This window comes from Odontesthes bonariensis, chromosome 2 (assembly GCF_027942865.1).
Source record: "Odontesthes bonariensis isolate fOdoBon6 chromosome 2, fOdoBon6.hap1, whole genome shotgun sequence".
NCBI classification, from domain to species: Eukaryota; Metazoa; Chordata; class Actinopteri; order Atheriniformes; family Atherinopsidae; genus Odontesthes; species Odontesthes bonariensis.
The window spans coordinates 14,197,873-14,406,264 of record NC_134507.1 but is presented as its reverse complement, the minus strand read 5'-3'; the positions used below and the strand labels follow the sequence as shown (position 1 = coordinate 14,406,264).

Sequence of the window (208,392 nt, the reverse complement as noted above, 5' to 3'; positions counted from 1 at the left end):
CAGATTGGACAGTTTCAACAACGTACAAGAGTTCATTCTCGACATTTTGAAAAATCTAAAATGCGTGTGATGCAATATATTTGAGCAGGTATGGAGAGTTAAAACATCTATCTAAAAGATAGAGGGAATTATGGTCAAAATGAATAGTTGTGGGGAGGAGATGGCCTAATGCAAGTTCAAGCGTGAAGAAGACAACATGAAATGGCTTTGACCTCTAACCCTGAATATGTAGGCTAGTGCGAGATTAATGTTGGGCATTATCTATAATGATGCTCCTCTCTCTATCATGTGAGGATAGCGGCATCCCTGTGACTAAACCTAATGAGTAAAAAAAAGTAGAAACAGCTGGAGAGAGGCTATGGTTACTCATTATTCCAACTTTTAGTGCACAGCACAGAACATAGCAGTTTCCAAACATAGGCTCAAAATTGGTAAATTTACAAAAATGTTTTGGGATACAAAATCATTATTAGACTACGTCTGCCTTTCAAAATTGTAACATGGATGAGTCGGATTTCTCTCCTGCTGCTTGTAATGATGATACTTTATAGGATGTTTTCTAGTGAGACTGGACCAGCCTTTTCAAGACAGGTGTGGTTATGCTGATATGTGATCCCAAAATAACATTATAGAGACTAGTAAGACACAGCTAAAAACAGAATAACTGATAAAACTTAAATAAAATAGGCAACAAAATAAATCTATTTTAAGTTTACTTTACTTAAAGATGATGTATCATATAAACTTAGATTCAAGAAGTTAAATGAAAGTGCCATCATAAGTTAGACAGTTTTAAGATTACTATTTACATATACTTAAGGATATTTACACAATATATATGTATATATGTGTGTGTGTGTGCATGTGTTTGATTGTTTGTCAAGGCAAACTGTTTCTGATTAATTACTGGAATAGTGTATACATGAATTTATACTTTGTAGTTTAATTGTTAAACACTATATATGTATTAATGCTGGGTCATGAGCTAATGTTAGTACCTTAAAAAAGCACACTGAAAGTTTGACTTCCTCTCCAAGAAAGTTGTTCTTGGTTAGATACTTGTACAGGACAGGACTGATTTGTTCTTTTAATTTGACAAATGATATAAATTCAAGCGCATGCAATCTAAATAGTCATTTTAAGATAAGCTAGATTTAAGGTAGAACTTTGATTGAAATTCTCTACCTAGGTTGACCCAGCATCTCCTCTTATCTTAAGAAATGAGCATCTTATTAAACTAGATCAAATGATGAAATACAAATGTCCCCTGGACTTTTTTAAAAGGTGTGCAGCCATCCTAATCCACTTTTTGAAAGCTCAACACAAAATAGAAATGGTAAGACGGTCGCACAGTGTGTTGCTGAATAACTGACATTCACACGGACTGACTCATAGCTTATGGGATACAGTGTGGTTTATCATTGAAAGGTTTGAGGAACAGATGCAAATGTTACAGCACACTGATCCCTCCAGCAGCACTGAGCTGTGAAGCCCGTTGTAACTGACTGCTCGGGCTGTGTTACAGGGCCACACTGTGTTATAGTTTGTTCAACATGGAGGTCCCCTCGTAGGGCCGTCCAAACCAAACACGAGTTGTGTTCTACTCTCTGTGGAGGAGTGCGAGGAATTAACGTGCCTCCGTACATGTTTGTGTGTGTGTGTGTTTGTATATGTCTGTCTGTGGGTGGTACTGATGGTTCTGGAAATGCTCCTATTTTAACACCTTACATGGTGTTGGGTAAGACTATTTTGGTTCTTGTGCACAGCAGTGGGTGTCTAATAGATGTTTGTGAGTAGGCACAGGGAATTTAATATGGATTATCTGTTGAACAGTCACCCTCTAGTCATTGAATATGTAAATGTTTTTCCATTTTTGCATTTCTTTAATATTTTTTCCATTTCCATACTAACAAGCAAGGGGTTGTGCTCATATGAAGTTCATTGTTTATCTTATCCGAATGTTAACATTTTGTGTTATAAATACCACTGACGGGGTTATGATTTTTAAAGCTTGAACAGAAAAGAGATGAGCATCTTTTCCTAAATGTGTAGCCGTGTTTCTGTTCAGTTAAGTTTTGAGATGTGAGACGTGAGAATCTCAAAATCTCCCGTCTCACGAGATGCATCTCATGTGGGCTGGTTCACTGAACTTTTTCATTCATGAATCTGAGGAGCGCCCATTTCCACTGGTGGCTTTGTTTCTTTACTATGCCATCAACATGTTTTGAACAGGCTACAAAACTAATTCGATTTACAGTGATGAATACAGATTATCCAGAGTGACCGTGGCATTGTTCTTGTAGAGAAGTCTTTTGAGTGTGTTGGGAACACCTAATCTCAATGGGAGCAGACAAAACTGAAACTATATGAACTAAATATGCTCTTTTATGATTGTAGTAACCTAATCTTGTAATGCTTATGTGGAGCTAAGAATCCCTAGCTTTAGCCATAAAACTGACCCACGAATACAGGATACAAGTAGCTCATAAAACATAGATTGCCTGCTACTGGGATTCTTGATCTTGGGCCAAATTCAGACTCAGATTGGAGGGTTATGGTGGACCAGAAATCCCACTATGTGAATGTCCTCAACTTTGCTTGGTTCAAGTGTGAGAAAGAGCACAAGTGTGTGTGACTATGGAGACTGTAGTTATGCTTGGGGGTGTAACTCTGTGACCCATTCACATGGTTAATAAAACATTCATAGAAGCAGAGGAATGTTATGGTTTTTGTGTATGTGTGCGCTTGCATGTGCAGGCAATCATGTGTGTGTGTGTCCTTGTGTCTGTGATGTTGGGCCCCCTGCAGTGACCACACGGAGTGCACCATTCTATCCACAAACAAAGGACCGGCTGTTCCCCCCTACTTCAACTGTGGACTGCTCCAACACCGCCGACCGTTCGTCGTCGAGCTAACCAAATATTTCCCTTTCTGCTCTGAATTTGTCTCAACAAATAGTTTTGTGTTTTGGGGTTTTCTTTCTCCTCTGGCTCCTTGCTTTTGATAGAGGACTCCTGAACTCACAGGTGGCCACGCAACGATAATTCAGTGGGTGAAATGGGACCTCTTGTTTTACCAGAAGACAAAAACTCAGGAAAAGCACTAGACTTCTCATGTTTTTGCCTCATGTGACATATTGACTTTTTATATGGAAAAATGACCCGACAGTGGAGCAGCCTGCTGTGGGAATATTGCCTCAAGTTTAATTGACTGATTCAGATTCACTTAGGTTCACTTCTGTTCTCACAGCCCGTGGCGAGGTATAGATAGACGTCTTGTGTGTAAGATCTCACTGCCTGACATTTTTCTCTGAGCGTGGCTCAAACCACTTGACAGGAGGGCTGATCTGTGATTAAGGAAAATAAATGGAAATGTGTGTGTGTTTTAAACACTTGCAGGACTGATGCCCTTTCCAAGCTCTGACATACAGCCTTTGCTTTGTGTCTCTTCATCTCGCGAAGGCCAAGTTATTCACTCACAGAAACATTACTGTCTCATTGTAAAACTTAACCTAATATATATATATATTTTTGTTGTCCTCGTATTACTGTGTTCAAATTTTTTTCTTTTTGTCATGTGTCGCATATTCATTCATACAATACAATCCCCATTAAGACTCTTACTGACAGTTTGGAGAAAGCTAAAATCTTAAACTAACTGAGTGTGTAGTGTTAGGTGGGAATGCAGAATATTCTACAGAGTGTGATTTGAGCTGTGACCGGTGGTGTTGTGTTTACTCTGACGCCCATGATATTCATTACAGGCCGCACTGTGTGCCGGTACTTCCTGAACATGTCCCATAGGTCCCTGACCTTCACCTCTGCAGGCTTCACTGAAACCCCATTGGGCTGCTGCCAAGGATGGAGGAAATTACACCAGGAGATTGATTGGCTAAATCCTTTAATTGTTAGGATTTTGAAATGGGGCCTGAATGACTGAACCTTTGGTAGGTGACCATGTCCAACAAAGCCGGGAATGTACGGCCTTGTGATAGACCCTGCTGTGTTTATTCTAAAATTCAAGTGAAATTTAAGGTTTAATTTGAGGTGTGGGAATTGAAGCAGGTTTCATAATATTGATAGAAAACAGAGATGTAACACTTGGGAACGAGCTTGTGTATTTTCACTGTAAAGCAAATCAAAAAGGCAATTATTTGTCACTTCCTCCTCACTTTCAGTTTATTTATTTGAGCTCTGGACTGAGGGCGGAATGTCTTTTGTTGGATATGATTCTGCTCTTGTGCTGATTGGTCGTGTACAAGAATGTGATATGCCCACACGCATTCAGGATAACATCCTGCTGAGATTTGCATGTGGTTTGTTTCTGTTGAGCTCACTTTTTGTTCAATATCCTACATGTTCCTATGAAAAGGGAAAAACAAAACCCAAATTACCCCACAGCTCCAATTCTCTAAAGACAGCAGATATTTAATACATTTTGGGAATATTTTGGGAATATGATGGCAGGGTCTTTTCATTAAGCTTGATGGATCTGTCAGATTGACCCATGCTCTAATTTGTTTCTGTCTCCATCATTTAGTGAGATGGTGTGTGATATTTCCCAATAAATTTACCCTCCTTGCAGAATAGTAACTACGATATGTATTTCCCAGTAGTGGGGGTTCGGACCTCCTGTTTCACTTGGGGTTCTAATTGAACGTGACTGTTGCTTGGGTGATGTCATATTGGTGGGCTTGAAGAAGTAAGAAGAAGCAAGAAGACCAGTAGTGGTAAGTGACTGATTACTGAAAGTGAAGAAAGTTTAGATTGAAAAGAAAAGAACCATGTTTTTCTACTTCCAGGTCATGTTGAAACAGTTTGATATTTCATGATTCTGGCAGTCACTGACAGAAGGAAAAACATTTCGTCCAGTGGGATCTCTTGTCTCTGGTGGTGGAACAGTCGGGGCAGCCTACAGCCTAAACATTCAGTATGTCAGTCTTTGCAGGCCTGCTGTAAGATCAAGGCCAGAGCAGCGGTGGGCAATATCATAAGAACGCAGATTCAGTTAATGAAAGCTCTTTGTTGATAACTTCCCAATTATAAACAAAGTGAACCGTCAAGTTTCACTACGTCATTGCTTACAATCTTTCATCAGATTGTGGGAAGCATTTTTGTTTTTATAAAATGGGAGAGTAGTATATGAACACCAAAACTAATTTGCACAAATATTCACAGAGCTGACGGTGTCAAATCGACATACTTTCCTTTCTGCAAATGTTATGTGTGCCTGAGAAGGCTGATTGTGCACCTATCTCAAGCCCCAAATTCGTTTCTAAATTTATTTTGGATATATGCACTGTGAAATCCTTTTCAAGCATACAATTAATTATTCAAATGAGCTTAGCTTGACTTTACCAGGACATAGTGCAAAGAAAAACATGAATTAAATTGTCTATTTTGCCATCATCTGGCTCGTTTTTTCAAATTTTGATTATTTCTCTGTCACTATTCTTCTCTTTATTGTTCTCTAGTGACCTCATTTTCTCTATATTCTACCTTTTTATCTGAAATTCAACTGCAATCATTCTTTCGTGACTTTGTTGTGTTCGTCTGGGTGTCTGTTTATGCTCATATATGCACCTGATTCAGATGAAATAGAGCACTTCAAAAGATTGTTAATTTCTGCACAAGCCTGCTGGTGATGCATTGACCCGAATCAGATGTGTTGAAGCAGGGTAACATCTAAAACCTGCAGGACAGCGGCCCTTGAGGACCAGATGTGGACATGCCTGGTTTAAGCAATGCATATTCTGAGACCATAACATATGTTGCTTCATATTCATCTTAAAGGTCCACCTTACATGAGCTCAAGAAGCAGCACGCTGTGTTTTTTCTTTTTAAAAAGAGTATCCTCTGTATTTCATATCTTAGAAGATGAGTGAATTTTTTCAACTCATGAAAACTCACATTTTTAAGAAAAAGAAGAAATTTGAAGGTACATATTTTTATTGTGGACAGAAAAGGCATAAAAGTATGATCAGTGTTTAATATAATTTGTAACTAAACTCTCCAAAAAATCCCATTTTGCCTGTGAGTTGTAGTGGCAATTGAAGGAGGCTTCAAAGAAATATAAAGACCATGACATTGTATTTAAGCACAATGGGGAAAGGGCTCGTGATGTGCCACTGCTGTGTGTTCTGTGAAATCTGTTGTGTTGAAAGTTAGGTGTTTTGTTCAGTCCATTCCTCATACGCGGTAGAAGTCAGGTGCACGTATCTGGTATGCTCTGTATTCTGATCATCATTAATATCTCGTTTTATACAGATAAATAATTATTGTAAGGCGTTGTTATGTGACAAAGTGTAGCAGCGTTTTGTGATAGAAAAAAAACACAGAAACTGGATAACTTTTCAGAGTGTTCCTGTCATGCGGAGGAAAGAAAGCTCCACTCCAAATCCATGTGGAAAGAATGATTTGCATTTGTCTTCAATTGAGTTAGTCTTTAATTTGCTAGTACAAATTCAAAAATGCTTTTGGTGCTGTTTATCCATCGATAACCTACACACTGATACAAAGTTGAAGTTATACATGACTGCTTCCATGTGAATCTTTCTTACAAATAATTTGACAGCTGCATACAGAATAACAACTGCTTTTATCTCTATTAATCACTCTGTATTTCTCCTTCAAATTTATATGAATAACCTTTGTCCACATAAGTATATGTAGCTAAGCTGAACTGAACTATGAAAACAGATGAATACATGTGCAAACAGGGGCAAGGCAGACTACCCAACAAGTTTTAGTCCACATTCCACTGTGTAAATGACTCGGTTAGCACAGTTTGTTCCCCAGTATAAAGGTTTGTAACTCCTGTCCATCTATAAACCTCCTGTGCTAATCAGCTGCATAGGAACTCACACATCACACAAGATTGGAAAACACTTCAGATGTGTTTAGAGGAGATAACAGAGAAAGATTGCTGGTCCACTCTTTGGTAAGAGTCTCATATGGATCTGGTCTCTGGCTTCTCTTGACATCTCGTCATGAAACATCTTTTTCTCTGTCTGACATTTTCTTCCCATTGACACGCGTTTGGAGACGCACGATTTTCTCCTCTCTAGCTCATTTATTCTTGATGATTGTGACTGTAGCTTTCAAGATGTTGATCACTATGCAGAATGGTAGAAAATAATCTTTTCCCCTTGTCACTACTGGAATAAATGTACTTACTGTAATTCTGTCACTGAATAACAGTGACTGTTGAAGTTTTAGACGTCTGACGGCCGATAAAATGAGTAATGTCAAACTTCATATGACCCTACTTTTACAGTTCAGAGCAGGTTACAATGCTTTATGATCAATGGTCCGCATCTGTCTTATCATAGCTTCAAAATGTAGTTATTATCTATGAATGATTTTAAATGTGCTGGACACAAGCTGTTAACATCTAGTTCCCATGTAAACCGAAACCTCTGTGCTGGTTTCGGAGACTTTCTGATTCACAAGGTATTTTTCTGAAATGAATGAGCTTTCCCTCCTGACTCAGTGGGAGCAACAGGGAACTGGTATTGTATTGCAACTGAGTGTGTGCATGGGCGTTCTGTTTGTGCTTATATTGCACTTGTGACTGTCTCCAAGGCCTTAGCCATGGACCATGAGGTCTTCACATTATGTCTTTTGTTTAACCTCTCATTCCATTGCAGACTGACTCCACAATCCTCCTATTCAAACAGAAAAAATCCAAATCATGGGAGTCTAGAGAAGAAGCTCCCCTCAACCCTTGTGAACTCCAGGCTCTGCTGCGAAAATATGTCAAATTAATGCACTCTCCACCCTCTGTAACGCACTTTGTGTCTTGATTAACTCAGACATGAGGTACAGAAAGATGGTAGATTTGAACAGGAGATTGCTGATGTCATGGTTGGCAGCTAAATAAGTCTGAGGTAGAAACAACATTCTGTAAATAGAGTGATCTGAATGTAATGGAAAATAAGCTAATTATTTGGGAGTGAAACACTGTATGTTTTAACCTCTGAATGCAGTGAAAATAATTGCATGCCATTAGCTTTTGTGTAAGAACCGTGCCTTGGAAAACTCATTAAATATCACTTAAATCATAGTTATATCACTATGTTTAAGTGTCAGCAGTAGCCATGATCTCACCAACAGAGGTATGGGGCCTTATTAAGGAGATAAAGCTGTAAGGGGAGTGCAGATTGGTTTGTGACAGTGTCAGGGGTGAGACATGTGGCGCACACCAGAGTATGTCCGCAAACACCCAGACGCCTGCTGCACCACACAGAGCTGATTGTTCCGGAGCCATGGGCCCTTCCATTCAGCTCTTCTTCAGTCCATCCCTGACCCAAAGAGGACTCCCCTACCCTGGGGTGACTAATGCTGAATGACAGGGAGACACTGATCAAAGCTTCTCCTGGAAGCCCTCCTGTCACAGTTGGGAGGGGTCAGAGAGGAGAGTAGTAACTGAAGAGATGGGAGCAGTATGCCCAGTTTGGAGCTGGGCCAAGGATCAGGGATCAGGCATCATTGCTGGACTTTATTAGCTTCATTAGAGACAATACGCTCTCCATAGTGGGCCCTCACCAATGGCAGATTATCTCATCCTTCTTCATAGCTCAGTGGCCCAGCGCCACAACACACTGGAGTCTTGGAGCCATGAGGAGAGGAGATATCTGGTTAATACTGTAAATGATGAGCTGGGGCCTTAGTTTTATCTTATTATCTTCTTACTTTATACGGAAAAAAAGAGAGAAAGGCCCATCTTTCTCCAGAGTACTTGTCATACTTTACATACCTCGGAAGACTGAAACCAACCTAAGATTTCTGTTTAATGCTTTATAGAATATTGATTTTATTCACCATAAAACCACAAATTCAGCTTGAAAGGTGGTTCTAGATTCTCATGGAGACATATGATAGTTTGATACTCTTTTGATGGTAGCAGGCACAAAACATGACAGAGTAAATGCATCATTTGGAAGAGGGAACTTTTATATTCTTTTATATTTGTGTCTGTTTGTGTAGTGTGTATTCCACCAAACATCCCCCTCGGCTGTCAAATCAAAGCTAAGCTCGAAGGAATTGATGAAGAAAACCATGCCTCTCATTTGTCTTTAACCCATGTTGATATGTGTATTTTAAAGTCCATCATGCCACACTGTAGCCAGTGACTTTTTACCCATGAAGCCAAGGAAAACACTTGGTTTTAAACGCAGCCCTCCGAATCGACCCACTTGCTGAATAGTCAAAAAATGTTCTGTTCTAGATAGAAAACACAAAGCCAGAATTTTGTTGATCTGCTAGGCAACATGTTCCGCTTCAAACACATTTTGTAAGACTGCCTGTTTTTAAAGGATATAGTGAGGATTTGCAATAAATGCAAACTGATCCCTGGATGAACTTCTCCTCACCTCTTCTTTATCAGCTATAGGAAGGAAAAGAAGGCCTTTGTGCTGCTGCCTGCTGAATTTACATACTGGGAGGAGAAAATTGCTCCGGGGGGGGGGTTTAAAAACTTAATAAGCAAGTTTTATCTTGCTCTGACACTACTTTGATGCCTGCCTGTTGTTTCCTTTACAAGGGTTAGGTTAAGGTATAGGAAGTGCTGTTTGACCTCTTTGGTCTGCCCCTAAAGGCAGCTTTTACACTGAGCAGCATCCATCGCGCTGCAGCTCAGTGGCATTAATTGCTCATAGGGGCTCTGCTTTCAGAAAGGCCTTGATGTGATGGATGAATGAAGAGCACGTTGAAACACTCTTAGCCTGATTGTGTTTCTCTTCAGTCATCACATTCCCAATACAAACCTGGACAGGAAAAGGCAAACAGGAGAGAGGCTCGTGAGTCTCTAAAAGAGACGGACACTGGTCATTAGAAGTCACATGCAATTTGTTAGGCTGAGAGAGGACTTGTATTTTAAAAACTAACATGTTTTTGTCATCATTGATCAAGCCCCTCAATAATATTAAAGTACTACTCTGTTGTTAACACCATTAGTAATCGTCAGTGGTAGCACATAAACAGGAAATAAAACAATCCCTCGTGGATTTGTGTGAATGCAGCCATGGCTGCCGTTGACCTTCTGCCCGTCTTGCTTCCTGCCTTCATGCGCCAAAGGTAAAAGAAATCCAGTATTCTGCTTTGCATCTCTCATCATATCTCAGTATATAGCTAGGATTGTTTATCTTTATGTAATCATTTCCGTTTTCTGTGGTGCTAGAGCAATAATTCAATGTTTGAATGTTTAATTTGATCCACATATCATCAACAGTGTTCCCATAAATCCTGAAATGCAAATCACAGACCCAGAGGATTGCTGTGGTGCCTTGAGGTCTGAGTGCAGTTGTGATGGGGTGAAATTCAAAAGAATAATCATGGTTTGGGGGAATGAAAACTGAAACCGTAGCCAAGCAGGATCCTCTCTGAAGTGCTTCCGTATGCCTCCTTAGTCAAAAGGCCCATTTCTTTCCTCTGCCAGTGTAGCATGTCCTCTGAATTCATATCTTTCCTATTATTATCCATCCACCTCATTATGTCAGCCTCTTCTTGTTTCACTAAAAAAAATTTCCTTTCAGCCTCCATCAACAACAACAGCACTGTTATTGTGGCCCCAAGTCTTCTCCTAAAATAGTAGTCAGACATTAAGTGTCTGCTTTAATAGTAGAGATCAGTTGAGGAGTAGTTGAAAATGAATATAGTGTGTTGCTCTGCAATTTTGGCCAAACACAACATTTATGAAAAGCAGATATGGGGGCTGATACACATGGAGCCAAAATAACTTCAAATGTCTGTCTGTTTATGATATAAATATGCAAAAATATTAACCTTTTTAAAAAAAATAAATAAATAAATTATATCAGGGGGAAAAAATCTCCAAATTAAGACAATTTGGTCACACAAATGACTCAGTTAAAAAAAAGTACATTTTCTAGTGCAGTAGATAATTAATTGTTTATTTATTTAATATTTACTCTCTGGGTGAAAATCTTTCTGAATATGATTTGTACGTAAATTGTCAACAACTTAAGTTTAATTAGATGGGGCTAAACAAAGAAAGAGAGATTCCCTGTAAAACTCATGACAAAGGCACCATAAAACCACCTCATAAGTGATGTAGACATTCAACATAAGTCAAAATATTGTTTGGTTGACCAGTACCAGTTTTGTTTTTTCCACTATCGCTGTATCCAACAAATCAGTAGTTATTTATGAGGAAAGCCAGAGGACATCTATAATCTCACATGGCTCATGAACAGTGGATTTTTCTGCTCTGACAGAAGCCATTTGATGATTTTGGACACTGTGGCATCAAAAAATGTGTCTCTTGCTGTCAGTCTGGCTAAGACCTCATCTTAAGTCGCTCTCAGCCTCTGGAGCGTTCCAGAACCTTTGTACATAATCAAATGAGTGTGTGATGCGCACCACAGTGTCTTTCTTCTGAAACCTGGCTGCAGCAAGATCCCTGGGAGGAAGGAAGTGGGACTTTAAGGGAGATGACAGCTGACAGATGCATCGCTCTTGGTGGCCGCTGGTGCTGTTTGAGGACTTGGACTGGATTGGAGGTTGGTGCTTATCAGGCACTTGTCATTGCTTCCTTCAGAGAGCACAGCTGAGCCAGGTCCTCAGGGTGTGCAGCACCCAATCTTTTGGCCTTGAGAAAAGGAGAAACTGTGTCGTTCATTTTCGCCTACTCCCACAACTCTGGTGATAATTCTGTTCCTCTGCTTGAGAACTTTCTGTAAAGGCTTTTGTGGGTGGGTGGGTCACCGGGACCATGTGAGTTCCCATGAGAATGGTTGATTTGCCCACTGCTCCAGAAAGGTGATGTGGTTCAGCCCTTTTGTTTTCTTGCTTTACTTTAGCAAGTCTCACATGACATGACCCACAGTTAATTTGGATTCCTGAAACCCCAAAGCCTGCACTTTATTCCTGTCTTTGTGTTTTATGTTCTTTTTTTCTCCTGTGAGGCCACCACTGACTGGAGGAGCTTTATCAGTAATACTTGCCTGCTGGGGAGATAAAAAAAAAAACCTGCAGTGTTGAATCTAATGAGTCCAGCTTGTTGATTTATTCTATCTCAAGATCCAAGTCCTTCATATCTTTCCCCATGTTGGTGTGTTTCATTCTTTTCTTCCCTGGTTAGGTCAGCTATGCAGGGGGAAAAGATAAAGCCGTCGTTTTTTTCCTTCTTTTTTTTCTAGCAAGGGCATTTTCTACCTCTCTGAAAACACTCATACACACTTTGCCCACTCTCACCAGCTGGCAGCCTCAGACTATGGAAGGGCTTTGTGATTGAGGGCAACCTGCTGAGCATGCTCTAAAACACACCCACAGTGCTTCAGGGGAGAGGAGCTGGGAAAAAAGAGGCCTGAGAGAACAGGGTTTCGAGACAGCAGCCACTGACCTGGCCTGCTGCTAACACTTTACATTATTGCCCCAACATGATTACAAAATGCAGTATCCCACTCACTGGCTTGGACAGTTTTAAGTAGATTCTACGCTAAGAAATATAGTTATAAATGAAAAAGCAAGGGGCAAACTGGCTGACATAGTTTTTGAGCAAGGAGGGGGGAAATAACAAAGACATACAACTGAGATCTGAAAACTTCTGTAAAGTTTGGGGCACCCTAACATTTAAAAATAAAGCAAAATAAAAAGACTGCACATTATACAATGATAAAAGAGCATGTAACATGTCAGTGGAGAAAGAATAATAAACTCCCTGCAGGAGGAAGGCTGATCCGTGCAGGGAAAGGCCTGTCAAATGAATGTGTGTTCAAAGACGGCATATGATTGATGAGGCTGTCTTCTTTGGTGGTATTGTGGTGTCATTAACCGTGTAAGAGTGTATTGTGACAAAGATTTAAACTGGGGGGTAATGGCTGTGAGATGTGAATGTGGTCTCATCCAACATGACACCATACGTTTATCAACATGTACTCTTTCTTTTTTGAAAGTATTCTGAAAAAAAAACTAAACTTTGAAAAATGCTTATATATGTGGTATTTTTCACAGTATTCATACCCTACATTGTATTGAAAATAGAACAAAGACATACAAAGCTATGCAAAACTCTCAAGCCACCTCTCATTTATGTTTATGTATTTAGCAGACAGTTTTTTTTATCCAAAAAATCATTTCTTTATATTTTGGTTCCAAGGACTCAGACTTTGTTGTAATTCTTTAAAGGGGAACTCCGGGGCATTTGAAGCGCGTTTCCATTGCTAGAGGTTGTCAAATACTGACAGTAGGACACAGACCGGTGCAAATCTGCGCTCCCTGTGTGGAGATCGCGCTGTTCGCACAGCGTGTCATGCGAGGCTAATACGTGGTGGCTAAGGGGCAACTGCTAACCCTTCCACGTAAAACAACAACTTGCACACTGCAGAAACGTCACACCACTTTATAAACCATCCGACAATAAAGTCACAAGTCTTACCATCAAAACCAAATGCATGGTTCTCACATTACTGGCATGGGGACGTTACAAAACAACTTTATAAACAGCATGTCACTCACCGGCTGGTTGTAGGCTTGCGCATGTGAAAGCCCAAAAGAGTCGATGGACGATAATCCCATATACAAAACAATTATATTCTCTAGAAAAACTGCGTTCAAGTATTTAAAACATTACAACAATACATGCCCAGTAATATTGTTGTAATGTTTTAAATACTTGAACGCAGTTTTTCTAGAGAATATAATTGTTTTGTATATGGGATTATCGTCCATCGACTCTTTTGGGCTTTCACATGCGCGAGCCTACAACCAGCCGGTGAGTTACATGCTGTTTATAAAATTGTTTTGTAACGTCCCCATGCCAGTAATGTGAGAATCATGCATATGGTTTTGATGGTAAGGCTTGTGACTTTATTGTCGGATGGTTTATAAAGTGGTGTGACGTTTCTGCAGTGTGCAAGTTGTTGTTTTACGTGGAAGGGTTAGCTCTTGCCCCTTAGCCACCACGTATTAGCCTCGCATGACACGCTGTGCGAACAGCGCGATCTCCACACAGGGAGCGCAGATTTGCACCTCTCTGTGTCCTACTATCAGTATTTGACAACCTCTAGCAATGGAAACGCGCTTCAAATGCCCCGGAGTTCCCCTTTAAAGTGGTCTTTACCAAACGCTCTTCAGGGATTCAAGTTTTTCTTTGGATATTAGTTACTTTTTTACTCATCTTAAGCTCAGTCCTCATAAATTAACTTTTTAAGAGGAATATGTTTTTTTTCCGTTTTGCTTGTTAAATGACCTAACACTGACCTGTGAATAATTCAAGCATAAATAAGGCACCTAACTCAAGGGATGAACCAGTGTTGTGTCTACACATAACAAACAACTTATGCAAAGACCCATTCTTTACTTGAGTTTCAGACACTTTGTACCAGCCCGTCGCAAAGACACATCCTTTGTTCCCATTTCTTTAGTTGTATTCAAGAAAAATACTCTGAGAGTTTTCTCTGAGAGATATTAGCTGAAAACTTGGCATGTCTCGGCACTGTGGGCAGTGTATCCAGTGTGTGAGGAAACGGGAGAAGTGAAGGACAAAAGAAGAAGTGGCAGGCCTAAAAAACTATCCATGACAGACTAACTGTATCTGAAGGTGGTGTCCTGAAGAAGCAATAAAAATCCACCAAAGATCTGACACAGGACCCCGACAATTGCATCTGAACCTTTAGTTGATCCATCTGTTGTTAACTGAAGCCTCATCAGAAATGGTGTCCATGGAAGGGTGGCTGTCAAGAAGCCATTCTTAGGGAAGAGGGGCAGGAATTCTTATGGAACAGTGAATAAAAATGCGGAACTTTTGGTTAATATTGCCACCATTATGGGCAAAGAAAATTGGTGAGAACCACAACATGAGTCACTACATCAACGTGTAAAACACAGTGAAGACTTTGTCATGATTTGGAGCTGGATTTCAGCCAGTGGTGTTGGGTATCTTGACTGAAATGATGGAATTATGAAAGCCGAACAGTACCCTCAGATTTTGCCATACCAGTCTCAGTCTATCTGTGTGTTGTCTGTATATGTAACATTATGGAAAATTCTAGTGCTAAGGCATTTCACCTCACCGTCAGACCTTAATAATTAACAGACGTCAACCTTTTTGCTCATCTGTCACCATTATTGTCTTCTGTTCTGCATAATCAGAAGCACTTGGGTTTCACTTTACCTTTCCAGATTTACCCATTTACTGGGTTTCCAGACACTCTTTAAGGGGAAACTGCATTTTACAGTGATGTGAAATCAAATTGCAGTTTTTTCCCCCCTCTCCCCTTCACTCATTAAACAGGCTTCCTTGTCTAAGTTTCCAGCCTGTGTTCTCTCTGGGGTCTTTACCTGGTAAACAGCAGAAACATCTAAATCGGTGGAAAATGTGCCTCATGGAGGGGAGAGCTGTTCCCCTTGCCCCAGCAGTTTTACAAAGGTATAAAACATTACAGGCAGCTGGAGACCAAAGACTGAACAACAACACTGAAACGGCACACAGAAAAAACTTTTCTTTACGCAATATTCAGTCGGCTGACAATAAACCCTGAAAAGCTCTGGGATGAGCTGAGAAAATCACTTTAGGTGTCTGTTATAGTTCTCACTTGTCACAGTGAAGCTTAGTGCAGCCACACTCCTTTGCCCCAGCTATTTGATGTCTTAATAACATCAATGAACGCAAGCAAACTGTCTTCCTCTTACAGGGGCTTTATCTTTGTCCAAGAGAAGCAGAAATTAGCATGTCTCACTCTCTCAGCATGTTTGCACGTCATTTTCTATTAGTGTATTGGTGTCAGCGTGGGTGGAGGAGGATGATGTTGAGGAAAGCCCTGGTGAGGTGTTTTCACATGGAATCCCCCTCCAGACGGTGCAAGGCTGTTAGAGTTTCCAGCCACTTTAGGAACACTGTTATTTTAGCACAAACACACACACACACACACACACACACACACACACACACACACACACACTCGCAGAACAGGACTGCAAACATGCCAAACCATACATGACCTTTTTTTGACAAAAACAAGTGCTAGCATTTTTTTTATTTAGACTTGCCTTACAGACAGACCAGAAAAAAAGAGTCTGCATCAACCAGATTAAATTAGTTGCTTTCTAAAGTGAAGAAGAGTGACAGGAGAATGCTGTGAAATGAATAATGTGTTTTACAGTCTCTCTTATAAGGTCACAGCTTGGCAATAGTTGGCAGCAGGTAATTTTGGGGGTCTGATTGATGCTATGCAATAAATGCTCCCAATGTCCCATGCTGTGAAGTTCACTTATGGTTGAATAGAGTGAAATATGGTGTTATACTTTACACACCCATGACAGGCTTTTGTGTTATATTTTAACACATGCCAACGCCATTTGTTAGTTGTTGTTAAATCAAAATCTTTAAGATTTAGGTTCTTACAAGAATTACAGAAGCTCCAGCAAATACATTAAAGAGTTAGAATTTGATGTCTTATTTAACATTTATTTATCAACAGGATAACATCCATTTTATGGGCCTCAACTACCGTGTCAACAACCAGAATGCTGTGCCACCATTGTCTTTAAAAGAAATGTGATTGATCGTGTATGTGGGTGGAAAGAGGAGGATGATTAATTCATCAAAGTGTTTTGGACTGCCAGCTCATAACTACCTTGACACGTGTGGGAAAATGTCAAGAACTTTTAGTTGATTCTCGTTCATACACTCACCCCAGCCGTTAATACACACAGCTCAATGCCCAACCACACACACAAAAATTGAATAGTAAAAGATGCACACAATGTTTTAATCCAATATGCATAATTAATGACTGTTTATACTGCCTTTGTTTAACCCTGATAAATGATGCTTTAAATGGAATTTAATGCCCACCGCATTTCCTCCATACATGCCTTTAATGGCAATTTGCATTCTTAATGCCTTGTCTGAGAATGAAGATATTGAACTGTCAAAAAAATATTGAAAAAGTTCTTTTGTCTTCTAACTGGCTGTAGCCTTGCTTCAGAGTATCAGCGATAAACTAAAAAATGCAATTTTCCTAAACGCAACCATTTGTTTTGTATGGGTCTGCCATCACATTCAAAACTGTCATCACGTCTCTATTCCCACTGAACTTTTACACATCAGAGCTGGTTGCATGTGCAGTCATGTGCAGATGCAAACTTATGAAACACACACAAATCTAACAATGACAACTTCTAGATATACACATCTCTATCTCCACCGCTCATTGGCATGGTCCTGTCGTCTGCTCTTTGTGCTCTGAACAACATCTTCCCGTCTTCAAAGAATACCTCCGATGGGCCTCTTTGACATGCATTGTTTGTGCAAGAAAATTTAGACCCCCAGCCCTGGCCTTGGCCCTCATCTGCAATGCAGCCATAGGCAGGGCTGCCACTGTGACTAATGCCTCATAGATCTGCCTCTCTGAGCATCTCTGTGTATGTACATGCATGGATGTTTGTGTGTGTGCCAGAGAATGAAAGAAAGTGTGACTAATGCCTGCAGAATGGTATTTATACATTAGGGGGCCATTAGCAGTTTAGGGTCCTGGGTGTGACAGCAGGGAGCAAGACAGGCATTGTTGTGGCCCCCATCACTCCTATCACAACCAGCCACTGCCATTCCTGCCGCACAGATAGCCATTTTGGGGACATTAGAAAAACAAACAACATGAACTTGCTTCTTAGCAGCCAAATCAGCAAGTAGACAATTTGTTAGAAATCAGTTCAGTCAATAAGTTTTTCTTTTTCACATGCTGCCACTAAAGATGATTATATATCAGCTTCCTTTCTTTTCAGTTTCACCCTTCACAGAAACATCAGATGCAGACATCATCAATACGTTCAAACACTACAGACAATAGAATTGGATCTTCAAATCAATCTGATATGCTCTTAAGCAGTAAATCTCAATGAGCCCACGCAGCTCAACATACTTTAACTTGAGAAGAAAAAAACCCAGAACACAGCCAACACACGAGCAAGCCAAGAACACTATATCAATGATTTGGCTGGACTTATGCCTCTTTAAGACATTGCAGGTGTTTTATTGACCTGTTAGTGTGACATTAGCCATGTGTGTGAGATTGGACTGTACATCAAGTGAGATGTAATGCTTCAATCTAACAGAGTAATATGTTATCTGGGCTTAACATTAACAGTTTATAATATAACAAAACAGTACTGGAGATGGAATCTGAAAATATTGCTTTTCTATATGTTTAGGGTCACTGAATAGGAGGTGGGATTATGGGACTTGGCATTCTCACAAGCATACCTGTTTCTGTTTCCTAATGATGCGTATTCTCTGAAGTTAAGGGACAATTTGCAAATACCTCTGGCCGAATTTGGCAAGCGAATATATGTAACTGTTGTAACAAAGACTGTTTAACTTCAATGGTCAGTTTAAAAAAAAAAAGAAAACGGTGTAGAAACTTAGATTAAGCTCTGCCCCTTTTTCCAGGCACCACAGTGGTTACAGGCATAACTGTTACCGATGATAGAAAAACATTTTCTTTGACTCAATCTCTGCTGTTGCTGTCTACTGTGTGTGAGAAAGGTGAGGCTGGAGCTGCAGCTGGACCCTGAATGTAGAAAAGAACATTCAACTGTTCAGTTTTTTTTTAAATTTGTTCCCCTTAATATGTCTCAAACTCTTGTTTGGGTGCTGAATCAAGTAATTGTCAGGAAAAATGTGGAGCAGAAAGTCCTTGGCAGCACAGTTTATTCGTTTAATGACACTATTTCTGCATTTCCTCTTGACACGCTGACAGTGTGTGTTTTATCCATTATCGTTACTGCATATAATTCAGACTTGTTCCATGATGAAAGCGATACATAAATTACAAGGCTCAGCCGATTGATATTAGCATCCTAATTTGTTTCGGAGAAGCAGCAGCATGTCTGTGAGGTTGGAAATTTAAGGTAAAAATATGAAAATTTTTCAGGCCATCTACCATTGGTCACATTAACCTGACATGCCAGCATGAAGGCTACATAAAGCCTATATGTGATGAAATAGTGTGTTGCTATTACATTTAGGTAAAAATAAGTAGGAAAAGCTACTGTACAAAAGGGAGATTTCCATTATTGACACTCGTCAATGTCATCATCGCTTTGTCAAATCATATAGAAATATATTCTTTTTAATGACCTCTGTTTCTTTTAATTTCTTTTTCAGTTGCTTAGGGTAAGAGAAATACAAATTTGATGTCATTGGATTGGATGATTGGATGTCATTCATTGATAAAATTACTAAAATTGGGAAAAGGTAATAACATATACTCACTTTTATCATACCTAAACTGAATGGCAGCCTTACTTCTACAAATTTTTAACAAAATACAGTGTAGTCACTGAAAAGGGACACTCAAGACCAACACAGCACTTAAACATTAAACCAGTTTAAGACACCAATTTGATCTGTGAACAGTAATGCTGCATGAAAAACCGTATGATTTCTTAACCTATTGTCTTTACTGAAATTCTATTCATGGAGGATGTATTTGTTTAATCTAGAATGACGGAGTGGGTCTTTACATGGCTCAATGGAACAACATATAGACAAAAGATCAATTTAAGATCTTGAAATAGGAATCATCTGTCTTGATGTTGCACTTTTTGCCAAAAAACTTCATTTTCGTCTTTGGAAATTGCCAGTTATGCTACATGTCTTTCTATTCTTGACATATGTCATCAAAGACATGTTTAAATTTTTTCTCTCATTCTCAGAGAGGAAGCACAAAGTGAGCCCTTCGCTTGGAGGGTGGCGTTGGAAGACCCAATGTTTGTGTGTATGTGTGTATCTATGAGTGTGATGGAGAGAGAGGCAGTAATGAAAGGTGTAAAAATATCATACCGCTCCAAGATAAACCCTCTCTCCCACAGTCTGACATTTACAGAGTCCTGGAGCGTGGGAGGATGTGACAGGGTTGCCCTAGGAATGTGTGCACATGCACACTGTGTGTGTTTGTGTGTGTATGAGGTTTCCCTCCACTGAGGAGAAAAGCTCCATTGATGTAAGATGGTGCTCCTGTTCCCGTGTCAAGTGCAGCACTGGGTCAGAAGGAAATTCTGGGATTTTCCACAGGTACGTAGTTGTATGTGTTTTCAAGTTTCCTGCATTTCCAGAGAAAGGAATGACGTTTTAAGGTGTGTGTTTTATTCGTTACTGAGTGGGGAAATCTGTTTACATGCTTTTTTAAATTAAGGAAGGGGGAGGATGCACGTCTAGAAACACTGTGTTAGAGCCAAATTTATACATACTAAATGTAATCTGGGCCCACTGCAAAACATGGAATCGTATAGTTTTTGAAGAAAACACGTCATTTTCAGTCTCTCAAAGATGTTTTGAAGAAATATTTTTGTTTTGTAAGATTTTGTATATAACTTGTAAATAATTGAACTTCTTAATAGGCCTGCAATAAGGACTGGAAATAGTTTCTAAAGATGTTAGAATTAGGTTTTGCTCAAATTCACACGACATAAGACAGCGTGCAATAAAGTGAAGTTTGACAGAGCTAGATTTACCAGAAACAAATGTTGCACGGCTCATTTCGACATGTAAAATATGTAACAATTTCTGTTAGAAAGTACTGTATATGCACACATCCATATCCATTAACCATCAGCCTTTGCTCCAGCTTTGTCACCCTGTCCAGAAAGTCGACAGCAGAGACCTGTCAGGTCAATAAAATATGACCTTTGGCAGTGTAGATCTGATAAAGTTCCCAATCACGCTGTGACCGCCTGTGCTGCATTAATTTACTGGATTTCAATAAAGGAGCACTCAGTGCCTTTGCCTCCCCTGCTCAGTGGTTTGTGACAGGCAGGCAAGTGGAGGAGCAGCCCAGTCAGTGACCCGCCATGGTTGATGTTCATCACAATGACACTGACCTACTTAACTGCCACCTCCTCCTGGATGTCAAAGAAATAACTGTCTGACATTTGGAAAAAGGCTTGGTCAAAATTAGTCAGGAATGACAAACAATAAAATGTGCTTTACCTCAAAAAGTGGAAAAGATGAGAAAAGACTCAATAGCACTAATGTCTCTTCACTGCTGTTGTCTCTCAGAAGGCAGTTTAATTTGCCAACTGTGCTCAGAGCATAAACACCCGTATTAGCTGAGGCCATCAAAGCTAACGTCTCAACTTGAATCAGACACAGATTGATAGTGGTGAGGCAAAAAAAGGCTCCTCCGCCTCGTATTTAGCAAGAGGCGAATGCGGGAGGCAATGACCCTGAGCAAAGGTCTCATCAGTGCCTGTCCCCATCAGAGGCCCCTCTGCCTGTCAAAGTCACATTTTAATCGCAAACATAATTTGAATTTACACTAATGAATACAAATGACTCCCAGGACTCCACAAGCTGAAAGTAATAAATTATTATCGCTGCTAACAATCGCATTTCTGAAGCTGTTTTTCAATTAGAAGGCCCTCTGGAGATGATCCTGGAGGGCGCGCTCAAATGAAGACAAACGATACCCATCGCATCGCCATGCGTCTCCTCCTCTGATCTAATAGCTTTCTAATTCTGGAACATCTTCGACGTGGCGAGGCGTGAGGCCTTTTTTCTCTGAACCTCGATGAGAAAGTCACTTAATTGAGAGCAGGTGTTAATCAACCTTGCTCCAAAGTGGCATTATTTAGGAGGGACTTTGACAAAGAGAACATCGTCCTTGCTACTCAGTGACACAGGCCATTCATTGCACAAAGAGGGCCTTTTCTGCATGTTCCAGGTTTTTTTTTTTTGCTTTTCTTTTTTTCCATTCAGTACTATTAAACCAGAAATGCCATCGTCCATGACCGATAAATTTAAATTTGACAAATTTCGCTGAAAGGAGTATAAAGAGAGGACAGATTAAAAAAAAGACCAAAGAAAAAGCCATATTTAGCCTGATTTCGAATTCATGTATTTGGTAACCACCAGTAGTCCTCAAAAATAGCAGTAAAATGCAGTTTGAATTTCTGGTGGCTCATGTGCTTTCCTCTGGTAAAGGTGATCAACAAAACCAAAGTTTAGGTCCTTTGACAAGTGCTCATTTTCTCTGTCTGCTTGGAGAGGTCACATGTTAATTGTAGGGAATTATGGTAATGGCAAAAGGCCTTGTCTGTGCTCTGTTGAAGGATTCCGTACTTGGAGCTGCATTGCACACAAACCAAGACCCCAGTTTTTTTTAAACTCCTATGGCCTAAAAGAGGACAAAGTGAATAATTCTGCTGCTTTTTGCTTCTGATGTAGCCATGTCATCAAAGTAAATCACTGTTGTACAGATGAAGTCACTTACTTAAATGCACAACAGTGCTCCATTCACTGCACCCTAATCATATTCTCACTCCAAGTTTAGACCACAGGAGGCTCTTACATACAGATTAGTGCTCTTCAGAATGTAGGGTGCTGTAGACTTCTCTTTGGTTTACATAAAATAAGAGCTTTACATATTTAAAGATAGTAAGTAAGATAATAAAAAAAAGCAACTTACAGGAAACCCTTATTGTCTTTATTATTAGCATGTATTTTAACTTTCTGGGACATTTTCAGTCTCTCATACATGTGACATTCTTACTAGCTTGTTTATGCAAAGCAATATTTATGCTGCTTTCTTGATCAACAGATTTGTGACATTTATATTTCAACCATAATAATACTAATACTTATAATAAATAAAGAGGAAAAAAACAAATTTTCCTCTCTGCACACTAATCAATTTTCAGTCTCTTTCCATTTCAGATTCACCATGCTTCTCTGCCAGGTGTCAAGTATTTACTTTCAGAAAAGTCTCGGCTGGTTTTATTTTCCAGACATTTGATGTAAGAAGATATTTGTGTAGTTTAAATTGCTGTAATGATCTGTGTAGTTTGTTTTTGGAATTGTCAGAGACAATATAAGAGACTAGGAGGAGACGAATGTACTGGATACTTCTGAAAATGAGATAAGTCATTCACAGCAACATTAAATGATATTCAAGACCCCACTCCCAGCTCAAAACCGGAATCCCAGTGGTGAGTCCAGCGAACCTTTTTCACGCAACCAACTTAAGATAATTGCACATGAACATACAAGAAGAGACCGTAATCATAATCGTCTGTCTTTGACAAATCTGTGGTGTTTGAAAGTCTGGAAAGCCACAAAAGTGACATTCTGCTCAAAGAGCGAATGAATGGCTCTCTGTGTGTCTGTCAGAGGGCTGTCATCACAGAGGAGCCTGTGGGGTCGACTTACAAAGGACATGGTCAACAACAGCACAGAAAAACACATTAGTGGTCATTTATTTGTACTGCTTCAACTCAGTGTAATATGATACATAGACAGCTCTATATCCAGCTTCTTGGAAGACAAGTGTCCACAGTGTCATACAGCTGCTATCTGTGGCATAGGGAAAGTGTTTTAGTCACCTTCACTGTTAATGTACCTAGGTGGCTCAATATCTCTTCTCCTTCTAGTATTAGCTATCACTCAGTGTGTGGCAACTTCAGCAGAAACCCTCAGAGGAAACATTGGCTATGCAACTGAAACACACATATAGGTTGATTGTTCGTATCCTTAAATGTGACCCATGGCGTCTTGTAAAGCATTGCTCCTATTGGCCAGAAGGAAAACACAACTCACATGAGCATTTCTACATCAGAGCAGACGTCATTGTAAAGTGTTTCATTTAAGAAGTCAAAAACCTCTCATTAGGAGGAAGGAGGAATGGCACAGTAAAGCATCCAACATATGTTCCAACCCAAAATTTGATCAAAACACTTTTGTCACTTCAGGGTTACAGATAAAATACATTCTTTTTACAATGCAATCGTAACAATCATGGACACCATTTATATAGGGTTGATTAACACAACGTGCTATGGTGAACTTTGTCATTTCCTTGTTGGCTTAATGCTGTAACATCACAGATTGAATAAAAATTTTAGTTTCCTGGTTAGTCAACAGAAATGCTCATGCAGTTTTTCTCGTGGCCACTAGATGTCACATATTATTTATAACAAAGTTATTGGCCTTATCTGCCAGGAGGAGAACAGTTTCAAGAAAACAGTGTTAATTATTAATGAACTCTGAGAGAATGATCTGACTTTTTGCACATACGGTACACACACACTTTTTTAATTAGAACTATGTATCTAAAAAATTTGGTGGTTTAAATTCTTTATAGGCTGCACAGTGGGGTGGTGCCTCACAGCAATAGTGTTCCTGGTTCAAATCCTGGCAAGGGCCTGTCTGTGTGGAGTTTGTATGTCCTTCCCATGTATGCAGGGGTTCTCTATGGGTACTCCGGTTTCCTCCCACCGCCCAAAAACATGCATGCCAGGTTATTGGTGAATCTGAAATTGTATCCTAGGAGTGAGTGTGAGTGTGGATGGATTGTTTGTCTTGTTTGCCTCTGTGTGGCCCTGTGATGGACTGACGACCTGTCCAAGATGTATCCTGCTTCTCGGTCATTGACAGCTGGGATAAGCTCCAGTCCCCCTGCGACCCGACCGACGGATTAAGCGGGTATAGAAAATGGATCGATGAATAAGCTCCAGTCTCCCCGTGACCCTGAGTTGAATTAAGCGGGTACAGAAAATGGATGGATGGAATTCTATATAGACAAAATTATGCATTTGGCACCAATGTGTGTTAATTCTCCCCCTTCAAACTTGATTGATTTGAAGAATAATGTATAATGTATCACAAATCTGAAATGTTATGATTACTATGTAAAACAGTCATACTCAAAGACTGCATAGCTGTGTGCGAATTTATCCCTTCTAAAATTCAGCCACACATGTACGGTTCAAATTTGTGTCCCTCGCTATTGAAATATGAACCTATAATTTGTTCACTAATTTAAATTTGAATAATTTTTAAATATTCTAAGTTATATATATATTTTTTTTTTCAGTCGCAAAGCTGTTCCAGACCCCTTAGTGCAGTGTGTCTTCCAACCTTCACAAATGCTTTCAGGTCTTTGAGCTCAATTTGAAGTTTGTTGGCTGACAAGAAAATACAACTTAGAATTCGTCGTTGTTTTTTTTTCCAGAGAATCCAAATCGATTAGAACAGAGTTTATTTTGCAAGCATCCTGCAGGGATGTAATTCTCAGTGTTCTTGAGATCAGCTGCAGGAGGTTCACACTTAATCTTCAACCCTAAAAAAGTTGAGGATTCTCTGTGACAAATACGTGGTGTGCATCCAAACCGTATCTCACCCCAAAGAACTTTCATTTCAAATTCTGGTCAGATCTCAAAGTGTCTGCATGGCTCAAATAGTGGGAAAATATGCACCGAGTCACGCCTAAAACAGAAGTTTTCCATTTCGCCACAAATTGCTTAGATTTAAATCTCTTTCTAAATAGTCTGCAGCTGTGCTGACGCTCTGAAAAAAGCAGAAAGTGAATATATATCTAAAGTAATTGTACTAATATCCTCACCGTGCATGACCAAAGTGTATCCTTATTTGGTTAACAAATGGGGTCCCAAAATAAAAGACAATACAAATAAAAGCACAAGTTCCAAATGATTTTGAAGGATTTTCTTTGAAGAAGACTGACACAGATGCAAGTTCAAATTTGACAGGAGTCCGCAATGAAGCAGCAAAGGAGGATGGGACATTGGTAGGGGGTGGTGTGCAGGTGTTTGGAGGGCTTTAGCAGCACATAAGTTGTGTGCTATTTCCTAATCAGTAGAAAAAGAAAACAGGCTTGTGTCTGTGTTACAGAGTCCAACAGAGAGCCAAAAGATTTACTGAAAGCACATGCTCACCTTTCCACACGTTTCACTGGCCTTTAAATCAAACTCTCTTGCTCATCAGCCCTGTTAATGGATTTATCACCAACTATCTCCCCAGCACTACATGTTCCTGTTGCTATATTGTGGGACTACGCAAGATAATTAATGCTCCATGGAAGAAATTTCCTTTCCGATCTTTGGTCATGTTCCTCTAATGCAGCTGAAATTGGAGCTCAGCTGATTTACAGCAATCAGCCTCCCTACTTATATGATCTTTGTGCCAGTCAGTAATTCTTCCTTCACTTTGTGATTTGAAAGTCAGCTCTTTAATGAAATGATACAGCTATAAACTGGAATGGGTCTTCAATAACTTGAGCTGTAATAACTTACAGCAATAACGAGGTCTGCGCAAAGAGAATTAGAAGGAAGAGGGCTGGGTGACTGGGGGATAGTGCATTTGTGTGAGTGGTGGTTGATATAGTGCACAAGGGCAGAGGGACTACACATAAAAAACAGAGCAAAAAGTGAGCAAGTAAATCTGCTATGTCCCCTGCATCATGTTTATATGTGTGCAGAGTGTGCGGTGTGTTTCCAGGGGTTTCCATGCTGCCACAAAAGGCCCCTGTGAGACCGACTTATTTACCCTGCAGTAAAACCCGAGAGGGAGTATACCCTGCAGTAAAAGTGGAGAGGAGGTGCAGAGGAATTAGATTTAGGGCCACCTCCGGCTCTCTGTTCTGTGTGTGCCGTCGGGGAAAAACCCTCTGTGCCGCTCTTGTTCCATTGTTGAACTTGAGTTATGTTGTGTGTTGAGAGTCATGGGTAAAATGTGTTGGATAACACACAAACAAGTTTCAGAATAGGTTTTAATTAAAGAGAGAGGTATTACATTGTTCTCAGTTATTGGTTACATAGTCGCTGGTACAGTGACAAGTTATTAATTTAGCATAAATAAGCAGTTGTGCAGTTAAGGGTTATTACATTTCACAATGCTGTTGCAGAAGCATTTGCTTGACTGTACAAGATGCATTTTCACATATGAATGCAAAATGTGCTTTTGCTTGTTCTTTCCACGATGTGAGGAAGAAAACTTATCAACGCGATCTCAAAGAGAACTTGCACATGACCAAGGGTTTTAGTATCGCTGGAAACCAGGCGACCAGCATTGAGTGAAGAGATGTTACATATGCAGTACAGAGGGTAACGGCTAAGCACAGCCACCCACGTGGCAAAGGTACAGTACTGCATATGTCTTCCCAGCATGCTCCGAACAATTTGGAAAATGGTATCAGGTAAGAGAGCAACATTCTAAACCCCCTTCCTAGTGGAGAGGGTTGCTTTGTTACATTCCACATTTTTCATCATGTTCAAGTACGATCAAACTGCAGGACAGAACGTCTGCACTTTTTGAGTCTGCATGCAATAAGAGAGCTGGTGTGTGTTTGTTAGCAGCTGAATGAACAAAGCTTACAAGCAGTGACATCCAAAGTTGAGGTTCAAACCAGCAGCCATGAATCATCTTTGATCTGTGATTTGGGGATGTACCTGTGTCGCTTTTAACAACGTCTAAAGTGGCAAAATGGAAAGTTTGTAAACCTCATCATATTTTTTGCATTTTTGACTGAGTTGTATTAAATTAGCTGTGGAATACAGATAAAGGATGTTAACACATAACAAATTACACCTAGAAGCCACGCAACTAATCAGCTAAACTACACCGAAATGACTTTTGTACATTTTACAAAAAAAAAAAAAGGATCCTCAATGTTAACACTTTGTCCAAATTTCAGTAAAAGAGTGAGTTGAAAAGGTATTAACTCATTCAAAAATTTGTTATATTGAACCATTCTTTATCTGTATTAGGATGTGCAGGTTGTGTTTAAAACATTGATAGTGTTTTGTATAAAATGAGCCCACAAACAAAAAAAGATAGGCGGTGTGCGGACATCACACTGTTGTCAAAGTTACAATCAAACTACTAAGATGAGATGTAATCCTCCTCTGGTTTGGTTCAACCAAACTTTAACCTCAGACCACAAACTGACCAAAAGCTTCATATTCAATCTAACTACTGTGCTCATACATCAGTTTCTTGCTTTATGTCCCCACCCGCTTGTGACAAACAGCCTGGGTTCATTGTGATGCAAGTGGGGTGTGTCTTTCCAAGGCACTTGATTCTTTTAATTTCCTCAGATGATGAACTGAAAAATCATTGATGTTTCACTTTCACAAATGCTCCCCCTCTCCAGGGTAAAAATGCACTTAAATGACATGAAAACACATTGCTTAATGAAATGCTACTCAATATGGAGTTAAATAGATGTTAACACAGGGGTGATGATTGTACACTTGTGCACTTTGATGACATTACTGGCAGATGAAAGATATGAAGATTACCAGATTTCCAATTCCATGCAGTATGACTTCAGAATAAATGTCATTTGAACAATCAAAAGACAATAATAAATCAAACTGCGACGCAAAATAAAAAAAGATGCTTTAGACAGAAGGCAAATGACTAAACCTGAAAAGGCAAAATAACCTCAGTGATCTAAATTAAGTTGACATAATCACAGCACTGAGAACACATAAACAAACAAACAAACAAAAAAATTCAATCATTGTAACAAAACAGAAATGAACAGATTTTAAAGCTAACAAAACTGCCAAAAGCGATTCACCAGTGAATCACTCTGCTGTGATAGACTGCACATGTTTGAACGTATGCAGCCTATGCTTTACAGGTACATGTAGCTGAGCTGAAGGTGGAAACATTCAAACTAATTTGTGGTCTCTAGGACTTTCTGGCTGCCACTGGTTGCCTTGAAGCTGTAAAATCCCCTGTAAAACGTCCAACCACACTTTGTAGCAGAAGAGGTACTGTTCCTGGAACGAGATGGACAAAGGACATATGTAGCTTTTTTTTAGATGAAAAAATAAATAGCTTGAACGTTCATCTTTAACTGCTCCCTTTCCTTTGCACTGACCTTGGTTTGAATCATCCCATGCCGCTGAAGTCTCATCTCTTTTACAATGTCGCTCACGTTAATCTGAAAACAGACAGACAGATGGCACAACTACAGCATGACTGTGAGCTTTGGCTGTATTCTATTTGTAAAATGAACAACCAATGACCAAAACTAAGGGTACATTTCATTATACCAACTTGTGTTTCCTTATGTGACTCAGAAATCGTTCCTCTTCAGCCATCAAGGTTCTACTAGTTTAAATGCACAGGAGTGAGGAGTGGAGGCTTCTTCAGGAGCCCAGAAGGAGCATACTTTGCAAAAGTCTTTTATCAAGCAGCATGACATATATATTCCGCATTTCTATGTGTGTGACACGTTCTGCCATGATAAGTACTGCGATATTGAGTCTGAATGGCAATTTCCATGACAAAACTATGACCATGTGAACTTATTAGGTAACATAACAGATTGGCCTCCACTTACAGGCAAGTCTTTTTCAATGAGGTTAAGGATGATGTCGGTACAGATGAGAACTCCCGTGCGTCCGATGCCTGCGCTGCAGTGAACGGTGATTGGCCCCTTGTGGTGCACCGCCCTCATGTAGCGGATGAAGCGAACCAGCTGCTCAGAGCAGTGTGGCACGCCGTGGTCAGGCCACTGTGTGAACTTCAGGTGATGAACAATGTGTGTCTCACCAGTCTGGAATGACAAGTAGCTGAACTTTTAAGCAAGCCTCTTTAAAATGTAAGATCAAAATGACAACACTGCACTCTTTTCTCACCTCTATGTCCACCATGCGGATGACTTTGATGTGGAAATATTCCAGGTACTGTTGGTTATCCAGGTGAAGCTTGTACCTGCCTGTGTCCAAGGGCATGCTTCGCTTTTCTGGCCAGTACTTGTGACACTTGAGCCTTCCCCGTTCTACCTCCTGTGTCATCATGGAAATGACATTGGATTTGTTTTCCCAGATCATCTGCCAGAAGGCCTGCACTGTGGAGGGCAGAGGCCCCTGGCAGGAGATGTAGAAGAACTCCTCAGCTCCGACTTGCATGCGAATGAAGCTTGCATTGATGTACTCCTGGTTCTCTCCAATGGCAACGCGCGTTTGGTCATCTTTGGAAAAAAAAAGAAACAGAAAGAACACCCTAATTTCCATGTAATTTTTATAAACAACAAACAATATCTTGATTTTGCCACAACCATGCATATGATGGTAAAATAAAGTTAAGCAAACATCTCTGCAGTCTGGAGCTCAACAAACTGGTGCTGTAAACACATTGATTGGTGGTGAGACAACTGACTGACCTAAGAAAATTTGGAATGTTTACTGGGTCCCACTTTTGAAGTCCAAAAAGCCACAAAATGGATACTGAAAATGAATGGCAAGCAGGGTATTTGGGCAGTAAATAACTTGACTTTTTCTAAGCACTTGCACAAACAGCAGTTGCAACAATCTGCAAGGCATATGGTGAGGGGCAGTGGTATTTATTCCACTGGGGGTCACTACTTGTTTTATCACACTCATTCATCTTAACCCTGACCCATTTCACCCCTGCACTCTGTGAGGGTTTGAGAAGAAAACACCTCTGTACATACTGCACATGCGCGTGTCTGTGTTTGTGTGTGTTTGGCCACTCTGTTTACATTAATAACATTCCTTGGCTAATCTTTGAGAGCAGAAAATTCCCGCGCGCACACACACACACACACACACACACACACACACACACACACACACACACACACACACACACACACACACACACACACACACACACAGGAGCTTTTCTCTCTGCATCTACTACAAGTAATTCATTATGATAATGACAGTTTGTAATACAATTTGCTTCTAAATTTATAGATCTTAATCCTGGATAATAACAAGGACCCTCATCATTACTTACTTGGGAGGCTTGGAGAAAATTATACTGGAGTGCAGTATGGGCAAATTATCGACTAAATGTGGGAGACCAAATGCGGTGCAGAAATTACGAAAGCCTTGTCAACAAATATCTCTACTTTCTTCAATAGTCAGTTTATGCCTTCTGGTTGAACAGTGCCAACAAACAGGCTTTCCTATAAATGCCAAGTCTGTGAGTATCCAGCTTTTACAAGCTTTACTACACATTCTGCCCGAGAACGTGTAAGAGCTCCTCTTACAGGGTAGGATGTCTCTGTAGCGGTTCTTGTCTCTGTTCTCAGGCGCTTTTCCCACCAGACAGTTGTCAGAAGGCTTCAGATGCTCCAGAGCCTGCAATGAACAACATAGGCACAAAACAGGAAGAATATGATCGCCATGAAAGTAGTCTCAGTGTGTGTCTGCGTCACTGCTGCAAGTCACGGTGCGTTAAAAATTCTATATCGCTTATATGTGTGGATCAAAAGTCAGTGGCGTGCTACCTAATTTATGCAGCTTTCAAGTCAATTCTACAGAGGTGAAGTATACTTCTTTGTTGATGCGTACTCTAAACTATTGTGTCCATAACACATACGCACCATGAACTCTCTGAGCAGTTCCTGCTGGTCGACCTGATGCTGAAGGATCTGGATGAGCGCTTTGACCCTGGAGCCTGAATACTGACTGGACTTGGCTGGAATTATGATCGCGAGACTGGCCAGTTCCTCATGTGACACTAAGGGTGGGCCTGAGGAAAAGAGCAACCCTTTGCTTTTATTGCCCTGCTAAGATATATATTTCATTACGACACATGAAAGCAGTAGTAAAAAATGACTTAACACCTGTTTGGGGTGAGGACACTTCATGACTTGTGGCGTCAAATACGTCGTCATCCTCTTCGCTGCTCCAACCGTCTGACTGGGTTTTTCGGATGTCTTTGCAAGACTGGTCCAAAAGTTTGGTCACAATTTGTTTCCTGGGGGAGTCAGGAGGCAGGGGTGAGACCACACCATTTTTACTCTTCAGTAGGGAGGGATGAAATCATGCAAGGCTGAGCTTCCTTTTCCTGCGTCTTTCCCACCTAAAATGCAGTATATACAAGAAGCTAAAACACACTCTTGGTCAAAAATATTGCCATCATTCGCCAGTACAGAATTTTCGAATGTGTTCAGGAATCATTGCAGGCGAACCAAATCTGTGTAATCAAAATTGAATTGAATTGTATTTCATTTAGATGATTGAAAAATATACACTGGACACAATCACTGGCACCCCTCACTAGTACTTGGTTTGAGAACTTTTGGCAACAATGACAACTTTTAAATGATTATCTTGGGCATCGAGAAGCATCCCGCACCTGTCTACTGATAGTGTCTGTCACTGGCTGTGTGTTCAAGCTCATTAAAGTTGGAAGTCTGTTTTGCAATGGGGAAATTCAGCTCTACAAAGGTTTTATAATTTAACCTGAGTCAACACTCACTGCTGGTCAGATTAAAACTTTCTCAGAACTAAGACCTTTCCTAAACTCTAAAATTCCTCAATTCTTCAATTTCTGATTACACCATTACATCGGTGCATTCACTGCTTTTAGCACCAGAGGCGGCAAAGCAATCCTAATTCGTGTTTACTTTAGAGAGCAAGTTATTTTCCTTCTGAGCTTAATCTAACAGTTTATTAAGAAACACAAGCTCTGAATTCCCAAAGAGCTCTCTTTATTAGACTGTTTTTGCAAACTCTTTGTCGCTTTTTGTGAATTTCCTTTAATAGAATAGAATAGAATAGAATAGAATAGAATAGAATAGAATAGAATAGAATAGAATACAACAGAATAAAATAGAAAAATACTTTATTCATCCCCCAATGGGGGAAATAAAATAAAAAAAATAGTGCTGTCCTCCTTTGTCTTGACCCACAGATTACTGCTTAGTTCAGTTTGCGGGTTTAATGACTCCGGGACTAGATTGCACCAGGTCAGTTTGAAGCTGTTTAGATGTTCTTCTCAGTGCCATGTCCTGCAAGCAACTTTAAAGTTTTGTGACTGTGAAACTGCTTGATAACTTTTTCAAACAAGGATTTCAAGATCTTTGGTGATTAGCTTGTAGCCTTTGGAACTGGTATGTTTTTTTTGGCAATTACCTATCTAATGCTCTCAGACAACTCTCTTCTCTTTACTATGGCTAAAAAAATACAGGTGAGTCTTGCTTTAAAAAAAAAAAAAATTGTTTGATTAACCAATTCAAATTAATCCGTATGTTGCTGATACTAGTGTCCATATATATTTATTATATATTGGTTATTTGAATTCATTTTTACTTACAATTCAGCAGTGGCAACATTTTTAATCAGGACTGTGTGTGTGAACTTCTCCTGTACTGTTTGTTTTAGGTTACAAAGACTACTCTAATACATTCCCTAAATATAACTTTTCTTTTTTTGTGTGTGTCTTACTGGGGCTGAAAGTTCAAATACAACAACATGTATTCCAGGTGACACATATTGTGCCATTTGTATTGCTCTTTGCTCCCTCCCTGTGGCTGATAGTGGAACTCCAGCACATCAGATGAAAAGAGGAAGAGGTGGAGAAGGGAGATAGGAGAGGAAATACACAGACAAGACAAGAGGAGAGACGTTCGGGATGTTAATACCTGTCAGAGGCTCCATGCAACATGTCAGTGACATTGAGAGATGGGCAGCAAGCTTGATGAGAGGGGGAGCTGTTACAACTCTCCTGTTCCACAGACAAGCAGCCAGAGGAGGCAACAGACAGGAGGACCAAGATGTTAGTAGATGTTAGTAAGTAGGTAAGGAGGGGTGTGATCTAACTTGAAAAATACATACAGATTAAAATATTACACAATAGTTGATGAGCGTTTATCCTTGATAGTGTTACCTCTACTGAAGTCTCATCTATTACAACGGTCACTCTGCGAGGTGGGGGAGGCGGTGAGGTTAGGATAACTTCTGTTTCATTAACCACCGGGTCTGAATTTACTTCTGAAACACAAATTTCAGCTGTCAATGAACGTCAAGATAAAATTTTATCAATTTTCCAGGTGTTAAGATGACACTGAGCATCTACTTTTGACAAATGATTGATAACAAGAAAGAGAGTTGTTGGAAATTATACCAGGAGGATGCTCAACTGGCCTACTCAGCATGACGTCAGGTGTGGAATAGGCATCGGGGCTGGATACCGGAGCTGGCTGCTCGGCAAAAATAGCTCCAGTTTGTGCGGACATGTTTGGTGGTGTAGGTGACTCAGCGTAGGTCAGGGGCAGGATGTCTCTGCAGATGGTGAGCTGAACAGTACCCTCTGCTTTACGCAGGATATCCACCACCTTGCTGTGGCTCAGCCCAGACACAATCACACCGTTCACCTGGTATATACAAAGTAACAATCAAAGTCTTTCGTGTAATGGAGGTTAATAAAACAGTAATGCTGTATGATGGGTGGTTACCTCTAACAGAATATCCCCCACTCTCAGCCGACCGTCCTGCTCGGCCGCTCCACCGGAGCAGATTTCCCTCACTCTGAGCATGCTGCCATTTGTTCCCCCGACCAAAGCGAAGCCGAGACCTCCACCTTCTGGTTTTTTGAATTCCACTTGCATGATACAATTCTACAGGGAGAAAAAAAAAAATCCAAAATAGAGAATTTGGTGAACACTGGAGACAGATTGTTTTTTTGATTCTAGCTTATTTACATATAGCTTATGTCAATTTACAGGAGCACATTATGTTTTCTAAAAGCTGCCATTATGTTGTGAATACGACACGACAAGAGGACATCATCAAACAGAATGTTCTCGAACACTGACGTGGAGTAGAATCATGTTACAGTTTGATTCCAAAAACAATTGAAAAGATGGGCTGCTTAAGAAACACACACGATGAAAAGATGATGAGGGTGACAACATTAAAGGGGCACATGAGAAACAAGGAGCCGCTGGAAAAAACGAGATATGTTTATAAACTTACATCCTGTTCTTGGGAGAGAGAGAGACATCTGAACCTGGCAACAGTCGCACACACAGCTTCAGCTGAAAAACAAGAAGAGTTATTGATGAAGTAGCTTCCAACGTTGAGAAGTCCTGTCATAGCACCCATTATAATGCTTTCTGAAAATAACAATCGAACTATTAAAAGTTAAATAAGGGGTGGTGTCTGGAATTTGGCCCTCCGCTAACAGGACCAGCCAATTTCAGCCAATGGAATTTCCAAAACAGTCACACAGGAAAAAACAACACACCAACCTCCCCCCTCTTCACCCATTTTTAGAGAAGTGTTGATGGGTGCCTCTCTTCTATGACAGATAAACAAGGCTGAGCTTTTCAGAGTGATCCTCTCTGCTATCCCTTAGTGCTCCATGTACTGTCACCAGGCAACTGAGCTACCTGCTCCATAGACCACTGGTTGTATGGCTCTCAGCGTGCGTGTGAGTGTGTGTGTGATGCATTTAACGTTGCAGTCCAATACACCAGTGGAGGGCATGAGGCTTGCTAATTATTAATCCCGCTGTGAGAGTCCAGGATCTATCTGTCAGTATTCAGAGCACACACACAAACACATGCATGCACACAGACGCTCACACAAACTCACACAGCTGCAGAGGGACCTATCTGTCAGCACCAAGCTCCGGCTTCACACAGACAATGGGACAACAGGGAAAAGGGTGAAAGGGAACCAGTTACGCTGCAAGTTGAACATGCGGATGGAGAGTTTGGAGGAGGTAAATGGAGAATTACATGAGGCAATGGAAAGAAAAAAACTCACTGTCTTCGGTAGGAAACTGTCTCTCGGGAGAAGAGGGCTCTTCAAAACGAGCAAAGAACCTCCTGTCCTTTTTCCAATCAAAGAGACCTGTTACACAAAAACTTGTTCAGACCTTATAGATTAGATAAGAAAACAATTAGTTTGCATTACCAAGGCTGCAAAATGCAAAGACAAGCAGTCACCTTTCTTCCCATTCCACTCATGTTTTTGTCTAGTTGTCACTATTCAGGTCGTGACAAGCATATCTGGTTTCTAGGCAATCCATCGGCACAGTTGATGCGTAACAAACAAAACTATCCTGTGTATGGGTCATTGACTGAACTCAAGCATGCGAAACCATGCCATAAATCCATCGGAATTTCTTACCATTCCACTTAGCCTTTGGGTTGACTGGCTGTTCTTCTCTGTGACAAACAAAAATGACAGAATTATAAAAGAGTAACAAAAACATAAGCACCAATGCGAGTGTCTATCTTCCTAGCCTTAGATGGCACATACCTGATGACTTTAAGCTTAACCTTACGAGGGGCGATCTCACATGCTTTGACTGCATCCTCTAAAGTCATTCCCAGGGTGCACCTGCCACAAATGTACAGGATCTTGTCTTTGGGTTGGACGCTGCCCTCCTCGCTGGCTGGGGAGCCTGACACCACCTCCAAACAGTAGATGCCCTGCCATTTGCTGCCAATACCACCTGTCAGTTTTATTCCTGGAGAGGGCGCACACAGAGATTTATTCAAATAACACTGACTGTTGTGACTGGTGCGTCTACAAAATGAGCAAAATTATGTACAAGGTCCCACCCAGCTGTCCTGAAGGTGTCTTGTGGAGAACAATGTCAGGCAGGCTGTCACAGGAAGGTGGAGCCAGCAGGTTTCCTACTGCTCTCCCCACTGTCATATTCAGTCTTCTCGGAGATGACCTGAGAATCGTCATGGCGACATCATCTGCCACTCTGGTAACGTCGTGCCCATTTACCTGAAAGAAAATGACGGAGAAGGGTTTGCTAAAACCAAAATCGCACATCCAGAGATATTGTTTTCAAATATTCAGGCATGTTTGGAGTCATGTGCTTACTATGATCAGCCTGTCTCCTGCCCTGAGCCGCCCATCCGCCTTGGCTGGGTTGTCCAGTATTTCTTGTATATAATAGCAGTTGTCCAGTTTGCTTCGAGTGATGGTGAACCCAAAGCTTCCGTTCCGGGACTTAGACAGGACCACTGTAAGCTCAAACTCTTTAACCAGTCCCTGTCAGGAAAGAAAAAGAGAAATATGTATCTCAATCTCATGTCAAAGTTACAAAAAATTCTTCAAATTACTATTACATTCCTATATACATATACATATATTTTTCAACTTCTCGCTAAAATGTACAGGAACTGTTGTAGCAAATACAAAATAAAAGAAACTGATCCATTTTGTAAGTGTACCTGTGTATGAATATTTTTTTCTCTCGTGGTTGAGACATAATAACAATAAAAGTAATAAAAATAAGTGCATGTGCGTAAGAACTTGCTGTAGATGAACAGGTAAAACACAGGTCTTTTATAGGTCCTACATCACAAACTCAGAGAAGAAAATGTTTATATTAGACTTTGACAACACATTACCAGACTACTGCAAAGTAAAATCGTGGTTGTTGAACAGATGATCTTTGTGTTATATTAATTGCGACCTATCCTGAAAAGTGACGTTTTGCTGATTTATATACACTGAAGAGTTATGGTTGTGAAAGAGCAGTTTTAAGAAAGACTCGGACCTTGTTAAATGGTCAAATACTTTTAGTCTCCGTAAAACGCATCCCTTTGATTTGACCATCTATTTTTACAGGATCACTGTTTCTTTGATCCAAAGCCAAAATGTTCGACTAATTACATGGAATGTTTGCAAGCATTGTCCAAGAGATATATTTATACATGGTGTAGAAAAACTCAGGTAAGAGCAGAAATCTTCTACTTACCTTTCTCCGACTCTCTTCCTCTTCCTCGTCCAGCTCTTCATCATCATCATCATCATCATTTTTGTAATCTCTTACTTTCCTCTCTGGTTCTTCTCTGAGCTGCGTGTGGCTCTCGGCAGGCGGGGCGAGCACTGTGGGCGGCAGCGTGGACACGCCGGCACAGGGAGGCACGGAGGAGATAATCTGGGCTGTGATGGGGGTCGTTGGTGGAGGCTGAGGTGGAGGCACCATAGGCCGAATGTTCTTGGAGATGGCTTTGTAGTGACTCGGAAGAAGCGCTTGCTGGATCGGGTGATGCTTGGTCTTCGGTGGCTGCGTTGTGAGCGGCTGGGATGAGTGGGCCATGGGGCAAGAGTCCGAGGTGTCAGATGAAACGTTGAGGGGCGAGATGTTGGTAGTAGGGACGTGGGAACTGAGGTTTGGAGTCTGAAAGCTGCTGGGGGTTTGAGAGCCGAAGTCTGTGGGGTTTGTTATTGGAGTGTTGTTGATGGGAAGGCTGTGAGGGGCCTCCATTGTGGAGCTGATGGTCAGGTACTCTTCATCCGCCATGATGGTCAGTCCATTTCCCATAAGGCAGTAGGTCACACTTCCATCAGCCTCCTCTCTGATTCCACTGCAAATTAGGAGACACCAAAATGTACGATCAAATGTCTGAATACTGTCTAATTGGCAGTATAGGAGTTGTGAATGAGTAACCATCTTTTCTAGAGCCATAGTATTCAGCAGGTGAACGGAATAATGACCTGGTAGTAAACAAACAACTTGGTACGATATGTAGAGTCAAGCAGTAATTTAAGAAGTTTTTTATACACATTGGTTGACTTGGTAAAGCAGTTATAAAATGTATTTTTTTTTATTTGACAATACAAGCTTTAAGGGAGGAATGATGGATGAAAACATCTGACAAGAGATTAACACAGAAAGGTAATCATTTTCATGTGTGTCTCCTGTATGCTATATATTACCTGGTATATACAGGTTGAGAGGAAGTCTTAGAGTAAACATCCATCGACATCACCGCTGAGCTCAGTGTCGTTGCAGCCTCCTTATCTTCTCCATCCATGTCCCTTCTTTTAGTGTCTCCTCCCTTTTGTTCCCTCCGTTCCCGGTTGGTTGGTTGTGGCTCTGGTGGAGGTGGTGGTGGTGGTGGTGGTGGAGAGGCAGTTGCAGGTGAGGCGGGAGATGCTGGTGACGCTGGCGAGACTGGTGATGGAGGAGTTGTGGGTAATGTTGGTGAGGGGGGTGTGCGAGGTGGAGACGGAAAAGGCAGGTCATCATCCTGAATGTCACCATCCAGACTGTTTTGGCTCTCCGGGGGTGGTGGAGCTGCAGGAAGCTCAGGACTTTTCTCTGTTGTGTTGGTAAGATCTTCCTCCTGGGTGTGGGGCACCGTCTGCACACGTACACTGACCTTATCTGGCGACTTAAGGAACCGGGTGTAGTCTTCTCCGAGTCGGATATCCAGAGAATGGGATCGAACCTCTCGTACGGGAGCAGGACTCTATAGAGACAGACAAAAGATAAGAAAGTCCGTCTGGATTTCTGCCTTCTATGAGACTTTTTGTCTGTACAGTGATCTGTGTCTGTTTTACGTACCAGTGAGTTATAATCTACATCGTAGAGTACTCCAGAACCTGGTCGGCAGATCAGCAGATGAACCTCCGATGGGGCTCCACGTAGCAGGAACAAGACCCTCTGAGACAAATCAGAAAAGTGTCATGGTCAAAGAATGTTGGGCTTGGGTACCACTCGATACAAACTCCAAATGAAAACATCTATCTGATTATCATATACTTGAAAGAGTCTGTGTTAACCCCTTAACGCCTGAATTTATATAGCTGTATATAAAAAAAATGTTTTGTGTGTGTTTTAGCCTTTAAGTAAATGGTAAATAATGCTGAGATTATTAATTTCACTTTTGCACAAAAAATAAATAGAAATTTTGGTATGTTGCAAATATGCGACAACAGGCATCCTGGTCAATTTGGTATGTTTGGTATGTAATTTGGTATGTTGCTTATTTGCAACACCAGGCATAATGGTCAATAATAAGATAACAACAACACAGTAATATAACAGTGAAAAAAACCAACGTTTTTTTATTCACCCTTTTTTTTTTTACATATTTATTTATATAAAGGTTCCTAGGTCCGTAGTGAATATGGACTAACTGGCATTGGGGGAATAAAGATGCTATCTCAGCTGGTTGATTGAGTTAAACGGTTTGTAGCATATATGCGACAATAGGCGTTAAGGGGTTAATCCCACTGTGCTTTCCTTAGCAGTGTATAAAAGGTTAAATGGCACGGACACTGTGACACAACTAGCTTGCTATTTTCAGTTGAAAGGGATTAAATGATTAGTGAACCGATGACTTGATCTTAAGAAAGAACAAGGCCACTAGTGTTGCTAGTAAACGATCACTATTACTATTACTATTACTACTAGTACACTATAACTATTATGAATGTCCAGACAGAATGACCCGCTGTATTTTCATAATAGCATAAAGTCTTAAAGCTCTCTCTCTCTCTCATATTCATAGTTAACTCCACGTTTCCACATGTTAGAACCTGCATGAATAATCAAAGCATACAAGCCACTTTCCTGAAAAGTTGGGAAGTTTTCTAAATGCAACAAAAACTTAAATCGATAGTGTATTAATTTTTAACTTTTGTTTGACATACAATACTACAAAGGACATTTTTCTCAATGTTTTCACTGACCAACTTCATTGTATCTAGAAATGATAAACAAATCTAGAATTTGATGCCAAAAATACTGAAAAGACTTTAACTGTACTTTCATACGAGTACGAGTTGTAGTTTTTCAGAGGAATTTGTACCCCTTCTTGCTTAATACAAGATCTAAGCTCAGTAGTCTGTGCTCTTTGTTGTCTGACTCTTATCAGTCAAGCATATACACTCTGCGTCTATGAGGCTACGCTGTGGTAAGTTGTGCAGAATGACGTCTGGTATTGTCCTGCTGAAATAACCGTGGACCTCTCTGTAAAACCCTCCAAAACAGCAACATCAGCCTCTGCAGTGGTGGTACCTTTACACATATGCAAGTTACCCATGCTATTCAATGAGATTTTCCAAGACTTCTAAATCTTTTCACAATATTATCCACTGGAGGTTGAAAGAAAGCCTTGCAGGGTGTGGCACAAAGTGGTAAACAACGACTCATCCTTACTTGGAAAGGCTGAACCTTTGGTGGATGCTCCTTTCATCCTAACCTGTCACCAGTTAAGCTGCTGACTGCAGAATCTTCCAGAATGGTGTTACTTGTATATTCTAGAAATTTTCTTTGCTTTTTGCTGCAAAGTTTTTTTGGGTGTGTTTGCTGACATCAAATTCCAGAAAAAGCTAAGCATTAATTTCCTTTGTCTTTATGTTTATTAAATAAGGACAAACAAATATACAAATTACAATTTAAGTTCTTCCTGATGATTTTAGAAAACTTCTCGAAATTAGGCTAGTATAGCCTATGTAATAAAAACTGTGCTTTTGAATAAGGAACATTTTCTGTTTAAATATGCTAATCCAACCTGGTATGAGAGATCTTTGACACGCTCTTTGTTGACAGACAGAATCACATCTCCCTCTCGCAGCAGCCCACTTTCTAGCGCTGGTTGACCTGGGAACAGACGTTTAATGCGGACCACGCTACCACGGTCTGCCGCGGAGTAAAGATGTGAGATGTAAAAGCTGAAGCCGAGACCAGACATACTCTTCTTCAGTACCACTTCATGAGTGTTTTCTAGAAGACAGAGAAGATGGAAGGGAATTTTGGAATATTAACATGCGCTGTGCAATCTTTAATCTGCAATGTGGGCCACAATTTAATACACTGTCATCAAAAACTATTAATCAGTCTCATCAACAAGTGTGTTATTCTGAGAGAAGAGCTTATTTTTGCAAAAATATATGCAATGATTCTCCTTTTTTCACACTTTGCCCCAAATTTCTTTTTACTATTTCTATTGGAAAAATTTAATAAAAAATGAGGCTTTGTAGAGATGAAGAACTCTCCTTTTAACCAGCAAACAGGCAGCTTCAAGGTTTCAGTGTGTGCAGTCTCAGGGGACTGAGGGAGCATCAGCCCTGGACGACTCTGACAGCTACCACAATGTAGCTGTCAGATGACTCACAGTCACCTCTGGGCCATGTGTATGCATGTGTGTGTCTGTGTTTGTGTGCACAACACTGTCTGACTTCTTTATTTTCTTTTGAGAGCGAGTATGTGCCTCTTCCTCTCCCCTCTCACCATCAGTTACAAAGCTGTAGTCCTTGGCACGGCCACTCAAGGTCGTTTCCATGGAGACTTCGGTCCTGGGGGGCTGTGTGTATGATGTACTGTGGACCAAGGCAGCACAGGGCGAGTCAGGTCTGGGCTCCAAGACTACTGTGGGCTCCCTTTCCAACAGCAGGTTCACCACCTTTGGCGAACAGATAGGCACCCATAAACCCCATTTATATGTTGAAGGTACACAATAAACTGCACACCATTACGGCTGACATAAAAATAATCACTTTGTTCTGTCTATGTTTATGATTAGCTGTGGATGAAGTGAATTGCCAAACCTTCTCTAGATTAGTGTAAACATCAGGGAAATATATCACAGGGCCACTAAGTGCTTGTAGGTAGGCTTAATACTGTATTCCAGAAGTAGTTTCTCACACCTTTGGGTGTCAGTTATTCAGTTATATGTCATGATATGCTAAGTTTAATGCACTAAAATAACTTCAGTTACGTCATGGTTAAAATAATATCATAATAAAACACTAACGAGAGTGAGAAAATAGGCCCTAAAATGCTGTTCAGAATCAATATAATATAAATAATTTGCAGCAGTTTATTCTGGAGAGGACAGTCAAATTAGAACACATATGCAAATGTGTTATATTGCATGTGTGTATATATATGTGTGTGTGTGTGTGTGTGTGTGCATGTTTGTGTGTATACCTCCCCGGTCCTCTTGAGGGACTCGACAGCTTGTTGGTGAGTCACCCCCCTCAGGTTGGACCTGTCAACCTCCAGCAGTCTGTCACCTGTCATATGCACAAATACAAATCTCATCATCATTAGCAACGTCAATTATGTAAACGGTTTGCATGTGAGTGAGTGTGTTTGGTTGACGGACACGTCAACAAATCTAAAAATCCTCCCTGCTCACTGAGGCATAAACAAGCAGACACAGACTCGGTGGCTCCACACGCTCACAAGAGACAAAATAAGATTTTTAAAAAGAATCTGCATCAGATTCTGATCTTTTTCCATCAAGTTTTACACTTATCTTACACCAACTCAATCTACATAGATCCAATAGATTTTGTAAGAGGGTATCACTATCTATAGAAGCATCTCGAAGACCACTGAAAGAAGAACAAAGCACCAGAGCTGAACTGTGAGCTTTAGAATAAAGGTCTGAATATTGATGTTTATCTTCAGTTTTTTTTAAAACGTTTTTTTGTTAAGAGTTGAGGGTAGACTGATGAGTAAGATGAAGAATTAAATCAAAGCCTGAAACCTTTTTGCAGATTAAGAGTGTATTCACCTTAAATCGTGTTAAAGATGCTAAGGACATGAATGAACTGTTATTCATGACAAAATATAAACCCAACTGCTGAGAAATTAAGAAGATAAATGAATAACCGCATTTGATAACATTTCTCTAACTTACTCAGAGGTTGAGTGTTTGTCCAGCGCAACATCAAGCTTTAGAAGAAGCTGTTGTGTTTTTAACACCTTAAATGACAAAAGAAAGGATTACCAATCTGAATGCGTCCGTCCTGCTGGGCAGCGCCTCCCGGGACCAGACTCTTGATGTAAATGCCTCCATATCGCACATTCGTGTTCACTCCTCCCTATTGGCAACAGAGATTACAAAGATGTAATCAGTCAATAACATTGCTCTCAAATAATCCCAACAACTCACACTGACTCAGCGCGTAGGGATCAAGAGTTTCTGTGCTGTCTAGCATGTTACTTAAAGGCATGTCCCATTAAGCCCTGTAAATCACTCTGGCTGGCAGTAAGGCAGTGATGTCAGTGACGTTTTTGGAACAACTTGGATCTATATTTGTCATCATAATGTAAAGCACTAGACCTTTTACTGAAAATATGTATTTTTACAACCAACTCTTTTCAGAACGATTATGCAAAAATATTAAGTGAAGACAAAAAAATCTACGTTTTTCTTTTTCCACAGAGAGTGAACATTAAACAGATAATCTTGAGTGAAAAGGAAACAAGACACTCACAGTGACACTGATTCCAAGGCTACCACTGCTTTTCTTTAGTTCTACTGCAAACCGCTCTCCGGCTTTAAGGCTTAAAACAGAGGGAGATCGAGGATACGCGTCCTAAAAAAGAGCCAGAAAAGAGAAACACATTTAAGTTCCGACACATTTGAAAGAAAGTACTTACAGCTTACATCTACAATTAGAAAGGTAAGAGGAACTTACAAGTGTAAGCACATGTTTAACTAAAGTTCTATTAAAACATGAAAGAAAGACAGTCGGATATTTTCAGAACGACATGTGGTTTCAAGTGTAAACATGTGTCGTCACGATACTTTTGATGCCAGCGGATTAGGACAAACTTAATCCTATCAATGTGAGGTCTTAATCAGTTTTACAACCAGTACTGGTTGACCTTGTACTAATTATTAAACATGCTTCATGGAAACAGTAACCCCTGATTACTGTCAGCTGAGTTCCAGTTTCTACCTGGGGGTCATGTATTCGCACAACAGGAATGTGAAGCTTCCTGTTGTGTTTTGGAGTCGCCATGTTGGACAGTGTGATGGCCTCATCCAGTTCGTCTGCGGCGGGACGGAACTCTATACCACTCAGGGTGGTCTGTGACCCAAAGCTCCTCTCCATAGATAAGCCAAGAGTACTTTGACTCAAAGAACTCAGTCTGTCCTTCAGGGAGTCTGACACAAAAACAGCAAGGGTTAAATGACTGACCTCAGTCCATATTTTAGCCATATCCAAAGTAAGCAAAGTAAGGGTCTGACAGTGAGTCCTAAATATTTGCAGACACAGCATGAAGCAGGTCTCACATTTAGGCTGGGACACGATGAGCTCCACCTCTTCAGGGCTGCTCTGTAAGATGGCAGCGGCGTCACTGAATGTCACTCCTTCCAAACTGGTCTTATTCAGCGATATGAGACGTCCACCTAGAGAATCAACAGATTACTACGAAATCTTTGTGATGGCTTGTCATGTGTATTCTAATGTTACCTCTGTCTCCTGCAATGTTAAGCTGTCAGTTAAATAGCAATCCACATTTTTCCTGTTTCAATCGTTAGTGCTTTGTACCTGGTTTGATTCGTCCATCTTTGTCCGCAGGCCCATCAGGCACAATGGAAGCAATGAAAATCCCAAGGTCCAGTTTTCCTGTACTGTCCTCTCCCACGATCACAAAGCCTGCAACAGGACAGAGGATGTGAAGACAAATGTCTCTAGATTTAGCATCAGATACAATACGTTGCATATTTCTCATTCAGTTTACTTCAGATTCAAATAAGTTAACTCACCAAAACCCAGTTTGGGATCTTTCTTTAGGATAACGCAGACTATCTCTCTCTCCGGTGGGGTCCGAGTTGGTGTATCAACTGTAAAATACGTGTTTAATGTATAATAAACAGGGGACTTTGCTTGAATCTATTTACTTTTACTATCCTTTTTCCATGTTTAGAGTCATAGCAACAGGTCAAAAGCCTAGAGCAGGGTTAACTTGCATAATTAGCAGTGCATTTATGTAAAGATATAAAAAATATTCCTGTTTGCAGACAGTTCATGGTGTTGATTGGCCATGCAAAGAAGACTCCTCTAGCTTAAATGTGATGACCAGTAGAGACTTGTATAGCTGCAGCTTGTTTTAGTTTGCATATTTTATTTCTACTTTTTGGGCCAGAGCACCGCTCTGTGGGGAGCATTTGTCTAACATTAGTACAGGAAACATTCTTCGACATAAAAGAATGATCCAGCCCACTGAATGTTTTTATTATTACTTATATTTTGGTAATGCTCTATTTTAGATGAGTAAAGTTTTACAGACTCACAGATGTAACAGCTTTCTGTAATGCAGTTACATGTTGTCTATTTATAGGACATAATTATATACACTGTTTCCCACAACTCTTTATAATCTGATGAAGACTTTTTTGAGTAAATAATTCTTTGTATTCCCACATTTTCAGTTGATTTAATCACACAGCTTTGTGATTCAGTACTCAATCTACTAATCTTCACACAACACATGATTGTATGACACAGTTATAAACATAATTCTTCAAAACATGAAAACAAAACCATTAAAACTGAGTAGGTAGGAAAAGAACTTCAATGTGGGTCAACAGACCAAAAATAGGACGTGGGAGCGTTTTCTAGCTGCCAGGACTTGATGTGTACCAGTGTGTTTTTCTTCCTTTTGTGGGGATGTTAAGGACATGATGAAAATAAGACCAAAAAAAGACATAGGTTTGGTTCAAATAACCAACTATAATAGGGTACCATCCAAGTTGTGAATCTTAAGGCAAAAACAACATGGCCTACATTCAAACATCAAGATCTTGGCACACATCATCCAACCACACCGACTGTGTTGGAGCACCAAGCATCGATGATGCGCTGTAGACTTAATGCTGTTAGCTGTACAGTCACATATGTTATCTATAGGTTATTTAACTCATTTATTGAGAAAAAAGTTTTTGCAGTACTCTCCACTTTTATCACCTTGTTTAATCATGCGTGTATTAGGACTGTGTTTGAAAACCTAAACAGGTTTGGAGAACATGTTTTCTTCACACAGAAAGGCCCCACTTGGAAGGATACATAAGAACAAATTTGTTCTGAGTATACAGCGTTAACCAAATTTGAACATACAAACTGTTAATAAATAAAGACAAGTAAGTATGGGAAGATAGAAACATCCTACTCAGCGAGACTGGTACCAGAATAATTTCAGGATTATGAAACGCAGACTGCATTTAAAAGATGGATGTAGATGCTGGACTTTGTGTATAAAGCCAAAGAGGATTCTTTCAGGTGCGATACCAATTAATTAAGATAACAAGAAAATAGCTCAAAAAGATGTCTGGTTCCAACAGATCCCGCTAAAAAAAAAAAAAGAAAAGCTTTTTGTGGCTTTGCCTTTGACATTAGCCGCATTCGGACTGTAGGAATCTTTGGCAGTTCTTATAACCTTTTAATCCACGGGGCCGTTTTCTCCTGTATTCGCACATACAGGAACTTGGGACCATCTCCCTCAGTTCCTGTAACCATTTTAGCTCCTTCTCCAAGGCTGGGTCTTTTCAGGGTTCTATAGAACGCATCTGACGGAAGTGTGTGGTGGTTGGTAGCTCCGCCCCTTGTCATGTTGTCACGGCTGAAATGTTTACTCATACGACACGGACACAACCGGCGTGTGTTTAATAAGTTCAACTTACACTGGTCTCCTTTGTCTACGGCGCTCTGCTCTCCTTTCTTCCTTCATGAAATAAAGAAGTATCGCCTGCGCTCGATCCTTCGTCTCCTGACTCTCTCTGTGAGCTCTTCCAGCCTTGATATTAGACGCCTGATGGGATCGTCCATGATTAATATTACCGCCATGCAGACCATGAACACGGTGGCCTCCATGCTCTCCATATTAGCTTCTTTGTGGTGTTTTTTCTTCTCTCCTTACTTTTACCGGGTTTTGTTTTGTTTTGTTTTGTTGTTGAATGCGGCGCTAAAGTAACACGTCACTGACGCAGACGGCTGCGCGCGCCGCATTGGTCCCGACCTGGTCCCGACTCATGTGCGAATGCAGACTGAAACAGTTCCGCTGGGGAAGGACCGTTATCAGAACGAAATTCGAGGAGGACCGTTCTGATAACTGCGTTCTTAGAATGGCTCTGTCCGAATGCGGCTATTGTATTTCAGATACTAAGTAAAAAAAATATTTTTCCACAATCCATCACATTTTTTAGAGTTACTCTCTGTGATCAGTGTGGTGGTGGTGGTCCTTGTGGTCTTTATTAAAAAAGTCATACTTAGAAAAATGATAGGGCTCACAGATCTTTTTCAGTCAGGTTTCAGTCTCCAAATATTTCAGTATTCTGTTCTTTGATCCTTCATTCATCCCTACGCGTTTGCAGAAAGTAACTGGGCTTAATACACTCACCTCGCATGGAAGATGAGGTGTCAGAGTCTTGCTTCTGTAGTGAGACACTGGACATCATTCTGGGAATCGGCCCTGGACTGCTGCAATAAATATGCAGTTACATGTTTATGTTATGTTTATGTTGATGCATTTAGCAGACGCTTTTATCCAAAGCGACTTACAAATGAGGATATAACATCAAAGCTAACAATAAGCCACATAGAAGGAAACCACTAGTCAGACTCTGTCAGGGGTGACAGTGCAGAGATAGAGTGCAGACATAGAGGGAAGTACAGTAAGATAAAGTGCAGTAGAGGGAGTAGGGAAGCACAGGATAAGTGCTAGGTTACATTAAGCGACATCCCTATAAAATTTCTATGATAAGAACATGAATCAGATAGTCATCAGGATTACCTCCAACACGGTCGCTCTTTCATGTCTGCGGTTTCAGACAGCTCCTTGTTCAGCTCTCTGCTCATCTCCCTTCTCATCTCTCTCTGCTGGCGGAGCCGAGCCTCAAGCTTGGCAGTTAAGTCGTCGCAGGACTTGGAAAGGGAGTCTGGCTGACCGGGTGTCAAACCTACATGGTTCAACATGCTCTCTGAGCAGGATATCCGCTTTAAGCTTCTGCTACGAGCCCGGTAGGCAGATATGTTTTCATCTGGAGAAACAGAGAAGAATCATGTGTTGTTTTATACTTTTGTCAGTCCTGGTATGACCTTTATTTACAGTTTTCTTTATTTATCAGCAAAGTTTAACTCCAATATAATAAATTCACGAAAGTCAGTCACTAAAGTTTTCCCACCGGGTATCATGGTGTGGTTGAGCTGTCGTGATGTCATCTCGCTATGAAACTTGTGCTGGGCTGAGCAGAGGTTCAGGAGGTACTGGGCTATTTTTGAGCTTTCTGTGACAAAACTGTGCTTTTTCCCGCTGGGCCCACCGCACTCAATAATCAGTTTACGTCGCTGAAAGATAAACACAAGTCAGTTTACTTTTATTCAGAGCTTAAAAACTAAATTCACTATTCACACAATACTGTTAACAAAAAAGCGGTGACACTGCCTCGAATGTAAAAGTTTGTAAAATGTTTTTTTTTTTAATTCAGACACCGTGATGTGCGGGCTAAAGAGTAGAGGGAAAATTGGAGTTCTTATTTGTGCACAGTTTAAAAGCCAATATCTGTGATGGTATGGGGTAATATTAGCTCACGTGGGTAACTTGTTCATGTGTAACTAGACTAGTAATGCTGAATGATAAATTCAGGTTTTAGAGCAACATATGCTGCTATTCAGATATATTTCTTCTTTCAGCAAGATGATTCTGTATCATGAACAGCATGGCTCCACAGTAAGCGATTCCAGATGCTAAACTGATCTGACTGCAGTCCAGACCTGCCATTTTCATTGAGTATATTTAGAGCAATATGAAATAAAAAATGTATCAAAAATCAGATAAAATTGTACATTAAGGAAGAATACAGAAACTGGTCCCAGTTCCCTATAAAATAAAATTGAATAAAAATAGTGAAATCTTAAAAGCAAAGGGGATGCAACACACTAGTAAACAGTCCCAATATTGAATGATTTACAAATCATCCCTTTGTTTTAAATTACATAGTGTCGCAACTTCTCTTGGAAACAGGCTGTAGCAAAATCTGACTGAAATACCACTTATTTTTACCCCAGTAGAAATGGAGTCTGTTTCCCTCCACAGAAAGCGTCTGGTGACAGTTCGCAGGTGGTTCTTTGTCTCATACACGATGATTCCTTTGGCACAGACTCCCAAAACTAACTCTCCTATCAGCGGCCTTTTCTCTCTTCCCACACGGTGGAACATAACTCCGTACTCTGGTAGCTGCTGGGCAATCTGAGTGGTGCATAGAGGAACAACACCAAGCCTTACCAAGTCATCAAATCAAAAGCAAATTCATTTATCTTTCGCATGTAGGATATTGCAAGGTGAAAAAAAAAAAAAAAAAATCGATGTTTTTGTGTTGTAACAGATGCATTAGGAGTCTGGTTACCTTGAGATACTCAGTTTCTGCCTCCTCTGGCAGCAAATGGGCATGACTTGCATGCAGTCTTGGCAACTCCTCCTTGACAATGGGCAGGGCAAGCCTCTCCAGCATCCTCTTGGACACATAATGCTCGAGTTGGTAATAATTCTTCCCATACAACTAAAGAGACACACAAAACCAACAAATCTGCTGTTATGACACACACTGAAAGATGACGATGGTATTCAAAGACGTATTGTGTGCGTTTTTCTTTGTACCTCTGACATGTAATCCCCAAACTCAGCCTGCAGAGCGAGAGCAGCCAGGAACAAACCTGTCTCCTCATTACAGTAAAGCTTATCCTCTAAGATATCCTTACGCAGCTGTAAGTAGTATTGGTGACGAGTCAGTTTGTGCCTGGAAAGCAGAAAAAACATGATTAACACATGAATGTTTTTTGCTCTTATTTTCTAGAAAATAAACTTCCTGCATACAGTATGAGTAAATCACTGCACTTACAGAATGAAGGCAGTATCATCAACAAAAAATTTGACTCGTAGAAACACCAAAAAGGAGGACATCTGCCCTTTTTTCCAACTGTCAGGTGCAACTTTGGAGATTTTTGTTTCATGATCCAGGAAGAAATATTCATCATCTGTGGAATACACGAGAAAAGCCTCTTTTATCCCTCGATATTATCACCAGTTCACCCATCAAACTAATTGCTGGTGTACAATAAACCATTTAGTTTAATTTTGACTTTACATCTAAGTGAATATCTTTTACATATTTATCAGCAAAATCAATACAGATTAAGTCCCATTCAATAGATCCTCTTACCATCTATGAAGGAAAGACCAAAGTAAAAGTGTTCCACCAAGTTTGCATGAGCCACCACCATGTCAAACACATCTCTTGCTCTGGATTTAATGTCACAGCGAACAACCACGTACTGTCCGTTAGGCAGCACTACAGTCACTTCTCTCTGAGATGAACCTGAATGGCCTTTTTTGGACTGTCATGTGCAAACACAGAGATACGCATGCAGATAAAAAAAAGGAAAAAAAGCACAGACACACAATGATATCAATAGAAAAATACCAAACATGCAACTATACAAATAAGACAGTTCAGCAGGCAAGAAAGACAAGTTAAAATAACATGAAAAAACAGACATTCACATTGATCAGGAGCACACAGAAAATAAGGGAAGTGACTTGAAATCAATACTTTACCACAATAGAGCCTGGAAGCTCAAGAAAAATGTGCTGCTCATCTGACATTCTTATGAACTCAGGACCCAGAGCCTGAAAAAAACCCACCATTTACTGTATAAATTCTCAAAGAAAAAAAAACACTATTTACACCAATCAACAGCATATAGTTTGAATTCTACAATTCCCGTGCATTCATGTCCCACATTAAATAGTTCCCGATCTTACCTTAGCTTTTCTCTGGCTCAGGCTGAGGGAGGACTCACTGAAGGTGATGGAGGGACTGTGAGATCTGCCTGATGTCTTGGGAGAGAAATCGTGATGGGGGCTCCTACCAAGGCAACTGCAGTTGCTGTCCCTGCGTAGCACCCCACGTGGGAGTCTGGTGGGAGAGAGGCGGGCAAGGAAGGACAAACGGTCTAATAGTTGTACAGACAAGTTAAAAAAAGTCAAACACTGAAACAATGTCATGTCTCTTCGAAGTCAGTCAAGGCGATAAGAGGAGGAAAATGAGGAGTGGCCGATTTGTTCATGTTGGCATTTATACACAGATGACACATGGTTCATGAAGACGCTCTTGTACAGCACAGTGCTACAGGAGATGTGGTGATAGAATGTTTGCATATAACACGTGCCTTTCTAAAGGAGACTGGTACAGTGTGGGAGAACTTCTTGGTCTTTGTCTCCAAGGTCTTTGAGGTAAACTCCCTACACAAAAACAAATAAAACATGTCACCTCTATTTTAAAAACAAACATGTCACAGGTAAAAAAACAAGTTTATGAAAATTCCACATCGAATTTAAGAATTCTATCCTTACACTAAACCTTTACTTTGTTGAAAGTATACAAAAAAATAAATAGATTTAGAAAAGTAGCTATAAAGCTGCAGGAATCTTGTCTTTTGCATCGTGTACCTACCTGACTTTGAATCGGAATCCGTTGAGTACCTTCTCCCCTCTGCACTTCCGTCGCTGAAGTCTGAAAATGGCCCTCTCTTTCCTGTCAGACAGGTAAAAGATGAAAGATGACAGCAATGTTTGATTTATGTCAGTCTCTGCGCTCTCCGGAGATGCTGAGATGTTTGCACGGAACAGAAGCCGGTGGGGGGGGGTTGGCCTGGAGCATCCTCCACTCCCTGTACCTTATTATTGGCTCTAACAGAAGCCTAATCCGGAGCTTGCTTTAGGTTAAGATCTTAATCCTGTTGATCTGTACAGTGTGTTGACTCAAAAAAAAGATGCCTGCAACTTCTTTCTGTAAATTAGTTGTGGAAAATTATCAAAGGTCAAATTTGTTTCAGGTGTGAAAAGAGAGCAGAGCTCTGCTGGAGTTTCTTGAGCAACACATACAACATATTTCAGATTTACTGCAATGTTGCCAAAAATCTCACAGTAAGTTGATTGTGACACTGCTCCCACCGTCCCTTTTGTTGCGACATTTAGTGTGATAAAAGCACAATTTACAATAAATCATCTGCTTTCGTTTAAAATGCACTCATTTGTTACTTCAAGATTGGACTACTGTAATTCTTTATTATTGGGCTGTCCCACATATTCTCTGAAAAGCCTTCAGTTGATCCAAAATGCTGCACCCAGAGTTTTGACGAGAACTAACAGGAGAGATCATATTTCTCCAGTTTTAGCTTCTCTTCATTGGCTCCCTGTTAAATTCAGAATAGAATTTAAGATTCTTCTCCTTACATATAAAGCTCTTAATGACCGAGCTCCATCATATCTTAAAGATCTCATTGTAAGATATTTTCCTAACAGAGCACTTCGTTCCCAAACTGCAGGTTTACTTGAGGTTCCCAGAGTTTCTAAAAGTAGAATGGGAGGCAGAGCCTTCAGTTATCAGGCCCCTCTATTGTGGAATAAGCTGCCAGTAAATGTCCGGGAAGCAGACACCCTTTCCACTTTTAAGACCAGGCTTAAAACTTTCCTTTTTGATAAAGCTTATAGTTAGGGATGGCTCAGGTGATCCTGAAACATCCCATAGTTAAGCTGCTATAGGCCTAGACTGCTGGGGGGCCTCATCTGTCACACCTTTCCTCACTTTACTCTCTTTATGTATATGTGATATTATTGTGGTCATTAACTCGTGTTTCCCTGTTCCAACAGATATCCTTTGAATGGTGTTACAGTGCCGCCGCCGCCGCGGCGGCCCCCTCCCCCCCTCCCCCCCTTTCTGTCCTCTCAAACCCCAGCTGGTCGAGGCGGATGGCCACCCTTCCTGAGTCTGGTTCTGCCAGAGGTTTCTTCCTGTTAAAAGGGAGTCGTTTCTCTCCACAGTCGCCTCAGGCATGCTCAGGCCGGGAGATTGGACCGAAAAACAAAAAGTTTTCAGTGCAATCTGTTGGTTTTCTTAGCTAGGAAATTGTTTTTGAATTGGCTCTATATGAACGAATTGGATTATTTTATGAATTATGATTATTATTAATTAATTGAATTCCAATTGGCTTGAATTGGACTTACTATCTAAGTGCCTTGAGATGACATTTGTTGTATTTGGCGCTATATAAATAAAAATGAATTGAATTGAATTGAATTTAATTCAAGCAGTTACAATTTTCTAAAGCGCTAATGAAAAGGAAACCGACTGTTAGCTTCCATCAAAGAAGATGGCTCGGTCTCCTCATTTTTCATCTCATGATTTAGATTTCACTTATATTTAAAGTAGAACTCGTTTATCAGCATTTGAACATGCATACTCACCATGAAGTCTCTCTCTGATCATCTGGCTCCTGCCGCTCAGAGGAACGTTACTGTCTGGCAGAGAACCATGGTCCAACTGAAAACGAGGACAAAGCTGCTATTTACAACCATCTTTGTTTTTTCTATCATTCTGCAGGTGCAATACAACTTTAAATTCTGACACGTACAGTGACGGTGTAATGCCAACAGGGAGAAACATGCTGTGGATAGATGTCTAAAACTCACTGATTCATGAAAAACCTCCTCCACAAGCTGTCTGATGACTTTGGCGGGGGGCAGCAAGATGGAGCCTTTATGCTGAGATTCGCAGGCTTCCAGGATGGAGTTGAGATTTACCCTGCGGTGGGCCAGGTCCTCACACATGCTGAGGAGGAGGCTGTTTAGATGGTCACTCAACTGGACTGGCTGACAAGGAGAGTGGAAAATCATTATAAAAAGCGGAGGTGTGGGACTGTGACACCCAGACAGAGTTACAGTTTTGTTTCAAGGGCTCGCACCTGATTTTGAGGTAGGTGAAAATCAACTGACCAGTAGAGAGTCATTCCCAGTGAATACACCAGCATCTGTGTCACAAAAGTAAACTCGTCACGGACAACTTAAGGATATTGCGAGAACAATTCTAAAATTAGGCTATGCTAACTTTTACAAACATGCATCTCTTACTGCAATAAAGTGGATTTAACCCTGAGCTGAGAATCAGTTGATATCGATGCAGTTACATATGTGTGAAAATGACACAGGGGAAAGCATGTGACTCAGGGCTTCAAGGATGAAACTTTGCTTGCACAGCATAGCTATTACATTACATATCATCCAACAAACTGAGATGGAAGGGATATTCTAGGCCTAACGATCAAACTGTTCTGCGCAGTGTCTGCCTATCCTTAAAGAAAAATAACCCAGCCAGGATTTTTTATAAAGAAATTGATTTCATTTCAAGTTGTGTCCCTTCTTGTGAGATCCAGTAAATAAAAGGCAACAGTAATTGGTATGTCTTTGAATGTAAAACTAAATTGTATATTGGCAGCAAGAGATAGTTGGTTTTGCATTATATATGGGTTGATGTTTCCCCCATTTCTTAAAATAAAATTTCTATGACATAAATACCTGTTAGTATGTTACATAAATGAATTGTAAGACAATGGGTCAATGGGAACGGATGTTGCGACCAACAAACTCTGCTACAGAGGAGAATTACTACCTGTTTATAAGAGAAGCAAAAAGATTGAATCTGTCATTGTGTACCTTTCAAACGTCTCCAGTTAGTTTTTATTCTATAGATTTATGGGTCTTTGTTTTGATCTCTTTACAGTTTTTCGCATATGCATTGAAGCCCTGGAGGTTCCTAGATATTACCTCGAGATATTACAAGTGAGAATGGAAATGCTCCCATCAGATGGACTGGACTTCACTTTGTAGTAATTTTGTCTTTGTTGTTATAGTACGAGTTGTTTTTTTGTCTTTTTGTCCCCATTTTTAATCTATTTGCAGTCAATAGATCTCTCTGTACGGTACTTGCATGTCTTTATTGTTCTTTTGCTCTTTTTTATTCTAATGTGTGTTTTTCTGATTACCAATAAAAGGCATATCATTTCTTTCACTATCTAATATTTCAAAATTAGGTTTATGAAGAGCAATTTTCAGGGCAGCGATTCCCTTGCTCAGCCACAAGATGGGGTGCTTACATCTTGGTCGACCTTCAGTTCCTGACATCCTGAGATTTTGCTCTCAAAGGAAAAAGGCATCTTGTTATGACATGACAGGAAATCAGTTGAGGTCCCCGTAGGATTATACGTTTTTGACTAAAAAAAAAAAAATACATGACCTAAACTTAGTGTTGGACAAGCCTGCCCTCAACTTACATTTGAGGCATTAGAACCTGAATGAGGATGCAGCACTGACCCTATCTGTGGCAGGTTTGGTTGAGCTGGCACGGTCCTGCAGCATCTCTGGAGCAGCAAAGGCAGATACCTCATCTGATAGGCCACAGTTCTTAAAAGCTAAGGTACCAGTGGCTGACAGCAGCAAGGAGGTGGGGCTTATGATATTGCACATGTTGTTGTGACCTGAGGAAGGCAAGAGGTACATTATATATGATGCTTACAATGCTGCTGCTACAATCACACAGTACAGTTTCTCTCTGAAAGGCTAATGCTGCAAGAGAAATTAAAACATCAAACACTGCAAAAATAATGATATAGTATTTTCATTGCACTTATTTACATGTGTGTGAGCTCACGATGAAGGGTCCTATCTGAAATGCCTTACCCTTATAAGAGACATCCACTAAACACTCTGCAGCACCCACCAGCAGAGACCAGACCTCCTCCTCCAGCAGAGGTCCCCCTCGAGCCTCCAATACTTCAGCTAATGTAACAAATGTGCTGCTCATTCTGCCCACATTCCACACACACACCTGAAGATACAGAGAACAGTTAAATAGACGCAAGAACAAACCTGAAAGTTCACCCATCAGAGTCTGTGTTCAAGGTTACATTCAGATGAAAAGTGCTGTTGTTGTTGTTGTTTTTTTCTAGCTCTACATACATATCAGAAGTGTTCAAGAGCTCTGAGGATGTTTTGTGAAAACAATGTGCACTTTTTATAGAGCTGTTATTATTCTTTGCTGAGTGTCAAGCTCGTCATCAACAAATCATTATCGGTATTATACTGTACATCTCCTTGTGGGGATATTATAGCCCGAAGTCCAACTAAGTACCGGTCCTTTAAGAGGACTTCAGTGACAGTTACAAAATATTATTCAAAGAAACTACACGGAGAAATAAAATTCTTGACCCTGGATGAGATTATCCTATACACTCACCGCATCTGCTCTCTCAACTCCTTGCATTTTGTAACAGGCTTTCCAACGACCTGAGGTCAGCTCTGAGGAAGATACAATTCTGGCATCAAAGCAATAGTCATGATCCTAAGGTAGTTCAATGTCACATGATGGGTATGAGTTGGCATAACAACATACGATTTTGTAACTAAGAATACATCTATAAATATACATATTTTTTGCTCCGTACCAACTATTGAATATGTGTGCTAAACAATATTTTTGTTCCTTGTTTGAATGCATAAATTGAAGCTAAAGCATTCGCACGATAACATGTTTATTTGACTCAGATTAATGGATCATAAGGTGGCGAGCGTTATATGTTAACTGTGATTCAGTCATCTATTCATGTAGATGAACAATGAATTAGAGCTGAACGCACCATTATGACAGCAAAAACAAGGATTAGTGCCCTCATAAAGGCCAGAAGCAACTGCAACGCTGTAAACTGCCTGAGAAATAAGACTATAATAAAAAATAAAACATTGAGTAAAAACAAACATGCTGTTTTTTTTTTACCCCCGAAGGTTAACTGTTTAATTGAATTACTCAAACAATTACCAGGGACAGATTGTTCTTCTCTACCAGTACAGTCAGTGAAACCCATGATCCGCTGTGCTCCTCATTCCACCAGATCCGTTTTAGTTTATTGTGACTTTGTGCTTTTCTAAATATTCAGAGTTGTAATATAATAGGCTTGCTCCTAGTGAGACAAACCAACCCAATCACTTTAGGCCTGATTAATTCCCTCTCTTGAACTGAATTTATCCTTGGCTTACAAGATTAAATGTGTGGAAAAAAATACACTAATCTCTAATCACTAATCACATGTAATGTTTTCAGTCATTGCATAATAATTACTTGGATGAAATACAAAATCATGCTAACTAGGCTACATAATGCTTTATTGTTAGGATCTAGAAGTAATTGACGAGGAAAGTAAGACATTTGCCAGGTGCTCCCACCATCACTAACCCTGCCCAGGGCAGCTGTGCTTCCTCAATGGTCTGTTTAAAAGTGTAAAGCTATAACTTTTAAAGACACGCAGTGCAACAGGGATCGAAACAGAAATGTGGTTATTGTGTTGCCATTTGTACTGACAACAAACTGCCGTGTGGTGCAAAATTTGTGATTAAAAAGTGCAAAAGAGCTGTGTTTTTTTATATGCAGCAACATGGCCTTTATTTCCAAGTCTGACCTCTTCTGTTTCACTTTCTGTCAATATCAGCATCAAACTCCTTGATTTCTGTTACAGCGTCTCTATTTCTTTAAGGCAGACAGGGATACTTAGTGCACAGACAAGTTCATTCCAGTCTAAGCATCTCTCCTATTAACAGCAGGATGTCTTGAACAAACTTTGTGTGGCAAGAAACAATTTGACACTAATTCCATGCATGCAATCATTTCTCCTTGGCTCACTTGTTCTAAAATTCTCTTGTTCTCTATGTTTGGACAAAAACGCAGAACATGACACAATTCAATGAACTAGACACCTTGCAAGAAAAAAAACCTGCTTTGATCTCTCAAGCAGACATAAACATAATGTAGAGGTGGATGGAAGAGCCGAGGTGTATTTTGATGGAATTTAGGACAACACGCCTCCACAAGATCTAGGTCTCATAGTTCTTCCTGACAACAAGGTGACAATAAAACCCCACGTTTGTGTGAGCTACTATGGCAGTTTACAGTTTATGTAAGCATGAGCAGCCTCCAACCAACAGCAAATCTTACTGAGAATATTTTTGTCCTCAAAGGCCTGAACAAGTAATGCTTTATCTTGCATTGTATCTGATTCTTAGCAGTCCTTTGAATGTTAAGCGAAGGTTGTATCTCGTTTCTGCTCAAATGTTTGGGTAATAATGTTGAAGATATTTACTAAAACATGGGCAGATCAGCTGCAATTCAGCAGACTGTCAAACAACACTGTGAAATGCTGGTGATAAAGAGTGTAGAAATGTACCTGCCACCATATGTAACCCGTGTCAGCGGTCTGATCCTTTGTAGACAGTTATCTTCACTGCTCCCACCACGGATCCGAAGTAATCCTTGTGATCATCGCAATGCCGTCGTGATGTCCTCTCGGTTCTGGCTGCTCGGTTCTGGCAGGTGATTCATCAATGACATTAACTGTACATGGTGCCCGATTCATTTGCTCTGTTACCCCCGAGCACCACGCTGGAGATCAGAAACTTTTTACAGTATTTGGCGCTATTCTTAGCTTCTCGCCTTTAAACACTTGATTGGATTAACATCGCGGTTTGACAGCGGCAGGTCAGGGCCACCAATAGCGGGTGGCCTGAGATCAGCTACACCGATTTAACTAAATCCGTCTGACGCCCAAAGGTGCGGTGGATCCCCGGGTAGGTGCGCTACTACGGAGAAAGCTGGGAAGGACACACGATCTCGGCGGACAGTAGCCTGCTGCTTTAGGGCTGCTCCCCAACAATGATCATAACACTGCGGGCTCTCTTCGAACAAGGGGTAAGAAAGCGTAGTAGCTTTGTCTTGCTGCGGAAGTCGGCGATGGGACGTTTGTCCATGCCGCTGCCCGGTGATTTGCGCTCAGCTCCCCCCTGCAGGCCCCGGGGTATCTGCGCAGAGATGAAAATAAATAAATAACGATCATGGGTTTTGAGGTGGGTTCAGGGAGAATTTAAACCACTCAGCGCTAAGTTAACGCAATTTTACCGAATGTCCTTCTTGGCACGGCTCTTCGGTCACATGCGCAGAGCATGGCACGGTGTAAAGCTGTTGTAGCGTATAGGACTGATGCATAGATGGTGCCGTCACGTTTTCTACTATGCTTTGGATTTATGCAGAGCCTCTATGAATGCCTGCGTTCTGAATCTGTTCCACTACTAAATGGACAGGAGATTATTTAACAGCCTCCAGAATGGGACAAATACAACCTAAATCATGTAAATAACCGTCTTCAACTGATTTATAAGCGTTAATGGTCTCTGCATAACTGTTTATTCCGTAAAAAAGAAGACCAGCTATCGAGCTAACAGAAAACTTATATTGTTATTATATTGTAAATCAAAAGTAGGTATGCTACACTGACAAACTGGCTGACACTGACAAAATGTAGCCCATAAAACACAATCATGAACCTGAGTTCCTGTTTTCAGCCCCATCAGAAAGCACAGATCAAGTAATACAGTCACAGCACTGCTTAGTTGTGGTAAAAGACAGGAAGAAATAAAGAAGGAAAGAAATAGACAGAGACCATATGAAATCTACTAAACTATTTTGCGTTATTGCTAAATGTGGACTTGCATCTCTGAGCAGGAGTTTGCTTTTGGGAAGGTTGTGAGTGTCAGGATCAGTTTTCAGTGCATTTTGTTTTAGTTCCAGAAAAAAAAGACCTATGGGCTTGGTGATCCATAAACCATTGTGCCTGATGCCTCTGTCTCATTTTCTTTATCCAGATTGTGTGACATGTAAAAAATGTATGATATACTGTAGGCTACTGTACACATGTCTTGAGCCACCCCTCACTTCATAGATTTCTAACCAGACTGAAAGTCAGTATTTTGGTATGACCACCTTTGTTCCCTAACACAACCTGAACCCTCTCAGACAAGCTTTCTTTCAGTAGTCTTCCACAATAGTTCCCAAGACTTCATCAAGGACGTTCCAAAGTTATTTTTTGAATGTTGGTTGACTTTTGTTCTGTTCTCTGTCAAAAAGGGTTCAGGCTGTGCTGAGGAGTAAATGTGGTCAAGATGACCCCACAGTATTCATTAATGTTGACGTCCAGGCTTCGGGGATGAGTCCACGATTGATGGTGCTGTATGTAGTTTTTTTCTCATACATCCAGGTATGCTTTTCTGCACTGGCAGTGTGTTTGGGATCATTGTCATGCTTTAAAAAGAAGTCAGCCAGATGCTTTCCAGATGGTATTGCATGGTGAATCAAAAACCAATGGCACTTTTGTGCTTTCATGATTCCATCAACTTTGACGAGATCCCTTGCACCACTGGCTGAATTGCAGCCCCAAACCATAACAGAGCATGCACCATGTTTTACACATGAATGTAGTTACTTATTGTCGTATCTCTGGCATGACCTTCTTCGTACTTAATGGCAACAACTGGAACCAAAAACTTCCGGATTCATCACTCCATAAAACCCATTGCCACTGATTTTCAGTCCAGTTCTTGTGTCATTTAACATACCTCAGCCTTTTCTCCCTGTTTTCATTCCTCAAGAATGGTATATTGACAGCCACCCTTCCACGGAGACCAGATGCATCTCTCAGGTCCTGTGCCAGGTCTATTGTGGAATTTTTACTTTTTCTTTGGGACATACTGTTCCTTTCAGATACTGTCCCTTGTTTAAATAGTTTTGTTAAGCCTGACACTTCTTTTTTGGTTCTCCACTTGTCAATTTCCCCCCTTTCATTCTTTTAAGGCATTTTTCATAGATGCAACTAAAACATGGTAACAAATTCTGTCTCTTTATGACTGAGGGCTAGTAACAGAATGCCTGAAGATAGTTCTTTCCTAAGTTGTCTGTTATGTGCAGATATAACACTGTGTTAGCCCGATTCTTTCATCGGAAGCTCAAGAACAAACCGGAGAAATCTTAATGCAAACAATATATTCATTATTGGTCACAGGTAAAGTATGGCAGCGCTGGACTCGAAGTGAAAGAGCTCTCACAGGAAATCCGTCAGCCCGAGCTCCGATATCCGGAAATAGTTCATATTTATCTTCTTCACATTTATCTCACAGAGGTTGGACTTACACACGACCGAGTATAATTGGCCAGTTATTAGTGAGATGACCAGGCCAACCACCGTCCACGTCATGTTGTTTGGATGTGATAAATAACGTGTGTGTGTGAGTGTTGTTTTAGGCGTGTATCTAATGTAACAGACCTATCTGACAAGATAGAGAAGCTTCATCTGACCCAGTTATTTAGTCCAGTTATGCTATCTTAAAGTCTTGCACCATACATTGCATAGTATGAGCAGAGTGGACAAGTACAAAATAGGAACATAGATTGTTTAGAAAAATACAGAATATGAATACATAATGTCTAAGAACAAAGCCGATTATAACAACTGGTTCATCCCTGTTGTTAGGTGACATTTTTTAAGCTTGAAGGGTTTATAGGCCAGTGTAAAGCATCTTAACAAACACACAAATGAAAAACAACAAAAAAGACATTCCAATGAAAATAGTCAGATACAAGACTGAAAAGTGTTAAAGCAGCCAAATTCTGAAGAAAACATTTATAATACCTCCAGAAAGTCTGGATGACAATCACTCAATCCCATTCTGAAAGATTACAACAACAAAAAAAAAATCTAGCTCTTTGGAGGTAATTATAGATATAGAATTATAAGACTCAACACTTTAGCACAGCAGTGCTGTAAAGCAGGGACATATCTGTTTTTCACGTAAATGGAAATTGGAAATCACGTTTCACTCTAAACATGATTGTTGCCTCTATACTAACTTTAATGGAGACATAGGAAGCATAAAATAACTACTTAATCCACCAAGTTTTAAACGGAACTGGACCAAAACACGATGTAGGCGGAAGGAAAGAAGGAAGGATGGATGGCTGAGGCGGTGGGTGTGTCTCTGGCCATGAGTGACGTGCTGTTGGGACGCATGCCCCGTGCGCGCAGCGCGTCCTGGCCTGTCAGTCGCAGCCAGATGGAAACGTAGGCAATGAATTTGGTGAGGTCATGTATTTTTAAGCCGCACATCGGGATAAATCACCCTTCAGCAGCGGCATAAACAAAGAGTCAGCCGCTCCGGAACATTTCATCGCTACCCAGACCGCTAACAGGATCGATCGTTTGTTGATTTGATGAGAGAGGTAAGATGAGGATTCACACCTCAGCTCCTCAGACGTGCTTATTGTTTGGCCGTGGGGGAGGGTCGGATGTCGCTGCATGCATGCTGCCTCACCGGGGCGGTTGTTGTGTTACGCTGCAGCCCCATTTATCCCCAAAATACTGTTTATTCATGCCTTTTCAATGTAATACGTCCATATTCGGTATACTGGATAGGCGATAGAATTAGCGCCGACTGCGCACTGGGTTTCTCTTACCAGCCCTGTCACATCACGGTACGGGGGCCATTATTATAAGTGCGATGATGTCCTCTTGCTCAGTGTCCGGCCGGCTTAATCTGGCTGCCTCATTTCAGCAAGCTGGGCTGTTTTCCATACATCCATTTACCTTTCAGGCGGGATTACAACATGAGAGGTCGTGTGGTCAAGGTTAACACACTGACGTGGAAAAGAGGAGGATAACGGATCGATAGAGGTGCTTCAGTCAGTATCTGATCATCTGTGCATCGGAGATGTAGCGGGGAAATGTATTATCCTCTGCCCTGCTGTCAGATTACATGCGTGCATTGGAAAATTATGTCTCCAATTTTGATTGAACCTATAACAAAATCTTATGGGACAAAGTGTTTGATCCATTGGGCACATTACGATGAATACCTGAGATCTGCTCTTAATTTCCAGCGGATGAGAGATTTATCTTAATACTGGTTAGTTTGTCTATGATAGACATATGGGATGTTACAAACAAAAAAGCTCTGTTATGTCATTTCATTTGGTGGTTAAATGATTTAAATGCTTATAGTATGTACAATGTTCACTTTTGTGACTGTTTGTGTTGTTCCTGGCACCATTCAAGTTAACCACCATTGCTGGAAACTAATTAGTCCTTTTAAGTATGTGCTTTGAAAACCATACATTAAATCCTCAGACTGATGCAGCATGTTTACAGAAAACAAGTGTGTAGTTGAAAGAAAGCATTGCACAGAAAGGAAGAATTGCACATAAATGTTCCTGGTGTGTCCCTGCTTTTGCAGAAAGCATATTAAAGCTTTCCGCTGTCATCTCCATCTTCATTTCCAGAGTTCAGGCATCTGGAGGGCTGTATGAGAGCACTGATGTAGCTGCTGTGTTCCCCGTAAACACTGCTGCCGACACAAAACTGCTAGCTTAAAGTCTGTAATTGATTTCAGAGGAATTTGTTGATGCAGTAAGCAGTTGCATAGCATCAATACAAGTTATCTCAGTCGGCACATTAGTATTAACACTGTATGTGACCTGGAATTTATGGCATCTTGAGATATCAAGTGACTTAATTTCTCAGCCTGTCGTTCCCTTCTCTACAATTACCTTTACCTTAATGACCTCCATGGATGACCATTATTGCAAAAAATAATTTGTGCAGTATGAGCAACACATGACAATGCATTTTTATAGATTAACTACTCATTCAAGCCATCACTACACATAGGAGCACTGTTGACTTCCTGTGTGTAATATAAAAAGAAACAACGCATCTATTTTCATTTTGCGAGGTAGGTGGATGTTCTGGACGTCTTTGTGACGTTGGAGGAACAGAAGGGGAGCTGACTCACTTCACTCTGGCAATTACATCTCTCAATATGGGCTGTGTGTCAGGAGCTTGGATAAATGGAGAGGCTGATCACGTCGCTTACATAAGAGTTGAAGAAAATGAAGCTGTTGGATTTTTTTTCCTTTTTAAAATGGGGCCATTTCTATTCATTTAAAAGTGAAACATGTTTAGGAATGTCATAAGCACAAATTGGCATCACCGTGTTGTGTTTTTAGTTGGGTCCGCAGTACCTTGGTGCAACTTGACCCAGTTATCATGTGTCTGTGGAGGAGCTACATGAAGAACTGAGCTGGAGTTCTGGGCCGCGTTCCAAACTCTGAGGAATTATCGCTGGGCTTGGTTTTCCAATGTGGCAGAGTCACTCTGGGAGTTATGTTTCATATGATGAAGTAGACCTCTGAGTGGCCTGCTGTAATGAACGACTAATGATATCAAATCTTCCACCCATGTGTGTTTACTGACTTAGGGAACTGCAGTGCTCAAATGTGAAAGGCAGCACTGACTTTTCTCCCTTTCTTATCTGCTTTCTTGGGTGTACAATCTGCCTAGCATTTGTTGTGATAAGTGTGGTTTGGTTCTGAGACTTTAAAATGTTTAATAATGTTTCCTCCTTCACAGAGGACATTTTTGGATGCACAGAAAGCAGTAATTGAAGAATTAGCCATGAACAAAAACAGGAGAGAACGAGAGTTCTACAGCCTTGATGTTGGGGATTCAACATTCACAGTACTCAAACGATACCAGAATCTAAGACCCATCGGCTCAGGAGCACAGGGAATCGTCTGGTGAGTTTTTCAGCCCCATCCATATTCTGCTAACAGCCATGTGGGCAAATATGGGTCATTATTTCCACAACGTCACTGGAGCATTCCTGAGAACCAACGAACATCTTATGCCACCTTCTGTCAGTGAAGAAACTGAACCTGACTCCCACATCAGTTGTAAAATTCGTACCCTTTTGTTGATAACACAAACTCATTTCACTCTTCACTCTTCAGCTCTGCTTACGACCAAGTCCTTGAACGAAATGTTGCTATCAAGAAGCTGAGTCGGCCGTTTCAGAATCAGACCCATGCCAAGAGGGCGTACAGAGAGCTAGTCCTAATGAAATGTGTCAATCACAAAAATGTAAGTGTGCAGCTATTTTAAGATACCTTACTTTTTACTAGCAGGAGACACAGGCTGGTATTTTAACATCATTTTGACTAATCTATTTTTGTCTGCTCACAGATTATTGGCTTGTTAAATGTATTCTCACCACAAAAAACATTTGAAGAATTCCAAGATGTGTAAGTAACTAGAAGTGCAAAAGTATGATTTGCAAATAAAAGTGGACTCTTGCCATATGTGTTTCCCAAAAGACGTTTCAGCCGCAATTTTAAACTGTTTCTGCTCTTGTCAGATACTTGGTGATGGAACTGATGGATGCCAACCTGTGCCAGGTCATTCAGATGGAGCTGGATCACGAGAGGCTTTCCTATCTTCTCTATCAGATGCTGTGTGGTATCAAACACCTCCATGCTGCTGGCATTATTCACAGGGTAAGCAGCAGCTGGTCAGGAATAAACTGCATAATGACAGGCCAGTGTCCTAAGGTGTGAAGTCCTGAACTGTTAGACTTGCTGTGATACATGACGTTGAAGTGTTAGAGCGACTGGTCAACTGGTATCATGTTGGGGGATAAATATAGTCCTTTAATCGGCAACTTAACTCTTTAGGAAATACATTGTGTAGCTTTGTGTAATGATCATTTCTGTTAGAAAACAAAGCAGATTAAATCTAAACATTTGTGTCATTTAAAGCTGAACTCACAGCAGTTTGCTAATCTAATACAATGAAACAAACCACCTAGTTTCTTGCGGCTTTTGTGAAGCTGACATCAGTTGATACAGACACCTAACTTCCAAACTGACTATGGCAGGTCATTTCTCCATATGGATCAATTATTAGAAGGACCCTTGAGAGTGCATCCTCCACTAAGGCCAATGCTCAGGTCTCACACTTTGAAAGGAAATTATCCAGATCCACATCAAAATGCAAAGTGTTTCTCGTTTACCCGCACTTCGACTCTCCACTATTGGCACCAGATACATGCAGCCAGGGGTGCATCTCAATGCAAATTACATTATGTCAATAAAAACAGTCTAATTTCTGATAACAAATAGTAGCTAGTTATTGAAAAATACACATTAAACAAAGTCATTTACAGGGAATGGACATTTTCTGTGGCTCATTATTCACTGTTAGAATGAAGGACCAGCCAAACTCCTTTAGGTGAAAAAAAAATCCATATTATTAAATGCCAGTTGATTTGTCTGGAGGTGACAAAATCACATCAATAAGTAAATTTTTTCTGCAGGGAAACACAGAGAGGGATACTCCAGCATATTAGCTGATAGTGTAAAACCAATTATTGTGTGACTTTTACAGACAATGAAGACAATTAAGCTGGTCCATATCTTGTAATTTAGGATCCATTTTGGTTCGCAGTTGTAATTCAAATGCATCATTCCTTTGTGACATGCATCGCATCAGACTCACATCAGACTATCACATCAAAGTTATTGCTTCTTATTGACAAAATAAACATTTAAAAATCCCAATCTATTGCGTGCCCTTTTGTAGGACCTCAAGCCCAGTAATATAGTTGTCAAGTCTGATTGTACGCTGAAGATTTTGGACTTCGGTTTGGCTCGGACAGCTGCCACAGGTCTTCTGATGACACCGTATGTTGTTACACGCTACTACAGAGCACCAGAAGTTATCCTGGGTATGGGCTACCAAGCCAATGGTGAGTAAATATCTTAATACTGCATCTACTGTTCACTCATCAGCAGTGCTATTGTTCATTTTCAGTGCACAGAAATGAACTGCAAGTACGCCATAATAGGAATCTATTTTTAGACTCTTTTGCATCAAATCTCTTATAACATATATTGAGACATCTGGAGATAAATCTAGTTAGTACTCCGGAAGCTCTTTGGTTTCTTTTGTCCATAATGAGACGTTATTGGAAGAAAATGCTCGCTAACAAGCCTCTTACTTGTAACTAACCCTTTGTTATGCTTCCTTTACTTCTAATTGGCTTTGTTTTTTGCATTCCACTTCACCAGTGGACATATGGTCTGTGGGCTGCATTCTGGCTGAAATGGTTCGCCATAAAATCCTCTTCCCAGGCAGGGACTGTATCCTTGTGTCTGTTTAATATTTCCTCTCAGTTAACCAGATCAGTCTTTGTAACATCTTTAAGCTTCTGTCAGACATTTCTCTCATCTATTTTTGTTCCAGGCTATAGGGAGGAGCCGTTATACTGTAACCAAGTGTAACATGTTTTATTTGAAGCAGCTGGGCAGTTATGGGCTGTACATTTTCATCCGCGTGTCACTTACTGTTTTCTTTTTTTTTGTGCTCAGCTGTGCTTTATGTGGCTGTATCTCATACCTGCTTGTTGCTGCATGGACTCAGTTTTCATCAGAATATCTTTGCCATTCTGTTTGCATTCCTCTCACTTTATTTGTGTTTTTCTGCTTTTTTTTTTGTCTCCCATCATTTTTTATTTTTTTTGCATGAACATCTCCCCGTCATCTTAATGTCCACCTCCAGTGGATGTATGGTCAGTGGGTTGCATAGTGGCCGAGATGATCAGGGGAAGTGTGTTGTTCCCCGGCACTGATCGTATCCTTCCCCATCACTGTGTTATCACTTCATTTGTTGTGCAGAGATCCTCCACCATCCTGAGAGTTTCCTCTGTCACTCCGCTATCCCCCCTCAGCAAACCCTCCATGACCCACATTCTTGCTCTGCACCCATCTATTGTGGGAATGTCAAGCTAGATTTGTTGATAATTGGGAGTATTTGTTATGAGAGTATATCCAGTAGTTATTTAATAGTTACATTGCCATATAGTTGTTGTTTAAAGTCTGTGAACTCTTCAGAGTTTTCTATAATTCTGAATGAATTAATTTGACCTAAAACATCCTCAGGTTTTCCCACAGTACCCAAAAGTAGATGAATAGAATCCAATTTAAAATCAAATAAACATATAGATAACTGAGCCTGTTTTACATATCCAGTGAAATGTGAAATGAATTTGTGAAATCTTAGGCAACCATTATAGTTGGAGTAAGCATACGTTGTTAAAAATTCCAGCAAAAGAAAGCAGATATCCCAAAGCAAAGAAGTGGTTCCGCTAAAGAATGGTTTAAGTAAAATAAAAATAAATTTGATGTTATAGAATGGCTAGGTCAAAGTGTTGACCTTAATCCAATAGAAATGTCTTTGTAGCGAGCTTGTCAAGTGACCCACCAGCATTGACACTGACAGCAGTGGTTCACATAGTTCTGCCCTTCATAGATATGTAATATTGGATTATGTTGCTCCGTTGGTAAATAACCAAATATAATACTTTTATCTGATTTGTTTTATTGGGTTCTGTTTATCTACTTTTAGGACTGACATTTTGTTGGGTCGTAATTTATGTATAAAGATATAGAACTTTGAATGGTTCACAAAGTATCAAGTGCCACTGTGAATCTGGTGATGTAGATTTGTGTGCGTGTTGACCCAAAGAGAGCTGCTGTGTTTGTGTGCACCTCAAAGAAAGTTAAACGTTACGCTGCCCTTATGGTGTGTAACAGTATCAGTTTGTGTCTGTGTTTGTGCAAGGCCTTTTTTACCTTAACATTTCCACTTCAGACATCGACCAGTGGAACAAGGTAATTGAGCAGCTAGGCACTCCAACTCAGGATTTTCTAATGAAGCTGAATCAGTCAGTCAGGACATATGTAGAAAACAGGCCACGGTATGCTGGATACAGTTTCGAGAAACTCTTCCCAGATGTCCTTTTCCCTGCCGACTCTGATCACAACAAACTGAAAGGTAGTGTTCTTTGGGTTATCAAATCGTGACCTAAACACTCATAAAGTCATTTATCATACCACATCCATAGTCTTGTGACTAATAGCTTTGCAACCTATCTCTACGTCTTCCCTCAGCGAGCCAAGCCAGAGATCTCTTATCCAAGATGTTAGTGATTGATGCCTCAAAGCGTATCTCTGTAGACGAAGCCCTTCAGCACCCTTATATCAATGTTTGGTATGATCCAGCTGAAGTGGAGGCGGTAAGTGGATCACTGATAGGACTGCACGATTCTTGAATGCATGACACAAGATTGTATTGCATCACCTGAAGTGGAAAGTTGGCATTGCTGTTGTATCGTCATGGTGCCATTCAAGCTATTTTCTCTTTCTCAGCCCCCTCCAAAGTTCCCAGACAAACAGCTGGATGAGAGAGAGCATACTGTGGAGGAGTGGAAAGGTTAGACGGTTTACTAAGCTGAACACTACACTTAACAATTCACTTCTCACTGTCAGTTTAAGTGTATTATTTACCAATCTAGCTACATTTGCAGCACAGAAATGAACTACAATCCAAGGATGTATCGAGGTTTCTGTCTTTAAAACATTTTATGATTGAATTGAATAGCACAACTTTACCACTTTAAAACACTCAGTCACACATGAAATATCAACTTAGATAGCTGAACTTTGGTTTCAAGTTAATGACCGTGCCAGCTCAAGTGTTCAACAAAATGCCTCATATGTTAACATACGACCACTTGTCACTTTAATTAGTGGGTCAGATTCGACATGATTACTTTCTACACAGTGAAATGACTGGATGACTTCAGTGGTGCAGCCAGAGTTTATCTAGAAATGGAATCAAATGTCCACTGAGAGGTATGTTACGTAGCTCAAAAGACCCTTTAAAAGCCTCTCAGTTAGTCTTTTCCACTGGGGGGGAACCTGATTCTCTTGGCCATTGGAAAGACTTACGATTGTGAGTAAATATCACTTTCAGTCGTGCAGTGAGATGAGCTCATCCCAATGCCTGCCAGGTGATAATGACCCCTCACTCATTTTTAGAAGGGTCACACCGCCATAGCCGGTCCAAACTAGAAACGTGAAGCTGTTTGGACTGTACAGTATGCGATACATCCCGACTATACAGAAAAGTATATGTCACTGTGACACACGCCTCGATCATTCCTCTCCGTGACCTCAGTGTCACATGACCTTTTGCTTTCTTTTATTTGCAGAGCTAATTTATAAGGAAGTGAGTGAATGGGAGGAATTTACAAAGAATGGAGTGATAAGAGGCCAGCCACCTCCTTTAGGTGAGTAATCATTATAACTTTGGGCGGTGTGAAAAGGTGGAACTACAGTGAATCAATAGGAATTTGTTTGTCACGAGTCACATGTTGAGTATTTATCAGAGGCTTTGTAAGGGCTTGAAAGTGTCATCGTAAGATTTTGTTCCACAAGATATTAGAACTCGCTGTGAGTAATTGAATTATGCAAAATTATGAATGATTTATCCTTTATGGTAAGTTGACTGAATTAATTGTTAATAATTATGACCCCATAAGAACAAATTTGGGTGTAATTTTGGATACATTCGGTTGAAATTGTTTTCATATGTACTTTGGATCCAACTATTGTTTCAACAACATTTTAACATTGAAGTACAATTTCAGCGTTGTGCAGCCATATAAGGTTATGAAAATAATGGCGAATTTTTCTAACAATATTTTATAATACATTTTTCAAGACTGCCATATCAAGAGTAAAGTTTAAATATTTGATAAACAAAGATGTAATAATTCTAGAATAACAAAATATTTAGCTAAGTAAGCTATACAAAGCCAAGATGAGATGTGTAAAGATATATATGTGTGTGTGTATGTATATTTACCTGTAAAATCTGAATTCATCAGAGAATGCCAGTATTCTGTGTATTTCAATAAAACCTATGCGCTGATGTGTTTTTCGCAGCACAGGTGCAGCAGTGATCGACAGCCCTCATCAGCCCACATCCTCCTCTTCCTCCTCCTCTTCAGCCAACGATGTTTCTTCCATGTCTACGGAGCCCACTGATCCCAGCAGTGACCCCGCTATGGCCTCTGAAACAGACAGCAGTTTGGACAGCCACACCTCTCTGGGCGCGCTGGCCTGTTGCAGATAACGTACTTCTCGACCCGAAATTACAAACTTTTCCTCGTCAGTTCACGTGATGGGAGAGGAGTGAGGCAAAAGGAACTCATGTTAGTTTGTAGAGCTGCGCTTTTACTGTACAGTTTGTTTTTATGTCCCCCTCCTCCTATAATGCTGTAAATTATTGTGGTTTGAAATTGTATCATGATTACTGTATTTTTGCTGCAAAAGAATCAAGAGTATGTTTTGATGTGAAACTGTGATGTATGTACTGAAAGAAAGGGACGTGAGTGTACTTTACACATTGCTGTTTTTTGGCTGTCGCTACAAAGTCAAATAGGAGACTGTTAGCACTGCAAGATCATGTTGAGAATATTTTCCATTGCTTTTTCATACACAGCTTTACTGGACATTTGAAGGAATCTGCACCAGTTCTGTCTAACAGAACAGACAGATAACGCACGTCATCTTGGACCGTAATACAAATGGATGAATTGTTTTTTTTAGCAATCATTACAGTTCTTTTGTAGAAAGCAGCCCAGGTTAAATATATTTCTTTTCCACTTATGACTGATTGTGTGTATCTTAACAAGCATTCTAATGGTCTGTTGTCCTGACAGAAGTGTGTTTTTACCATAACTGACTGCATTTCAATTTGTTTGTTGACTTAGCCGTACTTTGTAGGTGACAGTCCGTTGGATGAGCAAGAACATGGTGAATGTAAGTGAAAAGAATGTTGGAATAGAAAGAAAATTTTTTTTTTTCTTTAGTACTGTAAAAGCCAATGTGAATGCTATAATTGTGGACTGTCACCAGAGACTAAGTCTAATTTAGTCACTTTATCTTTTTGACATGTTCTGTCAGACATATTCACAGATGTCTGACATTAATCACTTTTAATTTAAGTGCCCTTACTCAGTTCGGTGATTTTTCAGTCCTCTCCATGGCAGACACCCCTCTCCTCTGTGATGCGTCTTTCTTAGTTCTACCTCACACACGCACACACTCAAACCCACATTCTTAGAGATAGGCTATCACAACACAGAAATTGATTTCTTTTTTTGTTTCGTTATTTATTTCAAGCTAAGAGGCATCTATTGTATGTAATGTACATCTCTCATTCAAAGGTACTATTTATATGCATTTTATTTCTTTTTTTGTGTAGTATAATTCATGGATAGGTATAGTAAGTGGTCAATCTGTACATTTTACCGTAGATGTTTCTGTGTTTTCTGAGTATCAGGAAACAAGTATTTGCCACCTGCCACGGTAACCTTTGGATGTATTTGATGACTCAAATTCCCAAACTGTCCTTTTGCCCTCTTCATGGCTGGGCACTCTAGGTAGTAACCCTTTAGAATAAAATCCCAGAATGCACTTTGGGGGATTGTGACACATGTACTGACCCTTTCTTTGCCACAATTCAAATGACTGTTGTGATTTTCTTTTCAGTGGTTATCCCTCCCTCTATCTCCTAAACAAATAGAATTGATAGAATAGACTTACACATGTTTTTTTTTTTCTTAATATTCGTGCAGGTACATTTCAAAGAAAGCCATCCAGCACCACTGGGATGATGCTGCTGTCTTTTGAGGGTCTGGCCAAACACTGTTAGCAAAGAGTTAAAATTGTGTTAGAAATTCTGGGAATGCCAGATGTGTGAATTTTAGCCTTCAGCTCTGAAATTGCCTCGCTAACAGACCATTTATTCAATATACATTAGAAATGGAACTGTCTACCTTCAACTCCAGTAAATAAATGAGTTGAATTTTAATGTCTCACTTTGTTCTTTCTTTTACAATCAACATTAAGAGGACTCATTATGTGAATGGGATTTCTACAACATGTCATATATAAGGCCTTTACTGGTCTTTAAGGGAGGAATTTAGGAAGTAAATAACTGGATCTATGGTGTATGTTAGTACAAAATTTGGAATGACAGAATGAGAGGTTCTTGGTCCAGAGGAGTTTTTGTTTGGCACCGGCGCTGGTCAGTGTAGGCACAAGACAGACAAAGAAAAGAGGGCAAGGTGGCAATTAGCACGGCATTAGAGGTATTTAGTCTTAAAAGCTTTGGGGCTGGTTGTCCCTCGCAGTGGCTGAGCTCCTCCAGGACCAGGTGAAGGCAGGTTGGTCTGTTCTAGTTGGTCCGTGTTGCTCCTGTAGTCAGATCTCCAAGTGTCTTGAAGAATTCCTCCATCTCTTGCTGGAGGAGAATGTTTCGATTTTCTGCATCTTGATGCGCCCGCTCTGAATTCCTGAGTCGGATCTCCAGCATGTGAAACTTCTTCTTCTCCTGGTCCAACTCCTCTTCAAGGCGGCTTACCTGGGACTGGTATTTGGAACAGGACTCCTCCAGCCTCAAAGGAGAGAAGAAAATGTTAAAGATTACACTTAATTCTGATTTTAATTGGTAATATGAGAAAGAACAACTGACTCAGTCTTACTTGCGAATGCAGGTTTCATAGCTCATCCTCTGTTTTTTTAGCTCCTGCTTGAGCTGAGTCAGCATGCTTGTTAAATCTTCATTTGTTCCGGATACATCCTCCTCATTGCCACTTGCACTGTGATCCAGTGTATTTGTACTGTCCTTCAACTCTGTAGGTCTATTTTGAACATCTTCTAGCTTGATTGCCGAATCACTTCCTTCAGGCTCTGACAATGAAATTTCAAATGACGTCCACATGGATGAGTTGTCAGCAGGCAGGCTTAAGCTGGAAGGGGCAACAACATTGTCATAGGCGGACAGTCTGTGGGACTGGTGTAGTGCTCTGTTGGACAGTGATGTTCGAGAAGAGTCTTCATCAGAGTCTCTCTGTGAGTCTCTAAGTGAATGAGTGGTTTCTTTAAGGGAGAGGGTTGAATCCTTCAGAGACAAAGTTGAATCTTTCGCTCTTTCCCCAGACGAGGTGGTGCGCCTGTGAGCTCGGAGAGATGACAGGCCATTTATCAGCCAGCTGCTCCCACCAGCTGCTGACACATCCCCTGCCGAGCCCCCTATTTTCCCCCTTGGCCCCCCAGAGGCCGCACTGCCCTTGAAGGAGCACCTCCAGGAGGGTAGGGCTTTAGGCTGTTTGCTGGGGCTAACAGCTACCTCACTTCCTCCTTCAGTTTTACCATCTGCTTTTCCATCCACCCTCTCATCTGTTTTGTTCTTCCCTTTCCCTTCAATCTGAATATCCTCGTCTTTCTCCACTGAAACAGGGCTTGATGTGGTCGGTTTACTGTCTGTAGAAGGGATGGAAGGTTGGGGAAGTTCGATAGGAGTTTTGGAGGTTATGCCTGAGGAAAGTGGAGGGTCAGTGTCTTCCTGTGAAAACCATTCTACTTTGCACCGTTGCATCTCCTGTCGAGGTGCAGTGTCTGTTCTGGGCGCCTTACGTGGGTAAAGTCTCAAATGTTCACTGATAAGCACAGTCATAAGATGTTGAACCTGCGAACTTCCTGTTGATTACCACAAACACACAATGAAGCTGCTTCAGTACTCTTTTGCATTGACTGAAAAGTAACTTTTATGGTGCAAATTTATTCGTATTGACGTATTGACATGATCTCTTACCCTCCATCATTGTAACAGGATCCTCCACTCTGGGCCGAAGGATGTTGGGTCCAAACACAGTGGCTAGGTTCTGAACACTCATCTTATTGTCATTTGAGTGTGACTGAACCTCATCAAGAAACCTTACAGGACAGAACCAAAAGAGGAAATTATTTTTAAGTATGCAAAATATTTTTAGGCATGCAATGTTGACTGCTCCATCTTAAAGTGACAGAAACCAATTTTACCTTTTCCATCACAAATATTCAAACGATTAAAAAGAAGGACTGAGTCATAATTGGTGCTGAAGAGTGTGGGCTCAGCTTGTGATATTTATATACACGGAAGGCAGAGAGGGCATGCAGTTATGCAGTCAGTGATGTCACTTCCTCTGATGTCAAGAATGTGGGTGTAATGATTGTTATTTCTCTATTTTGACAGTCATGGACAATGAAACCCATCAGTCACACAAGACTGGTACCGGTTCAACAGACTATAAGAAATAGTTTACTTACTTGCAGATGTATTCAAGGAGTTTGTAGTTGACCTGAGGAAGGGATTTCACCTGTTTGCTTAGTTCTATGATGGCCTGATGAAAAATAATGTTCAAAAAAGCTATGGTTATTGCAAAGACAAGAGTTTGAAAAATATCAAAGTCTGAAGCAAACACAAAATTACCATTTCTTTATCCTTGGTTAGAAGCTGAGCACAAGAGAGAAACTGTGTGTATTTGGAGAATGGTATTATAGGCTCTGGCAGCTCTCGTATGTACAGCTTTAACAGTGATGCCACTGTGTGGACATCAGTGGAACTGTAAGAGAAAGGGGGTCCAACATATCAGAATAATACCCAAATCAGATAAAGGCTTGGCATGGTGACGAACATAGAGTACCCCCTGCTGCTGCCTCACCTGTCAAATGTTGGCTTCTCGCCACGGTCAAAGGCATCCTGCAGCTCTCGGACACTATTCGTCTGCCCGGGGGCCCTGAAAAGGCCCTCCTCTTTCAGTCCATGTTCCCGTATGAAGCCCGCACATTGTTCGACCAGGATGGGCACTTTTCGCCGAGAGCCAGACTGGGCCTCATAAGACATAGTCTCCTCTAGGTGCTGTCCAAAAACACCTGCAGCCACATAAAACAGAGGATGTCAGGCCATTAATAGCCCCATATTTCCTGTGTATCCTGGCCTATGAAATCCACTCTGAAAATCATGCAGATATTGTGCGTATGTGTGCACGTGTAAGAGAGTCACACCTCCACCAAGTGGCGCCCATATAGCTCTACGTATGGCTCTGACCCATTCTTCCATGTCACTCTGTGAGTTGGCCATCAGCAGAAATGATTCATGGCTTATACCACTTCGATCCCTTTCTCCAGCCCCTCCTGAATACACAGCCATACCTCATTAGTCTCTGGATCAATATGGCAAACACCAACACATTTCAAAACCACTTAAACATGTGGAGAGTCAACGCCGGCTATCACTTTTGCAAATGATTTTTCAGAAGTAATGTTAGAATTACTGTATCATTTGTAAGCGAGTAAACTCTTCCCACTAGATATATCAGTGTATTTTCAATAACCTTATCAACCCAAGCACCCCTGTGAAGTACAAAGAGATAGTCATGGAGCGCTGCCTTTCCTTCGTCTTTCACTCAGCTTGATACCACCCTGTTTGACATTTAGGTTTGACATTTGGCTTATTTCACCAGAGCTTTGATTGTCCTGTGTCAAAATCTCTCCCTTCAAGAGACTTTGTGGACATCTTTTTGAAGTACTATTAAATTCTAGGTTTACAGAGGACACAAACGCCTCATCAGCTATAGATCCTGCATTTTGTTACATAGCCCTGCACTGTGGTGCATAGTGTGTTGTGAGTGAAAGAAAGAACCCAGAAAGAGAAGCATTCCCAGGGGACAGCAGCAACTGCACCATACCTCTCACTCAGCTGCTTTTCTCTCTCTGTCCAGGTCCTTTTCCACTGTTTATCTCCATCTTTTTATTTCACCAACAAATTTAGTTTGCAACGTTAAAACTTGATTCAGTTTCACACATTAAAAGATCTGCCCCTCTGATATATTTGCTGTTCATATTGTCAACTGTTCTGCCTATAATATGGTTAACAGCAAAAATGAATTATGTTGTTATTGAGTTCTTAGACTGTGGCAATCATCCTTTCTGCTGCCTTTCTGCTGTTTTGCATTTTCCATGCATGTGTTCTGGTGTGCAGCTGTGTGTGGCTATTGATTTATTTAACATTTATCACTTTTGTTCTGGAACAGCAATGGCTACAAGGATATCACCAGGTGTCTGTGTAGTGTGATTACATTTTTTAAGCAACACTGATACAGTACAGTTCTGGTTAGAAAATCCACAACTTGAAAAAAAAGGTTGGGAAACTGTAAAATGTACATAAAACAGAATGCAATTATTTACAAATGTCACAATCCAATATTTGATCCACGATACAACACAGAAAACCTATCAAATTTTAAATTGTGAAAAATATGTGTATTAAAAAGAGCACCTAAGCACAACAAAATACTATCTGAAATCATGGAGGCTGCATCCTGCGCACTAAACAGAAGTGGGACCATCTGGCTTGTTTTCAGTGCTATGCCTATGGAACTGGCAACCTGAACATCTGGAAAGGCACACAAAATGCTGAAAGGTATACACAGGTTTTAGATCAACACATACTCCCATTCAGATTACATTTTTGTCAGGAAAGGTCTTGCATATTTCTGTATGACAATGCTAAACTGCATACTGCATCTATTACAACAGCATGGCTTTACAGTAGAAGAGTCCAGGTGCTGGACCGGCCTGCCTTTCACCAACTGAAACTATCTGGCACATCATCAGACACAAAAATGCAACAAATCAGATCCAGGACTGCAGAGCAGCTAGAATCTTACGTCACACAAGAAAGGGACAACAGTCCTTTCCAAAATGCTTAGCAACTAGTCTTCTCAGCCCCAAGTATATATACTGTTTTAAAAGAAAAGGGGATGCTATGCAGTGGCAAACATGGACTCTGTCTCAACAGATTTGAGTAATCTTGACATGATTGCCCTCAAAGTTAATATTTTTCATGAAATATTAAAAGGTCTCACTTTGTCTCACTCAATTTGCTACATTTTCTATTCTCTACTGTAAATAGAATTGTGGTTCATAAGATTTTCAAATCATTGCATTTTGTTTTCAATTCCCAAATTTTTGGAAAGGTTTTACATACATTTATATGGAACATGATTATTATGGCCATATTGGGCTTTTCAAACTGTACTGTGAGCTAGTGAAGTCTCTTCATGTTGATACACAGAAGCCATCAGTTACAGATGTATGGGGTAAAATCATTTTGCCCCAAAAAAAAAAGCAGATGTGTGTGAATGCGTATGTGTGTGCCCTCTCTAAACAGAAAATGCAGCATCACTATAACAAGGATTACTTCCTGGCACAACAGATCTGCCACTATGCCAACTAACCTGGAACAATTTCAAAAAGGTGGCGCCCAGGCTCATCTTGATTGGCAGGCACCTCATTGACCTGGCTACCCTGAAGATGAATGCAACCCTGTAGACAGAAAAGAAAAGGAAGGCATGAGATACACCAACAGGGAAGCAGTGGGTCCGGACCTGGACTTCGTGCTTGCCTAACATTACAGAGTTGTAGGCACACTGGACTCCGGGCAACTGTCCAACAGAGCGGGGTAATGATGATGTAGGGAAAGATGACTCAGTGAAATATCTCCTCATCTACTTATCCCTCTGGTGGTTCCGGTTATACTTGCATTTGTGATCCCGCCAGCAAAGAAGGGGTCTAAAGTCAACTACTAAGTGCTTACAGCAGAATTGAAGGGCAGCTAGTTTTCACATTATCAGTGTGTGTGTCAAGGCAATAACAAAACACAATGACTTTAATGGAGAGTGAGGGGATGTGTCCATCGAGCACTGCATGAATGACGTATGAGCGAGTAACTTTAAAAAGAAAAAGGTAAAACAGAAAAGTGCTCCCTTTGACGAGGACTTTAAAAATGGATTTTGCTCTTAATATAAGAGAATAAAAACTGTATATTTAAAGTTGGAGAATGCCTAATATTATAGACTGACTGACTCTGTTAAAACACAAATCGGATGAATTTACAAAGCTTGAATATGTGTCAGCCTTTGAGCAAGAATGAATCCGAGCATGAAACAGCGCAGCCTTGCGATTCATGACATCAGCTTGGTTCTACATGTGTGCAATACTGACACACCTGTGCCTTGCTCTCATCTTGGTCCTTATAAAAGTACAGAGCTTCGGTCCTCAGGACGAACCAACGTAGCTGCCAGTTTTTCATGATACTCCGCTGCCTCTTCAGCCAGCCTGCCTTCAGCGCTTTCTCCTGCTCCAGAGGAGAGCAGGGCCTGGAGAGCCGAGACAACTCTCCCAGCACCATGCTCTTGGATCGTGCTGCGTGGACACATAAAGATAAAGTGAGGGAAAGACAGCTTGCAGGATTAAAACCATACTGGGAGTTAAGGGAATATAGTTATGTTAAAGCGGAATTTGGATTGGCTTTCTTTGTGGTTTTTGTTTCGTTTTAAAGATTAACTGGGAGACTAACTGTTATTTGTGTAGCTAAACTCTCAGGACTGACCATTCATCCAGATATTCAAATTCCCACTCATGCGAGTCCAACAAGCAAGGCTTTTTTTTGTCTCTAATATTATAAGAGCAAATGCTATTTCACTACAGCAGAGAGAACAGCTTTGCTTTAGATCAGGCTATGCTTCACTTGCTACAGAGTGATTATAAGTATGGATTATATATTAGCATTTATATGCCAGTGGTATAGAGCAGAAACAGTGACAGTGGAATGATCTCTAGGGAATCAAGGAGAGAGATAAACAGAGGGCGGGGGGAAGAAGAGAGAGGAATCAATGGCGTCTTTTTTTTCCTGTTAATTGCATCCTGCATTCTGCTGAAGTCAGCAGAGAAACTATTTGTAAGGGCCTGGTCTGAAATCTCTCTTTCCATTTCTCTCTCCTGCTTACCCCATCTCCCCCTCACTCTTGCTTATCAGCTCTCTGTCTGTACTCCTCATTTTATTTCTCCCCTTTCTGGATGTCCTTCCTCTGCAGAGTCATGATTGCCAAGAATGGGGAAGACAAGAAAGTACATGGGGCAGTTATTAACAAAACAGCAGAAGGAAGTTGTGCATAATCTATATTTAAAGCAGACTTGGCCACATCTTGTACATCTTTATTGAAGAAACAGGAAACATCAAGGAGGAACTCATTTATACAATACTTTCTGCAAGAGCTAAAACAATCAAATCATTATCATCTGAGTAACCAATGTGTCTCAAAATAACTCACCAATTCGTGTTAATAAGCATCTATATTTAACCACCATACCCAAGTTTATGTTTAGTAAAATGGCCGGTAATAATCAGAGATGCAGGAAGTCTGCAAATTATTGTTGGGTTAAAAGTACTCATTTAAAATGCAGAACTGAAAATCACCCAACAGATGGATTGCATTAGGCCAAAATGCTGTTTCCTTATAACTTTCGAAGCTGAGCTGACTACAACATTCATAGGCTAATTCGTGATTTTTCACAGTGTAGCGCTCAAGCCTGTGGCAGCCCTATAATTTAATGTAGCATGCACAAGTATATATCAACAGTTCAAATCATTCCAAGTCAGGACATGATCAGGCATTAATTTTCTCTGTAGGACAATGTCAACAAACATCTCACTTTACCTGATAAACTACAAATCAGAAAGGAAGATTTCAGGAAAAATTGATTGACTCTGACTTTGGTTGTACCCCCAGGGACAGATCAAGAAGTCTGTTATCTGCAAATAAGTGAATTCTGTGCTCTAAGAATGGAATATAAGACATAATCATGACAAATACTATGATGAGTTTATGGATAAAGAGCACAAAATGTATGGCTAAACCTTCATTTAAAAATGTATTGAAATGTTTATTTAGTACATCAAAGGTGCAAGGGCTTGTTGTGCATGGAAATGGCCCCAGTCTGCATTATCATATCAAAATTAGGTGTATTATTTATAAAACATTGCCGTGACATTTTGCTCTTAGGTTTGGGAGCGGAGGAGCTGATAAAAGCTGTTCTGTTGGGGGACTGAGTTTCCATGTCTGTCCTGAGGTGCATCGTCATTCTAGCATGGTTTGTTGCCCAAATAGCGCAACTGAAAAAAACAGGATTCTCAACATGCACAAAATAACCAGGCGCGCACACACTGATACACACGCACACTCATACAGCACCTCTTAGTCTGTACAGTCTGTGAAGTGCTGTTTTTCTCTATCGCATACATTCATACACTGATGGATGCATCAGAGGCAACATGGAGTTTAGTGTCTTTCCCAGGGACAGTTCAAAAAGTGGCCCCATAATGATAACTTCATGTGGTTTCTTCATATATATATATATATATATATATATATATATATATATATTGTAAAGCAATAGATGAACCATTATGCCTAAAATAAATTTCCAAAATTAACATAAATATCAGATTAAATGGAGCATTAAATGTAGTTTTTCGCTAGTTAAATTATTGCATTATCGAATTATTACAAGATGATTCTGTCCTGCAACATAACATTATGATTGGATTTTCTCATTATTTATCAGATCACTATGCCATTTTCATAATGAATTAACGATCTGATAAGCTGTGACAAATTAACTGTCTTTTATCAACATATTCCTTACAACAAAAAATGTTATAATTAATTGATTAATTAGCGCGCTATCTATTTTATTATTTTTTTTTTTACAATTTGGACTGTGTCTCATTGCTGAAATCATAAGGCAGAGATAACATGATTCAGCTGTTCAGCAATTATTCAGCTGTTAAGATAACCGAGAAACCTCAAACACAACTTTGTCAAATATCTTTACACTCTTGGGATTCAGGTCTGATATCTAATCTTCCAGGGCGGATCCAGCTCAGTGATGCTGTTTGAATTTGCTCTAAATGGTGTTGCGTAAAGGGGTCAGAGGAGAGCAGAGCTGGGAATCTAATCAAAGGAGAATACCATTACAGCAAATGAGAGATGGCAAGTCTGCAAAGTCCGTGGCAAAAAAACTGAAGTGGGTACTGCGCTCTCCATCTCAAGGAGAAAGCAGAGGCACTTCTCTTTCCCATCATCTTTTATGGGCTCAATTATAAGGCTGGCTTAAAACAAGTCAGCTGACATAGGAGAAACAAAGCATCCTCCCTGGCTAGCGACAAACAAATATTAGACCTCCTGAAGAGAGCATGCACCGATGTTTTTTTTTCTGTCACGTTACTTTCACTCAGTACGAAATTGATTAGAAATACTTTCTCAAGTTGAAATCACTTGAGATAAGGTAAAAACTGTCATCCAGTACAACTGAAACAGCATGTAGCAGGTTTCCAACAACCACCTGCTGTGAGGAGCACAGCAAGTCTTTATACCCCGCATCACAATGACCTCAGTGGCAGGTGCTGTTCCTCTGATTAATAGCTTCCACATTCATCTTCACAAAGTCATGTGAGAGATACGTATATGCCGAGTCCCAACTTCAGTGGTCACAAATGGATTTTACCCTGCATTATAAGAACTATGTTTGACAGTCAGCTGTTGTGATTAACAGGAGTAGAGAGTCTTGTGTTCCTCCCATCTCGAGCCAGTCAGCTGCCAAAAACCACCACCAAATAGCTGGGGTAAACCTTGAGCAAACACCAGATGCGAAGCATTGTTGGAGGCAGAATTGTCTTTCCAGCAGCCATGTTTACTACGAGTCATGTCCGGCAGTATTAAATCTGCTAAGAATGAAGGTAATCACTTGAGGGGGACATGGCGGATTACATCACCCTATAGTAGAGCCTGTTAACCCCCACTGAGCTTTGGGCACAACAGCTGAAGGCTCAACACTACAGACTATGCAAGAAAACTCAGTGAGTTGCTGGTAACAACCATTACAAGGATGCATACTGACAATACTGTGCAGATTTCCATCTCGCATGACACTATTTTCCACTTTATCAGTGAGCACATACAGCTAACAGTACCGGTGGTACTACAAAGACAGCAGGAGGGAGGGAGCTCTGCAGAGACAGTGAGGGTAAGAAAGAATAAAAGAGGAAAGAAGGGATGACAGAAAACAGAAATGAAACATACAGTAGAGGAGGGATGGAGAAAAGGGAGGAGGGACTGTGCTTACCACGGCGTGCCTGTTTTATCTTGGGGCTCAGCATGGTTACCGTTGCTGTGCTGCTCCCTCTCACAGAGACATGACTGCATCCCTCGGTTCACACACTAATTCTCTCACACACACACACAGTCAGCGCCTCTCGCTGTTGCCTCGCCCTGTTACTCTTCATCCTCTCCCAGCATCTCTCTTCCTAATCACAATCTTGCACTTGGACTCTGATTTCATACTCACATGCATACATACATACACACACACTTACAAGCACTTAAGCATGCACTCTCCTCTTCCTCCCCTCTTCCCTTTCATCTGACTCCCTGTCTCTGTCCCACCGGCCCGGCATGCTGTTGTTCTCTCATACCTAAAGCCCTGCCCACTCCCTCTCTGGCTTGCTCTATCTGTCTCTCTGCCTTCTGCTGCACACTCCCAGTATCAGTTTCTCACCCTCTATAAATATGTCAGGCTGTGTGTCCTCTGCCTTGTCACCCATTTCTTTATATCTTGTAGTCTTCACAATCCCGCCCAGCTGCTCACAGAGATTTGATTATATCTCATCTGTACCTGAAGTAAAACCTCAGATCAATATGTTTGAATCAATGGATGATGCTAAATGTTTAATGCAGAGCAAGCGGACGTAGCATGACACTGTCTGTCTCTACCGCTACGTGCAAAGGTCAATGTAAAATACGTATTTTGTTAAAGGAAAGATGTAGATAAAGTTTCTTCTGCTTAATAACTTTTTTTTCTTGACAAAAATAAATGGGATGAAAGCATTTGTAGTACGTGTAAATCTTTGGACACAGTGGCCCAAAAGAGGGAAACCACCCTCACCTGCTTTGTTGGTATAATTTTGCTCCATTATTAGATTGTCAGTCATTTTCTCAGAGGAGAGGACGAGATCGTTTCTGAATGTTTGAAAGGCTTTGGATATGGATATTGGATATGCCTCGATGTTTTAGACCTTGATATGATAATGATAATTGGTGCAAACTTATACCTTGCTATTTTTTTTTACTTGGGCTAAGTTCTATCTAAGTTCTCAGTCTCATTCACCATTGACACATATTGATACAGTGTATTATATTCTACCGCATGTTCCCTCTCTCTTGCTAACTGCGAAAAAGCGTAAGCTGAATCTATCCAATTGTGTGTAAATAAAAAAGAGAAGAGAGAGTTGATTACACAATGTGCATAAGCTGTGAGCTCTCAGTGTCAGTTGGGGTTGTCATGGTGATGTTAGGTGCATCATTCAATCTTACTCAGACTTACAAGTTGATTAAAATTTTGTCTAGAACGAGCGCAACTGAAGAAAAAGTCATAACTCCAATTGACACGGTTAAGCAACTGTGAGCACTGCAAGTCCTTCCCACAGACACTGGTGTCACATTTGTGTTTCTGGTGTACAAAAAGTGGACACACTGACTAGTCAAAAACCTAGTCACATCTGGGTAGTAGTACTCCTGTCATTTGGAAGCTTTTAGCTCTAAAGGCGTAATTCTGTCGCCTTAAAAAGTCCCATTGTTGAATAAAAGAGCATTTTTCTTCTTGTGAAAGCTTTAGACATCAGACGGTGTTGTTTCCCCCACTGTTTTGAGTGTCAGTAACAGTCTTGCTCTGAGCATTCCGTGTGCTCCTTTTGAATGGGGGACTTTTTCAATCATTTCAGGAACCACTCCAATGTATGGCTGAGAAAAGTCAGAGCACACATTGCAACATCGAGCCCGTCTTCTCGGCATGTGAGAAGCGTCTGTGGTAAGCCACCACAGACGTTGCGGGACAAGTAGCGTGCTGAAATTTGCAGAAGTTTTTTTTTTTTGTTTGATTAACATTTACCGGGGTTTGCTCTTAAAAGTAATCCAAAAACATATCAACGAAACAGAAAGTATAACAAAACATCTCAGAAAAACAAAATACATTTCCAAATAGAGAACAACAACGCTGACACTGTTTTGTGAAATGCAGGGTTTAAAAAAATGGAAAAGTTCTTTCCTGTTTTGTTGTGAGAACTATCATCAGGTTTTGTTGTATTTCCTAATTAGCTTAAGTTGTTGTGCCACCCTACCTCCACTTGTAAGGCAGAGCTTCATTAGCTTGTTAGGTTTTTAATGTTTTCTATGTATCGACAACCGATTACTTTGCAGAGCTCGATACATTTTTTGCCAAAACACTCAAAAAAACCATCTCCTCCTCTCCGCAAAGCATCTCAATGATAATCTGAAAATAAAGCCGACTGAGACCCAAAAAGTGGGTTTTCTTTTATAAGTAAAAGTAAAATCCCTTCAGATTAAAGTGCCTGCCGAGCAGAAAGGCAAATCTCCCATATGACTGCAAAGACCCTGGAGGGGAGGTTTCGCTGACACAGGGGTGGTGGTGCATCATTCCGCTGTGTAGCACTGATACACAAACAGCGTCTTTATAGAGAAGAAACCGTAACCTGCCACATCATCACAAAGTGTAGCGAGTGAACGATATATGCAAGCAACATCTGGATAATAGAGAATTGTTTTGTGCTGTGCCCTGAGTAGATCAAAACTGAGTCCCAATTTGCAAAACAAGTCAATGTCTGTAATAGTGCTTTGGGAATTAATTGAACAGCATTTGTTGAAACCTTGTCAATAGTAAAACATGGGGTTGCAAATCAGTGTCAGAGGCAAATGGGAGAGAAGTTCCCATTAAATATCTGCAAATTCTGAATGCAAATGGAGTTGGTCAGGATACAAAAACTAAGAAGACATTTCTACAACAAAATAATGATTCCAGACAGAACTCAAAGCCCACAATCAGGAGACACAGCTGACGCCTTGAGACTGACTCTCCCAGTCCCCTGACCTGAATACTATTGAGAATGTGTGGGCTGATCTTAATAAGCACTCTGTGCAAGCAAACAAAGAGAGTAAAATTTAAGGAAAAGAGGTGACCTGCAAAAAAAAAATATAAAAAACGTGGGTGTAAATTCATGAACAGACAATGGAGGGACTCTCCTCTGGCAAAACATGTAAACTGTGATATAGATATAGACTAGAGGAGGGTTAGTTAGTGTTCACTAGTTGGGTCTCAAACTTTTGCACATGCCAAAAACATTTTTTTTGTAAGACCTTCCTATTTTTTGAGGCAATGAAATAAACAAGTAACAGAATATTTACACTTGAGGAAAAGCCTGTTTGGCTCGTGTATAATTCATTGCAGATGTTCGGCAGAGTTGTTAACTTTGGGTGGTCGTGCAATGCTTAGTCACCTGGCACATTCAGGATAAGATTTTCAGTCTTAAGGGTTAATACCACACTTCTCTGTCCCTCGATAATCTGTGTGGTCAAAGCCACAACACTCAAGGGTGTGATGTTCTTGTTCCTACTCAGCATAGTTGTGTTGTAGTAGATGTGATAGACCCAATAAATGCTGTTCAAGAGGCTGGATGGCAGAGAATAGCTTGGAAAAATAGTTTCCGAGGACGGAGAGCTGACTGAGGTTTCTAAACTTATACAGAATCAATAACACTGCTTTGCCAGTTTAATTGTTATACTTTTTAGAAATTGTAGCCTTATCACCATGGGAGCTCTAACAGTCAGCCAGTCTGATGTGACAAATAAAATCACTTTGCTCGATACAATGATCATATCTGGTTAACAAACTAAATTTCTAGGCTTACCTGCCAGTTCCGTTGGTTTGTGATAGATCTGAGGAGTCCTAGATGGCTTCATGACTCTGAAACGGTCTGTGCCATGTATCCTTCTCCACTGGGACCATTTCTGGAGCTACAACACAAACACATTCTGGGCAAAAACAATGATGACTAAAATCTCTGTCCTCCACTTAATACAGTCCCCAAAAAACAAATCAAATGACAATCAGGGAGCACTATAGTGGCCATTATTAACACAAATGATACGCCACTGAGGAATGCTGATGTGAACAGACACTGAGAGAAGGGAAGTACAGACAGTCATGCGAGTATTACTTGCCATGTCATCTTGGTTTGGCTGACCAGACAACTCTCAGCCTGGAGCCAGACTCTCTGTGCAGCTGAAGAGCATCACATTATCCCAAAAAGCAGCTCTGCTCATAGGTACCGCTTTACAAAGAAACAAAACCCAGCTGTGTGATGCTCTCCTGCTGTCCTGCTCTGTTGAATCTTCAATCTACCTCTCACTCAGGAAATGACTTGTCTTGATAGAGAAGTGAAAACTGCTGACTTCTGGGTAAAATATGGGTTTCTCCTTTGGATTTTTTTTTTTACAGTACATGTCTTTTGTTCACGGCAGAGCTGCATCCAAGGCTTTGGCTGTTCATGTAAATTAAGAGCGAGGGTCACAGGCTTAGAGTCTGAAAAGTCATTAACAGGAAGTAAGTACTTTTGTTTTTAGAAATGACCCATGCATGTTTTTTATTAATCATATTTTCTTACAATGTAAAAATACGTCATGACACAAACGAGGCATCATCTTAGAAATAAAAATGCAAGTAATCACAAATAAAAACACATTATTACACATAAAATATACGAAGATATTGACAAGTCACAGAGGAATACAGTAAAAGCACTCTATTTCACTGTCCTACTTGTGCTCGACTTAATCACTTAATGTGCACGACAGGCAGTACAGTAGACACTAAATTATATGCCATGGCGGAGCCGCTCACAGTCCAGACACACCAACCTCTGAGGGGGTGTGGAGAACATCATCTATAATCTAGAGATATGGTCCTGTGGGACACGTAGGAAATGAGTGTGTGTAATTGAAGACATGAAAAGAGCATGTCCCATTAGTGAGAGCAGAGGAAGTGTAATGGCATAAATGATTTGGAACAGGTTGGTAAGGTAATGACATTAAGTTAGGAACAAAGACATTTAGTGCATCTGCTATTAACCATTTTCACTAGCTTGGATTTTCATCTTCTGAGTGCTTTACACTACGACAATTTTTTTTAACAACAGTGGCATTAAAAGTCGTACTAATGTAGATTATAAAAACAGCTGTAAATGAGGGCTTTAAAACCATTAGTAACAGTTCTCCTGCTAACAACTTTGCAGACAAATTTGCATGCGATTCTCTGTAACCAACTCCATACCAAAATATAATATTAGGTTATAATAAATTATGACATTCAAGTACACAATATTAATGGCATTAGAGGGTTAGTGAATAAAAGAACACATGATCACAAAATTGGTTCAACATCAAAGCGGTAAATGAGCAACAAGGAAACAGTTTTCAAGACATTTTGTCCGAAGGACAAGCTGACAGTCTTAAATATCTATTGCAGTTTTGTCCTCTCTGGTTTGCCTGCTGCTCCTCCCCTCCAGTAGAAACGACAGCACCACAACCCAACGGTGTCCTAGTGACTTCTGTTGCACTGAGCTCTCACACTGTCTGAAGTAAGTGGTTGTTCCCGTGGCGACAGCATCAAACTGCTCAATGAGAAGCCACACCTCCCAAAAGAGTGTCAGTGCATTCATAATCATCATGACCACGACCCAGAACTCCTCCCCTAACAGTATGAGCCACAGTGACAAGCTGTGACTGCCCGCAGGCATCTTGCCGGACAGGTAACTTATCGCCATAGCAACAAAAAGAAGGTGGGCCATCGCCATGGAGAGGATGAAGATGAGGAAGAGGCGATGGTTTCCCCGGCCAATGCAGCGGTTGAGGAAAAGGCAGTGATGGTCGTAGTCTTTAATGCACACTTCGCACAGCTTGCAGTGCTTTGTGTAGTCAGGTTGAAACAGCTATGAGGAAAATAAAGACAGGGTGGGGAGGAGAGTGACTTACCAGAGACAAAGCTGCAGTGACTTCTGGTCTTATGGTGGGTTTTTCAAGAACTTTGGAGGGTCGTTATGTCTAGGCACGAACATTTCGACATTCTAGACTGAAAAACTAATAACTAAATAGATAACTTGCGATGCACAAAAGGCAGATATGTTGGTGTGTACCGACTATTGGAACCATGACCAGAGGGGAGGTCTTACCTCACAGTATGGACAGAACCTATGAGGACTCTGGTTGTTCTCCACCAGGTCAGCGATAGAGGAGAACCGAGGATCTGCATCTGCCCTGTCCAGTTCTCCAGGGTCCTGAGTCAGAACCTTACAGAGCAGAGCAAGGAGCATAGAGAAGTGGACCAATGACACCTGAGCCAAAGCACTAGTTGGCCACACACATTCACAAGGTTAAGGATGAAACCATATCATTTCTTAAACACAGTATTGTAAATAACATTTGCTTTACTGTGAACCTCACTCTCTGATGGTACTACATCGAAAACATACTGAATTCTTTGGGGGGGAAATCACTGCATGGGCTCAGTAATACTTCTGAAAACAAATGACAGTGATCACGATTCATTGTTGTATCTACAAATGCAATTTGTAAACCAAATAAAGAAACACAAAAGTGACAATTACTGTAAATGTGAGAGAATCAGCAATTTTAGCAACCATAACAAAGTGTTGTCCAGAGACCATCCATCACACACATTGACATGGAGATCTTTGTAAGATTTCTATTAGGGCAAAAAAACAACAACAGATAATCAAGATATATTTAAGAAATGGGCAAGAAACTTAACATATGTCATCTCTATTAAGGATATTGGGTATCATTTTTCCATAGAAGCAGAGCAGGGAATGAAACAAACCAGCAATGAGAGTTCCCACGTATACTGGATTAGGTAACCTGGAAGAAAAGCATATGCTATTTAGCTAAGAAATTATTAGAACTCACAGAGAGACATTTCCCATGTTAGTGAATCTTTGTCAAACCTTTGGTATGTGGTCATGCGGTGGTACTGTGTAAAAATACTTCTGGCCAGCCAAGGGAAGAGCAAAGCGCAGGCCAGCCCCCCATAGCCTCCCAACATGGCTGCTATCAGCAGGATGGCAGCTCCACTCAAAGATGGAAAAAATAATGTCCAGTAGTATAAAACTGGTGAGAGTTAACACAAACATAATGAGTAACAAAATAATCATAAACACAATGCACTTTTCATATTACAGTTCTATTACGGTCATCACCTCTCCTAGTTTTTCACTGCTGAATGAATAATGAAAACTACTGTAATATCTACCATGAGACTCGCTGGGCTTGTGGTGTTTTGGCTCATGAATGTACCGACTCAGTAGTGTGGTGAGTTGCTGATGTCTAGAGAAAAACACAAGTGTTAATCAGCATCATACTCCCAAGAGAGACATTTAATATGGAGAAGCAAATATACAGGATTTCTTTCAGGCACCGAAGGGATGTCACTAAGCATTGTCCAGATAGTGCTTTTCCTCATATTCCTGGAGAGAGCAGTCACCTGAATGTTTTTCCCTGTTTGCTGAGGTCCAGTGGCGTGAGGCCACTGTAGTTCTTTTGATGGAGCATCCTGCACCCAGTCCTCTGCAGCAGTGTCCAGCTCACCTCCACTACACCCCTCTCTGCAGCAACATGAAGGGCTGTCGCCCCCTGCTGGTCAGCCGCCTCAACAGCACACCTCTGTTGATGGAACAGTGGAGTAAGGTATGCAGATGCTTAAAGACCTCACATATCTTGCAGAAGCTGCACTTTGCCCTGCTTCATAAATTTGTATAAGTTAACTTGAAAATTGTTGGTTGAATAATTGTATGAATTGTTCATTGGAACCACTTATTAATTTCTAAAAAGGAGCAATAAACAAAGACTCTTATATAAAAGTGAATAATAGATTTGACCCATTTCTGTACCTTATTTCTATTCAAATTATTATGAAAAAACCATCAGCAAACAACAAGTTCTTTAAAAATCTAGCAAATATGTAACATTAATATTCCTATGGGTAACATTTGGTATTTACTTTTAGCTCTGGTGTAGGAGGCTTTTGAATATCTTTGTCTTTATAGAGAGTAAGAAATCATTGTGATGCATAGTAAAAAAAAAGATAAGCCTATGAGCAAAAAGTGACAAAACGTTGAGTAAAGTCTCACTACATTTGCGATTGTTGATGCTCACCATGGCAGATTTAAATTACCCCTCTATGTCATGTTTATTTGACTCAGTGTTACAATCCAACTATTTAGAGCTTAAAACTTCACAGTACTGCCTTTATGTGATTCACTAGGCTAACTAAAAGAAGAAAGCAAAGACTATATCGTACCTGATCTCTGAGCAAATATCGAACCATCTCTATGTTGCCTGTGGATGCAGCCAAGTGAAGGGGTGTCACCTGGTACATGTCTGTTTCCGAGAACCTAAACATTCCAGTTTCCCACAAATAGTGCACTGCAACGCTTGAAAAGATGACCAACAGTTAGCACATGCAAGAAAAAGACAAAGAGCAAAAGCAACTTTTGCTGTGCCGTTTTCTCCACTTACATGTTGCCTCCAGTAACTGCATGATGCAGGGATGTTTTTCCCTGCAAGTCTATGAGGCGCAAATCAGCTCCATATTGCATCATTTTATGGATGATGTAGATGTTTCCTTGCCTGATGGAAGTACAAAAACAAATAGGATACATTATCATTAATCCTCTATCTATGGCATGGTATTGCCCTCAGGCAGCAAACCATATTCTTTGTAATTACACTGTTTACAGGACATGTTGCTGTCCAGCAAAATGAAGAATAGAAGTGGGCTTAACATTTGACACGAGGGTGGGGCAGTTCTTTTAGGAACCAAAGCTGCATGGGACACAGTGCAAGCAACTGGCAAGATTAAGATCAATTTTACTCATGCTTAACTCAAGATAACATCCCAATTAAAAATATGTGAATGAATATTTAAAGAAGTATATTTGACTTTTTCAAAATGAAAGTTTGAATTAATTCACATGTTAAAAACAGCCTTTTTTTCATTTGTTTCATCAGAGCAATATCATACAGTTTGACCACTTAGGCTAATAATGCTATTGCAGTGCTTCACCCATCTCAATGCCTGATGTGCACCTGGATGCCACAGCCCACCTGGCAATCATTACTATCAAGAAGGGGAGATACAAGGTATCAAGATAGCAGTAGTATTCCAAAAAAGAAATGCGAGAAGCGCAATGTTCATCTCTGTTTCACATCCATAAGGAACTGCTTTCTGACATTTATCACAGAATAGTTTTCAATGTCGGACATATTCAGTCACACAGAAACACTATGATCATTCAAAGACACTAATCTATGCATGTACACACAAACACACCCTTCCTTGGCTGTAAGAATAAATATCTGAATGAAAATAAACTTGATGTTTGTTAAAATAAGAATGGAAATTTGAATCAGTTGCTTGTTTTCTCCTAAAACTGCAACATGAGTATTTACAGAAAACCATGACATTTTGGTGCCCTTGTTGTTGCCTTTAAGGCAACTAACCAATTTCTGGCATGGGGGGTGCATTATCAGGGACCCCAAAGCTCAGAAAAAGTATGGTGCGACCTTGAGTTGGATTAAGCGGGCATAGAAAATGGATGGATAGGTCAATGGAAAATAAAACATCATAGAAGCTGGGTGTCACCTCTATTATCTAGGTATGATCTAAATATGTGGCTTCTGCTCACCTGCAGGCGAAATGAAAGGCTGTCTGACCTGCATCACATGTGAGGTTAGGATCTGCTCCAGTGCTGAGGAAGAAGTCTACCAGGGCCCGGTTACCATGAAGGGCAGCATAGTGAAGTGGGGTGAAGCCACCCCAGCCTGAATAGACAAATGAAAACATGAACATCATTGTCATGTTTGGAAGATGCTGATCCTTAAACTCACGTGTAGGCTCAACGATCCAAACACATAAAGCATGGTCTGTCAGCCTGTTGGTAGTTAAAACCCCCCTCCAGTTCAGTGGCTTTGTAATGTGTTGTCACAGGATCTGACCATCTGTCTATCACTGGACATGTGTCAGACTACCTCACGGAGGATTGACAGCAGGGCTAGATTTCCTGATGGCAAGGGTACAGTTATAGCTGTCCACTACTGCAACAGCTCCACATTTTAATGTAGGTATTCCACACATATGTCGTGGGCCTAAAAAGTTTGTCATTATAAGCAGAAATGAGGAAATACCATCAGAGAGGTTAAACACTGCTAACAGGAAAACAAAACGAAGTTGTGACTTTTGGTTTCAAAAGTATGCCATTTCAAAATGTGCAAAGTAAAATAAAAATATCTTATTCTACCTTACCTTTATGTTTCAGGACTGATCGATCATTTTGGACGAAGTCTATACACTGTTCAATATTTCCTCTCTGTATACAGTCAAATATGTCTCCACCACTGACAGAGCACACAGGCATCGGATGCATTGTGATGGGTGCAGAGAGACTACCCTCTAGTATTTTCACTGCAGGAGACGCAAAAATCAGCTCCCGATTCGAGGCATTACTACATCTTCATGCAAACTGAGAAGGGAGATCATCTGTCGCTGCAGAGTCGGAGATCTTTCATTGTGCTAAACTGATTGAAGTGAACCCCGCCCTGGATCTCTCACTGGTTGGAGTGGGTCACATGACTTCAGACGTCATCACGTTGCCAAAGCACGCGTTGCTGTAAATACGTTGACATCTGCTGACTTTTGCTAATTATCAGTGTGTAGCCTACCGAATGCGGACGTATAAGAACCAGACTTAAAACTTATGTTAATCGCGCAGCATATAAAGACGTCTTAATAAAAAAGTATTTGAAATGTAAATACCTAACAGTCATGAATTACGACAAATGAGTCGGGTTAAAAACTCGTATGGAGTAACTATATTTTGCCTTCGTTATACCCGTTTCGTTTAATTTTACAAGGTTTAATTGCAATGCCTCTTGGAGACGTGAGACTTGAACCTGCAGATATTGTATTTGGTAACGAAATGGGTCCACTGTACGTAAAGTCGCTTTTTAAACGTCAGCAAGGCTTGAAAGAGGTCACAGAAGGCTTGTAAACGTTTAGCCTAGTAGGCTATGTGAGTACTGCAGCTCCATTTAAGCATAACGCTGTGCTGGCTGGTTGGAGAATTTTATGCGTGAAAGCAGCAGGGGTATTTCTGCTATATCACTTTTCAAGGACACATGTTTTGTTTGAACAAAGGAGCAATTAATCACAATGATTGCGGCTTTGTTTCATTCCAGGACCCAAATAAAAGCTATTGCATTGAGGACTGGGGCTCTAAAGTCCCTAATCATATCCAAAATCACCGGAGCAATCGCTGCAACAATTGTACTGATTTAAATGCTCTCCGTAATTCTGATCATTTTTGGGGATTTTTCAAAATATCTGCCGCCTCTGTGTTTTTCCAGTTTTCCGTGTGATTAATACCCACAAGATGGCATTGTTTACCTACATTAGACCTTCCTTTACTTTTCATGCAATCATTATCACACAAACTTCCAAAGTGCTCCTAAACTGATAGGTCTTTTCTGACATTTCTCTCTCTCTAGATATGTTAGCATGTTTACTGACACTGCCAAACCTCTGCTGCTTGCACTGATTCACCTGTTTGTAATTTAGGATTATTCCAAGATGCTAATTATTTCAAAGGGCCTTCATAGTTTGTTGGTGATCCTTTTACAACTCCACTACAGGCTTCTTAGGTCATCTGAGCAAATGTTCTGGTCAATGTTCAGCATTTGAGGTGAAAAAATTGTGATTAGGTGCTGCATGAAATTTTGCTTTATATGATTACATACTTTTAAAGACAGTAAAACAAGCCTGTCATTGTAATGATAATCAGTGGGCAAAAGCAATTTATTTCAGATTGTTTCACTGAGAAAGACTTACATTTTGATTTAACCTCAGGGAGTATTTTGGATATCATTGGTGAGTCATGGGATCTTGTCACTATGATTCATATCAGTCTTACATGACATATACCTATAAAAAGAAAAGGAACAACTGCTCTGGGGAAGGCCCTATCTAACCAGCTAAACAACAGTTTTTCACTTCTGCTTCTGTGAGGAAGTGAGAAGGCACATGATCTGCACCAGCTGACATGAGTTACTCTGCTTGTTCAAAGTTCAGTCGACTTGGTGCAGATTAGTAAGGGGAGGGCAGTTTTACAGAAAGGTCTGCACTGCATACACCTCTTGCCAAGCCTTAGCAGGTCTACGCTGGTCTTTTACTCTGAACATGGGAGCAGAGACAAGCCACTCACTCAGTTGGAATAACGCAACACAGATGACAACATCTCCTTAGAGCCTGGAAACTCCTAGATGGCTCTTACACAAGTGCAGGTACAAATTTGATTGTCATTACAGGAATGTTTTTCTTTTGAAAAGCACAGTACAGTCTAGAGTAGCTTTATTGTTTCAGTCTTCATACGAGGATTTTACTGTTTGGCAAACTGGACTGTATGTCAGTTTGAAACAATTTGAAGACATGTTGCTATCTCAAGTGAAGAGCGACTGGGGGTGCTTTTGTGTTTGCTGTGAATCTGTCTCACTCTTAACATCAAAGTGGGAAAACTTCAGGGTATTATTACATTTCTGTGGAATGTGAGCTGCCCTACCCTTTTTCTGAGCTTAAAATCAGAATTATACTGGCTTTGGCGTTTCAATTACATAGTTTTTCTCTAAAATTCCTCCCTCAGTGCATCAGTGTGTATCAAAATAGAAATGTTGGGAAAAAATAGTCCTGTAAGAAGGAAGTAGGGCTCTAATTAAACACGCTGCATATCAGTTTGGCAAACTGCTGGCATGCAGTTTGGCATGTCAGTTCCTTCAACTCCTCACTTTGTGCGACACAGAACAGTAACACTTATGTTGGCTGCCATGTTTGTGAATCTTTTTCACAGTGTGGCTGAAGGGGGATATCTTAACTGGGCCTTGACATCACAGGGTTAAAAAACATGAGTTTGATATTTGAATAAAGGAATTAGCCTGTTGCTTTGTTTTGTTTTTGCCCAAGTTTCTGGATTTTGAAGCTTAAAAAGGAGAACTTTTATCAGTAGTGTTAATCTGTTTATATCTTCTGATTGCTGGGCATCAAGTACAGCATGCTGATCCCCTACATCAGTCCAGCCGCGGCTATTCAGAGACAACACGGGAAGCCGGGCAGCCTCTCCCATTATCTGGCGAAATTGCTACATCTTCAATGTTAAATTGATGATAAAACAGTTATTCACAAAACACAAGATATGCCCAATACTGCATTTACTTTCGTAACTACAACATGTTGTCCTGTAGCTTAATGAAGTGATTTGTTCTGAAATCGCCGCCGTTCACTGAGGAAATCATGTTATGAAGTCGCCACTAACAGCCAGGCTTCCGAGCCGAGGGCTGCCCGGCTTCGAGGAGGGGGCGGGAGAGTCAAGTTTTTTTCTACAATTCTAGGTCATCATTGGCTAAATCGACAAAAAATCCCTTCCGAGGCTGCCCGGCGTCTCTGGGGGTAGATTAGACGTGGGCGTGTCAATATGAGGGGCTGTGTCGTGATGATTGGAGTCAGTGTTTGTCCATCATGTGAGATGTTGTGGCAGCCGAATTTTTAAGCGGGGAGAAGCACGCTGGAACTTCAGTCCCAAAGCGGATACGAAAGAGACTGGTTGTCTGTGAAAGTGCTGTCAGAGTTTCACTCATACTTTTAGTTGTTTCTTTCCAGAATTCATGCTGCCCATTCACAAATGTTACCTTTTTTAAGAATACTTACCACCACCATCAAACTCTAAGTATTCTTTATGACAGGGAAAAATCCTCCACAGATTCTGATCCAGCCACAGATCCAGCCATTTACAGGCCTTAGATTCGATCATACTTGATTTTGCCCTTGCTGTGTGAATTTTCAAAGTCTATACCTTCTTTCTGTGTATTTGCTGGGCATACTTATCATACTAGACACAGCTATGTTATAACTAATTCTTTTTAACTTTGCTATCTTCTGCTTTGGGATGGCACGAGCCACTACAACCCTGAACGTGTAATATGGGCTTCCCCTGTTTTAAAAGTCAGCAGCCGCCACTGCATCAGTCAGTATCTAGTAAACAAAGATGGCACATGACTACCAGTGGTCAGTTGTCTTTATTTATCAATGCAGACAGTGTGCTCAAAAGAGGAGGGCGGAGGGTTTAGTTTATGCCAAAATTATCCGAGGAAGTGAGACAGACCAAGGAAATGTGATTAAACCAGACTGTGAAGATCATGAAATCCGATGGTATCTAAAAAAAGAAGGAAGAGACTGAGGATTTGTTTCTGATCTCCCAGGAGGACCAGACTGTGAAAGGGGATAGGATCAATAAGGAAACTGGAGAGCTGAGTGCTTCAGGAGAGTTATCACTCTCTGTGGAGTTGAAGACGGAGAAGGTGGAGGGCTCCTGTGGAAACCCTCAACTCTTACAAGTGCTCAGAGAGCAACTACAGGAGCTGGAACTCCACACATACTCAAGCTGTGACCACAGAACTGACCATGTTCTTTTAGAGCAGCAAGAGGGGCACCTGGTCAAAGTTCTGCCTCTCTACATACAGGTATGGGTCACTAAGACAAGATGTGCATATTTATCTCACATTTTTATTCCATTAATCATGTTCACATTATTATTTTTCAGTGCGCCGATCAACAAGATTAGTAATTTATTTTCAACACTAAAATAAATGGGAATTTCCTATTTGATAACTCTTTATGTATGAGACATCTGTCTTTGTTAGCAGTGCTGTGCCTTATGTACATTCCAAGGATCCTATCAGAAATGTCAAAAAAGGAGAAAAAGCAGAGACCAGAAAAATTCTTACTTGCTTTATTATTGCTTGGGATTATACAGCCAGAAACAAAATGCCACATAGCAAAGGCCTGTAAACCGACGTGAGCAGATTAACTGCTCCATTATCTGTTGTTTTAGGTGCAGTGGTTCTCAATCACAACACCTCTGTGTTGTGATTGTAGATGACTGCTCCGGATCCCCTCGATCAATCGTACTGAAATATGCCAACCAGGACTGGGCGCTAATCTTGCTTTGTGAAGATTTGTTTGGCTGTACATTAACTGTGTGTTTTTCATTGTGTAAAGTGGTTTATGTTAATGTGGGGGTGTTTGTGATTAATCCTGACTGGCTTTGCAGTTCCTCATAATTCAAGCTGGGAAATATCAAAGTATTTTAAACATACTTTAGTAGAAAGCCCTAGTGACATATACCAATCAACCAAGCAACTCTTTGCATGCTGGGCGTACAACTAGTGTCATTCCTTTGTGAGATATATATACTGAGTGTGTGTGTGTATATATATATATACATATATATATATATAATGTGTATGTGTGTGTATGTAAACTTAGATCTTTTTAAAGTTTAATCACTAATGTTTCATTATGTTCAACTGCCTTTTCCAGTCTGGTATTCAACGATATGTTCCCACAATATATTAATAGAAATATTTTCAGAGAAAGCGAATGAATGAAGCTGCTTGTGTGCAAATAACCAACAATGATCAATTCAAATCTTAGACATTTTGCCCTTTCTCTTTGCAAACCGAGGGGAGAGCATTTATTTGGTCAACCAGATAAAAACAACACGCTATGTGAAATTTCTTGTCTTTCCCCTCTAGCTACCGCCTTGATCATCCGTCTCTGTTTACTTTTGAATTTCGTCCTGGCCACACTAATTTGTCCTGTCATTTTCTTTTTGGTCATGTCACCCATAATTTTTCAGAACTTAGACTTTGCCACGTTTTCCTTATCTAGTACCCATGTACCTATTTTCTAAGCAGCCGTACCAATGCAGCCTCATTCAGTTTTCTACATTTGATATCTTGCCGTTTCTTCACAAGTGAGTTTAATTAGTCTGCATTGTTTGGCGTTTATTAAAAAAAAAAACTACTCCTCCAACACAGGCTTTTGTTGATGAAAGTCTATTTTATCACCACCGTAGATCATGGCAGGATAATTTTAAGCACCACAATTTTAATTTCAATTCAACTTTTAAAAGGTTAAGTGGATGACACCGTGGCCTTTAGCTGATCCCATTACTGACTGTCCCTATGTTGAACCTGTACATTGTCTCTCAGGAGACTGTAGAGTTTACGGGGATATCGCATGAAATAGGAAAGTGTGTCAGATCCACAGCCTCAGGTCTTTGTCTGATTAATTGGGGGAAAAAGAGGGCTTTTCACTCTCTATGCCTAAACTCTGTCATGGTTTTGAGAACCTCAAATTCAGACACTGTTAATTCCATCACTTATTTGTGTGTGTCACACCGCTGACCGGACTTAAAGCTGCATACGTAATTGCTCTTTGGTCTCCGTGCGGCTTTGTGTCTGTGTTGGTGAATGGGGAAAAAGTCTCATGACCGGAGATTTGAGCCGAATATAGGGCCTCGCTTAAGAACAGAATACTTAGTGAAATGTGATATCCTCTTATGAAATTGTGAAGCGTAAATGGCATGAAATGACTATTTAAAATGGAGTGCATTAGTAAAAAACAACAGTCCAACTTTAAGGTAACCCACGAGACGTAAGAAGTCCTTAAAAGCATCATATTCTAAAACCCAATAATTTTTTCCAACAGCCCTCTTAAACCTTAGGATTTCTGAATAATTACTGGAACAATGCTTGACTGAAACCTTTATTTGTGAACCTTTGAAAATGCTGTTCATACGGAATGAAAACCACATGAGAAATAAGACTTTCAGCTTTTATTGTAAATGATGGACTTTGTCCTTATGTTCTTCACTATAAACCTGTCACTCCCTTGGTTTCAATGGGGGTTTTGAACACACAATCTTGTGATACAGAAAATTCACCCTGTGAGGGTTTACATATTAAAACTTAAAAAATAGAATCTGGTCCTTATTTGATCTTAAAATTTGGTAATAAATCCTCATATGAGCAACAACATAAGACATAATACATCATGTCGGTATTTCACAAAAGTTTAACCAAAATGGAGAAGAAGTGTGTGAAGAAACTAAATACACTTCATTATTTTATGTTTTCTATACGATGTTATCTTTGCTCAAATTGTTTTGGAGGTATATTGGCCCACTATTCTTTACAATGTTGCTATGATTCAGTGAGGTTTGTCAGACATATTAGACTTTTCTTAAGTTTTCTTCATTGCTCTTTTTTACTGAGGGTGGAATGATTAGACAAAATAATGTTCATATTTAATTGGGGAAAATAGTTTGATGCATATAATTTAGTTGTATGAAATGGTGTAGTTTGCTTCAATATAGTGTTTTTTAAGGTAAGAAATCAAATCATCAGCACAGTTCCCATGTTTCAGATGGGTCCAGTCGTCATGGTCATCTTCCGTTTTATTTTCTCCAGTTTCTTTGCATGATGGTTTCTTTCTCTTCTGGGATTCCAGGTTTGTGAGGATGGTGGCAGAATTGAAGGTGTGGACATAAAGGGGCTTGCAGCTCTCACTGCTGACACTGTCATCCATAATATCCACAACAGACTGGCAAAGCGGCCCGCAGGTAATAACCACTGCACATATCAGCAGATATGATGCTTTTAATTCAAGGCAGGGGGACTTTCTACCTCCTCTGCCTACTTCTGCTTTTTTTTTTTTTGTGTGCTCTTGTTGTTTCTTATTAGTATTTATTTTTATTTTTTTTCTAGTGCAAGTGTTACCTATGTTGTTTAAAATATAAAGTAAAAATTGTGGAAATGCCTAATATGTAGTTCCTTTTTCTCTATATTTACAAGATGCGATGTCCAGTTTCTGTCTTTTGCATTCTACTCCCTGCTTTGTTGCTGCCTATTTTTTTAATTAATTCATTTATTTTTTAGATAGGAAAAAAATAGCGTTATTTGGAGATGTAGATGCTTCTGTTTTTTTTATTCAGTTTGATATGGATTTTCATAAAGGTGCTAACATGGAACCTGTGGCATTTGACTGGATAAAAGTTGAACTTTTACTTCTAAAAGTTTTACTTCTTCTTTCCAGATACACATTGCTGTGATATCAGACGCTTGAGTGTACTCTCTTTTTTCCTTTTAAGGATAGAAACTAAAATGCAAAGTACGTCTTTGAGAATGAAGTGAAACATTTGTTAGTTTCTATGTTTAAGTTGAGATTTTACTGATGACTTTGACAGCAGACAATGAAGAGAAACTATTGCAGTATATACAGTAGCAGTCTTGCTGCATTTTCTTTTTGTTTTTAACTTGTTTAAGACCTTTTGGTCTACCGCAGTCACGGTTTATGACATCTCTTTTGCATTTTCAGAGAAGGCTCGTGAAGAGGTGGTTTCGTTCTTCAAAAGCCCATACAAGGACACAAGCTGTGAAACAGATGCAGTTTCTGGGTGGCTGCTGTTGAAGTCCCTTTTGCTTCTCACATCTAACACACCAGTGAGTGATAAGTACCAATTTTATCATGAATACATTTAGAAAATGGTGACATGTCATTTTCTCTGAAATCTTTCTTTAAATTTTCTTTGTCTTTGCAGGATACACTGTCTTGTGTGAATCCAGGGCTGCCTGCTGCTTTGGTGAAATGTCTGTACCTGCTTGTGTGCCTTCCAGCGAAAAAGGAAAGCGGGGCCATTGAACAGACCTTTCAGGAGCTTCTTACACAGGTTGATAACCACTGAAATCTCACTATAAGGCAATGGCCTCTTATCTTATTTCTCTGTTTTTTGTTTCTTTACTCTTTTAATTTAATTTAGTATTGTAAATAGTTTATGGTAATTTCCTCTCCCCTCCTGAAACCAGAGTTTAGTTTAAACTTCTTCCTACCCTCTTTTTTTTTCAATTCTTTTTAAGGTTTTTCTGCAGCTTTGTAGGCATCCAGGCGACGTGGAGAGGCTGGTAGAAACTCAGGAACTGCAGTGTCTAATCATCGGGCTCACATCACTCTGGGATCAGACCAGCACCAACTGGAGGCAACAGGCCTCCCGTGTCCTCAAAGCGGTCTCTGCTGTACCAACAAGCAACACCGTCCCAAGCTTGTTAGGTGAGGTAACCCAAAACTAATTGGGACATTTCTCTTAAGTTTATTATTCTTAATTGAAAACCGTTCGGTAACACGGTTGGGTTAGAAAAGAGCATTCCAGAAAGGCTGTCTTATAGAAGTAGAGCCGATAGCTTTCTTTGAAAACTGTTTGGATAAGTAGTTCAAGAACTATAGAAGGACATTTCTCAATGTAAAGATGAAAAGGTTTTGATTTTATAATCTATGGTACATAATATTGTTGCCGTAATGGCTTAATTAACCTTGATAGGGTTATTGAGTTCTCGGAGAATTGGTTAATTGTTTTTTTTAAGGTCCCAAGTGTCAAGAAAAATACAGTTTTCATACCATGCATCAACTTATATAAAATGGCTCTCCTGTAGACATTAGACTGTCAAGATTGATTTGTTAATCAAAGCTAAGACATGATTATCTCTACTATCTACTATCTACAAGCCTTAGAGCATTTCTGTCTTTCTCTGATGTGTTCTTAAAGGGATTATCTTAAATCTTAGACCTGGGGTCGACAACACAGTTCTACCGACAAAGACTGAAACATGAAGAAATGCAATTTACCAGTTCGAAAGCAGAGAGTGAAGAATTCATGAGGAAGATGAAACGGTTCCTGTTATAAGTTGATTATTTAGCAACACATGATCCCACATGCCAACTGAATGACATATTGCATGTAATATGTTTATTTTTCACACAATATCTCAATCAGCTTAGATAATTCTCCAAAATGGTCCAGTAGTCTCAAGTTTGTTCGGATTCCAGTTTGTCAAACATGATTAAAGGGGAGGAATTTTTTTTTATGGTCATTGAACTGGTAGCTGTGAATGTGCTGACCCTGTTGCTCTGATGTAGTTTATGTCTCTGCCTTTACTTTATCAGGCAAAAACTGTGTGCGGATCTGCATCCAGAACCTGTTGCTCATCAGTGCTGATGTCTCAGGATCTTTGCTAGCTGAGGTCGCTGTGGCTGTGTTTAGCTTCATTAGAGACACCTATCACCTCAGTCCAGCCCTCTTCATCGAGTTTGACACCAACAATGGCTACAAGGCCCTTGAGAACATCCTGAAACGGTGAGATTAAAGGTTACAAACAGAAAGGAGGAGAGATTGATTCTCAGACTCAATAGATGACGCAATTGTCATTACTTGATATCAAAATAGCTAGATATCTGTTCCCTTGGTCATTTTTAAGGTAAGAGTATTACATTATTGTGGAACTTTGTTGCTGTAAACCGCTTCTTTATAGGGTAAGGTGATTCATAATAATGTGATTTGTCTGGTCTCAGAGTCAGTATGGTGGCTTCTTTATTTATCTCTTCTCTTTTTGCTATAAGTTAAGTTTTTTTGTTTGTTGTCTTATCCTTGTACCATTATAAGCTGTGAGGACGGTGTTCCCTTGGATCAGTTTCAGCCTGTGGAGGAGTTGTTGGCTCTAATTGCATCTTTCACTATTCTTGGAAAAACTGAGCTGAAAGTGGCTCTTTGTGTCACCAACCCCCAGCCTCCAGGCTTTAAGTTTGACACATCACTCACCAAAGGTGAGTCAAATCTTCACAAGACATTGTTATTCACTTTCTGCCTCTTCCTTTTTATCTCCAACTGTACCATGAGGATGAACTATGGACGACCCCTTAACTCCAAAGCATCTAATTACTATCACTTTCTCGGCAATCTCAGCAATTATCGACTCGGGGAGGGGAAACAGTGTCCCCTTAAAAGGACCGTGCACTTCATCTCCCCTTTGCAGTTTTGCCCTCATATAAGCCACCCAAAATACACCACCCCTGATATCCCACAGACCCTGACTCCACCACTCCCTGCACTTCTGCTGCCCTGCTGCAGTGCACAACACCCCTCGAGTTAACAGGAAGCTGAGGTGATTATGTCTGGAATGATGAAGTGGAGGCTCCCCCTTTAACTCTGTTAGGATGCCCCACATCCATTCACCACTGGCCTACAGCATCTAGTAATCTATCATTGATGCACACACACCTCTATCTAGAACTCATAAATAGAGCTTCCATAATATACATACACACACTCACACACTCAACAGCCATCTATCACATGAAGGAGCAGAACTGTTTCCAGCCGAGGGACCAGGCACTGCTGACTTGATTAGATTATGATAACATTTTAAGCGTTAAAATGTATCCTATTACTAACCAGCTTTGTGTTTTGTTTACAAGAAACACAAGTGTGTTTTGTCACCCAAATCTTCCCAAAGACTTCTTCTGAATATTTCAACAATATAGCAAATAAACTTTATAAAGGCAAATTATGCTACACTTTTCCGCATTCATGAGTGTAAATCTGTTTGTTTTCATTCTATCTATACTTTTATAACTCAATTGGGTTATAAGATTCTATGTTGTATCGTAAATGTAGTAATTTGTGAAAATCACTGTGTGACCTTCTCAGAGCAAAATCTGATAAATCAAGTTCCAAACACATTTTGCCTAAATTGACCTCAAGTTAATGTTTTTCTGTACTTTTGCGTTTCATAAAGTACTGCAAAAATATCTCCAAATTTGTGTAGACCGCGGTCTGTTTGATATTATTATTGTTTTAGTTGCTGAAACCTTTTTCAAGCAGTTAAGCTAACAATGCTTTCCTATGTCTCCAGGTTTAACAGTAAAGAACCTGCCTGCTTTCCACCTGCTGCAGGCCTCTTTGCTGCGCTCCCACGATTCTTTGCTCTGCTGCCAGCTTCTTCGAACCCTACAGACAATATGGGAGAAGGACCCAGCCAATTTCTTCCTCTTGGAGTGGACTGTCCAGTCGATGGCCCAGCTGGCTACCTGTGTGTGGCGCAAACCGTCGCCTGTTCAAAAACTCTTCTTTTCAATGCTAAAGATGGTAGAATCCCCAATACTGACAGAAGAAAAATCCCTCTGTGTTCCTTTCCTTTAATGCAACATGCAAACATGGTATGTTTAACATGTTTGCTTTTCTAACAGGTGGTATTCAAAATGAACTACATCCCCCATGAGACCTTGCGATCGCTACTGGGTGTACTAAAGCAGAGCTGGACTGGGGCATTAGCTGGTGGAGTGGCGGGGATAGAGTTTGGAGTGGTGGCTCTCAAGTGTTTTCACAAGTAAGCGGTACTAATTGGTAACAGTATTTCTCAGTATTGCTCTTTCAGACATAACCATCTTCTAATGGAACTAAAGCAGCAGTCTTATTACTTATAACAGATAAGCACTGAGCAAATGAGACAGAATAAGGTTGTCAGTTGTTCAGTTACTTATCAATGGAAGGTGGTTACCGCATGAGAATAAGGTGTTTCTCTCCCCCCATTGTTTTCTTGATTAAGGCTGAATAAAAGCAAGGTCTTTTTTTGCTGCAGGATGACTGTGCACAGTGCTATGTTAGCAGAGGTGTTAAGTGACAGGGGACTGTTGGAGCTGCTGCTTGGGGAACTTCGCAGAAGAGCTAAGATCCTCAGGAAAGCTGGTGTTCCATCTTCCTCTCAAGCAAGTAAGAGTCAAAATTTTTCTTTTCCTCCACTTCTGATGTAAGCCTTATTGCACAACTTCAAAGTTCAGACAAACGGTGATTGTTTGGCACAATATAATTGCAACAAATATGGAATTAAGCAACACACTTGACTTTCATTCATAGTTTTAGCCTTCAAAGTTAGTCATTATGAGATAAGATTCATGTCATTCTACAAGTCTTTATTCTAAATTTAACATACGAAAGTCAATACTAAAGACTTCATCCACAGATTGTAACCGAAACTTAAAACATCTTTTGCACTTTAGATATTCAGCAGCTGCCATGTGTCGAGGACAGTGAAAGACTGCTCACTACCTGCATGCTTCAAGTTGTTTCAGCCCTTACTTTGCGTTCTATCAAGAACACAGGTATTTGATTCCCATCTAAATTATAATCATAAAGTTTATTTGACTAATTTTAATGCTCTGCAATGCTTTTTGCGTGCATGTTCCAGTTTCAGTGCGAGACCTCGGCATGGTTCCTTACATAAAGATCTTCTTGGACCATAATCAATATCGAGGTCCCGCTCTGAGCATTTTGGAGCAGTTAGCTGAGATTAACCCTGATGAATTCATGAGCACTACCATCGGATCCCTATGCTCCTCCACACAGCAGGAACTCCAGTTAAAGCAGGACCTTTTACAGGTAGCTTTGCTGTACATGCACCTCTAGTCAGACAGCAGTGCACACCCAGAAACACCCAGATATGTAGTGATCATATCTTAGCCGTAGTTGTAGTGTTACGACTCTAGATTGAATCCTAACAAATTGTAATGCACTTAAAGCATAATAAGCTTGTGAATTTATTTTCTTAGCGTGTGGGACTCTGATTATATTAGAGACAAATGCAGATTGATTTGCTAAAACTGGTTTAGCTGTTAACTCTGGACCGATTTGATTAGGCCAGCAGGCCTGTGCTGTAGCGCTCTGAAGATTACCACTTCTATCAGATCAGTGAATGGGACAGAGATCCGATTAAAGCCTAACTAAGTTACACACCTACTGTATGTGTCCATTTTTATAGATGGCAGCAAGAAGAGCACTTACTTGCTGATATTGTGTGTGCGGGTGTCCACACTTGTGCTTGCATGCAGGAGCATGTATGTGTGGATGTGTTCCTTGTGCTAACACGGTTATAGCAGGTGGCAATCAGATTGGGTACGACCTGGGTTGGCAAGTGTTGAAAGCCATTGTGATTACTCCAGTTTCAGTTAATCACATTCCCCTCTGCGTTCTGTCTCACACATTACCTACCTGATGGATTAGCTCTCTAAATTCAATAAAGCTAATGCAATTTGCTCACCCCCAAAAACTAGTTACCAGAAATGATTTATGATTTATCTATATGTTTCATCTATTTTTCATGACACAGTTTTAATTGACGAGGAGGATTTTTTAAAAGCCAAGATTTTGAACGAAGCTTAAGTGTCAAAATGAATATTCACTGAAATAAAGGGAACAGAATCTCCATTACAACATGTCTTGTTTGTGTGTTTGAAGTCCACTTGCTTACTGTCCCAATGATCTGTCTCACTAGTCAGTGTTGAGGGTTCTGGAGAGCCCCAACACTTGGGACGCCTTCAGGAGGGCAGGAGGCTTCACCGGACTGCTGACTCTGGTGACAGACATGGAAGGAGCCCTGTCTGACCCTCCAAAGGGAGACGTGTGGAAGACTCTGGGACGGAAACAGCTGCTGGAGCTGCTCCTTCTCACGCTGCACATCCTGGCCCTGGCTGTGCATCTTCACATAGTAAATGCATACCATTTCGAGACTGGTGGTCTGTATGAAAGGCTGGCAGAGGCTCTGCTCCAGTTGGGCTGCTTCCATACTGAAGGACTCGAGAAGGAGAAGTGGGATGGAGAGAGGTGTTCCTGTCCCAACACTACAGAGGATAACCAGTCTCAAGGAAAGAGCTTCCTCCAGTTTGTTGAGTTTGCAGAGTGCTCTTTAACTCCTGGATCGCCTTCCATCACACAACAGCTCAATCTGCCTGTCAGTCTTCGGACGTGTATAAGACTGCTTTCCCACCTCGACCAATTCGCCACAGGGACCTACTATCCCCAGGAGTTCAAATTTGGACAAGCGCCTGATGATGTTTGTGATGGAGATGAAGAGAAACTACGTGGACCAACAGAGTATGAAGGAATGCATTCAGGACCTCCACTAGTCCTCTCAGGATCTGGCCAGCAGTCGATGGAGGACAAACATGGAAGCTCCAGAAGCACTGCACCCAGTAGTCCCACCTTCTCCTCAGTGACTCAGTACAGGTAGAAAATGTAGTTTTAACCACTCGAAGGAAGTGGAAAACTCATCCATATTTAGCCCAGATATGTTTATTTTATTTAAACATATAATTTATTCTGAATCAATATCTAAACTGTTAAACAGGCTGGTGAGGGGCCTTTTTGTTATGTACTGACGGATATTTTTCTTTTTTTTTTTTTTTTTTTTTTTGGTGGTATCTTAGTAGGTTCCCGGGTGATCAGATTATTCTACATCCAGGAGCAATCCGAGTCATTATGACTCTCCTTCCACATGTGTTCACTCCTGAGGACCCACAGGTACCTTGTTGGAATAAAAGAGCTTGTTGTTGATTTAGCAGAATTGCCCTAAGATACCTAATACACATTCATTCTGATTTACACATGTTTTAGTTTTAATACCAATCCAAAGAGTAACTCGAACCTGATAGCTTGTTTCGCAGCCAGCATACTTTCCAGTGGTTTCTTGTGAAGAACTCTAATACACTGCTGCATTTAAGTCTCATTCATGATCTGCTTATCCTTTGAAATGATTGACAAGAGATTTTGGTCAATACCTATATCAGAGAAAAAAAACCCTCACTGAACAGCACCACTTTCTCGTCCCATGTTTTATTAGAGTGACATCATCCAACATAGTGCTGGTCAAAGTGAGCTGGTCTGGTTACTAACTTAAGATATACAGTATCAACAACACAGTAACTAAATGTCTCTCACATCACAGCATTGCTGTTGCTACTTCTTGTTTTGTTCATTTGAAATTAAATTAATAATTTGAAACTGTAAAACTATCATTTACTGTTTAACAATAAACTCATAAAGTGTTTTTTTTTTTTTTTTTTTTTTTTTTTTTTCTTTTAATGCAAACATTTCTTTCTTCTTCTCCAGCTATCCATGGAGGTCCAGTTCTCACTGGCACACCATATCCAGGCCATGGTCAAATCTGAGCGAAACCGCCAGATAATGTGTGAGGGTGGGCTGGTCTCCACCCTCCTGGCACACTGTCGGAGCATGTTGCTTTCCCCAAACCACCCGTTACATTTACCCGTCACACGAATCTTGGAGAAGCTCTCCTCCCAGGCTATCTCATGTTCTGACTTCAGGTCGGAAATATAGGCTCTTTACAATTATTTCATTGTCTGTGCTACAGTATTTTGTATTTAACATGCATTTGATTATTTTTACTTCTCAGAAAGTTCCTGTGTTTAGGGGAACCGCTCATGTGCTTTGCAGACAAAAGGGTCAAGCAAGTGCAGCAAGAACCATCAACCAAACCGTCCAATTCAAATGGTACGTGTTTGCTTTGTTATTATCAATTAATATTTCAGTTCTTTAATTTTCTTTGTCAAACCCAGACCTGAAGCAGGTAACTCATTGGTTTTTATTTTTGTTGTTTAAACCAGATCAGAGCACAGAGGCTGACGCTGAATCTTCAGTGAAGAAACTGAAGCGGACCTTCAGCTTGTTACAGCCTACAACCTCCTTTGGCTCCGCTGTCCCCGTCCACCAGATCATCAGTCTGGTATCCATGACGGCACCACGCACATTTAGACCACACAGAGTCTCTTCCTCACCTGCCTTTGTAGAGTTTGACATGAGTGAGAGTGGATATGGGTGAGTACTCCAGTGTGATTTCTCGTCCTGCGATATCAGACATGTTGCATTACCATCTCTCTTTAATAAAGTTTGCACAAGTATCATACGTACAGCAAAAGTATAGTATTACAAATTTGCTTTAAGAAAGACTCATTTTTTTGACTAAACGCTTGTTCTGTAGTTGTCTTTTCCTGCCCTCTCTGGCCACAGTGAAAGGTGTGACTGCTGACTCAATCTCAATTGGTGGGATTGGAGGAGGTAAACAAGTCGATAAATCCAACTTTTAAATGTTTGCATATTTTTTTTTTTTAATAGAATGTCTAATGTCTCTCTCATGTTTTAGACTGCAGAGGTTTTCCACCTACAGCTGGTCTCTCATTTTCCTGCTGGTTCCAGATCAACCGGTTCAGTTCAGCCTGTGACTCCCACCCAATCCGTCTGCTGTCGGTGGTTCGTCACATGTCCCGAACAGAACAACAGTACATCTGTTTGTCGATCTCCTTCTCAGCCTATGATGGCTGTTTGGTCATCTCAACTGAGGAGGAAGCATTCACATACCTTGGTAAGAGCAATAAAAGAGTGCTCAGTATTCTCTTCAAGATGAAATTGAAAAAGGTTGCTTCTAGTGGAACAGCAGAATAGTTATGACTAATTTATACACCTCAGATTGTCTTTCGCAATGTCTGTTTAACAGATATGATGGAGCCTGACGTTTCCACTCCAACTTCTTTGCCTACGTCACTGCGGTTCTCTTGCTCCAGCATCCTGGTCCCAGGTCAGTGGCACCACCTGGTTGTCGTCATGGCCAAAGACTTGAAGAAGAGCTGTCTGACCTCAGCCTACTTCAACGGCAAGGCAGTGGGGACAGGACGGGTATGATAAGAAAAGAGCAACGAGGAGCTGATAATTGAACAACTCTGTTATCATATTTACTCTATTCTTGTATCACAGCCTCCTCTTTCTCTGTCAGATGAAGTATATTCAGCCATTCCCTGGTCAGTATGTCTCCATGGACCCCACAGCTGTGATTGATGTATATGGACTGATAGGGACACCAGCTCCCTGGAAGGAACACGCTGCTCTTGTGTGGCGAGTGGGTCCCTCTTACCTCTTTGAAGAGGCTTTGAACTCTGAATCAGTGGGTGTGATGTATGTGCAAGGCACTGCATACCTGGGCAACTTCTTGGCTCTGCGCAACATGGGTGAGTCACAGGAACTTGTGCAATTTGTTTACTTCTTGGATGCATTCAGTGATTTTTGTTGTTTATTCTTTTATGAAATGCAAACTGTCCTCATACAGTGGCATGGAGGCACATTATGCTTTTGCAGAACAGTTATGGCTACAGAATACTTTATTATTTTCTTCCTTTAAATATTATGTGAAAAGAACATACAGACATTTTTAGTAATTGCACACATTCCTTGTGTCCAGGCCATGATCCAGACACCGAGTCTTTCACTCGCAGGCTGGTCCCGGAGGAGAGGATTTCATTTGGCATAAACCCAGCCATTTTTACCTTAACCACTGTGGCACAGATCAGAGAGGATTATAATGAGGTGGATTGCAGACTTATTGCAAAAGAGGTAAGTGCAGTGTGAATAGTTGCTCAATGGATGTTTTTGTTGTTTAGATATAAAGTGTCACAAATGTTTCTATAATTACAGATGGGGATAACATCTCGGGATCACTCCACACCTGTTTTACTTGCTCAAAACATCAGCAAACACCTGAGTGGTACAGCTCGCACCATAGGAGCTGCACTGATTGGACATTTTGGTAAATAATGTTTTGAAAAGTGTCAAAGTGTTTATTAATTTCTTCACGTTTTTTTTTAAGCTTTTGGGTTTATCCTCTCTAGGTGTGCGAACATTCACCCCCTGCCCTGCTTCCAATGGTTTTCTGTATGTCGGCGGGGCTGCTGTTGTTCTCAGTCTGGTCGCAATGGCGCCGGATGATAGCTCTTTGTATGCGGCTATTAAAGTTCTTCTCTCTGTGCTGGAGACAAACTCAGCCATGAAGGAAGAAATGAACCGCATCAATGGATACAAGGTTTGTCAAATAGTTTTAACAGAACTTTAATGTGTATGCAGACATCAATATAAATTACCTAACAGTTGTGGTCTGTTTTTATGTATAATTTTCCCCCTTTGTAGCTCCTGGCTTTCCTGCTGAAGATGAAGAGCAGTCTGGTCAGCCATCGAACCTTTCAGCTGGCTCTGTGTCTTTCAAGTTCCTTGGAGATGAGCTGTGGCTCTGGTTGCCTTCAGAACACACCTGCTTTCCAGGCTTTGCTGTGCGACTTGGAGGTAAGCGTCCACATTTTAGCATAAATATTATCAATTTTTCTTTTTTTTTTTTCCCTTTTGGTCTAACCACTATTTATTTGGAAAGTTGACTATAAGTGAAATTAATAATTTTTAGCTCTTGAACTATTCCATTTGTCAGGTTTGGCAGAATACATCGGACCATCTGGATCTCTCAGTTCTAAACTACTTCGCTGAAGTCCTGAAATCCTCAAGGTGATTTAAACAATTATTAGCATATGACCGGACCTGATTATTATTCCGTCTTTGATCATATTCCCCTGGTCACAGACGGAATATGTATTGGCTCTCATCAAATGTATTGCTAACTCACACAGCCAACAAGTTATGTAACACAATAAAAGGCTCTCATTCTGGATTGACGGGAGACTTTATCGGCTGTTCTGTCAACACATGCAGCAGCCTGTCATTAATATCATGGAACTGTAGAGCAGAAATAGTCATGGGAATGTTCAACAGAATCAGTCAGAGTGAATGTTGTTGTGTGAATGAATGTTTCCATAGATTGCACAATTAGATTTTCTGTCTGTTGGAACAAATTGGGATTGATGTCGGTGCTGTTTCTGTTTCACTCATCATGTCCTCTGCAGTGACAACAGGAATGCACTGGTCATGCACAGTGTGGGCCTGCTTCCAAAGCTGCTGTTTGTGCTGTCTGATCCTGCCGTGACCATTCAGAAGGTTAAGATTATTTCTTGCATCATTACATCCCTCCTAAAGGCTCATCTGAACCCGCTGGACATAAGCAGGTAAACTCCAGAGTTCTCTTGTTGTCATACAGGTTTCACACATTTATGAAAGATTCAGATTTTAAAACTAAATTTTTTTTCAATATTTGTCTTTATTTCTTTTCAATGCTATCAGGCTTGGGCTCTTCCTGCACTACACACTCCCTGCTTCCAGTGTCATGACAGAAAGCAGTGAGATATTGGAGGGTGATCTTTCACAAGACACGCCAGGTTGGTGTCAAACTTGCAGGCCCATCTCATATATTTTGTGTCTCATATTTGACAAAAGTTGTTCCTGATACTGACCCGGGTTCGTCTTCTCTGTGCTGTAGCTCAGAGTTCTGGTCCAGCCAACCTCATCTGGATTCGCAACCAGATGCTATGTGTGCTTTGTGAGATTCTCAACACAGACAGCCTTTTAATCAAAGAGTAAGGGTCATTTTCTTTACTGAGAGAAAAAAATGTACTTTCTTCGCATTTCATGTGTCATGGCAGAAACATTTTAATTGAATTAATTTGCAATGATCCCCTTTCTCTCCCTCTCTTCCAACTAGTCAGCAGAAGGCAGCGTTTGAATCTCTTGGCAGTGATTGGTTCCTGCACTTCCTTGAGGCCCACCTCCATCCTTCCACCTTAAAACTGGGTCTTGTCTTACTCACACTGTTTCTGTCGAGTCCCAGCCAGCAGAGCTGCTTCAGAGAGGGCGTGCTCCCAGGAACGCTCATAGAGAGCACGGAGGAACCCTTTGCTACCATGGGTGCATAAAGTTTAATTATTCATCCAATTGGAGATCATTTTTGTCATTTGGCTTTGTCATTTCACTGGAATCATATTGTGATGTGCAGTAATTTCAATATTTTGGCAGACAATTACTTCTAAACTTAATGAAACGATGTTTTGTTGTGCTGAAAAATTGTGGCAATAACACTAAACCGCAGTTTGAAAGTTGCTCTGAGTTGCAAAACATAACAATACAGCCATAAATAAATAGGTAAATAAATGCATTTAAAATAAAAAACTTTCAACAACACAACAAAATAGAATTTTGATATTTCACTAAAACAAGACATTTGAAAAATAATAAAACATAATACACACCGACATTGAAAAAAAAACGCAACCATGATCACATATGGTGTTTTTTCTTTAAATGAAGCTTCGTTACTTGAAGGAATATTTGACTGTAACCATAGGTTAAATAATGTGATGCTGTTTTGACACTTTGACATATCCTAACGCTAAAAATAACTTCTTTCATTGATTTTTTTTTTTTTTTTTTTTTTTTTTTTTTTTTGCCTTGTTACCAGACAACCTTCGTGCCCATCCTTGGTCTCATGAGTGCCTGAGCGCCATGTGTCCAGGCTTTGAGGTTTTACGTGAGCTGCTCATCAGACACTCTCACCTGCCTCAGGTGTATGAAGCTCTAGCTGCTCTGCTGCTGGAGAAGAACACCAGTCACATTGCAGAGGAGAAGGTGGGTCACTTCTTATTATAGTGAATCCTCCCCTCGACCAGCTTTTTTTTTAAATAATATTTTCGTTATTCATCACATATAGGTGCATTTGGATGATGCCCTACAATTGCTGATTGATAGCCAAGCAGACGCTCCTGCTCAGCAGCTGTGTGCTGAAGCTGCTGTCATACTGCTGGAATTAGTCAAAGTCGTCATCTCTAAGGTTGGAACTTAATGAATTTAGATTTTCTCAGCAGATTTCACCAAATAATGATCACAAGTAATCTGTTTTTTTTTTTGTTTTTTTTTTCTTAAAGGCTGTTTTTCCAACAAAGCACATGTCGGCGACTGATGCATCATGGGAATTGCAGCTTCCAGCAAGTGTGATGCAGTTTCTTTGTCTCCTTCACAACCTCCGGCCAAGAGACCCACTGTGGACATCGCCCACCTTCCTGCACTCACTCGCTGATGTTGTGTACCCCCTGAGGGTTTCAGAGGTTTTTTGTCTTATGATGTTACAAAATTCCCCCAAAACTTCCTCTCTGTGTGGTCTTATTGGCTGTTTCGCTCATTTCCCCCAGGGTGTCAGCAAGCCTTCCAGCCTTGATAATGAGGACACATGCAGCAGTCGCCCAACCAGGAAGCCGGTTCTCGACTTCATGCGGATTCTGCTGATGGACAGTCTTCTTAATGTGTGTGCCGGCACCAACACACATCCTCTGCTTCTGCTGCTGGAGGTGAATTCACACTCAAGCATAAGCAGTTACCACATTAAGTTAGTTCACATATCATAATGGCACATCAACAGACACTAAAGACATAGGCAAAACTGGTTAAACGCATTATCAATGAAAAAGCCTATTCAGCCTACAATAATACTGCAAAACTCATATTTCTCCAGAAGGTGCCACTCTATGCCCAGTTAATAAACAAAGCAGAGCAAACGTACTGGTGATGAAATGATTTTGCTCTAAAAGGGAGAGAGCATGAAGAGCTGTTTTCCTCCCGACAAAATGAACCTTCATATACGCACCCCATCTTTGAATATGCAACAATATTGGACAAGGATCCCACTCTGTTATTAAAAATTAAAGAGCTGTCAGAGGTCAAAATGTTCACCCATTTGTTTTCTTAGTTCCAACATTTTTCAACTGTTGATGTGCTTAAATGTTGCAGTTTTGCCCCGATGGCACATCACTGGAACAGAGGCAAAGTTTCCAGTCTGAGTTGGTGGAGCTGACCATGAACCTCATCCACATCCTCAGCCATGAGGAAGACAGCGCCACTCATCTCAGCTCACAAGGTAGAATTGCAGTACAAAGCAAACTTTCCATATTAGTTATGCTAGACAAATATCTGGGCTAAATTCACTACTGAATTCATTGCTTTTGCTTTGTTCCTCAGATTGTAAGAATCAGAAGCCTGAAGGACAGATGAGCACACTCATGGAGAATGTGGTGCTTTTCAGTAAGACTGTGTTGCAGAAGCTTAACGATGGAGCATTCATTGCAGACTCGCAGACTTTGCTCAACTTCCTTGCAGATCAGATTATGGTGGTGAGACAAACATAAAAGCAAACTAAAAAAGTACATGCAGGCTTATTAAAAAATGTTTTTTTTTTTTATTTTTTTTTTTTTTAGACTTTTTATAAAAAATTCAGAAGATGCTTATCTGCCAACAGTGTGAAAGGGACTAATACTTAATTTGAGTTTTATACTCATTGATAACAAATACTCTTTGTAATTCTAGGCTCTTGAGAAAGGTCAGACTCAGAAGGAGAAGACTGTGTCTGCCCTCTACTCATGCACCAATAAAGTCCTGCTTTATTTCTTGTCTCAACCGCGACAATCCCAAGAAGATAAGGAAGCAGTCGTCAGGACACTGCAGGCATTCATGGAACGCTGGGATGTTCTCATGGCAACTTATAATGCAAATGTGAACTTTCTTACATGCCTTTTGCATTGTCTGTTACTGATTCGCTCTGGCAGGTAATGGTAACATAAAACTCAAAAATGTATGCACCAAAATGACCTGAAGTTCATTGTTTAATTTAACAAATACACTTTTTGCAGCTACCCTGAAGGTTTTGGATGTGTGGCACAAACAAAACACATCAGGGAAACTTCATCCAGACGGCCTGCATACCTCAGCAATGGGAAAGACATTATGACAGGTATGAGGTCCAGTATGAGAGAGCCTTTTTATATTCATCACTCTACCCTGGCCAGCTTTACCGTGTAGACACTTCTGAATGTGTGTATGTGTTTTCCAGATGACAGACAACTAGTGTCCTTAGCAGAGGCCTGCTGGTCAAAAGTCATGTCAGAGAGGCAACACATGCTTGAAGAGAGCTATAAGATGGAGATCTCAGCGAACCACACAGCAGAGACGAAGCCTGTCAGCATGACCAACATCAGTCCTCTATGGGAGGAGATGGCACACAAAGCCTGGTTGCTACAGACAGGTAAGGTCTAACTATACTGATAAATGCAGAGGGAGAACATGTTGGCTGTCAGCAACAGGGGTGCTGACATTTTGCATGTCTTCAGAGTCTCAGAAGAGAAAGGTGGCCAGCAGCTCTCAGACGAAGTTTGATCTGATCAGCAGTGCTCTTCGCTCCGTTTTGGGCAAAGATCAAGAGTCAGTAAAATCAGAGGTATATACACACTCAGCATTTAATTTCTTTTCACAAAGCACAGACAGTTGAACATACTTAGAAGTGTTGCGTCCCTAGAGGAATGTGGCGTTGTTGCCTTCTCCCAGGTGGCTCTGCGTCCCAGAGGACCGTGCCAGACACTCATCCCAAAGTCACAACTGTGCTTGTGCTGTGGGCCGTCCAGCCCTGCGGGGGTGTCTGATTATTTCTTTAAATAGATTTGGATTATCACAGCTGATTGCCCGTGAGTGGGCTTTGTAATTGATATCTGTTAGGCCTATCCACGGGAACACTCGCCACAACACACTGTTTGCTGCTGAAGGTTAAAGACACATTTATTGTTGTTTTTCCCCCCGAAACACGTGGCCCACATCATTAGTTCCCCCACAACGCTTAAGACGTTGAGCCATCTGGAGCAGGGAGCAGGGACATATTACTCAGGCACACAGGCATGAAATTACCGCGTCTGCGTGTCTGTCTCACACCCACAAAAGTGTATGTGCATTCTTGTTTGTGCATGTCGGTTGCCCACAGAAATCATGTTGGCAATTACAGTGGTACCAATCTGATGAAAACATTATTCATTTGATGTTATTCTTTATCATATCAGTATTTGACAGGCTATCAGAGAGGGTGATGAATTGTTTTTCTGTCTGAGATGCAGGGCAGAGAAGGGAGGGATGGTCTCTATCTTCCTCTCTGCAGTGTGTTGCTGTGAAAAGGTTGCAGCACGTAGGGAGTGCTTAAGAAGAAAGATATTCAAGTAATCATCAGCTATGGTCAGCTAGTCTGATTTTTATCATCCATTCTCATAAAGAGTAGACTAAGTCATTAATTGATTTCTGGATCATCACCTTATGACCTTTATTTGACAAGTTATGAGCTTTTAGGGTCCCTTTTCAGTAACTGAATCCATAATAACGCAAAGCATATTATCTTGGCCTCGTATAGCTATTTTTATTCCAAACCAAATAAAAAAAGTACTATTGTAGGTATTGAATGGGAATATGGAGAATGATAGGCAGGCTGTGTCCTCAGTCAAGCTTCAGTGCAATCCTTCCAGAGATTTATTTCATCAGCGAATGCAGTTTCCATAATCATATCTGTGTCCTCATATTAGAAAGATAATTAACAGCACTAATGATCACGTTAAGTTCATTACACATTCACTGCCAGCTCACAATGAAGTTGACATTATGTTGCCTTATCATCAAAGGTGGCGTATTGTTGGGAAGTCATTAAAATGGAAATGAGTGTGATGTTCTCATGTTAATTGCAGAGGGAAGAGATGAGTTATGTGTTTAATGCAACATTTAAAAAGCCAATGAGGTTCCTATCTGCTAAATAGGGTAATTAATGCTATATATTACTTATGTTTGTCCAAATGAAGGAATGAAATTAGAGATGATGACGCCGACTTGCTGTTTATGTGTCACATCACGGCGCTAGTTCGCAAACTTCATTATTGCACTCTTTTCTGTCTGTAATGTTCCTATAATCTCCCTTTAAAATTATGCCTTCATTCCTTTTTCTGCTCAACTTCTCATTTGGATAGGCGAGCAGTCATTTAGAGAAACAGTTTTCATTCTCCAGAGGGCTTGTCAAAGTTTGTTGTCAACTTTTACGCATGGGTTTTCTCTGTAAATTACCTCAAATGTTTGCATCTCTTATAACGCAGAAGTATTGAGTTCTTTTTTTTTTTGTTGTTTGTTTGTTTGTTTTTATGTGCTTGGAATCAATTATTTCATCCATGGGGTTATATTGCAGAACACAGAATTGGCATCTGTAAATAAAACTCGATATAAACAGTTTCTGCATGTTCACTCAGTCAATTAAATGGCTTTCCTGGGTCAGCTGTGAAGATGGACACATGTTGTTTCAGTAGTCTCTCAGCGAGCACTGCTGTGATGATGGATTTAATGAAGCAGTTAACTGTCAGAAAATGATCCAAGTGTGTCTGCTGAACATGAGCATCCTGCGGTGTCGACACACCTCTGTTTTGGGTTTTTTATTTGTTTTCTCTCTTAATCAACTAAATAGACACTGACTCACACAATAAAAGTGCACACACGAACTTACCTTGCCCTTTGACGGTAGTGTTGCTCAGTGATATTAATGTTTATGTTAATTAGATCACACCAACAAATGATTACATTTGCAGACAGGGTTATTGTAGGACCGTAGCCACTAGCTTATTTTGCCCAGTGAATGCAATTTAGAACAGATGTAATTGTATGAATGCATTGTAATTGCATGAGGAAACAACAATGCCATTATGCATATACAGTTTTTGTGAGCATGATGTGTGTGTGTGTGTGTGTGTTCGCCATATGAGCAAGGGGAAGAGTGATTGCGCTGTCCCTCTTTTCATTTGCAGCCTTTTTCACTCTTGTTTCTTTATAGGAGTTTCTGTCCTACATGGACTCGCATCGGCAGAGAGGCCACAGCATGTTTGAGAAAATGAGGGCCAACCACTTACAGGTTTGACTATAGAAGTTATTTTCATTAAAAGGGAAAACTGTGATTTTGTTATGTCCTTCTCTGTCTCATCTGTTTCCATCTACCCTGGTTTGTGTCTTGTTTCTCAGGTACGAGCCACTGAGTGGGAGTGCGTGAGCTCCCAGTGGCTGTGTGTGGAGGCCGAGCTGCTTAGGGAGAGAGCTGTGTTCGGACCTGGCCCAGGGGTGCTGTTGAGCCAAGATTGGGTGCAAGACTCTGCCGAAGGACCCAATCGGACCAGATTACGCATTCGTAGAAAAACTCTGAGACGATCAAAACCGGTATAGCGTTTTAGATTGAAGTAGGATCTGTGCAGCAGGTCTTTTGCAGTGTTCAATTACTATATCTGCTGTAAACTGTATAAATTAGATCAACAAAACCATCTTGATACCACTCATTAGTTTTGGGAATCCTGTTTTAAAATCTTGGGTTTTAAACTGTACCCCACTAAGAAGTGACATATCAACCACAATGCAGTCCTGCCCTGACTCCTACCCTGTTTTGATCTGCAATTTACTCTTAATGGGACCAAAATTGACAAAATCCAGAATATGCCATATTTAAAAAGACTTGAAACTGTATGGAGGTTAAAGATCAAGTGAGAAAGTCCTTCAATTCTCAGACTTCTATATAATTGGATTTCATTTTGCGGAGTCACCTCCTGCTTAGAATGCATGTTTTAATTAACTTGAGCATCTCCTTTATTTTTGAGCTATGGAGGCTACATTCAGTACTAGTATGCTGTCAAACCTTTATGTGTCACATGTTTTTACAACAGGTGCTAGGAATGCTGTGTCTGAGGTCTGAAGAGAGCAAAATTGGAACTGAAGGTGAAGCAGGTAAAAACAAAATCTTGCCTGTTGAACTTCTTATTACATGAAAATAAGAATTGTTGTGCTTTCAGTACTTTAGGATCAACTATTTGGATTTGGAACCATTATGTTGGTTGCAATTTGAAATTTCACCATTAGATGTCACTAAATCCTTCACATGGTTTCTTTTAAATGACAGTTTGAGTCTTTCAAGTTTGTTGGAAAAATGTCTTTCCTATGTAACAGAGCCAAGGATCTTGTGTGAGGTGGGTGTGGAGGTCAAAGAGAATGAAGCGGAGGGAGGACAGTGTTGTGACCGCTTGACGTTCTTCCCGGCTCTGAATGAGCCGCAGTCTGTCACTGAGGGTTCTGTCGATCCTTTCACCCCTGCACCCTGCACCCACAGACAAGACTGCCTAGACATGCGTATCATCCTACAGGAGCTGCACCCTGAAGAGAAGGTACTGTGACCTAGGGCGTTAATTGCTGAGATTAAAGGAACCGTCCTGAATTCAACCACAACTCCCGCCCATCCTGTTATTATTCACATTCTTGACTATCTGATGCAGACTAAGGGATTCCAATAGCCCAGCGCTGCTATCAGAGTTTCATCTTTCCTCATTAGTGTAATATTTTAATGTTGAGGCCCAGCACAGCTCCCCTCATTCTTATAGTGAGCTAAAAACCAGTGCACATGTTGACAGGGACTCTCATCGCTCCGGCAACCAGCCGCGGCTTTTAATGTTTCTGACTGAAGAATTAATAAAAGCAGTAGGAGGTGATGCAAGCTGTCTTACATCTGCTTAGTAAGTGTGTGATGTGTGCAAGTGTGTCCTGTTGTCTTGCAGTGGTTCAGTGCATGACTCCTGCTGAGCATCCTGTCAAATGAACACCGTCATTAGCTCTGAAAAATGCAGACACACACACAGACTAACACTCACACAAAGACAGACCCACTCATAATTAGCTTGCCAGCGCCAATAGTGTGATTATGACAATAATGTGTGTGGGGAGAAATCAATGGTCTGACATTAGGCTCTCAGTCAATAAAAGTCCTCCTTTTCTCTCCTCCATCCCATCATCAGCTAAATCACCCGCAGACTGATAATGCATATCTGTCTGGACCACAATAAGGAGATAAGAAAATAAGTTTATTGTTATGTATTTAATTTTTGATAACAATAAATTCAACTAGTTTAATCCAGTCATTGTTAGTTGTGGTTTTGTACTCACTGACAGAGACTAACATGATCCAGCTCAGTAGCTGATGTAGCTGAGACTCACTCACCTTGACTCCTCTTAAACACCTTCCTACAATAAGAGAAATAATTCATCACAGCCTGCCTGTGTGTGCGTGTGCTTCAAGACAAGAGGTTGTGATCACTTATCAGGTTTCCCATTGTGTGTGTGGCAGTGATTAATTCTCCTAATAATGGCCAGACAGGACCTCGTCTATGTCCACCAAGTGTGTGACTGTGCGTCTGGGGGTAGGGAGTCTGATTTGATTAGTATAAATTGTGAGGGGCCTGTGGGTATATTGGAACCCCATATGGTTTTTGGCTCTCTGTCCCAAAGGGCCTACAGGGGGGCCAGCACAGGGAAATGGTCAGGTGCACACACTCGTTGTGAAATGAGGGGAGACAATAGAATTATCTACGCATTATCACAATGCAGTTAGCATTAGCTACAGCCAGCGCTGAAGGCAGCATGTGTATTCACTCTGGCGCTGGAGGAAACGCTGTCGTTCTGCTGGAAAGGGGCCGGTCCTTCTCCTCCCCATCAATCAGCTCTGATAATGAAGTGTTTGGCGATGTCTTTTTAATAATGATTAAAATATGTGATTAAAATGATCAATCAAATAAAGCCTGAAGTGCCTGTCTATCTGCCATGTCATGTCCTGAGAGAGAGAAATGTGCTGATGTGTATTGCGCCTCTCACATGAGACTTACGTGTCTCTCTTCCTCTGTAGGTAAAGGCAAAGATGTGCGTAGTGATGGTGAGTGGCCTCAGAGTCACAGAGGGTTTGCTGCTGTTTGGGAAAGATGGCCTGCTCTTGTGTGAGGGATTCACTCTCGCTCCAACTGGAGATGTTTGTTGTAGGAGACACCATCCCAGCAGGTAAAGCTGTGCTGGCTGCACAGTTGTCACTGTGTAGCATATAATGTTCATCACTGCTCATGTGGGTCAATCCGATAATCATCATCTTCTGTGTCCCTCTCTGCCAGTATGAGAGATTCCTTTATTTCCACCATGCTGAGTAAAGAGCTGCCATCAGCCAGTTGCAGACGCTGCCTCTATGAAGATATCAAGGAGGCTCGCTTCATGCGGTTCCTCTTAGAGGTCAGAACATCTAAATGATCCCATTGATGCCTTCGGAAAAGAAATTGTAAAATTGAGAAAGTAGATTCAGTAATCTACTGTGGATGTTTTCTTGACATTTAATAGTTCACATTTTTTTACAAGTACAGTAAGTAGTGGTCTCCGATAAATGAATATGGAATTCTGCAATACAAATACAGGCTGTTTTCTCAAAATATGCTTTTTTACATTTTTTTTAAATTAATTTTTTTTGTTTTATATCTTTTTTTTTTTTAAATGTATACTCTTAATTCAGAATTTCCATTCTTATTGTTACCTGTATTCTGAGGGTTTATAAACTGTCTTACATCTTATATTAAGTTAATCCCTTTTCATGGTGAGATGAAAAGAGGACCACCTAAAAATATACGACTCCAATATGTTGGCAAAAGGCACAGGCATTTTGAAAGTAGCCAGTGATTTAGTCTTAGCTGGAATCGGCTCATGTTTGATTATATTGATTTGATGTACATTTTTTTTTCTTCAGTTAAATGTAGCATTTAAGAAAACCTGTCAATCAAAAAATATTTCCTGAAAGTGATAGACCATGTCATATTTTCTGGAAGCATCCTCCCTTTTTGGCTTATTCTGAATGTGGATTAGAGAATCAATCAATGCATATGTTAGTTCCTAGTTTTAAATGGGTGTGATGTACAAAGATATGGTGATAATATTACCGTATTTGAGTGATATAAAGCCACTGTGTCTTTCTGTTGCCACAGGACAATGCTATTGAGATCTTTATGAAAAACGGACACTCCGCTTTCCTGGTGTTCCTGAATAAGGACCATGTCTCTGCATACAAAAGGTGACTCACTCGGATGTACACAGTATTAAAAAGTTTTTATTTCCAGCTTTGTGACTCTGACCTTAATCGTTTCCTCTCCCCTCAGGTTAAGCACAATTGTACCAACATTAAAAGGCAGAGCTGTTGCTGAGGTCCTTGCCAATGCAAAGTAAGCTGCTTGTTGTTACAGTCATTCAAAAGCCACATTTTGAGAATTCATTCATCTTAATTTATACTAAATACACAGAGATATTGTTTTGTCAAATATTATTGTGCTCATGCACATTAAATTGTTTCAAGATTACATTCTTCCCAATAGTTTAGAGCAATTTTGAAATGATAACATCGGCAGATGCTTTGACGTTTGATGGTCTGCTTGTATTCCACCTTCTTTTATTCTCCACACATCCTGGTTGATTATGGCTACTGAATTTGGTCTCATCAGTCCAGAATAAGTCCTTTTTAACTTCTCCTCAAGCGTATCACCACCACCTCCTCTTGTAAGCCTTCCCCTTTGCGCTTTACATTTCTGAAGGCATGTCTTACACAGGTTGCTCCCATGGACCAGGTACACATCTTCTTTCAGCCCCGACTCTTTCTTCGTCATCCCCTCACCATCTCCCTGAGCATATGTGAAAGGATTTCGCCTCACATTCACCTTAGCGGTGTTGCGTAAAACTTTTACAAACTCTGGTTGCTTGAGGAAAAGGTTATCGAACAGGCCTAACTCCTGGAGACTGTCTAAGTGCTTAAAGGTGGGAGGTAAGGCATCTAGCTGGTTCAACCCTAGATTGAGACTCGTCAGGTTGATGAGGTAACCCAGTGAGGAGGGTAAACCAGCAGAGGTTAGACAGTTATTGGCGAGGTTGAGGTGGGTCAGTCCAACCAAATTGCCCATGGACTCGGGTAAAGACTCCAGCTTGTTACTGTGCAGATCCAGCCATCTGAGTGACGAGAGGTTACCGATGTTGTCAGGAAGTTTTTCTATCAGGTTACAACTGAGGTCCAACTCGTCCACGCTGGTCAGTTTTAACAGACACTTGGGAAAGATGGTAATACCCATGTTGCTAAGGGTGAGTCTGCGTCTTCCGTCCGGGGTTGTCTTTATTGCCTTTTTGGCAGTCTTGAGGGTCACCTTTGTCCCTTTGGCTCCCTTTCTTTTGGGCATCGTACTGCAATGCAGAAGGAATTACTGAGCAGTTCACATGAAATCCTCACCTATGCCTCCCTTTTGTGGCAGTTGCCCCAAGAGGCTGATTTACAATAATTCATCTAATCTACACACCCACACAGTACCGCAGGAAATAAATGTGTTGTGTGTTTGTTTATGTGTAAGTATGTGTGTGGAAGGCTGATGTGATTTATTCAGATACAAGGGCCTATGTATGGCCTGGGGCAGTGGGGAAAGCATGCACTCTGAGGAATGAGAACTTGAGCAGCGCGCGTGTGTCACAGTGTTGTGTCTCCATTAGTGCGTGCTCACCCTGTGTTGCCCATGGGGGTATTTAAGAGCATGACTCTCTAATTAAGGCTAATACTGGGGAACAATAGGAGAGAGGCGACACTTGGTAATACAGCAAAAACAAATGACTGCTGAAGCCCCCTCACCATTCAACTGATTGAGTTGTTTGGCTCTTTCAGGCAAGAAAGGTGTTTGTATGCGTGCATGTAGAACATCAACACGTGTGTTGACAGACATGGATGCACTGTATCATCTGTGTGCGTGTGTGCGCACAAAGAGTCAAATCAAGACTTTGATAAATGATAGTTGGGGAGTGTAATGAGGGCTTCGCTCTTCTCCCCTCCCTGTCTAAAAGAGCAAGGTGTGTGTCTGTTTGTGTCTGTGTTACACCCCAAGGCCCTCTCTCGCCTCATTCATCATCCTCAGGATGAGAGAGGTTATCCACTGGTGCTTGTTCCCATTATAACCTCCTATAGGAAACTATTGCATGAAATTATTGCCTGCAATTAGATAACACACACTGAGCCAAATAAAATGATTGATTTAGTGTAGTTTTACAAAATTTGGTCAAGACTTTATTGATGTTAGAAAATGGATACATGTATTCTTTTGACTTATTCGTTATACGCATCCTTATTGAGTCTTTCAGCTGGTTCCCTAACCTAAAACCTTTTTTCTCCACAGTTTTAACACGGATGAAAAGTTGTACTCACCATATTTTGTCTTTGTTTTTCCTAGACTGATGTTGAACAGATTGATTGATAGATTCTCTTCAGTTTTTAGCTTGGAGCTCCTGTGAACTGGTACAAAATAAAAACAAAAATCCATTACTTCATAAATATCAAACACTCTAAGACTACATTTGAAATCTGGACGGCATCAAGACATTGTACTCACAATACCTGGTAATCCTCTCAGAGGAGGAGAGCAGGAATGTACTGTTTCTAAAGTCGAGGTTCGTCTTGTTTAACAGTGTTACTTAGCAACTGGGGTGTTTGGCGCCAGGCTTTATTGCCACGTTACTAGTGCACAGAGGGAGAGAAGATTTCAGAGGCAGCTGATCACTTTTCCAATTTAAATACATTTGGACTGGTGCTCTGCAAGTAATGAAATGTTCTGCAGAGTTGTCATTTTTCTGAGATGTGAGATGTTCTCACAAGTCAGACACATGTTCTGGTGGACCTCATCAAAACTTTTTCATAGTGTTGCCTAACCAAACTGGGAAAAAAAAAAGAAAAGAAAAAAGAAAATGCAGTGCTATGTTAGATAATAAACCCTTGTTTGTCTTGGCTATGAAGGTGGAAATCTTTTGATAGAATGGTGTTTTTCCTGTTTGATGAGTTATCTTAAACCTTTGTGAACAAACTTGGCCTTAAACATCTCTGGATTAGGAACATATTTCTCTCTCTTTCAAACGTCTCTGCTTGCTCCTATAGACTGCTCACACGAGTTTGGTCATAAACATGTTTTCAAACAACCTACAGATGGCACCATGTGCTACAATCCCCCACATCCTTACCCTGTATTTACATTACATATTGTCGCTCACCTCAGTCCCATAACTGCTCCTACAGCTGTGTACACACATTTTCTGTTTCCTGAGTCCCGTACTCACCTCCACTCTGTTGCTTCCCAACTCTTAGCTGTGTTACATTTCAAGTCTGGTTGCCGGGCAACATAGCAAGCAAAGAAACTTTGTGTTGGTAGACACTGCTCGGCCTCTGTTGCTAATGCAAAGTATTTGTTTTTATTGTGCTTTAGAAAGACTCCTGTGGTCGAAAAGACAGCCCTTGTTAAATGGCAGGTAATGCAATAAACACTGCCCTTCACACATTTCTGTCAGAGTTGTTTGTGCTCACAGATTCAGCACTCCCTCCTTCACCATCAGCACTGATTCTAACAGTTGGTCTTTTATACAGTATTTCTCACTGTGTTTATGATTATATTACTGTTTGTGTCTGCTTGTCCTTTCTCTCCTCTAGAAAGGGGAGATGAGTAACTTTGAGTACTTGATGCACCTGAACACCATTGCTGGAAGGACATACAATGACTTGATGCAGTACCCAGTTTACCCTTGGGTTCTGGCGGACTATCAGTCAGAGGTAGAATCTCACGACATCTTTTGTCTTGAACATTCACATTGCACAGAGTGAGTGTTACAGGTTTGCTTCTCTATCCTGTACAGATGCTTGATCTGTCAAATCCTGCAACTTTCCGTGATCTGTCCAAGCCAATGGGAGCTCAGACAGAGAAAAGGAAACAGATGTTCATCCAGAGATATGAAGAGGTTGAGAACAATGAGGGCGAAGGTATTTTGGCTCAATTTTTATTCTTTTCATCAGTGCAATTTACTGTACTTTTTCAATAACTCCACTCTTTTTTTAATTTATTTATTTTTTTTTAATCCTAAAATTGTTTTGTCATTGTAACAGACTTGTCAGCTCGTTGCCACTACTGTACCCACTACTCCTCAGCCATCATTGTGGCCTCTTTCCTTGTCAGGATGGAGCCCTTTTCACACACTTTCCAAACACTGCAGGTGAGGCCATAGACAGCAGGAAATGTGGATAAACAGAATTAGCATTTTCCTTAAATCTGCAAGCTGATATTTGAAAGAGTTTATGCCAGACTGAATTGTTCCTGACCTATTTCTGTAATTAAGCGCTTAAAAGGATAAAGGAGATGATGGATGAAACTCTGTCTGACCTCACCTGATGTCCTAGTGATCCCCTATTAAGCAAAAGACTAAGAAGACATGTTCTATCAAACAGACATGCTGCTGCCAATTACGCTGCATAACTTGACATTTTAATTTAATGAAACATGTTATATTTGGGCATAAATTGTGCTCACAACCAAAGCTTAGAGTAAATAGAAAAAAAAGGTCTCAGAGCTACAGCATCTTGGAGAAGTTTCACTGCCATTACTGTGTCCTTGTGCATTCTAAACTGAACATTTGAAGTCTTCACATACAGATCACATACTCATTGATAAAGATGTAATACGTATCATTCTGCATGTTTTGTCTGGGATTATCATAAAAAAAAAGTTCCTTTGTGGTTTGTTTTTACTAACCCACGGGCCCTTCTGCAAACATGTGGCTCCCAAATCTCACTGACATTCGTTGCTTTGTCATTTTTTTATTTTTTTATTTCAGACACAATCTTGCTAATAAATTGAATCTAATATGAGCTATTTTCAACACTCCACATCCTGTTTTTGGTATGAAAGCAAATTATTGCAAGATTTTAATATATATGCAAATAATTATAGAAAGCATCTAAAAGAAGTCAATAGAAATAGCCACAGATGTTACCAATTTGCAATACAGCATCCAGTTGATTATAATGAAAAGGCATGCATATTTGATAGTTAGAATAAAGTAATAAAGATGTTCATCTGGTGAATCGGGACGTCTTTTTGTCTTCTGAAGCATATAAGTGGTGTGTAGTAATATCCATAACTGAATTTTCATCTCTAACCTGGTTTACTACTCTATATGATATTTTTGTTCATTGAGGTAATTGTTTTACTCTAAATTACATTCCCTCTCATGAGATTCTTATCAGAATTATGATATTTCACATAAAGAAGAAAAGCCGCTTTCTGATAGCAGCAAATATTCCATGCTTGCACGATGTACTGAACGATGTAAAACCCGATTCACTGCGCTGACGCAGGCTACTTTATTAACATGCCTGTTGCACAGTTTGCTTCAGCTGTGTGCTCAAGGTCTGACAGTGTTGTTTCTGGTCTACCCGCAGGGGGGGTTTGACATCCCAGAGCGGATGTTCTTCTGCATTAAGAAAGAGTGGGAGTCGGCCTCTAGAGACAACATGGGCGACGTCAGAGAGCTGATCCCAGAGTTCTTCTACCTGCCAGACTTCCTGCTCAACTCCAACCACATTCAGCTGGGTCAGGACTAAATCTCCTCTGCATGTCTAAATCAAAAACCAAAAATATACATTTTCTCTTGACTTTTACCGAATATAAGCTGTTTTGTTAGTGCTCAAAGGGGAGGAAAGCATTAATCTATATTTTCATTCTTGTCAACAAACCCCATGAAAAGATTAGACTCCACTCTGAGTCAGACATACGGTACCTATCCTGTCTGTTTCAATCTCATGTGGGAGAACATTGTGATCTGTTGGTGTGTTGGTTGGACATCAGTGGAGGTGCCTGGCATAGAGGTGTAAAGAGTCATAATTTGACAACAAATATGTACAATATCACATACCATTCCACAAAGCCTTGGAGTTGGTACTTGACAGACAAGTAACAGATCAGAAACAGATCGTAGTCAAGTCCTCTTCTCATATATGTAGGCTCTGTGGGACTTTTGGAAATACTCAAAGTGAAAGAAAATTACATCAAGAAATACAAATCACACAGAATAAAGTGCCATTATGCTGATCTCACACTGAGATTTTCCTTTCTTCTTTCTGTCCTACACCTCCCCCCCACCAGTTGAATACAGGTATCAATACATTCCACTGCATGCAGGATCTTTACTACCCTGCATACTGTCTCATCTGATCCGGTCTCGGAAGACTTGTAGTTACTTAAGTCTAAAGCATGAAAAAATTCAAAGAGATGGCAAAGAGAAAAGCAGAAGTTTAGTTTAATCTCAGACCGCTTGAATTATGATCTGCTGGAAGGTTATCACGGTATTGTTGCCAAATGACCACCCAACATAAGTAGATACCGTCGCGTTAGATATAACCCCTTGAGTTACCTCTTTAAAAAAAGTGTTTACATTTAACATTCTAAATGCCTTAACTACGATGGTATGTTGGCACAGGTTCCATAACGTACACATCCTGTTCATTGTGCATACGTGAAACTAGAAATGGGGGATGTCCAGTACAGAATCCCTACTCTCCTTAAAACTTTTTGTTTTTGTATTGTTCTGTTTTCAGAAACGTATTCCCCTGAATTATTTTGGCAATATAAGAGAATGCCTCCAAACAATAAGAAGCGGTATGACCAAACATATCCTTGTGGGCTATTAACCATGAAAAACATATTTAAGTTGTTTATCCTTAAAGACATCCTTAATTGATTTTCCCCTCCCCATCAGATATTTGCGAAGCCACTTGCACATCCTTCCTTCTCTCTTCTCTTCCTTTAGTGTATTCTGTTTCTTGCATGTTTCTGTCTGTATAATTTTTTTAAAAATGTGATGTTGTTCAGGTTCTGAGATATGGAGATTTGTATCTCTTGTGCATGTCCTTGTAGAGCACACAAATGAGAATTGGGGGGGGGGGGTCACTCATCAAACACTTGCTGTGATGTTTAAGTCAATATTCTGTGCATAGTTGCTTAGTTTTGAATCTGAATCAATAATAGTGTTGGTCATAAACATTAATTTCCCTTGGTTGACTCCGTAGGGTATCTTTTAGTCTGTACTCAAGTTTACACAGTGTGATGTGATGTGATGTATCCATATCTCTTTAGGTTGTATGGAGGATGGTACTGCTTTGGGAGATGTTGAGCTGCCTCCATGGGCGAAAGGTGACCCCCAGGAGTTTATTAGAATCCATCGAGAGGTCAGTGACACCTAAGCTCACTGGGCCTGTCTGCTCCAATAGGCCAGCCTGTCCTGTTTTACTGACGATTCCCACAAGACCTAATAATGTTTGTCAATAGTATCTGATGTATGTTAACAGAAGAGCTACTGTTTTAGTACCTCTAGACAAATAGCCACTGTACACATGGTACTGTAAGAGTGTTGGGTGCAGTCAGTTTGCCCTTATTCTATCTGCAAAGTATAATAGACACATGCTATTCATAGCAGTTGCTGTCTTGTTCTGAGATTCTCTAAAGGCTGTCTTGTCTTACAGAGATTTGTTAAATTGGGGTTCTTTAAGTACTGTTTTCAAGTTTAATGCCCAATTGTTTTCTTTATCAAGAAAATGCACAAAAAAACATGTATCTGAGGTTTAGATGACAAACACTGAAGGACAACAAAGAGATTTAAGCAGACATAAGACTTTCCCTTTCCATAATGCCATCATTTCTGCCGGCTGTTAATGGGTTAAACGTTCCCTCTGTGTCTTTTGTCAGGCTCTTTTTCCTCTTAACCCTGTGTGGGGTTATTTTGTAGCTCTCTTGGTATGGTTTATCTAGTATGACCCTCCCTTTTTCCATTCCTGGGGTATCTATGATGGTTATCACTCTGTAATCTACTGAACTACTCATATTCCCAACCATTCTCATAAAATTAGTAACTATAGAAGATTGTTTTTTTTTTCTTCCACGGACAAATTAACCGAGGACAATATATCCTTGTTATGTTTTTTTTCAGCTTTCTGTTCTTCCAGGATGGGTTCATTATAGCAAGGATATAGCTGGTCATAATGCCCTCTTTCCCTTATTAACTCTTCAAAACCAATCTCTGGCTAATTCTACCCAAATCATTCTTTAATTCTACCACAAAGATATGCTCATAACACAGCTGTTCAACCTCCTCCTGGTGTGGACTTCTAAATTGACTTTTGGAGGAAATCACTCTGTACCTGAATAATTTAATTGGCTGTGCAATCTTGGAGAAGTTTTGTGTGTTCCAAACTCTGATAATAACAGTTTGAGGGATGGTTTTGGGCTCACAATAATAATAATAAGGAGAGCAGCACACTTCTCTCTCTCTTTTTTTTTTTTTTTAATACTGTATAGCGCATATTTAGTAGTTTGTGATATTACTTGACCAAATGGCTTTAGTTTGTTCAACAACTCTTGCTCTGTTTGCATTAGGCCTTGGAAAGTGACTATGTGAGTTCCCACCTCCACCTGTGGATCGACCTCATCTTTGGATTCCGACAACAAGGTCCAGCTGCTGTAGAAAGTGTCAACACGTTCCACCCGTACTTCTACGCCCAGAGAGGTAGACAAGATGCCAAGGATCCCATCATCAAGAGCACAATATTGGGATATGTCAGCAACTTTGGCCAGGTTCCCAAACGGGTATAAAGAATCCAAATGTGCTCATTTATTTCTTGCATGTGCTGTAGGTGTATTATCTTACTTTTGAAAATGATCCTTCTTTTTTTAAATTCGTCTCTGTTTCATAGCTCTTCACGAAGCCCCATCCACCTCGCAGTGGCTCCAAAAAAGAGGGGTCATCACCATGCCACCCAACTCCATTTTTTTTCAAGCTGGATAAACTAAAGATTTCCCCACAGCCATTCAGAGGTACAGCCACTCAAAACAAGGGCAGGATGTGAGAGACCGTAGCATACTAAGTTTGGGTCAAAGTTTTCTATTAGTCTAAACAGCAAAGTGAGTAAAAAAGAAATCGAGGTGGAACAAGCAAAAAGTTACAATAGACAGGCTTCTTTGATATTTGAGGGAAAATGGCTTTAAAAACTGTCACAAAAGAAAAGTAAATTTGAAGAAAGAGTTTGGGCACCTGGTCGGTGCTTAATGACGTTACCTCACAAGAACCAATATAGACCAATACATAGACTATTATAGCAGTGGCTTAGAGAAGCCAGTACATGCTGACTATTGGGACAAACTTTCAAGAGTTGGACTGTTGTTTGTATTTTGCATCACCAGAATCTTCTTAATGATTCTGAACGAGCCATAGTCCTAAAAGGTCAAAGATTTTGGTGTCTGAGAGTTCAAATCTCTTGGATCCCTAAAACCTTTGCATACTGCTTCTTTTTTTTTTTCTGTTCTAAAATTGTTCAAAATATTAAGTTCCATTCTAGCTTAGTGTTTTTTAAAGGATTGGGGTTTTTTTTTTTTTTTTTTAGCATTTTTGTTTTATTGCAAAAAGGAAAAAACTAAAATACAACAAGGTTAGAAAGCTTAGCCTTCTGAAGGCTAAAGAACACGGTAAATAAATGTGGATTCAAACACCTTCAAAGCTTGCTTTTACACTTTAATTTCTGTGTCAGCGGGACACAGACTGGCTAAAGCATCATTTTTTTTGTGCTCACAACCAAAATTCTTCTATATCTCTAAAAGAAAGTAAAGGATAAAACATGTTATCGCACAGAAGCGTGACACATTTTTCTAATAACTGCATAAACGTTGTTATTTTCTGCTGAGTACGCTATACCTCATCTCTTTGGCACCAGTTTGTGTTGTTCCTCTTTTAATTTGTCTCATACCATTTGATGTACATTATTATACACTAGATGTGGCCTTCTCTCAAGGAATCATTGAAACACAGTGAGGATATCCATAGATTAATTTATACTACAGAAGGGTAGAAGGAGCTATCTGTTAGAGCCACAAAATGGAGACGACTCTTCAGCTGAGCCCTACTTAATAATCTGAATATTCCTACAGGGCCACTGAGGGAAAGGAGATGAATCTGTGAATGCTCGGGGAGAGATTCCTGCATATTACATTTCATATTAAATCTAAGAGTGTCTGATCTGATCAATAAGCAGATAGAGATGAATAGGAGCAGGAATGTTGAGACAAATGCAGACGTAACTTCTTTCTGGGGATTTCAGAAGCAGTGATGGGATGTAATAATTCCTGCACGAACAGGTCAATTATAGGCACAATTATGGCCTTCCACACAATCCCTCACCAACATACTCTCACATGTTTTGTCTGAGATTCAGGTGTACCCCCAGGATCAAGCCTCACTTCTTGTGACTTGGGAATAGAATATCTGTTTTAATTGCCCAGTTTTCTCTGGTCCCTAGTTTAATGAAATTCTTTACAAGTTAACAGAGAACCAAAGTCTTTAAAGTGAGGTCTTTGAAGAGCCATTACCTTTATTCAGCCTGACGAATTTATTGAGGCACACAAAATGCAAAATGAGCCAACCTTTTTGAATTTTATTCACCATAACCAACTCCCCCTAGTGAATACTGTACTGATTTTAGTACTCAAGTAGTCTAGATCATTCTATTCTTTCTGACTATACTACTCTAAACCTTACTGCAGAGCTTCCGAGAGGTCCGGTAGGTCAGATAATATGCCTGGAAAAAGAAGTGGTGGTGTTGAAGAAAAATCGGCTCCTCCTATCTCCTCTGCTCGGCTGCTTCTTCAGCTGGGGATTCCCAGACAACAGCTGCGCCTTAGGAAACTATGCCACAGAGAAGGTGTGTATATGGAGATTCCAGTAGGTGAGATTTGCTTTTCTTTTGTCAGTGCAAAACATGCCAGCACTGTGTAGTTGTGTCAAAACAAAATTGAAAAGAACAAGAGCAATAGCTGTGCAGGCCTTGTTTTTAAGATTAGTGTAATTTGATTGTAATGAGCCTTTAATTGTAATTTTTGAAATGATAGATGAAATTCAGATTAATTGCACATTTTACCCACCAATTCATCAGGATCTGCTCACACACTTTTGTGTTACATCAACAAAAGTCTTGACTTGACTTTAATTTGCAATACCTGCCAAAGCCAACCTTTGCTTTATGCACTTTGTGCATATTTTATGTCTATAAAATGTCTTTGGAGCATTTACATTACTCTTGTGCTTATTCCATAGGTTCAATGTAAGCTTGATTCTTTCACCAGTAAAATTGTGAGTGTGATTCAAATGATATCACACAAAATTCTAGTGTTTAAATATTCAGATACAATCTATCACCTTTTGTTGCATCATTGGATGTTATTAATGAGCATCAATATTCATCATGCTGCAGATGCTCCTACTTAAACTTCTATCCAGATTGTTCTTGAGAAAAAGATCAGTCTCCACTAATGTGTGTGTGTGCCTTAATTAGTCTCTTTCTTTTTTTCTCCATGAAGAACAACTGATGAGTGTGATAACAACAAGATGAATGACGATTAAGATACTCAGTCATAGATAATGTATCACTGTGTAAATAATGATGGGTACTTGATTTCTTTTATTACCAGAACTTTGCAGTGAGCGAGAGTTTGTGTGACTGGGGTGAGACGCTGTGCGCTGCCTGCCCCAACTTCACCACCGTCATCACTGCAGGAACGAGCTCTGTAGTGTGTGTGTGGGATGTGGCAGTCGGCAAGGACAAACTCATTCGCATGAAACTCAGACAGGTTCGTCGGTCTGCATGTTTTTTCTTTGGAATAACAAGAATACCTCATAAATATAGTTGCACATACACACAAAGTTTGACGCGGACTCCCCTGCTTTTCACAGGCGTTATACGGCCACACGGATGCAGTGACGTGTCTGGCTGCATCCGAGGGCCACAGCTTGATAGTGAGTGGCTCCTGTGATCGTACTTGTATCCTGTGGGATATGGAGGAGCTAAGTTACATCACCCAGTTAGCAGGACACACAACCAGCATCTCTGCACTGGCTATCAATGAGCTCACTGTGAGTCCCACCTTCTCTACCTGCTCCGTCTCTGTCCATTGAAACCTTGTAGCTTTCTGTCATCATGCTGTGTCTCACCTCACACAACAAGGAAAGGGAGGATTCTCACTGTTGACAGCATGCATATCCTCCTTTGCTTGTTGTGCGCGTGTCTTTGTGTGCATCTGTGCACATTTGAGTGTCAACCCTAAGCTTCTCTGTCCTAGGGTGAGATCGTGTCATGTGCGGGACCTCTGCTCTACCTGTGGACCATGAAGGGCCAACTTTTGACTTGCACTGACACTTCCTGCGGGACTCAGGCAGACATCCTGTGTGTCACCTTCACACAGCGACATGAGTGGGATGCTAGGAATGTCATAGTCACAGGCTGTGCTGATGGGATTATACGGGTGAGTTCTTTTGTATGAAGGTATGCCATAATTCAACGGCAGGGTATTTTTGTAGAGTTTTCATACAGTTTACTGTACACTATTCTATGGTAGTAATTTCTTCAATATTAGCCGCACAGGTACCAGCTTGAATGTTCATTTAGGGTATTAATAACAACATATGGGTTGTGTGTGTTGAGACAGTTTTTTGCTGAGGATTAATATAAACATATACAGCCTCTCTGCAATCAAAACTGCAAACTCGAAATTGTGCCTCACTTGGGAGAGGGTGTCCATGCCACATGCACACATAAATGCTATCATTACTTTATAAAAGTGTGCGGTGTGCATATGTGAGTGTACTTGTTATTATCTTGAATTATGTCTGTGATTTTTCTACTCGTTATATGTCTCTCATACAGATATGGAGGACGGAGTACACCAGAACACAATTACCTGGCCCTCCAGAAGAGCCTGTGTCCCCAGGGCAAGACCAAGCAGAGAGAGACGGTAATGTTACTGGCAGTAGGAGAAGAAATACATATGGGTGTTGTATTTACAGCAACATAAATAATGCAAGTGGCTGACAGTAACAAAACTTTGAGATCAAATCAACAGCAACTGTGTTAAATGACATGCAGGTTCTCATTCTTAGTGTTTGAAAAAAAAAGAAAAAAGGAACTGCTATCTAATTGGATAAATCTGTAAGTGTGAGACGATAATTTTTAAGCGCTCATCTCAGAGGTAGACAGCTTTGTTTCCAGATGAGGGCTTGTATTGCTCACCCTTTCCCTCACTAGCATAAGGGCTAGCAGGAATTATGTTGTTATAAAGTTATTAAACATAGAGGCAGTAAACGCTGATGAGTAATTCTGCTGACGTGTGTGTGTGTGCTTCTGCGTGTGTATAATTTAGAAAGCAATAATACCCAGATCCAATTTGGCATACGTTGGTTACAGCCCCGCGTCACCTCATAGGAGTATTGTACTTTCCAATTACATGGAGACAAGTCTTTACATAACCCTGAAGCATTGATATTTGGGGGATTTTTCTCTTTTTTTTTTTTTTTTTTTTTTTTTTTTTTTTTACAAACTTCTGACTGCAGATGGACAATTGTTTTGTCAGGTCCTTTGGGCCAAAGTTTCCCACAGCTCAGTTTCCCTGTGATGTAAAAGTGAATGGTTGTGTTCTCCTGATAAATTCACAGTAAGCAGCTCACGCCAGGCTAAAGGCTGGAAGAGACGTCTCATGTTATGTCAAGAGATAAGCCAAGGTCAGGCTGTGTCGCAACGCCGCTACAAAAATAGTCCAGCCATCACCGCTCTGGCCATGTCCAGGTACAGTAAATATCATACACAGAAATGGGGTTCCATTTATGTTTATTTACTTTAAACTTGGTTTACTCTGTGTAACTGCTTTTTTTTTTTTTTTTCTTTCTTTAATGCATCACTCTTTTGGAGCTTACTGAAATCTGAACCGATTTTTCACGAGAACCTCGTCAGACTTGCATGAACTGAATTTTGTGAAGATTACGGCATTCTTTGAAATAAGAATACATTTCCTCTCTTTTGTGCAGGACTCATGCTACTCTGTTGGCAGGTGATGCCTGGGGCAGAGTTTTTACCTGGACCTGTGAGTGAGAGGTGGAAGTGCGTAAGCACATCGGCATGGTCAAGCAACAGCTGCTTCGCATCAGCTGTCTTGTGTGTGTGTGTGTGTGTGTGTGTGTGTGTGTGTGTGTGTGTGTGTGTGCCGTCATGGAGAATAAAGTTAGAACAGATTCAACTGTCAGATTAAATAGAATATTTACCTCTTATACCAATATTTAATTCTGTATTTTTCTGTGTAAATATTGAAAATCAATGAATTTGAATAAAAATTAATTGACATTTACCCAAGTCTTCTCCGGTGTGTCTCTGATAGAAGAAAAAAAAACGAAGATCAATATTTTATTTTAATCAGTTGGAAATTTCTTAAAACAAAACTAATATGGAACTGGCTAAAATATGCCAGGACTGTTGGATGAATGTGAATGAATAAAAACAATGTTTACAAGGTTGAAGCCGGTGGATTATATAGATACCACTTGGCTGCTTTAAACTGAAAGCGAGAGAAACTACATGAATGCTGGGTAAGACCATGGATACAACATTCTAGTCTTTGTGAAGGACAACTTTTTAAAATTATGTTACAGTTAGAAGAGTCCTTCTCCTCTTAGGAATTGCATGTTAAGCGTTGTGCTGACAAGGAATGCACACAAGTGGATATTTGACACTACCAGTGTTGTACCACTTTGCTTTGGTAAATGTTTGTGGCATGAGCAATTCAGGATGTTTGTATGTCAATTGTTTTCTTGCCTTTTGTTTTTCCCAATGTGTTTTCAGTTTGCTTTGTAATGCGGTATATGACAGCTTTTTTTGGACTCTAATTCTCCACGGTCAAGAATGTGGGTGATTTAAAATGTCTTTGGGTTTTGGTGAGTTATGCTTTTATGCTTGTTACAGCTTTTTGTGTCTTTATGGTTACCCAAGGACAGATACGCCTTTTCAGACCCATCTCTGCAGGACCACACACTACAGCTTAGATCCATTTAGGGACAGGCGGTGTGAAACTTAACCCTTTCTCACCATCAACTGTAGAAAAACACAGTTCTGAAACTCTCACATCAGTGCACATGCTTTATATTCCACATACTGTTGAATTGTTGCGATTGTGGAGGGTTGCTTGCGTTTGTCTTCTGACGGCACTCTCATGCACATGCACCACTCCTCTCTATCATAAAGGAAGGGGTCTCTCTCTTTAACCTTTGTGTGTGTGGCTAATTGTGCTAAGTGGAGTAGCTTAATAGAGTGGAAAATAGTCCTCATAATTTTCCCAGAGAGCGAGCAATGACCTTCTCTAAAGACAACAGTCATCTCCATTCTCTCTACACGGCTGGTTTTATGATATGAGATGTCAAACCATCGGGTTCCTTAGAATAATTAAATCAAATAAATTATTGCACCTAGGCAGAACCATCTTGTAGCCTAACCCAATTATAATGCACTGTAAAGCTAATTATTAACCATGATTACAATTAGTCTAATTTGAATAAATGTAGTCATTAGCGGGTTCATCCCAGTCAGTGAGTATGAACTGTGGGGGATGATGGCCTCTCTCTTAATCTCTCCCACTCGCTAAGTGAGGAGTGTGGATGTGCATCATTCTGTTTCTCCAGGCACCTCCATCTTCATCCCATTTTTCACACTGACCTTCACAAAATGCCCTACACCCGTAACCTTTTCTGGTTGCTGTGTCTGCTGCTTCCAGGATTCATATTTGCCGGTTATGGCCGTGCCTCACTGATCAGACTTTAAAATCGGAAGCAGGAGCTGGTGCTGTTTTTATCTGTTCTGATATTTTATGAGATAACCAACGTGAAAATGATTGAAAAGTGTACACGTTTTCTTTTTTGGTGTGAGTAATATGAGAGGATTGACACTACTCTCGCATTGTCTGCCTGCTAAACATATAGCTGGTTTCAATCGGTCCCAGAATAAGAATCGGAGTAACAAACTACTCCATTGGCAGATTAAGTAGCACGTTCATTTCTCATTCGTCAGTCTGTGCTGCTTTGAACTTCAGACACTGAAATCTCTGACGTGCTTTGTACTGTACGATTTTAGACATCTTACAAAGTGCGATCCACTTTTAAGGTTAATATCAAAACTGTACTTGCATAATTCAAAGATCGCAGACCCCAGCATGTTTTTTAATATAGTGTATTAATACAGTAATTATAAATGCACTTGAAAGCTGAGTGTTACAGTGTCTTTTGACGCTGCAGTTAAGGTCTGGCCAACAGTTTCTTTCCCCACAGTCTCCTGAGTTTATACAGATTAGTTAAGAGCAGAACTATGAACATCTGGCTCACAGGCCAGTGATGCCAACAAACAAAACAGCAGAATTATAAGCCCCAAAATACTGTTGTACTGGACTGGAACTGCATAGAGCAAACACACAAAGCCCTCACTTACCAGCGGATGTGGCATGCATCCATCCAAAAACACAATACTGAATGCCACACTCCTAGTTCATAAATATAGTCCTTTGTTTGACAATTCAGTTCAATCAGGAGGGCGAGTTTCTGCCCTTGCCAGGAGGTACCGAGTTGCCATGTTTACAGCTGTTTCTCCTGAAAGAGGATCTGAGCATACACGGTGTCGGGGCTGGAGGGTGTGGGCTCAGGGCTGCAGGAGACTGGTGGCTCCTGCCGTGGTCTGACCAACTCCAGCTCTGCGTACGTCAGGCTCTCTTCTTGTATTACTCGAGGCTAGAGGAGGAAGAAAATTTGTGTGAGAAATTTAGCTGACAGATAAAACAAAAAGAAGTCTATTGCAAAAAGCCCAAATTTTCTATTTTTTTTTTTTTTTTTTTTTTACTGAAAACACTGCAAAGAATACATCTGGACTCACTGGTTTTCCAACAAATACTTTAGCTCTACTTACCACGGTAAACATCTTGTCTCTGTTTCTCAGCTGCAGAAACTATGTGTTTACTGGGTTTGTAGGAGCTCTTGGAACATTAAGTTTACTTGAAAAAACATTTGGTACAATAGGAGTCTTATCCAACATCCTCAGATCTGCCTAATTGGACTAATTCAATCCGTATGTGCGTGCGAATAAAATGCTCACATCTCCGCAGTTTCATTTCACTACAAAATCTTAAGAACAGCATAAGTAGAAATACTGATCGTCCTTACTTTGAGTAGTTTCCCCCTGTATATACTTGTTTGACACTTTTATTGTAGATATAAAACCAATGAACCACTCTAAATAAATAATTGTGTTTCAGAAGCAATAAAGCTAAATAGAATTATCAAGCTCATAACTGAATGAGGAGCTGGCAATAAACTCTGGTAGACAATCATGTGGTTGTGAAACAAATTCCCCCTTGCATGTAGCTCTGTAATAACTCTACACTTGAAGGAAAAAGGTACATGTTTTTAAAACGGAAAATAAATATGTTATGAAGCATTGTTTGATCAGTGCCTGCGTTTGGACTCATGGACATACAGCAGGTCGTGTGCTTGAGACAGGAGACTTACAGGGACAGATCTCCTCGGCTGAGCCTTCAACCTTCTGGGCTTCTGAGGTCTCTTTGCAGCAACAGGCACTGAAAAACAGAGAGAACCTCACTGACTCAAAACAGCTGCCAGGAGGAATGAACCAACAAATACGACTGAGTGTTCAAAGTGAAAATTGTCCTCTACAACCACTTTATGTCAAACCCTATCGAAGTGTTGTTCAGACGAGAAACAAGAGCTTCATTTGGACAGTTTCCATGTCGTTGTTGATTCTTCTTCAAACTATACAGTCACTATACAACACTTTGCTATAGTCTTTGTCACAGAAACTGGATTTTCCTTATTTTTCCACTAGCTCTTATTTTGGGGGGCTGTGACCTCTCTTGGCTCTCTGTGACTGATATCTCCAGCTGTGTGTGGAGTTCGACATGAAACTCAAATAAACTCAACACAGAAAGAGACCAAACTAAACAGGGCTCCTTTACTCTATGAGCTATCACTAATGTGATCAGACTAATCCTAAATTCTTAAAAAGAAGGCAACTGGATATTTCAAACTCTGACCTTACTATGACCTGGATGACTGAGAATCTTCACCAACATCGTAGCAGACTGGGATCATATTTTGGAGGTTCATGATGAAAACTTAAGAGTACTCTGTACTTGTAATAACTCTTGCCCACATTGAGATCATCATCCTAACGATTGATGACAGCTGGCCTGACAGGCTTTTAAAAAGATTAACAGACCATATCCAGGTCTCAAGATGGCACTTTACCTTTGGCAGGTGTGTGAAGCAGTGCCTGTTGGGGGGCTTTAGGTGGCATCAGTGTCACTCCTCTGTCAGTTGTCTGTACTGTGTCTTTCCTCTGCGCTCTTGGGGAGGAACTGGAACAACTGCTGGAGCTGGTTACAGTCTCTCCTGAGCTGTAAGAAGAAAAAGACATTGCATTAAAGGTCAAAGATGCAAAAATAATGAGTTGATGTTGTTGAATGGCTTATTTTTTTCTTTTTTCTATATAACTTTCATTGCAAAACTAAAGATAATCAATTGACAACTACGTAAAAGAGACAAAGCATAAGCAATTATTGATTTCTTAGGGGCTAGAATCAGGAAATGTTTACAGTTTTTGCTCTATAAATCCCAGATAGTTACATATCTGTCCATTGATGTCATGAATGTATATCAAATGTATTTGTGAGTTTTTTTTTTTCTTATAAAAAAGCTTACCAGTACCTGCTTTCTGGACATTTGACAAGAAGGTAACTGGCTGTAGAGAGAGCAAGAAGCAACAGTCGGTGTTGGTTTTTGCTGGCTTATTGTTTGTCAAAGAAGTGTTATGTTATTGTAAAAAACATACGGTTTAACCTTTAAGCCTGTGTCTTCTGTGGAAGTATTGGCAGGTGAGGACAAGGGTGAAAAGGAAGATGGTCAGAAGGCCCACTGAGCATATCAGCACAGCACACAAATACACATCTGAATGTAGAGATAGAAAAAAAGCATCAAAATAGTGGTATCGTCAAAATAAGGTGTATGAATTACACAGCCAAAGGGCAAGAGATGAAAACAATACCTCCAAATAAAATCCACAGTCCTTTACTGCTATCGTCCTCAGGGGCAAAGTGCACTGAAGAAACAATTGTTACAGAAACGTCAGCAAAAAACACCACATATAGGATAGAGAACTGTGCCCAGGCTAAGTTTATTTGTAAATTGCTGATGTCTGTGGGCACTGACCCAATTCAGCAGACAACGTCAGTGGTTTCCAGAAATATCCAAACCGCTGTCATGAAGAGAGTCTGCTGAGGTGTCAGCCAAACCCACCACAGACGCATGCAAACACACACGCACAGGCCTTGGGTCTATTGCTGTTCTTGGACAGAGTTTGGGGGGGTTCCCCAATGCTTCGCATATCAGCTTCCTTTTATCGGTCACTTCACGCATTTCAGAAAAAGAAAGCATATAAAGAAGTTGCTATGGCTTGGGTTTCAGTCAGGGGTATTTAGTGAGAGGTTGAGGAGAGTGAACACAGGCAAAGTGACTTTGTCACTGCTTCCTTCACGAGATCTTAAGTCTTTTACACTCAGGTTGATACATATCAATAAAGTAGTAGCTGTAACTCACTTCTAGAGTGTTTCCAGACCACTGGACTGCCAGCTAAGTTGTCAAATGTATCTTAGCTGTTTCATCTCAGTACAACATTATTAATGTGAGATACGGTGGGAGCAACACTATGGATTCCAAACATTAAAACAACTGCATGAAAAAATGCTATAATCACACATAATCTTTTGATAAATCCAAGAAAGAAGTCATAAGCTGAAAGGATTTACATATATTTTTGTTGAGATTGTCATCAAAGTGTAATTCAGTTTTTCCTGTCACTTTTTTCATCCACTGTTAATATGAATACCAAACCAAAGACCAAAGTGAACATCAGTCTCTTTCATCAGATGAGATCTAATGGCAGTGGCAATTAGCAGGCGTCTCTTTGCAGTGTAAGTAGTTTACATTGAGACTAATGCAAGTTAACCACACATCCAGCCAGACACTGTGGTTAACCACAAGCTCAACCACACGTCTCATCAGTGAGAACACCCTGAGGTCAACAGGTTGGCTGTCAGAGAACTTTTACGTCTACACATGTTCTACAGATGTCTACACAATACTAATAGTGTACCAATGGTGCCACGTATATACAAAAAAATATATACAGTACTAAAAGGTACAGATGTTGGATTATCTATTTTCCTCCACTGGTGCAAAGGAAAAATGTGGAAGAAAGAACCAACTGTTGAAACTGGATATGTTGAAAATCTGAAGCTTAGAAAAGTGTTTCATTTCAATGAGATTGAAATTAACAGAAGAGAAAGGCAGCAGAACAGACTTTAGGTTTAAAGGTCCAAAGTTGGGATTTAGAGATGTGAGCAAAGGCCAACCATCCTCTTCTTGAGCAAAGTCGTTTGGATAAAAGTAATCCAGTGACTTCAGCTGAGTGTAGCAGAGTGAAATCTGCAGAGAGAGGGCTTCCCTGGGTTGCAACTTTTTCCTCTTTGTTTATCCTTATAATGTCGGCTCTTGTGTTTCGGGTTCTGTGGTCAGTACATGTTGGAGATGCCTGAGGTTGTGTGGCTTCCTCACTGTGCCCTGAATATAGGGCAGGGCGTAGTCAAATGGCTCTGTCTGGAAGAAACCTCAATCCTTTTCTGGTATAAAACTTTCTAAAGGTAAACGGCAACTGTCACATGAAATCATTCTAAATCATGGTGCAAAATGAGGATGGTTCTACACTTATACTGTAGATTATCTTCTGATTTAAATTTGTTTTGGTTTCTACCAGGTTCTGCTTTACAGGTATTTTCATGAAACATAATATTAGAAATGATATATTCATAGAAATGTATTCTGTGTGCATTTTGTGAAATGTTGTGTTTTTAGTTGTGTTGTCGCATCGTCCGGTCAAAGCATGGTATAGCAGTATAAATATTCGTATTTCTCTGATTAACCCCTTTATCCACTGCTGATGAGTCATGTCAAAATCAAATGGATCACGCTGATGGAGAAATGTTTAGTGCTGAATGTGATTTAGATTAGCTCCTAATCGCATTTCTTTGGTTTGTTTGTCAATGATTTTTGTTGGAAACTTGGCACAAACAAATCAAATTGCAACATAATTCTCAAGGATATTTTCTCCTGAGGCTTGCAGAAAAGTACAGAAAATCCAGAATGCTGACGTCATGTATTTCTGTGTTGAAGAACACTGCCAGCTCAGCAACGCTCCACCTCTTTCTCCCTGTACTCAAACACAGAGTGAGATTGTTGGTTGTGTGAGATCATTGTTTTGGGATGGAAATGCCAGAGGTCTGGGGTCACACTCAAACGTACAGGTACTACTTACTCCTCATGGTGCATCTAGAGTCAGAGAATACGTGCGGCACATTACTATGGGGTCCTTGTTCTTCGGTCAAAACCCTTGTTCTTTCTTTGTGTGGTTGTTTTTAATCTTGAAGAGGATAAGGAGTGAGCTTCAGATGAATTGGCTGCAAGGGAATTCTTTGGAAAAGAATTTTCCATGGAAAACGTTTTCAGAGAAATTAAACTAGAAATGGTTTCACCGGTGTTGTACAAACATTTAAAAGTAGAAATTCCAGAGGGTGTACGCATACTTGAGTAAATTGGATGATTATGACAAAAAAAGATTGAATTAAAATTCATAATCTCTTTGGCTTTCATATGTGGCAAAAAGTAATCTGGCTGTCAAAAAGCATGAATCTTGAATTGTTTTCTGCCTATTTCATTTTGCCCTCCACCAGGGGACACTGCGCTTTAAATTTAGCACTTATCAGAGCACTTTGAAAATTGCTGTGTGTATTAGTAACGGTCTCAAAATCACAGTTTCAGGCAGCCAAGGCTTCATATATAACAAACCTACAGAACCAATCATGTCAGGCTCTATGTTAGGTTCATATGCACAGTAGTAGACACTCACGCTGAGCTGAATTGAAACAGGAGAACATACATATTATAAAAAAAAATAGGAATGTAAGTTAAAATAACTTCCTCAATCTGATGAAGAACTGGTTACATTGCTGTTAAACAAGCCACATATCCACCTAAACCAAACCCTTACTTTGGGCATGGACATCCTGATTCACAAATGAAGCACTAAAGTCCCAGTCCAGCAATTATTATGCCCCTAAAAACTCATCTGTGTTCTTCATAAAAATTGCCCATTCTCAAAAGTTTGCCACAAAAAAAAGCTTTTATAGCCCTTAAACAGCTGGGTATGACTTTACTTTTTTCTTATTTAGTTGATGGGGATCTATAAATATACTGATCTGGCCCGTCAGCAGATGACGCTGCACATACTATGACAATCCAAACCTAATACTGGGCTATTTCAGTGCATGTGTATATCAGGATGGTTACTCATTTGCTCTCTACTGCTTTCAACAAGATGAGAAATTCATCGGCCTTTGCCGCCCCCGCTCTCTGCCCTGCAATCTCCACAGTTTGCTTGGCCAACTGGAATATAATCCCTATGTATTCCCTGCTTCAGTGTAGGGCTAGTAAATGAGAGCGGTACAGAGAAGAAACACATTTGAAAAAAAAAAATTGCTTGATTTTATGCACAGGGCTGCTGTGTCATTATGCAGTTATTGATGAATCTCGATGCATCTTTTTTTCCTAAAAAGGACTTCTTTTTTTTAATCCTGTGACTACTTGGTTCTTTCAAAGCACAGCATTTGCACAATCCATAATGCATTTACTTCCAATATTTTTATCAATAGAATTATTACAAGAGTTTCAGTCAGTGGACTGGAATGTTGTATTTGCCAACATATTTCCCAGCTTTGACAAAACCGACAGGAAAGGTTTGTCTGTAGCAGCCTAACTGTAGTAAATGAACATGGATGTCAGCATATTCTGAATCAAAAACAGAATCCTAACCAACATCCTTCTATGATGTTCAACAGGCAATTTAATCACTTATCGACTGCTCTTGTTTTGATCACATGGGAATCCATCTCCCAATCATCTATGATAAAATGGGCAGTTATAGTGACATAAGATTCTGTGGCAGTATGGCATACATCGCATAATAGATCTATCTGCTTCGGTATTGGTCTCATTGCAGAGTGTGGGAATCCCCGTGTCAATGCATTTTCTCAAGATGGGAAATTGTACCTCGACTCTAACGTGCGCAATATGGTGCGAAAGCCCTAGTTCAAAGACTGAATACAGATGTGAATCCTTGGAAATGAAAGTTGAGATGGAGTTTGTTATGTGCTTCGGAGTTGGAATGATATTGTTTGCTGGTCATCTGTTTGACAGAAACCACAGTTGCATGTTTTTCATTTCAGTTCAACATCTTTGGTTAAGACATGAAAGCCCTCAGAATGTGACTTTGTGTCATCTCAACCATATAATTATGTAAAATGCCCCACTGAAATCTGTAAAACACAATAAAATCACAGTGAGCAACATAATGGATTTCACTGCTGACTTTTGGTTGACAATTTTTTTTTATTCACAGTCTGTACGTCTAAGAACTTAAAGATTTAATGTGTCCTACGAATAATTTCATAGAACTATACTGGCTGTATGCTGACAACAAGATGAGTCTGGGATGTCTTTAGGCGGTCCAATACATAATTGTAAGAAAATGGTTATTATTTGAAATGAATATGACTTACAACTTCAGCAACTTCACTGACAGCCTCTTATTATTAAGGATACTGCATCCTGCGGCTACTTGGCTGATACCATTTTTTCACCTACTTTTCAGTGACCAAAAATGTAGTTATAACTATGTGTCAAACACACACAATCACTTTGTTCAGTTGTGAGTTTAAAGAGAAACAATACTGGATCATATGAATTTTTTTTTTTGAGTGTTCAACAGAGAGACGTACTTTCAGTGCATTCAATTTGTCATATAAATTACAAATATGGAACTACTCAGGCTGTGTGTTGACAACAAGATGCCTCCCAACAGCATAAATGTAAGAGATTGGCATCATCGTTTGGAAAAATTTAGGAATAGCAACTTCAACCGTACCACAGACTGATCATCTGCTGGTAAGAAAAAGTTTAAAATAACACCAATGCCTATTCCATCCTCATGGTCTTGTAGTTAAATAGGTTGTAAGATGCATTAATGAACTGAATTGAGTCCTGTGGGTGTAAGACATATATCAATTTAAACATTGACTCAATGTCTTTGGCTTCGATTATACATCTAAAAAACTCTCACTTTTATACCAGATTTAGCTCAAATTTAGACAATTAGAGCCCATTAAGATAGTCTTTTTATCCAGAAAATGCTCGGGTTGTTGTCCTACTATAGCTTCTCATTTAGTTAGTCCCTCGCAGCACATGCAAATTAGCAATGCAGTCCCACCCAGCAAGTAGTCAGGATTGGTCCCTCAAATCTTTTACACAGAACATAGAGTCTGTTTGACACAGACATCTCTTTGATTATAGGTGGTGCTCTGCAGATGCAAAGCAGAAATTCCAATGCAGCCGGTGCTGATGGTTGATTTTGTTCACGATATGTCTTGCAAAATGTATAAAAAATGTGTTATCGACATGTTAACACAGTTAAAAACTTGGTGTTTGCTTGAGGGGGACTTTGAGTTTTCTTCTCTGGCTTAAAGAAGAAAAAAAATGCATGTTCTATTACTGTTGACTAGTTGACTGGATCAGTAGACCAAGCTGGCTCAAAGTGGGGCTAATGTCTCTCCAAAGCCAAATGTGAAATGTGAATGTTTTTTACCTGTCAGCTGTGTGGTGCCGGTGCCATTGGAGGATGCTCTCCATGTGTTTCTGTGTCTTCTGATCTCCTGAACTTTACAGCTGTAAACACCTTGATCCATTCCTGTCACACTAAAAATCAGCAGGCGGTACGCCTCTCCTTCGTCATTTAAACGAAACTTTGGCTGGGGGAAACGGCGGGTGTAGTTCCCATACAGCTTCATTTTCTTGATGCCCATCTTCACAATCAGAAACTGAGCGGGACCAGGAGGAGAGGTGGGTGGTACCGAGGAAGGAGGCACTAGTGTTGGAGTAGTGAGAGGAGAGAAGAACCAACGAAGAATGAGGACACTGTTGCTCCTCTTCCTCTGGGACACTAGACAGGACAGTGTCAGGTTGTCGCTCTCCGTTACTATGACAACAGGGCCGGGCGTAACTGTCACATTCAGGGCGTGACATACCTCTGTTGGCACAAAACACAAACAACTCAGGTTATGTTATGTCAGCATTTCTCTTTTTAATCAGAATCTTAAAGATTAGATTTTTTAAAATTGTTTTATGTACATATATTTTTATAGAATGTGTCCCTCATATTGAAATGCTTTCAACTTGTATTGTTTAACATCACTTTCCAAAGATTGTATCCATCTTCTGGTTTAAATTATAAAACACATTATCTTCCAAACACAAGTTACACAGTCACAGAATGATGCTTGCATGACTCCTCCTTGCTTTTTTAAATGACTAAATAGCTAAAGTGTGTAACATGCCCCACATGGAAAAGTCCAAGTTCATTTTTACAAGATTTGATTTCCTGCTAATTACACATAATTGTTGCATTTAAACTAAACTACACCCACAGTGGCTTGTAGGATTTATGCAATCGAAGCTCAAGCTATCACTGGTTCTGCTTATATGTGTCATTCCAACACCACATGGGTATTTAGTCAGAACAATGAAAAAGCAAAAAATGTAGCCACAAAAAAAAGGGGGAAGAAAAACCTTTGTACTTTGTGCGTTCCTTTTTTGCGTCACTGGACGTGTTTTTATTGTGATGCCAGATGGGTCAAGTAGGACAAAAGGAGTCTGGGCACAATATGTGAGATTGGAGTAGCAAAGAGGAGCTACAGGTGGGGAACGTTTATCCACTGTACAGTTCAACCCGATACACGCGAGATAACAAGGACCATCTGGTCTCCAATGCTGTCTTGCAGTTCTTTTCCTTCTTGCAGTTTTCCCTCTGGGTTCTCAGTGACTCAAAAAAAAAAAATAATTAAATGCACCAGAACTGAAACAGAGTTCATTTGTTTGTTTTTTTTACTGGGGTTTTAGTGGGCAGAAAACAAACATTGTATGGCAGTTTATAGAATGCAAATTGTTCCTAGATTTTCACTGATCACAACTTTCTGAGCTCCTCAACTGGTGTCCTTTTGCTACTTCAAATTGGCCAGAAGTTTAGAAAAGGTTAAAACACATGCAAGTTTTGTTTCCTGTAGAGACGATGAGTATAGAATATTTCGTTATTTTCATACCAAAGTTCTACAATACAAAATTAATCAATGTTTAATAGTCGTGTGTGCATGGACCATTACTAATGTAAACATGTTTCTCTCCTACCTACTTGCTCACTCTCTTGCTGCTTATATTGTAAACAAGTTAAACTTACCTGTGATAAGAGCCTTCGTCAGGACAAGGACCACTACAGAGAAGTACATTTTCCACCGTCTGTGAATCCATAAACCCAAACAACTGCACGACACTTACACAAGCAGCTACATTCAAAACAGAGCCTGACTGCACAACCCACCAGAGCCCTTACCCACCATTAACTCTTCCCCTATTTCTCCTCTTTTCTCTGTAATATGAAACAGTAAAGGCTCTGTTCCCACTTAGAAACTCCCACTCTCTCCCTCGCTCTCCCTCCGACTGTCTCCCTAACCTCTCTCTGTCTTTCCCAGTGTGTCCCGAAAACGTAGGAAATGTCATTTCCTGTGTTCCTGTGAGTGGGTCCTGGACTGTGGCCCAACACCCCAAAACTTTGAAGTAGTGGTCATATCTCGTGGTTTGTGTGTCTGAGCGTGTGCCTGTCAAACTGTGGGCAGGCTTGAGCGGCACATTTCCAAGTAAATCTCACAGTGTTGGGATAATCCCTGCCTCTGATGTCACAGTGAAGCTTGCAAAAAGCAAATGCTTATGTTTATATATTTAAACTACGTGTTTTTTGCCTATATGTGTCTGATCATGAATTTACGTGCATGTATATGTATATATATGTGTGTGTGTGTGTGTGTGTGTGTGTGTGTGTGTGTGCGTGTGTGTGTGGTGGGACCTCTCCCTGACTAGCTGCTGGACAGAGTGGCATGGGCTTGTCTCTGGCTGTGGTCGTCAGACTGTCCCAGTGGTATGAAGCCTGCTGCTTTATTGGGCAGGCTAAACTGCTGAGGCAGGACTTCTGCTGGTGCTTTGAGCTCTGCCAAAGCCAAATGGAATTACACAACACATTTAACCCTTCAAATTGTGAGAAGGATTTTCTTTGGAAAAGTATGGATTCAGTGTAAAATATACTTGCTGGGTTCCTGAGTTGGTTTAATCTTTTTTCACCTTCAGAAAATCTCCTAGAATCTCTGTGATACAAATAGTCCAATTATATTTTACAGTTTAAGCCTATGCCCCAGCACAGGTTTTTATCAGTTGAAGTTTCTGTGTAAACACACTAAAGTGAAACTGCTGGTGACTGTGGAAATATATTAAGTTTTCTTGACAACATCTTTTCTTTGGGGTTTCCCTCAAGTTATCTTTTTTTCCTTTTTCCTTTTTCCTTCTTCCTTTCCTAAGTCCAAGATTTTGCACCAGTGAAAGAATTGCTCCCCTCTGCCCCACAGTGGTCAAAGGAAGTTACTGCTTCTAAGGGAATCAACAGTACATAAAGTTACTGTGAAACCAGGAAGAATGTGCTGGGACTCCCTCCTCAGTCATCTCATCTAATGAGTTTGTAGATCATCAAAAAACAAAGAAAGACACTTTCACACAGTATTATTTTTTCCATTGGCTCTCAATAGGTAGGTAAATACTTAGAGTATTTTATGTCTCAGACAACAAAACAGGACACAAACACAAATGCCATGAAAAGAATATTTTTTTTGTGTGTGTATTTTTCTAACTGCCTCAAAACCACCTCAATAACACCTTGTGATTGTCTTGTACAATCTGTTAAAATGCTCATCATTTTGAGACATTTAAACCAAAAGTAAAGCTCAAGAGTCAAGACAGGATGCGACTGATGGTACAATCTGTTTCCCAAAAAGCTTGGATACAATATAATATATCATTAAAACATGATAAGATATTATGGAAATAAAAAGAAAATTGCAATAATGTTCACCTGTTAAGATTTTTTTTATTCTGTAACACACCAGATTCAAATTAACTAGTTATAACAAAGCTCCTGTGGAGATTGATGCCAGGCTGATGGGAAAGGTGTAAAACATAGATGGTATGATTATTGAGATGTTGGTTTTTAACCTTTCCCATTTGTAATGAGATACCACCTAATTATTTCTCTTAATAACACTATTTCCCCTGTATGATGGTTAAACTATTTACCTACTCTTTCATAGTGTCGAAACCTACCCCATCTTCTGCGAATCACTGCTGCTCTTAGATGCTGTTTTCACAATTCATGATCATTTCATGACTTCATTCATGACTTATTGACAATTAACCTTATGAGCTATTCCCAAATTACATTCAGTATAATACACATTTTAATACATATACTCAAAATGAGCCTATTATTTTCAAAAATTAGTAAAATGTGGTTAAACATTTGATATTTTCTCATGGAAAAATAATGTTGAAATGGGTTTCTATGTAACTCCCATGGTTGAATAGGTCCCCCATGGGAGTCTTCCTTGGAGCTGGCTAGGGGTCAACTTGTGCAACATTTTGCTGAATGTTGTGCCTCGTTCTTTGTCCAGTTTTCTGTCTCTCTTTCCCACAGTGGAATTATATAGGCCTCCATCCATCCATCCATCCATCCATAGTCTGTACCCAATTAATCCAATTCAGGGTCGTGGGTGGGCTCTCAGCGGCCGTTGGGTGAGAGGCCGGGTACACCCTGGACTTGTCATTGTCAGTCCATCACTGGGCCACACAGCGACCATCGAGGCAAATAACTTTGCACACTCACAATTTAGAATCACCAATTGACTTAACATGTATGTTTTTGGACGCTGGGAGGAAGCTGAAGTACCCTGAGAGAACCTGAGCATGCACAGCGAGAACATCCAAAAAGCTCTCCACGCACAAAAGCCCCAGGACCCCTCTTGCTGTGATGTGACAGTGTTAACCACCACACCACCATGCATCCATAATAAAGGTATTAAAAAAGAAAAAATCAATATTTTGGGGATGTTCTTACCCGATCTCATGCATTGATATGTATGGTTCCAAATTAATACATTTCTTGATGGTACAGCTTGTTCAATGTTATAAGTACATGGCTAATTAGCATATCAGTACATATGCACATTACCCAAGCCAATTTTTGAATCTGTAGCTATTTTCATATGTCATTGATTGTATCATTATATCACATCATATCAATATATCACAACACACAATTTTCTTGCATCAATAAAATAAAACTCACCAATATCGCTGAGTCAATCAACACGCTTACATGCACAGCTAAGATGAGCAATGGTTACTGCTGGTGACTTAGCCATTTAATTGTACCACCGTCCCAGTATATATGCACAGGAGCAAAAACAAGATATTTACTTAAGTACGTCCAACACTTCAACACTTTGGGCTGCATGAGAACCCATTCAAGACACTGCCATTGCCTATACCTTTGTGGGAGATCACCATGCATGTAGCTGTATAGTCAAATTCCCTGCACAGACATTATCTTTAAGTCACTTGAATGGTGATTCTTAACTTTGGAGCATGTGTGGAGGAGTGATTCAAATCCAAACCTTATTATCTGGGTGTTTGTCCAGTTTTGAGAAGCCAGATTTTTGGTGGAAGCAGCATGTTTATATCCATTTTAAAAGTCCAGTTTCAGTCTGAGCAACACAATTTTTTTTTTTCTCGTGTAATGTAGGACACAAGACAGGCATGGTCCCATTGCAGTAGGAAATGGTCCCATGTGAGACAGACACACACCCAGTAGCATGTTATGTACTAGTGATGTCAGATGTGCTACCCCCAGTGTCATCATGGCACAAAACACTGTGTTTTGTATTATTACAGAAACGTTAGAGTTGGATATTTTTTGCTTATTTCAAGGTTATATTTTGGATTTCCATGTTCTAGATGTCCCAGAACATGTTCCCATGTCCCAGTTATACTTACCATGTACTGGAAGAGCTAACTAAGTTTAATAAGGACTGTCTAGAAGAAAAAAAACCCAACAACTTTATTTTGAATACACTGTAATATTGTTAATAAAGTTTTGTTTGAAAATATATTTTAAAACTCATGTGGCACTTTGTATAATTGTTATAATATATGACCAAGCATTTTTATCTATCATACAACAACAGACACTCAATCTTAAAATAATTGAATCGGTATCTTGAACAAAAAAAATAAAAATCTTGATTGGCACATATGATTGAAATGCAAATGTTTCCTGTTTCTATTTGTATTTTACAAAACATCACAGAATTTGGGGGGAATTAGGGTTATGATATTTATTGATTTTACAAATGAATAACTAAAAGAAATTACACGTGTAGCATTCGTATTTCTTTTTTCTTTATTCATCATCCTCACGTGTTAATCTGAAAGAAAGTCACCGTGATGAGAAATAACTGATTAGAATGAAGTAAGTTTTATTGTCTAAATCTATGTCATACTACTCAGTTTCACAGCAATAAAGAAACATTCTCACATACGTCCAACTGAAATTAAACCTTTAAAACAGCAACAATCATGTCATCGTCTGCCCATTTTGACTCCTTTGCTGAATACACAAACTATGCTTTATGTAATCTAAATATCTTTGATACTTTAGGCTTAAAATTTCATGCATCATATAAAGCCGTAAGAAGGCTTTGACAAGCAAGAGAATGAGGAAAACTTAAGCAGGACAGTCAGCATAGCACAAACATTTTTTCAAGCAACTAAACACTTTTGAGTTGGAGAGAGGTGCTATTTGATGTATAACAAGGTATGTCTAAGTATAAGAGGTGACAGGATGCTGATGATACAGTTGACACAGGAGACATATTTTAGCTTCTCACATTCAAAAGTCATATGGAATGGTGACTTTTTAAAACAATAAATAAAGAACTGAACAGTGAATCTCTAAAAAACAAGAGCAACAATTTAAGAGCATGTCACAGGGAGTTTTTAAAACTGCAACCCAAAAAAAAAGAATATTTTCATCAGAAAAAGACTTGAAATACTGTATAACATGATCCATACAATGTACTCTTTTAGATGTCTTTATCTTATTAAATACTTTCAACCAGTCTTAGTTCTCACCAATCAGATAGCTCCATGAAGTCCTCCAGCTCACTCATGGTTATGATGTCACGGGGCTCATTTTCACGAACTGAACTTCTTGCAAGCTGGCTGTTTGCGTCGCAATCTGAGAATGACTCATATGATTCTTGTGTGCTGTGTACTGGGCTGAACATTTTGTTTATATCATTAACCGTGTCCAGATATGGTGTCTTTTCTGGGCTATAGCAATTCCCCTCAGAGTTTGGTGTTACTTCAATAGCTGAGTTTGTGACGCTGTGGCTGTCCCGCGGAAGCTGTTGGTCCTGCAGGAGAGTCGCAGTGACCGATGACCTGTTGGGGTGCACAGAGTTGATAGCGGCTGGTTGGTAGCTTTGGGAATAATTGGGGTGGCCTTCATAAAGCATGAAAGACTTGCCAACTGTGGAGGCCTGAGAGGAGGGCTGTATTTGTGACTTGATTAGCATTTGGGGTTGGAGCTGAGGCTGCGTGCATGTTTGTTGCGACTGAGGCCGTGAGATGCTCTGACCAGACTCACGTACATTCAGCTGAACATACTTTCCTGTTTCCGGATCAAAGAAAGTCTTTGTTTTCACTTGAACAGGCACATCCACTACAAAATACTGCCCCGAACCGAGGTCTTGCAGAACCTTGCGCTGGGTCAGCGGGAAGGACTGGGGATAGTGGGTTGACTCTACATGGTACTGTGTCACTGGAGTTGGGTGTTTGGCATGATGGAGAGGGGGAGAAGAGGGAACATGAGCAACTGTCTTAGGAGCAGCAGGTTGGGAAGCAAGGCCAGAAGCATGAGGAGACACAACAGGAAGGGAAACAGTGGAGGAAGCGTGAGGTACGGCAATGGGAAGGGAGATTGGACCAGTGGCATGAGGGGAAGCGTGGAAAGAGCGATGAGAAGATTGTTGCTCTGTATGGGAAGAAAGCAAGCTAGATCCCAATGTTGGAGCACGAGCGAGGGACACAGGTGGGGAAAAGTGAGGGGAAGCCATAGCATGGCGGTTGGAGGAGCATACCTCAGTGGAGGAGGAGGAAGGAACACTGGAGGCTTCTTCCTCAGCTCTAGCAGGACTGTCTGCTGCAGCTTTGGACAGTTCCTTCTTTATTCTTCGAGAGGTTAACCTCTGTGCCCTGCGCAAGGCTTTCTCACTCTTTGGTGGAACAGCTGGCGGTTTGCCCATGGAACGAGACACATCACTGCTGAAGCTACAGGCTGACTCTGGTCTGTCATAGTCATACAGGCTTCGTACATCTGCCAGGTCGGCTGCACTGGTGGCAAAGCTCTCCACATCCTCTGACATATTGCTGATGACAGAGCGAGACTCATCTTCATCCGTAACAATACTTCTCCTAGAACGGGGCCTGTGGTAAGAAAAATAAGTTGAGTGGTCCTGTAATGAGGATGTTGAGAGGGAAGTGGAGGATTCATTGACAGCAGCAAATCGGTTTGATCCCACGTCAGGGTATACAGGAGTTCCAGCACTTCGTCTCTTTGTCTCCTGCTCATTGTCTCCTCTATATGACAACCTGTCCGAGGGTGAGGCCATCCAAAGATCCTCTCCGTAGTTTTTGTGGAAGCGTGGTTTGACCGACTTGGTGAAAGGAGACCCTCTTAGTGTGTTATCCTTTACTCTGAACATTAAGGGCTTTGCTCCTAGGGCCGGAGAGGAAGTGTTGGAACGGGGCAGAGATGGGGCAGGAGATGCAGGTGCACGTGGTCTGTAAGGCCTTATTTGGTATGACGAGTCATCAGTTGATTCAAGTCCCACTGGGATGTTCCTTTGTGGTGAAGGTAAAGGAGAGGATTGCTGTCTTTCTTTGGGTTTCCTCTCTGTGTCAGTTGAGGTGATCGCATAGTACTGGAGAGTATCCATCTTCTGTGCTGCTCTTTTTTGCATCTCCATTTGATTAGCTCTCGTCTTTTCTCTTTGAGCTGATTTATTTTTTTCATCTTCTTTTGTTTTAGACTGGATCTCATTTTCTCTGTTAGTTAGCATCAATTCTTGTGTTACTCTCTTATCCTCAGTGAGTCTTGTACTCTCATGTCTGGCTTGCTTTTCTTCAATTTCTCTCACGATTTTTTCTTTTTCGGCAGCTCTCTTTTCATCTTCCTTCTCGTCTCTGTGTGCTCTCATCCATTCTTCTTTTATATATTGACTATATGTTTTTCTGGGTTCTTTAGACTGCTGTTGAGCTTTCAGCTGTTCCTGGATATGTGTGATCTTTTCCTCCTCTGAGATTTGAGCAAAATTCTCCTCATCTCTCTGTGTTCTTTTCTTTTCCTCCACAATATTAGCAAGTATCTTTTCTTTGATCTGATTAGCTTGCCTTTGCTCCTCAGTCTTAACCACACTCATTTGCTGTTCTTCTTGTGAAACTCTATTTTGCTGGTCCTCTTTTGCAGCTCTCCTCTGTTGCTCCTCAGCTGCTCTCCTTTGTTGTTTTTCTTGTTCAGCTTTCATCTGTTGTTCTTGTTCAGCTCTCCTCTGTTGCTCCTCAGCTGCTCTCCTTTGTTGTTTTTCTTGTTCAGCTCTCCTCTGTTTTTCTTCTTGTTCAGCTCTCCTCTGTTGCTCCTCAGCTGCTCTCCTTTGTTGTTTTTCTTGTTCAGCTCTCCTCTGTTTTTCTTCTTGTTCAGCTCTCCTCTGTTGCTCCTCAGCTGCTCTCCTTTGTTGTTTTTCTTGTTCAGCTCTCCTCTGTTGCTCCTCAGCTGCTCTCCTTTGTTGTTTTTCTTGTTCAGCTTTCATCTGTTGCTCCTCAGCTGCTCTCCTCTGTTGTTCTTGTTCATCTCTCCTCTGTTGCTCCTCAGCTGCTCTCATCTGTTGTTCTTGTTCATCTCTCCTCTGTTGCTCCTCAGCTGCTCTCATCTGTTGTTCTTGTTCAGCTCTCCTCTGTTGCTCCTCAGCTGCTCTCCTTTGTTGTTTTTCTTGTTCAGCTCTCCTCTGTTGTTCTTGTTCAGCTCTCCTCTGTTGCTCCTCAGCTGCTCTCCTTTGTTGTTTTTCTTGTTCAGCTCTCCTCTGTTGTTCTTGTTCAGCTCTCCTCTGTTGCTCCTCAGCTGCTCTCCTTTGTTGTTTTTCTTGTTCAGCTCTCCTCTGTTGCTCCTCAGCTAGTCTCCTTTGTTGTTTTTCTTGTTCAGCTTTCCTCTGTTGCTCCTCAGCTGCTCTCCTTTGTTGTTTTTCTTGTTCAGCTCTCCTCTGTTGCTCCTCAGCTGCTCTCCTTTGTTGTTTTTCTTGTTCAGCTTTCATCTGTTGCTCCTCAGCTGCTCTCCTCTGTTGTTCTTGTTCATCTCTCCTCTGTTGCTCCTCAGCTGCTCTCATCTGTTGTTCTTGTTCATCTCTCCTCTGTTGCTCCTCAGCTGCTCTCATCTGTTGTTCTTGTTCAGCTCTCCTCTGTTGCTCCTCAGCTGCTCTCCTTTGTTGTTTTTCTTGTTCAGCTCTCCTCTGTTGTTCTTGTTCAGCTCTCCTCTGTTGCTCCTCAGCTGCTCTCCTTTGTTGTTTTTCTTGTTCAGCTCTCCTCTGTTGCTCCTCAGCTAGTCTCCTTTGTTGTTTTTCTTGTTCAGCTTTCCTCTGTTGCTCCTCAGCTGCTCTCCTCTCTTGTTTTTCTTGTTCATCTCTCCTCTGTTGCTCCTCAGCTGCTCTTCTTTGTTGTTTTTCTTGTTCATCTCTCCTCTGTTGCTCCTCAGCTGCTCTCCTTTGTTGTTTTTCTTGTTCAGCTCTCCTCTGTTGCTCCTCAGCTGCTCTCCTCTCTTGTTTTTCTTGTTCAGCTCTCCTCTGTTGCTCCTCAGCTGCTCTTCTTTGTTGTTTTTCTTGTTCATCTCTCCTCTGTTGCTCCTCAGCTGCTCTCCTCTGTTGTTTTTCTTGTTCATCTCTCCTCTGTTGCTCCTCAGCTGCTCTCCTCTGTTGTTTTTCTTGTTCATCTCTCCTCTGTTGCTCCTCAGCTGCTCTCCTCTCTTGTTTTTCTTGTTCAGCTCTCCTCTGTTGCTCCTCAGCTGCTCTTCTTTGTTGTTTTTCTTGTTCAGCTCTCCTCTGTTGCTCCTCAGCTGCTCTCTTCTGTTGTTTTTCTTGTTCATCTCTCCTCTGTTGCTCCTCAGCTGCTCTCCTCTCTTGTTTTTCTTGTTCAGCTCTCCTCTGTTGCTCCTCAGCTGCTCTCCTCTCTTGTTTTTCTTGTTCAGCTCTCCTCTGTTGCTCCTCAGCTGCTCTTCTTTGTTGTTTTTCTTGTTCAGCTCTCCTCTGTTGCTCCTCAGCTGCTCTCCTCTGTTGTTCATCAGCTGCTCTCCTCTGTTTTTCTTCTTGTTCAGCTCTCCTCTGTTGCTCCTCAGCTGCTCTCCTCTGTTGTTCTTCAGCTGCTCTCCTCTGTTTTTCTTCTTGTTCAGCTCTCCTCTGTTGTTTTTCTTGTTCAGCTTTCTTCTGTTGCTCCTCAGCTGCTCTTTTTTGTTGCTCTTCTTCTTTAGCTCTCCTCTGTTGTTCTTCAGCTGCTCTTCTTTGTTGCTCTTCTTCTTTAGCTCTCCTCTGTTGTTCTTCAGCTGCTCTCCTTTGTTGCTCCTCAGCTGCTCTTCTTTGTTGCTCTTCTTCTTTAGCTCTCCTCTGTTGTTCTTCAGCTGCTCTCCTTTGTTGCTCCTCAGCTGCTCTTCTTTGTTGCTCTTCTTGTTTAGCTCTCCTCTGTTGTTCTTCAGCTGCTCTCCTCTGTTGCTCTTCTTGTTTAGCTCTCCTCTGTTGTTCTTCAGCTGCTCTCCTCTGTTTTTCCTCTTCATGTGGAGCACTTATCTGTTGCTCCATCACAGCAACTCTCCCCTCGTCTTGACTTTTCATCCACATCCTTTCCTCATTCCTCGTTTTCTGTTCTTCCTCCTCACTCAATTTTGTCACCTTGTCCTCCTGAATCATTCTCCCCTCCTCAATTTCTGTCACTCTAATTTCTTCTTCCCATTGCTTTGCTTGTAACTCCTCAAACTTTTGAGCAGCTCTGGCTTCCTCTTTCAGTTGAGCTTTTCTTTCTTCCTCTGCTCTTTTCTCTGTTTGTTTTTGATTTTCTCGCCTTTCCTTGATCATAATAGCAGTGGCTTCACACTCTTTTGCTCTTCTCTCTTCTTCTCTCTGAGTGGCTCCCTTCTCTTCTTCAACCAAAGAAGCTCTGCTCTCCTGTATTATATGTTTTCTTCTGATGTGCTCTTCTCTTTTCTCCTTTTCACTGCCAGATGATTGATCTTTCTCCAGTTGTTTTCTTGTATAGTGCTGCATTTTGTTTATTTCTTCATGCTGAGTTGTGAGCCTTTCCTTATTTAGTTGATATGTCCTGCCATATTCAGTCTTTGCCCCTGTGTCTTTATCTTGTTGCATGCCAGTCCTCTCATCGTTGCTTGGAAGAGTTGTGTTTTCTTTCCTGTTTTGGATTTGATCCAAAGTTGAATTTGGTGGGGAATTTTTTTCTAAATATGTCAATCCTTTGGACATGTCGGTTACATTGGATGAGGTCGTTGCTTGTAAAGGATGATTATTTTGCTGACCACTGGACTGATCTAGTGTTTGGGTGCCAGCTCCAGCCATTTGTTGTGTTTGGGGTGTTGGTGACTTGTCTGTCTCTTTGTGATTGGTATATTTTGCTGCATTATCTAATCTACCTCCACTTTTGGTATTTAGAAGTGTCCTCTCTTGTTTGTCTTTGTCTCCAAGTTTAAACATCCCTGTTCTTTGATGTTCCTTCTCCATAATTGGAAAAACTAGTGCCTTTGGCTCTTTACTCACTTTGGTACTCATCTCTATCTCTGTCTTATTAGGCAATTTTTTATCTTTCACAGAGAGGTCTTGTGGGTCAGCAGTGAACACAGGACGTCTGCTATGACGAGTCTGTATCAGTGGAAAGAATCCTTCCTTTTTGTTGGGTGGGAATTCCTGAAATGTGTTCACCTCTTTGTCCTCTGAAACAATGACTTTTAGTCTAGCATAATCTGCAATGGCTGATATCTCAGGTATTGAAGACACCCTTTCTTTTGGTTTTGGTTTACCTTCAGATTTTTGTGCAACAGCATTTGTCATTGCTGAATGTGAATTTATTGAATGTGAACTCTGTTTGTCAGTTGACAGATCATCTGTGTAATGCTTCTTGATGTGTTTAGCTTGACCTTCCTCCTTTGTTCCGTTGTTGCTCCATTTCTTCAAGGAAAGTTCAGAATTTTTAGAGGTCAAGGTATTTTCTGTTTCCAATTTTTTACTTTCAATCCTCTCATCTTGAATGCTTACAGAATTTGATTCATCTTCCTTCCCATCACCTTGACCCACACTGAACACAAAAACGTCACTTTTTCCTTCCTCGCACATTTCATTGTTCATAGCTGTCTTTTCTGGTAGTAACCCCAGAAGCTCCATTTCCTTTGATGTAACTCCGGCAGTTCTTGTACTGTTATCTGTCTCCCTGCTTATTTCTGTCACCGCTTGTACTTGAAAGTAGTTTCCTTCCACTGGTTGTACATTTGATTCAGGCTTTTGATTTTCAGCTTCACTCTTGGTTGTATTGGTGCTGATCTGCTTACTGCTGTTTTTTAGTGAGTCAGACAGCTTTTTCACACTGGACAACACATATTGCACGGCTAATTTGTCTTCCGCACTGTCTTTCGTCTTCTGCTCATTACTTGCGAAAGTCAAGTCTTTGGAACAATGTTCACTGTTTAAAGTGTTTGCTTTATCTTCACAACACAATGATGCAGCTTGCTTATGTTCATGAAGAAGCTGCACATTGGAGGGGGAAGTTGTGATGGGATGTTTTCCCACCATGCTCAGGTCATCCTTCTCAGACACTGCTCGCACAACTTTGATGGCAATGCTGTCAATATGCACATCATCATCTTGAATATTTGTGTCTTTCTTCTCAGCTGAATTGCTGGAAAGAGTGGCATTGTTGAAAGTTTTTGGTAAGGTGGAGTCGTGACTTCTTTCCTCTGGTTGGGTTGCACCCAGGTTATCTCTGTTGCTGCTTTTGGAATAATTTACAACAGTTGTTATATCTTCTTTCACTGACAGATTTTGTTTTACAGTTTCAGCTTCATTGCTGTTGTTGATGCCATTGTTGACTACTTTGGCAATAAGAGTTTCATTGGAGTGCATTATTTGCATTTGTTGTTGATTTTTCTCCCCATCTGTCTTCTTCAGTCCCATGCTTTTTGCCAATTTCCCTTTAGCTGTTTTATTTGTTTTTTCTTTTGTTTGTTCTGTCATGGTGTCCTTGTTATAGACAGCTTTGGTTTCAGCCAATGCTTTATCTTCAGCAGGTATAGTAACTGTGAGAGGCACATCTTTTTCAGCCACTTGTCCTGGTTGCGTTTCCCTTGGGGGTTTGGCGTTTACAGTAGAATTCTCCTTCTCATTTGAGGGTGTGTTTTCATCTGAGCCTGAGATGGGATGCCACTCAAGCAACTCTGATTTACTGCACTCTTTCTCAGTTGCATTCATTTCTTTTTCAGTCTTGTTGTTCTCTTGAATATTCACAGATGTCTCTCTTTCTCGAACAGATACCATTATTCCCATGATCTGCAAGTTGTCATCTGCAATAGGGGTTTCTATCTGACCAATCACAACATTTAGTGTTGCTGAGTCCTCTGGAGTTGCTTCTTCACTTACAACCTTTTCTGTGGTAAAAGGTCTGGAGCTTGTAGCTATATCCCATGTGGCTTGTGTTGGATCGTCCATCCTTTTGTTGATGTCACTGTCAAGTGCTTGATTGTCTTGAGGTTCCTCTTGCAGTTTTCCAGAGTTTTCCACTTTTCCTTTATTGGTCATAGGTATCTGCTCTTTATTTTGCACTGGTGACTTCATCCCAAGTTCCATCTGTGGCCTGCCCTCAGCTTTGTTCATGATATCAGTTGCTGTCTGGTTTGCTCCTCTGGATTTTTCTAAGTGATCTGCCAACTGAGTGGCGGTTGCTGCAGACTTAACTGGTATGGTAACAGTGCTTGGAGGTGAAACAATTGTGGCTGCTTCTGTCTGTACCCCTGAAGGCTCCATCGAATGCTTTGCTGAAATATTGTTGGAGACAGTGCTTTCATGCTTTTTAGACACTTCCTGTGATGGTGGTTTCTGCCAAATATTAGCACTCTGACTACCTGCTAACCGCTTGGTAGGACCTTTCCCTATAAAACCTTCTCGTAGAGCAAAACCTTTTTCTTTAATTGCTGAAATCTCTTTTTCAGCATGAGCTTTTATCTTAGAAGTCAGAATCTCCTGCTTTGTCTGAGCTCTTTCTTTATGGGACAAACCCTTTAGAGGGTTAACATGCAGGTCTTTACCTAGTCCTACAGCGCGCCCAGTTGACTTAGATTTTCTTTCACTTGGGCACAATTTAGCCAAATCAGAATCTCTTTGCTGCGAAACCGTGTCTTTCACAGAGTTACATGTTTCCACCTTTTCAGCATAGCTTTCCTTCAGTTTGTCTGCAGAATTGTCTTCATTTGCTCCAACATTTTTTGGAAATGAATTAGCACTGGATAACTTGAATCCTTTGGAGGACTGATCGTAAGCATGCTTACTTTCTGTCACCTCACTGTTTTTAAAGCTGCTAACTTCTTCTTTATTTTCTTTGTTAGGTGTCATAGATGTGCTTGTAGGACTATGTCCATCATTTGCTTTCTTGTTATTTCCTGTCTCAACTTTAGTTTCACTGGCATCACTTTCTGTGGTTGACACTTTACTTCTGTTTGTTGGCATTGCATTAGGAAGACCATATTTCTCCCTTAGTCGGTCATAATCATCAGCTCCTCTATCAGTTTGCATATGCACTGCCTGATCCTGCTTTTTGGAATCTTTGTTTTTATCCATATTTATCCTCAAAGGAGTGATGCTGTTTGATGTGTCACTCTCTTTAATGTTAGGCTTGTTTCTGTCTTTCTCTTTTTGTTCACCTCTCATTTTCTCCTTGATTTTGGCTAACTCTGCTTTAGCTTTAGCTAACTCTGTTTTAACTTGCTCAACTTTATCTGGCTCACTTCTGACCTGTTGTGTTGCAGCTAGTTTGGCTGTGAGTTTAGCTGACCTCTCCAGCAGGTTTTCTGATTTTGATAGCTCTGCTTTGGTTCGCTCTACTTTTGTTCTCTCCAGCTTTGCCTGAAGAACTCTTCTCTCTTCAAGTTTTGTGTCAGTAGTAGCACATATCTGTGCTGTGGGCTTATCTGCATTTACTCGGCCCACTTCCTCACCCTTACATTGTAAGACATCCTCACCTTTTTTGGTGTCTGTTTTAACCTCCCTCATAACATCTTTTGTCTTCATGTATTTCGTTTTGGTTTGTGGTTTTTCTGTCTGCTCTGTTTCTTCTGCTTTTTTACTTGCCGCTGTAGCCTGTTCTGCAATACCCTTTTCGGCCTTGATTTGTTCTGCCTCCACCTGCTCTCTTTTAACTTGTTCTGTGCTCAGCTGTTCAGTTTTAACTTGTTTTATCCGTGCTGGCCCAGCCTGTTCATTCTTTGCCAGTTCAGTTTTTATATGTTCATCATTTAGCTTCTCTGTTTCAGCTTGTTCTGCTTTGACCTGCTTGTCCTGCTCCTCTCCCATTTGCTTTTTATTTTCTTTCTCTGTAATATTTGTAGGCTCATCTGTTAACTTCTGAGCTCTGGTTTGTTCAGCCATTATCTCTTCCTCTCTGGCTTGCTGTGGTTGGTTTTCTCTGGACTGTTCCATCTGTTTTCTTTTCATCCTCTCCGCTATGTTAACTTCTTCTTTGGCTTGTCTGACACTCACCAGCTTTGTTGGTTCTGATTTGGACACTTCTGTTTTGACTTCCTCTGTACCAGTTAGCTCTGCTAAAATTAACCCAGCTGATTCTGCTTTTGGCTGCTCTACTTGAGCCCTCTGCTGAGCTTTTGCCAGCTCTGCTTGGGCGTGTTGTGCTTTTATATGTTCTGCTATGACCTCTTCACCCCTGGCTTCAATGTTCTGTCTAGCTGTCATTTGTTTTGTCATTGTGGGGAAAGGTGCACTTTCAGGGTTGGATGACAAATTTTTCTGATCCTTTTCAAAGTGTGGTTCAACTTTTGTTTGCTGTAAACTTTCTTTTTCGCGCTCCCTTAGAACTGGCTTGTTTTGTTTTATCTGACCTATTTTTTCTGTGGTGATTGGTTTGTCTGTTGTAGAATACAGCTGGTTTCTGTATTCTCGATCAGTATATCTATCATAACTCTGTGTTAAATGATCGTTTTTCTTTTGTTCTAGCTGTTTCAGAACAAACAGTTCAGCTTTTTCTTGAGGGGGTATTCCAAAACCAAAAGTCTCCCTGCACTCTACTTTCTCTGGTTGTTTATTTCTACTTGGCAGACCTTCCTGTCTTGACCTGTCCTTTAAAGCAGCTGTCTCTTGTCTTGATGGAGAGATAGCTTCTTTCAGGCTGAGTTTTTCTGTGTCTACGCTGTTTGTTTGTCTCCAATTATTCTGTGAGGACATATTATTGTAATCATGTTTGTTATGTTTGAGCTGCTCATATTTATCCACCTTTGTGAATACTCTTCCCACTGTTTCATTAAAAGCTTGCTCGGTATTTGCTTTGCTTATCAAATACTCTCTGCTTTGATTGTTGTCAGCATTTAGCCTGGCTGAGTCCATAGTCATACAAGGCTGTTTAAATCCCCCCAAAGTTCCAACATTCTCAATCATGCCTTGCTTATAGGGAGTAAATGATGCTAAATATTCATGGGGATTCTGTCCATTAACCAGCTGATTGCTAGTGTAATTTTCAGGTATGAAACCACTGAACCCAGGGTGAGGAACCATCTGACCTTGCATCTGAGCTGTCTGGTAATCACTTGAAACGTTTTCTGGATATTGGCCTGTATTTGCTCTTGTAGACTGAGAGCTCTGATTTGTAAGTGACAATCCAGGGCTGTGATAAGGGTTTACAGCAGCATTTGTCCTGCTTGACGTGTCTTGCTCCATGAACTGAATGTCTGGATCTGGAAAATTAGGGATATCTACCACAGTCTCTCTTGGCTCCTGCCAAAAGGGCTTGTTGTTTTTCTCCATTGTATCCAAGCCTTTAAATTTGGTGGGACTGTAGGTGCTTTTTACCCTCTTCCTGTTGTCTTTGAGATTGAAGAGCAAGCTTGTGGCTCGGGATTTGTAACTGGCCATCCTGATATCAGGAGTCGCTCCCCTGCTTTCAGCTCTCACTGGAGGATGCTCCACTGGTTGAGGAGACACATCATATTGCTGGAAAGCAGATGTGTCTGCTTCCTGGTGTGTGTAGACCACAGGTGTGAGCAGCTGGCTGATTTTAAACGGAGTTGTGCTTGTGTTAGTGTGAACAACATTTGGCTCAACTGCTACTGCACTGTTGCCAGAGTGAATCAAATTATCATCCCTAAATGATACTCCTTGTTGATTTGCTATCTCCCCTGTTGTGATATTTTGCCCTGTCATCATTTTGATTTTTTGTTGGAGAGCTTTGACGGAGCTGATGGTGTCTTTGACACGTCGAGAGATCTCGATGGTAGGTGATGCAGTTGATGGGCGTTGGGATGGAAGTTTGTGATTTCCCAGACTCTGGGTCCTCTTCCTGTGAGGGTAATGACCTACTAACTCTGACTCACAGCGTTTCTCCACAGCTGAAGCTTTCTGCAGCACTGAGGATGTTAATGTGGAGCCAGGAGGAGTTGGAAGAGCCACAGGTGCCAGGTTATTCCTTGGATGTCTGATACTTCTATAATGACTCTGCGGTTGATTCTCAAGCGAAAGCTCTTTGTACATTGGTGTCTCATACCATTTAGGAAACTCAGAGCGGTGCATAAAGCCAGAGACTTCTCCTTGCCGGAAGGGAAATCTGTTATGATCTCTCCATACCTTGAAGGGACTAAACTCACTGTGTATAAAGAAGTTAGAGTTAGAATTTACCTGGGCAGACATGCTGCGTTGAGTATGTGATGATCTCATGTAAGAAGATGCAGAATTATGAGACATGTGAGTCACTGCTGCTACTTCAGAGGAACAATAGTTGGTGTCTCTGAATGAAAACGGGGGGAAATGACTGGTGTCAAAATTTTGCTGGTATGATGTGGAAAATTCTGAAAGTTCCCTCTGGATACTCATTAGCGCTGATTTATCCCAACTTGTCTCATCAATCCACTCTCTGGGTTTGTCATCCATTCCTGCTCCGTCCCTGTGTCCATCCGAGTTGAAGGCTTTGATGAGAGAAGAAACTCTGGAGCGGCTTCTGCATTGCTGTGAGCTGAACTTTGAGGCTCCGTTACTGAGGAAGGAAAGCTCTTCCTCCCCCAGAGACTTTCCCTGTTGAGATGTTTCCACATAGGAGTGCTGGAATGTGGCAGAAACCCTCCCCTGCGTCCTTTCCCCATAAACCTCCCACTGTGGACCTCTGTGGTTCTCAGATGCATACATTCCCCCATGGATCCAGTCCTGTCCATACTGCTGCATCCTGAGGTTGAAGTTCTCGTGTGCAGCTCTCTTTAGTTCCTCCCTTTCTCTGCCCTCTATGTCTATATCCTGGCCACTCTGACTAAAGGCCAACTGTCTGTCTCTCTGGGCGCTGGGTGAAGGCCCATTGAGGTCAGAGTCATTATAAACAGCCTCATCTCCGATGCAGAGACTCCTGAAGGCTCTGTCTGTCAGACTGCTGACCTCACGATCATTTTCATCCAGGAAGGACCCACCGCTGGAGGTGTCGCTGAAGCCTCCATCACTGTGCTTCCGATGCCCACCGCTCTTTCGGCTTGAGCGGCGCTTCTCAACTGAGGTCATGATGCAGACTTGCTAACAAAAGACTCTGTCTTCAGTTGCTCAGTCATTCATGCAAATATAGACCTCAAAATTATACACTGTGCCTGCTGGTGGAGCTGCAGCCCCCGGAGTTTGGCGCATCTGTTTGCAGTTGACTCCTAAGGCATTGTGCATTTTAGTTGGCCTCTATACAAACAATCCTTGAGTTTGCAATTTTCCTAAAAAGAAATAGAAAAGGAGAATCAGTCTGGAGCGTAATATATGGTAACATAACCCTTTAATGAAACAGGAAACAGTAATAGCACTTTGCATTGATTAGTATGGGGCATTTCAACTTGGATTTAAGCTTAAAATATACATCGTGTTTTCTCTGGTGAGTTCATTTTAAAAAATGTTACTCGATAATTGTGGTGCTTAAATCGTGATCACTGGACTTTTTTCTCCATTGCATTAAGCAGCAATGTACTGTATGTGGTTCTGAAAAAAGCTCTGTAAATCCATCCACTCAATCACCGTGACCTTCAGGGACATGTTGTGAATAAAACCACACTGTTGCTAGGCCCGGTAGAGACAGGCTCACGCGAGTTGTTCTGGGTAATTCAGATGCATCAGTACAAATTTAGTTGAGCACACACGGGTTTACTTTGGATTTAAGGCTAGATACTGATGTTGATTTAGTAATTATCTGAAGTTGAGACTAACAAAAATTGCCACATTTTCAATTTCTACGTTGTAATAAAAAGTTAGAAGAATTAGACTTTGTTTGAACTGAGTCTGAACTTAAATTCACAAGATCATAACAAACATAAGTCGAGTATGACTTATGGACAACTAGCATTTGGTTTTACTACAATAAAGCAAGGAGGCAGGTGGAATGCAGACTGGAATATCCTTTAGTAGAAATGTTTCTAATTTTAGGTTTCAGAGTTAAGATTAGAAAGTTTACTGCTGGTGAAGTTTATAATCTGTCACTTTAAATGTTTCCAGTTACAAGTATTTCATAACCATTTGCATTTGATTTATACATAAATATTGGCTGTTAAAGATGTTTTCCACAAATAAAACCCTTGCCTTGGTGGGAAAATCTAAAACATACTGTACAAGGTTACAGGTAAGTGTGCTGACATATTTGCATCTGTCAGCTATATGGTAATGTCTTGTTTTCTTACCCAGCAGCCTGCTATGCAGTGTTTGTGGTGGACGTTCAAACTGCTCTAATCTGGACTTAAACGAACAAATGCTAAACTTAGAAACTTACTCACCATACCAGTTATTACATTATTTGTTTCTCCTAAAACCAGGGACATAGCCTATCTATGACAGGCTACTTCTGTTTCTTATTAAAATGCTTGTAGTCTGAAAGACATTTCTGTGATATCACACGTCTGCTCAAGTACTCTGCAGCTGCCAAGCAGTCGTCACCTTACTCAGAACCTCCGGTGGCTCATTACTGTCTTGTGACCTAGAGGCTATCCATCTTATGCACATCTTCACTACAGCCACTCGCTGCTCTGTCACACTGACCAGCTAAATCAGCATAAGACCCAAATGAAAGGAAGTGTCATTCAATAGCGTCTTTCAGTATAGCTTCCCACACTCCATATAAGCCTTTTCCTCTAGTTTGTTAAGCGTAGCATAATGAAAATATCCTAAACAATACTACGTCTTTTAAGTCAAATGTCTCTAACCAAACAACACAAACTGATTAATGGTTAATGAAGGATCTGCATACATAATAATGATGTCATAAAAAGCCTTCATGGTATGATGAGCTTCAGTCATTTTAGTCCCTTTTATGCAACGATAATCTCATCTTTAACTGCTAGGATGATTTCTGTTCATTCTCACATGTGACAGGTTTATTTTAGTCCTGTGACGGGCCTTCAGCTCTAAAACCTGAAACCATCGAGGAGTCAATTTCAACTCTGGTACGAGGGAAGACTGACCAACTACATATCTGTCACTTGTGAGAACAGAAAGGGTAGGACTAACTGTTTATAAATGTTGGCAACTGTCAGTTATTTGAAATAAGAGTTTCACACTATACAGTACCTTCATATTAACGAGGTATTTTTCTTTTTGTAGACAAAACCAGAGAATTTTCACATCTTTTATTTTATTCTTTCTGCAAGAAATTGGTCCCAAGTCGAATAAAAAACACTGAAAACTCATGTCTGTACAGTAGTTTGACTTTATCTGTTGTTTTAACATTTCTGGGTTTTTTTTGGTTTTTTTCAGTGTCTTGTCCCTTTTTGGACAAGAAAATAGAATGCACAGGAAGTTCAAATCTTACCTTCCAGTTTTGTAATCCATAATTTGGGGCCTGTTTGTGAACTCCTCAAAAGGCCCCTTCTCCCCAAAAACTGGCCTTGCTGATCTGACCCTGCACTGTTACCTCACACAACCCTTCTCTGGCAGCTCCAGGCTCTTTCTGTTGATATCAGTCCAAAAAAAAAAAAAACTCTGTGTGGTCCACTGCAAGGTCTCTGAGCAACTGACCAGTGGCGGGCTGCAAGAATCGGGGCAGGAGACCTGACAGAAATAGAGGAGTTGTCCCAGAGCGAGTGTCCACCATGGGGGGACAGAGTGAGGGCTTGAGCTAGCATGCAGCTCTGTGAGATCCTTGGGTGTCAAGTGTCAGATGAATGAAACAAACAGCCTCTCAACTATTTTTAAATCTGGACCGCTACTTTGACCATCAGCGAGGCGAGCTAACTGTCGGTGAACTGGGAAGTTAGTCGTTCTCACTCAAGAGGTTGTGCGACCTAAACTAAGAGAAAACACATTTTCCTAAGATGTGTTGTTATTGTGGGAGCTGGGTAGGTAAGTGGGTAGAGGTGGGGAGGGAGTGTAGCTTGGGAGACATAAATAGTTCAACTGCCTCACACTAGAGTGCAACCCTCTTCATTGAACACAACTGACAGGCACTACATGAAATGTCAACGAGTGACTCTTAGTCTCCCCCAGCCACACCACAACAGACTGTATAAAGCGTTCTGTTAACTAAAAGACTAAATAGAACATATGAGCAGCTTTGTCATGTGTTTCCAGATCTTTTCTTCTGTGAAAGATATTCAAAAAAAGTAGTTTCAACATGAATTCTGCAATGGCTTTAGTAAATTATACATCCACAAATGTCTATTCTCCCTGACTACAGCCTCATTCACCCAACAGAAAAGGCCATGAGGAAAAGAAAGGGGAGGGACTGTACCTCCCCCTTTGACCCCCATTTCCCTCCCCTCCTACAGCATGCTGCTATAATAGGAGATTGCTGTAGCAGATAGGTCCCTGGGATTCTTGGCTGGTGCAGGGCTGGCTTCCTGGGATGATGGACACACACACATGGGCCTTAATAGAGATGCACTCTTCCACTTATGCACGCACAACCACACATGCACACATACAACTCACTAAACATAAGAAAGGGCTCCCTCTTCATCAAATATTTCTCCTCCTTTCTATCTAGCAGTCATCTCTGGATTTATTTGTTGTAGATGAGACAGTTTGCTTCACAGATCTGAAATACTCATACAGAATCTGGAACTTGCTGCTACTTGGTACATCATCTTTGTTTGGCTACCTACTTTGGGCTTTCACTGCAAAAACTCTTATTCATTTTCTAATCAATTTTTTTCTTATTCTATTTCACCGAAAGTAAATAAATTGCCTCAGCAATAAAGCATGTGTGTGTGACGACTGCAAAGGCTTCCTGCTCGCTTAGTCCCTCTAGTGGACAAAGTAAGAAAATACCTCCAGATGTAAATGTTTTTCACAGAAATGCAGACTTTACCTCAAGCTTTTACACTATGTAAGTTTCCAACTTTGCCTCAACATAGTTTTATTGGGAAGCCACTGAGGACCTATGCATCGATCAAAAACGCTGATAATGCTTTTCTCTGTGCTGAATAAGGAAAAGGATAGCTGCGGTTATGTGGCAGACAGCAGACAGGCCCATTACTAGCTGCATTAAGATCTGCTTTGTTTGTATAATATCCATTCAGAGATGAGTTTAACTGATTCTAATTGATTGGGTTATTGATCAGCTCTGTTTCAGGAATTAAAAGCAGAGATGATACTTTAGAGGGGTGTTTGGGCTCTTCAGTGGAGCAGACCTGGATGCACTTTATGACTAACTTTGGAAGCTGCATTTAAAAATAGTCAAATTCCGGTTTTGCACCTAATACCAACCAAGAGATCTGCATGTAGGGGCAAGTCTTTCTTGAGTCCTCTGTCAGTTTCTGTGTGCATACATTGTCTTTGTGTGTTTATAGATGGCTGCATGAGCACAGGACATATTTCCCCACATCCCTGCAGAAAAATATTTCATTACTCCAACAAAAGAAGCCCATTAACTGCAATGTAAGAACAGAGTTCGACTGCTGTCCCCCACATTCACCATGTTTGTCTGCTTTTCTGGCCGCTCTCCAGCTAATTTGATATAACAATGCTCTGCAAAACCGCCTCAGGAATTTTTTTAGGTGACAGAAAATTATCAATGATGCCACATGCACAGCTGAATGTCAACACCAACTTGACTTGTTTATGAAATATTAAAGCAGTGAATTATGGGCCCCATGCAGAACTTAATGATGATCGGAGTCATTATAACTTCAGCATCCTTTGTTTTGGTGAATGATTAAATTCCACTGCTACTGTATTCAATTTTGGAGAGACTGAATTTGTTTTTCCCATCTTTTGTGTGAGGTGGCTGGATTCCGTCAGTCCATACTACTACATGTTGGGAGAAGAGCTGATTTGTATAGGGATATTGTGTTATCATCGCCATGTCAGTGGGCTTAATATCTTTGCTTTCTCTTTCACTTAAAACAAAATCATTATATTTGGACAAAATGTTTTTATTAAACTCATTCAGGGTATGATTAGATCCAGCACAGTAACTGCTATATGATAAGCCAATACAGCTTTATAACACCAAATACACAAGGTTAACGTTAGTTTTGTCAACCTGAGGGCTAAACTAAAACATGAGTGCTTAAATGTTTTTTCTCTTTTTTTGTTGGAAAATGCGGCCAATAAAAATCCACTCAGACCGGTCCGTAAAGGCATCACTTTATTGGTATAGTTGTAAGATATTTACAACATGCTCACACAATAGCATAAAAAAAGAGAAACTGAGTGCTCTGTGTACAACCTGGCACGACTTCTGACATTATCTCCCTCTTCTGTGTCACCAGGGTGTCGCCTCATCAATTATTGAACCAGTACTTCATGGTAATACATAATTTCTCATCAATTATTCATGATAATGTGTGTGTAGTTTACTTAATTGTGTTATTGACTATCAAAAGTAATTTCCCGAAAATCCTCAAGGACGCAAATTGAATCAGCGGAACAACCGATCGTGTGCTCTGTGGTTAAGGATTCTCAATCTGATCAGCTGATCCTTTATTCAAGTCCTTTTAGTGTTGAGAGATTTTCAGAAATAATAAATCAACATTTGTATTGCCTGTGATGATCTACAGAGTGAAAAGCCCTGAGGTGATGAGAAATTATGTTTTTAAAAATGTAAATACAACATTAATAAATAGTATAAATGTCACATTTAATGGGGTTTATTTAAAAAAAGAAAAAAAAATGTTCAGAGACAGGAGGAGAGGAAGAGAGAGCGTTCCTAAAAGTAAATAAATAATAAGAGTCACAATTGCTCTCCACTCCTGCCTTTAAGAGAATCTGATAAATAATGTATCAGAACAGATGGCTGGAGCGAGAGGCAACAGGAGAGGAACATGAGCAACTACATCTTTAATTGTTTTAAAAAACATGTCACAACAGGACTGGTGAGCTCCTTGTCTGCTGGCGCTACAGATGTGCTAACAGAGTGGAGGGGACAACTGCTGCTCCTTTGTGAGTATGCTCCAGTCAGCCTCAGGTATGCACAAGAACAAACTGCACACGTTTACCCCGAAAAAAGGCTGATTAATGTTAAAGTGCACGTTCACTTTCAAATCAAAAATAATGAGACGATTCGAGGCCCATCACTGACCGTCAACTGTTGCAATATTCTCTGTCCTGCCACCAGTTCAACACTCACAGTTTTCATGCATCAACAATCACAATGTAAGCAACTGTCCTCTTGATGAAAACAAGAGGTATCAAGATAATTTAAATTCACATTATCAAATAGGCCTTTGTTGCACACATGTTGCATCTATGTTAGTCCATCTAATAGAGTCCAGTAGTGCATGTAGACAGATAAGGATCCAAAACCACAGTTGTGCTTTTATGGGGATAACAAGACCCCGGTTATTCAGCATTTTCTCACAATGATAATTTACAGTCAAGTAAATATTTGAATGTTTGCATCCATACAATGAGATCTCTTAAAAGTCTGTCCCGGTATGTTTCTGGATTCAGCCAGAGGTTGTGCTCAGTTGTCGTAAAAGTCGAATAGAGAGGGCATAACAGGCACGATCACACAGATTATCGGTACATCCACGTTTGTGTCCCGCGTCTCACTTTTTCTCCAGTGGGTCCTTGGAGCAGTGAGGATGTTTGTCGGGGCTGGCGCACAGGATCGTGGCTTTTGTGCCCACGTTGGGACTGGAACTGTCTCCCCGTCTTACGCCAGCGCCGGGCACTTCTATGGCTGGACCCAACGCGGGCCTCACCACCCCAGCTGTGCTCACACCGACTCCGGAGAGAACTCCCACACTGGAACCGGGTCCGGCAGCTGCACCGAGAAGGTTGGCAGACTGCAGCACAGCCTCCGAGTGCTCACGGGCCTTCATGCGCAAGGCGGCCACGCTAGCTGTGCGGTTGCCCTGACAACCATAGGGTGGCAGGAAGGACAACCCCATGGGGTCAGAAACACAGCAGGAGCACAAACCATTGCCTGCAAAATAACAAAAGTTGGATTGGTAATGAAAGTGTTGAAAATCTGCTCTGTATCAGCATACATTGAATGAGGATAATATTTACCTTTCAGTGTGGCGACTTGTGAGAGGGCCTGCGCGTAGGTGGCAGAGTTGAGGAGGGTGCCTGGTATACAGGATGGAAAGAACGGACCCCCTGGACCCACTGTCCTGTTGAGACTTGAGAGAACAGACATACTGTATCTTCTGTAATTATCTAGTAAAAAAAATTATTAATCCGACACTATACACCAACATATCCAGAAATACCTACATTTCTAAATGATTTAGAGTAGAAATTAAATTAACAGGAAGAGTTCATTAAGGATGCAGCGTAAACTACATCAAATGTCTTACAGTATATGGCTTTTAAAGATGCTGTTCATCATCAAAACCCAGGCATCTGACACTGTTTTACAACAGTCGCCTATCATTTCTGTCTTCTCTCACCTTTGCTGCATCTCAAGCGGTTCTTTTTGTTTCCTGCTCTGGTCCACGGGGGACTGAGAATTGATGCTACGAGATGGAGGAGAGCCCTCACTCATCTGCTCCTTCCCTCCGTCGGGGTCTGAGCTCCCTCGTTCCGTCTTCCTCCACTTTGCCCTGCGATTCTGAAACCAAACCTGCAAATCAAGAGAATCGAGGCATGAATTTAAACTGGAACGCCACAAACACACACACAGTTTTTACAAAATAAAGTTACTGAATTTGAATTTATGTCCAGGACATTTATTTTTTTTTGTCTCGGAAAGTAAATTGGACATATCACAGACAAACCAATGTAAACTTGTGTATTCATTTCAGGATGTCTGTCTTGTTAACCGGTCCAGAAAAGCTAAAAACAGATCAAGAGGTTCTTGAATTTTCTTGCTCTCTCATTCCCGTCAGTCCCTTACTTAACCCCAAAACTTTACAGTCCACACAGCTGAGAACATATAGTCAAGTTCTAGTATCTTAATCGAATGAAGGTCACTGCCTATAACGACATTTAATTGAGCAATTTTTCATTATCATATTTTAATGACTTCCCACTGACAGTTGTGCTGCCTGAGAGAGAGGCAGCAATGATGAAGTCGTTTATTTCCCTATTTAGTGATTGTTTGACAACATCAGATTCGATTAGGACTTGGTTCTAGCAGGCATTAATCATGATGTGTGAATGGAGGTTATAGTCTGTGCGCATGTGCTCTGCATCCCTCCTATTGTACCGGGGTATAAATGATGTCAACAGCCAAACAAAACACATGCATTCATTTGGCATAAAGAAAGGACAACATTTTGGTGGCAGGACAACAATACAGCGAATGGACTTATCTCACCCCTGCACCTTCCAGCTAGAAGTCGCGCCCCCCCCCACACACACACACATACACCCATCTCTGAATGGGCTATAATTGCTCCATTAATCTCAATTTGCCGCGTGCTCTTAATGCAGGGGAGGCCCATTGACACTTTACAAAAAGGGGGGCAACAACACTACAACAGAAAGGAAATTTATTTTCTAATAATAATGTAAGTTTAATATCCCTGCATACTGCGGTGGATTCATGTTCAGATTTAATAATAGGAATGTGGTAATCGGATTAGGAGGGGAATAATTTGTTTACAATCCCTAATTTACAGCGCCGGATTCCATTATCAACCCCACCATTGGGTTTAAGCGATAGTAAGATGACCCTGGGGAACAAAAGGCAAACTATTATATTTCCCACAATTAGATCTGCGCGCACAACAAAACCCAAAAGCAAATCTGGAATGCAGGAAATTACATACAGGACACATAACTTAATTACATCTGGCCAAGTTTATAACCGCGCATATGTGCAGGGCAGGAGCAGAATATAAATTGTCAAATTTAAAACATGTTCTTGCATTTGTGTTTTGGAGTGTGTGTGTGTGTGTGTGTGGCGCAGAGTCAGAGAGAGTTGGGAGGGTTATGACTTTTGCCTCCTTCTTTAAATTCTTTTTTCTTCATAAAACACGCAGCAGTTTTTTTTTCTATGAGCGCTATGGATGATGTATCGCTGCCTCTGAGACGCGGACAAATTAGTGAAGAACATTATCGCTGGTTAATTATGAATGACCGATTAATCAAGCTAATCTAATATTCACCATTATGTTGATGTTATTAAAGTGTATCGCCGGAATGACGGAGTGGCTTAATTTACCCTCGCCTCTTGCATGGTCAAACGTGCCCAGGACTGAGCGTCGCAGCACGCAGCCTACCTGCACTCTGGCCTCGGTCAGGTTGATTTTCATGGCCAGCTCCTCGCGGGTGAACACGTCAGGGTAGTGTGTCTGGGCGAAGACAGCCTCCAAAGCCTCCAACTGCACGCACACAAAAACACACTTAAAGCCCTACTACAGGAAAAATAAAAAAAAAAGATTTTTTTTTTTTGGCTACATTAGTTTCTTTCTTTCTTTCTTTCTTTCTTTCTTTCTTTCTTTCTTTCTTTCTTTCTTTCTTTCTTTCTTTCTTTCTTTCTTTCTTTCAGGCCCATCGTTGAGCATTATACTCAAAGGTAAAATAATCTGACATGGACAGGCCTGCAAAGCAATTTTGAGCAACTTAAAAATGTCCTGCCTAGTCTTGAACATGACCATAAACGTAGGCCTATAGGTAAATGTTTCCTGCTGTATCTCCCTGTGGCCTGCAATGATATCACTTTTGGGGTTACAGGCACATCTCTGCCGACAAATTATTCCTCTTCCTCTCCTTCTTCCTCTTTTTTCTAACAACTTCATCAAAATTGACTGTTTACCTACGTTTATGGTGGTGTGTTTTTCCTCCCACCCCCCACTTTAAATGTTCTGATTCTTTTTTTTTTTTCCGACCGGTTACTTTCGACCTGGCAAATAATTACCTGTTGCAAAGTAAATGTCGTCCTGTTTCTGCGCTGCTTCCTGCGGAGAAAGCCATCGTCAAAATCAGCCGGGGCGTGGTTGCCAAACCCGGTGGAATTCACTGAAGGAAAGCAAAGTTCATAACGTCAGTTCAGGCGTTTTATCAAAAGGTGTATGTGGGGGTCTGAGATGCGTTTGTGTATCTGAACTGATTCAGTAAATGTCAGAAGAAGAAGAAAAATAATTGATGAGTTTGAAAGGAAATCCTGCAAAGAGAATATAGATAGCCTATTGGACGAAGCGGACATATTTTGTGTTTCCAATAGTTACATGAAACATTGATGTTGGGAGTCTAAAGGGAACCATGACGGGCCAAGAGCCATGACACCCAACATCTGTGCCCGGGACAAAACGCCCACTCTGCCCCGGGGCCAAACCACCAGCGCTTCTCACCAACACAGCCAGCAGACTGACACAGCAGAGAGGAGGAGGAGGGGACCCCACTTAACCCTTTGCTTCCATTTATTTATTTAATTATTTTTGGAAATACAAGTGTGCGGTTTCTTTAGAATTATATAAATGTTTCAGTGTTACAAACAACCGGCTTACGGTTCCATTTCTAGGACATGAAGAAAAGCCCATTTAATGTAGCTCGGTTTTTTGACTGCCGATTAAACGATTAAACTCTTGAGTTTTTCACAACATAAATTTAGCATTTTTTTTTATAGAACTACATCGTTTGACAAATAACAAATAAAGGTGCTTAAAAAGCTTAACAACTAAAGTTTAGTTTGGCCTGTTTTTAGGTCTCCATGAAAACACACAGACACGTTTGCGCTACGAAAAAAAAACTTTAGAGATTAAAAAGAGACGGCTGTAGTAATATGAAACCACATCAACTTCAATGGAAATTAGGATGTTGACATACAAGACAGGAGACTCACGTGTGTTGGAGCGACAGCACTCTCCCTCCAGCTGAGGCGGACAGTGAAAGTAGAACATCCCGGCGCGTCTCCGTGCCGAAACTGAACCTGCAAAACACAAACAAAAGTTTCTACAGCGTCACTCCGATCTGGAGTGGGTAGGGGGAATACAAATACATTCAATGGTCCTGAGATCGAGGTGGAACCGAGAGGGACTTGGGAAGATTCGGATTCAAAGCTGGTGTTAAAGAGCATACCTGCAGTGGAGATGCTGATGAGAGTGAGTTCGCGCTCTGGAGAGAAGCGGCTGCTGTACTTCCTCTGAATCTCTGTTTGGGAGTGTCCAGATCTCTCTCGCTCCCCCCAACCCCTCTATTTCTTCTGCGCGCGCGCACGCACACTCACATACACTCCCTCTCACACACACACTACTCTCTCATCTGTCTCCGATTCTCTTTGGGAGTGTCCAGATGTCTTTATAACTGTCTGCAGAGTGTTAAGGCTTTCAGCCAGTGTCGCAGAGTCTCACGCCTAATTGGTCCTAATCGGATTATCACGGCTTTGTCTTTCTCACCCACAACCCCTGGCGTGTGTGTGTGTGTGTGTGTGTGTGTGTGTGTGTGTGTGTGTGTGTGTGTGTGTGTGTGTGTGTGCGCGCGCGCGCGCGTGTGTGTGTCAGAGAAAGACAGAAATAAAGAAAGGAAGAGAGACTAGACATGCCCAGGGTGGCAAACGGCAGCTCTGCTCAGGTGCCAAAAAAATTCATCACAAGTGATTGTTATTCCAGAGTCAAGCATATTCCCTAACCATAAACATGCACACATACTCGCTGCACTTTTTATTTGGTTCTTTCATATATTAAAAAAAGGAGGATGACTGCTTTTGGGTTTTAGATTGACTGTCGGGCGGGTTAATTGCTCGTCAGGGTGTGTTAGGGGGTCCACTTTACAAGGGGTTGCGCATGTAGAACACTCACAAGGCCAAATTTTTGATTTTGTTCACAGCAAGGGGTCCTGCGATTTATTTCGCTTCCTCAGATAAATGATCTGCTGCGGGACCCTTTCAATTAGTTTTAAAGCGCATCTGGGACGGCAGAGCGCAGACGCCATGCGTCTCTGAGGTGGAGGCGAAATGAGGCTTCGAGAAGCAGCTGAAATTTAGAAGAGGAGTGCGGGATTGGACTAAACCACATAAAGTGCAGAAAATCCCTTCTAATGGCGCGTAATTGGTTCTGTAATATCATTACAGGCGGATAATGGCCAGTTACAGGGCCCCGCGCTATTAAGGGTTTCCCTGGCGTGCAGCGTTTATGTTATTAAAGGGGGAATATAATGATATTTTAGTTATTAAATGCGCGTAATTAATTTATGCACCACTGAAAATAAAGTTGTTATTATGACCTCGGCGAAGTGCGTGGAGAAAATTGAAATCAAATAACGGTTGATAACTTTATATTTGGTCTAGACAACTCCAACAGAAGTGCTGGCTTGGAGCGTGTCGGTTTCCCGTCAGCGCCTTTCCTCTCCATCCTCCGATGATCGCCTCAGCGACTAAATTACATTATTATCTCATCTTACAAATAAACCTTTAACTAGGCTTTGAAGATTTCGTGCCCCATATTTGGGCCTCAACATGGTTTCTTAAGTTGCCTGCTGAAACACATTTCAGGACCCTGGTCAGCACCGCTGGAGTAACACCAGTGACTCAATAATAATCTTTGCTGTTAAACTATTACAAATGTTTGCATGTCAAAATCTCATTTATTGGCCTTCCTATGATAGGCCTTATACAGAATTTCACCATAGCCCTTTCTTTGCTTCTGTACACATATAAAAAAAAAACGGGGAAAAAGCCAGGTGCTACAGAACTTTATTGCATCCAATATAGGCCTATAAGAAAATGGAACGGCATTTATTTAATTTAAAACGTAGCCTTTCATTCACAGTTTATTAGTGTACCAAAAAAAATCTACCAAAGATTTTTCTGTGTGGTGAATCGTTTACAAATGGCACACCGCTTACTATGACTTAAGAGGCAAATTACAAGTCTATCACAAGAGAAGCTATTTTAGCACCCATTCTGAAAGCAAAACAGCGAATGTGCCTTTATCTGAGGCAATACAGTTGAAACTTTAAGGTAGGTAAAAACGAGTGAATTCAAGTATAAACAGTGAAAAATAGCTATGAAAAGACACGGAAGCGATTGCAAAATGCTTAGACATAGAAACAGAAATCTCGAACCAATTCACCTTGTAACTAGAACAAATAGGATCATGAAAAAGAATTTCCCTTCAAGTCTTATTTAATTCAAAATGACCTACAAACCGTATGACTTTTTCACTGCAATAATAAATGGCTTTCCTTACATATGGTCCTTCCACAATAAACCTTTAATCGTCGACTTGTTTAAACTGTTCATTTTGGTCTGATGTTTTGGACATCACAGTATGACAGAAGTGAACAAAAAGTAAACAGTTACACATGAATAAAACATTACAGGCTTGATCTTGTTGACGTGTATTCACATATGAATCACATCCCACTGTCTTTCTTCTGCTTCCATTAATGTTTCTGTCAGCGAAAGTGCTCCTTCAGTCTCCACATGCCCTCCTGCCCAGATGTCCGATGAAAATTGCAGATGCTCCTGAGAAGCTCTCTGAAGACGGGCGCCTGTGCCTGGGTCAGCCTTGGTTTGAAGTACTCCAGCACTTCCTGGGTGGTGGCCTGTCCGTCCACGCTCGCCTGGAATGCTACAAAGTTGCGGAGATCCACTAACAGCTCGTCGTGCTCAGTGGGTGGAGCCGGAGGAGAGCTCGTCCCTGGAGCTTCAGAGTCATCCTCCTCCCCCTCCTCCTCATCTTGTCTCCTGCTGGTGGGCTTGTTAAGATGATTCCTGTCTCTCATCTTGGCCAGCAGAGAGGAGGAGGACAGTGGGGCGGCATTTGGGTCACTGTCTACCACTTCCCCACTAAAATGAGCTCCTGCACCAGGTTTCTTTGACACCGACTTCTTTAAAACAACAGCATCCTGAAAAAATGAACAGATGAAGACACAAAACATGAATCTAAACAAATATTCTTTTAAAAATCATCCTAAATAAAGTGAAATATTGTTATATTGTTTTAGGAGAACACTGCTGTTACCTTGCATTTGGTGGGAGTTGGGACAGTCTGAACAGATGGTGCAACTAAGAGAGAATTCTTCTTTTGTCCAAAACGTTTCCTGAGAGAGCAAACAAAGGAAAATCTGAGATTTTTTTGTATCAAATCAGTCTTGCGAAGCCCAGCAATTAACGTGAGACTACTTGCCTTGGAGGAGGCGGTGTATTAAAGGGCAGTCTGCACTGCTGCCGAGAAGTCTTAAGAGCTTTAAGGGCATCTTTAGCCACCCTGTTGGCTTCGGCTTCCACGAGAACATAGTCAGGGTTGGAGGACTCCATGATGGTGTCATGCTGCATCACACTGTGGATACCTGGAGAGGACCGCGGAAGATGAGAAACAAAACAAAGGTCAACAAACAAGGTTTACAGGGTTTTCAAAATTCGAAAAAGATTATGTGGAATATGGCAGATGGAATGTGTGCGCACAAAATGCCTACCAGATTTCTTAAAGAGCTTTGCCAAGACATAATCATCAGATTTTTTCTGGTCCTCTCCTGCATGGTCTTCACCTCTTTCCTTGTTGAAAGTCCTTTTCTTTACCAAATGAGAGATACGATGGCCTTCAAATCGAACATCCCGGGAGTGTTTGCGTTTTTTATGCTTGTGCTTGTCCCCGTCAGCAGAGTCACAGTGCTTTCTCTTTTCTCTGCGTTTCTGAGGGCTCATCGGGGCCGAGTCTCTGTTTTGGTGACAGCTAGGTGAGGTTGAGATTTTGATGGCTGGCTTGGCTGCGTCTGACGTTCTGTTATTATTTTGTCCCGTAGGCAATGTATTTGCGGAAACATTTGGCTCAGCTTCCACATCATTTTTGTTGGTGCTTTGACTGTCTATCAAGATATTTGATCTACCCTGAGGGTTTTTATTGCACAGAGAGGCGCTGGAATCTCTTAATGCAGGAATCTCTGTTGCCCTTGTTTCATTCCAGTTTGATGAGGAGTGTTTCTGTGTGTGACTTCCTTGGTTTGCCATGTGGGAAGACCTTGGCCGCTCAGGTTTTTTGGGTGCTTTAACATCAGAGCCCGTGCCTGTTTGAATATTAAAAAACATAAACTTATGAGGAGTGTTCTTACACTGCTATCTTTGGAAGAAAATCATTCAAAGTGCACAATAAAATGTCAGATAAATAGTTTCTGTATTAAGAAGAGACCTGCAAATATGGCGCTGGTTTCTGTTCCCTGAGATCCAACTGGGTCAGCCAGAGTGAAGAGCTCATATACGTCATTCGACTTGAAGAAACGTCTTTGTTTGGGATCCTTCAGAACCCGATTGGTAAGAAACTGTTTGAAGATTTGCCTGGATTACAACAAATATAAAACAGAATTAGATACTTGTATCTAAATAGCACTCTTAACTAAGCAGGTAGTCCCAGTCCTTTCACCCCAGAGGAGGTTGGCTGATAAATAAGAAAATTAGGTAACCTAAGAGGTATGAAAATAGAATCCCTGTTGTTTTTTTCCTCTTTCTTTTTGAAAGCATTTTATAGACACAAACCAAACAGGGCAACAGTTTAGAAGTCCTCAACTGGCCATTTAATAATGCAGGAAAGCTCTTCAATTACTGAGAAGTGGGATAGAGTGAGCAGTAACACAGCAGTGATGTAAGCAATTAAGTCATTACCATTATTCAAGAATTCAATGCAAAAGCAACTAAAATGGAAGACTGGGTATGAAAAAGAGAGATTTTTAAATCTGCTTCACAGTTCTGATATAGAATATTATGTGTACAATAGGTAATGTGCAGGCAACAGCTGGTGTATTACCTGTGGTAGATTTTCTCTTCAATGGTCCCTGCAGTGAGCAGTCTATAAACTGTTACTTGCTGCTTTTGACCTATCCTCCATGCTCTTTCCCGTGCCTATTGAACAACATAACACATCCAATTAAATGATTATGGTGGAGTCATTAAAAAAAGGAGGAAATACTGGGAACATTTTAATAGTACAGAGCAGCAAGTAAACTAGTGGAGAAAAACAGTGATAAGCAAGAATTTCAGACATCTAACAGGTGGAAAAAAAGGGTTACTCTGTCCATCAAAATATGTCTCAATGTCGTCTTGAAGCTCACAGTTAAGCATTTAGCCGCAGCTATCTTTGACGTTGGCAGTCATGGGTGAAAATAGATAGTTTTCAGCGAGACCCTGAGGATACTATGCATACAACTCTCCCATCACTCAAAGCCACTCCACCCACAAAAATGCAAAACTGTCATTTTATTGCAATTTAAATGGGTGAGTTTTTCACCATAGAATTAGCATAGAGACCAAAACAGTGTCTTGCATCAGTTTATTTCGACTGTAAAGATTATTTGGAGGTCTCTGGAGTTTGACTCGGGCTTCACAGTGGTGTGCTGGTTAGCACTATCACCTCACAGCAAGAAGGGTCTGGCTCAAATCTCGACTGGGCTATTTCCGTGTGAACTTGCATGTTCTCCACTCCCATGCGTGGAGAACTCCGGCTTCCTCTCACAGTCCAAAGGCATGCATTTTAGGTTAACTGGTGATTCCAAATGGAGACTATGGACTGGCAACCTGTGCCGGATGTACCCTGATTCCTACCCGGCAGCAGTTTTGGGATAGGCTGTAGATTTTCATAATCATTCACATACAGAACAAAGGAGGTCTGCATCATCAATGCAGGTCTTTGACAAAACTTTTTGAAAACAGCTACTTGCAGACATCTGAGAGGAGAGAGATTGCTGCTCCAAATGAGCAACAAGCTGACAAATTTCTGCCAGCAGTCAACTTATTTTGACTTAGACTACTATAGGACTCACATGAGAAAAAAAGCACCCGTTTCATATTTGATTTATTTTATGAGTGTCTAACCTGTGTGTCAGTGCTGGGGTTCCAGTCCGGGTCATAAATTATGACTCTGTTGGCTCCAGTCAGATTGACTCCCAGACCTCCAACTTTAGTGGTCAACAAGAAGATAAAAATGGATTTGTCCTGTCACAAAGTAAGGCCGGGGAAACACAATGGCGATTAATAGACATAATTTCAACGGTTTCTTACAACATTTGTGAATCACTTTGGGATGTATGGGTTAGAACAATTTCCAAAAGTTATTAACTATAGTATACTCTGGTTCTCTCACTTTAAAACCTTTACAAACAGACCCAAACATCTTAACAACTCTCTATAACCCAGTGTATCACTGGATAGAACACATCAAGTTCTAAAATATGTCAAATTCGCTGTCCTAATGCTTAGTCATATTCCCATCTCTTACACACACATACCAAAGAGAGAACATCCACTTTGGACAACAGATTGTCATCAATTAGTGTTTTCACCTCAGGCTGAGCAGGGTTCCAGTGAAGCATTTTGTCCCTTAGGACAGGATTTTCATGGGAAACACACATGGCCATTAGGAAAGGCTAATCCTTACCTCGTTGTAACGAGCAATGAGTGGCTGTCGGGAAGCTATTGTGGTTGTGCCGTCCATTTTCAGGTAGGAGTAGTTGTTCCCCATTATAAACACCTCCAAGATTTCCAGCATCTGGAAAGGAGGGAAATGATTAAGACTACAGAGAGACAGAGAAAAGGAAAACAGGGAGGCAGAGACGGTGAAAGAGGGGCAGAGGTTTGGATTAGCGCTAAAAGGATTAGTGCAGATTAATATTACATGGACAGAGATACCGACAGGGAGGGTCTCAGGTTCCCTCTGAGGTATAATCTCATTGGTATTGACTGCAACAGCTGGGGCCTCTATCACAGATACGCACTCTCGCTGTCTCTGACATATTCACACTGACAGATGCAACGTTTTCAAGACGCAGAGGCCACACGCAGCCAGCAGCAAATTCACAAAAGTGACACACATTTTAAGATGCGCACTCGAATCAGGGAAGAACTGACATGACTTTCCTTGGCAAAAATCCACCTAAGCGCATTAACACAAGACATTCCAAAAATGAACCAAATGTACAGGCCGCTGTTTCTGACAGCGGTCAGAAACTCAGAGCACTGTGTTTCTAACCTGTCTAGACTGAGTGAAGAGCAGGACCTTGTGGCCCTGTTTGAACCAGAGACGCAGCAGTGACTCCACCACTATCAGTTTGCCTGAGCGCTTCCAAAAGCCAAAGTGTTCCTCCGCTGTTAGCTGGTCCTCTGGGATTCCCCTCAGCATCTTTGGTCCACCTGAGAAAAGGTCTGGGTGGTTGCAGATCTTACGCAGTGCGATCAAACCTGAAAATACCTAAACAGCAGAAAGAGGCAAAAGGAACAAAGCTTCTCAAACAGACTGTTTCCTTTATAAATGCAAAACCGCGAACATTACTGGTGTGAAATGTATGCAGATTTGACTGTATTTTGTAGTTTTGTGCTTTTAAACAAATAAGCACATTTACTTTAGTCTACAGGAATGAATAACATAATTTATTTACAGAGAACAGAGGCTGTGTTTCATGATGAGGGCCCAATGGTCGCTGCATTAGTAATGTTGGTTAATGGACTGTGAGTGACCACTGAATACATCTATAAGGGAGTGTGTTTGTATGCGCAATCTGGTCACCCATGGCCCTTTCACTACATCCATTTGGTCAGTGGTGATAAATGGTAGTCTCTCTCCCTCTGTCTCAGGAGTATGGCTAAAGTGAAAAGGACTGCACAGCCTTCTTAGAGGGAGCAACGGAGGCTTCAGCTGTTAGGGGGTTTAACAACATTTTTGTGGCAAAAAATAAATAAAATCACTAATATCTCAAAAGGTGGTGATCTTTAAGTGAACAAGAGTTCACACAAGTGCACTGAAATAGTTGTGGGTGAGCTAGATAAAGGGAAATTCTTCAGATAAGTGGTTAAATAATGAATAAGTCTGGTTCCTGGAAGTTTTCTTGGCCAAGAGTTCTGATTCCTCATCATTCCAATGTGTAGGAAAAAGAGCCTCGATGGAGGAGGCGTAACACTAAAAACAAAAACACTGTAAATATGCTTTATCTATGTTACTTACGTGCATGTCACCGTTTAGTATTTGGTAGACCTCTCTGGAATCTAAGAAGGTCTGATACACCTCTCGCTGTTCCTCTGTCAGTCTGCAGAACAGAACCTGCGCACACATGCGGAGGGGAGTGTGAGACACTGTAAGGGGCAGTGAACATCCACTTAAAAGCCTCTTGATGAAGTGAGTGTGAAGCGAAATTAGAGGGAAGCAGTGGTTTTTCTTTTGAGCAAACGCTGTCCTGAGGGACTGATTTAATGAGCTGAAGTGGACAAGGGAGTCAACCAACATCAGCAATGAGGACAGACCAGAGACAAGCCTCTTTAATGAATACCAACTCCGTTTACTTTGCAGGGACTTTATTAGCTGGGTTCACCTGACAGTGGCATGCACATTCATCAAATACTCCACAGATGAGGCACACGGTCATATTAAATCAGATGAACATGTCCACAGTTTAGAAGATTCAGGTGTTAGATTTAGCTCAATACTTGAAAAAAACCAGACTTATGAGTATGTCGAGTACCTGTTCATTTTTGTCAGGTAGAGAAAGGTTGTCCTTGACATCTGCCTTCATTCTTCTGAGCAGGTATGGATTTATGGTGTCCCTCAGCACACATGCGCACTTAAATGCTGTCTGCACCTACATATCGACAAGGGTTAAACCTTAGAGGATAAATGAACACAGCTGTACACACCTGTCTCAGTGTTCATGGTTCGTGAGGCATCACTCTCTGAATGCCTCCCTCGTGTTGCTGTCCCTCTCAGCGCTGCAAGCCATTAAACATTGATCGGAGTGCAGTTGATCTCAAGGGGCAGAGCCCTCTTCTTTCATCAGTACTAGTGAGCAGCTCAACTAAAATAACAGAGGGGGAGTCTGAGAAACACTTGGTCCCACCCCACACTAGAAGCCCCGCTGTAAATGGCCCGCTCCACTTTATCTCAAGTCAGTGCTAAAAGCCAGTTTGCCTTTTAAACATTAACTCACTGGGGGTCCACAGGGGGATCAAAGACACCGTTGGCAGTGCTGGAGGGGACAATAAAATGGTGGGATCTAGGGCTAAATGGAGGTCAAGGGTGGGAAAGAAGTGGAGAGCAGTAGAGGATCTAGCGATCTCAGCACAAGCTGCTGAGTGGATTCACATGGGGGTGCAAATGCATGCTTCAGTAATGGATCCAATATACACACACACATCAAGCTCCACCCCAAACACATATGTTTTTGCATACATTCATCTGCACATACATCCTCTTTATGTATCATCTGAGGGCCTGCTCTGCTGCTCTGAGAATTTCAAGATCACAATAAGGCAGCAGAGCTTTGCCTTCTCTGACCATTTAATAACATTAATAATTAGTAAAGGTTTTTATTATCGACAGCGGAAGAAGCATCAATAGCCATCTTAAATAATTAAATTTATACAGTCAGTGGGTTATTAACGATTGGACACTAATGACAGAGGGATACAATTCAGCTCACTGGCTCTTTGCTTTAGCCTCTTCCTCTCTCACACATTAGGAAAGAAGTGAAGTTCCTTTGCATGTATAAACATTAGTACTGCACTTAATGGCTTTGTTGTCCCATGATATCTTCTTGTAGCTGTTGAAATTGTGCACACACGAATAGGTTAGCCCTTTATCTCTTTAGGACAAGGACCATCCTAACAATACATTAGTGTGTGTGCGGATGGTCATGTACCTGTACAGGTGAGGCATTGCTGTATCCTCCCATAGTAATTGGCACAGAGAACTGCTCCATGAAAACAGGCAATGTTCCCAGTTTGCCAGGGAAGACAAAGTCAAAGAGAGACCACAGTTCCTTCAAGTTATTCTGCATAGGTGAGCCTGACAGGATGAACCTGTGAGGAGTGCGAAACTAGAGGGGGGAAAAAAGATGGAATATTAGCTTCATGTTCCAACACAAGAATTGTTGGTGTATAAAATGCAAGAAAAACAAGGTCAAATGAAGCAACAGAGTAAATGCCAAAAGAGAGCAATATAAAGGCAAATGTAATAACTACTGCTTGAACTCTGTGGATAAATAATGGCGTCGACGGTACCTGTTTGGAGGCAGTAGTAATTCCAGCATTTGGATTCCTTATCTTATGGCCCTCATCCAGTATAATGTAGTGCCAGTCATAGCGCTGTAGGATGTCCTGCAAATTTCTTACAGCTGAATATGAGGTGATGAGGATACCATGACATGATGCTATTTCCGGAATCAGCTTCTCCTGCGACACAGAAAACAAAGACACAAAGTCTTTCTAAGTGCAATCACTGATCATGTCTAGGTTATCTATATTTAAGAGTAGCCGAGCTGGGCAACTGTTGGCTAGAGAGGGGAATAGTAAAGAAGACAAGGATAGGAGACGTCAGTGTATAAATAGACCTATAGTGCCCCCCAGAGGGAAAAGAAAAAAAACGCTAAATTATGGATACAATTACACAAACCAGCACATTACCTTATTGCTGGTGAAAGAGCCAGTTTCATGTAGAACTGCCACTCTAAACAGAGGCCACCACGTGTGAAACTCCTTCACCCACTGGTGCATGACAGTGGCTGGGCACACAATAACTGTTGGACCCAAACCAACGTACCTACAACCAAACACACAGTACAAACATGTATCAAAATCACAATAAAATGACAATGACACATTTCAATTAAGTACAAAATTTCGGAAGCACAAAAAATGAATGGTAGCATTTGCTAAAAGGAAATGCAAGCACAATACGTGGTGCATTAAGGCTTAAGGGTGTCGTAGAAAACAGAGTATATCTACACAGTAAAAGAAAAGAAAAATCCAACTTCACACACTCCCTGTACTCCCTGCACCCAACCCTCGACTAAAACATGAATCAAAGAAAGTGCAGTGAGATATCCTTAGCTCCTCTGTGAAGATTCACAAAAACTTTGTCAAACACACACACAAAGATGCACTAATGGGCTGGCATAAACGTCTGCCTGGTGGAAGCTATTGATACTGGGCCATAATTGAGTTTGCAGGCAATCAATTTGTGGGCGTCTATAGCAGACAGAGTATTGACCATTGGGGAAGCTCCACCCACTGAATACACAAGTGTCATTCGTTCAGTAAAACCAGATTATCACCACCACTCCCTGATGTTTTCTGTGGTTGATTTGTTGCCCCACACCTGTTCCACCCCTTCGTTATGAGTCTGAAATTCATTTGAAGTCTACATAAAAGCACCAACACAATCTGACTCAAACACACACAGAGTGTCAGGGTTTTTCTCTGATGTCTGCTGTAAGAAAGTGAAGAGTCGGATAATTGAAACATGCTTAATAATTCAGAAGAACACTCTTAGGCAGAAATCCCCCTAATCAAATATTCATACCATACAGACACACAGTCTCTGGACACAGTTTGAGTGTGTGTGTGTGTCTGTTTGTGTGTGTATACCTGTAGTTGGACCCTCTAGTCCGCAGTTTGCTATAGCTTAGTCCAGCCAGAAAGCTGATGACCTGAATGGTTTTGCCCAATCCCATCTCATCTCCCAGGATGCCACCTGCCTGCTGACAGTGCAGTTCCCACATCCACCGCACACCTGTCTGCTGGTACCTAAAAATATGATATACATGTTCACAAAAACCTCCCACACCTGCGAGTGACAGCGACCGTGGACATTCAGGTGAACACAGCCAAAAGAGTCACTAAAGTCACTGAGTTTCGACTCATGTGTGCTTCCGTTACATGGAAATTACATAATCCTCAACAGCAAGAGAAACTATCAGAAGGAACGATTGCAAAAAGAATTTCCTAAAGTAATTATTACAGTTATTAAATTCATGAGCACTCTCGTGTGATGATTATATGGTGTTTATAAATCCCATAAATCAAGTAAAACTCAAAGAGAAATGTCAGATTGCATTCTTAGAAATGTTTTTTACTTTAAACAGACAACAATTTTGCTTCTTTTTTTCTTTTAGCAACAATCATAAGTTAATACACATTACATTTATTGCTTATTGATAAAATAATACATTTAATCATTCGAAATTCAAGGCAAAGTCTTAGAGCAGTGGGTGTGATACAGTACAAAGTCCTCTGATATCTTAAGCACAACAGATGTTTTACCTTCATAAGCGCCTCATTATCACTTCTTAATATCTTAAGAACATCTCGGTTTAACTGTGCAGATATTCGGAGTAATTATTAATCACAATGAGTGATTATAATTGAACCTACTTGTATAGTTTTTTCCAGAGAAAACCAGGAACCTTGAAGCCCTCGTCAAATTCAGCATCACTGTCATCTGTGAGCTCCTCCCCTCTCTCTCTTTTCTCCTCCCGTTCTCGAAGTCGCTGCCGCTTCCATCTCCTAGAAGACAATGAGCAAATATTGATGACATGTTTGCATACATACATGGCAGAATGAATCTCCTGGTGTTCGTAACAAGACGGCGTAAGAAAGTAACAAAGACGTTGTTTCAACAGGGGCTTGAAGACTAAAATGCTGCCTACATAACACGAAAGAATTAACAGCTGATGCTTTCAAATTACATGATTATAGAAGCAAAGGGTAAGCTTATAGCCTCTGCATAGGAGGACAACTGAAAATGGGGATTTTACATTTACATTTCTGAGTGATTTATTTTAAGCTTTGTGAAGACAAACATGTGGATTGAAGAGGTTTTGAGTTGTAGCCATTTCCCTCGAGCAGCGGAATATCTACGGCAAATAGGTAAATGTAAAGAGAACCGTTTTAATAGCACAGGAGAGAGGGCAGTTAGAGCCACAGTCATCGGGTAGCAAATGAAGATTGATACTGACAATTAGTAGTGTGAGTTCCCAAGAAAGGTGTGGGGTGCAGAGGATAAAAATCCATCTTCATTTGGGTCTGGTCCTGTCACCCTGCCACACAACTGGTCCTTTAGCTGGGCCTGGGAGACCACACTCTCTAATTAAGTCAAGACTAAGCATTGGTTCAGTTAATTACACTTTTTCTGCCCCCACTCCACCTCCAAACCCAACCAGAAACATGGCGTGCTCTAATAATATAATTCTTCACATAAGCCTGCCTCGCCATCCATGCCATGTCTATGCTGTCAAATTGACATTCAGTCACTACAGTGTAGAATAAGGACACATGCCAACACAATTCATTTGGCAGCTATAAATATGAAATCTCATTAGGACTGCTCTTCCATTAATTTGAGCATTAGAGTGAGTGAGAGTATAAAACCATGTGCAGGAGGATAATTAGGCCAGAGCGAGAGCAGCGAGAGCAGCGAGAGTAGAAGAACAGGGAGTGAATTTGCTTAGTCAAGAAACAGCTGCCAATCTCATCTGGGATTAACTCTCTTTCTGCACTATGGAGCCAGCACAAACCAACAGCTTTCTCTTAAAGTAATGCAAAGAACAATAGCTCATTTGCACCATTGATATTGCAAATGCAGAGCAAAATAAAGGCTTATTCTGGTGCATGTTGGGCATTTACAGTCACAGGTTTCTGCGCTCTCCTTAAAGGAAGACTGGCTGATAAAAAGTTTTCTCACCTAACCATGCACATCAATAATACATGATCATACCTTATTCGCTGCCTGTAATACTCCACATCTCCATCGTCTTTGGATTTCATAGCTTTCCCCTTATCGTCCTCCTCTTCATCTGAACTCTCAGGGCAATACTCTTCCTCACTGTCTTTTTTTTTAAGTTTCCTTCCCCTCCTTCCCTCAGTTTTTCTCTTGTATGGTTTTAACTCGTACTCATCGTCATCATCCTCCCCGAAGCCCTCTTCCATGGCCTCTCTCTCCTCTTGGTCAAGATCTATTCCTTCATCACTTGGCAAGTATTCCGAACCTTCGCTGTCAGTTTCCTCTCCCTCAATGTGTCGCTTCCTCCTTGGCTTTGGGAGCTGTGGCTCAGCCTTTGGTCGAGCCTTAGGATGGGCTTTCAGAGCAGTTATCTGCAGCTTTCTCATGCGTTTCTTCAGTTTTTTATCCTTGGATGACAGAGTTTTTTTAATTTTGCCCCTGGACCCCTCATTTGGCCTGAGAATAGAGGTTCTCTTCCTCTTCAGAAGAGGTAACTTCTTCCTCTCGGTAGCCATCTTGGCCTGGTCTGTCAAATACTGGTCAAAGGCAGAGTTCTCAGCCAGCATCAATTTTCGAGGCTCCTTTTTTACCTCTTTCTGTGGTATTCGTGTTCCAAAAGGAGTCATGTGACCTGTCCTGATAAGTTCCTCCCATTCGGTCTCCTGAGCTGGCATGAGCATGCTGCCCAGCGTGGATGGTCCTGGTTCTGGTAAAACACACATAAATGCAGAGTCAGATACCGAACCGGTCCAGTATCAATTTCCTAATCACCATGAGCAGTTTGGGATGCAATTTTAAATAGTAAAACCCTGTTTTATTCGTAAGTGATACATACATCTGCATGAACTTTCCACAATATTCAGAAAGATCAGTTTGTGTTTTATGTAGAAGGAAACACAGCAAGTATGCAGGTGTTTGTTTGATCAAGTCGACAGAGCGTAAAATGCAGACACTACAGATGTTTGTCTGACCCACAGACAAAATCCAAATGTAGTTGCTGCAACGCTGCATTTTCCATTGAAAAATATCTCAACATTATTATCAGTCAATGTATTCTTTATTAAATAATCCATTGCCTAGTTATTGCATCGTTAGTGAAATTTTTTGTAGTGTTGTACATCACTGTCATATTTCAAATTTTCAGTGTAAAGGGTGAAAAACACTTAAATACTGACTGTCACTTCGCTGAAATGAGGACAAGAAAAGAGTTCAATATGCTTTTGGCCAAAATAAACTATGGATGTAAAAAAAAATCTACAAAAATGAAGAAATAATTTTTGTTTAAGTCAGTGGCTGTGTGCACAACGTCATACCAACAAGCCAGCTTTAAATAGTATGAATCTTTAAAATATTTCCCAGACCTTTGTACATGAACTACAAGTTGACTAATTAGTGCATAAAGTTAAAATTTCAGAGGGAACAAGTGTTTCTTTCCCCCCACTGATGACTGGATGACAATATGTTTAGTCAGTGAACTCAAACGAAATTATGGGTTAAATATTAAAGGATAAGACCGGTTTTTTGACATTGGGCCCTTGATTTCACATTATAACATGATGTTCTACTCACCCCTGCTTGTTGTTGGTCATTTGGAGCTGTTCCGAAGATATTCGAGAGGCGTCTGGCTGCTCTCTTGCGATATTCGGCCATGAAACGGTTTCCTATGGGCAAGCTTATACAGGCACAAACTATGCTGTTTATAATTTATTAATTACTGTACATTAGCACTGATAACGTGGAGGTGCGTCGCTTACTTAAAAAAATCCGGGTTACTAATTTTGAATTTTAGCCGAATGAATAAATAGGCAGCAGGTCTGTGGGCTGTCTGTGGCAGTAGCAGACGAGGACGTCAGTAACACCCACTTTACGACAAAAAAATCAAAATTACAATAACCCGGATTTTTTTAAGTAAGCGACGCACCTCCACGTTATCAGTGCTAATGTACAGTAATTAATAAATTATAAACAGCATAGTTTGTGCCTGTATAAGCTTGCCCATAGGAAACTGTTTCATGGCCGAATATCGCAAGAGAGCAGCCAGACGCCTCTCGAATATCTTCGGAACAGCTCCAAATGTTCAACAACAAGCAGGGGTGAGTAGAACATCATGTTATAATGTGAAATCAAGGGCCCAATGTCAAAAAACCGGTCTTATCCTTTAAGACACATTACCTTCATCTTCATCATCACCCTCTGCCAAATGTTCAGCTTCCACTCTTTGAGTGTCCTCTCCTCCCAGAATGACCTGAAGTCGCTTCTGTTTCGCTCTGACTTTCTTCAGCTGTTTCTCCTGATAGAGAAACGGTTTCTATCATACCTTGATTGTGCTTTTGTACCATTATTGATTTGAAGGCTTGTAATTTATGGTATTTTACCTTGTTTTCTTTCTGCCGTTTGACAGATTCAATCTTCCTACTTATGTCTTTGCTGGATGCTGCGAAAGGAGACAGCTGCTCAATAATCTTGTTGATTTGTTTCAGAGATAATGTCACGGACCTGAAACGCAAACAATCAAAGCAAAGTCAGAGTTATCATCCCCTTTTAAAGTTTGTTGTTGTTTTGAAATTAAAAACATCTTAAAAAGCTGAATAATATACTGCATTCTTGAATATATTTTTCTCAATAACATCCTTCATTTGAGCTTAGTTAGATAAAGACTGGTTAAAAAAATAAACCAACTCTATAGATAGATAGATGGATAGATATTTGATTAATCTAGCTTTCAACAATGACTTTTCATAATATAGGTGGAATAAAAATCTCATTAAAAAGGATTTTCTTTACTGCTTTTTACCTGACATCATCCAGCACAGACTGATACTCCTTCTCAGCCTCAACTTTAGCAGCAGCCTGACTAGCCTCCTGGATCGCCTCGTCCACTTGCTGCAGAACACCTTGCTCGAGGACATCCTGGTCGTACACAGCCACACCAAGGCCCTCCAATTCATGAGCTCCTGAACTGGCAGACACTGCTTGGATGCGATGCCGGTCAATCTGCAGCAAGGCTCCAGACTTCTTGCCAGCTACATGCACAACAAAAACCACTACATTAAATTACTTTGTATTTGTCTCAGTTCATTCCATAAGACGTCAGTTTGGGTTTTTTTAATCATGTTTTCTCTCTCAACGTGTTGCATAGCTCACCACTGTTGTTCTCCCCAGGTCCAGTGTTGTCAGGATAGGCTGCAGCTGCCTCGGAGCCCTGGGTGTTTTCAGGGAAGGTGCAGACTGCTGAGCCTCCTGCAGCTCCATCCTCCTCGGACCCTCCTGGGGTGAGGGCGGCACTAGCCGGACTGGAGAAGGAGGAGGAGGCCTGGTGCTCTGCACCTTCTACAGGCATAATGATGCAGCTGCCGGAACAAATCAGATGTCAGTCAGACTTCAAGTCATTGGGACGACCGTCTCATTACATGTCAATGAAAAATGAGTGTTGACACAAAATATAAGGTACAAGGAGAAACATATTATCGTATATAAAAGAGTAATTTCGAATGAAAACATCGTTAGTAGGTGGTATGATGGTTCTAATGTTGGAATACTGAACAACTGTTTATAGTTTTAAGCCAATTATCGTGTGAGGAATTTAATAATGACGGGGGGGATGGCATGTATGAAACCCGAGGTAATAATTAATATTAGAAAATTATAACAAAGGCATAAAGTTATAAGAAACGCCAAATTCTCTCACAGTCGTCCATTGTTTACGTGGCTACGCTAACCTGCTAAGCTAACACTGAGCCGAGCATCATCTGTTGTTCAACGAACACTTCGATTTCGATTAAGCTACCAAACACGTGCTTTCAACAGACTGCAGCTATAATATCAGCAATGTCTGAAAGAAACATGGTACAATAAATTGACTGATGAAGCGACAATGACAGAAATCACTTACTAGACGTGCAGTTACACAACATCACTAGCTCGGCTTATGTCATGCTGCTTCCCAGCCTCCCCCCTTGCTTCCGGGTACTACAAGTCCTCCCTGTGCTATGGTTACCATGTTGGACAGCGCCCTCTGCTGGTTGACGGCTCCCGAGACACTTGGCCTTTAGGTGGCGCCACAAAACCACGTATTTTGTTAAGCAACTGGACTGTGGAGGATGAGCTGGTGGTACCTCTGCTGTGGTCTGAAACACCATCCTATTACCTATTGTACTTGGGTTGCACAATAATAGCTTAGGAGGCAGTTCAGCCTCCATATCAGTTCTAACTGTAAACTATTGTAAATCGCTCAAATGTATCATTCCCTGCAAAGCATTAGTCTTTTTTTATTTATCAGATAACGTGTGCCTCTTACATGACACAAGCGCAAAAATGCTCAAGTATTTGCATCTCAGAGGAAGTTTATCTCCAGTGCCTTGCAACAATAAATAATGGACTTAATTAAAATATCCTCTCAGCCTTGCACTGCAGTGTCTGCTCAAAATAAAGCAATACTTCCTAACTGTGTAAGCAAACATATCTAGTCAGGGGTAGATATTGCTGTCAACCCTGGCTCATAAAGTGTACATATGAAGAGACACTGGTCTATTTTTAATACTTAACTGCTAAATGTGGGTCGCCCTCAGCTAAATCTCCCCAGAGACGCTGGAGGGGTTTTGAATGTAAAAAGTACTGAACCAAATGAAAAGTGTGTCACAATGAGACTTTGTAGTTTAATTGGTAGAAGACCAGCAATATACAGAGCTCTAATCAGGTAACCCAAAGACTTGTTTTCTTTGCTGGGTTTCTTCTAGATGCTAAATATAAAGAGCTACAGATGGGAGTCAGAATAAGTTAAATAAACTGTCAAGCTCCTGATAAATCACCTATGATGGGAATTAATGAACAGATTCATTCACACGATGTTGTGACTGTGAGGTCGAGTTGCAGCAAGGAATGTATGTAAACCTTTTGCTGTAAACCTCAATCTTTTATATATTTAGTCAGCGCTTGACATCTTTTATCTCTGATGAGGAAAGGATAATATTTATGCGCTGACTGTGTTTTCTTCACATCATAAGTTAGGTAAAGTTCAGCTGGTTAAAGAAAGCTGACAGACCACACCAGGCTCATAGGATTTAGTGGGTGAAGCTGTGCATCTAAACTTTGTGCTCATTTGTTAGCAACTCCCGCTCCTTTGTATGCAAGAGGCTTGTAGATTTATAGGGTGTAGGAGGATAGGGCACAAATCCCAGAGGTTGCAGTGGTTTGCTGTTAAAATTGCTGCCCCGTGCTGCTTTGTATCATGACAGTACAATAACAAACGCAGTAAGATTTAAAGAGGATGTTGTCAGTTTAAGTTGTGCAAAGCTTGGTGGGCTTGGGCTTGTGTCACTGCAAATATACATGCACGTATGATACTGTGCCCTCTGTCATCCCTGTGTTGTAGAAGAGCATGATATAGCTCTTCATCTGTTATCTCCTCCACACTGTCCTCCTCAATTTGATAACATAGCTGTAGTCTGTATGGCCTTCATCAGCTGTCTGGGAATACACAGTCATTCTTCAAAGAATTTTGAGACAGAGGCCATAAGTATTGCAGGATTTTGCCTGCATTCCATATCTTTTACAAGTCTAAATTCTGCAGTATTTCCCCACAGGGATATTTGATAATTCACAGGTGTGCTGAGGGGGTATGGTTTGCATTGATACTTCACTTGTTTATCACAGTGAACAGTTCTGGGGGGGGTCTTTTGAGAGTCTAAATCAAACCTCTCCACAGGGAGAAGAATGTACCTTGATCTGACAGCTGTGTTGATTAATTGCATACTTTCTTCACCCATGTCTGAATTTTCATCTCGAAGAGCACTTTTGTCACTGAATTGATTTTCTGTTCAGTAACTCTGTGCCTCTGTGATGAAGTAAAATGATAACAATCCATGTGGTCATTTTCTCCCTCGAAACTTAAATGCACAATCTCTTCCTTGACAAATTCCTCTGCATAAGGCCATTTAGTTTCCCTCACACTACATTCCTCAAGTGAATGTTAGAAATCTGTCATTGAGGCCCTAGTTTCTTCTCAGCAAGATCAATTGAACCTTTTCCAGGACATAGTTTTATGAAAAATAGAATAAATTAGATCTAAAATTTTTCCTCAGTCAATTGATTAACTCTTTAAAAAATCTCATCTTATTTTTCAAGCAAAGTTTTAGCTTTTTTAAGATTCTTTAAAAACATTTATCTGTAAATTATGTAGCTTCAGTTTTTCTGAGTGTATTCTTTCATATTTTAATATTTGATACACTGTACCGTGTGTTGATTACATTAGATTAAATGACAATGAAAAAAGGAATTAAACATAACATGAAGATACTGTATTATCATTCCAACTTTTATGAAATTTCCTTGTTTTGGTGTCATTGTGCGTTCATAAACATTCACATATTGGACAAAGTGGACGGATTACTGCAGCCTATATCATACTTGCATGTGATAAAAGCCCAAATATGCACTTTTTTTTATAGCTAGCATATTTTAGCCTCTTACACTAACCATCGCAACAAAGTGCTACACTTGAGCCAACCTCAACTCTGAAACTATTTCATAATTAACCTTTAAGTAGGCATTTGAAGGGTTGTGAGGCTAAAATATCACCACATTCCTAAGATGTCCTCCATCCATTTGCAGTTTAGGCCTAACCCTAATCTTAACCCAAATCCACACCCCAGTTTACCTGACCAGAACCAAGATGGGCCTTATAAGGAGCAGGCCTTGGTCTTTGTGAAGACTACAGTACTGGTCCAAACAAAGTCCTAAATCAAACCAAAAAAGGGTTCAAGGTAACAACTCACACACAGAGAGACTTAGAAATCCTTGTATTTCTATTACCTCTTAATCAGATAAATGAAACTCTCTGGGGCTTGAGTGAACACATCAGGCATTAAATGGGAAAATCATAAGGACCATGATGTTCTCTTAAGTCTTAAACTGGTTAATAAATCAACATGAGTAAAGCACCATCATGTCCACATTCATGTGTGTCCAACCCACACTGTACTTAACACATGTGTGGCCATATCGGAAAGGCTAATGTGTCCCATGTGTTCTGTTGTCCCAGTTAATACATGTCTGATTGTGTGCCTGACAGTAATTACAAGGGTGGGCTGTGTTTTCATCCGGGTGCATCAGACCACTGCCATACTGCCGCAGATCCCCAATTCATCTGGTTGTGGTTTTACTCAGTAGCACATATGTTTATGCATGCAAATAACCATATGAGTTATGAGTACACTACAGAGCCCCTGTAAATGTATTATTATTTAGAGGCTTACTTCCTTGAAAAGTTGAGTCCAAGGCAACAAGGTTTGAAACTTTATTTTCTGTAGAAGACCATAGAGATGCAGGCAAGCTGGTTTTGATATACACACTATCTCTTCCAGGTCAGCTTGTGTCAACGAATTACTGGGAGTTCACACAGAACTGTGTATTTAGCAGACCTCAAACACAGCTGGAAGAAACCACAAAAAGAGGAACCAGGATGAGGCCTGTGTGGAGCAGTGATATGTTACTTGAAACCACCAGAATCCTAGCCTGGGCTCAATGTATTTCATATGAACATGCATTCCTGTGTATGTGTGGGTTTGTATTTCAGTGTGTAAGAGCCTGGATATGCATTGCTCTCTAACGATACAGTCCTCTGATGTGGCTTTGAGGACTCAAATATATGATAGTTGAAGACCACAACAAAGTTGTCAGGACTGTTGTGATGATGTACAGGTGCGGCAGTGCTACTGCCAGAGCATGGACTGAAACAAGAGCAGCCATAGGCCAAGGAAATACTGCGCAATGTAGAAATGACTAGACTGCTGACCTCTAAACTGAGGCTGATTTTGCCTTTCACGGTGTCCATTTAGTTCACAAGTTGTTAAAACATAGATTTAAAGTTGTCCTACTAATGATAGATGCACTTGCAGGTGCCCCTGTCAAAAACAGCAGTTTATCTGTCAAGTCCTGGAGCAGATATGGTGGTTGATGAATGGACATCCAGTTAAATGTAAACTTCCTTCAACAGGAAAACTTGCAGTCGAACAAGTTTTGTTTTATCTGCCAGTGATTTAACCTGAGTTATGACTGTCCAATGCACTGGTGCACCACAGGGAGAGCTTTTGTCAACATACATGTTTAACAAGTTACAGTCAGTCGTGAAATCTTAGTGTAGATAAATCCAAATAAACCTCAAACGCTTCCCTGATGCTGTGTATCTGAGTGTGAGAGTGTATATTATCTTAATCTGCAGGGCTTTCTGTCATTAAATCTATGATATCTTTATTGAGCAATAACATGTGATGTGCTGCGAAAGGGATATTTCTAAAACCACACAAATGTCAAAATTTAAGATAAATCAATGCTGACAAATTCCGTCACCCAAGAACCGATCAAATTTCCCTCTAACTGTAAAGCCTCCAAAAGTTCCCCGTCTATAAGTATTCAGTTTTCTCAACCTTATTTGGCTTTTAGCTGCTATTTCCAAGCCTGACCAACAGAGCCAGATTCCTTACATTCTGTGCCGCAACCCTGTGGTACTACATAGGTTTTATGTCATTGTGCCCACATGGCACACAGCACAGAGAACTATTTAACAGATCTATTGTTTGTTGTGTATTTGTACTCTTGGCCCAATCAAAAGCACGTGTACCGCCTTTGAAAATGAGTGTTTAACACCCAGAGCTGTGACCTGGGGTCTCTGCCCACTAGAGATATGATCCACTGGGAAAGTCACAAGCATAATAACAGATTTTCAATAAACTCAAGTGGTAGAGCACAACAACAGGAACCAATGGTGATGAAGAGCTGAACTAAATGCACTGCTGAAACAATCACACAAGAGTTCATAGGGGTAAAATAAAAATAAAAAGTGCAGGGTTTTTAACTTTTTATTTAGAATCCTGTGTGTATAAGCTTATTTCTCGGAAACATGGATTTGAACACTGGATCAAAGTTGGGATAAGAGGGGCAAGATGTAGCGCTGAGTGGGTCTGAGCTGCATAACAAAGGTCAGGTCAAGCTCCAAGTTCAAAACCGTCTCTTCCTGTCACTGTATTGAGACATAATCTAGATGTTCTGGGAACAGGAAACAACTCAACACTTGCTGCCAATTCTACACTTTCATTATGTACATGAGAACTTTAGAAGTGTTAAATGAGTTGTTATGCAGCCTTGGTTAAAAAAAGAAATTTATCAGTGATATGAATAATTCTAACTTGACTCAAAGGAATCTGCTATTTTACAGCTAATGTATTTTGAGAGAGCAATGCAAAAAATGTCTTATGCTACGCTTAAGGAGATCTTATGCATATTACTGACATTGGGTGAATGATGCTTATAAAATTTTTGTACATATAGGACCAATAATTAGGGATATTACAAAGACAGCATATCCCATTCTAAACTTGACAAACTATTCTTTTTTTTTTAAAGTATATGCTCAGTTTTATTTGATTCTGGCACAGCATTTAAGACAAAAGTATAAGTGACATGATCTGATACATAAACAGCATCCCAGATATTGAGTATTAGAGCTAATAATTGGGAAAGGGTCTCTTCTCGGTGAAATACTGCATGGGAAAACAGTATGAATCTCACTCCTCGTGGTACAATCTCAAAGAATTTGGAGTGTTTGTAATCTACAGTACATAACATTATCAAAAGATTCAGGGAATCCAGTGTAGTCTCTGTATTCAGTGGACAAGGCCAAAAATTAACGAGTGGAACTCACTGCATATGCTTGGAAAACTGTGGCCAATGAACACATTTTGTCACCTCATCCTCAAAACCCGTCCATGCTAAGGAATAACTATATAAGTTCCAGAAATACTGTCCTGTGGAAAACTGTCCTGTGGTCTGAAAAATAAGAAATTGAATTTATTTTCAAAAACCATCAACGTTGTGTCCTCTTGGCCTCAGAGGAGGACAATTCAGGATAATTCAACACTTTCAAAGCCAAAGGTGGCAATGGTATCAGGGCATTAGTGCATTAGTGCATGTGGCATAAATGACTTTCACATGTTGCAAACTAATTCTTAACGATACGCACAGGCTTTGAAACTAAAAAGCTACCATTCAGATGAAGTATTTTCGAGGGATGGCCTTGCTTATTTCAGCTAGACATTGTCAAACCACTCTCTGCATTAATTACAATTGCAGGACTTCATAGAAAATGTTCTGGTGTTAAACTGGTCTGCCTGCAGTTCAAACCAATCATCTGCCATTTAAATATTTGAAATAGATATAACAAAGAAGGCATAAACTGTTGAGCAATTTAGATCAAGTAAGAGTAGGAAAGCATTTTGATTTCAAAACTCTAACAGATGGTTTCCGCAGTTACCAAACACAAGGGAAAGTTGCTAAATCTTCAACTTTCTCTTTTCTGCCTCTATAAAATGTGATGCCAGCATTAAATTCAAGAGGTAGAGTGGTTCTTTCACAATCAGAAAGTTGGCAATATGATCCATTCCATCCCAAATTCGCATGATACCTAACGCTGTGTTGCCCCAAATGGACTCCTTACTTCCAGTAACTTTGGATAAAAGCATTAGGTAAATGAATGCAACTCAAATCACTGTATTATGGGTTTATTTATATCTTACACAGCTTCCCATCTTTTCACTTGAAGGTGGTATTTCAATTATACTGTCTAATTGTAAGATGGTATGCAGATGTAGAGCAAGTGTCTGTGCAGGCCCAAAAATTGTGTACTAAAACTAAGCATTGATAAGACAGAGAGATCAGAGTCTCAGAGGAATTTAGGCTTAGGGGCCCATTGTCTACTCACCATGTCTGTCTGTCCTTCACCATGATGCACAGCTGATTTATAACAGGCGTATAGTGCGTAAGGGGATGAAGTAGCTCATGGCAGCTCGCAGTACATTGATGTTTAGAGTGATTGATTTACTTCTGGATAGGCCAAGAGGGTGTGGAGCAAAGGCAACTCTCTTTGCAGAGGTGTTGGGACCAGGCCTCCATCTGCCCCGCAAGTCATAAATTAGCCAAAAGCTTTGTTAGCCACTCACTTTCCTGCCCCTTCCCTTCTGCCACACTTACCCTTTATCCCCACTAACTTGGCCCCTGTCCTCACTCAGCGTGATTGGAAACACACCCATTCCAAACAGCCATGAGCCCATTGAGTTAGTATATGTAGCAGTGGCTCCACTCAGAACCGAAAAGCCTAATTGGCTCTCTAGCTGTCTCCAGTTTATGAATACAAAGTCACCACAACTTGCAGCATGCTGCCTGTAGTTGTGTGCTGCAGATGTAAAGAGTTTCAGATATGTTTGCATTCTTATGCAAACAACCTCTTACGATCTTGTTTTAGAACAATCTGATGAAAAAAAGACTGACCAAGAAACAACATGCATGCACACGATTACCTAATCTCTGTAGTGGACCAAATCAAACATGCTGGTGTCTTCTGAGACCCCCTTTTTAATTGCGCAAAGTATTTCCAGCTGCACAAAGATATCATATGTGGGAGCCAGTGACCAACCATGTAAAACAAGTTAATACATCAGAAGAATACGGAAAAGTGATACACCAAATCCTTTTCACAGAACATCAAATCCAAGGTCAGTGGTGACTTGTGCAGGGCGATAATGACCATTCTCTGTCACTGTCTCATAGAATACTTTCTCTGCCAATGCATTCTGGTCTCTAGACTTTCAAAAGAAACTTGACAAATTTACTGAACATCAGGCTCTGATTACAAAAGTATCGTGTTTGATCATTGCATAAAAAGTGGACTGAAATAGCACAATACACACTTGCTGTGTCTGCTGTGTAAAGACTGAGAGGATCTGAGTTGTGACCATTATATGACCCCATTTTGCAGAGTTGTAACTGCAACTGCACTCCTCTTGCCAGAAGTTTACGGGGCTGATGCACAGTATATTTATGTATATACATGAGAGACTCATTCATATATGTGTAAGACTGCTGGGAAAGTGAAAGTTGGCCTCTGGAATAGATAAAACTATATGCTTGAGAGCCAAGGGTCTGGCTCTCTAGCTGATTTGCAACCAAACCCTTTTCCAACCTCCGATATCAGCTCTGGCTCAAAGAGTCAGCAGAGGAGTCATGTCAGTGAGGAAAAATAAAACTTTGTGTATTACGCAGGCCAGCAGGGAACTTTCAGGGCATTAAGAAAAAGGGAATGAGCAATAAATAGAAATGCAAAATGAAGGTGTTTTCCTCTCTGTTTTATTGCGTCTTCGTGTGCCCTCTGTCCTCCACCACATCCTCTGTACTACCAGTACACACTTTTAATACAATCAAGGGAACCAGCCATGGAACCAGCCAAGTTCCTTGATGCTGCCAACCATGTCCCCTTCCTGTCCTTTTCAACAACTCTTCTTCCTTCCTGACTCTTGCCACTCAGCTCCTTTGGGTTCCTCCATCGGGCATTGTTAATTGACAAAGTGTGCAGCAGAATATCCTCAAAACAAATGCATTGAGTGGAGGTGGAAAAAATGTAAATCCTTCTTTTAATTGCATATAGTTTGTGTAAGTTTATCCTGTTTACCTGAGCTAATAGCTTTTCAAGTGAATACAAGTTTATATGTAAGTGACAGTGGTGTAATATGAGGTAACGAGTAGGATGACCCACCCCATCTTGGCATTCATTTTGGTGTCACGCATAATTTCTGCCAGACTATAAAACGAAGAAGCACTTGAGAGAGGTGTTTAGCGCCACTTTTCTTTAAAATGTTTTTGGCTCGTCAAAGTAACATTTTAACATATCAGGTGTAATGGCTACTACGTCAAAGGTTGTTTATCAGCGTCTAAAAATACATACATGATCCTTCAGTCATCCCCTTTTTATCTAATTCTAAAAAACTCTAATGAGTTTTTGAGAAGTTTATGACTTTAATATTTAACAATTAAAGATACTGAAACCTAAACTTTGTTTAGTTAGTTTTATGTTGTTTGAATAGCTTTAAGAAAATGAAAATGGCTGTCTGGGAAATGGATTAATAAATGGCAAATTATCTTTGAACTTTCGCATTGACTCGATCTCAGTTCAAATAGATAGTCAGCTCACCCACTCAGACTCAGATCAATATATGGCACCCTGGGAAAAATTTAGCCTCAGGTACACGTTTTTGTAAGAAACTGTATTTTTACATTAATACAAAACACCCTGTAATGTCATTAGATGTTTTCAATATACATCTGCCTTACTTTTCATTATTTTGGAGACCATAAGTTTAAAAATAGCTCATCTTAAGCCACTCTTCCCTATATTGCTGTGTGTTCTTCATATGGTGTATATTGCTGATTGACATAGTCTGTCTTTGTCAGCACTCTCTTGCAGGAGAGATTTAAAATCTCAAGAATTTTGTCAAATAAAAAAGAAACTGCGATGGCTTGAAACTTGTTCTTATTACCTTCAACTTAGCATTAAGTTTACTGAGTTGCCATTGATGCTATTATGTTAAGTTCAACAAAAAAAGGCTTATTTAAGAGCTTTTCTAAGTTTAATTGCCCAGTACCCACCAATTTGTGAAAGAGTCACATTGAACAATAATATCTTGACGGTGTCTGCAGCCTGTCACCATCTTTTGATATATTTCAACAAGAGAACAATGAAATAAGCTGACCAAAGGCCAAACTTTGTCCAAAATTGATTACACTTTATGTTGACATAAGCCTGATGAGGCCGCTTCCTGTTTCACTGTAAGACTCCCAGGCCTGTTTCTTTATTGCTGTATAACAAATCATTTTTATTTGACCTCTGTTGAGATTGATTTTGTTTTTTAGTACTTTTTTTTGTCTTTTGAAGTATCTTTAATCATAGTTTTGCAACAACTGAACTTTTTCATGCAAAACCTCATGACTCCACTAACCCTTCACTATTCGCCTGCAGTCCATGTTTAGATGCAAGTTCTTAAGGTCATGCCATTTTATTGTGACTTCTCCGTGCAAGCCATTGTGTTTCCTTCATCAGGACAATTCTTTATTGTCCAGAACAAGTTTTTCCTCTTTCTGTAATATCCTGAGGGGAGCCATGATACTGGTTAATGGAGGTCTTGTTGTCTTGCCACATGTTTATGATGACCTGGAGTGTGTTCAGAGTGGCCATGCAGGGGGAACTCCTAGCTGAGGACAATGAAACACGGTGCACGTCAAAAAATGGGAAGACGGGAACCATAAGAAGAGTGTAACACATCTATCCACAATATAAACAAAGTCATTCTTGGAAGAAGTTGGCTGTCTCTGCTGTGTGTAAACACAGATTCATACTGTTTTTTGTCAGCTGACCACATTTCCATTAACCTACTAAGACTAACTACTAAGATTTTGACATATTTTAAAATTGTGCAGCTCTTTGTGAGGTGCTATTTTAAAATCTAAGTTGCGTCAACACACACTGATGCACTGTGCAGTGAAGTAAGCTATAGCTGTTGGAGTTTTTGTGAAACGAAAGATTGAAGAATTTCAACCTTGAGGACTTTCGAGAAGAGGAAACGCTCCCAGCATTTACATTGTGCAAGGTCAGCAGAATGCATTACAAATAAATTAGCTAACGTCATTTAAATGCTCCCTTGGCATCACTGGTGGATGAAAATAAGAGTACAGAGACCTCCGCAGAGGAAAAGAGAGAGTAAAAAGCTCATCAGAGTGAGAGGAAAGAACCAAAACAGAATTAGAATAAAGATTTTACCTGCATGTCATTGTCCTGCAGTCACCTCTTACTTATCACAATTTGACATTCATTAGCTGATTTTGATCGTTTGTCCATGTCAGTGTTTGCAATTTAATCTAAAAGCCATATGACTCATATAACCATTTAACAACATGATATTTGTGAGTAATTATTCATTATTCGTACATCAATTCTTTTTGCGTAAACAATTAAACATGGATTTCAGTTTTTCCAGCCCACAAACTCAAGTCTTTGTATAAACTTGAGGGGGTTGTATAGACAAGTACTGCTGCCATAGACAAAAAAAAACTTAATCCATTTTTCTTTATCTTCTGAACCGAATGTTGATGCCTTCAAGATCTGCAACTGTAAGCAGGGGATCCCAATGGCACAATGTTAAATCTCACGTCTTCATTTGCAGAGGACATAGGCCACTTCATGCCAAAATTGTTTGAAATGAGAAACTAATCAAACACGTTTGAGTAACCATGACGAAGAAAGGGGGAACTATTTCAGCGAGTCTGTGCTTCCAGAGAAAATAAAACTCTATTTGTTATTTCTACTTGATCTGTTTTACACACAGTTGCACTGTATCAATACAACTGTGTGAGGTCTCACCTGCTCCTCAGCTCTCATATCTTGCATTTCCTTGAAATGAGTTTGACAGATAATTACTAGTAAAAAAACAGCTGATTTAACATCACTAGCATCTGATGTTGGGATGGAAAATATTTCTAGTTAAATTGACTAAGAGTTAAACTCTAAGTTCTGCCTCTCGGACAAAGGAAACAAAGATGATTCTTTTACTTGGTGTGCTTGTCCAGTGGGATGTAATGCATCCTTCTTGTTCTATTTGTCACTTAATAACAATTGATTGAAGTAGTTTTCTGGCACAATCATATTCTCATCGCTTCAGAGAGTTTGCATATGGTGTTCATAATGTCATACAGCTTTCAATGAGATTTTGCTGATTACCTCCTTTCATCAAGGGAAGCATTACCGCTGTAATTGCTTGATGTCCATTAAAGAAAACCTCCAAACACATTTACCCTAAAGAAAAGCGGTAAGAAGAAAAAATTGGAAGTTTGCCACCTGGGCTTGGGTGCATTTGGGTCTGGGATGAATTGGGTCAAATAACGATATGATCGCCATATCTATTTCTTTAGCAGTTAGAAAGGTTCCAAAAACCTTTTAAAATTAACCTATCCCTCTCTGGATGTCTATACGTATTAAGCTATGTTCTAAAAACCTAACTGGCATAATTTTCGGACGCTCATCACCACATTCATTGAAGAAGCTACAGAGTATGACTATGACTGAAATATAGAATTTATTGTAATTAATTTCTTTTACATTAAATACTATTTTCAGCTTTGTTATTAAAAAAATGTTTTCATCCTGTTCCTCAGATAGCTCTGTGTCCTGATGTGTCCTGATGTGTCCTGATGTGTCCTGATGTTCTGATGTTCTGATGTCCATGGCGGTCATTCATTTTTCGCCTGCATTTTTGCTGTTGTGACTAAGTTTGGGGATGTCTTTTGAAATCAAAGTTTAAAATAATAGCACAAGATCGTGCTATCAGCTCAGAAGCAGTCAGACATATAACCCCCTGGATAGATGGCCAACTCTAGGTTTATTTTGGGAGAATCAAACAGAGCCAGTGTAACTGTTTCCCATTGATTCCAGTCCTTGCGCAATGAGAAATGTTACTGCTTCAGCCAGCAGTCTATTTTTTACTGACAGATGGTATCAATCTTCTCATCTAACTCTCCTCCAGACAGCGGTGAATACTCAAGGTCCCAAATTATAATTTTGACATTTTGATTTTTTTTCTTTTCTTTTCTTTTTTCTTTTTTTTTGCATCACATTGCACAACAAATTCTAATTACACTTAATTCACCATCAGAACTTAAGTGTGTCTTTGAAGGGATAAATGCCACTGTGCTTTTGGCTGACTATGGGACCCAAGCTTTTAAATGGCGCTCCCTGAATGGAAAAGATCAGCAGCATGTTCATGTTTTCAACACTGACATTAATGTCTACGAAATACAGATAAGGAAAATATATGAAACTATTTTAATGACAGATAAATTCCATTAATACCTCTCCTCTAAGCATAAATCACTTTTAATTGGGCATAAAACAGCAAAAGATTTTCTGTTATTTGTCATAAGAAGGTTTCTTCTTCACACTTGTTTTCCCGTGGCTTGTTGTTGATTCAGCTGGGGTCAGTCAAGTGCTGCTGGTAGACAGAACCTCTCATTTGTCCTGCTGTTATCCACCAGCAGCCCCTAAAACCTCTTAAGCCCGTCTTTATTGTCCTTAACACTTATTGAAGGCCGCACTCTGCCTTCCTGTGCCCCTCTCTGTCCCACCTCCTCTGCCCTCTCTTTCCCCTTTTCAGCTTCCCATCATCTCATCCTCTCTTTATAAATGCATGTGTATCTTTTTGTTAAAATGCATGAGTGCCCTCCGTGTTTTAAGAGCCCCTCTGAGAGGTTAGAGGTCAGTGGAGTTTCGTCGTCCCCTGATGCCAATTCCCCCAGAAGGGTTTGGGGCTCATGAGACTAAACATTTAAACATCCTCTTTAATGCAGGCAGTTTGTATCAGCCTCAGGGATCAAGTGGTGTGTTTGTTTGCATTTTTAGTGGTCTCTTCAACCAAATGTTTTAAAGTAGGATTGCGATTCAACACTTTCTCTGATATATTGTGTTTGTGGTGAGTTTTATTACCACCTTGTGAGCCACATCTTGTTTTGATGCTGTAATTTCAACACATCAAATGAACCTCACTGGCTAATTACTGCCAACTTTGCTAACACAAACGAGTGTTAGCAAAACAACATAATTTGGTTTATTTGTTTGCTTGATGTGAATTCTTACTTTTTTTTTTTTTTATTCAACTTTGGCCAGGGTATGCAGTCTCAGTCTGCTTTTGTTTTCAGAGTTCCAGGTTTCCTTGCTTTGAATTGGTGCTATGAGTCACTCTACCAGCATGAGCTGTCAACGCTCCAAACAAATCTGATTTAGTATAAGTCAAACAATTTGTGCCCAGTGATTTAAATCTTTCTGGCCTTCTTTTAGAACTGTAATGCATGTTGTCAGATTATAAAACATTAAGATGTTACAAATTGGCGCAAATATGCAAAGTTACCCAACTGATCTTCAACAATCACCCTGAGCAAACCCTTATCCCTGTACTTCCCAGTGTGACCGTGATAGTTATCACCTGACATGGATGTTTGCTTGGTTGTCTTAATGTTACCACAGTTTATATTTGTTGTACCAGCATCAGCCAGTGGCACTAAACCAACATCTGCTGGTGATGTTTTATTGGATTATGATGGTCAGTGGCAAAGGGCCGCTGGTGATTCCTTCAGACTTAGACTTTGGTGACAGATAATAGCCTCTGTCAGTGAAAGACAAATAAACATCCACCCCAGCACCCCCACAGTTACATTTGAAAACAGATCTCCTCTCTCTCCTGGAGCTACAAAAACAAACTTAATATCTGTTTTAACAGATACCATGCCTCCCCAGAGAGCTCATTCTTCTGTAGCAACTGTGAATCCTGTTCCTGTGTTCCCCGCAGTCAAAACTACCAAATACCAGACTACACGATGAGCAAGCACGCAGCATGTTACATATGGACTTTGTCTTTGTAATGGGACTATAATGGGAGACAGCATGCTGCACTTTGAAGTTGTACAGGTCATTTAAAGAGCAGCAGCATGGATGCCTCTGTG

The 208,392-nt window shown here is 40.6% G+C and overlaps 10 protein-coding genes across 18 annotated transcripts; 2 read left to right on the top strand and 8 right to left on the bottom strand.

Annotated features, from left to right (window-relative positions):
- Positions 1 to 26,506: 26,506 nt before the first annotated feature.
- Positions 26,507 to 58,801, bottom strand: ptpn20 (protein tyrosine phosphatase non-receptor type 20). Of its 3 annotated transcripts, XM_075478217.1 has the most exons (48): positions 58,146 to 58,799; positions 56,168 to 56,229; positions 55,612 to 55,759; positions 55,246 to 55,409; positions 53,841 to 53,906; positions 53,569 to 53,748; positions 53,344 to 53,419; positions 51,551 to 51,631; positions 51,267 to 51,339; positions 50,860 to 51,013; positions 50,653 to 50,724; positions 50,258 to 50,432; positions 49,937 to 50,072; positions 49,696 to 49,834; positions 49,445 to 49,597; positions 49,102 to 49,287; positions 48,224 to 48,386; positions 47,833 to 48,079; positions 47,440 to 47,519; positions 44,810 to 44,887; positions 44,592 to 44,699; positions 44,333 to 44,449; positions 43,995 to 44,203; positions 43,527 to 43,628; positions 43,037 to 43,130; positions 42,229 to 42,314; positions 41,530 to 41,701; positions 40,811 to 41,022; positions 38,857 to 38,955; positions 38,226 to 38,761; positions 37,261 to 37,873; positions 36,378 to 36,548; positions 36,104 to 36,278; positions 35,799 to 36,009; positions 35,667 to 35,704; positions 35,301 to 35,387; positions 34,506 to 34,567; positions 33,986 to 34,147; positions 33,655 to 33,904; positions 33,418 to 33,521; positions 33,173 to 33,255; positions 31,370 to 31,503; positions 31,127 to 31,275; positions 30,791 to 30,881; positions 29,409 to 29,743; positions 29,111 to 29,326; positions 28,646 to 28,708; positions 26,507 to 28,544 (listed from the first exon to the last, which is right to left on the bottom strand). In XM_075478217.1, the coding sequence occupies exons 1-48, from the start codon at positions 58,153 to 58,155 to the stop codon at positions 28,434 to 28,436; spliced, it is 7,233 nt and encodes a 2,410-aa protein (XP_075334332.1). In that variant the 5' UTR covers positions 58,156 to 58,799; the 3' UTR covers positions 26,507 to 28,433. The 3 variants fall into 3 exon arrangements, with proteins under 3 accessions (XP_075334332.1, XP_075334333.1, XP_075334335.1); XM_075478218.1 differs by lacking the exon at positions 56,168 to 56,229 and having other exon boundaries at positions 58,146 to 58,798; XM_075478220.1 differs by lacking the exons at positions 26,507 to 28,544; positions 28,646 to 28,708; positions 29,111 to 29,326; ... (1 more) ...; positions 30,791 to 30,881; positions 33,173 to 33,255 and having other exon boundaries at positions 31,192 to 31,275; positions 58,146 to 58,801.
- Positions 58,444 to 72,356, top strand: mapk8a (mitogen-activated protein kinase 8a). Of its 5 annotated transcripts, none has more exons than XM_075478224.1 (12): positions 58,444 to 58,666; positions 64,209 to 64,375; positions 64,589 to 64,718; positions 64,821 to 64,879; positions 64,993 to 65,131; positions 66,216 to 66,381; positions 67,194 to 67,265; positions 68,286 to 68,468; positions 68,585 to 68,709; positions 68,843 to 68,906; positions 69,688 to 69,765; positions 70,429 to 72,356. In XM_075478224.1, exons 1-12 carry the CDS (start codon positions 58,631 to 58,633, stop codon positions 70,611 to 70,613), a joined length of 1,404 nt encoding a protein of 467 aa, XP_075334339.1. In that variant the 5' UTR covers positions 58,444 to 58,630; the 3' UTR covers positions 70,614 to 72,356. The 5 variants fall into 5 exon arrangements, with proteins under 5 accessions (XP_075334339.1, XP_075334342.1, XP_075334341.1 ...); XM_075478227.1 differs by lacking the exon at positions 67,194 to 67,265 and adding an exon at positions 66,704 to 66,775 and having other exon boundaries at positions 70,424 to 70,532; XM_075478223.1 differs by lacking the exon at positions 67,194 to 67,265 and adding an exon at positions 66,704 to 66,775 and having other exon boundaries at positions 58,446 to 58,666.
- On the bottom strand, positions 71,631 to 86,470 carry arhgap22a (Rho GTPase activating protein 22a). Of its 2 annotated transcripts, XM_075478221.1 has the most exons (11): positions 86,284 to 86,470; positions 85,971 to 86,094; positions 78,378 to 78,574; positions 77,608 to 77,695; positions 75,374 to 75,502; positions 75,031 to 75,241; positions 74,799 to 74,931; positions 74,636 to 74,709; positions 74,142 to 74,263; positions 73,030 to 74,026; positions 71,631 to 72,942 (listed from the first exon to the last, which is right to left on the bottom strand). In XM_075478221.1, the coding sequence occupies exons 2-11, from the start codon at positions 86,020 to 86,022 to the stop codon at positions 72,723 to 72,725; spliced, it is 2,223 nt and encodes a 740-aa protein (XP_075334336.1). In that variant the 5' UTR covers positions 86,023 to 86,094; positions 86,284 to 86,470; the 3' UTR covers positions 71,631 to 72,722. The 2 variants fall into 2 exon arrangements, with proteins under 2 accessions (XP_075334336.1, XP_075334337.1); XM_075478222.1 differs by lacking the exons at positions 85,971 to 86,094; positions 86,284 to 86,470 and adding an exon at positions 82,337 to 82,703.
- Positions 86,471 to 86,695: 225 nt separating this feature from the next.
- Positions 86,696 to 92,689, bottom strand: LOC142399524 (uncharacterized). The gene is made up of 10 exons (XM_075484253.1): positions 92,438 to 92,689; positions 91,821 to 91,956; positions 90,652 to 90,762; positions 90,434 to 90,566; positions 89,618 to 89,796; positions 89,387 to 89,460; positions 89,082 to 89,244; positions 88,913 to 88,995; positions 88,290 to 88,480; positions 86,696 to 88,049 (listed from the first exon to the last, which is right to left on the bottom strand). The coding sequence occupies exons 1-10, from the start codon at positions 92,556 to 92,558 to the stop codon at positions 87,570 to 87,572; spliced, it is 1,671 nt and encodes a 556-aa protein (XP_075340368.1). The 5' UTR covers positions 92,559 to 92,689; the 3' UTR covers positions 86,696 to 87,569.
- Positions 92,690 to 94,235: 1,546 nt separating this feature from the next.
- Positions 94,236 to 136,114, top strand: wdfy4 (WDFY family member 4). The gene is made up of 64 exons (XM_075478215.1): positions 94,236 to 94,470; positions 96,436 to 96,696; positions 99,530 to 99,641; positions 100,397 to 100,521; positions 100,620 to 100,748; positions 100,936 to 101,125; positions 102,017 to 102,206; positions 102,513 to 102,673; positions 103,762 to 103,994; positions 104,096 to 104,235; positions 104,488 to 104,618; positions 104,906 to 105,007; positions 105,094 to 105,284; positions 106,177 to 106,907; positions 107,108 to 107,201; positions 107,790 to 108,004; positions 108,094 to 108,191; positions 108,305 to 108,515; positions 108,679 to 108,755; positions 108,841 to 109,059; positions 109,192 to 109,370; positions 109,468 to 109,699; positions 109,930 to 110,081; positions 110,163 to 110,274; positions 110,357 to 110,547; positions 110,652 to 110,804; positions 110,944 to 111,017; positions 111,413 to 111,571; positions 111,687 to 111,781; positions 111,883 to 111,979; positions 112,105 to 112,307; positions 112,858 to 113,024; positions 113,107 to 113,226; positions 113,321 to 113,500; positions 113,585 to 113,740; positions 114,180 to 114,306; positions 114,408 to 114,559; positions 114,753 to 114,991; positions 115,076 to 115,176; positions 115,276 to 115,467; positions 115,553 to 115,659; positions 118,063 to 118,140; positions 118,248 to 118,439; positions 118,937 to 118,997; positions 119,217 to 119,431; positions 120,940 to 121,088; positions 121,196 to 121,310; positions 122,051 to 122,136; positions 122,222 to 122,284; positions 125,339 to 125,381; positions 125,560 to 125,679; positions 125,763 to 125,886; positions 126,010 to 126,116; positions 127,342 to 127,492; positions 129,035 to 129,126; positions 130,331 to 130,540; positions 130,648 to 130,768; positions 132,488 to 132,645; positions 133,412 to 133,570; positions 133,674 to 133,853; positions 134,060 to 134,242; positions 134,644 to 134,731; positions 135,429 to 135,558; positions 135,798 to 136,114. The coding sequence occupies exons 1-64, from the start codon at positions 94,450 to 94,452 to the stop codon at positions 135,859 to 135,861; spliced, it is 9,708 nt and encodes a 3,235-aa protein (XP_075334330.1). The 5' UTR covers positions 94,236 to 94,449; the 3' UTR covers positions 135,862 to 136,114.
- Positions 122,222 to 123,283, bottom strand: lrrc18a (leucine rich repeat containing 18a). Its single transcript, XM_075478216.1, has one exon. The coding sequence runs from the start codon at positions 123,281 to 123,283 to the stop codon at positions 122,417 to 122,419; it is 867 nt and encodes a 288-aa protein (XP_075334331.1). The 3' UTR covers positions 122,222 to 122,416.
- Positions 136,115 to 137,931: 1,817 nt separating the features above from the next.
- Positions 137,932 to 148,352, bottom strand: vstm4a (V-set and transmembrane domain containing 4a). 2 transcript variants are annotated; one of them, XM_075478213.1, is made up of 8 exons: positions 148,210 to 148,352; positions 146,566 to 147,006; positions 140,860 to 140,913; positions 140,655 to 140,762; positions 140,517 to 140,556; positions 140,064 to 140,212; positions 139,308 to 139,375; positions 137,932 to 138,533 (listed from the first exon to the last, which is right to left on the bottom strand). In XM_075478213.1, exons 1-8 carry the CDS (start codon positions 148,256 to 148,258, stop codon positions 138,381 to 138,383), a joined length of 1,062 nt encoding a protein of 353 aa, XP_075334328.1. In that variant the 5' UTR covers positions 148,259 to 148,352; the 3' UTR covers positions 137,932 to 138,380. The 2 variants fall into 2 exon arrangements, with proteins under 2 accessions (XP_075334328.1, XP_075334329.1); XM_075478214.1 differs by having other exon boundaries at positions 137,933 to 138,533; positions 140,523 to 140,556.
- A 3,816-nt stretch (positions 148,353 to 152,168) lies between these two features.
- Positions 152,169 to 168,546, bottom strand: c2h10orf71 (chromosome 2 C10orf71 homolog). The gene is made up of 2 exons (XM_075478212.1): positions 168,030 to 168,546; positions 152,169 to 165,954 (listed from the first exon to the last, which is right to left on the bottom strand). The coding sequence occupies exon 2, from the start codon at positions 165,755 to 165,757 to the stop codon at positions 153,035 to 153,037; it is 12,723 nt and encodes a 4,240-aa protein (XP_075334327.1). The 5' UTR covers positions 165,758 to 165,954; positions 168,030 to 168,546; the 3' UTR covers positions 152,169 to 153,034.
- A 2,262-nt stretch (positions 168,547 to 170,808) lies between these two features.
- On the bottom strand, positions 170,809 to 176,477 carry drgx (dorsal root ganglia homeobox). The gene is made up of 6 exons (XM_075484245.1): positions 176,397 to 176,477; positions 175,473 to 175,573; positions 174,835 to 174,936; positions 173,059 to 173,231; positions 172,676 to 172,788; positions 170,809 to 172,589 (listed from the first exon to the last, which is right to left on the bottom strand). Exons 1-6 carry the CDS (start codon positions 176,452 to 176,454, stop codon positions 172,210 to 172,212), a joined length of 927 nt encoding a protein of 308 aa, XP_075340360.1. The 5' UTR covers positions 176,455 to 176,477; the 3' UTR covers positions 170,809 to 172,209.
- A 1,751-nt stretch (positions 176,478 to 178,228) lies between these two features.
- Positions 178,229 to 193,985, bottom strand: ercc6 (excision repair cross-complementation group 6). The gene is made up of 22 exons (XM_075478211.1): positions 193,919 to 193,985; positions 193,171 to 193,376; positions 192,821 to 193,049; positions 192,402 to 192,522; positions 192,199 to 192,316; positions 190,021 to 190,732; positions 188,679 to 188,810; positions 187,893 to 188,051; positions 186,930 to 187,065; positions 186,528 to 186,698; positions 186,167 to 186,343; positions 184,994 to 185,110; positions 184,480 to 184,575; positions 183,511 to 183,729; positions 182,920 to 183,030; positions 182,358 to 182,477; positions 181,294 to 181,388; positions 180,682 to 180,827; positions 179,972 to 180,559; positions 179,683 to 179,845; positions 179,518 to 179,596; positions 178,229 to 179,401 (listed from the first exon to the last, which is right to left on the bottom strand). Exons 2-22 carry the CDS (start codon positions 193,364 to 193,366, stop codon positions 178,949 to 178,951), a joined length of 4,338 nt encoding a protein of 1,445 aa, XP_075334326.1. The 5' UTR covers positions 193,367 to 193,376; positions 193,919 to 193,985; the 3' UTR covers positions 178,229 to 178,948.
- Between the last annotated feature and the right edge of the window lie 14,407 nt (positions 193,986 to 208,392).

Coding starts and splice junctions, on each gene's coding strand:
- lrrc18a (XM_075478216.1), bottom strand. CDS start 123,283: ATGCCCAAAAGAAAGGGAGCCAAAGGGACAAAGGTGACCCTCAAGACT.
- ptpn20 (XM_075478217.1), bottom strand. Junction 49,598..49,695: donor TTGGGGATTACATGTCAGAG/GTACAAAGAAAA, acceptor GTGTCTCTTTAG/TTGTATGGGAAGAATTATTA. Junction 33,256..33,417: donor TAGATGAGACTTCAGTAGAG/GTAACACTATCA, acceptor TCTGTGGAACAG/GAGAGTTGTAACAGCTCCCC.
- arhgap22a (XM_075478221.1), bottom strand. CDS start 86,022: ATGAAGCCATCTAGGACTCCTCAGATCTATCACAAACCAACGGAACTG. Junction 75,503..77,607: donor CCTTTTTGAAATTGTTCCAG/GTTAGTTGGCAT, acceptor CTGTGTATTCAG/GAGGGGCTGGAGAAAGGGAT. Junction 75,242..75,373: donor ATGGGCGCCACTTGGTGGAG/GTGTGACTCTCT, acceptor ATGTGGCTGCAG/GTGTTTTTGGACAGCACCTA.
- LOC142399524 (XM_075484253.1), bottom strand. CDS start 92,558: ATGCATCCGATGCCTGTGTGCTCTGTCAGTGGTGGAGACATATTTGAC. Junction 90,567..90,651: donor GCAGTTACTGGAGGCAACAT/GTAAGTGGAGAA, acceptor CATCTTTTCAAG/CGTTGCAGTGCACTATTTGT. Junction 89,461..89,617: donor AAACAGGGAAAAACATTCAG/GTGACTGCTCTC, acceptor GTTTTTCTCTAG/ACATCAGCAACTCACCACAC.
- vstm4a (XM_075478213.1), bottom strand. CDS start 148,258: ATGTACTTCTCTGTAGTGGTCCTTGTCCTGACGAAGGCTCTTATCACA. Junction 140,914..146,565: donor CGGCACCACACAGCTGACAG/GTAAAAAACATT, acceptor TTGTTTCTTCAG/TGCACTTTGCCCCTGAGGAC. Junction 139,376..140,063: donor GCTTCACACACCTGCCAAAG/GTAAAGTGCCAT, acceptor TCTGTTTTTCAG/TGCCTGTTGCTGCAAAGAGA.
- wdfy4 (XM_075478215.1), top strand. CDS start 94,450: ATGGCTCTTACACAAGTGCAG. Junction 100,522..100,619: donor TTCTCACATCTAACACACCA/GTGAGTGATAAG, acceptor TTGTCTTTGCAG/GATACACTGTCTTGTGTGAA. Junction 110,082..110,162: donor GCAGACTTATTGCAAAAGAG/GTAAGTGCAGTG, acceptor CTATAATTACAG/ATGGGGATAACATCTCGGGA.
- ercc6 (XM_075478211.1), bottom strand. CDS start 193,366: ATGCCTGTAGAAGGTGCAGAGCACCAGGCCTCCTCCTCCTTCTCCAGT. Junction 188,811..190,020: donor TATTACAGGCAGCGAATAAG/GTATGATCATGT, acceptor ATTGTCTTCTAG/GAGATGGAAGCGGCAGCGAC. Junction 183,730..184,479: donor TACTAAACGGTGACATGCAC/GTAAGTAACATA, acceptor TCTGCTGTTTAG/GTATTTTCAGGTTTGATCGC.
- c2h10orf71 (XM_075478212.1), bottom strand. CDS start 165,757: ATGACCTCAGTTGAGAAGCGCCGCTCAAGCCGAAAGAGCGGTGGGCAT.
- mapk8a (XM_075478224.1), top strand. CDS start 58,631: ATGATCATAACACTGCGGGCTCTCTTCGAACAAGGG. Junction 64,376..64,588: donor GGAGCACAGGGAATCGTCTG/GTGAGTTTTTCA, acceptor TTCACTCTTCAG/CTCTGCTTACGACCAAGTCC. Junction 64,719..64,820: donor AATGTGTCAATCACAAAAAT/GTAAGTGTGCAG, acceptor GTCTGCTCACAG/ATTATTGGCTTGTTAAATGT.
- drgx (XM_075484245.1), bottom strand. CDS start 176,454: ATGTTCTACTTTCACTGTCCGCCTCAGCTGGAGGGAGAGTGCTGTCGC. Junction 175,574..176,396: donor GTGCTGTCGCTCCAACACAC/GTGAGTCTCCTG, acceptor GCTTTCCTTCAG/TGAATTCCACCGGGTTTGGC. Junction 172,789..173,058: donor CCGCTTGAGATGCAGCAAAG/GTGAGAGAAGAC, acceptor TGTTCTCTCAAG/TCTCAACAGGACAGTGGGTC.